Source organism: Nipponia nippon, unplaced genomic scaffold (assembly GCF_047370975.1).
Source record: "Nipponia nippon isolate SJK-2023a ecotype South Korea unplaced genomic scaffold, ASM4737097v1 scaffold_8, whole genome shotgun sequence".
NCBI classification, from domain to species: domain Eukaryota; kingdom Metazoa; phylum Chordata; class Aves; order Pelecaniformes; family Threskiornithidae; genus Nipponia; species Nipponia nippon.
In genome coordinates, this window is record NW_028262402.1 from 48,584,361 (window position 1) to 48,872,718 (window position 288,358).

Consider the following 288,358-nt stretch of genomic DNA (forward strand, 5'->3'; position numbering starts at 1 on the left):
ATTATAATCAATACACTTTTATCTTTAATACAGCGCATTTATATTTTAAATTTCACTTAAAATGTACTTGGCATCCTATGACTAATCTCAGAGAAATGGCTGGTGTAGATTGCTTCAGGCAATAACAGCTTTAGTTGCTACTGCTAAATTTATCTTCAATTGTGAATCAAAACCTTTAGGAAGGCGGCTTATTCCTTTGTAGTGACACAAAATAGAAACTAACTTGAGATAGACCTCAACAGCTAACACTAAACACCATCTTGCCTATATGTAGTTGAAAAAATATTTTTAGCTTAGAAAAACGTGGATCAAATTCTCACAAGCAGTGACCCAAATATAAAAAGTTCATATGTCATTTCTGTTAACAGTGAGTTCTTTCAGTCCCCAGCTTAATAGAGATAGTTCATCAACTTCACTAAAAAGAAATACTCTTTGACCAGGCAAAATAGTAGTGTTATTTTCATATTCTTGTAGACCATGAACTAGTTAAGTTAGTAATTTTGCACATACTGAAGGTCAATGGAAAATTTTGTCTATGAAATTAATTAATCTCATCTATGAAATGAATTAATTAATTGATCTGTGATATTTCTGTCTGAGCAGCACCCTCAGTTAATCATGTATTTCTCACAGTTAGTGACCAGGTCTGCCAAGTTATTAATCTTACTTTATTCTCACATATAATGCTTCCAAAAGATGTAAACTGCATATTGTTGAACAAATCCTGCTATATTTTACTAATTAACTGTACACAAATATATATTTCATTAACTACTTAAATCTTCTTTCCTTCCTTCTGTCTGTCTATGCATCCATCTGTCTTATTCCTCTTATTGCCTTAAAAACAGTGTATTAGTGCGAATACTCACATTTGCACCTTGTTCTCCCTTTTTAGGACAGCAGTTTTCTGTCAGATTTCTCATTTTTGCTAGGTTTCTTCATCTCAGTTATTTCTTGTCTAGGGAACGCAACAACTGGTAGTACTCTGACAGATCCACCAACATTAAGCGAGAATAAACATCCCAGCTACTAGGTGATGAAGAATCACAGTTTTGGTTTTCTCCTGACTTTGATGGTCAATAAAACAGTAATATTAACACTTAAATATGGTCCATGACCATCTAAGTTGACATCTCACTGATATAATTGTATAGTAACACGTCTTCCTCCTGTTGTTTTGAAACTTGCCAACTCAGGCAAATATCACAACACCTTTACATTAATTCCAAGCTTTTATTCAATCATAACTTTACACTTACTTACAAAGAGAAGACAAAAAATTGGAGCAATCACAGGACACATTATCACCATCCATAGAACACCTCAGGTTGTTTCCTATTTCTCTGTTCAACAAGCCAAAAATTCAGTTAAATGATTCTTTGTAAGCTAGAGAACAAATTTGCATGGGAATTGCATGGCTTCCCTTATGACTAAGAAAACTGTTCTTGCATCCAGATGACTTATCTCCACTACTTGATCCTGCCAAGGAAAATCAGATGCTTAAAAGGCAATTGATTAGGATAACAAACGATAGTGAAAATAACTAAATGTGCTCCTAAAAAAAGAAATCTGCAGTCACACAGAAAGAATGACCAAAAGAAAAATTAAATGTATTTCTGTATAATGCACCTTGTAGTGCAATGTAGAGATGGTTAAGCTGGTTCCAAATAAACTTCGGAATTGTCTAGCATGGAACTTTGGGTTTCTCAGGCAAACTTATTTTGCTGAGAAAACAGGTAAATTAGCTCATGGTTTGCTATGTGCTGTCATGGCTAGGCTGTGTTTGGCACTCAGGTAACTCACCATCACGACAGACTGCAGTGCCTGTATATTCCGAAGGAACACGGAGACAAATTTCATTTTTCAGTAACCCATTTCCTTCATGCATTCCTGATAGAACATCAGCATCACCTGAAATGGACCACCAGGATAGAACTTTCCTTTGTACGGAAGATGGCTTTGATGGACCCCTTCAGCAGGTATAGCAGCCTGGTATATCACGTCTGAAGGTGTACTTCAATGGAGCCTAGCTATCTGCTCCCGAAAATGCATTGCTTACTTACAATATTTCATTTTATTAAAACAGAGGAATCTTAGGAAAGTTGTCAGGAAGTTAGTACTCTGTGTTTACCTTAAATCTGGTTAAAGTCAGACAAAGGTAACTCTCATCTTTCATTCTTCCACCTCTTGGTCTCTAGCCAGTGAAAGGACACACTGGGCCTGATCATTTTAATTGTGATAGCCACCAAACAAGCTGTTCTGCAACTGGAGATTGTGAAGCACAAAGGCAATGTGGCCACACTGGCTCCCCTGTCACTTTTAGCAGGAATACTTGAGTAGTTGATTATCCCGCTTTTGTAGCTTTCTTGTGCTATGCACTGGTTTAAAATACCTATAGTAGGAACCAGAATATGCACCATAACTTGAGTATTTCTAGTTCCCTTCCATACCCACTAAACCCTCCGTGTTACCACAAGCTCCTTCCCACATCTTTGGACTGACAGCAGGGCCAGCAACAGCATTATGAGTCTCGTTTCAAATTACTTGTGTGGGATGGACTAGCCAGTATGTTGGTACTGATAAACTGGCAGGATATTAACGGGCAGAAAACATGCCTTCCTTATACCTCTTCCAACGTCTCCTCGTTAGTACAGTCTCTCTTCTCTACCTGGCTCCCAGCTCTCTGTCATAAGACTTAAACTTCGTTATCTTTTGGAGACCTCTACCTGTCAGGCAGATTTGACTGCAGCTGACCAAGAGGTTGAAAACTGCTAGGAAAAGGATAGCAGAGGACTGGGCATCCAGGCAGACATGAGAACCACATAGCATTGTGTTGGGAGGAAAGCAGGCCAGGATTTGACTGATGCTATAGGAAATTCAGATAGGTATCTTTTGTGAATGAACTACAGAAGCATGAAAGCTGTAGTTCCCTGGATTCGAAGTAGCTGCTGTATTTGCAGTGTTTATTTAGATCTTCTCTCTTGGGTTTTGTGCTTTAAATGTAAAAAGTAAAGAAGTTAAATGAGCCCATTTTGCTTACGTAAATGTACAACTTGTAAATGTTTGCCACATATCACCATATAAAGCATACAGTTTATACTGTGCCAATATATTGTAGATGCATTTTTATTGCTGTACTGTTTAATCTCTTTTTGATTGGAATATTTGTCCTGTTTCTTTCAATATAATAAAGTATTACTAAACAATTTTAATGATTTCTACCACCAGCATCTACTCTGAACGGTCAAGTTTCATGTTTTCAATATGACACTCAAGAATTTGGCTCTTATGTATTTTTCCCAGCCACAGCACCTGCAACTAACACATTTGCACCCTAGAACTACAGCATCCTGCCTACTGTAGCTATGGCTGGCATATAGATCCCCAAAACTGGAGGTAAGATGGAGGACTTATGTCTCTGTACTTGGGAAGGCTGAACTGGAAGCCCGACATACCAACTTTCGTGTTAGCTGAGAGCCTGGGTTTTATTGTGAGATTGTGGATATACAGTGATTGTTGCAGGTATAAGTATTAAGCTATAGCTCAGTGTAGTGTAACTAAGTACAGTCTATAACTACAATACAATCTGCTCTGAACATTATGCAGTAAAATAATACTTGAGAAAAATAATAGGTATTTAATTGAACAGTGTGGGTAGGGCTTTTTATATGGGGAAGCAGCCTTTTGAATGTGCGCATATAGATCTTTCAGCACAAGGACATCTAGACATAGTACTGAAGTGTTAGTACTTGAAGGTCACTAGACAGGTCCCACAAAAATCATCAAATTGGCATAAGAATTAGAATAATAGATGATGGACTTGTTATGGGTATAAACTTCTGGTGTTCACCCCAGTTGTGTTTTCAAGTTTTCCTCTGCAACAATGAGGATTAGAAAATGACCTTTAAAAGATACTGTTTTTAAAAAGTGGAAGTAGCCTGGCTGACGTAACACAGCAATATTACAGTGCTGACTTAGACAAGTGGCTGGGAAAGCAGCTCTCTTTGTGGAAGACATTGTCAAGGGATTTTGGTTGTTGTGAAATCATGATAGTGTGGGGGGGAGGGAGGGGTATGTGCATGCCTAAGAGGCAGACAGAAAGGATCCTCTGGATGAAGAGACTGCCTGAGAGAAGACTGTGTGTCCCCAGGAGCAGGAGACGGGACCATAAGCAGAGTTACCAACTCTGAGTCTGTCTCAAGACTGTGCTTTTCTAAATGCTCTGTAAGATTTAGAAATTGGGTGAAAATGTTTAGCTTTCATTGTTTGATAAAAAAGTACCTAATGCTTGTGGTCAGGGAGATAGGATTCCAGCACAAATAGAGATTGCCACTGTAACTTGTTGGGGTACCCACAGCCATGAATGAATGTGCAGTGGTCTTCTTGCCAGGACAGCTGGCCACACAAGTCACAGAATCATAGAACCACAGAATGGTTTGGGTTGGAAGGGATCTTTAAAGATCAAGTAGTCTACCCGCCCTGCCATGGGCAAGGATATCTTGCACTAGACCTGGTTGCTCAAAGATCTGTCCAACCTGACCTTAAACACTTGCAGTGATGGGGCATCTACAACTTCTCTGGGCAACCTGTTCCATCCTCACAGTAAAAAAATTCTTCCTTATATCCAATCTAAACCTACCTTTGTTCAGTTTAAAACCATTCCCCCTTGTTCTGTCACTACAGACCCTGGTAAAAAGTCTGTCCCCATCTTTCATATAAGCCCCCTTTAAGTACTAGAAGGTCACAATAAGGTCTTCCCACAGCCTTCTCTTCTGCAGGCAGAACAATCCCAGCTCTTTCAGCCTTTCCTCATAGCAGAGGTGTTCCAGCCCTCTGATCATTTTTGTGGCCCTCCTCTGGACCCAGTCCAACAGGTCCATGTCCTTCCTGTGCTGAGGACCCCAGAGCTGGACGCAGTGCTCCAGGTGGGGTCTCACCAGAGCAGAGTAGAGGGGCAGAATCACCTCCCTCGACCTGCTGGCCACGCTTCTTTTGATGCAGATACAGGATACAGTTGGCTTTGTGGGCTGCGAGCGCACATTGCTGGCTCATGTCCAGTTTTTCACCAACTGGTACCCCGAAGTCCTTCTTGGCAGGGCTGCTGTCAATCCATTCACTCCCAGAGAAGTCTGGGAAGACTCTGGCTATGCACTTGCATTGCCTGCTCAAGATGAAATCCAGGCTGCTCTACCTTTGCTGCCTAGCCCTTAGCCTCATTTTTCATTTTTATGATTTTGGCATGTGTGTCAGCCACCTCCTGTGGAGCCCCTGCAGCTCTCTGCTGCTGCTAGCATGGGGGGGCGCCGGGGGGTGTGGGGAGGGGAGCCGGGCCTGGGGAGCCTGGCAGGGCCCAGAGCACAGGGCGCCTGTCAGGAGCCCATTTGTGCCCATGGGCCAGAGGGACAGGTGCTGCTGAGGCGGGAACAGAGCTCTCTACGGAGGGGGGTGGGGGTGGGGGGGGTGCTGCCCGAGGGGCTGGTGGCCTTCGCACTCGTGCCTCTGAGGGAGGCGGTGGCGGGTCGGGAGAAAGGCTGCATCTGAGGCCGGCAAATGTCCCGCCGTCCTCAGGGGGATCACTGCGGGAGGCAGTGCCCGGGCACGAAGCCTGCGTGCGCGCCTCCGCAGCAGAGAGCCGCGCGGAAGCAAGGAGCCAGCAGGGAGACGCGTCCCTCCGCCTGCGAGGCCGCGAGAGGCCGAGGCGGGGGCCGGGGCCGGGGCCGAGAGGCTGGGTGGGGCCGGGCGGCCATTTCACCGCCGTCTCCATCACACCCGCGGCCACGCGCCTCAGACGAGGCCGCCGTTGCCAGGGTGACCGGCCACTGGCGCCCCCGCCCGCCCCCGCGCGCCGAGCCCCGCCCCCCGGCCGCCCCCCGGCCAATGGGAGAGGCGGCGGCGGCGGAGCCAGGTTCCCTTTGTTCAGCCATTTCAGGGGCCGGAGCGGGCTCGGGCTCGGGCGCGGAGCGAGAGGACGGGCCGCTCCCTCGCCACTCCCCTGCCGCCGGGCTCTGGGATGGTGTGGGTAGGTGTCCGGGCTGCGAGGGGCGGGCTGGGACGTCCCATCTCCGGCAGCCGCGGCCTGCCCGCGGGCGGGGGGCCGGGCCGGGCCGGGCCGGGCCGGGGATGCAGCAGACGCAGCAGACGCCGCCGGGGCGTCCCGCCGCCGCGGGCCCGGTCGGTGTCAGGGGCCTCCGCGCCGCTGCTGGGAGGGGAGCTGTGGGGGCCCGGCCGTGGGCTGCTCCTTCCCCTCCCGCCGTCGCCGCGGGCTCTGCCGCTGCGTGCCGGTGGACGAATGGATGGTGGGCGGGCGGGTGGCGGCCTGAGGGGCGGCCGCGGTGTGAGTGCCCGCGGCCTGAGGGCCGGGCACACCCACCCCCTTCCCCCCCGACTCCTCCCGGTGCTGCGGCCCGTGCCGTGTCCGCAGCCGGGCCGCAAACTCTGGCATCGCAGCGAGCCGGAAAGTGAAAGTCGTCTCGGGATATAGGAACGTGGCCGTATTTCCTGCCTTGTTTTCTGGAGTGCGTGGAGTCCCTGCTGTATAGATTTGGCTAGGTGGGATTTTAAATTTTTTTTTCCCTACGAAATACTAGAGAGGAGAGGAATCTTGCATCTGCCTTGTACTTGTGTTTGTTTGCCTGGGGAGGTTGTTAGTTTAGGCGCTCAGTGGAAATAGCCAGTGGAACTTGTGAAGCTTTTGTGGATTGACTGTACAAAGGGCAGGAACGCTTTTTGGGTTAGTGTAAATGGCTTCATTGGTCTGCAAGATATCGATCTCCTTTCTGTGAAGGTAATAATTCCTCTCACTTGAATTTCTGCTCAGGACTGGAGAGATTCTCCTACTGTGAGGATTGTTCTGCTATGTATTCTGGCCACCGCAGTGTCGTAACTTGTTTGCTTGCCTCCTTGCATGTTTAAGCAGTCCTTAATGTGGTACTTCAATACTCCACAGATGTTGTTCAATCCTTACAACACTCATTGAACAAAAAGTTGACTTGTGTCCCTTCTGTACATGAGTAATTGAATAGAAAAAATAATCACATGCCCAAGATCACATAAGGAGCCTTTAGCAGAACTGGAAACTGAGCCCATATTACTAATCCAGAGTCTCAGCTATGTTTAAAAATGGCAGTACATGGTCTGTTTCTAAAAGTCCTCATTTTGCATCTGCTGTGTGAACTGTAGTTATTTTTGAGTTATGTGTGGGAGGATGGAGGAAAGGTGCCTACAACTGGGAAGAATAGTTTCTGTAGGATCAGAATTATTTTAGAATGCATTTCTTCAAAATGTAGCTAGCTTATACTCAAAGCAGCAGAATAAAAAAAAGAATAATGATGATCCTGCAAAAACAAGGTTAAAAAAGCAGTTTGTCTGTCTTAATGGAGGAAAGCTCTGGTTAGAATTAATATTGACTAAGGACCATGTTTACTGTTGGATACAGGCAGTGACACACATTTCAGTGACTTCAGAAATTGATACAGATGTAAGCACAGCTGCTAAACTGAGCTAAGCATGCCTTGTGACAGGAAGGTGAAAACAACATTAATGATGGGTTTATGAATGTAGGCTTTTATTGGATTATCTGACATGCTTTTCTGTTATATTTATTTAGAATCCAGTGTAGGAGTCCTTGTTTGTGGATATCCAAGAAAACAGAGATATGTGTGTGCTTAATTTTAGGTTCATTGTGGCAACCCCAGGGATGGAGCTACCTTATAATCAGGTGATAGGTATGCACAGAGCTGTCCAGCAGACTGGCAGAGCTGGAGTAGAGCATAATTCAATCAAGTTTCCTTCCTGTTCCTGCTTCAGGCACACCAAGATGCTATGGCTACAAAGGAGGGTGGCAGAAGGCCAAGTATAATCCTCCTTCATCGAAGCTAATACTCAGAATCTGTACAGTTTGAAGATCGGGGCTGAACTCAAGACTGAGATTTTGTCTTTGAAATGTCTCATTGGTAGAGACCTGCTTTTGTAGATCCGGTGTTGTCACTGGCATAAAAAAATTTATACCGCAGGTTTGTGAAATTGATGCGCGCTGATCAATGCATTATTGTCAATGAAGTTGTGCCAGTGACATGCAACAGGGGAGAATTTTTTCTTTGCTTTGCTTTTGAAAGGGTAGGAATGGTTTTCCATTATTTTAATTCCTTAATTGTGTTACAACTTTGATTAGTTTTAACCATATAAATTAATTTTACCAGTGAATTCTGTTCCAGAATCCATGAACATTTAAATACATGTAACAGTAGTATATTTTGATCACCAATTCTACTTCTTTCCACCCTTTTCTAGTATTGATCTGGATAGTTTGGATAGGTTTACTACATATGTTGATAGATTTCAGATATAATAAATAATATTTTATTTTATATATGTATTATACATGTATGAATATATTATTATATATTTATATACATTATATATTCATATAGGTATAGTATGCAATTCATACTGAAATTTTATTTTTAAAAATCTCTCATCGATAGATATATAATTGTGTAGGCCTGGTGTTGTTGGGTTTATGTACGTGATCTATCATATACATGATAAAGCAGTGTACATAATAATCTGTTCATGCATGTACACGTGGATGCCATAGAATATGGCATCTTTTAATGATATATTATTAAATAAACTTCCAAATGTCACTTTTGGCCTCTAGAAGGTTTTCCTTTCCAAACCAGACTCCAGAGTGAAATATAAACAATTTTTTTAAAATTCCCTGTTAGTTTTCTGTGTACTGAATGCTTTTGAAATTTTGAGTGTGTGTGTATATGTGAGTCAAATCTGAAATAAAGCATACAACCAAATTCATGTTTAAAGAAAACTTTTGGTTTTTAAAACTTGACTATAGAATAAAAGTAACTCTTAAATTATTCTCCCATTAAATAATTTTGTAGAGCATTTTCTACAAGCCATTGTGAGATGCCCTTAACCATTCAAAATATGTGCTTATGATGAGCCTGCCATTAAGTGCCTTAATTGAAATAATAGATAAATACTAAATATAAAAGCAGAGCAAAAGACAAGACAAAATATTTTTGGCAGAGAATAGAAAATAGATATTAAGTGAGTAGGTATAAAGATGCAAGAAAACTGTTACTGTATTAGAACCCAAAAAGGACACCCTTGCAGAAATGATGGTGAGGTAGCACAGACCAGGGGTTTCCAAACCTAGTTAGCGGATATATGATCATCATCAGTAACTTCTGGCATCCAGGGTCACGTGTTTTTCTAACGGTGCAAAACCAGAGCCTCATCTATGGCTCTTCTCCCAGCTTTCCCACTGCATGTTCCCGTCTTCCAAGCTAGGATTGCAGTCCAGTGCTCACACTTAACCTTCCCTATCCATTCATGCACCCACAGAAGTTTACTCTAATTTCAGACTTCAGCCACATCCTTTCTCCTGCACACACCCAAATAATGAACTTTCACTTCCAGCAAAGACAAAGCGGAACCTTGACTTCCCCTGCGTGCATGCCATCTCCCTAATCCTGTTCTTCCCGCTTCACCGTGTCTTGGTCGTCTTCCTGTATCCTGAACCAGAAGTGCAGGTCTGCCTGGGGGCAGCAGAGTTATTCATTATTGTTGAATGCAGGTAGTGGCTGCAGTACTTCCTAACTGTTTACACAGGTTTTACAGGACCTAGGAGGCAGTTACTATGCTGCCCATGTGAGAGCAGTGAGACCCAGGAGCCGTGGCTCAGTTCAGTATTGAACATATCATGGAAGCAGACATCAGTGGCATGTGCACTACAGTTTGGCCACCTCTTTTATGGAGAAACAAGGAAAGTCAGTACCAGACAAGTGTGGAGAGGCCAGAGTCCAACTCTCATCAGAGACTAAAAAGCACAGGTCTGCTTTTTATACCAAATAAGCTAGATCAATGCAAATGTCCAAACAGATACCTGTTTTCAGTCTGGTTTACATCAGCTGAGCTTGACTCAGTTCCTCAGGGTGAAAAAAAGCACAAGCCAACCTGAAATTAAAATAAATTGTTTTGCACAGGATTTTCCAAATTGATGCATAGGCAAGTTTAAGCTAAATTGGTCTAACTTTCTTGTGCAGGCAAGCCCTGAGCTGTGTGGCTGGAAATCAGGAGTGACTTCACTGCACTCCATTAGGTAAAATGTAAGTACGTGGAGTTGGCATAAGAGGTGAAAGCTTCAGTTGTTGAATCTGACCTGTAAGTAGTTAAAAACAAACAAGATGAGGTTTGAATGGAGCTTTTGAACAAATGGGAACCAATTGCATTAACAAGAACAGAAGAGTCATGTAATTACATTCTTTGCTTGTGTGTGGGAAACCAGTCAGCACTAGGTTGAAAACACTGGAGTCTGAAGCAGAGACGCTTTTGGAGCCCCTTGGGAAAGGAATTAAAGTAGGCCAACTGATGAGAGGAAATGGTTGATTTAAAAAAAAAAATTAAAATGTATGATTGTTTCATGATTCTCTCTTACACAGAAGTGTATACACTAGTGCAAGTAGGTGTGTGTTTGTGTATCATATCTTCAGATATCTGCTTATCTTAAAATCTTCCAGTCTTTCGTATGTAAAAATCCAGTTCGTCATTTGGTCACATCACCAAATGACTTCAGACATCTTCCCATCCAAAATCCTCATGCTCTCTGTAGAAGACTTTCTGTAGTCTTCCTCTGTTTCTCCACTAAAAACTGGGTAACACACTATAATTTCACACAATTCTTTGCTTCTGGAGAATACCATATTCTCCCAGAGGAGAACCCTATTGGTTCTCTGAGCCAATGAGTCTTTGTAATATATTTTACAATTTATGATGATAATATGTCTTCCAGTTTAGCAAGGAAGCATATTTTAGGTTAGGCACTGTGCATCTGAGTGATTCTCTTAATTTCTTGGTGATTGCACAGAATCAAAACAGCAAACAAAAATGAAATAAAGCACAATTGGTAGTATTCATAGCTTCTCTCATTTGCAGTGTACATTTCAAGGTATGCTTTGTTTTGTTTGCTACTTCCACTTGCAGTCTTTTAAACTGTGGGCTGGAAAAGATGATACTGATAAGGGAATTCTATGAGAAAGAGGTTAATCTTGCATGTAACCACCACAGAGTTCAGTCTTTTTTTAATTAATTGTTGTACAATGTGTTTGAAAGATGAGATAGGTTTCTTTTAGATGAGAAAAAAATGAATAGAACATATGATGCTGCATGCTTTAATATTTTCCCTCTTTAGAATATGGATTTTTATATTGGCCCATAAGATTGATAATCAGTGGACATTAAGATTACTGCCCTTGCTTTGTTTCTTTTATGCTAGGTAGCAAGGCTAATGGATCATAGTGAGGCTTTGATAACCTCAGCTCCAGTGGGGTGGAACTCTCCCTTTTTTTAGGGGGGGGGGGGGGGGGAAAGATAGCGGAGGCTGCCTTTTGAGGATCTCCTTGTACGTCTTGCTTTGGATACATGTATTTCAGGATGTTTCTAAATTCAGAAGTAATGCAGATTTAATTGGACATAAGGATGATATAAAATTTCTTTTGCACCCTTATTTCTTGAAGCTTTGAAGAAAGAGTATACCCTTGAAAACAAATAACTATTCTAAATTATCTGAGGTCATACAAGTTGGGCTTATACTATGATAGAAATTTTAAAAGTTGGCCTGTGAGCTATTGGTAATCTGAGTTGCTGTTTTCACAAATAAAACATGATACTTAGAGATATTTGATTCTAATGTAAAATTCTACAGGTAGGGAGAACAATAATAGAAAATGACATTTATATTTTTCATGCAGTTTTCTTGATGCTCTTGTTTTATCAGAGGTAATAGCAGAAATCATAAGGAAGTGTTAGAATTGAGAGATCTGGTGATAAAGTGATAAATAAGGAGGTGAGGTATTAATTTCTAAAGTTATCCAGTAGAGGAGTATTTGGTATCTGTGATAAAACATTACATCTGTCAGTAGGAATTTTAGAGAAGGTGCTATAGTATGTGCTTTTGAGCTCTGCAACATCCCTTATAGCATCTTCTGTGGAGCTGATACCTCAAGTTCAGAGGAAATTCAACAAAGTGGTCACGTATAGTGTAATGTTTTCATTGCAATTTAATGCTTGGGTCCTCCAGAAGATGATGTCAATTTAAGATAATAAAATTCATGACACTGTTGTGACAGTATTGTGTAGATGAATTACTTCAGCGTTGCATCTAGGAAGACCTGAATGAAGGCAGGCAAGTGTATCTTCTTACTTGAGTGAAGTTTAGCTGTCCTGTCTACACTTTCGGTAAGTGTATGTTAGAGAAAACGGTTCATTATACAGATGTCCTTTAAGATTATGTGAATTTAGTCATAAGTGTTTGGGACTGAACTCTGCTTTCCTTAGTTAGACTTTTAAGTTCAATTCTGAAATCCTGAAAAAATATTTAAATTCAGTGTTGGTCTTCTCCATGCTGAGCAATTTTAATACTATTGGTACTGGTATGCTGTCATGGTAGGTCTAGTTTTACAAATGTATTTTTTTAATTGTATGTGAGACACCATTTTAAAGCTAGTACATTGTCAAATACTCAGTTTTGTTATTGAAGATAACTTGACAGAAATTAAAAAAAAAAAAAAACTAAAAGAAAGAATTGGCTGCGTGTCATGCAGAAAATAGCCCAAATCTTTTTGCAATTGAATATAGTATTTTATAGTTAATATTTTTTATAAATATGTTTGAGTTGCAGTAGTGTCCAGGAGCTCCACATATGAATTAAGACTCTTAACATGTTAGGCAAATGTAACAAAACAACGGTCTTTTCTGCATATGGCTTACAACTGAATTACAAAACAAAAGATAAATGTTCTACAATAGACAGAAACAGGGAGAATGATAACTATGAGAGAGACTTAAGACATCTGTGAACACTACACCAAAGGAAAGTTTCCGCATAAAATGTGAGAAAGGGCAGAAAGTATGTTGTAATGCCTTTTGCATTGTTTTTTCTAGGGCAGCATACAAGAAAGCATGCTGCAGGTCAGTAAATTGAGCCTCAAGGTGAAGACCATAAAATCACTACCAGGAAAAAAAAGCCCAGGTTCTGTATCATGATAATATGTAAGAACTGATATACAGGGCTGAGACATTAATGTATTCTCTTGTCTATAGACAGTTTAACCTGTGACTGTGGTTTCAACTCTTCATAGCTTTACGTTTTATGTAGTGGTTACATTATTTTAAGACAAAGATCATATGTAGAATGCCAGCAGATTTGTTTACTGGAGTTGGTGAAGCTACTTGCAACAGGTTTTTATTAAAAATATATTAAAATGGCCTTAAAGTTATTAAATGACCTGTGCATTTAAGGTAAATTGAATTATTTCAAATTACAATTTCTCTACTTAACAAATTTTCTTTACCTTTGGGCAAGGGAAAAAGAAAACAAAACCTTTAAAAACCTTGAAATATTTGTTTTGTATTGGTTGTGTTATTAGTAGCATTTTAAGAGAATTACTTTACATATGTAGCTATTTAGACTAACAACTAATCACAGCAGCTAATCTCCAATGCAAATGTCATTCTGATACCCTTCACAAACCAACATTAAAGTATTTATATGCCTAAAATATTGAAAACTTTTACAACTCAAGTAAGAATGACAATTAAATTCCTCATCAAATTACATTTTTACATGTTCAGATTCCTTAAGTCTATTTGGCTTTTCTAACCTGAATGTTTAATGTAAATTTAATTTAATTTTTGGTTTCTAGTGTTTCTTCTTCTGGCTTGAAGTGCTGCATTTGGACTAGAAAGAGGTAAAATAATTGCTAAGGGGACTGGTAGCCCTTTTAACGTCTATCATTTTTGGCTAAGGCTGCATTAACTCCCCAAGGAATCTTACCTGATCATTCATCCACACAACAACAATCTCTATCTGTGTAGAAACAGTAATGTAGCCACTTCAGTGCACAAGCTTTAGCTTAGGTGCATTGCTTCCATTCAGACTTGCTTGCAGTTTCCTTTACACTAGTTCAATATTGCTTCAAAGCTGGTTTTACAGATACAGTTATGAGAATGTTTTTTCAGAAAACGACGGTAGAAATGAGGGAATACAGTAAGAACTATACCATAATATGTTACTTTTTTAATTACTTCCTGTATTTGTGCCTTTTTTTAACCAGACAGTGTAAGTCCACCTGTCTACCTAGAATTATTCAGTGATCTCTTAACACTGTTGCTGGAAAGGGCCATGGAGATCTGTGTAGAACTACATAAGCTTTCTTCTGTGATGTCTGTTTGCTTCAAGCTGTAGCAACTTGAGTATCTTGTTTAATTGAAAGTCCAAGACTTATTTTAAATCTCATCCTCAGATGTTATATCCAAGAGCATTTAGAATATGATTGAATATGCTTAAACAGAAAAAGTTGAAGCATTGTTCCATTGAAATGTCCATTTGTATTAGATATTCAGTGTGCATCTGTTAATTGAAATAGTCTTCACTGCTAAGATTATGCTGTTTTCCTTACCAGATTATCCAGTGAGTTTTATTGTTCTGGCCAGATGAAAACTGGAAATTTTCTAAAGGAGTTTTTAATAATGTTTTGATTTCTAAAGCTGTTTCTCTATTCTTTTATATTTGTGTCGCATAATTCCTGATGAGTTAATGTTGAAGCACTTGGATCATACTGGTTTTTATATTATAACGATAATAAATTCAACTCATTACTATTTGCCATCTAAAAATACTGATATACAGAGAAGGCAAAACCGTCGTTTTTAACATGTCTGCAAATTCCACTGTCTATGTATACGTAGGAAGAATTTGGGGGTGGCAGGGGGTTATCTGTACTTCTGGTTTTACTGTTCATTCTTTTTTACCTTCTTCTTCACCTGAGGCTTGAAAGACAAGGAATGTCTGCAGTCGTTCCTTAGCGGTTTCAGTAAGATCAAATAAGTCCTATTTGCTTATTTACCGGAAGAGTTTTGCTTCTTTGATTAAGGTGGTTAGGGCATCATGCCTTGTGTTTATATGTATGATTGGAGCAGTTAATTCCCCTCACTGATGATCACATGCACAGCTTTGTCTCTTTTGGAGGGAGCTCCTCTCCAGATCAGTAATTATTTGCTCACTCTTCTCCAGGAGGATGTAGTTTCAGAATATTTATCTGACATTAGAGATTAGAGAAGGCCAAACAACTGTACTCAGGCTCACAGAATAAAAGATTGAATTCCAGTTTCTGTCTGAAGCTTTTGAAGTCTTCTTCCATTTGTGTCCCTAACAAATTCATATATAACTCCCATTAGTCCTTATGCAGGACAGATACCAGCTTGCTGGAGTCAGGCAGGGACTAATATAAACCCAAATACTGTCACTTCCTTGAGGCAACAGCATCTTAAGGACCTTAGATAAGCCACTTACTGCAGTAAGGAAATTTGTCAGCCATCCAGGGAACAATATACTAGCCTTCTGTTACGATGACCAGTGATGATGGTTTAGCCTACGGTATTGCTGTCAGTATTGCAAGTATCACCAAAGCACCATTGTTGCCACCAATGACAGATCTGATGGTGGCAGTGTTATGGACAGTTGCGTGTCTTAATGCATGTTCTGTGTGTGAATGTTTTAATACATATTGCGTATTCAGAAAAAAATGGGGTGTAAAGTAGGTGAGCGTGTGATTCTGAATTTTGTGCATCCTGGATGCAAGATATGTTGGCAAGAAGTAAAAATAAAACCTAATCCTGACTAATCAGTTCTTAGTGCTCCCAGTATCATTTTTGCCTTGACCTCTAAGCTGAATTCCTAATAATGCCTGATGAGTTTTGACCAGAGGAGACTCCTCAGTTTTTTGAGACATCCTTTGTACTGATTTCTTTACAGTTGGTGCTGGTACGTACTGTGAAAAGACAGAGGTCTGATTTAAACAGTATAAAATAACTAATTTTAATAATACAAATCAGAAGGCCAAAAAGTTTATTTTTGTGTATTTGGTATTAATTTTGCTTCACATTTGTAGCTTTTCTTTTCCTCAATAGATCTTTCTCATTTATGCATCAAAACATACTTGCAAATAAATATACTATTTGTCTTGTATTTATTACTTCTTTCTACTAGGAAAAGGGCCTCAGTACCTTTACATGTTCTGTTTCTTATTTAATCAGATGCCTGATTTTTACATTTTAATGTAAAATATACCAACGATGTTTCTACTGCATAATTATTATTTATAATTGTTAAGATGGAGTTGTACAAAAAAGCATTTAAACTGGTGAACTGCTTTGTGGGGGATATACAAGTGATTTATACATATCTTGCATTTATTAAATGGTTTATTAAAGTATGTATTGACTACGGTTAGAGCACTGATGATGTATTTCGGTTCATCATGGTGCAGATTTTTCAAAGTTAGCTTAAAAACAGATCGCCACTTACTTAGATTCAGTTTTTTTAATAATTGTGAATAACTTAATTTTAAAGAAGCCATGTACTCTTCTCAGGGCCAAGAACTTCCCCAAATTTTGTACTACCCCATGATGACGTGTACTCTCCATCACATTTGCTGTGGTGTACTTCTTTATTGTTGGAGCAGGAGATGACTTCCTCTCTGAACATTTTTGGAAAAGAAGGGAGAGAGATGTTTACCACATGCTTACACCACCAGGCCTCCAACAAAGGCCCTGTCTGTCACGGCTGAGCCATCGTTAGAGGAACAGGCACTGTGGGGTCTCTCATTCTATGACTTTCCTTCCAAGGTTTGCAGGGGCTAGGACCACTTTCTCAAACATGCAGTGAGTGGGTAGGAATCTCACATCTGTTTGTTTCTTTGTTTTTACTAATCTCTTTTAGTTGACAAGGATGACTTTTGTTCACATAACTGAACAAAAGTAAGTGCTAGAATTTCAGGGACCACATCTCCTTTCACAGCATCTTGTATCACTGTCTTCCATGGATGTGGCTTTTTTCAGCCATAACTTCATTTTTAAATTATATCTGCTACTTTTCTCAGGTTTCAAAAGTCTCAGTTCTGATCTATTAATGAGGAACGGGTTCAAAAGCTATGTATCATTTTGGTTTTATCTCTGTCTTGGGGGCAGCCTGAATCATCAGTTACAGAAACTTCAGTTCAACAAAAATCCTGCAGCAGACACCAGCTGCTTTGCCCCCTACAGCTAAGAGAAGGAAAACTTACTATATACTTAAATAGGGAGTTGAATAGGGTTCATATGCACCTGACAGTAATCTTGCTTGAAAGATTTTTAAGCTGTCAAAAAGCACGTGCTGAATTACAGACATGAAATTTGACAGTAGAGATTTACGTAAGACTCTGGACCTTCAAGAATGACTCCTGCCTTTGCATACCCATTTACGCCCTCAGAATAGATTTAGCCTGTTACAGTAATGAGTGGGGCTTGTTACCCAGGGCAGAGCATTACACTTTCACCTGCCAGTCTGTAGTTAATCTTTATTTTCCATGCCTTCAAAAATTCCTCTCATGTTAGGCAATTACTGAGGTTCATATGCTTCATGTAGGAGAGCTAAGTAAAGTACTCCAGAATTTGGAGAAAGAAGCTTGTGTCCTGGAGTAAAAAAAAAAAAAAAAAAGGAGGGGGGTTTACTATTTTAGACTTCAGCTGATAGATCTGATATCTTCTGTCACAAATCCAGGAGGTGATGATTTTCTCAAACAGCCCTCCGTTCAGTTTCAGATTGTTTTATGACTGCCAGCATTAAGAACATGTACTGCCATTTTAATATCTAGCATGTGTGATTTCAGTGGGGCAAATCATTAGCAACCTAATATCTTTCCACTTGGTATCTCTAGCTGTGGAAATGAAATAACAACACGTTTGAAGAGATGATGCATCCAAATGTATCCTTGTCCAGAAGATTAGTTGATCAAAGGCATTTTAAATCCAGGGATCTTTGCAGTTTTGGACTATGTCTACCACTTGTTCAGTCAGCTGGACTTTTAATGAATTACAAGAATGGTGTTTCATCCTATTAAAGTAGAATTCAAGGCACTCCTGATGATTTCCAAATTGGTGAAAACTTAACAGGTTTTTCTCTCTGCAGCTGACAATGTCATGTATCTAATTGAACCCAATAACAGCAATAGACTTCAGTTCTAACTTGTACATAAGCTTGTGCTATGTGTTGATGTTTGCAAACCTAATTTGCATTAAGTCTTAATTAATTGTTCTACAGAACATCGAATGTTAGTGCATGCTGTGGCCTGTCATCCATTTTATCTGCAATGGTGTGGTGGTTTTGCACCTTTGACTATGTGGAAACTATATTGCTGTACTCTTTCCTCTATGCTCATTGGATGCATGAGGAGCAGAGGTATTCATTAAATAAAGAAGAAACATACTTCTGTCAGAGTGGAATTACAGGCTGTCAGGTTATCATGCATACTATTTCATCTGCTCAGTGGGATTCCACAGTGCAGGCTTTTACAGACATTACCTGCAAAAAGAAATACTGCTCTTCACCTTTGGGAAAGGAAACCATGAAGTTGTGGACACTGATGCCGCAACAGTGATGAGCCAGAACAGCTCTCCCTTTCTCACAGGCAACAGTGAACCAGATTTCCCAAGCAGATACATTATCATAACTAGGTACTCTCAGAAGTCCATCATCAAGTTGATATTCCATGGAGAGCAAATCACATTACAGGTTTATTTGCCTCCAGTATTGAAATATCCAGTGTTCCAGGAAATTTGAGTTCAGCTTCATTACGAGGTGTTGTAATATGGCATCAATTGTACACATACATAATTTCTAGTATGATGCACAACATAAGACAAAACCAATTACAGCTAGAATTGTCTCAGGAGGGTAGGAAACTTAACATAATTTCTCATACTTTCTTCAGCTTCTTATTCTACTCCTAGACCTACTGGCCACAGGGAATGAATGACAGTGGGAAATGAAGGTCAGTTAACTGTACCCAAATCTGAAATTATATTATCTGAAAGCCCATATATTTGCTGCTTTGAATGTTGCTATCAGATTGCTCCTTACAGATAGAATAAAAATATATATATATTTTTAAGATAATTTTAACCCTAATAATGAAGGAAATTGTTAGTTTGGTACGTCCCACAAAAGTTTTTACTTTAGTCCGAGGCTTACCATTGTACGTTGGATCAAGTTGGATTTGTCTTACCTTCTGTTGGGTGGATTTCCTGTTGGTACTTAGTCAGCCTTTTGTTGTCCTCTGACATCAAAAAAACTCTTAAAAAATGTTTTTTCTGTTCTTAGTTACCAGAAAGAGATTCCCCTCCTGCATATGGGAACTTAATACCATTTGTGCAAATCTAGCCATGAAGTCCTGGGTTCAACAGAATTGCATTTGCAATGGTGAAATTAGTTACTGTTGCATTAGCCAGAAAGCAGTAAGCTTACAGCCTCTTCCAGATAGTGTTTTTATATGACTCTCCACAAATACAATGTTGAGATCTGTTGTGGTTTAACCCCAGCCAGTAACTAAGCACCACACAGCCGCTCGCTCACTCCCCCCCCCCGATGGGATGGGGGAGAGAATCGGAAGAGTAAAAGTGAGAAAACTCATGGGTTGAGATAAAGACAGTTTAATGGGTAAAGCAAAAGCCGCGCGTGCAAGCACAGCAAAGCAAGGAATTCATTCACTACTTCCCATCGGCAGGCAGGTGTTCAGCCATCCTCAGGAAAGCAGGGCTCCATCACACGTAATGGTTACTTGGGAAGACAAACGCCATCACTCCAAACATCCCCCCCCTTCCTTCTTCTTCCCCCAGCTTATATACTGAGCATGATGTCATATGGTATGGAGTAGCCCTTTGGCCAGTCTGGGTCAGCTGTCCTGGCTGTGCTCCCTCCCAGCTTCTTATGCACCCGGCAGAGCACGAGAAGCTGAAAAGTCCTTGACCAGTGTAAACTCTGCTCAGCAAGAACCAAAACATCAGTGTGTTATCAACATTATTCTCATCCTAAATCCAAAACACAGCACTCTACCAGCTACTAAGAAGAAAACTAACTCTATCCCAGCTGAAACCAGGACAGATCCCATCTTAAAAACATTTTTCTAAAGTTTCCTCAAGCTTCTGTTTAAAACAATCTATCATAATAACCAATCAGCTCTGGAAAAGTAGAAGATTCATTTCATAGACATTTCAAGTTATGGACAGAAAATCTTTTCAGACTGTCTCTCCATCTGTCTCTTCAGTAACCTCTCCAGTGCTTCACAGGGTCAAACTATCTTCTTCTAAACACTACTCAAATAAATCATCGTGTAATAGATATTAATCTTGTATCATATGGCTGAACTCAGGAAGAATGCAGTAAATGTTTTAGAATGGATTCTCCTTTGATAGGCTGGATGTGAGGACTACCAGTATTTTTTTAAGTGAAACCTTAGGGCATGTCTCCAGGCAGAAGGCATTGCAAAATAATATAGCAGTAGCTATTCTGCATGAACACCTTCGAATAGACATATTTATTCTGTGTTATGAGAGCTCTTTTTCTGCTTAGCTTAATCCACATCACTCTTAGCCTGAAATAAGAGGGTTTACACAGAAAGCTATTATGGAATATCAGTATTTCCTCTGTGCATACAAACCTTCTATACACAGAGGTACAGAGAGACACTATAAACAGTCTGCATGGAAACTTGGAAGCCTGGATTTTAGCCAACAGATTGAATGATTGATTCCCGTTATTAAATACCAATTTTACAGGTAGCAGTGCTTGAATTTTGTGACAAGAAAGTAGCTCATTAGAATACTCTCTAAAAGAAAAAAAAAATAATCCAGTATTACCAATGTAGTAAAACTAAAGACTGGGGAAAAAATTCTAAACAGTAAAACTGTCTAACAATTCTGAAATTAGGACAAATTTGAGAATTGGTTTTGATTAGAGAATAATTATTTGAAACTAGTTTCAAAACTGCTAGCAGCGAGTTTTACTTCCCAAAGGTACAGCTTGGAGGCTATGGCATTTGGGGGATGCAACATCTTCCTAGGCGTGCAGATCTCTTTTCTGGCTGGTTGTCAGGAGGGATTTGCATCAGTCTCCTATTTCTCTTTTCAGCACACTGAGACTACTGGAGGGGTGGGGAGGGTATTCTGTTATGAATCTCCTATTTGTGCTGTCTATATTTGTCTCTTAAGTATTAACTGTCAATTATTATACAGGTTGCTGATTAGAAAACAGTTCCTAATCCAAGTTCCTGTTAATATCTGTTTATAACATAATGGAACAGGAGATATTAAAAGACCTAGCACCAAGTACACTCTAATGTGATGGTAAGGACACTTTCCAGAAAAAAGATTGGGTTCGTCGCCCTAGGAAGAAGCAAGAATTGCAGCCTGCCTCGTGCATTTAGAGCTACTACTCTAGCTACTGGATTTTGCATGAATTAGCAGTGCTACATATTGTAGCCATTCCTTTTGTTTCCTTGTATGAAAAATGCCAGATATGTGTAATTTCAGCCTGATCTAATGGGATGTTCTGAGAGAGAAAGGGAAGAGAGTATTGGCAACAAAACCAAAAATAAAAAAATTACTTCTGGGCTTTTTGTGGATACTCGAGTAGAATACAGTAAGGTTTGTGGAAGGAGAAATGAATTAAAGACATAGATTAGTGTTTGGTGGTTTGTTTTTTTTTTTTTTTTAAATATTACACATTGTTGTGGTACAGTGGATTCTGGCTAGTGTATGACATCTGAAGCTTGGATAATAGAGAAGTCAAAGATTAGCCTCAGCATTTGTGCAAGGCTCCTGTCTTCAGTGAACTTTTTTCTTCTTAACATGTATAGGTGCAGTGTTTCAAATTTATTTCTGGGGCATTCATCTAATTGAGTGGGATGAACCAGGCTATCTTACGTTTTGACTGGTAGCTTTCATGCCTCTGCCTGGTACTTCGTTGAACATTGATTCTGAATTCCTTTCTACATGAGAAGATTCTTGCTTGAGGGAAACAGGTAGTAGAAAACAAAGAGGCAAAGGATATAGAAAGAAACAATTTTCTCATTTTTTCTATAACGTTCTTTGCTTTCAATCTGAAGTTTTTTTCTTGACTCAGTTTAATTATTTTCCCCTATCCTGCTTCCTTACAGAATTTAAAGGATTAGAGATAGGTAAGAATAACTTAAAGGTAATGATCAAGAAGAGAAGGTATCCAGCAAGATGAGGTATCTGCTTTGGTTTCTATATATGCTGAGTAGTTTCCAGTAGCAAAGGATGCTGTATGGAACCTAAGGAGGAACCTATCTTGATGGATGATCATCTAAAGCATTTAGATGTCCCCACTCACTGTAGAGGCTCTCATTCATGCTCCGATTTGTAGGCCTTTTTCTCTCCTTTCTACTGCAGAAAGACCTTACCAGGATTTAATTCTGGTCACATTCATGGAAAGGAAACCTGTGTTTTACTTACTTACGGATCCATGGCCTGCTTCTCTTCCTGCTTTTTCCTGCTCTCTCAACTTTCCTTTCTGGTCTCTTCCCTTGTTTCCCATATTTAATGTTATTTTTGTCTAGCATACTTGGTTTCCTGATAAAATTAGACAAATGTAATCCTTGTGTCATAATTTCTGAACAGTAACTTCTGAAGCTCTCATCAATTTCAAATAAACTTGACAGTAGGCCAGAAGTCTCAAAGATAATCAAGTTTCTACAACCTTCCTGGTAAGACAGCAGTTAGGGGAGGCCCAAATTAGCACTTCCTTGATTTGTTGGACCTCGGCTTTCATCTGCTCCAGCTGTGCAGGCACCACTATGGAGAGCTCTCCTGCCCATACGGTGTGAGCCATGAACATGGGTTTTAATGGCCTGGGTCCACATTCTTTGTTTTGACACCTTCCTGTACTAGAGGGAAACTAGCGAAGATTCACCCTGGTCACAAAAATCTCGTATAAACCTTGTGCCCACCCTTTCCTAGTAATTGGTGGCACTCCTTTACGGATCTACCTTACTGACTCCATCTTGTACACATTTCAGTGCAATAAGCTCTCAAGAGGTGTGCTGCATTAGTAGTCTGTCTCCCAAACAACCCTGTGATAACTGCTAGCAGTTGCTTACATAGAAGAGCTTAAGAAACACGTCCCATTTCTTGCCTTTTTTATAAGCTGTTTTTGTTCTCTCCATTGGTTTTGTTCTCGTGTGCTATGCTGTGTACTTCTCTGCTACTTAGCCGTTTCCTGCTTCTTATTCCAGTGTGCATGCTTTCCTGATTCATCAAGTACCCTCTTTCACTGTCCTCATTATCCAGATATGTAGATATTGTAAGTACAGTGCCTGTCTTACTTGTTGCCTGTGATGGTTCCTTTTGCTCTTTTGCTGGGGACTGTGCAGTACGACTTTTGTCTCCTTCTTCAAGAATGGTGGCTCATAGTAATAGAAAGAAAGTAGGCTCAGGACACTTCCTAGCACCTGAGACCAGACAGCTAGCTGACTGTCAGTGTTGGGGAGGTGAGAGAAAGAGCCACACAGCAAACTACCTGGAATCACTGATGTCCCCTGTCCCCAGTGCCTCTGAACAGTCAAGGCTGTGATGGGCGGCACTCATACTGAGTTCTGTACTGCAGCAGAAAGTGAAACTAGTTTTCATGTAGTGAGGCAAGATGCTTACAAACACAGTGACTAAAAGTAAGATTGTAAAAAGCCAAGGAATTACTGGTTTTCATTTTCATATTTTAGACCAGTTTTAAGCAGCATGTGTTCTTATTTTGCCCGTTAGCGTAGGTATAATGTATAAAAAATAGCTATCTATATGTAATACATATGTACTGCATATGTATTATATATATACATACGCATACATGTATCTAAATTGCTAATTTTGACCTGCGATCTCCCCTGATACGTTCTGAGGCCAAGGATAAGATACACTAGGTATCCAAAGCGGTTTCTTTGGAGTTTCTGCCCCCGCCCTTGCGTGGTTGGTCCCATTCCCTCTTTACACGTGGGATTGAGAACCACCGAGATCTGCTCAGCGCTCGACCAGATCACGCAGAAGCAGAGCAGACGGCCGCGCAGGTACCGCGTTCCTGACTCCTGGCTCTGCTTTCGCACCCCCGATTCTCCCCCTCCGTGGGCGGCGGCCTCTCCGCCGGCTGCCAGGCGCTGCCGGTGCATGGCCCCGGCTGTCCCAGGAGGCCGGGCCGGGGCCGGGGCGCCGCTTCGCCCCTCGCCTGAGGCGGCTGCTGGAGGTTTCCCTCTGTTGTCGGGGGGCTGGCTGAGGCGGGGGCGCCCGGTTTCCCGCCGGCCGGGATTGAGGGGCCCGCGTTTTCTCGCCCCCAGGCTCCTGACGGTGTGGGACGCACCGGGGAAAGGCTGACGGCGGGCCCGAGGCGGCCCGGGCGGGCGGAGGCGTGCCCGACGCTAGGACGCAGGAGGACGCGAGGCGGCTCTTCGGGCCAGATTACAAATTCGCCGTGACTCAGTCTGCTCGGCGCGGAGCACAGCGGGAGCAGGTCGGTGTCGCCCGTCCGTCCCTCCGGCGGTGGGGCCGGGGCCGGGGCCGGGCCGGGTGCGCGCTGCGGGGGCGAGAGCCGGAGTGGGGCGGGCGCCGCGGTGCCCCCTCCTTCTCTTCCCTCCCTCCCTCCCTCCCTCCCTCCGGCCTTCCTTCCTTTCCGCCCTCCCGCCTCCGCCGGCCTGGGCCCTGCCGCGCCGCTAAGCGCGGCCGCCTGTTGTCTGGTGTTTTCCAGCAAGCCAAGATGGAGTACGAGTGGAAGCCCGACGAGCAGGGGCTCCAGCAGATCCTGCAGCTGCTGAAGGAGTCCCAGTCCCCGGACACCACCACGCAGAGAGCCGTGCAACAAGTATCCTTGGCCGAGGCCTGCGCCGCTTGGGCGGGGCGGGCGGAGCGGGGCCGCGGCGGCCCGGGCGGGCGCTGGGGAGGCCGGGGGCGGCGGGCGGGGGCAGCGCGGCCTGCGCGGCAGCAGGCCGGCGCTGCGGCAGGCGGCGGCGGCCGGGCCTGCCCTGCCCGGGGAGCCGCCACAGCGCGGTGGGCCGAGCCTCCGCCGGAGCGGGCGGCCGTGGCGCGGCGTTTGAACCGCCGAGGCGGCCTGTGGGCCGCAGGGCCGCCTTCCCCCGGCGGGGGCCCGGGCACCTGTTGCGAGCCCGGAGCCAAGGGCCGGGTTGGGTTTGGTTGTTTGGTTGTCTGTTTTTTTTTCTTTTTAAAGCCCAGCCTCTGGCGCGGCTCCGCCGGTGTCTGCCGCTTTCCCGGATTCCCCCACGCTTGGCCGCCGCCAGCGCCCAGCCCCCAGCCGCGGCCGGGCGAGAGCGCGGCCCTGGCCCTGGGGGATCCCGCCGGGGGTGCCCCGCGGCCCGCTGGCTCTGGCACCGGCGTTTTGCTGCGGTGGGAGGGGCTTTCTGCTCGCCCAGAAGCCCGAGCCTGAAATACTGCTCGTTACGCTTGTTAAAATTCACGGGAGGGGGAAAATCTACTGTATGTGGCTTCTTGTGCTGCTTTGCAGTGCATTTGGTGTTAGTGTTGTGGATTGTTAGGTTTTTTCTCCCTCCTAAATATCTCTTCATTGTAGAAGTGATGAAGTAGTAAGGTTTTAAGGAACAAAGACTGAGAAAGTAAAATTTTAAATTAAGACTAATAGAAGCACAGGTCTTGAAATGTAAAGCCCTCATCTGTCTCCTGCTCCTTGAGCTAGCTGTATAAGTGCCATATAATATCTAGAAGTCCTGAAATTCTATGAAGAATATGAGTTTATCATCTTGACCCCTTTTTATTTAAGGCATTTGCTTGAAGGTCTCCATAGAAAGAAACAAAACTTATTTAAGTAAGAATGTATATGTATGTGTGTGTGTGTGTATACATATGTATTTATGTTATTTTATGAGTTTAGCCTGAAGCCAAATTTGTGCCGCTTCTAGGCTTTCATAACAGATGCGGTCAAGCTTAGGAAGGCTTCTGCTCTTATCTGAAAGGTGAAGGTAGTTTTCATCACGATCATCTCATTATTGCAGCTATGTTTCAGATTTTTAAGATGCTATTGCTTCCTTTGAAAAATCCTAAACAGAAGTGTCTGACTAAGTAAAGTGTTCAGATAATGCCCCAGACTTAAACTGGTGCTCTTTAGTATTTAAAATACAAAAGTGTTTATAGCAACAGTGTTTATAGTGTAGCTTTAATGTAAAATTACCTTTTAAAGGTCTTCTTCAAATAACTTAATAGCATGTGGTTTGTTTATTGAAAAATAGCGGTGTACGTGGGGGATGGGCAATATAGGTGATGCTGTCTGTCTTGAAGATGAGTAGAAATTGACTGAAGAAAAGTGCTGTTAACTGGTGTTTGAAATTCTTTTTAAATGAGTAGTGGTAACTCACTGGTGTGCTGAGAGAGCTCTGCTTTCAAGGAGGTCCTCATGTGTTGGCCTGCAAAGGTTAGAGAAGTGACACATTTTTACCATTGTATTATACATCAGTTTGGGAAAACGTTCTAATACAATTTGACAGACCATGTCCTATAATTAAAAAAGGAAAAAAATGTCCTTCGAGACTGTTTTCGCAAAAAAATTGTGATAGCTGTTTTATTGTAGAATGCTACTTAGTAGCATGTCTAAGCAGGGTGGTGATTAATGGTTTCAAATTTAAAGTACTCTCAGTCCATAAGTCTTTGTAAGAGTATCAGTGTGTTGATTCTGTCATGCTTTTTCTTCATGACACTGTTTTGGCACAGTTGGGTGCTTAGAACTCAAATATAACAAAGTGGGGGTTAGCCAAAACCCTTTGTTAACAAAGTTATGAATTGGTAAGGCTTCAGATGTTTTTCTGTTTCTTGGAGTATAAAAGAAAAAGTTAAAGTAGGTGAAGAAGTTGTTAAGAAAATATGGCCTATAAGCTATTCTTTGGTTCCTAGACCAATTAATTCACAGTTGTTAGTAATGATCAGCTGACTGTTTTGGTGATTATGTTTCTGAAGCTTGGAAAAGAAGAAAAAAAAATTCGAAACCTGCTACCCTACTTCTTGGCTGTTCCTGAAAGAGCTCTTTGGCTTGGCATCTTTGACAACAATGTTTGGATGTGTGGTTTTTCATTTCTAGGGGTCATGTAGTGTGTTCTGTATTATTTTCACTTGCCCTGACCATCCCTCTGTTTACATTTCATCTCCTGTGTGTTTCACAGCAAAGGACCTTGTGGCTGTGATAAGTACACTCTACTTTCTTACTAAGTAGAAAGAAGGCAGGCTTCTTTAGCAAAGTTATTACTGGATGCAAACTGCCTAAATATCTAAAAATGAAGTTTCTTAGGTTTGTGATTGAGATGCTGGCTGTTGGTCATTGGAAGGAAATGGATCCTTTGGAACTGGAAGGGATTTACTGGGCCATCAAGTCCTAACATATATGTATTTGGCTAAGGTTTAGCTACTTTGAATGTTCAGAGATTTAGCTAAACAGCAAGTAAAGTAAATCCCTGTGGAGCAAATAATCTTATTTCTTCTAAAAATAATTTTTTGTGAAATGTCTTGATTGTTTGCCATACCGATGATATCTAGTAGGTTTAGTAACTTAGAGGTGCCACTGCACTGACTTAAAATATTATTGTTGAGCAGAATACCTGTTAGTATCAGGGTGTGAGAACAGGATACAAGGAGAATGCCAGATCACTGCTCTAGCGAAGCAGTGGCAGAATACTGGGAAATTTGAGGCAGAAGTAATGACAAATTTTAGGAAAAACAACTACATACTTCCACAGCTGTTCAGAAACATAATCATTCTTCCTGCAGTTAAGGATCATTATGTTGTTTGGGGTTTTGGTTTGGTTTTTTTTTTAATGAGACTGTGGATAAACATGAACTTCTTGGTACAACTATCTGTGCATTTAGAATTAAACACGTTCTCATTGCTGAAAGCTCAGGCTGTGGCTACTTAGCATCATAAAGAAGTATGTCTAATATTAAAATAAGTAGCTTATCAAAATCATAGCTGTTGTATTTTAATGCTGAAATGCTTTTATTTATTGTGGAGGGGAAAAAAAGATGTATTATGGGATTGTGTCTCAGTGGATTTCTTAGGTTTGGCGAGCTTCTAAGTGTAAATATTGAAATCCAAAACTGTACAGAGGAGGCTTTTTTTAGCGGCTTTACAAATATTTTTAAGGATCTATTAATTTCTGTGTCTGTCCCTGGATTTTTTTTTGTTACAGATTTCACCATTACTAAAGCTATTGCTTCAGTAAGAAAATTACGGAAACTGTTTTCAGATTGTTCATACTCTGTATATTCGGAGCTTATAGTCACAGCTGGTTGAAGTGATGCAGTAGTACATAACTCGTTTAATAATCTTTGTATCCAGAAAGCTATAAATGCTGTGTGTGAAGATTCAACTTTCCTTAACAGTTTCTCTCTTCAGAAACTAGAACAACTCAATCAGTATCCAGATTTCAACAATTACCTGATTTTTGTTCTTACGAAGTTGAAGTCTGAAGGTAAGTTCTTGAGATATTGACTGTTTTATTCTACTTCTTTTTTTTCTGCCTTTTTTAAAAATGTATTTTGTTTAGCTGGAAAGAAATAGGAAGCTGATGCCTATAGTCAGTTTGCTGGTTGGTTGAGCTCCATAGTAATGTAGAACACATTTATCCTCTCCAGAGTCTTTATGGAAAAGAATCTGATAACCTATTGGTGCTTGTAGTTTCAGCCTTGGAATAGATTCCAGTCTAAATGTCCTATGAAATCTTTCCAGAAATGTTGGAGCGTCATGCCACTATCGACTGTAGTGAAATTGTGGAATAACTTTGAATTGTGACTATACACATTATAAAACATGCTGCTAAATTCAGTTATGATAATGATCTCCTTATTAATGAGGCTGTTACATATTTTGAAAATCACATACTAGAGTTGTCCAAAGATGATGGCTGTCAGAATCTTCATTCTGAAGTCTTAATTCTAGTAAAATGCAGTTAGAAATCAACTGGCTGCTTACTGTTGTCTTATTCTCACGGACATTAGTACAAACTGCATATGGCATACTGTGTAGCCTCTATCAGTTGATAAATTCAGACAATTCCTTAGTAATGATCACGCTGTATGAAAGATTGTCTTTCCAGCATACTACAGCTACTGGTTTGTGAGGTCTTTTACAGTGAAAGAAATTTGTTTGAAGGTCTGTTTTGGCACATCTGGCTGCTTTACGTTTGTTTGTGATTAATGTGTCCAGTTGTTTGAGTTGTTTTCTGGGTATTTTTCCCTAGTGTCCTGCTACCAGTACTTTTTCTGCCTTCTAGTGTTTCACCTCTGGATTTCTGGATGTTTGCTTTTTTCACTTTGAATTAGATTTTATTTACATGTGGCCCTGTAACATTCAAAGAATCAGCAAGAACATTTGTCTTAAGTTTTAACTAGTGTTTTGGTTGTGCTGTCAGCTTACTTCTGGAGGAAGGAAACAGAGAGGAGGAAGAAAGTATATTTTCGTGTTTGAAGGCTGGAGTATATTCTAATGTTTTTGTGTGTTCTATGTAGGAAGTCTCCTGATCATCTGTGAGGCCTTAGGGGAATACCTCAAGTTTGAGAGAGAGCTTTCAAGACGTGAATCAGCCAGGATATTAAATTTTTGAGCAAGGTGCCAGTGTAGATACAACATGTGCTTTATACCATTAACAGCAAAATGAAAAGCAGAGTGAGTCCAGTAGTGGGATCTGGAGTTTGTACAAACGATATGATGAGAATGCCGTTCCACATTTTTTTCCCAAAAAATTTGTTTTCTAACACTGCCTTACTTGCTAATTTCCCCTTCTTCATTCTGTGCACCACTTGAGCTTGAGGTTCTAGATACTGATGTGTGTTTAGCAATGTGTAAGAATCTGTCTTCCCAACAAATCTCCTTAGATTATCCGGTAGTCTTTCTTTTATACTTCTTAATGTTTACACACATCAATCTGTTTGGAATTGAATGAAGAGTAAGAGATGCTAACTATTGCAAAATGGTTGTATAAAGCTGTTTTATCTGAGGAGAAAAAAATAGGATCTGGTACAATCTGGCAAGCAAGTTGGGGAGAAGTAGCAAGTTAACTTCTAAGAAAAGGTGTTTGGGATCATACTGCACTGGTACCTCTCACAGGTACATCAGGTCTTTTGTGAGACTGCTGAGAAGCAGCTGTTGCTTCATAGATGCTCTTGTCCTGCATCAGTGACATTTTTAGAGTCATAATCTTTTGTCCAAAGCAACTATTTTTTAACTTTGTATTTCTAGTCCAGGAAACTTGCAGAATATTGAAGGTGCCATAACTGAGTCCAGTGTTGGTGCTCTTCATAGTATTTGCTATGTTCTAAATATCCTGTTACCTTGCTTGGGTAGGGCTAATGACAGAAGACTGTTGGTTGGATTTGCTTTGAATCCAACCAACAGCCCTCCATCGTCGATCATTAGTTCTGCCCAAGCAAGGTAAAGTAACTGTTAGAACAGCTATTCAGTAGCTACAATACTCTTGCATCCTTTTTTTGACGAGGAGGCAAAAATGCGATGGATTCATCAGGTAAATAACTGTTCAGTACAACTGGAAAGTATTCTTTCCTTTCCCCTCCTGAAGAGGGTTCTGTTGGTCGTCTGTCCTACAGCCTTGCCATGTTGGCTAGAGGAAAGAACTATACTTTACACCACGGACCAAAGCATAGATATTCATAATGTTGGAAGTTCACACTTCTGTTATGGCAGTACCATCCCAGCAGAAGAAGCTATCAAAGTAAGCTCCCAACATCACTGACAGCTTATTCAATAAAAATTAAGGTGTTTTGATAGTACATGAGAAAAAGAGCTTGGTTTGATAGCAGATGGGACACCTTTGATTCGGTTTTTACCACTGTTGAAACCACTGCTGAGAAAACTGTGCTTAAGGATACATTTAGGCGACAGCTCCTGAATGTGGGCATTCTGTAATGGTTGATTGAAATGTGTATTAAATACCCTCATTTTACTGCAGTGGAGGTTGTATCAAATTATTTTTGGCCCGAGTCTTATGACTCTGCAGGCAAATAACTTTGCAAGTAAACTTTTTATTTGCAAGCAAGTAACTTTGCTTGCAAAGCTGGGTGTTTCACTGATGTCTGCCTCTAAGATACTTAGATAAACCTTATGTGTAGGGAATTTGCTTTGTTTTAGCACCAGAGGTATTACTTTTCAGTTGCAGAAAGTGTAACTTCTTTTTCCCTCCATTGTTAGCTTCATCAGGCTTCTGTCTGAATGCTGGTGGCTTGCTGGTTTTAGGTCTACTGTGGTACTCCTATATGTATGTGGTGGTTTTCTGCATTTTGTTTTTAAGTTCTGTGGGCCCTGTTAAGCTGTCAAAGCTTGTTAAGCTTGGGTCTTCCTGGAAACAGGTGTTGCCCTCCTACCATTTCATCAGTGAAAATATATGGCCTGGCTTGCAGCTATGGCATATACAGCCCCTAGCTTTAAGCACTTCCTTTCTTTTTCTTTTTTTCTTTTAACTAATGTGCATTTTTAAAGACAGTGTTGTGAATCTGGATGCTCCTCAATGTTACAAATATCACAGAATATAAAAAATGTTGAGGAAACAGCATTCAGTCCTGGAAGTCAGACAGTAGGCAAGCTAATGGAACAAAATACGATCCCAAGCCATTAAAGACTGAGGTATAGGTCTCTAGAATGTACTTCCCAGGAGGCATGGTGCTCAGAGATCTTCCTTAGTTGGGTGAGGTGGAGTCCAGATTAACTGAAAAATATCTAAATGAAAGAAGCTTGTTTTTACTAATTTATCTGTAAATTAAAAGATTACTCAGATGCTCTGTTAGTGTATCTGTTCCTTCTTGGTTTGGCAGGTGTAAAACCTGGTAGATAATGTGATTGCCCTGCCTTAGTGTTGGTGGTTTGTTGGTTTTTGGTTTGTTGGGTTTTTGTTGTTGTTGGTCCGTCCCCACCACCCCCACCCCCACCCCCCACCCCCCCCGGTGTCCCCTGAGCTGAGCTCAGAATCCTATAGGCTTCTGTATTCTGTTAATGAGTTGTTTTCTGGAGTGTGTGCATATTGCTGCTGCTGCTTCTCAGATCACTTTCTGTATGTTTTTTATGGTTGACTGACACAGTCCAGTGCTGCAAGGGAATATCAGCTTTGCTGCTGTTGTTGCTTTCTTAGCTTTCCTGCAGTTTCCCTTCTTTGTTCCAAGTCATGCATCTAAATCCTCCTTTCCTTGTTCGCATTTTTGCTTCTGTAGTCCAAGTCTGTTCCCTTGAAGGAAAATCTGAGAAAGTATTGTCCTGATTTCAGCCTCCTTGCTGTCTTGCCTGAGGACAGTTCTAGTCTCTGGTTAAGGTACATTGAGGCAGTTGTCTAAGACATCTGAAGCATGAGGCAGGTCAGAGGAAGAACCTCTAGGTATCATAATATAGATAATTCATAGTGTAAGCGGAAGTTCCGAGTTTGTTTCGGACCTTGCTGATCATAATGATGAAATTCCCAAAGCTGTCTATATCAAAGCCTTGCTTTGTTTATACCTTCTGTAAATGAATGTTTATAAGATCCCTTTTTTCCCCATCTAAAATAGGCTGACAAAAATAGCATCCTTCTTAATTCATCTGTTTTGTCCTCTTGTAGGACAATGTATTGGGTTTGCATGGCAAGGTTTTGGTAGCGGGGGGGCTACAGAGGTGGCTTCTGTGAGAAGCTGCTAGAAGCTTCCCCTGTGTCCGATAGAGCCAATGCCAGCCGGCTCCAAGATGGATCCACCACTGGCCAAGGCCGAGCCCATCAGCAACAGTGGTAGCACCTCCATGATAACGTATTTAAGAAGGGGAAAAAAAAAACCCAGGGCAACTGCAGCTGGAGAGAGGAGTAAGAATATGTGAGAAAAACAACACTGCAGACACTAAGGTCAGTGAAGGAGGGGGAGGAGGTGCGCCAGGTGCCAGAGCAGAGATTCCCCTGCAGGCCATGGTGAAGACCATGGTGAGGCAGGCTGTCCCCTGCAGCCCATGGAGGACCCCACACCAGAGCAGGTGGATGCCTAAAGGAGGCTGTGAACCCGTGGAGAGCCCATGCTGGAGCAGGTTTGCTGGCAGGACTTGTGACCCCATGGGGGACCCACACTGGAGCAGTCTGTTCCCGAAGGACTGCACCCCATGGAAGGGACCCACACTGGAGCAGTTCCGTAAGAACTGCAGCCTGTGGGAAGGACCCACATTGGAGAAGTTCATGGAAGACTGTCTCCCATGGGAGGGACCCCACATGGAGCAGGGGAAGAGTGTGAAGAGTCCTTCCCCTGAGGAGGAAGGAGCGGCAGAAAGAACATGTGATGAACTGACCGCAACCCCATTCCCTGTCCCCCTGCACTGCTGGTGGGGAGGAGGTAGAGAAAATTGGGAGTGAAGTTGAGCCTGGGAAAAGGGAGAGGTGGGGGAAGGTGTTTTGAGATTTAGTTCTTATTTCTCGTTACCCTACTCTGACTTTTGATTGGTAATAAATTAAACTAATTTCCTGAAGTTGAGTCTGTTTTTCCCATGACGGTAACTGGTGAATGATCTCTCCCTGCCCTTATCTTGACCCACGAGCCTTTCGTTATATTTTTCTCTCCCTTGTCCAGCTGAGGAGGGGAGTGACAGAGCAGCTTTGGTGGGTACCTGGTGTCCAGCCAGGGTCAACCCACCACAGACAACTTTGTCAATTCCCTGGTGTCTTCTTCTTATTATTTTTAACCTGGTATTACACCATGCTTTATCTGACACAGCATCCTAGATTTTGTGAATGAGAGGTGGATCTGGGTTGCGCTAAATTATCAAAAGATGATGTCCATTGTCATTCACAAAGAATACTCTCTAATCTTCATAAATTCAATTTGTCAGTTAGGGAGCATTGGGTGTAATGGCTCTGTCATAATCCTGCCATAATATTTTGTTGATGCAAGGTTATATCAGCATACTGTGAGATGAAACGGTGTAACTGCATCAGCAAAGACTACTGTGTTGCCTCCTGGTAACATTTCTCTGTTCAACTCTAAGGAGAGACTAAATTGAGACTTTGTCATCTCTACAGACTATTCCTACTATGTTTCTGCATGTATCTTTCTTTGACTGTGATCTTCACACCTATGACCAAAAAAAGGGAAGCTGTCTTCATATGGGGTCAGAATTAATGTGGCGTTCTACTTGGCCTAATATGGCCTTCATGTTGGTGGGTGTTTTATATAAAAAAATGCAATAACAGAAGTGGTGTCAAAGCTTACCACTTCTTACGTAAGATTCGACATACCTAATGCCTCTATGTGGTAGAAAAAGAACAGAACTACTGATATGATATCTATTCCAGTTAAGATTCAGACTGTCTATCCTTACTCCGAAAACACACATGTCCTTTCTCAGATCTACCTTTTATCCTTCTTAGACAAGAGTCAGGACATGGTTAGTTTGTGCACAGTTTCTATAAAGTTTTGCTTCTGTCTCCCTGTTCCCTGTCTGCTGGACTCTTGGCAGGACCTAGGCTAGTGGGGAAAATATTGAGCGAAATGCATGATGCTCCTGGTAGCTTTCTGCTGGCCTGTATAGCTGTAGTTATCTATCTTGTTGCAGCTATACAAAGCCTTTGTGATTCTGATCTTGGATTGTGTTTTAGTGACTGACTCTTCACCCCATCCTGACGTGGGAACTCTGGTCTCAACAGAGTGTTATCTCAGTGGATTGGCCATGGCCCAGTGTAAGGCTGTCACAGCCAAGGATCAGAATCCTTGAGATGAACTTTTAGTCTGAAGGTGAATGAGCTGGGATTGAGACCGCTGCTTTAGTACTGCCTTTGTCATAGGCTTTGAGGATGATCTTTTAAGTTTATTTCCAAAATGCTTTGTATTTTTATAAATCAGTAGAAGATAGAGCAGTCTGTACTCTTGATGTTGTTCCTGTGATGACTTAGTTATTCAGAGTGCCTTACTTTGACATGGAACATTACCATGAAGGAAGGTCCTGTTCGCATCCCCCCTGCCCCAGGTTTTTGTTGCAGTAGAAGTCCACACAGATGGTAATTTATTTTCTGGTAATCATGACGCTAATAATTCATCTAGCTCTGTAAAGCAGAATTTGAAATGGCTTTTTATAAACTGTTACTGGGATCCAAAGTGGTCTTGTGGGTTTGATGTGAATATTTCCTGATGAGTGTTGGAGTTTAAACTCGATCTGGACAGCAGTTTTCATGAGTCTGTTCCATTATGAACTTTCTTGGCATGTTGATGTTGAAAGGTCTTGGAAGCTGAGCAAGAAAAAGACCATTGTGTGAGGTCAGGTGTTAATTCACCAGCTACCAGTTTCAGGAAGGTATTTGATGAGCAGGATTAATCCAGAAGTGGTTCAGCAGCTTTAACTGTTTAATTAAAACAAATGCCCCCCTACCACTCCCCCTGTCCCACCCAATACCATCATCCTGCATGATATCATAATTAAATATACTAAAATAACTGCCAAGGAGTGGATCTGATTGCATTGCAATTCAGAAGTCAAGTCAGATTAATGTACCCTTACAGTGTAAAATGCTGTGTAACATATGTAGTGTCCTACTTAAACAACAGCAAAACATTTTTTCTCTTAAGTTCAGATGAATGAAGAATTAAAAAAAAAAAAAATTAAGCCTGACTGAGTTTTTAGTAATCAATGCGTAAAGTAATAGAAGTGCATAAATATCTTAAGGGAAACCAAGTTATGAGATAATGAATTTTGTCAGATCAAAATTCAATGTTTTTTCCTGTATGCTGGCTAATTCTTCCTTTTCATGCTTCTGTAGGGATATTGTAGTGCAGATTTAAGGAAAACGCTTCTCCGAAGTAGTTGTATGGCATACATACCACATGTTTGAAGTGACAGATTTTTATTTATTTATTGGTTTGTTTGTTTGTTTTAAGTCTTGAAAGAAACTTTGAAGTTATCCAGTGGATTGTGGTTTGTGATTCAACGCTTCAGGAATCCTTTTCTGCAGCTCCTTATTCTGAGCATCCAGAATCAGAGTATGGGATCTCTGTTATTATCTCTTTCTCTATCCCTGAAGTCCATACAAGGAAAGCATTGAAAAAGAACAAGTAAAATAAAAAGTTTCTTGATCATAGAGAAAATTCCGAAAGAGCTGCCGGGCATGAATCTTATCCCAACATACACCATGGTCTTTGAGTAGTTACCTTGGAAGAGTCTGGGGCTGCTACCTGGGAATTCACTTGTGTCCAGAAGAAACAAAAATGCTCCCAGAGATGCCTGCGAGAGGTCCTGGGGAGCTAACAGGAATGGAACTGCCTCTAACATTGACAAAACTCCTTTGGTAGCTACCTTGGAGGAGTCCAGGGCTCCTACCTGGGAATTAACCCATCTCCAGAGAAGGCTAACATACTCCAGAAGATGCCTAGAAGAATTCCGGGGGACCTACAGGGCATGGACCTTCCCCCAACATACACAATGCTCTTCAAGTAAATACCTTAGAGGAGTCTGGTGCTGCTACCTGGGAATTCGCCTCTCTCCAGAGGAGGCCAACACACTCCTGGGCATACTTATTTCCAGGTTCCTGCAAGGAAGCCACCCAAGGAGTCTTGTGTATGTTGGAGGCAGATCCATGCTCTGTACCTTGCTGGGAGTCCTCCCAGGCAGCTTTGGAGTGTGCCAGCTGTTGACTAGCCTCATGCCTTCATGTACGTAATGGCATTGGTTTAGGTTCTTCAAAAGTGCTGTTCACTGTAAGCATTTTGGAGGTGAGTCTTGGAATATATTTTCTCTCAAGTAGCTTGTGGAGAAAGGACAGAAATTTTCAGGCTTTCCCTTGATTCTTAAGGTTATCAAACCTTCAGTTTTGTTTGCTGTGCCTTTTTCTGAAGTTCAGGTAGTCTTGAGTAAGGCCTGTTTTGGCCTAACAATAAATGTGACTTTTTGGGGGGTAAGTTGGAGGTATTTAGCCAGCTATTTGAAGCCTTTCCTTAGTGTATCTAATGAACTGAATGTAGTATGCTGCAAGGGGTATTTCTTTGTATGCTTTTTTTAAGTCAAACTCTCCTACTCAGTGGTGTTTGGCTCTCATGTCAAATCCAAGTGTACTTAAAATACCAGTATCAAGCATCCCTATGTGGTGGTTTCCTACAGAAAGGGAAAGTGTGACTGGTGTGATTTCTAAAGGCACTTCTGTCCACCAAGCAGTACTTGATTCAGTGCAGTTCTGAGGTTCCTTCTACCTGAAAAAATGGTGCCTCCTCCTCCTCGTGAGGCTATGTGCTGGTGTCTGATTTAGGCTGTGATGGCTCCTAGGAAGCAACATCACCACCTCTTTCTAGGTTTTCAGAAAGCAGACTTGTTGTAAGGCATTAGGATGACATAACAATTTCAGTGTGTTCGTTATCTTGCAGTGCTGGGGCAGGTGCAATTGGTTAGCTGACCACTTTCATGAAGCCAAATCTGGCCTTATAAAGGAATGCTTGTTACCACTTCTCATGTGCAAGTAAAAAAGCCTTTCCTTTAATGCCAAAAGGGAGTGGAACCCAGAAAAAAACCAAATATTTTTCAATACCACCTGTCCTGGTTTCACCTGGGATAGAGTTAACTTTCTTCCTAGTAGCTGGTATAGTGCTGTGTTTTGGATTTAGGATGAGAATAATGTTGATAGCACACTGATGTTTTAGTTGTTGCTGAGCAGTGCTTACACCAGTCAAGGACTCTTCAGCTTCCCATGCACTGCCAGGTGCACAAGAGGCTGGGAGGGGGCACAGCCAGGACAGCTGATCCAAACTGGCCAAAGGGCTACTCCATACCACATGGCGTCATGCTCAGTTTATAAACTGGGGGAGTTGGCCGGGGGGCAGAAATTGCTGCTCAGGGACAGGCTGGATGTCAGTTGGTGGGTAGTGAGCAGTTGCATCATTTGTTTTTCATGGATTTTTGTTCTTTTTTTTATTGTTTCCTTTTTCACTATTATTATTATTATTACTGTTGTTATTACTATTGTTGTTGTTATTATTATTGTTTTATTTTATTTCAATTATTAAGCTGTTCTTATCTCAACCTGTGAGTTTTCTCACTTCTACCCTTCCGATTCTCACCAGGAGGGGAAGAGTGAGCGAGTGGCTGTGTGGTCTTTAGTTGCCAGCTGGGATTAAACCACACCACCACCAATAATAGTACCCACAGTATTTTTGGCCAGCTCTAGAATTGAGTATCTTTACTGAAAGCAATCTAAAGAGCCAAATAAAAAGCATATCTTGATCTCACAGTCTGATGCTAATATCAATAACTGGCTATGCATTACTACTGCTTTTGTGAAGCATGTTAAACTCCTTCCTTCTCCTTCTACAATGACATAATTCTCACTCTTCAGAACCACATGAAGATTTTACTCAGCTGTGCCTTCTGCTTTCAAAAGGTATTCAGGAGCAACAGTGCCATGACAGAGTCATAAGTACTGATACTGACCGCGGTCTGCATTCAGCTTGGTACAGGTAGCTTATAACAGCTTAGCCCTGCAGCACTGGACTGGGCAGCACCATTCCTTCCTAGTGAGGTTGTCTGCTTCATCTGAAGTGGCGCACACTGGCTGTTCAAGCAAGTACAGATTCAACAGTACAAATTTTTATTTTGGTATCTCCAAGGAAAAAGCATTTACATAACTTCAAGTGATGGATCATCTTCTCTGAATCAGAAGATATACTACTGATCAGAGGTAATTCTGACTGGTAAGCTCTAAGTCTCAGGAGCTTCAAGCATTCCAAAATGGTAAGCATTCACAGTTTCCCCTCATTTTCCTCCCTCCTCAAAGAAAGGAGGCTGATGCAGTTATAGGTAGACACTGAAAACTAAAGAAACTGAAGACATATTTCAAATGACTCGGAAGAGGAAGAGCAGCATGGTCACGCATCGAAGCTGCTTAGATATAGTCTCATTTTCACTGGTACTCTTAAGTAGCAGAGGATCAGTCGCTTTGTTCCTAGTAAGAACATTTGTATAGCCAAATACTAGAAAAAAAATTGAGTTTCTAAAATAATAATAATAAAAGATGGAATTGTATAAAGGTGTACTGAATTAAAAGCAGGTCCATGCTCTCTATTTTATTATTGTAGCTAGTTGCACAGCTGCTTAGGAAGAATACCTCCACTAGTGCCACAACTCTTATTCTGCCATTCAGCAGAGTGCATCCTAATAGGCTAATTGAAAATCTGGTTATAGTGTCCAGAAAAGTCAGCCAGAACAAAAAGAAAAAGACGAAACACACTGAGTATGGGCTTAGGAAAGAAAAATGAGAAGGTTTTGTCTTGAATTAATTGGGCATTATAGGGGAAGAAGCCTTACTGGCAAGGAAGGGTATCAGCTAGAGAAACAAAGTAGTCTGTCTTTATGAAAATATTTTTACATGCATGCCACCACACAACTTTCTCTTAAGCTATACCTATAGGATAGAGACAGAAGGAGAAGTAGTCAAAACTTCCAATGCATAGCACCCTATACAACACCAGTGTTGGTGAGTGTCCTGTATTTTGTGCTTCCCAGTACTCACTTAACAGTTTGAACAGTATGCTGAATTACTCAACTTGGTAGCACAACCTCATTTTACTCATCCAATTAATCCTTGTGTTCCAACAGCTATTCATATGACAGATTGTCACATGTTTTAATTGGTAACATTCACCTTTGATATATTCAGAGAGTGACAAAACTTCTATTCGTCTGACCAAGTAATTTCTTCAGATAGATTAATGACTCTAAATTCATTCACTGCCAAATGCTGTCTAAGCAGCTTCCATTGGGAAGCTCATCATTTCCTTTCCCTATGCACTTGACTTAGTGCTAAGGTATTTGTCATCCACCACTCCCCACCCCTTCCTTCAACACGTAAACGCCAAAGAGAGATGACATTACTTTTTAGATATTCTCAAACTGCAACAATATCCTGCATTCGTTACGTAGTTTGAGATCTTGTAGTGAATCATACTCTCACCACACTGAATCCCCCTTTCTTGTTAAGGATTATTCTGCTCTTGATAGAATTCTAGCACTGATTTAACTGCAGGTGATACATAAAATGGCATTAGAGAGGAAAAGTACTGATACAACCAGTTTGTGGGGATACGATAGAGATGCTAAAAGTAGGAGTGAAAGCAGAGGGTTAGTTCTTTAAACTTTTCATGTTTTTGCAAGGCCATAGAGATGTACAAATTCTGGCATTCTGATTGACCTGTGGTCATTATTAGTTAGAATGCAGAAACTTCCATAAGTAACCAGCAAGATAATTGTAGGTCAGCATTTCAACACCCTTCTCATATTGTCCACAGCTCAGTTTTATTTACAACACTGTCTTCAGAAGCATAGCTGTTGCTACTTATTATTCAATAGATATGCAACACTCAGCATCAGCAGAACATTTCCAGCTTTGTTTTCATGTCTTACAGATGTTCCTGAACTTAGGCAGTTCTGTCAAATTATTTTCCATGACTTACGTGAGTCAATGGAGCACTGATTATTTTGAGACTAGCCACTACATTTCAAAGTCATTTATGTATTCAGATACGCTGAATGTTTTGAAAAATCCTCAGTCCTGCTTCTGACGTGATAAACCATACTGGTTTAAGCCAAAAGTGTTATACCTAGGCTTACTCTAAAAGTCCAGCATCAAAAAAAACGGTAGGATCTTTTTCTGCTGGGAAGCTCATGAAGGTGTCTCTGTACTGTATTCTTATACATTAGGACAGAAGAAATTATTCATTTTCTGCTTCCCATATGACACTGCTCTGTTATTTTTTTTGGTTGTCTCTTAAAAGAGCTAAAACAAGTCTCATTAATGGATCAGAAATTTCATGTGCAACAGTGACACTAGTCATGATTTTGTATATATTAAAATTTGTGTATATTAAATATATATTTAATATTTATTTATGTTTATTATTTATATATATTTATATATTTATTATTTATTTATACACATTTTGTATACATTAAATCCATATCACTAGTTAAAAAACACAGAATGACAGCTTATTTCTGAAAAAGGCTTAACAGCTTTGAGACTCAAATTGACAGACAGAGCAGTTTTGCTTTAGAAAAAGTCTCACCCTAACATTGAAAGTTGCCGATACCACAAGAGTAATAGGGCAAAATATAGCCATGCTCATAATCTTTATATTACAGTCTGTGAATGGATAAATGCTACGCTCATCCCAATTGCTCAGTTCTTTTAGCAATCTAGGAAGTTACGTTCTAAGGAACAGAGGATGAAAAGGCATGGTGAAACAAATGCTCACCTGGATTTGCAGGTGAGCTACAAAAACCTCGTTGCTTTTACATATGCACCCTATGTCATACAAACCCTCGTTAGAGGAAATATGGCTGTTTGAGGACACACTAGTTCTTAAAAGCACTGTAGTAGCCTAAAATAATTGATATCTGTGTAATGTGGGTATATGTCCATTTGCTCTGTATGTAAACCATTAAAATGTGGAACTAGTATTAGAGTCTTGCAACAGAATTGAAAATTTACTGAGAACTAAATTATGACTGTGATATGGTTTTATGATAAAGTGAGGCAATGTGAGAGGGGAATCTTCCACTGATGAACTGGTTTGGCACCAGAGGTGACATCAAATGCCAGAGGTCTGCTTCGCTTTCCTTCTTTTTCTTGTACTATATGTTCTTGTCAACTCTATACTTCCAGGTTGACAGAGACAGAAGGAGGCAAGACTGATCTTTTTTGATGGCTGAAGCATATGGCTGACAGAACTTATCACAGAATGTATGAAGACTAAAGAGTGTCTTACTCAGCTCTTGGGCCATCTGCCTGTAATCTTGGTGTTACAGCAAGAACTCCATCCAGACCTACATTACTGTCTTCTGACAGTGTAGCTGTTAAGTTGTTGAACACCCTGGATTCCATAAATACCCTTGTGCAGTCATATCAGAAAATTTTTTCTCAAATTAAGATTTGGGCTATGGTGTGGTTTGGTTGGTTGGTTGGTTTTTTGTTTAATGCCTGCATATCAGATTCTATGCTGCTTCTCTAGCTGAAGTGGTTGGTGTTTGTTTAGCACTAAGTCCATCTTTGTGATTTCTGCTTGTCACCTGTCTGTATGGTGATGATTGGTTTTGCTTTTTGTTTTTAATCTTTCTTCTTTTTCTTGCTTCACAAGTTATTTTTCATTTGTCAGAGGTGTGACTTTCCCTATGAATCCCATGGAATCTTTGTTGCAGGTCTGTGAGTTAAACACTATGAAGGATTTTCTTTCTGTTATCTTGGCTAAAGGAGTGTATTTGAGATGTTTCATGCTGCTGCACACGACAGGATAGTTCACGAAGAAAAAAATGGTGCTGAAGTTTCACCTTAATGTGACCTTGATTTTTATCTAAACCAGCTGGCCAATCTGCCTATTTCTAACACAAGGAACTTAATAGTATACGTATCTCTGCTTGGTTAAATTTAAGCTGTTGCCTTGTCCCTTTTGTAATTGTAGCCAGGCATTCTAAAGGATTAATGTTTTTCCTTAATGCACTGTTTATTATTTTCATGCTAGAGCTTATACTGCTAGTGGCTAAGGTACTGTATTCTAATCAGACTTTGGTTGGTGCTCTGACTTCTTTCACCCCGAGAAGATACTGCTGGCTGATACAGAATGAGTAACTCTTGTATTCTGTGTCTAACTGTGGCTGCTGACGATGATGGCTTATTGTGGCTGGCAAGGGGTTTAGATCATGTGGAAATTAAAGGAAGACTCCTTTGGCTTCCTTCCTTGCTAGGCACAACTTTAAATCTTAATAACCATATATGGAGGACTCTATTTCTTGAAAACATGTGTACCTATCAATGGACTAGTTATGTAAAGCAAACAGTTTGACATACTCTATTGGTGTAAGAGTTGATGCAGAGATTTTACTTTTAATTCAGAGAGTATTTCAGGCAAACCTGAGACTGATCAAGAGTTCCTGTGAGAGCTTTTTTCTTTAGGTCATTCTTCACCTGATCGTTGTTAATGATATCTTCAAAACTTTAAAAAAAATTATAAAATTACTTGATTTGACTTGCCAAGTAATAATGGTAGTAATACTTGTCACATCTCACAACCAAGTTCTGTGGTTGCGAAAAGTTTATCCGCTCATCCAGTCTTTAATATTTTTATTTAAAATAATAAACCCTTTCTTCCCTCTTTCTCCATTCTCCCAGAAAAGTTGTTGCCCCTTGAAATGCAGTGCTGTGCAACTGAAACAACTTTTATTTTTATATTGTTTAGAAGTTGGTGGGTATTTAAAACATATAGTGTAGGTAATATTACAGAATTGTTTCAAATATGTATGCATAGGGTGGGTGGCTACTTGATTTATCAACTTACTGAATTCTGTGTAGAGGATATGTTTGTAAAACAATACATTTATAGTTATGGAGCATGAAAAATAATGCTTGTTTAGGAGAACTGAAATATGAACATAAAAACAAGAATAAAAAGCATATAATGGCAGTCTAGTTTGGGAACCCAAATAAGATCAATTGATTAAAATGAATTTTAATTTCTAATCAGCCAAACAAAATCTCCCCTTTGGAAAAGTGCTGTTTCTGTTCTGACTAGCACAGATCACAATGGAAAGCGTCTTTAGTGTCCATCAGACATTGCAGGTGTACTGAGAGTCTTGGTGTTGTGATGCAGTAACTTTAATTTGAAAATACTTTATATTTTAAGTTATATCTCTTATTTTTATTATCCTTATTTCTGTTGGGATGTTAATAGTTTTGAAGGCCTGGAATCCATGTGTAAGCTAATTCTTGGCACAAAGGAACTTTGAACATCCTTATTTCTTGCCCAAATCAGGGCTTCATACAAAAAAAAAATTAAATAAGTGGCTAAAATCCTAATTAAAATTAGCTTCCTTTGATGATTAGGCTTGCTCTAAACTGTAAATTTAAATTTTTTTGTACTATAAACTAATCCTTTCTATGTGGAACATCCAGATCTCACTTTCAGCATATTTCAGAAGTAATACCAAGTTACTCATGCCCTTGGTTGAAGAGCCAAACATGAGTCTGCTCCAATATAAATGAAAAATCTAAGCTGTTCTTTTTCCTTTCCTCCTCTTGTCCCAATAATTTAGAGAAATTTGCAGGCAAAAAGAGCTCAGTGAAGAGAACTCAAACTCTTGCCTAAACTTTAATTCTTACTCAGTTCAGGTCAATTCTGGTTACTTTATTCTTATGGTTCACACTACATAGCACCTACCTGTTAACATTGTTTAAAGACTTTTTTTTTTTTTTTCCTTTTCCCTCTAATTATTAATTTAATAGATCAATAGAACAGCTGGTATCTGAAGGGATTACAATACCTTATTTTGTAGCAAAATTGAACACTGTATTTCTGTGGGTGTAGGGGGTGGAGGATTTACTGTATAGTCCCTACATCATTTCTGTATCTTACTATGGTGAAAGCAGGTTTGTCATCAGTTTCTTACAGTATCAATGTTGCAGCAAGCCAGTCAGTATAATCAGAATGTCTGAATATCTTTGGCTGACCAATTTCTTTCATGAGTCTCCTATATCCTGTGACTTCAGATCTATTCCTTGCCTATATGTCTATACAAAACTTTCTCTTAAAATGTAGAATTTGTAATACTGATATTGTAATTTTGCATAAATATAAATAGTGAACTCTGAACCTGAAAAGCGTTGCTACGTGAATTGATTGGTGTAGTTGGAAGGAGAGATAAGGAAATGCAGATTAATTTCTCTCTCTATAAGCTTTGCTCTTGTTGCATTGTTCTGGAAATCTGCCTTATTCCTATGACTGACTGAAGGTTGAATGTAATTATTTTATGTTGCAGATGAACCTACACGTTCCTTGAGTGGTCTCATCTTGAAGAATAATGTGAAAGCACATTTTCACAACTTTCCCAATGGGGTAACTGACTTCATTAAAAGTGAATGTCTGAACAACATCGGTGATTCCTCCCCCTTAATTAGAGCTACTGTAGGTAAGTTTGCTCTTAACTGTCTTCTGCATACTGAAAATGTTACTGATATGGGTGAAAGCAGCACTATTGATGTAAAGAGTTATTGAACTCCTAAAACTGCTTCTGATAATTGTAACAACTTCACCATATTTTAATGCTGATATTTATCTTTAGTGTGAATATATGAAAGTCACACTTTTGCTTGCTATTCTCTTAGAAATGATTTAGCAATTCAGTTCACATCTCTTGAAATGTAACTGAACGTAAGTTTATTTGAATCTACTAAAATTGAGCTTGCTGCCTGTTTCTGTAGCTAAAAACAGGAACAAGGTAAAGGTCTGACTTCAGAACTATTTCAGTACTCCGCTTGCATCAATGAAACACTTCTGTTAGCTGATTTCCAGCGAACCACCCCCCACATGCATACACATTCACATCCCTTCAGGGAATCATCATATCATGCATAACACATTCACATAATGAGTTTCTGTTTTAAAATACCTTCTGTCAGAAAACAGGAGATAAAGCGTGGTGTACAGAACATCATAGAATCATAGAATTGTTTGGGTTGGAAGGGACCTTAAAGATACCTAGTTCCAGCAAGGATTTTTTTTGTTACATGGACTTCTGATTTTGTAAATACTTTGCTTTAGTACACCTCTTCCATAAAATATGCTTACTTGCATTTTTTTTTTTTGCTTGTTTCCAGGTAAAGTTGCTTTTCTCTCTGGTCTTTGAGAAAATTATTTCCTCCAATTACTACAATCATTGTAGTAATTTTACTTGTCCACTCAAAAAACTAGAAACAAGTAAAATAAATATATATTTGAGTACAGTAGAGAAAATGGGGGTGGGTGTCAGTTCAGAAAGAAATTCAGCTTTTATCAGCTGACTCCTCTTATAGAATAATCTACCAGTTACTGTTAGGGACTATGGGCTAAAGAAAAACGCTCATCTCTTAGCTTTTTCCTACTGTCTCGTCACTTGTGAAGCTGTTTTACTATGAATTTTATTAATGTCCGTTTTTCTTAATGACAGTAGAAAGAAGTCTTTAAGTGGCAGGTAATTTTGTGATTTCAGGTTTTAGAAGTCTCACGTGCTTGTTTGTTCATAGGAGTTGTCAGTGGAGTACAATGGAGATGACTAAATATATTCCAATTCCATTCATATTGCTGTCTTAAGGTTGTTTGGTGGTGATGGTTTGTGGGGTGGTTTTTTTGGAGTGTGGGGGATTTGTTTGTTTTCAAGCAGTTATTCTTTGATTTCTCCTGGAAAGAAATGTTTGTGGATTAGTAGCTCAATGACTGTTCAGCTTTGAGTGATCCTTGCAGGGGTTATTCAAGCATGTATGAACTCTGACGATGAGTAGCAACCAATGAACTGTATGCTTACATAAGAGATGCTATTTAGTGCATGCTTTGCACCCTCCCATTTGAAGTAATTAAATGTTGGATCCTTGTAGCCTTTTGTCTTAACAGTGAAGTTGGTCTGGTACCTGCTGGTCTCTTGGTACGAACTAGGTGTAAATATTTACTACCTACCTAGGCTTCCTTGTTAGCATATGAGTTGGCATGTGCTAGTTAGAGCTGCTCTTTGAGATGCATATGGGTTTTTGCAGTTCAAGCACTATCAATTTAATGAGCCAACTGCAAATAAGATCTCTGGAATTCCAAGAGGAAGATAGGCAAGTACATCAAAATAGCATCAGAGAAGATCTCATGCAGCATTCACTCTCCTTTGTGGTTTCTAGCACCTAGTGCTAACCAGGCAAAAGCTGATACCTTTTGGCCAAGATGGAGGCAAGCTGATTAATCCCTTCCTCAGAAGTTACCTCACTGTGGGGAATGAGCATGGCAACAGAGTTGATTTTAGAACTGTGACTTGAGACCAAATCGTAACTACACATTGTTGTATCCTTACTTAGCTCTTCCCTGTTTTAATCCCCAGATGAATAACAGTGTGGAACTTCTCTGTGAGTGTTCTTAAAACTTTCTGGAGACTCTAGATTGGGCAGGACCTTAGTGTAGCTGCTGCTTAAAAGCAAGCAGGAGAAATTGTTTGAGTGTTTAAGAGTAGTGACGGGACTGGAGAGTTTCACTGCAGAAGGACAGTGAAAGCTAATGATTGTCCTATGAGGGGGAATTTTGCTATGAAGTTCAGCTTCTTAGAATTAAGGAGGTCAGGTATCAACTTCAGGAGCTACAGAGGCAAAACACCACCCTGAAAAACTCCAAACTTCCCCCTGTCCTGTTATTGGCATGAAAGTACTGAAGCATGGCTGCTTTTTCTTTATGTTCAATTTTTTTATTGGTATTGTATTTTTTTATTGATGCTGTAAACTGGGGTTGCATGTAATTGAAACAGTGACGTAAAAGATGCTGTCATGGCAGTTGTGTTTTTAACAATTTCTGACATCCTCTGGAGTTTGTTCGCTTGTGTATTTACTGCTCAATTAGCCCAGCTGCTTTATTCATTAGATTTCACATTTGTCAAGTGAAATATCAACAGATTCTGTAATACTGTTTTGAAGTTCATTACAAATCGAAGACCATCTTTATAAAGACTTTCAGTTTCAAATTTCTAACCTTGCAGCTTAGTATGTTGGTCAGAAGGAGAGGCCTGTTTTAACTGTCAGCTCTAGCCCAAACCTGTCAAAAAGCTGCAAGCTACCACATTGATTATTTCTTTACTTTGATTATGCTTCTGATGTCCATGTTTCTCAGTCTGAAGTGTTGCAGAGAAAGCCATAAAGGCTAATCTCTGGTGTCTTCTGTTCCCTGCTGGCCAAAAAAAGCAGCAGGTGGGTGGGAAAAATTTCACATTTGAAAGGCGATGAAGCTCATTAGAAGACCATGAAGATTCCCTTTAACATGAACATAAGTGCCTAAAACTTAATTTTATGTGGCTGTTTCGTCATTGTTCCTAAAACCTTTTGCAAAGCTTCAAATGCTATAGCTGTTGCCTAAGTTCTTGGTAGACTGATATTCTCTTTTTTTTTTTTTTTTTTTTTTTTTTTGTCCCCACCAAAGTGTCTCTTTATCATGTCCAAAACACTAGCACAGCCTTAAATGTCTTCCCTGCAGACCTGTACAGAAAGTTCATAATGATGTGTATGGTCTGAACGGCATACATCTCTGTTGCAAGGGGCAGTGGCCTTAGGTCACTTCTTGCCTATGCATCTGGAAGTATTTCCTCCTAGGTTATCTTGTCGCTATCTGCGATAAACCTTCTGGAGGAATGCTTAAAGTAGTTTTCAAATAGTCTTTCCTTCTGTGAAAGCTTGCACATATTACAAGTATAGTCAGACCATCCTCTGAAACCACTTCTAGGATCTTGAAAAGATCTTCAACCAACTCTTTTCCAAAACTACCTACTCTTTTGAGACTTATGGTATAACTTCTGTCACATGTTAGTCCAGAGGAGTTCCAGGAGTTTAATTCTTATGTTTGTTTTTGAACCTGTGTTAAGTCTGCAAACAAACTTGTGCCAGATCTAAGTTGGGGAGACAATTTTGCAATTTAAGTCCTTTGTCTAGGAGGCAAGAAAATTCATTTATTTTGTTCTTTTTTGAAGTTCAATTTAATTTAAAAAAAAAAAAAGTGGATCATTAAGATCCAGCAACAGAAAAATAAGTATTTTCTATTAATGCATCTGATATTCTTTGCAGGACCATAATATTCAGGAGAAATGCAGTCTATGGAGTCAAGACTCCATAGATCTCCATAGGCTTTTGGGAATCTTTTCTATTCAGTTGCAGTTATGAAGAGAACTGGATGCAAACTACTTCTGGAGCTGTAACATTGTGGTTTACCTCTGTCTTCATTTTTGCCCTTTGTCTTCATGGGTTCTCCAGCCTTATTGCATCAAAGGAAACATGATGCAAAATATCTTCTAGTTACTGTGTGTCTTGTCCAGAATGTCCTTTGCTCTGTAATGTTGTCCTGTATTCTTGTGTATTTAACAAGAATTTTAAGATTTTATCCTAAAGAAAAATGAGATATTGTGATTAGCTCAATGAAAAAAGCTTAGGAAAGCTTTTTTCATCACTTATCACTTGGGAGCTTACTAGCTGTAGTAGTATCAAGTTCTTCTGTGTTCATACTCGTTAGAAGTAACTGTCAGTAGCATAATGGATTATGCTACCTGTTTCATTTTTGTCTTGAGGCAAAATGGACTCATACAAAGTCAGTCCTAGTTTATAAGCAGCCTTCCCTGTTCCTGTCACCTAATTATTTTTTCCTGGGATTTCTGTACATGGTGGAAACAGAATTAGTGACTCTTTGAGCTGACCTATCTATTTGCTGGATCTCAATCAGCCAATTCCTACAGCTGATCACTGGATGACCTGCCACAGTGTGTAAGCTCTTAGTAGGTATCTCGGTCTTAGAATGTGTCCTTAATGCTTTGTGTAAACACAGTAAAGTTGTGAACTTACCACTGGGTTGTAAGTTTATTGAAAGACAGCTTCCCACATTCATGCTTTTGTATCATAATAAAGAAGAGGTGACTTGAGGTGGATACTCTGTATTTACTGGAGGTCAAGATTTGTACAGTGTTTGGTAAATTTAGAGCCAAAGCTGCCCTGCAGTGTTTGGGTATGGTTATTTCCTTAACTGGAATTATTTTGTGCTTGATTTCTTATGTCTGAGCCCTTCATGGTAGCAGGAAGGAGCAACCCACCTTTGCATTTCAAAGCCCTTCAAATACCATTCCTCTTTTTGTGCTTGCCAGTTCTTAACAAACCAAATTTCTTAACTCCTTAGATCTTTGAGAGGAGAAAAATGAGAAAAATTGGTATGGAACATGTGAAGATATGTGAGATCTCATTTCCTTCATCCCTCTGATTCCTTTAGGCATTCTGATAACAACCATTGCCTCAAAAGGGGAATTACAGAATTGGCCTGAACTCTTACCAAAGCTTTGCAGCTTGTTGGATTCTGAAGATTACAATACCTGTGAGGTAAGGAGGCTTATAGAAAATAGAAGATTATCATGTGAATTTGATTATTTTTATCTCTCTTCATAGACACTATGTATATGTACAGTGTTATATATGTGTGTATACATGCACATACATTCTCCTCAGAGAACAGTGGCTCAAATTTGATACTTTTTCTTCTACCTGCCTTCCATGTTCTCACTGTTCATTCAGACAAATTTATTTTCTTTGCATAAAAGCAGAGTAAGACTGCAGATGGGTAGTTGTAGCATCTCAGCTGAGAAGTGTCCTGAAGTTACCACGCTGTGATGCCTAATCTTTTAGGCATCATTAGCTGACCCTGAGTTTTCTCCTACTTAAAAGTAGTGTTCATTCTTCTTGTAACTTAATCTCGAAAAGCGATCTGTCATTGCTATATCAGAGTGAAATGAACTGTTTTGTTCAGTATGTATGAAGGAAAATAAATAAATACCAACATAACTGTTTTAAACTATGAGAAGGAAAAAAGCCTTATCTGATTTAAAAAAATAAAAATCTGTGATCATACAATTTTAGTTATTTGATACTGCCTCCATGAAAGCGTGTGAAGCATTTTGTATAAAATAATTCTCAGAGATAGCATGATGGTCCAAGATACCATGCTATTATGTAGTGGTTTAGTGCTGCTTTCTCAAGAAAAAGCAAAAAGCTCTTGAAAATGAAACTCAAATTGACCATCATATCCAGAGTTCTGTTTCACCCCATAACAAAGCATGAAAGGAAATACAATTATATATGTAATTAAATTGGGTACTTCTGCACCTGGACATTTATTTCTTAAATAAGAACTAGCTTTTAAGCATTTTTAAAAATATGGTTGAATAGATGAGCATTGAATGCTAAAATTAAAATTACCACTTATCCACTGACTCACCGAGCTTGAGAGCTTACAGATGCCGGTATAAAAAGCTTAAATAAAAAGACTTTAAGGATGTTGCAGTTTAACTCCATATTTAGTTAGCTGCATTTAGTGTGTTAACTAGCTACATTTACTATGTTATGCTGAAATTACCTGTTCTGTACAAAACCTGAAATTCTGCTTTCTTCAGAATGTGAAAGAAGATTTTTTTTTTTTTTTTTTTTTTTAAACAGGGTGCATTTGGCGCTCTTCAGAAAATATGTGAAGATTCTGCTGAAATTCTAGATAGCGATGTATTGGACCGACCACTCAATATCATGATTCCTAAATTCTTGCAGTTCTTCAAGCACAGCAGTCCAAAAATAAGGTAGGTTTAGGTGTTGTAGTATAGTTACCTGTTACAATTTTATTTACACGAGCAGCAAGGCTGTTATTTTGTAGATCTGTGTAAAACATGCTTAGTTTTTTTAAATGATCGACAGAGATACCATGCATCAGTAATTTCCGTGTTTATCTGCTTAGTTAATACAACAATCTCACCTCTTTGTACATCTTCCAAATGTACAATCAGCCTATGATTTTGAAAATCAAACTGTTTCTTTTAAGTTCTTGTATATTATTATGAAAAATTCAATGCTGTGGTTAGAACTTAATATTCTGACTAGAAAGAAGAATTTTGCATTCATTTTGTAATGACTTCGGCAACGGGAGAGTCAAAATTCTTTTGCTGACAATAGCTTCTGAGGTCTTGCAGAGAATTTCTTCTGCTTTAATTGCACCAAAACTTAGAAGGCTCTTTATCTCTCAGCTGAATCAAATTAAATCAGTTCATCTTTTTTTTTACTGTAAAACTGTATTAAGCTCTCCAAAGTAACAGAAGTATAGGATAGAAGAAAAATTCCAGAATTAAATTGTTACTGCTAATATTTATTACAAAGAACAATAGCTTTTACCCTGAGATGAGCCAACAGTGTGCCTCTGCCACAAAGAAAGCTAATGGTATCCTGGGCTGGACTGTTGCCAGCTGGTTAAGGGAGGTGATCCTTCCCCTCATCTTCCAGGTTAGGCCACACCTGGAGCACGGTGTCCAGTTATGGACTGTCCAGTTCAAGAGAGACATGGACATATTGGAGAGAGTCCAGCAAAGGGCCATGAAGAAGATAAAGGGACTGGAGCATCTCTCCCATGAGGAAAGGCTGAGAGAGCTGGGACTGGGGGAGCTCATCAATGTATGTAAATACCTGAAGGGAGAGTGTAAAGAGGATGGAGCCAGGCTCTTTCCAGTGGTGCCCAGTGACAGGACAAGAGGCAATGGGCACAAACTGAAACAGAGAAGGTTCCCTCTGAACATCAGGAAACACTTTTTTCCTGTGAGGGTGACTGAGCAATGGAACAGGTTGCTCAGAGAGGTTGTGGAGTCTCCATCCTTGGAGATCTTCAAAAGCCACCTGGACACGGTCCTGGGCAACTGGCTGTAGGTGGCCCTGCTTGAGGAGAGGTGTTGGACCAGATGACTTCCAGAGGTTGCTTCCAGCCTCAACCATTCTGTGATTCTCTGTGATTCTGTGAAATGTGTTTTTTAACTCCTATTTGAAAATTATATTGAAAGATTCTACAACTCGAAGGTGGCAATTCTTTATTGTCAAAAGTAGTAGATGATGAAGACTAAGAAGAAGATAATAACTTGGAATATATCATGATAGGTTTCAAATAAGATTTAGAAACTCACCTAAAACAGATGCACACTAAGAAAAATATATAACAAAGCATGAACTTGCCCTTGTGGAAAGCTACACTTAATACTACTTTGGAGCTGGGATAGATGGAGAAAACCACGCTTTTTTCCTTACTATGGTATACAGTCTTTCACTTCTTTCCTATGCTGCAATGGTTTTGGCTTTGAGACTGTTAAACCAGTTTCAAGTTAAAAGCATCTATCTAGAGACAACTTTTGAACAGTGTTTTATGAGACAGTCTTCCAAGAAATGTCTGAACAGAAGTTTGGAGTTACATTAGTAAAAATATGTAAATGGATCTTCAAAGACTTTTACAGGTAGTTTTGCCTTGTGCCTTTACTTAAGAAATTTGACTTTTGTATTTCTGAGAATGTAAAAGACCTGTAAGTAATGGCTTTACCTGAAATGGAATAGAAGAACCAATGCTTTCTATTTTAGTATATTTCTACCACAAGTGTTTTAGTATGTATCCTTCTACAAGCATATGTTTGTTCTAAGCTACAACTATGTTGTTGACACATATTGGTCTCACTAAATACTAAAAATATTGCAAAGGCAGTTGAATATCTAACAATGAAGAAGTACATGCTAAAATTTTACCATGTTGACTTGTATGGAATTGTTAATATCTAAGAAGATCAATAATCATAATTACTCAAAAAGAACATCCTTACATACTGTTTGGAACAAATATGCCAGGTTTAGTCATCCTGCTCTGGTTTATATTTACTGATTACTTTATTCTTAAATATTTATTAGATATATCAGAGTATAAGGTGGTACTTAAAATGTGGTTTAGTAATTTTGCTTGGTAATATAGATGTGCAGATTTGTTCCCTCTTTCCTCTAGAAGATGTTTGGAAAATGTAATTTGCTTCCTAATGTTTTTGATGTCTATGTACTGTTTAGAAAATGTGTTTAACTCATGAAAAATGTATATTTTAACTGTTCCATTTGTAGGTCTCATGCTGTTGCATGCGTCAATCAATTTATCATCAGCAGAACTCAAGCTCTTATGTTGCACATAGATTCTTTTATTGAGGTGGGTGTGCATTCTTGGTTGGGGGATTAAGTCAACTTACATATCTGATTTATCAAGAGTTTTGAATTATGTTTTACAACTACCTCTACGCCCAAATGCTCTATTTCTGGTTGCCTGTTCTTAGCTTCAGTCCCCATGGATTGAAGTTCATTCTGTGTGCTTGTGCCTAGATTTGATTAGTCTAAGCACTCTCCAAGCCCAAAAAATAGTATTTTGAAAGATGCTTCCTCTTCATAAGTAGAGAAAACTCTTGTTGCATAAAGGTGTAAAAGTAATGGCAGCAGTCTGTCACTTACCTGCAATGGAAAGTGCAGTACAAGGATCATCACATCAGAGTCCATCTGGGTGTCTTTGAATACTGCTATGGAACATGCATTAGAAGGGTGGTATTTTGCATTATCTAGAGTATTTAATTTGCTGCTGTTATGTACTGATGGAGTTTTCTGGCTTCAGAACTTCATTTATGTTTAGGAGAAGAAAAAATCCAGGAAATACTCTTCTCGTGCCAGTGCTAATATTACGCAGTGTTTTAGTTATGTGTACAATACACATTGAGAGTGTGAAGAGTTCATTTACTGAACCATATGTCTTTAAGAAATAAAATGCTGTTCTGAGGTGTGGCGTGGGAGACTACAGAAGTACGTATTTGCATACTTTAGTTTGCCACTAATGTCAGTTTAAGTAAAAGTTGAACTAGACGAACTGAGGCTTTTCAGCTGGTATTACTTTCCAACAGAATCTTTTTGCACTGGCTGGTGATGAGGAGCCTGAAGTACGCAAAAATGTTTGCCGTGCTCTGGTGATGTTGCTGGAAGTTCGAATGGATCGCCTCCTTCCTCATATGATTAGTATAGTTGAGGTGAGTCTCATTTCCCAGATTGGGTGCTGAAATTTGTTTGGGGTTGCAGAAATAATAACAAATAAAAAGCATTCATCAGAACAGGTATGTTACTCTTGCACTTGCCTACTCTTCATTTTCCTTCAAGACTGAGATTGCGAAATTTTCTTCTTAGCTAATTGCCAACTTGGCATTGTGTTTGACAGGCAATGCATGTGGCAGTTGTTTATTCTTCATTAAGTTACTTGCTCCTGAAATGGCCAGGATCATCTATACTGTGGAGCAGCCAGGCGTTGCTTGAGCCCAAGTGAGAAGATCATGTTAAAAATGTAGTGCTAGTGCTGCTACTCCTACAGTTTACACATTGAAGCTGTCACTTTTTTTTGGTGTGTTGATCATAACAAGGATAAGGCATGTTATTTTATATAGCTGAGATGCTCTTTGACCTACTAATGACATTGCCTCCCATTGCATTCAATTGTAGAGGTTAATGTCATTTGATAGTTCCTTTACCATTCTAGATTAGTGCAGACTTGTCTACCAAAGGACCAATCAGCTCTGGTTTTTTTGTCTGCTCAACTGTTTGAGCTGTAATTTCCATGTTTCTGGGAACTACTGGCAGTTTCTAAGTAGCGTTTACATATGCTACCTGCCAGACTGGAAATATAGCTCAGATCAGAATGTTTGTTATGCAGATTTCACGTGGACAAGTGGGTCATAACCCAATGTCAAATTCCATAAGAACTATGTCCAGACAACACGAGGAAGGTGGTTTTTTGCTCCTGGACACAGGCATTAGGGATGCATAAACCTGAAGTGATGCTTGACAGCCTTGGGCTGCTGTCTAGTCTTCCTATATGTTGTCTGAAATTCCGTGACACCAGTCTTGGATGACATGTTCTCATATAACATAGGACAAGCAAGGATTGTTGGTACTCAGTGGTGGGGTTTTTTTGGTTGGTTGGTTGAGAGATTTTTTGGTTTCTCGAGAGAGGATAAAGCTTTGGAGATTATAATGTCAAGAAACAATAACTTCTCTGGCTCTTTGCCCTCCTAAGATCAGTAAGGAACTTCTGGACTTTGTAGGTAGAAATGATGTCACCAACCAGAAAAAGATCCAAGATTGTATTCTCATTGTATCTGGTATTTTGCTCTTGGGAAAACTGTTACTAGGCTTCCTCTCTACAAAAGACAGTAGTAGTGATTCTTCTGTTCTGTAACAGAAGGAATAGACTTTTTTTTTTTTTCCAGTTTTGGGACTACTGTGTACTATTAGTGATTTCCCCAGTTCTATATGCATCCTGATATGTGCAAATGTAATATCCCAGAACTGACTATTGTTCAGCATTCAAATGAGTCGGGTTTTGCGGCTTTGAGGCTTTAATGCCTCCAAGCTGAATGCTGCTGATGATGGCTGCTCTAAGTGAACAAAGTCTTAAAAGAGAAACTTGTATCTACATGATGTTCCTTATGCTTATGGAGAGTCACTTTTAAAGTAGCTAAGAATATTAATGGTCCAGTAGTGGTTCTAAGGTCTTGGCAGGCATCATGCTTTTGAAGCAGACAGGTTTAGTATTAACTTTCTTGCCAAATACTTGGAGCATACAGGAACAGCTGAGTTTGGATTTCATTGGGTTTTTTGAGCATGCACTTCCAGGTGAGCAGAAGCATGTTTTTTTCTTTTTTTGTCTGAGAACTTGATGACAGGATATGTCAGGAGCAGAACAACCTAACATTTCAATTATTAGATTGTACTTGTATGCTCACAGCATATTTATCCAAACACATGACTCCTAAGATCTTTCTCAGTAGAAATCCTGACTTTTGCATCCTGTTGCTTTCTTCAGATAAAGACATGTCTGTTACTGCTCAAAAGATGTGTTCTTCTTAATGCTTTGTGTATACCACTCTTCTTTTCTTGCTGGTTTGACTTAACAAGACTACCTCAACATTGTTTATGTTACAGAGTACACAAAACTGTACCGAATAATCTTCCTATACCATTTTGTAATTTATTGTGCTGAAGCAACTATTTGCATTGCCTAAAGTCAGTAGAACTTTATAGCTTATTATTAAAAGTACTTACTACAATTTGGTATGATAATATTAAAAAAAAAAAAAAAGCCTTCAAATACCCTTCCAACATTTTGCTTTGTTACTAGGATCACTGTTCTTGCTATGATTTCCAAGCTGTATATATGGCTATCTTACACTACTGAGTGTAAGTAGCCTTTTCAATCTACTGCTATCTAACTTAATGGAGCACATAGTATAATACTTATAATAGATACTTAAAGAGGAAGTGACAATGTGAGGGGCATCTTCAAACAGATTACTTTTTGTCATTCTGTTATAACAGATCCACAACAAAGTGGATTTTCAAGCCTTCTGGGGAAAAATGCCAAATCTCTTAACTTAAGGTGTATTAAGGAAGCCTTGCTTGCAATGAGTAGGACATTTTTCAACTTTTCCAAGCTGCAATCTGTTGACAACTCAGAATAGAGCAGTATTTCTGTTACTGTGAGTTCTTTACCACAATAGTGAACCTTTAAGAAAAGCTTGCAATTTAGTGCAATTCTGTAGGAAGGGGTGCGTTCATGGCAAGTCTTGCATCCCTAAAATGCATAAGAAGAATAAAGGTCCCCTCATTCTTTTTAATTTTGAGAATAAAATGGTATTCTGAAGCAACTAAAGAGGAATTTCTTTGCTCTAAATCCATGTATGGGGAAAGGTAGCTGCACGGACTTCCATGAGGTTTTGGAAGTTGCAAGAGTCTTCTCTAAATTGTTTTGGCAGTTGTGTATAAGAAACTGATGCAGCAGTAGTCTACTTAAGCTTTTTGTTTATCCAGGTATTTGATTATTTTTGGTTGAAGGAGGATTAAATTTTAATAGCAAGCTTAAAGATTTGATACTGAATCTCTGAATTACCATTGATGCTAGAAAAATGTGAGACTTCTTTTTCTTTCCTGTTATGGGTTCTACTTAATTACATCCTGTCAGGTAATCAAGATTTGGAAGGGAAGCTTTTTTATGGTACTGGAAATAAAAAGTATTTCCACCTTATTAAGGGTGTAGCTGTACCTTTTTATTCAAAAGTGCAAAGGGGGAGTAAAAAATAATTTTAAAAACCTGTTCACAGGAAACTGGTGTTTATTACTGGGTCTCTGCAGTTTCTTGATAATAATGTTCTCACTTAAGCAATGAAGAAATTTAGAATCTGAATCATCTAGCATTAAGAAAGAATTATCTTAGCTTATTCTCACTATAGCCTTAAGTCTATAGTGTCTCTTATGTCTTTGTTTTTTTCCCCTCGCCCCAAAGAAACAAAATTGCTACAGTAGCATAGTCTGGTTTTGTGAACACACTTTACAAGGTTGGTAGCTTCTTCTGGATGCTTAAAAATTCTGTCTTATACAAGTAATTTATTTTTATATTGTGTAGTACATGCTTCAGAGGACCCAGGACCAAGATGAAAATGTGGCTTTGGAGGCTTGTGAGTTTTGGCTGACCTTGGCTGAACAGCCAATTTGTAAAGATGTATTATGTCGGCATCTTACTAAGTAAGTATTAAGAATTACAACTCCTATTTATGTTGAAATAGTTATCTTTAAACTTCAATTGACGTGTTCCTGGTTACTCTTATAGAGACTGTATCTAGCCGGCAGTATGCTTAGAATTTTCCTGTAGCTAGTTCTTGTGCATAGTAAAAATGGATGTAGCACAAAGTTCATTGAAAAGACTTCTGAGGATTTCAGACCCAACGAGCTCCAGAAGCAACTGTTTCACCGTGGTGCTTTACCTCAAGCTTAACAGACTCTTACCCTTCAGATGAATGCAAAGATATACTAACATGCACTTAAGCTCAAACATCTCCACATGACATTACTGGTAATATCTGGTGTACTATGAACATGTTGTCTTTACTTCTGCTGATATAGGCATCTCTGTGCAATGCTTCTATGTGCGTAGTCATGCAAAGGGTTCCCCGTTTTATAAAGGACATAGCAAAATGGCATGACATCACTTGGATTTAGGAATCAATTTTATATTAATTGCTATTGCAATTTTAACTTGAATAAAGCATGTAAAACATGTTCCTTGATATTCTGCAGCCTGATAGTAGTTTAAGGTTCAAAAGCTATTTTTTGTAAGTTTCAAAAAGTTATCCTATGCCTCAAAATGTAGATTGAATTTTGATTGAATGGGAATGAATATCCTTGTTTGAGACTTAAACACCTGCATGTCTGCAACAGTGCTTGTAACTTTTTTCCAGACTAATCTGAAGTCTTTTGCAATAGGAAATGAATTCTTCAGTGTTCCCAATAAAAGGATACTCTTTGTTTTTATATACGCATGGAAGGTTTTTGAAATTACTAGAGCAGTTCTCTCAGGATCTTGACTGGAAGAACAGAATCACAGACAGAAGAGATGTGTTCTCCTCAGCAAAAATAAGCATCATAGATTTGAAGCAATTAAAAAAAAAAAGTCAGCAAAATCTCAGTTTTCATAAGCAATTAGAAAGTAGAAAATGGAGATTAAAACACCTGCTGTAGCAGTGGAGGAACAGGAGGTTGAAAACAGGAGAATCAATGTTCTGAGAAATAATGTTTAAGTTTTGAAATGGTTTTACTTAATTCCTGTTCTTGTAGCTCAAAAGACAAAAGAATGATAGCACAATTCTTGAGTCTACACACCCCCTTCCCAACACACATCATGTTTATACTGAGAATAACAGTAGTTATTAACTACTAGTTAATAACAACTAGTATTAAACCTCTTTTGACCTACATGAACATTGATACTGCAACAGTGTAATACTCAAATTTTTAAATTTTCTTTTAAAAAAGCTTTCAAATTTCTAGAAAAACAAAGTAACATTACATTTCTCTCATGATCTTTCAATGTCATGTTTCTTGAAATCAACTTACTTGTTGGTGAGTCCTGTTTGACTAGGGAGCTCTATAACTTTGTCAATACTTGATGATAATCTTAAATTCCTTATATTAAATTAAAAGTGGGACAAGATCTTCTAAAAACCTCTTCATGTGGTATCTAACATCTTGTTCCATTTTGCGCTTGTGGGCTTGCTTATAAAATACGTAGCTCCTGCATACTTCATGAAGTGTGCTGCAGAAATGCCAATGAATTGGTGTTAATGCGAATACTTACTATTTCTTCATTTAAAGTTCAGAAGGCAAAGTGCCATTGCAATGTGTGAATAGTATTGCTGGCCTGGTATCTTCAAAAAACAGTACTCCTCAGCTTTTTCCCTTAGTACTTTTTTTAGCTATACATCTGTACAGTTGGAGTCCCATAGCCATAATCAGTTTAACAACGAAGTGAAATCCTGATACAGATGAGTCAAGATTTCTGCAATGTTGCGGACTCATCTTATTGAAGTAATCACAAAAGGACAGGAAAGCTTAATGTAGTTAGGCTTCTATCTTTAAGAGTAGTGAGGTAGAGTCTTCAGCCACAAGTAAATGAAGTGGCAAGTGCTATTGCTGAGAGCCAACGTAGTGCTTGTTTATCATGCATATTATGGGAGTTTGAATTCTTACTGAAAACCTTTAGATTTAATTTCTGAAAGGTGCTTCAGAATATATTCATTATATGGAAAAATATCTGGGTTTTTTTAAGTTTAAAACTCAGTTGTGCCATCTGGCTATCTCTAGTTAAAAGTTTGTAATCTGAAATTAACAGTTTTTCAGATTACAAAGCATTGATGAACCTTATGAAATGAAACTTGGTTTAAGTACTAGCTTTTGTTATCAGACTAAGGGTTTTTATTTTATTTTGGGCTGGGGGGGTGAGGGTTGCAACCAAAATTATGGCCCAGGTAACTGAAAACCGTCTTGCTTTTTTATGTGTTATTTTGACATGCATCAATATTTCTTTGTAGGCTGATACCTGTGCTGGTAAATGGTATGAAATATTCAGAGATTGATATTATTCTGTTGAAGGTGAGCATCAATTTCTTTTACTCTGTAAGAATATCTAGTTAGCTTCTGACCTGTAAATGAGAATGATTCAGATAAGAATGGGCAGATCTGGTCTACCATCTGTTCAACGGAGAACTAAGTTTCTGGGCAAGGTGTGCTATTCCAAATACTAAATGTGACTGCTGCCATGTTTGTTGGAAAATAATCTGTGGGCTTTCCTGCTTTGCCCCTGTCCTCTCCCACGCAACTTAGGCAGAGCTGGGATACTATTACACATGAACTACTGCAACAATGCAGCCTAAAAAAAATATTCAGAATTAGTTCTAATGCCTTCTAAATTGAATACACAGCTTTTTCCATCACTACATTTTAGAATATGTCTGTGTACCAGAATTTTTCGTATCACTTCTTCTTTCTATTTCATTCCCATCAAGAGTAATTTCTTAACAAGAAGGCTACTTTGTGCAGGAGCTTACCTCTTGCTTGTATCTTCCTGTCATTTTTCTGGTAAATGCGGTAACAGAATGCAGGAACAATGGCATTTTTAGTTAGCTGGGCAGCACAGGTGGGATGTAAATCTTTTATATGCTTATAAAATCTTGAACTAAAACCACATTCTTGACTTCCTTGGGCAATATAGTTGGAATAGTTTATCTGATAAAACATTTTGATGACAGGGGGATGTTGAAGAAGACGAAGCTATTCCAGATAGTGAACAGGACATAAGACCTCGTTTTCATCGTTCACGGACGGTGGCTCAGCAACATGAAGAAGATGGTATTGAAGATGATGACGATGATGATGATGAACTTGATGACGATGATACTATTTCTGACTGGAATTTAAGTATGTCAAAGTAATGCATAAAATGTTTTAAAATAGAGCTACTTGCATAATACAAGAACCACAGTAAAAAGATGACTTTGTGTATAGGAATACTGGGGTTTTGCTTTTGAATACAAAAAGAACTCTCTGCTGACATAATTGGTGGATGGGGTGGAGGCAGAGTCTTTCAGATGACACTTTGACTATGTAACTGTATTGGCAAAAGCTAGCCATCTGTAAGCTTATTTCTTATTTCAAATATGGCAGATCAAGCTACAAACATTTACTGGATGCAATTCAACAGAACTTTTGAACTTAGAATTTTAATTCTACAAGATAAAATCATGTGTCGCCTGTTTAACTTCAGGTTAAAAAAAAAAAGCTCTTATTGATAGCTGGAGGAAGCTTAATAATGCTTTCTTTTACTTCAGTCTTCCCTCTAAAATTGGTTTATGTGTTTCATTTTGGGTGTTTTTTCCCATGTGAACATGCTACTACTGACAGCCATTACCAGTAGTTCTTTTCTATGTGAAGAATTTGCTTCTGACCAGGATATAGTACCTCGGTTATGAAGACAGGAGATGGCTGTGAGGAAACCACAGTTCTCATGGCCTGTGTATGGGTCATAGGACCTTGAGGCCAATAGGCCATGTGGTAAGGAAAGAAAATGCCACTAACTGATTTTTAACCTCAGTGATAGAACCTCAGTGGTAGAAAATAGCTAGTGAAATTCTGACAAATCTGACTTAAATATACTTTGCAAGTAGCCTCATTGTAGAATAATGTTTTGAGATTTGGACACATACGCATAATTTTTTTTTTTTTTTTTTTCCCAAGGCCCTGAGTTTTCATGACAGGTGAATGTACCTTGAAGCTTGTGGTCAAACAATTTTGAGACATATCTGAAATTTTTAAATTATTATTGTTTTAGAAGAAAATATGAGTGCAAATATGCTTGTTTCCATAAAGACTCTTTTTTTTAAAAAAGTATAGTTTTAGATTCATAATGCTGTTCTTGTTACTGCTGTGTGTAGAGATTGCAGAATTAAATACATATTTTCTGAAAAAGATAGCTGGAATGACAGAGGGTGCCCTGTGGTCCACAGTTTTGATTAAGATGGTGAAGAAGCTGAAGTTGTTCAGGAATGGTGGCCTGAAACAGAAAGAGCAGAACAGTTAAGAAATCTGTATTGGCGTATGTCATCTGGACTTGAGAGAATTTGTATTATCTGAAAATCAGAATTGTCTGCCCTATTTCTTATCCAGTGTTCTATCTTTGACTTCCAGTTTGATCAGAGAGGAAGCATCAGCGCAGCCTGACAATTAGCAGCATTGCTTACTAATGAGACCAGTTGAATCCTTTATGACAGATTAAGAAGGAACTGAGATCATAATAAGCAAAAAGTGCAGTATAAATTCTGTAATACGAGCATAAAACCACCTTAGCATTATTTTTTCTAGACATGACAGCACCACAGCAGAAAAACAGAGTAAGGATTTCTGAATCATATTTTGCAGTTGTTCCTGATTTTTTCTTTTATGAGCTTTTGTTTGCTAAAAATATGGGATTAAAACTTTCAAACAAATTTTGAAGTGTTCTTCTTTTTATTGGTGCATCACAGAATAGGAGTAAGGTATAAAAAAAGTTCAGAGCAGAGGCCAGCAAATTCCTTTCATTCTCCAGAGCTGGATGGTTTTGTCTTTTTTTTTTTTTTTTTTTTTTTTTTGCTTTGAGACATAGATCATGTTTGAGCAAATCAGATTTTGAATCAAATGCTACTATTTTTAGACCATTTCTTCCTTCTCCTTAGTTTCTCCAGTATGTTACATTCGTGTCACAGACCTTCCCTTTTCCTTAGTGTTATGCCATCCAGAAATCACGTAGTGCATATAGTCTTGCAATGTAGTGGTGTGGTTCCTGTCAGCAAGTGTTTTAATATCCCCAGTGTATAAGTGCTTTTAGTGGATATTTAAGTGCTGCAAAACTGGCTTTCTAAGAGCTGTGGCTTTGCACTAGAGCACAGTGCATCACTGTGTATTGTAATGAAATGTAAGTATCTTTCCTCCTAATGCCCTGAGACTCCACTGGCAGCTCAAAGTTAAAATGAGGATTATATTGCCTAACTACAACTACTTGTATAATAAGCAGACATTAACACTGTTAATTCCCCTCAGGGAAATGTTCTGCTGCTGCTCTAGATGTCCTAGCCAATGTATTTCGCGATGAACTTCTGCCACACATCTTGCCCCTTTTGAAGGAATTGCTCTTCCATCCCGAATGGGTAGTTAAAGAATCTGGTATCCTTGTTCTTGGAGCAATTGCTGAAGGTAAGGCAACAGTACATATTAGGTTGCAGAAATTTTGATTGGTTCTAAAGCAGCTCTGTGATTCCTTCCAGTTGAATTTACTTATGCAAACAAATATATGTCCTTAGCTGGTTTGGTTTCGGTGATTAATGTCCATATCTACTAATTGGTGACTGCAGTTGTTTAATTTTTCATTTTCAAATCCATGCGTGTTTGGGAGGCTAAATAACTTTCAATAATTTCCTTAATTTCTCCCTTTCTTAACTCTGCAGCATATATTTATTAGTCTCTCATGAAATACTACCTTGATTTCATAGAGTAGGAATATTTAATAAATTTGAGCTTTACATTTCATTTAACTGTTTTCAGAAATGGAGAAGACCACTCATGTGACTTCAGTGCCCTGAGCTGCTTTTTGTGGATGGTTGTCCAACTTAAATATGATAACTTCCATTCCTTTCTACTTACTCATAGGCTTGTTTGGCTTTTTGCTTGCATTTCCAGCATCTCTGTCCCTTTTGCAAGCTGAAGGAATACATTTGGGTCCATGCCTGGGTTATCTTTCTTTTCCCACAGTGCCTAGTGAATGTACTTTTTTCTTTGTTACTAGGAAACTTTTTTGTTGGTTTTGATTTCAAGTCAAACAAGGTAAAAGTTAGTACTTCTGGCAAATCTCAGTGTATTACTGCCCTTGCTGACTTGAAACATGTAGCTTTTATTGCTGGTCAGTATTTGCATGATATTAGGAGAAATCAAGAAGACATTTAAATTTCTTAAGGAATCTTTTTTAATAATGTGATGATTTGTTGTCAAGACCAAGCCTTTCTCTGTTTGTTGTCTTGGTTACTTTGAGTAGACTGATGTAGGACCTCCAAGCTTTATAAACTCATTTTATTTGCATGTGCTTGCCATACTCCATTTAATAAAGCAGAATTTTTGGAGATTGGGGGAGTACTGAAGTAGAAATGTAATTGAAATGAATGTAAGTTTAATTGGGGATTTTAATTATTCTTTATGTAAGGTTTCCTTTTAGGACTTAATATAAATTATGTAGACTTGCTTTGTATATTGTTACAATGTATTTCTATGTGATAGAGAATGAAAACATGACCCTTCTAGGAAACAGAAAACACAACTTTTTGTTAACTCTGGTACTGCAATAGCTATATTTTTCCTTCTAGGCTGCATGCAGGGTATGATTCCATATCTTCCTGAGCTGATCCCTCACCTTATTCAGTGCCTCTCTGACAAAAAGGCTCTTGTGCGCTCCATTACATGCTGGACTCTTAGTCGCTATGCACACTGGGTAGTTAGTCAACCCCCAGACACATACTTGAAGCCATTAATGACTGAGTTGCTAAAGCGTATCCTGGATAGCAACAAGAGAGTACAAGAAGCTGCCTGCAGGTAAGCCAAAGCTTAAGCAGAAAGCATTATCCATGACACTGCTTTTTCATGGGAAACTATTTTAATGCCTTTATCAATGAATGCATACTCCATTTCTAGCTTTTAATGTATTTCTTTCTCTTTTAAATTGGAGTAGATGCAGCTACTTCTGGAGTAGTCACAAATTACTCCAAGTTGTAATAACATGAAAAAAGTTTGTATTTCTTTTGTCCAGTTTGGTTTTAGAGTATATGAAGCACCAAACTAAATAATTTATTGTAGTAAAAGAAATGGTTTGACACACTTGATTATTTTCAATATATAATGTTTCATTGACCAGAAATCTGGCTTCTTTAATATGCCTGTGAACAAGGTCAATACTGATTGCTGTGGAAAACTATTGTATCATTGGATTACTGGTGGTGTTTAGCTCAGGATTACCAAAACATTTGGGTTATGATTATTTCAAGGGATATTCTCTTTCTCTTGAAGGGAGATCCTGGGAGATAAGATTCCCTTCTCCCGCTTGTCTGCTGATATTTAAAAAAAAATAAATTAATGGCTTCATTAATGGACACACCATTTATAGAATGGGTGCACCTCTTGTGCTGGAAGCTCATGAAGTAGAGCTTTTACATGTCAGTTTGTGTGGGGCAGGAGTGTACACAGCAGACTGCCAAGAAGGTTTTTCATAAAGCAGAGTTAGCTCTGCATCTGATTGTATGCTTAACACTTGAAACATGCAAGCATTATTATTATTACTGCTACTACTACTACTATTACACCCCATCCTCAAATATCAGTAGTGCCTAAGGACAAGGCTGAGGTCAGAATTCTTTTGCTAAGCTTTGCAGAAAAGGGGTAGATGTATCCTTGCATGAGAACAGATACAATGAATTTAATGAAATGTACTTAGTAAGATTTGAATATTAAACATTCTTTCCTTTTTGTGTCTAAACCTTTTCAAACATTGGGCTAGCAAATTTGTTGGGCTTTAACGTCTTCTCTGTTGTGTCTTTTCATAGTGATAGTCTTCTGTTCCTTCCTGAATGAGGAGGAAAATGGTGATATAAGACTATTTGTTTCATGTATTTTCAGATCCAAGGAATCAGGTTCTAATAAAGAAAACAAAACAAAAAAACAACAAACAACCCCCCCACACTTCTGTTCATATTAACTGTGTCCAAAACATGGTTGAAATGTGCATGTAGTTGAACATAGCTGTTTTGCAGTTGTTGAATACCCTCATGTCATGCTTATGAAGGAAGTGCAATGGGCAGTGGAAACTGTTAAAGTAATAAGAAAGAGATAAAATCGAAATATTAAAACTAACAATACACCTGATTATTTTTCATATTTGAAGTTCAATGTCAGATTTATAGCATGTTTTGAAATGCTTTCTTTAGAGCAGAGATTCATTAAAAATACTATGGGAGCTAAAAAATAAACTGGCTGGTAAACTCCACTATAAGGAAAATGTAGAGCTATTAGAAGTCAAAACGTACTTACTAGCTTTCTAAATTGCAAGGTAATACAATGATGCTTCTTGGAAAGAAGCACAGAGCTGCATCCCTACAGTGAATAGTTGTACAGATTGTTAAGGTCTACCAAACTGAAAATGGGTTATAGGATACTGTATGTTTTCATTACATACTTCTGTATCATAGCAGATGTCTTTTATTTCTGTACTATTGAGAAACTGCTCCTTTAGTTGGTTACACCCAAAAAGATATTTTACTGAAACATGTTTTCCTGCTCACGTCTTATGCCTTTTTGAAAGAATACTTCATAATAATATAATAAAAAAATAAATAAGAATGCTAGCCACTTAGTGTTCAGTTGCATTGTGTTAAGTAAAAGGCATTTCTGTATTTGGTAGCACACTAGTAGGGGATTGTTCACTTCATGCAGTGATGCATATCCATGCATTTTTAGTGCAGGGACAAGCTAATAATAATCTTGTTGACACATGCTATGCCAGTAAATCTCCAATAGCTCATATTTTTTTCCTTTCCTTAATGTTTCTCTGAAGTAGCATGTCAGGGGGTGGTGGTGTTTGTTTTGGGTACATTTTTTTAATGCTGTTGTTCAAACGCTTGACAGACAACCTGAAAAGTTTCCATGATGCCATGATGTGTGCTTTGACCAAGGCTGGCTAAAATTGTTCATCCCCTGTCTTTGCTTTTAGTTTTCCATGTCTTTCGGTATCTGTTTTTCTATGTAGTGAACTGCTAAGAGTACAGGCTGATGTTGGCTTTGTACTGGCACAACAGCACTAGGGCTTCTAGGTGCAGATACAGTATACATTAAAGATAAGTAAACAGCTTTTGTTATGGTTCCTACTATTTCAATTAGTATATTGTAACTTGTGTACAGTAATGCTTTTCTTTGTGGGGGCTTCCTGCCTTATGGCAGTATTTTTTAATTTTCTTCATCACAATGTAAGAGCTGAATCCTTATGTGTTCAATCAAAATAGATCGAGGTTATCTCAGTAATACCATTTTGAAACATTCTTGGATGAATTTGAGGACTATATACAGTTCTATGTTTAAACAGAAATGGGTAGTGTCAGGCATTTGGGGGTCATCTTGTTTTCTTTTTTTCCAAGATGCTAACTGACCTGTTTTTTTGTCCCTCAGTGCCTTTGCTACTCTAGAAGAGGAGGCTTGTACAGAGCTTGTTCCTTATCTTGCGTATATACTTGACACTTTGGTCTTCGCATTTAGTAAATACCAGCATAAAAACCTGCTCATTCTTTATGATGCTATAGGAACTCTGGCAGATTCCGTAGGTCATCATCTAAATAAACCAGTGAGTATACCTTATGTTCTGTAGAAGCACACCTCATAACTGAAAAACTGGTTCAGTGTTTTTTTGTAGTGTGCTTTACATGTTATAAACCAGAAATGCTGATACTTCTGTGTAGGTTTGAATAATACTAAATATTTACACATAAAATACATAGACCGCATGTAATTTGCCCACTAGACAAATATTTGCTATTTTGAATAAACGATTGTGTGTGTAGTAGTTTGTGAAATGTGCTTTTCATCATGATTTTTTTTTTCTCCTGCTCAGAATTTTTCAGCTCAGAGGAGAGACATATATCAATATAGAGATGAAATAGGACTTTAGAGAAATTTGTGGAATGTGTGTTTTAATTTCTAATGACCATACTTTTTTTCAAACCGTTTTCAGTATAGCTAAGCTGCTGTCTGTGTCTCTTTCCAATGTATTGGAGCACATCATCACTAGAAATTGCTTTATCAGAGAGTGAGACAGGCATTCATTTTATATGTAAAAACACAGAATCCTTTGGACAAAGCACAGGTAACACACAGGCACATATAGTGGGGAGTTTTTTAGTGTACATATATTAATTAATAGAATATGCATACATGTCACATGTATGCATCTTCTTATGATGGTTATTGAAATTTGTTTTATTTCTCTATAGTGCTTCACATGACATAGACACACTAGAATAAAACAATTTTGAGTTGTGTCCATGGCATTTTACTTGCCATCTGAGACCCCACACCATCACAGGACCTCTTTTTCAGTCTCTCTCTGGCTCTGGCCACCTTGACATTTGACAGCACCGGGAGGAAGCTACATGGGAGCTCCTGGTGATGGTGGGAATTTCTTCAGTCACTTAGAATTTTGTATCTTTGGACATAGCATTAGCTGGCATCAGCTGTTGGCTCTTTAGATACCTTCTGGGAGCCACAGCACTGTAGGGATGCCTTGCCGAATGTCTTCATGACAGTGGCTGTGCAGTGGCAGGGAAGATGCAACAGCTTTATACAGAATGGGTAAGTGCATTCTTCTGGAGGGACAGGAAATTACTTTCTTCATGGATGGTTAGTTACTTGAGGAAGAAGTTCCAGGAACTTGGGGGGATAGGGTTGTAGCATCAGAGCAATAGGAAGTGGTTGAGAAAAGCAGGTGGCAGATGCACAGCAAGATGGCATTGCAAGTAAACTCATTTTCCATAGGCTGTGAGGCAAACATACAGATTTGTAACAATTGAGGCAGCTATTAAAAGTTGCTAGACTGAAACCTAACCTGCAGGAAAAGATTCACTCTGCAAAGGTACTTACGCGCTTCAGCAAAAAATCTTAAGTTGTAAATTCTAATATTAAACTACGTATTGTAACAACAATTGAATTACAGTACATCAGGGTTTTTTTGCTGAGAAGTAGAATATATATCAGTTCTTAATACATTCGTTTTCTAGCTTTGAAATAAAATAGTATGCATTGAAGTGTTTCAGCAGCTGATGCATTTTCATCCTAAACAGGAATATATTCAGATGCTAATGCCTCCATTAATCCAGAAGTGGAACATGTTGAAGGATGAAGACAAAGATCTCTTCCCTTTATTAGAGGTAAATGTTAAAATTTGCATATTTTTTCTCAACCTCTTTTAGAAATTACACTTTCTACTAAAGATGCTCCTACTAGGAAGCATGACTATAAAAGCTGACAGTTAGGCATTTCCCATTATGGAGAAAATATTCTGACTGTAGTAAGAAAATTTTGTGACTGAGGAAATTTCATGAGGTTTAGCAGGAATCTTTTAGATTCTTTTCTACCACTCTGGAGTGTTTTCTTTGATGGGATTCTTTTAGGAAAAAAAAAAAAAAGAAATGTTCCATTCCCCTTTTATTCTTGTCTTCTCTCTCCTTGCTCTCTTCATCCCTCCATTAAAACTATTGTCAGACAAGCTGAAGGTGTGAACCAGACCATGTAGTCTATTCTCTCTACTTTGCAAGCGTGAAGCAGGAAAGCACCTCTAGAAAAATTAGTTTCATAACTCTTAGGTAACGTTAGGTCAAGATACTGAAGCTTAGTTTAAGTGCTGGCTGAATTATCGTAACTGGTTTTGCATGCACTTTCTTGGCTGCCTCTAAGAAGATGCTGCTGCTGAGAAATTTTCTCAGCTGGCATATGTGGGAGAGAGTAACAACTTGCTGATAGTTGTCTTGGCTCAGCTAGTCGGTACTGCCTTTCTAGGTTGTGTTTACTTAATCAGTTACATGTGGGTATACTTAAAATGCTAATATCTTCTAATTTACCTCTGCCAAGTAAAAGGCACTTCAAGGTAGTGACTGTTTTCTCTCTCATCTTTTTTTAATTCCAGTGCCTGTCGTCAGTTGCTACTGCCTTGCAATCTGGCTTTCTTCCATACTGTGAACCTGTGTACCAGCGCTGTGTAAATCTGGTGCAGAAGACCCTTGCACAAGCCATGGTATTCTTCTATTGCTATTCCGATGTTTTCAGAATAACTCCTTAAACCAATCTGTTAACTATGTAAAGTTACGGGTTTGCAGGGAGATTTGTAGTGTATCCATTGAATATCTAAATAAAACTGCAGTTCTGAATTTTTTTTTATGCACATCCCTGAGAAAATGTAATACTCATTTTGAAAATGCGTACTTATTTGTTGCAGTTGCATAATGCTCAGCCAGACCAATATGAGGCTCCAGATAAAGATTTCATGATTGTGGCTCTTGATTTACTCAGTGGTTTAGCTGAAGGACTTGGAGGCAACATTGAACAGCTAGTGGCTCGCAGCAATATCCTGACACTAATGTACCAATGCATGCAGGTGAGATGAGTAACCTGTTGGATCCAAGGATTTTCTTTCTTAAGAGAATCAGAAACACCTCTAGAATTGTTGTTTTTTTCTTCCTCTCCTTAGGATAAAATGCCTGAGGTACGGCAGAGTTCTTTTGCGTTATTAGGTGATCTCACAAAGGCGTGTTTTCAGCATGTTAAGCCTTGCATCGGTATGTTTCTTTTACATATTAAACAATTAACTTGTTTTACAAACTGATAAGAGGCTGGTTTAGCCATTGTTAAGCTCCCTATTCCATGGGTTGCCTTTGCTGGTGTTGTAAGTTTTCATTTTCCTTTATCGGCAAGGGTCTGTAGTCTTTTCTCCTTCAAATTGTGTGTTTAAAAGACATGTTCTTATTTTTGTAGATAGTGCAAAAGTTCATTTTTGTCCTTGATTATAATAATGTAACAAACTACCTATGGTGCTGGAATACAGCAAGACAGGTGTACTTAGACTTCAATTAGAACAGTTGCTTGCTTTGATAAATTCTTGAATTTATAGCTTTTTTTGTTCTACTAAAATCTATTGCTACATAAAATTTTATATATATATAAAAAAATTAGAAAAGTTGGCTAGAGGGTAGGTTTTGGTTTGGGTTTTTGCTTTGTTTTTAATTTCAGTAGGGAATTAGCATCAGTTATACACTTCCATGATATTTGCTGTCTGTTTCCGCAGATATTCTTGAGGAACACTTTACTTGCCAAATGAATGCTTGGATAGGCTTGGAATTTAAAATTTATTTGGCAGATGTTATAATCTATCTTTGTGACTATTTTTTTTCTTAAAATTTAATCAAGGATGTGATTGCCTTCTAGGCTTCATTGTTTTTTCAAGCATAGCTGAGTACATAGCTATCCAGGTGATTTGAGGGTTGTTCAACTATGTTGTAAAACTACAAGTACTTGTAGCTGTGTTTTTTTTCTTCTCCCCTCTTCCCCTCTCCCCTGCTGCGCCAGCAAGGGAAGGGGAGAAAAAAGGTTTCTAGAGTTACATAAAGATAAAGCCTATTAGAAACATTTTAAAATCATAATTTGAAAATATTTGCATTGATCTGCTTAGGTTCTAAAATCCAGATTAATCTGATATATAGCAGAAATATAGCTCTTGTTAATTCATGTGTAACACTTTCCAAGCATTTAAATAGGCTTACATGATTTTTTTAAAAACTTTTTTTTCCCCCCCTGTGATCTTACAGTAATAGGACAAGATAGTTGTATTGTGTGATGAGATTTTTAAAATGTTGTTCTTTCTAGCTGATTTCATGCCCATTTTGGGAACCAACCTAAACCCCGAATTCATTTCTGTGTGTAACAATGCCACCTGGGCGATTGGAGAAATCTCCATCCAGATGGGTAAGATTGCTTTTTCTTTGAATCTTTGCACATTTAGCATGGTTTGTCTGGGTGTTTTTTGGGTTTTTTTAGTGATACTTTCATGTTAAAAAGTAAATTAAATTTGAGATTCTTGTCCTTGTTAGTAAGTTGAATGTACCAGATCTATTTAGATTATGTATATTAATGGTCATTTTCTTCTGAATCTTTTTTTTTTTGGCTGTTTCAGGTATAGAGATGCAGCCTTATATTCCAATGGTGTTGCACCAGCTTGTAGAAATAATTAACAGACCCAACACACCAAAGACGTTGTTAGAGAACACAGGTACCCAAAAACTGACCCATACGTGGTGAAGCGAATTACAGATATTTTTTTTTTTTTATAATGATTTAAAAAATTGCATAGGGGAACCACACCAGAACTGATTTTATTGCTATATATTTGGCTTTTATAAGCAAAAGCAACTCTGTTTTGCAGAAGCTCTTACAAGTCTCAGTCTTGCTGCAAACCATCTATCATATATCTAGATTCTTAAAGTAATTGCTTTCTCACTTTTATAACATTTATTATATTTATTTATCATCTGTTTAAGTATTTTTCCAGCTTTATGTATTGAATATGACAAATGTATGCAGTAACACTTAAAGACTTAGTTCATACTGATTTTAATATATGCATGTCTTTACACATGTGTACTGTATATATATGTCTAGTGTTTGAAACAAAGGTAATTGGCATATATAAAACAAATAACGAACTCCTTGAATTTACAAAAAAATGCACTCCTCTTTTTTCTTTTTTTTTTTTTTTTTTTTTTTTTTAGATAAACTTGTAATATCATGCACAAAAATCTAGATCTGTGATGGCAGTTTTACCACAACATAACTGAAATGTATAACTTCTATTCCCTGGTCACTTAATAACAAATTTCTGAAAAGAATTCTAAAAATGGTATGCATGTTTTATGTTCTGGCCCACAGCTTTGCCTTCCAAATTGGTAGCAATCCCCAAATGCCTTACTGAATCAGAATTTCTGAGGCTTGTTTCTTTTGCATTTATAGAGGGCACGTTCTGGTATGAAGAGCACCTTCCATACTTCAGCAAAGCTTTATTAATAATTTGACAGGTTTCTGGTTTACTGTTTTACTAATTGAGATTCTTTTTTCTGTTTGAAAACTGTCTTGCACAAAAATGACGGTTTAGTCATTATACCTGACATGACTGAAAATTATGCAAATTCAGTGCTACAGTTATATTTTTTGAGCTAAGCAAGAGATAAATTGGAGAGAGATTTTCAGTGCATATTTTTCCTCTGGTATTCTTTAAACTTAAAAGCTGTACTTTCTCTGCCCCTTCCCTGTCCCCCTGTTTAGTATGGAAGGTGAACTTGAAGGAAAAATTACCTAGTTGTCTGGTGTATTATAGGTACTACTTTTTGAAAAGATAATTTTGGAGCAAATACTTACTTGTTGTGAAATATACCATGGAATAGTATAGCAATATAAATTTTCTTTCCCCCTGCCCTGACTCCCTTCCTCTGCACTGATGGATGTGTAATACCTGTAACTGAGAGGCATCCAGTACTTAAATGTTTGCTTCCATCATTGTTAGAGAATTTTGAAGCATCCAAACACTGACTTTTTTTTTTATTCTCTTAATAGTTACTTTAAATGTGGATGCATAACTGCAAATAAATGTTGAGTGTGGTGTACTTATAATAAGTTTGTTGTGGGATATTGTGCTGCATGCCACTAGTATGTGCAAGAATATTACTGTTTTCTGCTTTAGCTTGCTATGTAATGAGCTATGAAAACACTTCTATCAAAACAAGACCACCTTAAGTAAAAGTAATTCCATAGAAAATAACCAGTACATGCCAAAAAGTAGAGCTTTGACAGAGATTACTATTCCTTGTACAGACTGTAGCTGTGAGAACTTACAGATAAAATTTAAAAGTGTATTTTCATTTGAAAGTAGCACTTTAAATGCAGTTTTATAAGTTAGATCTGCCAAAAGTTTTAGACATTGCATATTGAAATTGAGTAACATCAGGCCAAAACAGTACATTACTAGTGAGCTGCAGCTTTCATGGAATGAGTACGTTTCAAACTGCTAGCATATCCCACACCAAACTTTTATTGGAGAAAGCATCATCTGCTTTATTGCATGTTTCATGAAACTGTTGGCAAATGCCTGTTAATTAGAGTGTTGCATAGTATGTCCCTTGAACATAGGTTTCCTTTCTCTGCTTCATATAAATCTGCTGGATTTTAGTATTATTCATGTATTTTGCTTCAAGTAATCCTGATACATTATTCCCCACCCTCTCCTTTTTCTAAAGATTAATCTTCCGTGAGTTGAGCAAACACCATTAAAACACATTTGCATGATGATATTTTCTTCAATCTATTCCTCAGAACAAAGGACCAAACTACCTAATCATCTGATGAAGCAATTTTGCTTTTCATGCGTCCATATGCCTTGGTATCAGAAGTCAGGTTCTTATATGACTTCTATGAGGAAGCCTTTTGTGAACAGGAGAAATACTGGGATTAAAGAATTAATCTGCAGTCACTTTAAATTCTCTACAAGATTATGAAGAAAACAAATATTTGGTGCTCTTTGAGAAGTGTTACATCTATTTAGCATTTTTAGATAGACCACAATATTTTCCATGTAAAAGTATTTATAAATGTATTTTTACTGATAGAGTATGTATATTAAAATCTTGAATTCTAGATATTGAAAAAAATAAAATGTTTAGAATACTTAAAACTAAAACTGAAACTGGCTAATTCCTTTTTATCAAGACTATCCATAATAGTACATTTGAATAAAAACTTCAAAATGTGTGGTAGGTAAATTTACTGTAAGAGATTACCCTGAAGAGGGCAAAATGACTGCTTACATCAGAAAGCCTTTGGATTTTAAATTGTGTTTTTGGTGTTCTCTCATTTACTTCTTCAATTTTTCTTTTACCCTGGAGAGTATACCATATATGTTGCTGCCTCTTATTTAGGGGGTGGTAATAAACAGCACTGGTGAAATCTTATGTTTATTATCATACACAGATTCTGTTGGTTTCTGTTTCTGAGTTATTTGTTGTTTTTTCTTTATTTTTTCTCCTCCCCCCTCATTTGCTCATGTCTTGGTTGGCGTTTGGTGGTGTATAACCGTGATTGCGTTACCTTAGCAATAACAATTGGTCGTCTTGGTTACGTTTGTCCTCAAGAGGTGGCCCCCATGCTACAGCAGTTTATAAGACCCTGGTGTGTATTATTCAATCTTTTTTTTTAATTCATTTTTCTTCACTCTCTTTCTTTCTTCTCTCTATCTCACTTTTAGATATATTTTCAGTTGGTTACAAAATCTCAATCCTTAATCATTGCCAACCATGTGACTAATCTTGTCCTATCAGGTTTGTGAGTTTTTAGTAGCACCGTCATGTATTCTTTATGTTGTGGCTAACGACTAATTTATGCATGGGATAAGATTGTCACATGCTTGCTGTGTTAAAGCTTGACTATGAAAGAGCATTTTAAAATCCACCAGAATGATAATACAATGCATGCAAATACTGTAAAATTTAAACCGTGCATTACTTTACTTAAAATTCAGTCTGAGGCTTGAATTGCTGTAAGGAGTATATGTTTATAGATCTGTTATGTATAAAATAGCTTGCTTGCTGCTGTAAAAGTTAAATAACTGTTCTGTAAGTGGTATCTGACATAATTCATACTGTGATAGTATTATATGTTCCGCTTCTAATAATGATAGTTTCTATAAATATTTCAGATACATGTTTCTTTTGTATTTAATGGAATACAGGTCACACTTCATAACTGTATATAGTACAATAGGAAAGCAAGATTATGGAGGTGATGCCTAATGGGAATATGCTAGTAAAGACTGTGGACAACTTTTTCTAAGTCTTCAAAATAGCGTTTCAGATCATTATCATCATCAGTGTGACTTATTCCATCAAATACTGTCATCTAGTTCTGACTTGATTGAAGAAAAAGTAATAGAGTTATCTAAGTTTTGGTCTCCAACTTGCTAGGTGCACCTCTCTGCGAAACATAAGAGACAATGAGGAAAAGGATTCAGCGTTCCGTGGGATATGTACCATGATCTCGGTCAACCCCAGTGGAGTAGTTCAAGTAAGATACATGAATAGATCTTAACTTCTTTTCTTTACTCGTGTGAAATTTAGTGAAAGCTGTATATGGAGTATGATGTGATTCCCTGCAGTACATGATGTAGCTTTATTTTGAGGTCAAGGAGGCCACAATGTTTATATTGCAAATGATACGTATCATGATGCTTCAGTAATTATCACCTAGCAAAGGAAAAGAGAAGAGTATTGTTAAATTCAGGTTTTTTCTTTTACTTAGAAAGAATATGTAAATAATGAATTTTGCTTAAAATAACTGTATTTTGATACTTCTGTCAGGTTGTGTTCAGGACCTGTATAAAAATGTAAGCCAAAAGTTGACATACTTAAACCTATTTTCCAGATGTAACCTAGGCTTTTAAAACAAGAAACAGAACAAAAACAGTAACCACCTCTTTATTTTTACAACTTGGGTAGGGAAGATTGTTTCAACTTTGGATATATTGCTTAAATAGTCAATGCGACAAGGAACATGTATCTCTAAAATAAATGGTACATCTGAAGAAGAGAATATGACTTGCTCTTTAGACTCCACACCTCCAAAGTAAAGCTGTACCAATGTAATGTTTTCTAAGAGGAAAATGAAGGTGATTTTCCCTCTCTTCTGCCTGGAATTCTCCTTCCTGAAACACAAGAACTGAGCCTCTACCTTGTTTTGAAATTTTCAGTTCATTTCACTTATGCCTTATTCTGTACTTAGCATTTCCCTCTTCTGCTGTCCATTTGTTCTTTCGCATAGCTTAAGGGGAGGACATAATTAAAGACTGTTTCCATTATCCCATCTCTCCTTCTCTCTAGTTGTTATCCTCAGTTCCTACCCAAACACATGTGCGTTATCAACATAATGATTAAAGACTGGTGTTTTAATGGTGTGGTAGGAGGTAATGCATGACAGCAGATGAACTAAGTATAGGGATTTTGGGGTGGCTTTAGTTTTGAACCTCTATGATAAACATTCTGTGTGTCCCACAAAAAAAAGTTCTGGCCCTGCTTGAAGAAATACAACAGCTTTTTTCCCCAACTGGAAATGTGTGAAAGAGTGAGTGTTGTGACTGCGGTCTTGAGTTTTTTGCTTGTTATTAAGGTGATTGGTTGTTGAACTTGGTATGTGTCCTGAAAGAATTCAAGTTAGGCAAGTGTGGTGTGGCAGGGGAGAGTTGTTTTTTTTATAACTGTGGTTTTATTAATCAAAAACCTAATTAAACAAAAGCTATTGCCACACTCAGCTATTTCTGTTTGTGAGCACTTAGGCATACAATAACTTACTGTTATTGTCTGAATTAACTGGAACATAAATACATAAAAACAAAAGCAGTTCTGAATAGGATCAAAGACCCTGCATAGCTGATATCATCAAGCGTTGTTTTCAGACCTATAAATTGAGGTTTCTAACCTATGTGATTGTTTAATCTTGTAGGACTTTATTTTTTTTTGTGATGCTGTTGCGTCGTGGATTAGCCCAAAAGATGATCTCCGGGACATGTTCTGTAAGGTAATGTTTCTAATATAACAGTATATCCTAACAGTGCTTGTTTTGGATCCCCTGGTTTTTTTCTTGCTTTCTGTTTCCACTGTTAGCACTTACTGCAGTCATGGAGGCTTCTTTGCAAGGTTATAAATTTTCAGACAAAACAACATTAAAATCCTGGCTTTTTTTTTTTTTTTTAACCTATATTTTCTTATATTTAACCTTATTTCCTTATATGCATTTGGCTTATTCCAAACGTTTGTTAACAGTATTGAAAAGTTCACTTGAGATCTTATTTGAAGGGATAATCATCCTCAAAGAGCCTCTTATCATATCCAGCCTACTATGTTTTGCCTGCATTTGGAAGAACAGGGTTTTTTATACCAGATTTAAGATTTTTTTCCTAGAAAATGAGATTTGTATGGTTCAAGACTTTTTTGCCACGGAGATGCCTACTTTATTCTGGACAAATATCTAGAAAATTGCAAATCAAAAATATTCCATGCTATCCTGATCTGTTTCTCTTACTCCTGCTGAAAATAACTTTTCAGGATTGCTTACTCCTCCTCAGAATCCTTCTTGGATTCTTGTTAGTTTCAAGAAACTAACATACAATTATACCCAAGAATACAACCCTAGACAAAGTGTCAATACAATTTAAGTGAAAGGACCATTTGCCTTGTGTAAAAGAAGCAAAAAAAAACCCACCCGGAATGTTATATATTGTGTTTTGGCACTAGTGTTTTGGATTTAAAAAAAAAAAAAAAAAAAAAGAAACCTATTTCACTTCCATGAACAGGTGCTGTTACTGTTCAGTAGTGTAGCTCCCCTCATAAGTTGTAAAGTGAAATCTCTGTTTTTAGGAAAAATGTGTGTCAAAAGTTCATGATAATGCTCTTAAAGCAAAAATGGTGCATATTCCTAAGTATTCACTAGGGTCATAGGTCAATATTGGCACTTTTTCTTCAAGTAATGCCATGTGTGAGCCACCGGAATAGAAACTAGAACTTTTGTATCCCATCTTTAAGAGCAAAGACAGAAATCTCACTGTCCTAGTTAGCCTCTCAGACAACTAGTCTCCTTTGAAGGAACATTAGGTCCAGGAAATGCACAGCTGTGAGTATTCTAGCATCAGCAGAAGAGAACAGCGAATACTTACAAGCTTAAAAGAAAGTGCAGGATGATTGTCCAAAGCAGTCTCAGTGTGTGTTTCTGCACTGGTCCTTCAGCACTGAATACTTGCTTCAGTGAGTTAGGCTCCTGTTTTTCAGACTCTTTCCAAGTTATCCATGTGGGATCTAATGCATTCCAACTAGACACAACGGTCTAGTGGTCACTTGGCGTAAGGACATCCTTGCTTTTTAAAGTGTATTCTTTTGTGCTTTTTCCCATGCAAGAAAGGAGACAAAGCTTTCTTCAAGTGATGGCATGCACATTTTTCAGATTACTTCCTCATGAATACATGACTGCTGTAGTCCAGTTAAATGTTTTTCCAACAATAATTATGCCTTTCAGGAACAATGGAAAAAAACTGGATTGTCCAGTATTTCTTTTTTTGTTTTGTTTTCTAGCACTAGCGCTGAGAGACAAAATACCATTTCCAAGAGCATGGGTAGATGAGCTGCCAGTGTTGAAATCTGACATATACCCTAAGAATTTTATCACTTTTTATAAAAGCAAGGTATCTAAAGACTGTAGATGAAGCTCACTTGCTAAAACTCTACTGGAATATGATTTTAAAAGTGTTCCTTTTGTCATACCTAAACATTCTTAGATTTTCAGTAGTTTCTTGGCAGCTGGCTAATCTGACTCTTTGGGTTAGGAAAGAGAGGTGAGCCTGCTTGTAGATGGTCTCTTCCAGGAAGAAAAGCAGTAAGTTAACTGGTGACACTGCAATGTCATTATTGCTACATCCTGTTTAAGAACAGCTCTGCTTGAGAATATTGTGTTGAGGTTAAACTCAGCACCATGAGCTTTAACATTGCCTTTTCTGTGAGGATGTGTTCATGATAGACTATTCCACAATTCAATATCCTTGAATTTAAAAAAGAAAAACAAAACTTTAGACTCCTTTGGCATTATTTTCTATGATGAGGAGCCATTTCATCTGCTTTTGTTCTTTCTAATGTTTGCCTTTTAACCTGCTGTTTTCAGACCTGATATAGTAAGACCTTTTAGATAGCATCATTTAATTTTCATAGTTTTCAGTTAATTTATTACATTGGAAGGGCCAGACTGAAACCTGTAGATTTTTTTTTTTTTTCCCCTCTTTCGCTGGCTTTTGACTGCCACTGACTCTGGATCCCTGTTCTTTCAAAACACAAAAGATTTTCACAGCTTCCTTTTTAGTGACAGTTGTCTTACAGGTTCCATGGAAAAAAGAGAGCTCTCACAGGATGCTTTTGTATTTGTGCTAGAAATTGACAGGCAATTTCTGTCAAATGTTGGCTGCAGTTCTGGCTCAGCTTTCTTCCCACAACATATTACGCATTTAAAAAAGAAATGTGAATGCAATAATCATATATAAACTGTGTCAATTGATAAAATGTTTAGCATGCTGAAATGGCCTAACTTGAGGTTGTAAGTCACCGTACTCATTAAAAATACATATAGATATGTATACACACACTAATTTGTGTGGGTAGCTATATTCTATATGTCACCCTTAAAAGAAAAAACATTTCAGTTAAGAAAGACATTACTAGACTTCCTTTGTTTCTTAGTAGCATTTTGATATTAAATTGGAGAATTCAAATGGACAGATGTACAATCCAGCATTTTGTGGCTTACTGCATATGTTGCTAGTAAATAATGATCATTTATCTACCATTTAGTGATTATTTGAGCTTCCCCCCTCTCATTTGTAGATTCTTCATGGATTTAAAAATCAAGTTGGGGATGAGAATTGGAGGCGTTTCTCTGACCAGTTTCCTCTTCCCTTAAAAGAGCGCCTTGCAGCTTACTATGGAGTTTAACCTCATGCACTGTAGCTGCAGTCCCATAATTAGAGGTAAGCACACAAATCTTCCTTGCTGAACAGAGCTGTATAACAGACTTCCTCCCTGTTTGCATTATATGAAACATAATTAATTCATCAGACTAGAATTTTTCAGATATGCTGGATGAGATATCCTTCCTTCCTATAAGAAGGAATAAAAAGGGATGATATTGTACCTAAATGATGGTAGCTGTAGCAAAAGCAGTTGTCTGACTCTGTTATTTTATTTTTACAGAAAAAGAAAGAAAAAGTGAGTGTATGATAGGCACGGTACTGTGTCAAGATAAGGTTGGAAGTGTAGGTGTAACAAAGTTCCAGTTCAGGCTTAATAAGCAAAGTGATGAATGTGATCCTCAAGCCATCATGCTAAAGGCACAGACTCCCTTATGTCTTACAAATTAGTAGCTGGCAGATGTTGTCTAAGCAGGAATATTCCTCTAGGATAGGAAAGCAAGTTTGCTAACACACTTTAGCCATGAGAAGTCCAATATATTCCTAACCACATACTAGCTAGATGATCTTTGCATTGAATAAAGGATGTTGTGCTAATCTGTGACTCTACTGTAACTGTAGAGTTTGATGTTTTGGAAAGGCTGATGTGTTTATTGTTGCCATACTCCATTTTGTGCACCAATTCAGAATTGTTGTAGTTCTGTGTGGAGAATGATTCAACTTCAGCAAAGAAGAGTGATAGTGCATTCTAGAACAGTTATTATACCACCTTGCTTTCTATGCTGTCTGTGCACACTGCATAAAACAGATTTCCCATGTGTAAAGTAGTGTGATACTGTGAAGAGATTATCATACTACCCAAAAAAGAGGGTGAATTAAGTTTATTCATTCAGTCTTTATATAAATTTGATACTTGCTGTAAAACTCTTGTACTGAAATTATGGGAGCGAATCATTCAATTTTGTTTTGTTCTTGAATGGACAACTATTCAGAAGTCAGCCTAAGATTTTTTTTCAAATTCAGTGACATAAGAAATCCCATTTGAATTACATGTTTGATCTGAACAATGGATTAAAAACAAACCAATTTCAAACATTTACATATTTACCAATGAGGGCATTTTAGTTGTGACATAAGGGTGTTTTCTCCTAATGAAGAGGAATCCAAAGGATAAAATTCACCGTTATTCTTAGGAGGAGACACTATGGATAACTTGTTTAATCCACCTAAAAGTGTAGTTGTTAGATCAGCAGCAGATATGTTTAGTGCTCTTCCTCAACGTCATAACTACCTCATAATTTTGTGCTAAAAATGGAAAAGCTTGTTAGAATATGTAGGACTGCTTTTATCTTAAATCTAAGCATAGCCACAATAGTGGAACTATAAGTGTAGCTTTAAAGCATACATTGTTGTTTCATGAATAATAATTTACCTGATATAAATGGGCTCTTTTCTTAAACAGACTTAAAAGGGAAAATCTAGGCATAAATTAGTTTTTAAGTTAAAGGCTGGCACCTACTTTTAAAAAAGGTGAAAAAGCTCTTTGTTTATGCACAGATCTGTCAGTTAAGGTTCAAGGTAAGATTTCACTATACCTTTATCTTTTCCTTTCACAGGTCCTTCAGTCTGGGAGACTATGAGGGAGCCTCTGCACCCAGGGAAAATGTTACCCTTTACTGGGGGGAAGGGTAAACCAGTAGGGAATACAGTACAATCCCAACCCTACTGGGAGGGGCGGGAGGGAGGTGTTGCCGTCACTGTATTAAGTCGATGTTGGGAAATGTTTTAACATCTGGAGCCTTTGTGGGTGGAAATCTGTCTCCTATTACAACTCTGCACTGGATGTGAAGAAGAAAAAAAAAAAAAGAATCTAGTTACAAAACAGCACATTCTGGAATATTGTGGGGAATTGTACCAAAATAAGAACCATATAATTGAACCATAGGGATACGTAAAGAGGAAAACTATTTTGCGCACAATAAAGGAAACCTAAGAATGGGGGTCACAAACAGTAAAAGGCTTTCTTTTTTCTTTTATGTTTTTTTAAGTAAGGGTTTTCTACATTATTTCATCCTGCTTGATGGGATTCCTAGGTATTTGCATGTTAATGAAGAACTACACAAATGAAGTTAGTACAGTTAAAATGCAGCTTGTGTCTATTAGAAGCAGGCACTTGCAGTGTACAATATAGGAACCCCATCATAAACTAATAAAGGTTAACTTGGACAAAATGAAGCAACCTGCAAGCTGCCAAATGAGTCACTCCTTTCATTTTTGGGGTAAGGGGAGGGACATTTCAAAGGAGAGATTGACATCTTAATTTTTACATTAAAAAAAGAATTAAAGTAGTGGATATGATTTGATTATTGTACTTCATTAGATTTAATTTCTAGAGTAAGGCATTATTCTTAACGTGCAGTTTAAGGTTCAGGCATGCATTCTGGCTCATAGTGATCAGAAGTAATTTAAATTAGTGGGAAAGTAGCATGCTTGCATCACATAGAGTGAAATTGGTATACATTTACCTATGTTGCGCCAGTTTTGTGTTGCAGTTTACCAATTCAATATAGCCCTGCATTTGAAATTCCTTTTTTAAGATTCTGTGGATTTTATTTTTATTAAGAATATAGATATAAAGTACTGTAGTTAACAATTAGGCCTTGAAATACCTTTTTAGGATCTGTTAAGAATAAGATTGATATTGTATTGTGTGTAACCTGCACAATGTGGAAAGCTGATATAGCTGTGCAAAATATTTGCCTCTGTGCTGTCAGTGTGATGTGCTTTCTGCATGGTTATATACTAGTGATTTTATCAGAATCTCTAAACATGAGTTACATGGTAAGACCCGTTAAAGGCTGCATAAATGTTAGTTGGCACATAAAGACAATTGTAGAAGTTGATGACATGATTGCTATATTTGTGTTTATTCCCACTCAACATATTACCTTCTATGCTTTCTTTTTGTTCAAAGCATGATCTTAAAAGAGATGTTTAAGTTAATGGATGTAATGCAGGGTATCTACACTGTATCGGCGCATGTTGGTGGCCCTTTGTGATGTAGTTAAATGCACAAGGGTGCAAGTTTAAAGCTATGGAGTGAAAGTTGGTTTGGATCCTCTTCATTTCATTTGTTTAGCTTTTCTGTTGTGTTTTTTTTTCTCTACTTACATGTATTCCTGTGAATAAATCCTTGTTAAGTTAACCCTTTACTTTTCCTTCCATGTGTATTTTCTTATGTACTGTGAATGTGAAATCCTAACTGGTACACTTGATCTTGTGTCCATCTGAAAGTGGCAAGTCTTTAATAATTTAGATTGCCTAAAGAGTATCCCATGATGATAAAGGAAAATGGAGAGACTTTTAACTCTGCTGGTCAGAGGTGAAGCCACACCTTTCCATTTTTCAAGTGCTGCATAATTAATCTGCAAAACAAAATTAAGCCATAACAGCCTTTTTATAGATTTAGTTTCTCACCTTTGCATTGCAGAATGGATACTGGATAACAGTTTTGGGGTTTTTTTGTTTGTTTGGTTTTTTTTTTTAAGAACTTGCTCTTCTTTGCATGGTTCTGTTCTTTGACTGTTGAATGATTTAGCCATTGCACTGATGTTTGAGCTGTGTGAGTGTGAACTTATAAATGCTGTTTAAAGAGTTTTGATTTTTTTTTTTTTTAAATGCATGATAGCATGCATGTTTTACATCCCCCTTCCCCCTGCCCCTTTTTTTTGGCTTTGCAAATTTTAATGGATTATGCCTGAAGAATAGTTTGGACATGTACTGTACGAAGTACATTCAGTAATGCTAGTACATAGTATTCAATTTGGTCAAAATTGCATGTGATAACTTGCTTTCAAATTACATTCCTTTGGTAGCAAATACAAAATTCCTTCTTAACTAATAAATCTGAAGTAAATTAGTAATAGTCACTAAAAACACTTTAAAACTAAATTCTGGAAGAAAAAAAAACCAAACCTTTAAAATTTAGCAAGGTGGGATGTTATTTTAGACCCAAACTTGCTTTAATTTTGAGTGTGTTTGAACATTAGGAAAGAGTTTCAGAGAAATGACATTAAAAAAATTGTAGAATAGAAAACCTCCCCAAATAATACTGTAGTATAACATCTAGAATCTGAGTTTAACTAAACTTCTTAAATTTCAGAAAGCCCCTTTAACCAAATAAAACCACTCCACCTCACCTCAGATTAACTTAGGATGCCACTTCTGTACATACGTATTTTAATAGGTATTTCTACAGATGGGAACTGATCTGGTATAACAGCAAGAAAAATAATTAAAATAAGGCAGAAATAAAAAGTACTGACAAAATAGTCTTTTGTATCAGTAAGTTCTCTCATGGTATATTTTAAAGCAAATGAACCATATTCGTAATGCATAATATAGCGCAGAGATTTGCAGAAGCCATTTAGGGTATAATGTGAGGTAAGAAAAGTTCTGAATCAGCATTAACAGTTATAATTCAATTATTGCATCATGGGATATATAAAAAGCATCTTAATTCTTGTGGTGTAGTCGTGACAGTTCTTGAATGTTGACTGAATGTTTATACTGGTAGAATTGTGAGTTTGTCTTTGTTACATTCCAGTGTTTCTGCCTCTTGGCATGCTAAAAGCACGGCTTACTTCATCTGCTCCTTACACACTGAATAAAGTGCTGTTAGTGTGCTAAACTACAGAAATAGCCGCTGCTACGTAATGGTGTAGATTTTCTACTTGAATATTTTTGTTGTAGGAACCTCAGGAGGTCAGTGTTTACTGTTTTTATATATGCCTTTTTCCTGTTTTGAGTTTCCCTTTTTGAAGGATTCTGAGAGTGAACAAAAGCTGCTGATCAACCTAAGTTGGTAACAGAAAGTGTATTTAAAATCCTTATAAATGCATCTTTTTGGCAGTTCTAAATTGCTGTTAAATTAGTCTTAAGTGAAGGTCAATACTAAATTTTTTTCATTACACATTCAGGAAACAGCTCTTTTCGTTTAGGGAAAAAGATTAGAATAGTTCATTATTTTAACCAGTGCAAGCAAAAATAATCAATTTTGTAAATTTTTTCCAAAGCTTGATTATTTTCTAAATCAGTGAATATGTATATATTTAAATTGTAATAAGCTAATTCTTGTGCTTTAGTTTATTGCTCCTTAAAGCTTGTACTCAAAAGATCACTTTTAGAAGAATGGGTTTAAAATTTATAATCATCATAATTTTTAAAAGTTATGAAGTAGCATAAATTTTGTAACTAACAATATTGATACACACTGTGATTTATTTTTTTGTTAGGACTTTTATGTTAGCATCAATCTTAATTACTTAAACTGCATATATTGTATAATAGTAAAATGTATATTTTAAAACTTCAAGTGGCTTTCCTCAAGCGAAACTCATTGCTACTTAGAAATATTCAAATACTAGCTTTATCTCAGGTGAATACTCTTGTACCCTTTTTGTTCAGAACACATGCTAATAAAAATGTGTCTTAATTATAGCAGGTTATGTATTTCATTTAGGCAGCTCCTCTGCCTTAAACTTACTCTAAATTAACCTTCTACTGTGGGACAATAATGACTTTTGCTTCACCTATTTTATTCATATTGAATGTATTAACAGATAAGGTGCAAAAACATTCTTCCCTTGAGGAGAATGCATCCATATTCAAACAACTGAAATATTTCTTGAAGAATGCTTTAAATGCAACATCATATTGGAAATAGTTTGTTTCAGATTTTGTCAAGGAAAGAAGTTGTAACTTAACACTAATTACTTCAATACTATCTCTTTCATGAGGATGGTAGACGCATAGAGCTTCTATATAGGGTCTAAAGAGTAGCTTTTTATCTTAGATAAAGGTTAAGCTCTACAGTGAAATGACTGCTGTAAATGGCAAAACATCCTGCAGTTATCTCAGATAGATGCTGATGTAGTTTGCATACATATTCGTTATGTATTACATAAGTATTTCCAGTAACCTCATCTTGAATAGATAAAGCTTGATCAGTAGCTGTGTATTTCACTCACCTATGCATTCTCCAGAATGACTTGCATCCATCAGTCTTCTAGGTATTCTTCTCCAATAGAAACTGGTTTTTGTCTGCCACTGATGCTTGCTCTTTGCACTTAATGGTTGGAGCAGGCCAGTTTTAGAATATTATTTTGAATGGGGAAACTGAGGCGAGTTCTCTTGTTGCTTGCCTTGTAGAGTATATTCTGCTAGAATAATAAGGATACGTACTCACTTGAATGTACTTATATGAGGGAAGTTTAAAATGGCTCTATAAGATGAATCCTTGTGTGGTGTTACAGTATACTTTAAGTAAGCCAAATCCACATCTCGAAGAAATCAGCGCTTATATTATAGCATCATTTTTCTATAAGCTGGTTCTATTGTGCTACTTTCGACTTAGGTATCTATTTCCTTACTTTGGGTGAGCAACAAAATTGAGAAGGCCTGGGTGGCTTTTGCAAGGACAGCAATTAGGAAAAAAGATTGGTATAAGCAGGTTCATTTGGCTGTTGAATCTCCAGTGTAATATTATCTTTTTTCATGGGAAGAGATAGGTAGTTATGTTGTACATTGTCTGACTTACTAATACTAGACACTTGTAAAATTTTAAATTGGATGCAGTATACAAAATAGTTTAAAGTGAAAGATGAGTGGATCTTTCTGCTGACAACTTAGGTTGTATGAGTTTTGCTTGAAAGCTTTAAATCTGATGTTTCTGTATCTGCCACAATGTTGGAATGTTTCCTTCAAACATATCCTCCTGCAACCTCTCAAACTGTACTAAATTGAGTGATATTTCTTGAAGTCTGCCTATGTGCTAACAGAACTTCACTTTAAATAGAATATGGTTTTAATTTTTGATAAGCTGCTGAATTTTAAAGAGTTTTTGGGGCCACCAAATATTTTGGATCATGCAGAGAATATATATTGTACTGTAGTAATTTTGTATTTACATTTGTATGATGTGACATAATAGATGTGAATGTTAATCACTGCTTGACTATGTTAATAAAGTTGTTTAAATATAGATGTTGCATTCCAATTTTTAATGAAAGATGAAAATTTCATGTTGAATTTATGTTTTGCCTGACTCAGTAGTGCACTCTTCTGGTTCACACATGTAAGTTCTGGAGTCTCTTGAATAAGGATTTTCATTTTATCTGAAAGAAGATGATCTTTGGATAAGTTAAGGTCAGTTCAGTTTAGATGCTTCATGCTGCTTGACGGCAGATCAGTGTAGAAATAGGAGGTTTATATGAAGTGAAATTAATGCCTGTTGGGTGATACTGGTAACTGCTTTGCTACTGAGAACTGGTACGTTGACTGTATTTTTGTTTGAAATAGCTGATGCTCGCTAAGTCTGACCAAATGGGAAAGGGGAAAAAAAAAAAAAATATTCTCATTGCTTGTGCTGTCAATAATGTGAATTATAAAGGAGTAAACTAAAAATAAATGAAAATTATTCAAGACCTTGAACCAAAACTTGCAGTGGTCTTAGTCTAATTTTATCTAGCTTTTATGAGACCATGATAATACAAACTATTTAAAGATCTGTCCTTCCATTTATGTAAGTTCTTGATACAGGAGTCTCTAAAATGAAAGTATGAAACTAACAGTAGTAGCTCTCTGGACAAAATCCACCCATGTTGATTTGAACATCTTATGTTCACTTCTAATATTTAACAGTTGGTCAGCAGCATGTAGACAATTTAGACATGTCTAGTACAGATAGCTTCTATAATGTAATGATTAAATTAAAATGCATTGTCATGATATAACTACTTACTATAATAAAATTTATAGTAGAAATTAATTGCTGCATACTCAGCTGAAAGTCTGCTTAATGAAGGACATCTCTTTCTGGAAGCAGAAATCTGAGGCGGCCATGGAATAGCTGTTCAGAGCAGTGTAGGTGTGTAGAGACCATGTTGATTAGCAGAGAGATCAGCTCCTGTTGGCTAAGCGCACCAGTGGCTGCATGGGAGGGGATGGGGGAGGTTTTCTTTTTGTTTTCTTTCAAATAGCCCTCCCCACTCCCCTTATATTGTGGGGTACCTATGATGGAACATCCTGCTGTCAGTCAGATGTTTTGTTCAAGTGTCCTATTATCACCTTAGGGCCTGATCTTAAGCTGTGGCCTCTAATTTTGAGTCTGAGTTTAATTACTACCTGTATATACAAACAAGAGATGAGTAGAGTAAGTACTGGCATCTTGAATAAGTGAAATGAATATTATGACCAAGTTTGTGGTCAGGTTGCAACAGTGCAAAGGATTGTACTTTCAAAGTAGGTCATGCTATTTCTTTCAAAAAAAGAAAAAAAAAAAGACATCTAATTTAAAGAGCTACTTGAATGACAAAGCATTTCAGTAGGAATATTGTGTCTGTAAAATAATTTATGTATGTTAAGTGCTCACAGAGTACGTGTTGGTAGCTTTTGTTATCCCAGAATGACTCGCAATGAAATGTACTGCTTATATAAAGTATTAATATGGAAAGTGCATTTCTTTCAGAGCCATCTACCCTTGTTTTGCATAAAATGAGCAGTATATACCATCAAAACCTCCCAAAAACCACCAAATGTTAATCTGAATAATGGCAGACTTAAAATGAGGTTGCTTCCAATAATCAGTCTACTTTTTAAGGAAAACAGATCCAATTATGCTGCACATTTATTAATGCATATATGTATAAGTGATGGCATATACAGTATTACTTTTGAATCATACAGTTTTTCATGGGTGTTTTTGTGACACTAATTCTTATTTGCTAGACTTTCATTTGACTCATGAAAGTTAAAATTGAGGTATTTATTTTGTAGCTTCAGGTATAAATCATTTTTGTCAAACCTTAATTTATATTTAAAATATGGAAATAATACATGTTGAACTGTTATGCTGACAGTTTTACCCATTTTTCCTTTCTTTATTGCCCCTTGGAAAAATCAATAGTCATAAATTTCCTCTATTAAATATACAGGGGAACTTAGTCTTCCCTTGTGTTTACAGCATACAGGTTAATCTGGATGCATAACTACTGCAGTATAACATACCAATATTTTTAAATTTTCCATTATTTCTCTCAGCACCCCCAGTGCTTAATAAAAATGCCAGATAGAATTTTGTTTCTCTGATAAGGTACTGCACACAATGAGGAGTGATGTTAATTTGCCAGTCCTTTTACCTTGAAATGATTGTCAAGGAATGCCTTTATGTGTAGGACATATTTAATTTGCCATTTTCTCCAGCTCTCTTTCAGCTTTACATTCATGGTGACTTGTTGAGGGGATTCTGTGGCTTGCAGATAGAGAGACTGAACGGTTCCATGGTTTGAAAACTCAAACATAGTGAATGAGACTACAGAAAAAATTAAAAGAGGGATTTGCTTTAAAACTAACAACAACCAAAAAAAAAAAAAAGCAAACTGTTTTACAACTAAATTCTGAGGTGGTATTTTTCTTCCCAGAACCACACCTTGACACAAGGCATCTTTCAGTGTCTAACTTTATGCCTAAAGGAAATTTTGAGTCATCTTACATGGTGGGGTTTTCTTCTCCTTAACACATTCATAATCATTGTCTTGCATATACATTTTTCATTCTGAAATGTACGTGCTCAAATAAACATTTTGGAACTACGTTCAAAATAACCCCAGGCATGTAAATATGTGCACCTCTTCTTTCTAGCTTTGGAAATAGTTTGGCAGAATGGATGAATCACAATGCAAAGTAAGAAAGTATTCATTTGCTTTAATACTTTACATACCTTAGCATAAGGGAGTAAGATAGTTGCATGACTTTCTCCAGTACTCTGCCAGAGGAAGACGTAGCTAATTTTAGTTTTGCTTATCCCCATCCTCCTTATTGAAGGCTTTACACACCAAAAGTGTTGTCTTTGGGCCAAAACCAGATGGAAGCATCTGTGTAACTGTTTCTCATTCCATATAATGGCAGTGTTTAACAGGGGGTTGTTGGGCAAATAGTTGCCCAATATAAAGACTCAGAGTTTAGTTTGTCTAATGAAGAACCACAGGCATCTTTGCTACTTTTATTTCTTTTTAAAAAACCCAGATTTCAAATTTTGCAGACGTAACAGGATGTTACTCGATGTGTGTGGAGACAGGAGGCTCTCTAAATCATTACTAATACAAGTCTGCACATCTTCATAAGCACTTAGGCTTTAAGAGTTTTGTTAAGGTGATAAGGACACTATGAAGTTCACGTCTTTCTTCCAGCTGCTCAAGCTGGTGGCTGCCATTAGTAAGCACTAGTATGTATATCTGTGGATGTTGTGAAGAATCAAGGGTAAGAATTATTTTCACATAGCATGACTTCTGCCCAAATACAAACCATTCACTTCCCATCCTGTTCATACTGCCATTCTGATTTTTAACGTGCAATCCTAATTAAGTACCTGTATAACCAAATCATTTTATCCTTCACGATATTTCAAATAGCTGCTTCTTACCTAGACAGCTAAAAAATCTGTCCAGACTAATACCTTTCTTTTTCATTATTTCATTTACTATCTTTCATAAATTCATTCCCAAGCCTTTGCCCTTCCTCTTCGTTAGTACAGTAATAATTATAAGCTGTATTTGGTTTAATTAAAAACACAAGCACCATTTATTCTACTATACTGTACTAAGAATACTTTCCTGAGATACCATGTAAATCTTACTAGCTTAGCTTCAGACCCTTCTACCAGCAGTTACCTTGTCTGTTTCTGTCGCATATTACAACCAGAGTGGAGAAGATCTTTGTGATCTGGACACCACATCTTGCTTGTGTGGTAGGTACTACAGAGCACTTTGGTACTAAGTGAAGTTACACAATCAGAGCTTGCTCTTCTAAATGCTTCAGTTTTGTTTCATTGAATTCACATGCTTTAAATACTTCAGTCTCCTTTAATTTAGGTTATTTTTACTAGTTGACTGCCAATAAGAAGCTGCTTCGAGTTCACTGATTGACATATTTGCAGGTAAGTGCCTAAAACATGTATGCAATGTCAAATATTTTGATACATCAATAGTATAAATTCAGCTAACCATTGAATGTATTCTTGGCAGTATTACAGCGTAGTAATTTAGCATTTTATTTCCTCATCTTACATAGAATATAGATGAAAAAGCTTGGTATCGTGTTTCTGTAGTAATGCACCACCTGAATATATTAGAAATCTCCCAGAATTTTTCATGCAGGGCTGAAGTGTCACTAGAAAAAGTAAAAATGGAATCTACAACCATTAAACCATTCCAGTTTGTCATTACTAATGTTCACTAATGCTTTCTAATCCTTCCATTTGATTGAAGGTTGATTTGATGAAACATGCTTTTGGCAGCAACAGAGCAGAAGAGTAATAAAGGTGGAGTATTGGCACCAAGTGACTCACTGTGAAACAATGCTGTTGGGTTCATAATTTAAGTAATTGAAGTAATGAATGGGATGTGATCGAGCTTGGTAACTAGATCAATAGAAGTGTGCATTTAAGTATACAGTGAGTCAGATGATGCAGCCTAATGGAATAAATCATTCCAGGAATGTTGAAAACAGTGTCATTAAAACTTGCTGTAAATCTTCAACAGAACACAGAAATCGTTACTAGCTTTGAAAGAATTTCCATGAGGTATTGCACCAAGTTGAAACAAATTCAGTTGATCTCTTACTGTAATAAATGTGGCTATCTATAACTCTGTGCACAAGTATTTTTGTTTATCTTAAACTCAGAAAAGATGTCAGAAACATCCATCCTACCCAACAGTGTAATGTAGGCCATAATCTCAACAGTGATCTCTCATGAGACCACAGTCTGAGTTTGCGCATATATTTCAGAAAAGGGCCTAGCCTGTCTTAAGATTGTGTTGGAGAATTCCCCATACCGTTTGAATAAATTATTTCAAGTTAGCTGTGTTTGCTGCTAACTTTATAATATCTTTCTCCTAGCCAGCTTTTTTTTCTAAGCTTTTCTAGCTTTAACTTCTGTCTGTGGGATTTCATTACACTTTTTGTACAAAAAGGCTGCAATAAATGTCTAGTCATGAAGGTAATGTGTAGGTCATAAGCAAGTGAATTATTAAACTTCTGGGTAATGTCTGCAGGTATCCAGGTACAATTGCTTGGTTAGAACATAGCCCTGGTGTTTTTTAAATCCTACAAGGTAACCTGACAGTACTTACCAAAGTTAAATGACTCTGGAAAGGGACTCACCTAATAATTCACTTTGTCTTCCTTCTCCCCGTCTTTTGTTCTCCACCACAGTGGTAAGCAGCTCTGGTTTGTTTTTTGGTTTGTTTTTTTTTTTTAATACCTCCTTCTGGTGCTCATAATCTTTTGGAACATACCTTAATTGGCAGTATAAATTCCTGTTTACCTATCAAGATTCTTTTAATGAGGACAGAAAAGAAAGAAAATGCTTTTTTCAAGGCATATCCTCAATCTGGTATATGAAATATATATCTGGTATATAAAATGGCTCCACGTCCATCTGCTTCTTCAGGTTTTCTTTAAAAATATAGTGCAATGTTTGATTATGTACTTTACCTGAATCAGCTTCTTGTTTCTAATTTATGAAGAGCTTTAAATATCAACTGCTCTTTGGCAGTTCATTATGACATTATGTAATAATCTGAATTATTTTTGGCAATTATTTGGATTCTTTATTCTTTTTTTTTAATCTTAAAATATTAGCACATTCAGTTGTAGGTTCATGTAGCAAGGGTTTTACTAATAACTGAATGCAGTTATTGTACCTGGAGTTCAAAATCCACTTTCAAATGGCTTAGACATAACACAAATAAACTTAGTTACTCTAGGTAAAAATACAATATACAATCTTTTATTTTTCAATCATATTAATGTCTGTAGTCTAGATGCACTGTATCTTTAGTATCATATCTTCATAAATGTTTGCCAAGGACATAAAATTGGGAGGAGCCGTTGACACTCTCGAGGGCAGAGAGGCCCTGCAGAGGGATCTGGGCAAATGAGAGAGCTGGGCAACCACCAACCGGATGAAATTTAACAAGGGCAAGTGCCAGATTTTGCACCTGGGACAGGGCAACCCTGGGTGTACATACAGACTGGGGAACCAGAGGCTGGAGAGCAGCCCCGCGGAGAGGGATCTGGGGGTTCTGGTCGACGGCAAGTTGAACGTGAGCCAACAGTGCGCCCTGGCAGCCGGGAGGGCCAGCCGTGTCCTGGGGTGCATCAAGCACTGTATTGCCAGCCGCTCGAGGGAGGTGATTGTCCTGCTCTACTCTGCACTGGCGCGGCCTCATCTTGAGCGCTGTGTGCGGTTTTGGGCGCCACAGTACAAAAAGGATACGAAGCTACTAGAGAGTGTCCAGAGGAGAGCCATGAAGATAGTGAAGGGTTTAGAGGGGAAGCCGCATGAGGAGCGGCTGAAGTCACTTGGTCTGTTCAGCCTGGAGGAGACTGAGGGGAGACCTCATCATGGTCTACAGCTTCCTCACAAGGGGAAGAGGAGGGGCAGGCGCTGATCTCTTCTCCCTGGTGACCAGTGATAGAACCGGAGGGAACAGCAGGAAGATATGCCAGGGGAGGTTTAGCTTGGACATTAGGAAAAGGTTCTTCACCCAAAGGGTAGTCGAGCACTGGAACAGGCTCCCCAGTGAGGCAGTCACAGTGCCAAGCCTGACAATATTCAAGAAGCATTTGGACAATGCCCTCAGATATACGGTGTGAATTTTGGGGTTGTCTTATGGAGGGACAGGAGTTGGACTCGATGATCCTTGTGGGTCCCTTCCAAGTCAGGACATTCTAGGATTCTATATTTGACAAGTTCTTTCAAGTAACAACTTAGTGTATATAATGCCACATCTCAGATGATCTACACACTTTAAAAAAACTTATTGTTAAAAATAAGTTAATATTAACACTTATAAAACCAGAAGCTGGAAATATGTGAGGATGGGTAAATTGAGATGCGGAGAGGAAACTGCGGAATTGGGGATGCTTTTCTGAGAGGGGAACTCTGGGCTAAATACTTCCTTTCACATGTATGTAACCTGCAGTAATGCCAAATGGCATAATTTTTCAAAAATTAGGATTATATTTATGAAATATAACTGTTAACTTGCACAGCCAAGAAGTCTCTGTAGGTCTTCATACCCTTCATGTGAGGCTTGTTGTTGTGGTTCTTCAACCTTACACTCATGTATATGGCAAAAATGGGAGAGGAATTGTTTTTTTTAACTTTCTACTCAAAAATTAGTAATCCAGAAAACTACTTGAATCTTCCATGAAAGCTGCTGAAAATATGCAATGGGAATGTTTGTTTTGTTATACAGGACTCACTGTGTAGTTATGGCTATCAAAATAATGTTCCTTTCTGTCCACATCCATTACACCAGGAGAACAAAAGAACAATTGTACTGGGACAAGCAAAGAGTCTACCTAGCCCAGTATCCTGTCCTTGGCAACCAACACCTAGGAAGAGGATAAGATTAAAGTACTATATATGATACTATTGCAAAGTATCCTCGCAGGCTTCACTAACTCGCAGATTAGGGACTTCCACAAGTGATTTTGTCTTTGTATTTAGTAATCCATTATGGATTTCTCTGTCTGGAGAAACCTAGAAACTTTGTCCAGTTTCCCATTCCTTCTATCTTGACTGAATTCTCTGCTTGTGCTTTCATTTCATTTTTAACTCATCTCCTCTATTCTTACTTGTGAGTTCTCTGCATTGTGTTCTTTCTCAGTCATCTCTTTTCCAGCCTGAAGAATTCTAGTTTAATGTTAGCTCCCATATCTTGGATTCTTTTTCGTTGCCTTTATCTCAGTCTTCTGGTTTTGTTTTTTTTTTTTTATTTGTGGTGTTTGGGTTTTTATTGGGGGGGTGGGGTTATTTTTTTTAGGACAAGCGGTACCAGTGCTGTGCACAGCATTCAAGGTGCAGCTGCCCACAGGTCTACGAACTGGATGAGGTTCTCTGTTCCTTTCCTAATATGTCTAACAACTTGTTTTGAATATGACTGAGCATGAATCTCTGCCTTTAAGTCCTGTATTTAGCTGGTCTCATAACCTCAAGATCTCACATGCATGTCAGCTCAGAGTCCGTCACCTTCTAGAATGATCTTAATAAACTGGCTGGATATTGACCCAGCACACAAAATCTCCTCCCCATCACACCTCCATATGCTTCTTTACACTGAATTTTAAATTCAAATGCAAGGTACTGAGTGCTGATATCTGCTGATATCTGCTAATACCTGCTGCTGGGTATTATACAAGAAGGATGACTGAAAAAGTATAGAAACACCGACCGGATATTGCCATGGCACTGGCATGGTGCATGGACTGGTTCTTCAGTCATGCTCACTACATAATATCCAGCAGCACATAAAGCTGTAATCTAGGATTTTCTTATCCAGGCCAGTCTTCAAAGAAGAAGTGTGAATAACAGGACTGTCCTTAGTACAGATTTTTCAGTATGTGTTACTTTAAAGAGAAGATAAGTGGCAAGATTGGCATGCAGCATGCAGGATGGTAAAGTTTAAGAACTGCCCTTTGTTGCTGGTAGAACTCATTTTATGATAGCATATAGAGTTCAAGAGCAAGTTCAGTCCTAAGAAACCAATTTTATTGTGCAGAATTCCAGTGTGCCTTAAGAATGTAACTATTGATCCTGATCATCATTGCTATCAAAGTGGTTTTCTATATAGCCGTACCTATGCTGCAGGATGCCTTAAAGTTCAGGTCTAAGGTTTTGTGTTTCACTGGAATTTTTGTGGAAAGCTGTTGTTGAAAAGCTGAGGATGGGTTTGATATTTGTGTGATGGTAGATTGCTGCAGCACTGCAGCAGTTGCTTCACATTTTGATGTAGCAGTAGATGAGTGATTACTATATAGCTTTGAAAATGGGGAAGCAGGAAACTTTTCTACAAAATGTAGAAGTAAGCCTGACTCTCTTTCCATCCTTCCATCATAGCATAGTATCTGTCCCTGTGAAAAGTATTTTTCTATCTTCTATGGAATAAAAACCTTCAGCTCTGATCATGCAGCTTTCATCTCACTGTTTGCCCTGGTGTACACCCTTACAGATAGCAACACACACTGCAGAAAGTACTATGTTCATATATTTCTTCAGATCATAATGCAAACTGCTTACCTATATCAAGTAAACAGATGAATAAAGTAGTTTTTCTTAAATGTAGTTCTATAGCATGTTGTTACTGTTTAGTATTACGATACGCATGCTTACTACTGTTATCAAAAGAGAGAGATCCAGATCTAAGTGTCTTGGGATGTTTAAGAAATTTTGACTATGAAAGGGGTCTGGAAGTTTTCTCTTGGCATCGACAACTTAGCAAACTTTGCATATACTGAAACTTCGGGAGAACACTGCTAGAAAGAAAAGAACTCCTAAATTTGCCATGGAGCTACAGGAAGTGATGGACTAAAACTACAGCCAGTGACTATAGTACCAATTCAGAATGATATTGTTCATCTTTCACGGAAGTATCTTTGGTAAAGGTAGTTACAATTTTGTAATGCATAAGAAATCACGCTGACTTATATTGATATGAATACTACAGATTTGGCTGTCTTGTTTGCCCTAACTAGTATTTTTTTGCCTAATAAAATTCTGTAGCTCTGTAGACTTCTGAACTACATTTTTCTTAAACATTTGGCTTTCATGGAACTCTTTAATCAGCATAAATTTGACATAAGTTGATGAATTCATCAGGTTCTTAGGGATGGCTTGAATGGTCTGCTCTGTGCCTTACCAAGTATCTTAAAGAATGAAGGCCAAAGGACATCAGAACTAAGGTGGAGGCAGGTGAGATTTTCAAACCAGATCTGATAGGGTTTCCATGAGGGGGACGGGAGGACCTTAAACACCCAGCGTAGAATATCAGCTTCTTACCTTTTGTATCTTGGATAAAGTTTTGTGCTGACATAACCATGAAGTTTGCATAGGACAATGAGCTGCAGCACCTCACATCATTGCTTAGACCTGGCCCTCTATTTTTGGTCAATAATGAAAACCTAACTGCTGTCTTGGGCAACTAAATCATCTCATTAAGGTAGAACAGGAACTCTTTGGGGTCCCAGAAAGAGCTTGGAGGTGCTGACTCCGCCATGAAGACTATATTAAGATACTCTCCTTGGAAAGCAGCACTCCAGGTACAGACTGGCCACAGATGGCACTTGAGTGGCTGTGTTCTGGTCCAGTAATCAGCATCACCCCCACTGGCTAATAATCTACATCAAGCAAATGAAGGCTCTGGAAACCAAGCTATCATTGAAGAAGATGAAGGTCTGAAATGAACAGTTTCTCCAGACTCATTGGCTTTAAATGAAGCGCATCATTTTTAGGAGCATGCCACTGGAACCGCAAAATGCGGTGAGAGGAGGACGCTGGGAAGGTAAGCTGGCCTTGTATCAGCAAAGTTCCAGCAGGACTAGTCATCGCCCGTTTTGAAGGATCTTATCCCGCTCGGCTGGAACGACGCTTGGGCGCGAAGCCGCTTCGAAGAGCACGGCTCCCTCCTCCTCCCCGCGCTGCAGCACGCGCCTGCCGCGCGCCCTCGAGGGGGTCGCCCTCGAGGCTTCCGCGCCTGCGTCCGTGTTTCTACAGCTGGGGCTTTCCTCGCCCACGAGATGCACCCGCCGTTCGCCAGGGCTCGGAGCGGCCGGACCGCGGGCCTGCTGCGGGGGAAGCGCCGTGCTCTGCCCGCCGCCGGCGGGTGCTGGCGCTACGAGCGGGCAGCAAGCCCCAAGGCCGGGGGGCAGCGCAGGCCGCCCGCCTCAGGCCCGGGGGCAGCGCGGTCGGCGGGCTCCCTCCGCGCATGCCCCCCCCTCCCCCAAGCGGCGGGCGGGGGCGGCTACGCGCCTGCGCAGAGCCCCGGCGGCCGGCGGCGGCTGGGCGCATGCGCGGGGCGGGGGGCGGCGGGGCCGTGTGGAAGGAGGCGGTTGCACCGTAACGGGAAGGGCGGCGCGCCGCGGCGGCGCCCGTTTCCTCCGTCGCGTCTCGGCGGCTGAGGCGGCCGGGGCCGGGCTCACCGGTGGCCGGGGCGGCGGCGGCGGCGGGGTGATGATGGCGTACTTCGCGGAGAGCTTCTGGGTAGGGAAGCGCCGCGGGTGGAACGGGCACGGCACGGCACGGCACGGTGCAGCCGGGGTCCGCCCCGCGGGAGCAGCTTCGGCTCTTACGCCACCCCGGGACTGGGCCGGGGCCTTGCTGCGGGGGGCGCGGCGCGGGGAAGGCGGCCGCCGTCCCCTCCGCCCGCCGCGGCTCGCCTGGGCCGGGCTGGGCCGTGGGGGGAGCGGGGTACCTGCCTGCGCCGCCGCTGCCCTCGCCCGGGCAGTCCTTGGCGGGGCGAGGGGACCACCGTCCCCTGCCCCGGGCCGGCTCTCCGCACCGCGGAGGGGAGAGACCGAGGGACGGGTGGCGGCCGTGGGGCCGCCGGGCCAGGGGATGCGCGGACCCGGGGGCGGGGGGACGGCGCCGGTGCTCGGGGGTCGCGGTCTCGCAGGCAGCGCGGTGCGCGGATGTGGGGCGGGCTGCAGCCCGGTCGCCCCTCGCTCAGCCTCCCAGACAATGCCGCTGTTCGGGGGAACGGCACCGGCGGCAGCAACGCAACAGTTGCATCACGCAAACGCAAAGCTGCGCCCCTCGGAGCTTTACGCTTTTGTAGCGATAACTCGCGCCTGTCTGCTTGTCAGAAGGTACAGCCTGCACAGCAGCCAGCTGGGGACACAACAGGCTTTCCAGTCCGTTTTATAAGCCCAATTTATCAGTCGTCTCTGCGCCAGGTATATGTGCTTTTAAGTGGGTAACTAATGGAGAAAAAAATTAAAAGATGGATTTGGGTTGTTATTGAGCCTCCCGCGAAATGAAACTTGTTTTCATTGTGACCGTAGCTGGTTTGAAACATTAAAGTAAGTCTTCTTGGAATCATCGGGCTGTTTACAACGTTGCTACTTCTTTGTTGCATGTTTCATTTTTAATGTGCGTCTCCACCGACTAATAGGGGAAACATATAAATGGTTATTTGTTGAGACTGAAACAAAAAAAAAGAGAAAATATCCTTTAGATGTCTGCTTTTTCTGTGTAAGCAACAGTTATCCTTGACACTTAGGGAAAACTAATTTCACAAATACAACATACTGTTCTTGAATATAAAGCATAGCTCCAGCCAGGTTTCATGTTTTATTTGCCGCATTGTGTTTAATATTGACTCTCCAAGTTTTGCTTTCAACAGAATATTAAAATTTAATGAAACAAGATATTAGATTTGCTCTCTTGGCATACAAATCTGCTTAATTTGAAGCCTCGGTGTGGCAGATCAGTATTAAACTAATATGTGGAAACTTTTTATCATTCGTAGAAATAACGTTTAAATTAATATAAAAAGTCACATTTTCATTCAAAAAGTTACTGTCTCCTCCTATGATTAAAGTAAAATAGAAGTTTTTTATTCAGCTATCTCAACTGAAATCAAACACTTTTCTATTTAACTATGTTCATTTAACTGTTTGTCTGATCAGTTGTATTTTATTTTGTTAGTCAGTCAATAATTTTGTTAAATCGGTGAAGGCAGTGGGCTGTTTCCATACATTCTTTTCACTGGCTGTGTCTTCACGAATGCTACCAGCGAATATGAGGTAGTAGACATCTACCCAAACTTACCATTCTCTCTTTCTACTCTACAAAGTTTCTGCCTTATAGCTCTATTGGCAAAAGTCCTAGTGTAGGTCAGCAAGGAGTGCCAGGAGAAGGAAGTTTTCTTCTGTTGGTGCAGGTTTTTCTCCTGCCTCCAAAAATGACACAAAGTAGGACAACAAGTGTATTCTTCTTGTTTGTCTTGCAATGATGACAAAGACATCACACAGGGTCTTAAACTTGCAAAACTTGATTGAGAAACTTGTAATACCCAGGACAGGGTTTTATTTTGTGTAGAAGTAAAATAAAAAGGAATGGCAACTGCTTCTTCTTTGCTGTTGTGGGTGAGTATCTTTCAAGATTAACTGTAGTGTCTAAATATGATGGATTTTTAAAGTCAGAACACATTGAGTTTCTGTATGTCCTCAGAACCAAGCATAAGTTACAGGTTTGTGCATATTTGAATCATGAGGCTTCTCCATTTCTACTAACTTTTCAGAATAGGTTATTGTTCAGAATTGTTACTGCAGTGCTTTGGAAGACTTGGGGTACAATCCATGTATGCTTTGAAATGTGGTAAGAAAGTTAAGACGGAAATTAGAAGATTGCTGTTAAAATGCACTGAATGCATATTGACTAAAAATAACAAAGAGAAATCCATAAGGAGAAAGAATGGTGGTATTGTGTAGAACTTTACAAGGATTGTCTTCTATTTCTTGCTTTTGCCTTGCCCTTCTAGGTAACACCAGGCAAAATGGTGGAATGGGATAACTGTACCTTCTAAAGCACTGATGTGAAAATTAATCCAAAGCATAATTACTATTTATTTGATGTACACGCTGTCATCAGTTTGCAGCTGAATTTGATGTACACGCTGTCGTCAATTTGCAGCTGAAATTATGTATTGGAAATGGAAGTCTGGATCTTGAGCTGTAGGATGCTCTCTCCTGATTTGGTAATTTGCTGTAACTGATAGGAAAAGACATCAGAAACTTGAGGGACTTAACTGATTTCTTTTGGAAGGGGAAGTGACATATATGTGAATGTGTATCAATTTCTTACACGCTATTTAGGCTGCTGTCCTTTAAGAACTTCCTGAAAGCAAACATGTAAACAAATCAAATCTTAGCTTCTTTATTGTAATAGTCCTGAAGCTTATTATGAGACTTTCATCTCGTACTGCTTTTAAAAGTGTTTGAATAGTTGCAATCTTTTTTCTTTTTTTTAAACAATGCAAGAAAAATGGATGTTTTATGGGTCTGTGATCTGTTGACTGCTTCTAAGAGGTCACTGAGAGATAAGCAAGACTATTTTGAGGATGTGCAAAGTTGAAGTACAGAGACCTGTACTATCACTCCAAAAATGTAGGGGTCTGCTAATAGACCACAGCACTCTAGAGCAGCAGTTTTCAAAGTCAGCAGGATACAGTTACTTTTTTTGTGGTATCAAAAATTATGAACTAGTAGTACAGGCTATAAATGGCTTTGATTCTTATGACTGAGTTTCAGGCATTCAAGTCACGTGGCCAAACATTCCCAGCTCCTAATTAGGATGTTGTCATAAAACATTGGGTGCTTGCTGCTATGTATGTGCTACATCAAAACAATGACGTGATTTAAAGGGAACACTTTCATAAGTTATTTCAGTTATACATAGCTACGTTTTGTCGCTTTGAGTACACTCATACTGGTACAGTAGAATAGAAAGCATTTGTTACCATTGGCTTACTGTTTTCTTAGCACTGCTTAGGAAGTGTTGCATAAGCTTTGACATTGTATTTAAACTGACTGGTGCAGGTGACACTTTTGTTAATTGTAAGTCTGTTAAACTATGTCAAGTCAACAAAAATAAGCCACTTCTAAGCCAGTCAGTGTTTATGTATTAATTGTTTTAAACTAATTTGATTAAACTGTTGGAAGTGCTATGTATAGCAGAAACTGGTCTCTGCGTACTGCTGTGCTTGGTAACTCTGGAAGTTCTGGGATATAAAAATTGTGTTTAAATAGGCTTTGATTAATTCCTTTTATTTTATCTTTTTAATTGCTTGTGTTACCTGTAGCTTTTGAGAATGGCTGTGAGGAGGAACCCTTTCCTTTCAAGAGCTTTTGTAACATGTACAGGCTGGCGGTGTCCAGGGTTCGTAACCTTAGCTTTGTGAAGAGGCTTGCTCTAGTAAGTGTAAGACCTATTGTCTTATGCACTTATGTGATATGAGTGACGCTGAGACTTGTCATGCTTCCATCTGGAGTTCCATTCATATGTTTATGCAGTGCTACTCTTCTGCTTGGCATACAGCTAGATGCTCTGTTTCAGGAGAGCTGTTGTGCAATATTTGCTTAGTCTCCTCCCTCTGTGTGTGTACATCTAGAATGAGTTGACAACTTTCCATCTCTTTGTTCAAACAATATTTTTGATTATCTAGATACAGAGGAAGATATCTCTCCTTCCTCATATGCTTAGAGCTTCTCTGGAGCTGATCTTTATTTAATTTATTGACGCTGGAAGAAGGAAATTGAAATTGCCAGGTTGCTTTTGTGTTCAAACTTCTCAAAACTTTCAGAACTGAATAAGATACATTGCCTGTGTAAACATCAGGTGACTGCTTTTTTTCCATGTTTCGATGCTCTCCATTTGCTGTAGCTCTTTCAGACGCTCGGAAATTGAAATTTACTGATATCTAACTTGCAAAAATGTAACACCATAATACTAATCACAGGAGTATTTTCATGTATACGGGACCATTACATTAAATAATTGCCCCTATGGAAAAGATTAAACACAATACTTATTTGAAACTGCAACAAGGAGTAACAGACAATGGCAACGATGTTTTTTAGAGCATCTAAAAGGAGTTTGGCATATCAGTGCAACTCTGGAATTTTCTTGATAGATTTTTTTTTTACCAAAAAGCCTTTGATGCCATTATGATTTATCTGTATTAGGATACTTGCATGCATAATCTGTTGATTAGGGATATGGTTTTTCCATACTCATATCTGACAGAGGAGCAGGAGCAGTAATTTAAGTATAAAACTAGCTGTAGGACAGCTTCTCTGGACCTGACCAGAACAAGAGGCAAAGAACAAAAATTTTTCTATTCTCACCCCGAAAACTGAAGCGATTCTCTTTCCCACATTCATTCTTTTTTAGGCTTTTCCTATTTAGTGTTTATCTAACAAGGTGTGGGGATGTTGATCATATTTCATTGATATATCAGGTTATGACTTAAATCGTTTATAACCAAAAGTACAGTTTTCTCAGTCTGTTCCATTTCTTCTTTGTAATGTGGTAATGTGGTCATGTTTAAAGGGTTGAAGGAATGGTCATGCGTGTTTAACTGCTGCTAATGCATGGTCTAAAAGCGTAGGTTGAAATGACAGTAATTCACTTATTGTCAAATGTTTCTTTACTTGCTGAACTTAGTTAGAAAAAGTCAAACTTTGTCTGAACTTCTCTCATCAAGTCTCTAAGGTTTGGCCAAAATCAAAATGGTTTAAGAACTGCATGTGCCTTTTATTGTCTCACATGCTTAGTTTTGCTGTGAAAACATTATGCGCAGCTGTCCTTTTCTTGCGTCTCACACTAGCTAATCAACTAGTACGTATCTGACCAGTCATGGGAACTTCAGGATCACCTTAATAATTGAGAAACATACATTTATACTGGGTAAAAAGACAGTGCTATAATCATAGAATACCAGGTTGGAAGGGACCTCAAGGATCATCTGGTCCAACCTTCCTTGCCAAAAGCACAGTCTAGACAAGATGGCCCAGCACCCTGTCCAGCTGAGTCTTAAAAGTGTCCACTGTTGGGGACTGCACCACTTCCCTGGGAAGATTATTCCAATGGCTGATGGTTCTCACTGTGAAAAATTTTCCTCTTGTTTCCAATAGGAATCTCCCCAGGAGTAACTTGTACCTATTACCCCTTGTGACTCCTTGTAAAAAGGGAGTGTCCATCTTCTTTGTAGGCACCCTTTAAATACTGGAACATGGTGATAAGGTCTCTCCCCTAAGCCGCCTTCTCTCAAGGCTGAACAAGCTCCGTTCTCTCAGCCTTTCCCCATGTGGCAGGCTTCCCAGGCCTTTGGTCATCTTTGTGGCCCTTCTCTGGACCCTCTCCAGCCTGTCCACATCTTTTCTGCATAGCAGGGACCAAAACTGAACACAGTATTCCAGGTGTGGCCTAACAAGTGCTGAGTAGAGTGGGATAATGACTTCTGTACCTCTGCGGATGATGCCTTCGTTGATGCAACCCAGCATCCTGTTGGCTTTCTTTGCCGCAGCAGTGCACTGTTCACTCATACTGAGCTTCTTGTCCACGAGGACCCCCAAGTCCCTTTCCACAGAGCTGCTCCTCAGCCAGGTGGATCCCAGCCTATGCTGCACTCCTGGATTATGCTTTCTCAGGTGCAAGACCTTACACTTGTCCTTGTTGAACTTCATAAGGTGCCGGTTAGCCCACTCTTGCAGCCTACCCAGGTCTTCCTGCAGGGTGGCTCTCCCTTCTGAAGTGTCCACTTCCCCACTCAGTTTGGTATCAGTGGCAAAGTTCATCAGGGTACACTTGATCCCATCACCCAGATTACCTGTGAAGATATTAAACAGCATTGGGCCCCATATCAGTCCCTGGGGGAACCCACTTGTGACAAGTTGCCAGTTTGAAAAGGAGGTATTTAGCACCACCCTTTGGGTGTGGCCTGTCAGCCCGCTCGCCACCCACCACGCAGACCACTTGTTTAGACCGTAACACATCGGTTTCTCTAGGAGGAGGCTGTGGGAAACCGCATCGAAAGCTTTGGAGAAATACAGGTAGACAGTGTCCACCACTCATCCCACATCAACCGAGCAGGTTACTTTGTTGCAGGTGGTGATCAGGTTTGTCAAGCATGATTTGCCCTTGGTGAAGCCGTGCTGGCTTTTCCCAATCACATGCTTCATTTGACTTGTGATAGCCCCCAGGAGGATTCGTTCCGTAACTTTCCCAGGGACTGAAGGAAGGCTGATGGGCCTATAATTTCCTGGACACTTCTTTAAGCCCTTCTTGTAGATGAGGGTGACATTAGTCTGCTTCCAGTCTTCTGGGACATCCCCTGATCTCCATGACTTCACAAAGAGTATGGAGAGCGGCCTTGCAATGACGTCAGCCAGCTCTCTTAACGCCCTCAGGTGGATCATGTCAGGGCCCAATGATTTGTAGGGGTCAAGCTCCTGTAATAGTTCAAATACCAACTCTTCCTTCACTGATGGTGGATCTCTGTTTGCATCAACCTGGATTTTTGTTCCCAAGGCCTGGGGCCCAACAGTGCTCATAAAGACAGAGGTGAAGAAAGGGTTGAGAACCTCTGCCGTTTCAGCGTTGTTGGTCACTAACTCACCTCTCTTGTTTAACAGTAAGTCAATATTTTCCTTTTGTTTCTGCTTGTTGTTCAGATACCTGAAGAACCCTTTCTTGTAGTTTTTGACATCTCTGGCCAATTTTAATTTCAATAAAGTAATAGAGAGTATTAACTTCTTACACTAATAGACATCAATGTTGAACAGTTTTAGTCCATAGGAAGCAGAGCTTGCACGCATACAATTTGATTAGAAACGTAGGAAATAAATACTTCTGCAGATTGCCCAGAATTTTCTGGCTGCTTTACCAAATGTAGGTTTTAAATTCAGAATCATCTTTATATGCAACAAACAAGATTATTCTTAAAAGTTTTCAAAGTCTATTAAGTAGTTAAGTAAAACAGTTCCTGTAATCTGTTTCCTGTTATGCACAAGTCATGGAAATGCTGAATTCTGACTTCATATTTGCTGACATGGTTACTTTCATTTCCATGAGAAAATTGTTGCAGTTAGTTCTTGATGAAGGGAAATTGAAGGTCTGTTTGCCCTTGCTTTCTGTGACTTTAATTTATTTTGTATGCAAAGCTGGTCAGTAATGCCTCATTGTAGGCTTATTTAAGTTTACTTTTATTTGAAGTCTTGTTTCCTCTTATGGCTTGCTGTCAGGAGATATCTACACTATGTGCAAAAAAGAGCTCTCTTACTGCAATGTAAAATGGGAAACCTCGACAAGAACACCAGCTTCTGAAGAGAGAGCTTTGTTAGCTCCAGGGAAGAGGGAGAAAACTGCTAATGAACTTCAAAGTATATAGCCTATATGGAGAGGGTACCGTTTCATTTTTTTTATTCTTGTACACAGTTTTACAGTTGTTTTCTGTTGCGTAATGATGGGATCATCCTCAATAGATGGTGGTTTACCTGTGAAATGACATTCAGAATGGTCTTTCAAACTGATCCGGAAGTCTGTTGCATAGAACCTGATGTTACATGTGACAACAGAGGTTCCTCTTTCTCCAATATGGAACTTCTAGAAGAACCTGCATCTGACTTCACTGTCTGTCTGTCATAGCAGTGGATGGTAATTGCTTCTGAAAGGGAGTGGAAGGTCTCATCAGTTCCGTCTGCTATGTGCTGCATTTATTTATTTTTAAGTAGGCCAGTACGGAGCTTTTAGTGATCACAGCTATTACTGTTGCCACCAGGAAGGAGGAGGAAAAACATTGGATGAAGAAAAATTGGCTAGACACACAATTTCCATGTACAGAATTTTATACAATGTGTATGGAGAGGGGCAGTGTTGAGGAAAAACAACCAAAACATAAATGAACAGTGTTGATGGCATATGTGCATGTAAGAGGACACGTACTTTGTAAATTGAACTGCTTTTCTTCTTAGCCACAGCATACATCTCTGCCTTTATCCTAAACACAGAGCTTTAACTCTGATGTTCGTTATATGAATTATTTGAGCTACTCTTCATGAAAATAACTACTGAATGAAGGAGTTGTGGATAGGCTGTATAGTTTTTCCTAAGCATAAAAATGTCAGCTCTCTGCACTGAGATACCATACTTAATTTGACATAGGTACACGTATGTCTCCAAACACAAGTAGAAGGTAACATTATTTATAGAATAGCCATCAGGTTAATCATCAGAAGTCTTGATCATGTAAATTATTGAACAGTTTTGAAGTGTAGATGTTTGTGCTTATAGGTAGAGCCTGGTATTGGTAAGTTAGGCTGCACTTGGCATGACAGTCACAAGTGAAAACATGTCTTTTAGTTGTGCCAAGCTTAAACCACATAGGCCCTCAAATCTGGGAGTCTGCTTTGGACTTGCTGCTTTGTTTAAACCTTAATATATTTTTCACATAGCCTCCTAGCCTCTGATAACTATCAATAATGTATAAAAGATGTGGCTTTCCGGAGATGTTTTTAATTGAGGAAAGTGTCTGTTGTGCTTTATGCTATTCAATGCAAAGTCAAGAACAAGAGCAGGACTGATTAGAAAACTTCATTTAAGTGGAAAAACAAGTTACTTTGCAGTAACCTTCCAGTTAAGTTACAGTTAAGGAACAAGATGATGATGGGAATTGGTTGCTCTGGCTCATTTAATTTTCTAAAGGTTTGCAAAGTTACATTTCTGGTAGATTATCAGCCATCAGGAAGGCTGCAGCCAGAGGCTGGGTCATGGCTATGCTACCCTTCCTGTATTTCTAAAGTGGCAGGAAACTTACGGAGCTCCAGTGTAGAAAAGTCCCCATTAAAGCTCCCATTATGAAAAGTTGCTTTTAAAAGTTCAGAAGCAGTCTGTGTTCAGCACATTTTGATCAATGTGTTGGTTTAGCTAGAAGAAACATGTTAAGGCGAAGGGAAGGAACATTTCATAAATGAGAATTTTATTAGTTTTTCTGAAAGAAATGCCTAACGCTTATTTCAAATTTGGGTACAGTAACAACTTTGGAATAGTTAAATAAGAATTTTATTTTGTATTCTAATTGAAAATATTGGTGGGGTCTTAATTATAGAGTTATTCTGGTGTTTATGAATTGTGGTGACATCCAGGATTTATATTGAGTAAATCCAGAAAGTTAATAAGCTACCTATTAGTGCACCAGTAGTCAAAATTATTGTGGCCTTCAGACTACAAGGAAAAATGGTTAGGTTGGAGTGAAAGGGGAGTAAAACTGTTTAGATTAGTACTTGAAAGAGAAAGACAACATTTAAAAAAATAAACTACATTTCCTCCTAAGTGGTGTTCTTATCTTTCTTTTATTTTTCAAACTTATAAAAGCCTTGCTCTGTAGATCATTCTTTTAGAGTTTGCTTTATTTTCATGTGTTTAATTTAGTTCTGCTTGTACAGACCTTCTGTAATTGCACTTACACTAAACTGATCTGCATTTTGATTAACTTCGTTGGGTTACAACTTAGTGCAACTTTAGGAACTATGTTTTTTCTTTTTGCTGGTTTGGTTTTGTTTTCCCCAATGCTTGGAAGAAGTAAAGCAGCTGATTCTGGCTAGTAATCTGAATCAAATTGCCTTCAGTTGTCTGTTATTTGTAAATTTATGTGTCTATGTGTGGTGTCCTTTAAGGCAACTTGCTGTATTGTTGATGACTGATGTATTATCTGGTGCAGTTAACACTTCACAGTAGTGGGCCTACTACCACGGCTGCTGCAAAGCTCTCCCATCCACCCGTGGCTACTTCCACTTACTTAAGCTGCCAGGTCCTTGCCTGCCACCTTCTCCTTGCTCCCACCTCTTCTGCTGAGCAGTGCAGCTGTTTGTGTCCTCATAGTGATCTGGATCACTGATCTTTATTTTTGTTTGCCAGCTTTATTTTTCAGCTGTATAATTTCCCCTATCAGGTGCACCTTATAGCTGTGCAAACAAATTTTTCCAGGGCAAAAAGGACGGAAATGTTTGGAGGGGTGTATGACTAAATCCTCAGGCTCCTCCTGCTGGAGATGTAGACGTGCCATTGTGAAAAGTCCAGGATACTGCCTCCCATCCTTCTTTCCCTTCCACTCTGAACATGCATGCAGTTTTCCTGAGGACGTGCTTGTGTGTCTTTTATAGAAGCAATGTTAGGATCTGAAGCTTTTGGAAGGGAGGAGGGGAATGGATAGTTTGACAGGAAAACTTTTGTAGTAGCAGTGCTGTTATGCTGTGCCTTGCCTTGCCTTCCTTTCATTTCTATTGTTGCTTTCTCCTGCCCAGGGGAAGTTCATCACAGTGCCAGAGGTGATAAGCTGGCTGAGTTTATTAATGAGTGTTTAGGGCTCTGTCTCAGTTTTAATGGTGAGGTACACCTTACTCATTGGAAAACGTTTTAAGTTTTAAAACTAAACTTAAGAATAGACAAAGGGGAGTTACCTGTGAGAAGGAAGAGATTAGGTTTTTTGGTTTGTTTATTTTGGTTTTGGTTTTTGTTTTTTGTTTTTTTTTACCAATTTTACAAAAAACAGAGGAGGATACATGAAGTGTGAAGAACTGGCGAGGCAGGATATCCAGTGATCCCAAAGTGTGAATTTTAGTTCATGGAAAATAATGAAAGATATGAGAGAATGAAGACAGAGTACAATATTAAGTACGTGTTTAATAAGATGGGAAGTGAAAGAATACAAGACCTGTAGAAATCTAGAAAAGAAATGGCTTTGAATATAGCCTAGAAATATGTAATGGAAAAGTTGTCATTCAAAGGGTGGTAGTAGCTGCTGACATGAAGGGAGCTAACAGCAATTGGTAAAAAGCTGAAGCACTAGAAATCATTCGCTTCATGGAATTTCATCAGTTACTAAAATGCATAGGTTCTGTGCTTTGTTCTGCAATTGCTTTAGCGTGTTGTGTTTCATAGTTCTACTTTCCTTTTATTAATCTTTAGGGGGAAAGGAACAATGGCTTTGATGTCCTCTATCACAACATGAAACACGGACATTTTTCAACAAAAGACTTAGCAGACTTTATAAGGGAAAGGTAAGTTCATCCTTGGTAATCTTGGCTCTTTAATAAATTAAAACCACAAGCAGTGTAAGTTTATTATTATGTTTAACATTAACATAAACATGTAAAAATGAACAAGCATTTTAAAACATCTCTTATATCCTACAAGAATATCTAGGTTTATTCCATTTACTTAGAACTGAATAGTGACTCTTATGCATCAATTAATAACAAGCTTCTAATGTTTCAGGTTTGAATTAAAAAGCAAGAGTAAAAAGCTAAAAGTGTCATATTAGGTGCACAGCAGTTTATTTAAATTAATCCCAATTTTTCATTATGTTTGGAAGGAAAGCAATAATTTAAAGTAGCAGAAATTACCAGTCTTACAAAGTTTTTGACCATAAGTATACAATTAGGGTATTAGCAACTGCTAATGATATTAAAAAAAATATACTTTCAGACTAAGATGTTGAGAAATCAGGCTTGTTAAAGAGAAGAGTGATATGTAGGGACAAGAAAGTAATATGTAGAAAATAACACAGGTTCTTCTCTGTGGGATGGAAGGGATAGAACTGAAATCTGCAGATGTGACAACTTCCAGAACAGATGACCTAGTGCTGTTTTTAGTTCTTCTTTGTGAAAGAAGACTGTTGCTGCTACATTGAACATAAGAATTTCCATTCTGGACAAAATTAATTATATGTCTGCTTCAGAATTTTGTCTTAATTCAGTTACTGACACCAGATGATGCATGGAAAAAACTTGCAAGAGACTGATTGAGGACCTGTTTCAGTGAAGGTTTCTTGCAGTAAAAGCTGTCCAAACAAACAGCCTTTGTTTTCTGGAATTTTTCATCAAAATTTCAGTTTTGGCCTCAAAGAGATCTCAACAAAGATTTTTTTTTTTTTTTTTTTTTTTTTAATTTCCACATAATGTAACCACCACAAATCCGGCAGGTACTCAGTTGCACTGATGTTTGCATAGTTTTGAAGTGAATTGGAGAGAATGGCAGAAATCTTTCCACTAAGTAGAAATGGGTAAGTTGCAGAGTCTATGTGTGATGGGCACTCTCCTGTTGGAAGGACTACACAAACCAAGGAGCCTTGCATTTCAAGAATCCCTGATTCCAGAGAGTACATTATGAAGCCAGACAGTGTTCCAGTGAAATCTTGGTTTGGACTGAGCAGAGGGATATCACACTGTTCATGTTTAGTATAAAATGCTTAGGGTTTCACAAGCTTGCACTTTTAATATTGACTGTTATAAATGTTTGCCTTGTGTTATCTTTGTGAGTGCCTGGATCTTTCCTTTGACACCTGCTTTAATTCTTGGAATCAGTCAGTTTTTACAGCAGTAAGTCATAGACCTAAGCTGTACATCACCTAGATGCATTTAATTTTATTAGTTTTACATCTGTTACATTTTGATTTACCTCCCTAATGATCTCTCTCACTCACTCTGCTTCTTATCTCCTTTATGTTGTATTCTTTGGGCATGCTCCATTTTATTCATACTGGTCCTAGGGTGAAAGGTCTTATGCAAATGGATAAAAACAACTTGATGCTATATCTGGGTTGGATTCTTTGCTTTATTATAGTGACACAAATAAAACTTGACAATTCTTTCTACACAAAATGTGGCATTCTTGGGTTTTTCTTCAATCAGCTCCTTCAAATTAAATTTTAAATTAGATGTGCCTTTGCAATCAATAAATAAAATATTTGGACCTTTCTCCACATATTAAAAATGTTTCAGCTGAAGTCAAAAAGGAGACAATTATATTTTTCCCCTTTAAACAAGTTTAAATAACATCTAAGACCAAAGGTTAACGACCATGTGGGAATAAATGAGAGGATCCACATGGTCACTTTATCCTCAATGAGAGATCAAGAAATATATTTTCTGTTCTTATGCATGAATCAGGATGTGTCAAAGAGAGAGGCAACCATCTTATGCATTTTTGGTAAAACGTGGAAAATTTCAGTTCTCATTAACAGACCAAGATTCACTAGAATCTTAGTGCTACATTTTAATTTATTTGACAAGGCTTCAGTATAGTTCCTTAAGAGCAACTTGCCCTGGGATTGGAAAACATCTGTCAGTGATGCAGACCAGCAGTAGTAAGTTCAGTCCTTTCCAGTGACCTTCTCCCATCAGGATATTAAACCTGGTATCTTATCTGTTCCATTGTGTTTTCTTCAGCTGTGCTTTATTGATTCATCTCAGTATGCCAGGCTGCCAGTAAAAAAATCAGTTGAATGCTGGATAGGTACTTCTTTTCAAGTGAGGCGTGCATCACTGGTCAATCTCAGTATAAGCTAGGAGTAGTTTGTGGCATATAGTTTGTAGTTTCAAAGAAATAGATGGACCTTAAATATTTCATGTCCTCACTTTAGTAAAGATGTTTACAAGTGTCCGTATCTGGGCAGTGAAGCCCCTCACTACCGTTGTGAAGTTACTGTGGGATGTCAGTTGATTTCCCCCGAGATACATATGGTTCAGTAGAACACATTTATTCACATGGGTCAAATTCTTGACCTCAAAAGAAATTGGATTAGGCAGTACTTCAACAGTATTTTACAACAGTCCAGTTATCTTGACCATGTTCTATTTTGCATCTTTGTTTACTGCAAAAAAATTAAGAGATGTTGTAGACCATTATCTGTTTCTCTGCTTCCTCCACAGAGTATAGTCTGAATATTGTTTTGCGGTACTGTTTTCTGTTAAAAATATGTAAGTGGGTGAAGAACATTTATTAGGAGCCTCCTAGGTCTAGCAGTTTTATGCCCTGACTTTTATGTACCTGATTTTCTGAACTGTTCCCTATGAAAATTAAACTTATATATATTTGAACTTTCCTTGCATCTCTCCTTCCATTCCTTTTGAGCATACCAGCCATTTTTCTCAGAAGTGGAGACATAGGAGAGTGAAAACTGAAAACTGCTGGATAGGTGGAGGAGACAGATCTGAGTTGGTGGTAATAATTTTAACAAGTTAGAGGACTTAACCTTTGTATGTGCAGTTTGACAGTAGTCACCTGGTGAGTCAGGATTGCTGGAGTCTCCAGGCTAGCCAGCAAATTTGCCTTTTTTATGGAGTGATCTAAAAGAGAGAGGAAAAATGCTTGAGTGTAATTGGATGTACAGACTGCTTAGGGCACGAAGGACACATGTCTGTATGAAGCCAGTTTCTGTTACTTGCACTGTCCAGAATAATGTATTGGTTGTGTGCAGCCTAATTGGGGAAGAGTCTGTTGTTCCCTTTTCTCCAGCCTTGGAAACAGTAATAAAAAAAGGAAAATTGTATAGCATATGGGAAAATGTTTAGGTTTTTTTTTATTTTAATCAGCTTAAAGATTTTTTTTTTTTAAGATTTTTCTTTCAAAACTTCTCTAAGAACCTTCTGAAACTGCAAAGTTGTTTCCTCTGAAAAAAACAAAAATGTTTGAAATGTGTTCATTTGTAATGATGTAGTATTTCTGTACTGTGTCTGCTGTTCCAACTGAATATCCCTAGAAGGAACAGGTTTCTTCCTTGGCTGTGTTCAGTTAATCAATACCAATTCAATTTTCAACAGTGTTCTTTCACTTTTTCCTTTTTGTTTTTGAGTATTTGTTAATGGTCAAGTACTAAAAGAACTGAGAGGCAGTTGGATCTGTAGTCCAGAAATATGTCATCTGAAAGAGTGAATTTTGTGGCAGGCGATCTGCTCAATGTTTTTAAATCTTAGGTGAGGCAGGTTATCTGTCTGTCCATCTGCTGAAAGATAGATGTCTTTGTTCTGTTCTTGATAAAGCATGTAGAAATTTTGTTTTGAAAGAAGTGAAAATACAAGAAAGTTGGGCTGCCCCCACATGTTTTTTTTCTTTAAATACTGGGAAGATTTTGTAGGTGAACTCTCTTATGTTTGTGCGTATTTAACACCTAAACTGTTTACATGTGAGAAAACACTGTGTTCAGCTAGGAACTGAATTGGTGTTGTGTTGGCTTTTCTCCAGAAGTCTTTCAAATGTTTTTCTGCACCACTTGCCTGTAAGTGTCATAAAAAGAATCTCCTTGATCAAAAGAAACTGGCAATGCATATATTCCCATTTAACTTTTAAAGGTTTAACAGATCCCAAGCAAAGACAGATTTTCAAATGGGTGAAAATTAATTTACTGAGGCATTCATAGTGTGCTACCAGTACATCAGACTGCTCTGGGAAGTCAGTTGATAGGACAAATGTAGATATATGTGCCCAAGTGGTCAGTAACACCACCTTTTGGTTGTTACCATTTGTAACTGTTATATGTGGATAATGTGTGGTAAGTTGCGGAACTCCAGTTTTGTAGAGATTGCTAAGGTAAGTATGCTGTTAATTGTTCAAAAGAAAAGAGGTGTGGACTTTGGTCAGAAATCTTGTGTTTTTAAAAAAAAAGGAAGGGGGGGGGGGGGGGAGAAAACCAAACCAGGCACTGAGCTATCAAATCTAGAAAACTGTGATAGAAGCTATTGATAATTAATCAAAATATATAGTTCATCATGGTAACTAACAAAACATCAGTGTCTCTTCTGGGTGTCTGTGCATATGTGCTTGTTGCTGTGCAGCGAGCAAGAATTCCAAACCTTGGAAACTTAAACTTTTTCATATCATCAAAAATACTTACATATGTGGAAGGAGGATAAAGTTATTTGACTTTTTTTATGGTGAATAACTTCACAGTTGTTTGTAGGTGAGATTTAAAATGTAATTGAGTTACTGCATTTTACAGTTTAATCCCCTTCCCCAAATTGTTTGTCCAACTGACTGGGTAGTTATTTTGGAAGTTCAGTAGTTTTAAATACATGCGCCGCTGTTTCAGGTGTCTACTGCTACTTTGTTTCCTATTTTCATAAGAAAATTCTTTTTTCTTGTAAAGTGTTGCTGTGTAGGAGAAATAAAAACCTCTGCCTCAGCAGTAAGTGGTTATAGTCATAGCATAACTTGAGAGAGGGGTGAATTCTTCTCTCTTTTTTTCTCTCTTTTGCCACTGAGTAAAGGTATTGCACAGCAGGAAAGAAATTGCTTCAAGCTTTTGCATTTTCAAGAAAAGGCAATTACAGTATTTAGTCAAATCCACAATGCTTCTAAACCTAAGTTGACACTGCATACTGAATATCGATTTAGGGTGGAAAATTAAAATAGTGTGTATCTTTACCTCAGTAATAGGAGGGTGAGGAAGACTGATGGGGGAAGGACTTGCAGGGAGTCACTGCTGTGATATGCTGTGTGTGACCTGCTATTTCATGGCAATTGCCCCCGCAGGGGCTCTTAAGGAGGAAATCTATGCAGACCTTCGGGTTTTGAATCTCCAAAAGACAAGTATAATTGAGTGCAGGAAAATATAATGAAACTTTATGTGGGGAAGAGATTATCCAAAATAAATCAGAATGTATTGAGACAACCTTCTTTAAAAATGGATATAAACAGTAGAACACAATACTTTTCATTGCATGTTATTTTACTTTTTTGCATAGTGATATCTGAGTTTGGAAAAACTTAAGAGAAACAAACAAACCCACCAAAACCCCCCTACAAAAAGACTAGACAAGACCCCATTTTGTTTAATGTGATTACTCTATAAGCATTCAGTTTATTTTAATGTTTTCATTACAAATATATTTGATTTTGTCACTCTCTAAATCTCTCATGTTTAGGCAGTGCTAGGTTGGTAATTGTTATATCACTTTGTTCTGACTGTTACTAAAGAATGTGAAAGGCAGAGGGGAACAGCAGAGAGTATAGGAAGGAAGGAATTGTCTTTTTTAAGTCTCGAGTCCCTAGATTTTACTTGTTTCTGTTCCCTGCAACATTCTGTCACAGGGTTCTTAGAATTTTTTTTTTTTTAAATATACTTCTGTGATTTTTTTGTATCATTTTTGAGGAGTCATTAAAATTGAGTCATTTTCAGCTAATGTAAAAAGTCCTCTGTTTCGCACCTTTAGAGTGCATATTGATCTGTCTTCAAATATCTTCAAGATTTTGATTATGCTTTTGATGGCTTTCTTTGACAGGGCTACAATAGAGGAGGCATATTCAAGATCAATGACAAAACTAGCCAAATCAGCGAGCAATTACACACAACTTGGGTAAGTAAGTGTACATAAGAGAAGTAATTAACTGCATAGATGTTAAGAATCAAGTTTCATTCTGAATATTTTATTGATGATGTTGAAGGTAGCATAACTTTGCCACCTTTAAAAATGATTTGTTAGTTCTTCAGCAACCATGCAAAATATCATGCAGCTATGACAAAAACAGAAGACAGTACAGTTCTTTATTCACAGTTTAAAAAAACAAAACCCAAACACAGAAGAACTGTCTATTCCTCTGTGTTTAAGGTTGAGTTCTTTTCAGACATAATAATGTGACTTTCTACTCTGTGCTCCCAAGCCTATGGTAATTATTCTGAAGACAGAATGCATGATCCGCAAATGTCCAGTAAATTTATTTCTTTCTATTATTTCTGCTTTCTGGAGTGTTATCTCTGTCCTCAGAGATGTTAAGAATGAGACTTTTCAATAGATTTATTCCATAGTTTAATTAAAATTTTATACACGGGTATGTTTTTTTAAAAATTGGAATGATTAATGGATATTTTTTCATTAGAAAGATTATGCCAACAGCACAGACTTTGAGATGAAGCTAGTGTTTTTTTTATTTGTGGTAATAAGAGCTAGAAATGTGGGGAGCTTTCGTCAGTGGATAATTTGATACCAGTTGTTGCTGCTCTTCAAAAGCTCTGTATCTGCATGTTAGTTTGAACATCAGTGCTTTAAAGGCTATGGATAGTATTGATTTTTCAGCAGCATTGACCAGGAAACTGAGGTAGGAGTGTGTCTTTAGAATAGCTGGAGAAGTCCATTCAGTATATAAATCTGAATCTGAGGAATGACCTGTCCACCACCTTCCTTTGCCATACGGTTAATGTCTGTTAATCAATAAATCCCTCTTAGTGGCAGACCACCTTTACCAATATTTTTTCCTGCATCTTGTGGCTGTAATAATGTAAGACAACTAGAAACTTAACTAACCAAGTAATTTCTGATTTGTTTGCACTATTCAAGTATACATGTAAAAATACTTCTGCATGTTAAATTATCTTGAGCTGCTCTTGCATCATGTTTAGGAATATCACTTGTCATTGTTGTGTGCTGATGACAGAGAAGATTAAGTGAACTTTGCTGTGTTTTACTCACTAGAGTCAATACAGGTAAAACATAAAATATGGAAAAATTAGTAGATAGGATTCCAAGTACATTTGAAACATATTTAATAAGAATTTATAGCAGTTGTTGGAGGTTTCGTTTGTTTCAGTTCTAGGAACAGAACTGAACTTCTGTAAACTTATCAATTATAATTTAGCACTATTAAAAAAAAATCATAGCCAATTAAAAGGAAAAAATCCAGATGAACATTACATATTATTTTCCTCAATCTAGGACATTTGCACCAGTTTGGGATGTTTTCAAAACCTCAACAGAAAAACTAGCAAGCTGTCACTTGGATCTTGTGCGGAGATTACAAGAGCTAATAAAAGAAGTCCACAAGTATGGAGATGAACAAATCAAAGCTTATAAAAAGGTTATTAATTTTTTTCTTATGCATGTCCAATGACTTGTTAACATTAAAATGGTTTGGTTTTTGACAACTATGTGATATTTGGCAGACTAAAGATGACGTTTCAGGAACATTGGAAGCAGTGCAAAATATTCAAAGTATCACTCAGGCCTTACAGAAATCAAAGGAAAACTACAACGCAAAGTGTGTTGAACAGGAACGTTTGAAAAAGGAAGGAGCAACACAGAGAGAAGTTGATAAGGTAGTTCTGTAACATCTTACTTTAATTCATTGTGTTGTCAATCAGTAGTACGTTCACCTTGTATTAGTAAGTGAAATGCTCAGAAAGGGCTAAAAGTAGTTTAAAGTAGTAGTTGTGGCTATTTCATAGTGTGCATGATATTTTGAATACCTAGTTATGTTTTTGTTACACCTATTTCCTTGTCTACTCTAACTTCACTGCAGTTCTAATTCTTTATTTTGTAAATACCTGCATCATATGTTAATTTTGTTTAGTGGTTTTTACAGAAATTGTGTAAAATTGTTTCAGCATTTTCTTGGTTTTGGCTGGGATAGAGTTAATTTTTCTTCCTAGTAGCTGGTATAGTGATGTGTTTTGGATTTAGTGTGAGAATAATGTTGATAACATACTGATGTTTTAGTTGTTGGTAAGCAGTGCTTACATTAGGCAAGGACTTTTCAGGTTCCCATGCTCTGCCCAATGCAGAAGAAGCTGGGAGGGGGCACAGCCAGGACAGCTGACCCAGACTGGCCAAAGGGCTACTCCATACCACATGGCGTCATGCTCAGTATATAAACTGGGGGAGCTGGCAGGGGGGCAGTGACCACTGCTTGGGAACGGGCTGGGCATCGGTCAGTGGGTGATGAGCAATTACATCGTGCATGCTTGTTTTGTATCTTCTTTTATCATTTCCCTGCCACGCCCCCCCTTGCTCTGCTGTCCTATTAAACTGTCTTTATGTCAACCCACGGGTTTTACGTTTTTTCTGAATCTCTCCCCTGTCCCACCGGAGTGTGGGGAGGGTGAGCAAGTGGCGGTGTGGTGCTTAGTTGCCGACTGGGTTTGAACCATAACAAGCATCTATTATGTTTTTGGATAAATTTCCTTAGGTAAAAATGCAAACACTCAATGCTCTTGTTATTGAATTAAGGAGTAGGAGGTTTTGTGTTGTCCCGTCAGTGAGACAAAGTAGCTAATTACACAAGTATTTGAAGTCTGTTGCATTGAGAAGAAAAACAAATTAACATTACTCTCAGCGCTAATTTAAAAGGTTCCAATTTCATGGACCAAAAACCCAAGGGATGAGTATCTTGATGTTGTCTTTAGTACTGTCCTTGGGTCTTGGGGGAGTTTGATCCTTTCCCAGAATTACAAAATGGCTGAGGTTGGAAGACACCTCTGAAGGTCATCCTGTCCCACCCTGCTGCTCAAGCAGGGCCACCTGGAGCCAGCTACCCAGGCCCATGTCCAGGTGGCTTTTGAAGATCTCCAAGGATGGAGACCACCGCTCCTCTGGGCAACCTGTTCCATTGCTCAATCACCGTCACAGGAAAAAAAGTGTTTCCTGATGTTCAGAGGGCAACCTCCTGTGTTTCAGTTTGTGCCCATTGCCTCTGGTCCTGTCACTGGGCACCACTGGAAAGAGCCTGGCTCTGTCTTCTATGTATCCTCCCTTCAGGTATTTATATATATTGATAAGATTCCCCCTGAGCCTTCTCTTCTCCAGGTTGAACAGTCCCAGCTCTCTTAGCCTTTCCTCATGGGAGAGATGCTCCAGACCCTTCATCATCTTTGTGGTCCTTTACTGGACTCTCCCCAGTATGTCCATGTCTCTCTTGCAACGGACAACTCAGAACTGGACACAGTACTGCAGCTGTGGCCTCACCAGTGCTGAGTAGAGGGGAAGGATCACCTCCCTTGACCTGCTGGCATCGCTGTAACTTTTTCCTGTTTTCAGGAAACTAAGTAGTAGAGGAAAGAGGTCATGTTTCCCTGTCTAACTATGTCTTCTCTTTTTAAATCTTGATACTTCTGCCTATTTCCATTTCAATTACCTCATCTGTGTAGGACTCTGTTCTTGTTAGAATGGTCTTAGTGCCTTTTGTACTGCTATCTTGATGGAGCAGATAGAGTTGGTTATTGTCTTTTCACTGATGACAAACGTGATCCTGGTGACCATGTTCTGATTGTTTTCTCTCTGCTATAAATCTAGCTTTTTTTCCTAACTTGTGTCTCAAGCGACAGTCAGTGTTGGATTCTAGATATGAATCAGAAATACGTGGGTTGACAGACATTTTCCTGCCTTTCTGAGTTCTTGTAAATAGATTGAAACTTTTCAGTAGGAAAATGGACTTGATGGAAGGCTTGTTTTTAAGATGTAACATGGTCCTTGTTCAGTTGGAAACAAAAAAATGTTCAGTCTGACTGACGTCTGCATGAGAAGGGAGAAAGAGGAAGCACTATGATGAAGGCCATTTTTTACTGTTTTATGCATCTTCCCTATATACTTCTGTTTGAACAATTAGGCCATAGTTGAATGCTCAGCAAGTACTTAAAACATGTTTCCAGTGGGAGAAGGTAACCGTGACAGTCACATCTCTTTAGTCATGTCTTTATTCAAATTTACAGTTGTAATTTCAGAAACATGGTGACAAAGATAGTATTCGTTTATTTTTCCTTTGGCAGAGAATAGGTTTATTACTTTTAGCACAATATGAAAAATATTTTCTATCAAAATCACAGAATAACTACTTTATCAAAAAGCAGGGGATCTGCACCAATATGCTAAAAGCTTATCACAAAGCTAAATATTTGGAGAAATACTTTATTGAAGAATTTGAGGAGGTGTCTGAGACCTTGTAATTTTCATTGCAGCTGAAAGTGTTAACTTGTGTAATAATTTCCTGTTGTTCTCTGGCATGTGAACTTCTCTATTTATAGTGACTTGACAAAAAATTCTTGACTGATCCTTCTTATTTCACTTACTGTAAATCTACTAGATAGACTTCTAGCAATGGCTGCACCTGAGAATAGACACATCCTGTTTTCAGAAGAGTTTACTAGTTAATCATACAATGTTCACGTGTTTTGTCATTTTGTCTGTTCTGCTGAGTAGTTGGTTTTTGTAGATGCTCTTCAGCACATAACACTCAGATTCTGCTCATCATTAAACATGATTACAAGAGACAGAGGATGTTTTGGTTTTGTCAAAATCCCATGCATATGGGGTTCAATTACGTAATGCTTTATGAAAAAACTTATTTTTTAAGTCTTTTAACTTTTCATTTCCTTCTTTTTCAATACTTAAGTTTGGAATCATCTAACTGCAAAGCAGTCTTAATTATTTTTAAAACCAAGTGTTCACAGAGCACCTTGTACTTTCAGTGTAGTAAATGGCATTTGGGAAACAAGATAGGACTGTTTTCTTCTTGGTGATTCCCCCGTGTGAATGTGCAAGAGTGAGAATCATGAAGTAAAATTCGGGACAATTAACTGATGGGTTTGATACAACCTGTCATGCTCTCCTTTTAAGGATCTATATTCTTCATACAGTGAAGTATTTTCAGGCTCTGCTATGCGGCTAAGATTTGCTTAGGCTTTCTTTGTAACAGGGAAAATGGAACTGTAGCTTTCATTACTCTTCCTCTGAAGTCCTGGTTCATGTTTCCCCAGGTGAACAAGTGCTAATGCTATACTGTTACTCATGATTTTCAGTTATTCGTCTCTTGGAAATTGCAGAGTATAACTCTCTCTTTCCAGAGGGCATCTTCGTATTAATTCATTTGAAGGTTATAGATAGTGGTCAGCTTTACAAGTCATTGCAAGTGAGAAATAGTGTCTGTTTTTACTGTGGGACAGATGAAATTAATTTGAAGGAGGGGAGGAGAGCTATTCATAAGTAGAACAAGTAGTAAGTACACAGCTGTCTTTACTGATGTCATTAACAATTCAGGAATACTTTTGAGTTACAACTGATGGAAAATTTCAATGAGATAAAGTAGGCATGTTGAACAAAGAAGCTAGAAAAAAAGCTGGTGTTCAAGACAATTTTTATTTTCATTGGGTTTTAACTTGGAAATAGCAAGAATATCAAAGGTTTGAAAAACTGTCTCATGTGTCATGCTGTAAACTTTGAAAATAACCTTTTCTCTACCACAAACAATCACTTCATTCAGTTTTGTTCTCCATGTAGTATTGGGATTCTCCTGTATTTTGTTTTGTCTTTTAAGAATACTAAACTCCCAGAAAGATGGTTTTGGGTTATAATGATTTATATTGGTTTAATGTTATAATGCTTTATAATGGTTTATAACAAATAATGGTTATAATGATTTATAATGGTTTATATCAAATAATGAAAAAAAAAAACCCAATCAATTATAAAGTCAGAAAGGACTATTATAAACAACACTGAGCTGCATAAATCTGGCCATCAGTATGTTCTGCATTAACTTCACTTTCAATCTTAATCTTAAAATTTCCATTGATGTAATGCCTGTACTTTTGAATTTCTTCATTTCTAACAGAGAACTGCACCTTCTTGGGTTTTTTTACCATTGACTCTTTCAGAATTGCACAAGTAGCTGCTCTGTATTCCAACCCTGCTTTCTTCCTGGTTTTCTGTTGCAGATCTAAATATTTGACAAGCGCTAATTAGTTCAGCAATTCAAATTTGATTTCAAAATAAGTATATTATAAATTAGTCATTGCTGGAAGGGATTTAAATGAGGTAGTTGCTTTGCTACCTTTTTATATGGTTTATGTATAGCTTTAAATAGAAATCTCTCATGGCTTGAATCTGAGTTACTTGGTGGTGCAATTTTGTTACGACCACTGTTTTGATGTGCTCCTGAGTATTTTTTATAGATCATCCTAGGCTTTCTTTTAATCGTGGCTTTAAAAACCTTGTATCAGATTGTATGCATGACATTTGACACTTTTTTGTACTGATCTACAGGCAGCAGTTAAATCAAAAAAAGCTACAGATACCTATAAACTGTATGTGGAGAAATATGCTGCATTTAAAACTGATTTTGAACAGAAAATGACAGAAACTGCACAGGTAAGTATTATATTAAATGAGTTACCTTTAAAATAGATTAATATGTGCCATTTCATCTCTGAAGACATCTGAAATCAAAGCTTTTGAAAAATTGGTTCAAGATAGAATTATCTCATTTGGAAATTGATATGAAGAATAATGTCAGAAGTAATATGTTTGAAGGGCAAACACTGACCATGTATGTCGGGATGGCACTGTCCTTGAGTTACTCAGTTGAACACTAGTACTTTAGAAAGACTTTTTGAAGAATTTTGTCGGAAGAAAACAAAATGAACTTCTGGAAGTATTGTAGATGCATTGTGATCATGTGGGAAGCTCTGTGAACTGCTGGACACCCGGAACTCATTCATAGGAGTTTTAATACTGAGGTCTATCATGGTTTTTTTGTTATCATTCTGGGTTCAATGCTTTAGTTACAGCTTGTTAAAGTGTCTTCCCAAAGTTCACCTGAGGTTGTGAAAAGCCCTTACATCTGTTCAAGTTTCTGTTTTTTTTCAAAGACTTTAAATCTGTTTTCCAGAGGATATCAAGTTCTCTGTATGACTGCATATGTTGCTTCTTGTTATGTTTTAAAGTTTCTTTTTCAAATCAACAGATTTTTGAATAGCAGACTTTTTCTGCTGCCCCAGATTTCAAAAAGCAAACTTCATCATTTCTGCTTTTAGTAGTAATAGTTAGTTGAGGACTGGTTGGCGTATTTATTTATATATGTTTCTTGGTTTAGTAAAGCTTTTACAAGGTAGGAATTTTCCTTTTGGTTGAAAAGTCTTTTGCTCTTTTCATTAGTTTCAAAGATTAATTTTTAGACATAAATTGAATTATTAGGGAGGTTCAGTCATACTTGTATTTGTAACATATAAGTGGGAAAGTGTTAGGGTTTTCCTTAATTCTTTGGAAATAAAGATTTCACAACATGGGGATTTTGTAGGCTGACATGTAAAAAGCTGCCCTGTCCTAAACTGTAAACTGCTTTCCTACTTTGAGAACTTCATTAGAATTTGATCTAGTTCATCTCTGAATACATACTCAACACAGCTGTTGGAGAAAGGATACCACATATATCACATACCAGAACTCTTCCTTCCCACCCCCCAGTCCAGGCATTTGCAACAAAATGCTCAGGCATGCTACTGCAAAATTCTGCTTTAACACAACTGTTAGATTAGGAGTCTTGACAACCTTTCCTTGACGAGTTTGCAGAAGGCATCTTTTTGTGCAGTATCCTGACGCTGTTCTGGTTGAAGGAGCTGTATTCCTTACGCTTTTCTTTTCAGTTTGAGTTAAATTAGGTTATGTACATTATTTTTCTCTCCTTTTAAAAAATCTGTGACTTCTAAATGCTTTTTTTTATTATTGTGGAGTGTTAAACAGTAATGATTGCAGTTACTCAGTGGTATAAAAAGGCTTTATTAAAAATAAAAGTTCAACAAGAAGATTCATGGGTACTGTGGTCTAGGCCATAAGGCCTGTTGTACTTCTCTCTCATCTCTGATGTGTGAAGCTGTGTTTTCAATATTTGTTTTCAGTTAGTATTGCTGTCAAAAGTAGCAGTTGTCCTATTTCCATGTTTCTTCCTTTGTCAAGTATTTGTGCGAGGAACTACCTTGTAGAACTAATCCAGCTAAAACTAATGTGTGAAGGAAGGTTGGCTTTAACCCAGTAGAGACCTGCAGTCTGGTTTATTAAGAGATCACACAAGCATTTGTGCTGGCACAAAGGCACAGGCAATGTGGTACCAAGGGTAGAGAATTGCATCTTTAAGATGGTTTAACATGTGACACTGGCCTGAACTCACTTGCATACGTGTCCACCTTACTTACACGTTTACGTCTGTTGCCTTACCATTGTGTGTCTCTCACTGTAACTTAAAATATTTGCATATCAGTTATCCCTAACCAATTTGACTGGGATTAGGATTGGAATTGGCACGCATGATTACAATCACTTGAGAATTCTGGGACTAGGCAACCTTTCTAAACTTAACTAATATGTCTTTTAAAACAATTACTGGAAACAAGTATAATGTAATAGCAACAAAAAAAATCACTGAAGTGTAACATTCCTCCTGGAAAGTTTCCAGAAATAAGAGTAGGTGAAATCAAACTGACATGTGAACACATAATACTGCTACCCGAAATGGTAACTTTTTTGTGGTGTTCCTGTTAATGTAACTATCATATTTGCTCAGTAAGCATTCCAGTAACTCCATAATCATATGGTTTGTATAAATTGTAGTGCAGCCTAACTTTTGCTGTAGACCTCACCTTTTGCTACAAAGAAATCAATAATACCAGAAGAAATACTGAACTGTTCCATTTATTTGTCTCTAGTTATATACAAGTGTGGCTCTTCTCGATCAAGAAGTTCCTGCCCTGTTATTTACATTGCTCTGGAAGTTATGGAACCCGCACTGAAATAGATCCTGTGAATGCTTCTGATCCACTGCAGAGCAAGTTTAGTCAGGGTGCTTTAAACCTGTATTTAGTGTCACAAAAGCTGTCTGCTGTCTATTCATAGAATCCTAGAATGTCCTGACTTGGAAGGGACCCACAAGGATCATCGAGTCCAACTCCTGTCCCTCCATAAGACAACCCCAAAATTCACACCGTATATCTGAGGGCATTGTCCAAATGCTTCTTGAATATTGTCAGGCTTGGCACTGTGACTGCCTCACTGGGGAGCCTGTTCCAGTGCTCGACTACCCTTTGGGTGAAGAACCTTTTCCTAATGTCCAAGCTAAACCTCCCCTGGCATATCTTCCTGCTGTTCCCTCCGGTTCTATCACTGGTCACCAGGGAGAAGAGATCAGCGCCTGCCCCTCCTCTTCCCCTTGTGAGGAAGCTGTAGACCATGATGAGGTCTCCCCTCAGTCTCCTCCAGGCTGAACAGACCAAGTGACTTCAGCCGCTCCTCATGCGGCTTCCCCTCTAAACCCTTCACTATCTTCATGGCTCTCCTCTGGACACTCTCTAGTAGCTTCGTATCCTTTTTGTACTGTGGCGCCCAAAACCGCACACAGCGCTCAAGATGAGGCCACGCCAGTGCAGAGTAGAGCAGGACAATCACCTCCCTCGAGCGGCTGGCAATACAGTGCTTGATGCACCCCAGGACACGGCTGGCCCTCCCGGCTGCCAGGGCGCACTGTTGGCTCACGTTCAACTTGCCGTCGACCGGAACCCCCAGATCCCTCTCCGCGGGGCTGCTCTCCAGCCTCTGGTTCCCCAGTCTGTATGTACACCCAGGGTTGCCCTGTCCCAGGTGCAAAATCTGGCACTTGCCCTTGTTAAATTTCATCCGGTTGGTGGTTGCCCAGCTCTCTCATTTGCCCAGATCCCTCTGCAGGGCCTCTCTGCCCTCGAGAGTGTCAACGGCTCCTCCCAATTTTATGTCCTTGGCAAACTTTGATAACAAACCTTCAAGTCCTGCATCCAAGTCATTTATGAAGACATTAAAGAGCACTGGCCCTAAGATGGATCCCTTACCTTACAGGAAAGAGACTGTGTTTATAGCAGTTGACTTATTGCTCTCTGAAACAATAAGAAAAAATTTAACAAATATGACTTTAATAAGCTGGCCTTGCTGAATTGTACTGTAAACTGGTCTCCAGTGAGCAAGAAAGCTGTGAGTAATGAAAAGAAGTTCTTGTGTAGAACTGACAGAAGCTAAACATGAAGAGTATTTGAAATGGATTTTATTGTCAGTGAATTAGTGAAGGAAAATGTAGGGGCTTTCAGCAAGCAAACTAGCTGGGCTTTTCATTATGTACTAAAAAAAAAAAAATCCAATTGAACAATCCACTACAACAAAAGAGTGAGAAAAGTAACACCTGATTTTGTATCTAGAGGCAGAATATGAAGGTGCTCTTTGTTCAGCTTTCTTATTTGTGTTATTAGGTAGGTATTATGTATTTAAACCAGGCTGAGATGTAAAGAGAGAAAAAAAATCTTTTTACTATATCAGATGTTACAGCTGGGAAAACCTCACAATGCTTTTGGACTGCTTTGGGGTTTGGTGGTTTGTTTTTTTCTTTTTGGCAGGGGAGGAGGGAGGAAAGACAGTTAGGATCTGTTTGGGTTGGGTCTTTTCCCAACAGAAAAATGGTACAAAATTACCTCTCACTACAAACCGCTCTCATCTACGTGTCCCTTAATTCCTTAACTGCAACAACCCTTTTACTTAAAATTTAAATTTTCAATTAATATGATAATGGACACCTGGAAACTTTCCACACCTGTCCACATTGGAAATGAAAATTGCCATTCTGCCAGTATATGTCCTGTCTGTGGAATTTGTTTTAAGTATAATGGTGTAGCTGCATCTACAGTTTGGTTGCAGGAAGGCTACTTTAAAGATGATGCAATAGGAAAAATAACAACAGCCATGAATATGTAGAAGCCCACTTCAATGTGAAGCACACCCTAGATTATCTTAATTTAGAGCACATTTCACTTGAAATATACTAGTTCTGAAAACAAAATCAATGAGGAGTGTTAGTGTTCTCAGCTGTTTCAGTGCAAAATCAGTTGGCTTAGCTTAAATATGTTTTATACTGTTCACATACTATTTTTCTGAGGACAAACATCTTGAGTTGCTGTGGCGTTATTCTAGGTAATCATGTAGTAATGTCCTCACTTAGCTGTCCTCTTCTTAGTTAACTACAGCGATCTTGTTGCATAAATTTTATGTATTTTTCCTTTTTTGTCATTTACTATCTTACGTGTAGTTATCAAAGTGAAGTAACTCATGATACATAATTTTTGAGGGGTTGAATTTTGAAACATACAACATTCCTAATCTCAAATTGCAAGTTATGGTTTTTGCTGTGATAAACATGAAAGGTTTTATTGTGATTAAAGAAGTAGGAAAATATAGTTCACTGGTTAGAAATTGGATTTGACGGAAATTCCTCATGTTGAAAGATTTTTCTGAGTAGAGCTATAGTTGTATTATGCAATTGCTATGCAGTTGCTAAGAAAACATGATGTCTGATTTGCCGCCTTGCTAGAAGCTTTTTATAAAATCATGTAGCACAGTCAATTATTGGAAAGAATCAAATAGCTGAAAGTGCTGAATTATTCTTTAAAAGTGTTCTGTCTTATCTAGAACTGAGTAGAGTTGAGTTTGGGTGATTTTGTTGTTGAGCAGTCTGCCTATAAATAAAGTTCAAGAATGAGTAATAATTCATTTTTTAAAGACATTGTAAAACTTACAGGGAAACATAGGTTTACAAAAAGGAATAATGCTTGCTTAAACTGTGTGTACTGAGTTGGACAGCTAAAGATCCTGTCAATGATGATTTTTCATTTGTATTGTAGCTTAAAACACTAAGAAGTGGCTTGCATTTGTTGGGTCATTAACATTACAGCTTCATTTCAGTGCATCTTTTTAAAATGGACTGATCTTTCAAAAGTGAAAGTAAACAATTTGGTTAATGATTATATCTGTGATATGAATGATGTGGTTGTATTATGGTACCTAGCTTTATTCTTTGATCAGAATCTCTTTGTGTTATGTACTGTACAAGGCCAAGATGGCTCTACTTCAAAGACTTTAAATCTTAAGTATAAAACAATAAACAAGAAATAAGGAAACAATTGGGGGAGGGGCATGATTGCCACTGACATAAGAGACAAAAAAATCTCTGAATGGCCAACTGTTTTGATATGCACTATAGAGAAGAGTTTAAAGGAGACTGGTACCTTTGTTTTGCACAGTTTTATGGGGAGCTCAATCCAAACATGAACAAAACATCATTGGCATAATCTCAAAAGTTGACTTTGTGCTTAGGTTAAAATTAGATAGTGGAAAAAGGCACACATTGGAAGGACATATTGTTTACTTGTGTTGACACCCTGATAGTAACTGAGAGCAGATATTATAGAGATGGACCATAGATAGTTTTGAAAGCAAAATAATATAGTTTTTATAACAAGGCAATCAGTAAAAGTAGTAACATCATAGAGTAGGCTACAGAGGATGACCATATCCTCTGTAACCAAAAAAGGAAGGCTGCTGGAGAAAAAGAATAATTTTAATCTGCTTGATTGATGGCTAGAGAGGCATGTAAGTATGGCAAAAGAAAGTTTGAGAGTTTAAAAGTTAGAGGTATTTGACTTGTCTGTATGGAGTTGTTTTTGTGAATCAGAGTAGCAGGAGGTGTGAAATGTAGAGAAATGGTCTTCAGAGAACCCTGTACAAAGTGGAGAAAGGATTAAGTGGTGCTTCAAAGTTTGGACACATTTGAAAGGGCAGTTACAGAAATAGGAAGAGAACTAGGAGAGAGCAGGAGTAAACAAAATTTCAAGACAATTATGGTTGACTGTTGGGGAGGATGAGGACATTTTTATTCTGATCTTTGGCTAGGAAGCGGTCATTGAAAACTTTAGAAGTGATTTTAAAATGGCTGTCAGCTGGAAGTCTGGGTAAAATGGAACAAGCTGCAAAGATTGTATTTGGTGAGTTTAAAGATCAAACAAATGAATCATATTTAAAGAAGCAAAGGATATAGATTTAACTAGACAAAGAGAAAGCACGTGTATATTGTGAGCAGGAGGAGAGTGTGCTACGAAGGAAGTGCAAAACAGATCCAGAAATAAGATTTCTGGGTTTAGGTGAAAAAACAAGACTCTTCAGTAATGGAGAAAAGACAGTTTTTTTAAACACCTCTAACCTTATTTTCTTTTGGTAGAAATAGGTAGGTTTTTTCTGAAAAATCAAGCTAGATGAAAGTTTAAAGAGTAAGTAAAAAAATTAGATAGTCGTTCTAAAAGGATATATTATATTTTAAAGTACATTATTTCATAACTCTGTGAATTCTGCACCTTCCTTCCTTAAGCATTGTAATTACCATGATCAAGATCTGAAAAAAAAAGTTTTTTTCCATTTAGTGTATTTAATTATTAAAATTTAACGTTCAGTATTTCAACAAATATTTTCCTTATGATTAATTGCTTGCATTGGTTTACAGAAATTTCAAGACATTGAAGAAACGCACCTTCTTCGCATGAAAGAGATTATAGAATCATTCTCAAATACAATAAAAGAAATTCATTTACAAATAGGAGAGGTAATTTTTATGTTACCATTTGTTTGGATTATGCTGCATATTTTTCTTAACTATTAAATGGAACATTTCATACGTGTTTGTGGTAATTACAACATCATATCTTTCAAATGATGGTAAATTCAACATAAGCTCAAATTTTTAAGGTTTCCTGTTGCATTTTCAAGTTCAGTATCACAAATTTTACAGAATAAGTCTGAATAAATTTTGTCTTAACAGAAAACAAAATGTTTTGACGATTTGAAGAATTTTTAGTGTATTTCAAAGTTCTGTTCCCTAGATATTAAATTAGGACTCGTTTCACACATAATTGGGATACTTGTGCTTTTCTTTGACTAAAACTTGAAATTATATCACTCTGAAAAGTTTCCAAATTTGGACTTTGGGTTTTATGAGCAAAAGATCTTCAGCAAAAGAAGCTTTTATAGTATCTTTTCTTTAGATGTAAGTTGGTTTAATTAATAATCCTTATAAGTAGTCCTTTTAATTTTAGATGTTTTGAAGTGCAATTTTATTTGCATACACTTAACTTGAGTTGCTATTTTCCTCAGTTTTGAGGTTTTCTGCGAATGAATGATGATCACAAGGGTCATGCTGTTTACTTCTAAAGCGTACACATACTGCCTTGTTGGAAAAACTTATTAACAACATGTCATTGTTCCTTTGTCAGACCAAAAACATTACAACAGTAATGCTTTTACTCAAGCAGGTGGGAGCTGTGATAATACAGTAGTAACAGTTCACGCCCTTAACTGGTCCTGGCTTAAGAGACTGCTTGTCTTCCTGACATTGTAGTGGGACATGTTGCTGACAAATTTAGAAAATGATATATACACAAGTCATTTACATGGAAGAAATGGAAGTAAATCCTAGACCTGTCATCAAGCTGTATTCTTTCATTCCTAATTTGTATCTGCATTGTACACACACTTGCTACTACTAAACCAAAGAAGGAATTTCCTTGATAAAATGCCTGTTGACTTCTGGAAACCCTGTAATATATTTTAGAGGGAAGTATTTTGAACCTTAACTCTAGAGAAAAGCACTTTTTAAAATTAATTACATTCTTTCATTAACCAGTTTTTAAATTTTTTTGTGTGGTTTGTTTTTTTTGAAGGTGCACGAAGAGTTTATTAATAACATGACAAATACTACAGTTGAGAGTTTAATACAGAAATTTGCTGAGTCAAAAGGAACTGGCAAGGAAAGACCTGGTAAGAGATTAAAAATAACAGAGTAGGAAATGTTAATTTTAAAACTGTAGATTTCCACTCCTAATAAGAGGTCAAACCCGTGTTTGTTAATGTGTTATATTTTTAACATACTTACAATTTCAAATTCTCAGAATTCATTAGCTTTGATATTAAATGATTTGTAGAAATTTATTAACACACAATTTATTATGTATGTGTAGTATTTGTGTTCATAAAGCATGGCAATTTGTAACTCTGAGTCCCTCTATGTAGACCTTCAAGGAAGCTTTTAAACTGTACGGTTTCTTGGTACATCAGTGAAATTTGTCAAGCAACTGAAGTTCCTTGCACAAACTATCTGTTGTTTGCTATGTGTTTCTGTATAAATTATATTTCAAAACTTTATTTAATATAAATTTATAGATATATTCAAAACAGATGCTTACCAAACTGTTGGAACAGTTGTGTCAGTTTATTTGGTTGGCTTAAAAAAATTATGCATTTTAGCAGATTGTAAGTAGGTTGTTCTTTACTAAGCAACAAATTGAGTAGTACTTTCTGAAAGTACTTCTGGTTGGGTGTGGTATATAAGACTTTCCTGGACGGGCATAAAAAGGCAATCTCACAGTACTGTGTATCTAGCATTATAGGAAAGATAAAGTGTTGACTTTAATATTTGGGCACGAATACACGGTAACTAAGTGTGTGAATACAGGAATTCAGTAGTACTGTTTTCTGTTGTCTTCAGCACTGGGAGTCCTGAGTAGCATCTCTGTCTTCTGGTATAGAAGCACAAAGGTGGGTTTTTTTCAGAGCAAGGATGTACATAACGGAGTAGGTCTTGAGAATTTCTGTTAAATTGTTAAATATGGTTACTAGGTATCTTACAATGCCTCTGTGAGGTGTTTTTAACATTGTTTCATATTCTTTCTGTGATCCTCTAATGCTAATGTCCAAGAGGGCTGAGGTAAGATTGTATATGGAATAATTTTCAAATGTTTCCTTTGTATTTTGCAATTTTTCAGTAAAGATTAAGAAAGAAGTATGAACTTCAGGGTTTCAAGTTCAGTTGGCCTGAAATCAGGACAAAGACACGTGAAAATTCAGTGTTCAAACCTCTTTGATCAGCTGTTGCCAAGACATTATGGCTAGGGATCTCCATCTTTCATTTACGATTCTGACCCCCTGGATTACAAAGACCCTTGCTAAAGTATCCTAGAACACTGTGCACTTCAAGTCATCCATGTTATTAGTGTGTTTTTTTGCTAGACAACGTAGTAATTGTAAGAAAAGTAATACTTCACTCCTTAATTTAGTGTGAGAAGTTACTCACACTCTATACTTACTTGCTGCTTTACAGAGTTCTTCAAATCCCATGTGTATTCTCTGGGGCCAACTAAAAGCTTTTGCCATAGCCAATTTAATTTCTTCAGCTCTTTTAATAACAAAGTATTCTGAGGAAATATAGTGTGTTTAGTGTGGAAATGTGTGTACCTTGAATTTTCTTTTACCATGTTAAATTACTGTATTGATATCAACTTTGTAAAGCAGTCATGATGCAGAGGGAAAGCACAGGCAAATTCAGCAGTAAAAGAATACAAATTCACAAGTAGTTTTGAAGTGTCAAAGATAGGAGACTAGAAATACAGACCACTAGTGTTGTTAATTACCATTACTGCTTCTATTATATTTATTTTATTAACTTAGGATCATATAGCTCTGACAGTTACAAAGATTTGGAAGGCAAAGTGAGATATCAGCCTTCTAGGAATGAAATGGAAACATTCAGTGTGGTAAGGACAGCTTTTTCTTGATTAAAAAAAAATACTTTTCTGCATTTGAGAACTGTTCTTAATAGAAAGTTATTTTAACTCATGGAGCAAATGTTGGAAGTCTTTCTCTGTCCGATGTATTTATTAGGCTGGAGAAGGAGATGGCTCCTCAGATAAATCTAAATATTCAATGTAAAAATCATATTGACTTGGTGTACAAAACAGATGCAGAAAAGATGTCTTATGGCTGTCACTGATGCTTAAGATTCCAGTCCTAAATCTGTTTGAAGAAGGAAATACTTTAAAATCCCCTAGGACTATGTAGGTCTTCTCCCATATTATTTTGTGGGCTAGTATACTGAGTTAGATGGTGGGCCACTTTCTGAAATACTGAATTGTGAGAACAAAATAAACTAAAAAGGTAATGCACATAACAAAGTATTTTAGTATGAAATACTACTTCAGTATATATTATAATATATATAATATATTCTAGTATTAACTATATTGCCCTATATTCTAGCTATAGTTATAGTTCTTCATAGCAGAGTTCACTTGCATTTATTTATATCTGTAAAATAAGAATGAATCTGAAATGAAGTACTGAGAAGGACTCTTTTATCACATGGACTACAAACAATTTACAGTAAAGTTTTCTATATATAGGCAATTATTTTCTTAAACTCTCACCTGCATATCTGAAATTTCTCTTTGCACAGTGATGTCCTTTGTACCGGATTATATGGGCTCCCTCTGGTGGCTAATTTCTGTCACCTGAAGTTATAATATACAGGGGCTTCTGGAGTCTAACACTGTTTTTCTAGTACAAATAATGTTTCTTTCAAGCAGTAATGCTTTGTGAGTCTTTTTTTAACTTCATTTATGGACTTTTTTACAATGGCTCTTTTTTAACTGTTACCTAAATAACTTATCTAGTCAGCTTTATCACCTATTTCTTACTGAATTTACTTTAAATATTTTTTTTTATTTTAGTTTAGTTTTTAGTTTACAATTTTTAGTAATACAGTATTTGAAGGACTTGTATTCTTTATTTGTTTTCTTTCTTCCATTCAGTGTAAAAAAAAATAGCCACGTACATCAAGCTGCAAATCTTTTAATTTTAACTGAAAAAAAGTCCCTTAAATGTAAAACATTGAAAAACAGAAAGAGACCTGGCAGGACCTGCAATAACCAGTAAGGCTTCAGGTCAGAATTTAATATGTTCTCTGAACCGTTTCTAACGTTCAGGGGGACCTGGACAAGCTCGAGAAATGGGCCCATGTCAATCTTATGAGGTTCAACAAGGCCAAGTGCAAGGTCCTGCACCTGGGTCGGGGCAACCCCAAGTATCAATACAGGCTGGGGGACGAAGGGATTCAGAGCAGCCCAGAGGAGAAGGACTTGGGGGTACTGGTGGATGAAAAGCTGGACATGAGCCGGCAATGTGCTCTCATGGCCCAGAAGGCCAAACATATCTTGGGCTGCATCAAAAGAAGCGTGGCCAGCAGGTCGAGGGAGGTGATTCTGCCCCTCTACTCTGCTCTGGTGAGACCCCACCTGGAGTGCTGCGTCCAGCTCTGGGGTCCTCAACACAGGAAGGACAGGGACATGTGGGAGCGGGTCCAGAGGAGGGCCACAAAAATGATCAGAGGGGTGGAACACCTCTCCTAGGAAGAAAAGGTGAGAGAGTTGGGGCTATTCAGCCCAGAGAAGAAAAGGCTCCAGCGAGACCTTATTGTGGCCTTTCCATACTTAAAGGGGGCTTATAAGAAAGATGGGACAGACTTTTCAGTAGGGCCTGTGACGATAGGACAAGGGGCAATGGTTTTAAACTAGAAGAGGATAGATTCAGACTAGATAGAAGGAAGAATTTTTTTACAATAAGGGTGACGAAACACTGGAACAGGTTGCCCAGAGAGGTGGTATGTGCCCCGTCCCTGGAAACATTCAAGGTTAGGTTGGACAGCGCTCTGAGCAACCTGATCTAGTTGAAGATGTCCCTGCTTGTGGTAGGGGGGTGGACTAGATGACCTTTAAAGGTCCTTTCCAACCCAAACTATTCTATGATTCTATGATATGTTCCTGCTGTTAGGTCTAATAGCAGGTTTGATACCATCTGTTGGAAGATGGTTTTGTCACTCACATGGTCCTGCAGCGTTCATCAAAACTTGTTGGCCATTTCCGATGAATCATTCTTCTGTTTGTGATAGGCTGTCGCTCCATGTTTCTTGGAAAATTCATTTATTGCATGGCAGAAAATGTCTGCTTTTCTTCCACCCAAAATGTATGTTAAATCAATAACAGACATGATGTCTGTTCCGGAGTAATGACATATTAATGAGTTCTAGTGTCACTTAATCTTCTAATAATCTATTAAAAAACTATTTCTTCCTGTATGAAAAGTTGATGCCGCATGAAATAGAAACTGCTAGGAAGTAAAAGCTCACATTCTTCCTAGATCTTATGTCTGAAATTGGCAGGATAATATCTAATGTGTTTGAAGAGATTAGTGAATGCCTATATAGCTGTAGTTGGTCACAAATTATTTTTAATTTTTAATTACTGAATTACTGTGCCCTCTTCTCATATGGGGGGAACTATGTGTGTTTTTCCCTATATTAGTTTTTGCGCACTACACAGTTTACCTAGAAGGTATCTTGATGGCCAAATGAGAAGACTCAGCTGTGCTGCATTGTCCAAAAAACAGGAACAAAAGCCAAATCTAGATGATTTGTTTTCATTCATTTGTTCTGGTGTCGTTGTTAGTGGCTGTTGGTAATTTATTAAGTTGTTCCTCTTATTTTTGCATTTTTTCTTAAAACTTTAATAAAGACAAAATCCAAATTTTTGTTGTAATAAAGACAAAAATGGAAAGCCAAACTCTTTGCTGGCTCCCTAGCCTTCCAATAAAACAATGGTCTGCAGATGGTAATTATTAAACATGCTGTGTCATTATTCAGTGTGAGAGAGGCTCTGGGTCATATTTTAACTATAATAAAAATAAATTAATTGGTTTTCTGCTAGCTTGATCGATCTTTCACAATCTGAATAAGCCAGAACATTATTTGCAACTGCAACACACAAGTAGGCAGAAAAGATCTGTCAAAGAGGAATAGTTACATGCAAGTTGTCTTCTAAGCATACCAGTAAAAGCATCTAGAATTTGTGCTGCGGAAAACACAAGCCCATAAAAACACTTCTTGTCTCCTTTCATTATCCATCAAATAAATTTGAACTTTATAGAGGGGCTAGAAGATGTTTGCATTTTTTAAAACATTATAAAATTAGTGCCTGCAATCCATCAGCTCTTTGGATTAGGTGATAACAACAGTACTTCACAATTTTTATTATCCACAGTTGCTGTTGATCAGCCATCACTGGCTCTTGCACATCTAGTAAAGCATTTGACTTTTGTCCCCCTTGTCCTTTTAGATATTAGGAATAATAGTGTAAGTCCTTTTAATCAAATGGTGCTTCTACAGATAAGATTCAGAAAAGGACAGATGTAAAATTCCTACTCCGTTTGCTCCCTCCACCAAATCTAGAAAGTGGCAATTTGATCAGTAATTGATCAGCAGTGCTGGCTAAAAAAAATGTTTGGTCTGTTGCTTTTTGGAGCTGCTGAAACCTATTTTGCTTTATTTACCCATGCAGAAAAAATTGTTTCAAGGCTCCTGGTAACTCCAGTCATGGGAAAGTTTGAGGTCATGGATGTCAAATGGAGACATTGATTCAGGATTTCTTTTTTTTTTTTTTTTTAATCATTTTGAAATTCTTTTTGGGAAGGCTATCAAGTAGCCTAGAGCTGAGAAATTTATCGGTGACTTAGGAGAGCTATAATGTCAAGATCTTCACTGCCTCACAAGGTAGTGCATATCAGAAAAAAATATCCTGGCATCCTTGCCAATGTGCTGGTGATCCTTGTCTGTTCTGAGGGAACACATTTGGGAGCTCCATTTCTGGAGAGCTAACACATTTTTGTATGTTGAAGTTTTAAAAAATAATGGTTTATTTAGGTATGGCTTTCCTGCTGAAAGCAATGTGGATTTTTCATAGGCTGCAAAACTGTTAATAAACCATAATGTTTACTATTTAGATGGCAAACAAAGCAGTTCAATCTGGGTTCCTTACAAGTTCATTAATGCTGCCAGCATTGCCTGTTACCAGAATCATAAAGTATTAAATCTTCAATTTAGCAAACATTTAAAAAACAAATTTTACCTAGACTTTAATTCAACTGATTTCTGATTAAGTGAATTCAACTGGATTATTGATCATTTGATTAGAATAATGTTTTATGTGGGTGTCTGTTGGCAGGGGTAGGGGGGTTAGTGCAAAGTTTGGTGTGAATTTATGACATGCCATCAGGTCTTTTCTAATTGCTTATGTGGGCGTTTTAGTCCTAAATGCCTATGGAGCATACACCTTATGTGTTCTTTCCAAAGTGAATGCAAGAGCATTGAAGTGAGCTGCAGCACAACTGGGAAGCTAGTGCAAATACTGTAAATGCACAGTTGTGCTCACTCCATGTTAGTATTCCTGTCTGGTTAGCGTGTTGTGTTAAACTACATGTTCTCTATCTAACAGAGAAATGCACAAGATGAGCAGGATGAAGAAGAAAAAAAAGGGTTAAGAATAACTGTACTACTCCTAAGAAATTTTAGAAACAAGTTAGTCCGTTCCCAGAGATTGAGAGGCAAAACAAGGGCCATGGAGTATTAAAGCTTGCTTTGATTAAAGCTACTAGATTTTTATGTGCTTGAATAATGAACTCTGCTTTGAGAGAAGGACTTGAAACAGTGCTGGGTGTGGCATTTATTTTTTCCATGGGTTTGTTTGATAACATAATAGTTTATAGCATTTTTAAAAATGCTTTTCTAGGACACTGAACAGCAACAAAGTAGAAATAAACACTGAAAATGGTTAATACTTATTTTTGAACAGCTCTGCATGACATCTTTGAGCTTCTTTTCCACAAGGAAGTATAACAAAGCAAGTATTTATTTTATGTTCTTATAAATGATTTTCTTTATATTTTCTGTAAATATTGTGAATATTTTAATGCTGCCAACACTGTGATTAGGTGCATAAATAGCCTATAGTGTCACAGTTTCTCAAAGCCTGTGCCCACAGATAATTCTACACAGAAGGCTGACTGATGAATGAGTTTAGTTTATCAACACTGACAGTATCCAAGGGATTCAGAAAAGTATTCTTTGTAAAGGAAGGCAGACCATTTCTGTATTTCAGAAATTAATGGGGGAAATTAAGTGTGAATATCTGAGGATTTTTATAAGAAGCTGGGCTTGAGGCAGATACAGAAGTATTTAAGGATCCTGTGCTGTAGAGCTCTGTTTTCGATGAGGAGCTGCAAGCTCAAGAGCTGTACCAACAAATGTGTCTTAATTCCTGTGCTAGATGTCTTTTATTTTGCCTGCAAAAATTGGGTCCCTTCATAAGCAACAAACCTGCCAAAGCTGATGTGGACTTCAGGAAGTCTCATCTGCCAGCACAGATTTTTAATAATTACAGGTACCTAAGTTGCAAACTTGTGTTAGATTGTGATTTATTTATTTTTAATGGTCTGGAGAGTTATAACTGTACAAGTTTTGTTCGAAAAGTCTCTTAATGCAAGTGGAAGACTAGCAGCATCGATGAAAATACCTTAGACAACATCTGTAGATACAATAGGGGAAAAGGTGGGCTTTGAATCATCTTGGACACTCAGTAAGATAAAGTCCTATTGGGTCCCCTTGAATTTTCTTGCTACAAACAAAAACAGTTGCAGCCTGAGGCAAATAATTTTTCTGCATTGTGGGAGCAAAGCAATGTCCATTTCAGTACCTTAAGTAGGAAAAAGATGTTAATTAGATGATAGTTATCAGAAAATGCAGTAGTATGCAGGATAAGTGTTACTATGATAATAAAAAAAATACTGAAGAGCTTTTAAACATCTGAGAATGGAAATAACATACAGAGATGTGTTTTATGCTAATAAAGTAAATAAGACCTGTACTTTAGTTACATGATGTAGCATAACCTTATATGGAATTAATGTTGAGGGAAAAGTTTGGGGGTTTTAATTTATTTATTGGAGACATATTTTTCTTTTCTTTTAAGATAGGAAATGTTCTTCGGACAGAATTAACTAGGCCATTTACTAAATGGCCTTTTCAAACATGACATTTTCACAGGAGGCATACTCAGCAAAATTAGAAGGAAGAAGTATATTCTTTTCTCTGTTTTTTTTTTCTTTTCTATCAGAAGATAAAACTTACAAGAAATGAAACTTTCTGAAATCTGGAAAGATTTGGAAACCTATTTATAAATATCTGTACATGTAGTTCTTTCTTAGTAGACTGCAATGTTAGAGAAGAGCAATGGCTTGCATCTTGTAATACAAGCTTTTTAAGGAAAAATTTATTTTTTAAACTAGGGAAGCAAACACAGGAAGCTAAAGTTGGACTTAAAAATAAACTCAAAACCACCTATCTTGTCTAATAGTCTACCTTTCTAATAAAATTGAAATAAATCCTAAACTGTGCATATAATAGTCTATCTAGTATTAGTGGTCACTAAGTTGTGTTGCACAGGGTCCCACTTCTAATTAACTCATAATTTCATTGACAATAATACTGCAACATGATAATACATTACACCAGGACAAACTACCGTTGGAGAACTTCTGCATTGAATTGGCTGTCTGGTTAACCAGGTCTGTATGTCCTACTCTTTCTTGAACACAAATATTTGTTCTGGCATTTAAAAATGAATTCTCACTTGACTTGTATTTGACCTTGTGTGTCCATGGTGTTTCTCAGGAAGTGCAGGATCTTTTCTGCTTTGTCTTCACTATCTTTTTATTGTTGTCTTAATCATTATAGATCACCTTCGTGGCCTTCTGTGTCAGTAATTCCATTTTAAATTATGGATATTGATTTGTCTGTATATTTGCAATGTAAGCTACAGTGGGGTGCCCCTTGACCAGTTGTCTGAATAGTGTGAGGGTAGGAAAAAGGAAAGTGTCTAAGCAGGAGCTAATTGAGCTGGCTGCACAGACCTAAGCCCAGGTTTAACCAAAACAATAAAATTTCAAATTCCTATGTTTTATTAATAGTGTTTGTAATTTAAATGTTTTATTTAATGTTGAAATGGATTTGATTTGAAGAGTTTTCTCTATTGGTTGCTCTTTCCGGGAGAAAGGGGATATCTGGAGAAACGGTGTAAGAAATGCTGTTACTATCATTAAATTTCTTCCTAAGCCTTGGGAATTTACTTTCACAGAGTCCCTCTCTGTTTTACTGTCATAGCTGATACAATCCTTCAGAGGACTGTATAGTTCTGTGTCATTTTTGATAGCCTAGTTCAGGAAGAACAGATAGGAGGGGAAAATCGGTGTTGTCACGTGCATTTGTCCTCTTTGCAACCACTGACTTGGACACTATTATGGGTAATATTGGATAATAGTATGCATATTTTGTGTCTTTAAATGCCGAGACATATTTCAAGGTCAAACCAATACTGTCTTGGGCCCCAAGTAGCTCTTTGGGCATACATGTGGGGAAGGGAGATTTTGTGGTAAGCCTTAATAACATGTCTCTCAATGTTATTCCTGTGGTTTCAACTTTCCTGCCCCCCAGCAAAGAATTGTCTTGTACTTGCCATAAGCTGCAGAAAAAGCACACCAGGAAGAATTTCACATTGGCTTTCTTTGCTGATTATTGGTGCATGTGTGGAAACTCTCATATGCTAATTAGTACTTCCCATTTTACAGTTGGGGTGGAGAGGTGGTTAAGCACATATACTTTTGTTCCTTTCCCCACAAAATGAATCTTCTGTACAAGTAAATAAGAAAACACTTTCAAAGCACTACAAAGCAGGAAAACATTCCCATGGAGAGGATTTTGTGTAACTGAAAAAAGACCTTTCTGTCTGAAAAATTCTGGATACTGTAAAATGTATTATTCTCTTTTTGCTCTTTAGGAAGTAGGTCCCATTAAATGTCTTAACCTCTGACAATTTCATGGGTTTAGGTTCAGAACTTCAGTAAGAAACCATACCCCTCTTGGTTTATAGGGACAACGTGTGACTGTTACAAAAACACATGATTCTTTGAAGCAGTCTTTAAAGATGAGGGCTATAATTTAACATATATACAATGTCTAGTGTTCCAAAATCTTATCTGACTCTTCTTTTAGAAGAAAACTACTTGAATGTGTCTGTGCATTTCTTTCATCACTGCATACTTGCATGGTCTGCCTTCAGCAGATGAATCATGCACCTTACAGTCAGGCAGAGCCATTCGTTACAGATATTTATAGACTAAGCTTATGCAGTTCTGCTGCTTCTTAGTATTTTGCCACACACACCCATATAGCTTTCAGAAGACTTTGCTACTTTCAACCCAATTTGATGGAAAGGTAGAGGTTTCAAAGACTTTATAAAAATGAGGAGTCGGGTAGAGAAGAAGGACCCAAGTGAGTCATGCCATGTAAGGGAAAGGCAGTTGTAATGATGTAAGTTACTCACTTGGAGAGTCAGCCAAGAGCTGAGTGTGTGTTTGTATATATCGGTGTATGTTGGCCATCCACTTCGCCTGTGGATAGTTCAGAACCAGCCACATTGCACATCCCGTTGTTTATGCAGCCAGGAAGGAAGTACGGGTGAAGTTGAAGTATAAAGCAGGAGAAGACCAGAAAAGGATGATAAAAGGGGCTGGGAGTGGTGTGGAGGACAGGACTTGGGTAACGTAGCATTCTGCAGATTGGTTTCTTAGCAGACATTAATTTTGCTGCTCACAGACCTCCTGCTTTCATAAATTGCAGCTGAAACTTCCAGTGTTTGTTGTCATACTCAGGTGTTGCAGGCTAGTTGGATCTCTAATTTGAAGTGTTGCCCTGGGTATGTGTTTAATGTCTGTTGTTGAAAATTCTTGTGTTATCTGAGAAATAAAAAAATATTTTCTTTGTAACTGAAGATGTTTGCCACCTTTTTAGTTAAGAGAAAAAAAAAATCTCTCCTTGCTGCTGATAAACATCTTAAGTAATCATAATTATTTTAAAGCTACTCAGATTATGATCTTTTTCTGCTTTCTTTTTGCTCTATAAGCCACATGGAAATACTGCCCCTTGAGAGTAGCGTGCTTGCTGTATTCATGGAGCTTGTACCCACAGTACCAGAAGAGCCTGAGATGAATGTTTCCTTTGATCTGCTGTACTGAGTGCAGGGCTGGAAGCCTAGTAACAGAATCGGGGTTAGAATGGATTGCTTGTTTAGTAGATGCTCTCCTTGTATGTTAATTTCTTCATCTAAAATAAGACTTTCCTTGGAAGTGCTACAAATGTTGCTACTGATAATTGTAGTTATTTATGCTACCACTATCACCTCTATCTTTTCTTTTTCAAAAGGGGTACTATCACCACACTATAGTTTTCTTTTTTTCAGCAGGAATTTAAAAAAAAAAAAAAAAAAGGAGGATTTGGTCAAGTCTTAAGCATCTCTAGAGGCTATATATCAGCTAGGCTGGTATATAACTCTGAGGATGTAGCAAGGAGTGGTCAAAAATTCAGTGATTATTGTGGTGGAACTGTGTATTTGTAGAATGAAATTAAAGGATACATTTTTTCCAGTATTATTTCAATATTTTCCCTCAATTGGCCTGTTAACAGGGCAGTTGTATTCTTTCTCCCTTATTCTCTTTTTTGGCAAAGTAGAGCTGACCGAATCCACAAACTAACATCTGCTTCCGTCAGTCTGTTACTAGTGTGATAAATATATTGCAAATATGTTATTTACCTCAAAATTGGTAACTGCCGTTCATCTTTAGTCTGCATTCCTACAAATAAGCTATGCTTGAATTTGGTTTTGTTTCTTCTTTTGTTAAATCTGGAGTAAGAAGTCCTTTTCTGGGGAAAAATAAAATTCTCCGTATCTTTTTATAAAATCACTTCTCTTTTTTGGACAGGCAATAAAAATGAGAAGTTAGTGTTAGAAACAGTAATGTTGACAAAATACATTTTGGCTTCCTGGCTTCTAAATTTGAAAGCTTGAAATATTTTGATAAACATGTCACAAGATCAAATGATAGCAAGAAAAAGATTGCTTATATGTTTGTGTACATACAAAATCGACCTTTGTGATGCAGCTTAACATCTAAACACTAAAAGCAGTCATTTGTTTTGACAGCAGAATTAATTGAGGCTAAAACAGTCGAAATTCCACTTGTATCAAGCTGTTCATTAGGAATTGCTGTCCGGCTTTAGTGCTGTCAGAAAAATAACCTGTTCTGCTCTGATTAAATAGCAGAATGATGGTTGGTCCACTGAATTTGAGAGAGAGGTTGAATAAACTTTCTACTGTGGAAACAATTCAGAAGTGACACGCTGCAAGGGGGGTCAGAATGTGCATTGATATCCAGCTGAGCTGTCAACTGGCACTGAGCCAGGCACGCAAAGCTTTGCCATTTGAAGCAGCATGTGAAGCATATGCAGTTTAAAAAAAATTGTCCTCCGTTCATGCATGATTTACTCTCAAAGAGACAAACTTTTGTTTTTATCAAAAACAAGAATATGGTTTGTTATCGTATTTGTAACTATAAGTACAGATTTACAGAGTTTTTTTAAAAGCTTTTGCTTGACATGGATATGTTAATGTTTATATGTGTGCATGTGTGTGTGTAAACTGATTCCTCGGATGGGGGGGTAGGGCAGATTTTTTTTTTGAGTGTCTGAGTCTTTCCAGTCATTGAAAATTAAATGTAGTTAATAAAAAAATATGCTTGGGTGGGATAACGTTTCTTTCTGTCATGCATACCTCCCTTAAACTAGAAAGAAGACAGTTTCCAAAAGCAGATGCAAATGTAAAGCAGTTTTTAGTTGATTTGTTGACTTCTTGATTTGTTTACCTTTTTAGCTCCGCAGGATTTTCCAGTTCATTGATACACTTACAGGGGGCTCTTTTTCAGGGTATGACATAATATTATGTTTTCCTTCCTGGTAATAATAATTGGCTTTTGTATTTCCCTTGTTTGTTTAAGATCCAACAGTAAAACTTTTTCCTCTCTATTGAGGAAAGTGCAAATTATTTTATTGTTTTGACCTTAGGAAAACATTCTCCCAGTGTCTCCCTCACGTAGCTTTTGTGTAAGAGGTATACAGGTAGGGTTTTGTGGAGACAGGTTTTGTAACTCTTTTCAAGACAGTTGACAGGAAACTTGACTGTCTTCAAGATAATTAGTGTCACTTTGTAGATAAATTAAGTAGCAGGTGTAAGGTTGTTATTTATAAACTCTTCCATAGTTGCCTTGTGTATACAAGATGATCAAGGGTCTGGGAAGCCGGCCATATGAGGATAGGCTGAGAGAGCTGGGCTTGTTCAGCCTTGAGAAAAGGAGGCTTAGAGGTGATCTCATCACCACGTACCAGTACTTAAACGGGAGCTACACAAAAGATGGAGACTCCCTTTTTACAAGGAGTCACATGGTGAGGACAAGGGGTAACGGGTACAAGTTACTCCCAGGGAGATTCCGATTGGACACAAGAAGTAAATTTTTCACAGTGAGAACAGTCAATCATTGGAATAATCCCCCCAGGGAAGTGGTTGACTCCGCTACGCTGAACACGTTTAAGACTCAGCTGGACGTGGTGCTGGGCCATCTCATCTAGATTGTGCAAATTCTTGCCTAGAAAGGTTGGATCAGATGATCCTTGAGGTCCCTTCCAACCTGGTATTCTATGATTCTATGATACTCTGAAAATACTGTTCCCATAGACATGGGCTAAATATGTAGTAGATACTGTAATATAATTTACAGTGCAATTATATTTTCTTCATTCATCTTTGAATAAGACTAATATCTCCTTGTTACTGGCCATCCACTTTGCCTCTTCGTGTCATGAAAGCCCACATACTCACATGCCTCTTGTAAGAAGAAAAACAGTACATGTATTTTCTCAACAGTCTAGGAGATGCATCCCAAGCTGCAGACCCACTGGTGCTTAATTTATGCCAGTTTCACTTATTGTAAGTTATTAGATTAATTAAAATAAAAAATTTATATTTATTCAAATTACCTTTTGCCTTTCATGTTCCAGCAAACCAGAGCTTCCTCATTTTCCAGAGCCTAAGAACTGACCCATTCCTGATGTATTTGCTTCAGTCTCTTGTCAAATAGCAACTGTCTGCTTCCGTGTGTCCATAACACTATCATCCATTTGCCTTTTCTTCATGTCCATATCTGTCCCAGCTGGTAGAATGCTGTGAGCTGCAGCAGCTTGCCTTGGAAAATGCTTTAGGATGATGTTTGGTGGGATTGTTTACATACAATTAGAGGAGCTTACTGATTTTTGATGCTTGCTCCCTTTGTAGAATACTGAATTCTCATTAGCATCCTGATAGCTAGGTATGTATCCTTAAGTGACTGAAATCCCACTAGATACTCATATCTCTTTCTGTTATAAAGCCTAATCTTCATTTATGCACTGTATTATTTTTTTCTGTTCTGTGTGTGTACAGTAACAAATACTTTCAAGTTTACGTACATGTATTTGAGATGCTTAAGCCATAGTTACCATTCTGTCGATCAATGTAATGACAGGCAGATCGGACTGTAAAGAAGTTATCTTAAGCCTGAAAATATCCATGCTTAACCCAACAAAACATTAATTCAGAGACTTTTGCAAGGGTTGGACTAGATCTCAGCTATAGCTTTTTACTTGCTCCAATAACTGTCTTAAAATGTATTTTTGATTTTTACCGTGCTGCTTTAGTTCTAGTATTTGCTTTTATTTTGTGTTTATATGAATGCTTGAGGAAAGGCTTCCTTCTCAATTCACATTGTTGTCTTGTCTTGTTATGAGAAAAAGAATGAAGGAAATCTCAATGCTTTGACTGTAGTACTGCAAAATATTGTTATTATCACCATTATTGCAGTATGGCTACGTCTTGATGGTCCTTTTCGGTGCTTTGGGCTATCGTGTGGCAGGGACTTTAGAGACTGCTCCGGGGAATGACTTCAGCCCCCGACATCAGCAATACTTCTTAAATGTAAAACAACTGTTTTTTTTTTTTCTTTGGATGTTGCAATGGACAGTGAATCTGTGTACTTGCTTCAGAAATATTGGCCATTATAATCTTCCAGATTTTGAGCTGAAACCCTTGTTGGTGTTAAACATTTGTGTATAATTCAGTCATTGGGCACAAGTCTGTTAAGAAAACTTTTCTGCCTCATAGAGAAGAGGTAGTGCATCCAGCTTAAAATCTTCATGTAGCTGTTACAAAAGCTATTGTGATACCAGCGCATGAGTTTGCATGCTTTGACTTGCATCTATGTATTACATCTCTCTGGCAATCTCCATTAACGTTAACCCACTGGGAGTTTTTGACTATACCATCTAATGATTAAGGAATCAGGAATCAGAGAGATAGATGTTATGGTGGTTCAGAGAAGAAAGCTTGTTGTGTGGGGTGTGGGGTTTTTTTTCCTTTTTTTTTTTTTTTTTTCCAGTGGTAGTGCAGATGGTTTTGTTTCCATATATGCAAGTACAGTGGACAATGCAGGGGAACTTCTTAAGAAAGCATCTGAATCCCTTATTGATGCTATGCTCCCATAGCAATATATGTGCCTAAGGCCTTTTGGCTGGCTAGGAGACTGCAGCTGGTTCTAGCAGGAGACGATGTGGTCACAGTATACACTTCTGGCTGGGCTACAGTATTATTGCCTCTTTGGGCACAAAGACATCTGCCCACAGGAGACTCCAGCTCTTATGTGGGCTACCAAAAGCTCATCACAGCTATCCTGTTTTCTAAATTAGTTCATCGTAGAGCACCACAGAAAATGGCTATTTCTGTGATGTTATTTTGGTTTAAAAATACTGCCTCCCAGGCAAAACATGGTACTCTTTAGAGCAGGCATATAGGAAGCAGAACTGTTGGGAGATCTGAAGTTACAGAACAAAACTCTAAGAAAATTAAAAACTGCTACAAATTTCACTCTACTCTGCTCAAAAGGGCAAAACGTATGAATTTGCTTTTGCTGCAAGCAAATAATGCAACATGTTGTATTGGTGGGAGCGGGTTAAATACAAATTTTACAAAACCAGCAAACATCTTTGGGCATTGGAGGAAAATGCTGAACTTAATTTCTTTATGCTTGTGGATTCATTAGGAACAGCCACTGGTGTCTTGAGCTTCTGAGATTCAAAGGATGAAGGGCCCCATAGAAATTTGGGTTAAGTAGGAAAAGTAAGTTAGGATGAAAAGATGCTTTCAAATTGTAACTGAGTCACACAATCCGTTGTAAAAAAATGCTATTTTAATGATTGTTATGTACCTGTCCTGCAGTAAAGCAGCTAGTAGATGCAAGGAAAGGAAAGAGAGCACATGCAGGGAGAAGGGACTCCTATGATAACTCCACTCATTTTAGTGAAGCTAATAAGCTAATAGGTATCATTAAGAAGAAGGTGTATTTAAAATTTCCGAGTTAACTTCATAAACGTTAGTGAAAAGTGGGACCTGCTTACTGAAATTTTTTGCACAGCTTCCATCTCATTACTATCTCAGGCAATTCTTCAGTAACTGAGATTTTTTTCAGATTGCATTTTATAGTCTTCCCTATAAGAAAAGAATACATATGACAAGAGTGAAGTGAATTGAGGGGGGGGGGGGGTGATGACACTAGCCTTTGTTAAATCTAATTGAAAATGCTAATCTGATCTTTGTATCTGTGTGTTTCTGTACTAAACATGAATGTTTGTCACTTCAAATAAAAAGTTTATCAAGCTGTAAAAAAAACCTTCAAAGATAAGTGCTAGGCAAGTGCAATGGACAAAATACAGGAATTTGGATGTGCTGTTAAAGACAATCTTTGCTTTCTGCTTGTGTTAGAAGTGAAAGATACTGATCTGAAATAAGGGTGAGTTTTACTTGAGTCTTGAATATTTATTTTAATCATTAGTGCAAAAGTCTTAAAAGTCTGGGGATCAGTCTTAGTAGCTGGAAAGGGTAAAGAAAAAGATGGTATTCTGAAAAAGCTTGAGTATTGTTTTTCTCTAAAAATATGTTTAAGTCTCTGTTGTTTACAGTGTTTTCCTTCTGTTTTTGTTTTGGGGATGAGTGTGGTTGGTTTGGCTTTTGTGTTTTTTTTTTTCCTGGCCAAATGGGAATATGTATAGAAGCAAGAAACAGAATTAGTGTTGAATTCTTAGCAAAGTGATGAAAAATATATTGTGTGAAGTGTAGTGCTGAAGTAATGGATTTGTTCTTCAGCTTCTACGTTTTATGGTATTTTTCTGAATTTCTTGCTCAATATATTTTGAACAATGGAGTTTAAATTCCTAAAATAAAATGTTGATGAAATCAGTGTGGGGATGTAGACATGTACAGTTCTCTAAATCAATTTTTATGGATTTTTTTTTGCTGTTTTTTGTTTTGTGAGATACCCAGATTTGCTGATTTGTGGAGCACACTGTCTTTGGTTTACTGTGAATTTAGTGGAGAGAAGGGACTGGAAGACCAGCTTAAAATGCCCATGTATTTACAATATTTAGTAGAATGAGAAAGCTATTAGGAATTTATATTTCATCTTGTATTGAATAAGTAGACTTGTATTTGAAATTATTTAATAATTGAAGTTTAAAGGGCAGTTAAGACTGCCATTTGAGATCGGTCTTTTGAATATTCTGCTCTCAAGAGCTTCAGACAATTACATTATGATAAATGAGATATTGATGGGTTCTAGTCCCAGATTCTCATCCTGCTGCTAGTTTTACAGGCACTCAGATCTTTTTTTTTACTGGCAGGGAAAATTTTGCAAACGCGGTCTTATTTGCAATAATTAGTCATTGCTTTGAGCACACCTTTTTTTTTTAAAAAAAAATCATTAGAAGTCTGCAAAATTTCAAAGAAAATATCTGGTAGATTTTATCTAATATGCCTAAAATAATTCAATTTGCTTAACATTGGTGAGTATTGAGTTACATTGTCACTTCTCAATTGTCTTTCTATTTGTTTGACAAACATAATTTTTTTCATTTGCAGTTTTGAGAAATGCTATCAAAATATAGTGTTTATGTTGAGTTGAACACAATTTTGCACTGCAAGAGTTAAATATACATACTGGGGGTTACACTACAAATAGAACCATTTGAGGTACTTCACTGCATGAATCAAATACAAATTAATCCCAGTTGTGTGATTTACAATGCTAATTCACAGCTAAATTTTCTTTTGCTTTCATTGTGGCATCTCTAATTGCAGTATGATGATTTGCTATGGTGTGCTATTTAAAATCAAACTGAAGCTTGTAGTCTCCATGTTTCTTGTATCTGAGATCTGTTTATATCAGCTATTTATTTTAAGACTGAGAGTATGACATATGCATTTTGAAAAGAGTACAAGTGAAAATCCTGGAAAATACTTTCAAATATACCTTTTATTTTATGTGAAACACCCTGAAAATTGCACAGCTCTTGGTTTTATGGTGGATGCTCACAAATAATCATAACTTCATAATAAAGATAAATAAATCAGAGCACTTACTAGCAGGTATGTTTTAGGGCAGGAGTGAAAGTAGTTTCTGTATGTGAGGTTTCCACAATCGCTTTACTTCCAGTTGGTTTTAACTGAAATTTTCGAGATTTTAAACTTACACTTGAAGTAGTTGCATAAGCGCGCGGGGCGAATTTTGGCTGCCTTCAAATATAGAATTGGGAACATGTGTGCCTCCCCTTCCCCCCCATATCTTATCTGTAATGTGCCTATATGTAAACTTGTGTGCACTAAACTTTTGTTTTTTCTTGTGTGGATACAGTTGCAAGCTACTGTTTCAAACAGGAGCCAAAGGGTTCATTCTTAGTATGGGCTGAAAGTAATGGTGCTTGCCTGCATGTGCTGTTTTCTTTGTTCTTTCACCAAGTGCTGGTGTGATTCTGCCGTTCCCTGAACAAGGTCCTGTGGAAAATCACTGTTTTTTCTGCTTGTTTACTCCCCAAAATGGCTCATAGTGGGGTTAAATAAATTCTAGACCTGGCCAGACTTGAAAGAATGAGGATTAGGACTTCACTTTGCAATGACAATTGACTGTGACCTTATGCCAACTGTCATGGAAAACTGTAATAATTAATTTATTTAGATACAGCACTTAACTAGTGTTTCCTGCTTTTTTGTCCTGTTTAGTCTTAATGATTTAAAGTTTTTTATCTTCTTCATTGCTATGTTTAAGATTCTGCATGCCACTTTTAACTGTCTAGGTAATTGGCTATCAAGAGGAAACAGAAGAACTAACAACACAGAATTAGCAAAAGTGTGAATCTCAGAATTAGGGCTACAGCTATGCTTTTTTTCTTTTTGATTTTTCTTTAAGTAGCACTTGTTTGTTAAAAGAAGATGAATTGTAAACTTGACACTGCTACTATATTATAGATGCGATTTTGAATGAGAAGAGGACACCAATTAGAGATGTTTCATGTGGTCGTAATAACATAGGCAATTGAATTGTATTTAGACACTGTACACTAGTATTTTAATTTTTCAGTATGAAAGAGTGAATATATTTCATGATTTGCTGTACATGTATGATTTTGCAATCTGTTTGCAATCTAAATTTATAATTAGATTATCTAGTATTTTCAGGAAATATTAATAGTCATTAAAATGTCTTAGATTAAATTTGACCTAATGTTTATCTTCATTGTCGTTTGTTTAAGGCCCTATTGAATTTGAAGAATGTAACACATCCAGTGCAGTTGAAGGTGAGTTCTTGTAGCATATTTATTTACATAAGAATGCTGTGGATAAGGATCTGAAACTGTGGAGTGAAGGGTATTCGATGGGTGAATCTATATAACTTTAAAGTACTCCAGTAGACTAAAAAGCAGTTTCTCTTTTGAGAAACAAACTTCAGTGAAAATAAGACCTATGATAGTTTATAAGCCTAATGCACAAAGGTCAAAGAATTTTAATGTTTCTTATAAATATACTTTGGCTAAGACCCTGTCTTTGCAGAGGTTTGGATTTAGTTCTCTTATGACAGTGTTGTAACATAATTCACAAGTGTCAAAACATGTCTCAGGCTCTTTCCATTGTTACCATGTTAGTTATACCAAGTCTAATGTAGTGTAATGGTCGCAAAGCCTTTCTTTGTTTGCGTAGCTTATTTTGCTTAGGGGATTGTTTTAAGTGGTTAAGAACTGTTTTATTTGCATAAGCTATGTATTTGCTTTTGGGACAGAGGAGTTGACAATATAGCTATAGCAGCTGACAACTTTTAAGTTGCCAAGATTGCAGCAGAGAATTAAAATCTTTTTTGACTGAAGCAGAGAGGATCCATGTTCAGAAACAACTCTCGTACTCCCATTTGTCTTTGGTTTAGGCTGCATAAGGCACAGACTAGCATTTAAAAATAATTTTGGAGCAAATTCTGTCTCTCTTAAAATATAAGATATGGCTGAGTTTACAGCTGCCAGATTTGAGAAGTTTTGAGTTATTTAACCCTGAAAATTTCTAAGAGTGGAGAGATTCCTTATATAATGTATTTCTGTAAAGGGGAATATAATGATTTTTTTTTTTAATGATGTGCTTGAATTGTCAGTTGTTAAATTTTAGAAACCAAATTATTTCCACCATTTTGCTCAAAAGCATGCTGTCAGTAGTATCATACATCAAAACAAAATTGTAGACTAGTTGGATCAGATGCTTGCACTTAGCCATTTTTTTTGGCAGTCTGCTTCAGCAAAAATGGGGGAGAGAAGCAGACATGACAGCAAGTCTGATGGAATATTTAAATGTACTTTAATTTTAGAACATTAAACGGGTATCAAAGCAAACTTTTTTTCTGTACTATAGCTTTAGGTATCCAACAGGGAAGAAATGACAGAGGGGAGGCATGGTTGGCTGCAGCACTGGGAAATCATGAACTCGCCATCAGCTGGAAAGCCAAGAGACCTTCTCTTTTTTTACAGGACCAAGATGCTACTTGTTAGGAGAGACAGAGGCTTGCAGCTACTGGGAACATGCTGGGAAATAACGACAGGGTGTTGAACTCCAGTAGCTGGGAGAGGCAGGGTTCAGTTTCTGATCCAAGTGCATTGGCTATTCAGGATCAGCTGGAGCAATAGCTCCTGTTGAGTTTCTGTGAGCAGAGTTCCTTTTTTTCAAGACTGGCAGTACACCCATTTTCTGTTAAAAAAAGTGACAGTCTGCATACCCAACTTGGAGAGCTGGATGTACAATGAAAATCAATTTTATAAGGACTTATGTTATTAGTGTGTTGAACCATATTTTAATTTAATTTTTTGATTGGTATGTTACTTAACAACAAATTGGAATAATGTTCCCATAGTTTGGCTCCATACTTACCTCCGCTGTTAGATTTTTGCATCACTTGTGGCAGCATTTAAAATGTATTGGCATTGGTGTGCACCCATGTTTGACATTGCTAAATACGTACTTATCTCTTTGATCTTTAAATGAAAAGTGTTTGTTCCATAGGGATAAAACCACGGAAGAGGAAGCCTTTTGGTTTATCTGGAATAATGAAAAAAGAAAAAGATACTGAATCCGTGTAAGTATATTTCCATCTTGAAGCCGCATCTTGTATGAAAACTAGTAAAAGTATGGGGATAAACATTAGCTGGTATTTAACAAAAAAAGGTTTTTTAACAAGTTTAGAGGAATGCTATGAGTACGAAAACGTCACAGCTATTTAAGATTTTGTAACTAAGGATTTTAAGGAGATAACATATACATATTCATAGCAGTCTACTCATGTTTCATTCTTTCCTGTGCATAGGTAAGTAGTTCTCCCTTGTTCTACATTTGAACATTGTAGATAATGTGATTCTCATGTGTACTCCTAATGAAGTAATAGCTCTGTACATGGAAAAAGTACTGGATGCCTGGGTTTGCAGAATTGGAGCTTCAGTATTCTTTTATTAGAAAAACTTTTGTGTACAGTATCGAAAGACAGAAAAATCTTTGAATGTTTTTTTCAGTACATCATGTGCACACTCATTTCTGAACGACCATCATTCTAACTCATGACAGATGTCCCAGCTATACCCTTTGCCATGTTCATTGCATGTGCTCTGTCTCCCAGGAGTTATAATTTTCCAGAAAGTGAGTTTGAATCAAAGTTCTGGGATGGATTGGTTGCAGTCTATGTATTAGTAGTTATGGTCACTATATTTCAATGTATTTTTTAAGTAATTTCTAGATGTGTTTTCTCAATAAAAGTATTTGATTTAACAGAAAACAGCTTACAATTTGAGAAACTTAGCAATATAGGAATATTCTCAGAGGCAATAAATCGCATGTATGCATACATGCTTTTAAAAAATATTTTACCAGCCTTAGTTTTTAATATAATGCTGAAAAATTAATCGCCTAAGATCTGCAGGTGCTAATTATTTGCACATATAAAGTGCCTTATAGCTATTTTTCTTTTGGTGTTTAATTTTAATAGTGATACACTTCTAAACCATGCTTTTTGTTCTTTCTGTCATTACGCTTTTAGGGCTCTGAGGTGGTGGTGCTTTAAGTCATTCCGCTATATTTCTGTTCTTTCTGTGATTTAGTCTTTCCCCCACCCTCTCTTCTGTACTTTTATTAAGCTGGAGTAAATGGTGAGAGAAGTGTTGTATATAGTGTGATTTTGGTCAGCAGTAATCTAAGAATATTATTTTGTTACAAAAAATTCTTTTTTCTGATGAAGGCTTTGTTTAAAATAATTAAATTAAAGTGCTATAAATATTTGATGATATTAGTGTTTTGAACAAGTTTAGTGCCCTTTTAAAAAGTAATCCATTCTCTCTGGAAAGTTATTTACTACACTTTTTGTGATGCAAAACTGTTGCAACAGCAAATAGCAAAAAATAAGTTCTATCATTTGTCTTTTGTGTCTTGCATTTACTTAATTGCAAAGTAGTGATTTTGATAGTATTGTGTACTGTTGTATGATTGAATTCTGTAACTGTCAGCCTTTCTTGTCCAACAAAATAATTATTTTGCCACCACATGGGTTATTACTCAAGCTAACCTCATGTCATGTATATTATAAGCCTCCTTGCAAACCAGGCATCTCCTTCCATCCATTCTTTGGCAGATGATGAAATGCAATCTGGCCCCAGCAAAGATTTAGGGCTCTTAATAGTAGTTTTCTGGAGCCAGTAAAGGCCTGGAAGCTCCAAATTAACTCTTCCCAGGTGTATGACACAATGTATCCTTTCTCGGAGATCACGTTTTTCTTTGATCTGTAAAAGAAAGAAAATTTTCTTAGGCGCTGCAGGCTGAAAACTTGCTTCTACACTATGTGAAACACTTTCTACCTTTGTATGCGTATCCATTGTAGTATCTGAATGCTTTTCTGAAAGTTGCTTTTTCCTAAAGACATTCTATTTAGTGTTGAAAGATAATATCAGGGTCTCTTTCTAGAAAAAAAATGTTTTTCGTGGCACTGTGATGTCATCAGAAAATATAAATCAGCTCAGCTACTCTGAAATGGGAAAAGAATTTGCCTTGCTTTCAACAAGTTGGACTGAAATTTGATTTATATTGTTTTGTTTCTTTCTATATTTACACACAATACAAAAATTAATAGATTCTGAGGTCAGAAAGAAAGAAGTATGACGGCATGATATAGACCTCTTATGTGACACATGCCATAGGCTTTTACAGAGATTCTTGCGTTAATCCATAACTTCTACATGGACTAGAACATCAGAAATAAATAACAGAGGATTCACTATGTGCTTAAGTAAAATATTGTAATAGTTATTTATGACCTCTTTAAAAAATTTTATTGCTAGTCTAAATTCTGTCTTATTTCATCTTCAGCTGATGATCCTGTTACAGGCTGTACATGATATAACACTATCATCAGAAACTTCTCAGCACATAGAGGTCAAGTCCTTTCTTAATCTCTTGTTAAATTAGGCTGTAAGCTTGTTTAGTTTGTGTCGGGCAGGCTTTCCACATCTAGAAAAACTCACATGGTTTGCAGGCTTTTCAGTTTATCAATACAGTTTTTAAAGTGCTGACACTTAAACTGGATGTTGTGTCTAGTAATGGTTTTACACAGGGAAATACCATGCACAGTGTATTCTATTACATGTTGCTATACAGGTTAGTCAAGGATTTCACTTCTTCTTCTAATCACTGCCTTGCATGATTTGGTTGTTTTAGTTTTTATCTACAATCCTTAAATTCCTTTACAGAATCCCCATTTGCTGAAATGCTACCTTATACTAGAAGCATGACCTAGTTCTTTAATCTTAAAAGAAAGAGCATGCATCTAGTGACATAAAAGCACATCTGTCTAAAACCTGATGTCCTCATTTTCCACTCCACCAGCATTTGCAAACTATTGAGTTTTCCTTTGTATCTTGAGAATGGATCCTGGGAGGTGCTGTTGGTGGTCCTCTGAGTGACACTAGATCTGCCATTATATTTTGAGGTCTATTAGCTCGCTAATTTTGAAAATCTTCATTATGGGCTGAATTACTCTCATTGTAGTTTGCCTCACATCTTTTGCATTTCTTAACTTTTATGGACCTCAGGCTGTCTTGTTTGAGTACAGACACTTTTTAAAACCACATGTCAGAAAATCTGTTTGTTATGTCTTTTGAGGGAAGTCAAATACTTTGTCTCTTAGAGCTGTAAAATAGCTTTTAACATAGCTCTTTCTATTGCTATGAATTCAGTTTAGCCAGCAGAGGGAGATAAGGCATAAGTCAATTAGAAACTTGGTCACATATGTTTTCTTTTGTGTGAGGCCTTTCAGAGGAGATGGGATCCTTCATCTCACTGACAATTCCTTAACAGGCTGTACTGAATTTCATATTAATGCTTCCATGTTAGCAAGTTTTTGTACCTGTTTTTAAAGACACTGTAGTTTTTACATTTAAGCCATTTAGCCTGTCAGAGAAGATTATTTAGATTTCAATAATTTTTTTTTCCCCCTCTTTTTTCTTTAAGTGCATGTTTAGCATGTTCAGTTTGATTATATAAAAGCACTGTTGTTCAGTTACACTGGCACTTCGGGTTTCTTTGTCAGGATGCATATTAGAGAGGACTTGTATGCTACTCAAGTATTCCGACATTCTGTAAATGTAATTACTTCTGCTTTTTGCAGACATCAGAGAGAATCAGTGTCATTCTCTTTTTTTTTTTTTTTTTTTAAATACTACTGCTTAAATCGATGTTATAGGGGAAAAATATTACACTTGTGAATAATGTGCTTGCAATCACTGTCTTTCTGCTGCTGACTTTTTTTTTTTTTAAGTGCTTATTAGGAGGGTACTCTATTATTTTTTCCAACATCTTCTAGTGCTTGACTGCAACTTTTGACAAACACGAACTAAGAATGAAATTCCAAAAGAGGGAAGCTCTGAATTCCTCTAAGAATAGTCTTAGTTTCTTTGAGAACTGGTTATCATCCAAAATGTTTTGCGATTGCATGTGGACTATTTCATTAGGATTGGTGACTTACACATATTGTGCACATCAACCACAGAGACCTGACTGTTAAAGTATGTTCATCCAGAATACAGCGTGGTACTCCTGGCTTCCCTTGATTTTTTTTTTTTTTTTTTTATTTGTTCACTATGATGTGAGTTTGCTTTTTCAGCATTTCTTCTGAGTGTTTCTTTTTTGGTGCTTTCAGCATAATCTTTCAGCTTTTATTTAAATCTCATTCAGTTGAATGTGGATTATTTACAGTGAAATTTTAACAGAGTCAGAGAGGCAAGAGGGTCAAATGCAATGTTTCAAATTAATTGAAAATATTAAAGGAAGTACCAGAACTGTATGAATAAAATAATTTGTGCCTTTTATAATTGTATATTTTCTGTATTTTTTTTAATAGGGAGTGTCCAGATGCAGACTCAGTTGTAAGTAGACTTATTTCCAAAACAAATGCATATGCTAATATTGTCAAGCACTACAACCTGATGAAACTTAACTTATATACAGTCCCTGCAATGCATTATTTATCTGATAGCGCATTTAATATTTTGATAACACAGTTGAAGTGTTAATTTTGCTCAGTACATAGTCTTTAACAGTATTTGCAAATATGTGTCAGTAATGCATTTCTATTTCCTAACAATTTTAGGTTTTTAACAAGGTGTTTTTACTGCAAGCATGTGCTCCTTTGTTTTTCAATTTAATAGTTTAAAATGCTCGGCTAGTAGATTCTAAGTAAGAAAAAACTTCAGTTTATTGTGAACCAAACTATGCATCATCATATTCCTCTGCTTACTACTGTTTCCTTTGAGAAATCCTTCTAATATCAATGGGATTCTGCTTTATCACTGGCAATAGGGTGTAGGAATATACTTTTTAAAATACGACTTTAAATGCAGTATCTCTAGATGCACTTTATTAATGGCCCGTTTTTCATTGCTGTCAGTTTCATCTGTGATACATCTTACGATTTTATTTATTAAATTCAAATAAGTGACAGTTGCAAATTAAATTGGTATGTTAATGCTTTTTTATTTCCTTAATTGAGCCTTTTCTTTTTATTTAAACATGTATGCTGTCTCGAATTATATGTAACAGAGATTGCAGCTCCCTATAGCTATAGTAGCAAATAATTTACAGAATAATTTAAGTGATTTTCTGTAGGCTCATTTGGGTTTCAGTTCATTTATTTATATGCCAATTATAGTAAACAATTTAAGTTTTCAAGTTCACCTGTTTTGTGGATCTTCTTCTTTGCATTTAATATCTGGGAGTTTTAGTACTTAATATTAAAACTTATTTTGAGAAACTTGGTTTGAAAAATCTAGTAGAACCATTCTTCTAAATAAGGAAGAGCAAGTTTTGCCACATAATAGAACTATATGTGTAAGAACAGCCTTGTAAGCATAATCAAGACAGTTATTTTATCCTGTGCAAAGTCATCTTGATTTAGAGCAAATTTATTTTCTTAGGTACATTTAAAGTCATTTTAGAATTATCCCTATAATTATCAGGGTTTTCATGGAAATAATATCTTTTGACAGTTCAGGTTGCGTCACTGGAGTGAACCACAACTGGGTTTGACTTGCAATGTTTATTTTCTTCTTTGCTTATTTTGGTCTCTACATTTTTTAAAAATAATCAGTTCAAAAAATTCAACTGTAAATGTGTCTGACATTTTTTCTGGCTACATGAGGCACACCATATGATCATCTAAGTTAATTGTTCTGTCTAGATGTAATTTATATTTGGTTAAAAAAAAAAAAGGCCTAACTTTCATAGTGTCCAACAACAAAACTGATACTTCCGTTGCATTCTCTTTTTTTTTTTTTTTTTTTTATGCCCATCATTTTATGACTGCATTTGGAATTTAAAATTTGGTCTATCATTTCTTCTTGCTTTTTACAAGCAACAGTATTATTCTGAATAGTAGAATGCTTTAATAGCAGAAGCCATTACCATCATTCACATGAAAAATGATGCAGCATACTGTAGGTGAGTTTCATTTCACCCCTTACAAACAAGCACCCCAGAGTGCTTTTACGTTTTAAGGATGGTGTCTTTTTCTGGAAGGTCCCATTTCAAATGTTTTTCATTTTTCTTGTCTTTTACCTTTAAGATTTCCTTTCTGTTTAATTTTTCAAACTTCATCTAAATACTTATAGCCATCTATATTGTTATCTCTGAGGATTTGATTTGTATGGATCTTTGCAATAAATTACACATTTCAAGAAACTGAACTTGGGAAGGTATTATCGCAAAAAAATAAAAATTGAAAGCAATTATAATTTGTGTTTGATTGCTAGAAAATACTGAAGACCAGCGCTCAGAAAATTCAACTTATTTAAAGTGTCCCAATTATGATTTTGGCCAGCTTTGGTCACTCACAGAAAATTTCTGTCTGGCTTTTATATTATTAAAATTATCTTTTTTTTAAAAAATGTGGGGTTTGTTTATTTGTCAAAAATTTTAATTATGTGAAGGGATTGGAAGAGATAGCCACTCTACAGTTATTTATAACCATAAGCAGTGAGGTAGATAACTTGAAATTTTAGAAGTTAAGGATCCAGTAAGAACTGACTTCAATACTTTTATCCACCAGTTGTATGTGGTGTTATGGATCTTGGAACACACAGCATATAGTCAATACCATTAGGGCCTTCTCACTAGTCCAAAACGTATAATGCAGTGTGTTCGAACTTGTATTCTGTTTCCAGAAAACAAAAGAGTGGGATGGTCCTAAAAAATGTCTTTTGTACCAAAATGGAAGTTATCAAATTTATCTGTGGCAAGCCATCCATTTATGCGCATCCTGTTGTAGCTGCCAGGTTATATATATCGGAAAATGTGATGCATTTGAATAAATTGTTAATTCCTATCAATAATTTTTTGCAACTGCTGTTAAGAGGTTTTTATGTGCTCATGAGTAGGAAGGCAGCTGTGAACTGAGAACGGGTATTTATTAAAAAGGTTAGCCACTTCAATAAGCAGTCTCTGTTTAAATATAGATGACAGTATGTCATGAGATTTAAAATTCCTGTGGTGTTATGTCAATCTACATGTGTAACTTCCATTAAGCTAAGCCTTGATAATTAAGAAAAGTAGAAAGTTAACTATGTGTACACTAGAAAGAGATACCAACTGAAGTCTGGCCCTGTATTTGTTTATTACCTAGAAAATTTTTCTAAAGGCAGAACTAATTGTCTCATTTCCCATGGGTTTACCATGTCTCTAGCGATGGTCTATAGGAAGATAGGAGCTCTAGTAGAAACTTTTCTTTTGGGGAAGCATTTACAAGGTTCCACTTGAGTCCAGTAAGATCTGAATTTGAACTGCAACCCTTCCCTAGGTTGGAATACTTGCAGATCTCCTTCTTCTACTTGACTGCCTATTTTCATGAAGTCTGTAGTAATGTAATTATCTTTGAGTCCTCTGTTCTGTCTGTCAAATCCATTTGAAAATTGTCCAGTAAGTTCAAAAGTAATTAAGAAGGGAGCCACAGATGCACAGAACATAATGCTACAACTTTTTTTCATATGAAACTGGAATGTAAACAAGTATATTGATGCATCCAAAACTTTTCATTAACCTCTTTACATGTGAGTATAGCATAATTACGGTTGTATGGAATTATATACCATTTTTATTGCTGGGGACTGATTGAATTTGGAACCATCAAACTCTAATTAGTGGAACACAAGTGTAATCTTTTATTTAGTGAAATTCAAATGTTTTTCTTTATTTGCATTTTGCAATGTTTAGCTGTGGCATATTTTGAATAACTGCTATTGATACAGGGTACAAGGCTTTGTAGTCACAGCACAAGACAGGGGCACTTTGAATACCTGTTTGTCTCTCTGCATCTCTGGCAATGGAAGAAACTGACTGGCTACTCTATTCTTGCATATCTTTTGGGTTACTAGGCACCCTAAGGAGAGGAGGCCAATAATATGTAGTACCTCTGTCTTAACCTAAGGATATACCTGACTCAAATTTACATCTCAAATATGTCAAAAGTGGAGAGGGTCTTTTTTCTCTTGTTCCGGCCTATGAGCTTCAACTGCTTACTTTGAGTTCACTTAGGCCCTCATCAGGATTACAGGAAGTCAGTCCAGTTCAGTAAAATGGTAGAAAGTTCATCTGGCAGAAGGAGAAACAGTGAGGTGTTCGGCTGTACTGTATCTTGAAGCATGCCCTGAGGAAAACTCGATAAGGAGCTCTCATAACCACTGTAGATATCACAGAAGAGAAAATAGACAGAAATCAAGCTGAAGAGTAGTGAAGGTTCTTTGCTTCTTGACCGGTGACCAACTTGTAAACAGTGCTAACATTGCTGAGGAAGGGCCAAATGAAGTAGCTGGACTGCAATATGCTCCACGTGTTCCTCTCTTGTCCTTTATATGTAGCCCAGAGGAACTAATGACATGGTAATGGTGTGGATTCTTCCATTGCTTTTGGATGATGGATGGAACAGAGCAAGGAAACTGAGACAAAATATTCGGCAAAACCCAAAAAATAAGTTTTGGCAATAGAATGCTTAGTCCTCATGCTTTTTGTTTAGGCAGTTTTACTTTGCTATTTATTATGTCCTTATGTTTTGTTTCTTTAAAAAACTATTCACCCCAGAAAGTTCATAGAACATACTAATGCAAAGACAGAGTTATAAACCCTAAATTTTTAATGTATATTTAAAACTATATAACACCTTAATTAGTAATGTGTGTATTACATCTGCAAACACAGGGAAAACTGTATGGGTTTTATACCTATATGTTTAATTGCTTAACAGAACCTCTGAGAATGTGAAACCTTCCAAAGAAGTCGACCTTTCCAGTTACTTCCGCAAAGTTCAATTCACATCCGTATTGAGCTATATACACACAAATAATGTGTTTGGGTAGGGAGCTACACCACCCCTTCATCCCCATCATATTAATAACTACTTCTTACAGAAACCCAAAGTTTGCAAAGATCATCTTCTTCTGTGTTAAAGTTCAAAAATGAGAAATGTATATGTGAAGGTCGTGGTTTTTTCCTCTGATCAGCATGGTAGGCAAATCAGGTCTTGTCTGTGTTGTGTGCCTGATACTTAAAAGACGCACTGTTATCCAAGACATAACATATAGTTCTGTAACTGTAGGAGTATGGAGAAGGGAGTAAGAATTAGTCATGTAAATGCCTTCATTAACATAACATTCGTGAATATGTATCTCTCAAAATGCTGTGTCCTCTACCACTGTTACAAAATGTGGATTAGTGAATAAAATTCTGATGTTTCAGAAAGCAGAACTGTTCACCTGTTCAGCTGTTCGAAATATTGAAAACAATATTTTGAAATTACTTCTTAACTTGTAAGTTACATTTTGAGGTACCATTTTGCTTGTATGTGACACAGGTCGTCTTTGTTAATACAAAGGTACATTATGTATCTATCAATCTGAATCATTGACAAAACTGGAAATACAAAGCAGATGATTTCTGACTCTGTATATGCTGTGTAGAATCAGATGTTTTAAATTACTTTTATTTAAATATTAGAAATGGGAAAAAAAAAAAAGTACAAATTAAGTTTTCTGCACAGTGTTAGAAAAAAATGGTAATGTAGGCCTGCTGAAAAAGAAGCAAGGAGTTTTTCAGTTCCTGTGTTCAGAACTTAAGCTGCAAAGCATCCATCTCTGTTATGTATGTATCAACTTCGACTTTTAGTCTGAAGTTATGAATACAGGCTACATGGTGAAGTGCCTTTGCTGAGGAATAGGTGATTTAATTGTCTTTGCAAGATCAGAAATAATTAACATGAAAATATTAAGAATGAAATTTAATACTTTAAGAAGTTTAAGATTTTAGTACTTTCTAAGGATTTACTTTATCCTAGAGGTTATTCAGTAAAATAAAAATAATGCAATGAAAATAACTTCTGCAGACTAAGTTCTTTCACAACTTTATATCAAAATAGTCAGATTTGCCAGCTATGTTTTGCATGCTGTGTGTACCCAGTAATAGTGTCCTTTACATATATGGCCCAGCTGGAAGAAAAACTAAATGTTGTATGAAGATTGTTGTAAAGAATGTTGTAAAGATTTTTGTTGGTTTTCAATTCATCTTAACCATGAATGATCCTGATCTATTGAAAATTGCCTAGTATGACAACTAAAATAATTTCAGAATTCAGAAGTTGTAGTATTGTAGGAAAATGTACCTACCCTCTAGCTGTATGTTTTTGTTCTGTTTACTTTGATGTCAAGTTTCATTAGTGTTTTTTGGTATATAAACAAGGTCAGCCTGAGGTCAAGCGTAGCTAAGAACCCTGATTTGAGCAAGTAGAGCTAAGGTACTGGACCGTGTGATCCTACTCTTATTACTTTTTTTTTTTTGGTTCAGTTCTTTTTTTTTAAATCAAATAGCAGTGAAGTCCAGATCTTACAAGTATTTCAAGAAATTGCATCTATATGTTCCATATTTTAAGGCTTGAGCTTAAAGATTATTTTTTGGCCTTAGTTTGATCTGCTATTTAATTGGGTACAGTATTACATCCCCTGTACAGGATTGTATTTCTTATTCTTTTTAGCAGAAAGTTTGATCTATGTTTAAATTTATTCCATTTAAATCAGAAGTGCTAGATTTAGAGAGCTATACAGAGGTGAATCCTTCTTAGTAAAATATCAGACGTCCCATTTGTGATACCTGTAAAAGGAATAGAGGGACAACTACATTTTTATGTTTATCTTCCTCTGTAATTCAAAAGCTATTCAAGGTGAATATCTCTTTAAATTTGGCTTCAAATTTTAGGTGAAGTCAAGTGGTTCCTTGCTAGTCCACTTGAAGTCTCCAGTGTAAGTCATTTTGTTGTATCTCATGCCTTATAGCAGCAAGGTGTATTTTGGCCACACTGTATGTATCTCTATTAGTCAAACTGCCTCCCAGTACCTACTTTCTAGTAGAATAAACTGATTGTTACACTAGAATAAATCACTTTTTTATATGAATCTTGTCATTTTCATAAGAAATTTGTAACTGGTGAAATCACTACATTTTGAAGGCACTTGGATTGTGGGTTTTTGTAATAAAGTTACTGAGGCATCTGAGCAGTTCACATAGACTAACTATGCATACAAAGTCATGAGTGGGCTTTTCTGTTCTGAATGGGGAAAGTATCTGTGTATCCAAGTTTATCCCTTTATATATAGTATACACGAGTGTGGGGTTTTTGCATATTTTTAAAATTTAGATTATTATATTAGAGACTTGCTTCTTTCTGCCTCAAAGCTTTTTTATGAAACTAAGTGCTTAGCTAAACATTCTAAATGATTTTAACATAATTCTTTTCAATTCATATTTAATTGCATGCAAGAACTAAAAAATTGAACTAGTCTGAATTTTCCAGATACTTATTAGTTTTGAAAATCCAGGATGGTGCTGGAGATGTGTAAAGGAAAACTTTGGAACCTGATTTTGAGCACTTGTATTTCACCCGTGACTTTTAATTAATGTGGATATTCTGTGCTAATGCAACAGTGCAGTGCAGGCTTTCTGCCTTTTCAAGGGGGGAGAGGAAGTTGTAACCTGTGTAACCTAGAATGCTTTTACTCACATATTAAAGTACTGACTAGTACTTAGGAAGAAAGGTTTTGCTCCTGCACTATCAGAGCCTCCAGTGACTTAGCTGAGGGAATTAGAAATACAAATTGGGAAAATATTTGGGGCGAAAAGAATTGTAGGCTTATTTAACCCTCAATAGTAAAGCTAAAATGCATCTGTTGGTTTCTGACCTTTTTGATAAGGTACCAGTAAAGCAGATGCAAACTTGCCAGTTTTCATAGGAAATTTGGAGGTTGTTTTGTTGTATTCTGTTCCTGAGGTATTTTGTCATGCTACTTCTGAACTACGGATCATAACATGAGATAACTGTAGTAATTAATGGTGAATAACAATGACTTTCATGAGCTGTCATAATCAATATCATAATATTTGTTGTTGTTTTTAGAACATTCCTGATGTAGATGATGAAGGATACAGCATTAAACCAGAAGCAACACAGGATATCCTTTTCACTATTATTGTGCCAAGTTATTGGATGTTACTACAGTTCTGTGGAGAGAGGAAGTACTGATTAAAGTGTTAAGTAATGGAAGATTAATGACATTCATGCTTATGTTGCAACCTTGTATTCTTATGTTCATAGCTTCTGCAAAATGTACAAAATTTTGTCTTATCTCAGATTCCGTGTGTGTGCAAATGTTAACCATTAGATCAGATGTCTTGGGAACTTTAAGAGGATGGTTTTTGTCTGATAGTAAAAAACCAAAATAAAACAAAAAAAGCCTGAACAAAAGCTCTAAGGTGACCGTGCAGATCTTTCTCCTTGAAAAGTTCTCAGAGAGTTTGTAATGTAAAGTTTGCAAACTTTTTTTAAGCATACAGAGTCGTTATCTATTCTATACCTGCACCCTCCCACATTTTTATAACACCATTAAAAAGACCGGGAGCTGCAGCAGTCTAGAAATAGAATTTCTGTTACTTAATGAAGTCATTACACCATATGCTGTTTCTAATTGGTGTTTCTAGCTTTTATTGTCTTTTTAATAATAGCTTTGAATATATTTTTGTCATGAGTCTTTTTTTATGGAGGCTTGTGATTTTTCTCTGCTCTTCCTTTGAAGAAAAAAATTCTTGTCCTCTTTTTTTTCCTCCCATCAGAAACAGAGGGAAGCTGTACTTAAGAGCTGGGAATAATCACTGTAGATCTAAGCAAGCCTAATATATTAGCAAGATAGCTCATTTTTGGAAATGTATTCACTGAATTCTCTGGGTACTGCAGATAAAAGGTGAACTTACATTTTGCAATTACCTTAAATGATGAAAACATTTAAGCAGTTCACAGCACCTTAAAGTGGGCCAGTCCATAGCTTCCCTGTTTTCATCAGCTTTGCTGAATATGCCTCGATTGCCCTCAGTGAAGATTCCGGTACCGATAAAAGCAGTTTGTGTTATCTCCTATTTACAAAATTGATAGAAAAGTGAAAGACTTTTTTATCCAGTTATGAGAGGGGCATTATTTCATGCTTTGCATATATTTATGAAAGGGAGAGGGGAGTGAACAACATTCATGCTTTGCAAGTGATTCATCTGGACATCCTTTTCTACATTATCTTTTTTGTTGTGAAACAACAGAAAAGTCCATACAGTCAATGAAAAACCTCAATGATTTGCAATCCCTGTCAGCCAGGTGCTACTTCAGCTTCTGAAAATCTGACCAGATTCAGGAAGTCAACAGTTCCCTTCCTCTTTTCCTCCCTTAGCCTCCAAGACTGGATAATTATTCTGTTGATGGGAACTCTTGAGATGATTTGATGGAGGACATTATTTTACCATATTGGCAGTCTGTCTTAGTAAGTCCAGTCTTAAGTGTTCGAAAAGCACTTTACAAGAGCTGCCTGATTTGTAGGAAATTAATCTTGAAACTCAGTGATAACTTTCAAGACAGGAGATCTTTTGATGAAATGAAAAATGACTTGTCTTTGAAACTTTCTTTTCTATACGTGATCCATTCTGGGGGACAGATAGGCTGTAAGATGAAGACATTTGACTTTTTCCTCACTATGGCTCAGGGATTCTTTCAGTTGAAATGGATTTGGAATGTCTTTAGGGTTGAGGTTTTAATATTTGTCAGGGAATAGTTTGAAGAGATTTAATTCAAATGGGTGGCATATTTCCAAGTGAAAATAACAGAAGCAAGGTATAGAATACGTAGGCTCCCCCTAGGTGGTATGAAACTTTTATGTTTAAGTAGAGGAAAATTTTCAAATTTTTTCTTGTCAAAACAAATGTATCTTTTAAGATTTAGCATAGGCCTTTCGGAGCTTTTGTTCAGTGCAGCTGTTGTGCCAGAGGAGAACGCAGAGCTAAATTCATCTGTATATTTTACTTATTTTGAGGGCCGAGTTGTCGTTGTGATACCTTTTTTGCCAAGGATGACAGTACTTTAAGTGGCTGACGTTGTTCAGTTTACTGTGCAGCCTTCTGTGTAATTGGCATCCTTTCTTGCAAAATTTTCAGTGCCACTCTGCAAAAGGGGCAAGTTATGATGGCTGCCACTGCTGCTGCTTCCTCTACTGTTAATGCTTGGTACAGATACCATGGGCATTTCGCTAAAGGGCATTAAAAAGGCTAGGGCTTTCCTTCACTTGGTTTGAAAGGATTTCTACATTTTTCTTACATATGTTAGAATCCCTGGTTGAGTCTTACAAATGGTAAATTTAACATGCAGAAGTGTTACTACTGTAGAATCTTTAATTTATCCTGATGCCTTCAAATATGCAGTTGCTCAGTTATATGACATAGTGCCTTTTGGAACAGAATACCTTTATGAGGATGAATGGAATATAAAACCTAAGTTTTAAATCCGAGTTGTGAACTTTGGACAGTGGATATATTTGAAGTGTCTATATAAGTGCACAAAGAGGTTAGGTAGCATTTTTTATCTGTGTCGTTCACTTAATATGAGCATTTTGTAGAGTGTAATTATGAAATTGATTAAGCGGATGAATTTGAAGTATTTCCACCTTAACTGAGAAAAACATACCAAAGAGAACCATTTCTACTCATCCAGTGATTCTGACTCTGAAGATGATGAACCCAGGAGGTTCCATGTAGAAATAAAACCTGTCCAGCCAAATAATAGCTCTCAATATACCATGCCTTCCTTGGATGAATTAAAAGTATCTATAGGGAACATCACTCTTTCTCCAGCAATATCTGTAAGTTACTTTATTCCTTGTATTTTTACTGCGTAGAAGAGAAAAGTGGTAAAGAATATTTAGCGTAAACATATTTTACTGTTCAGAATTTATTCTCGGTTCAAGTTCAATGATTCTTTTTTTCTTTCTTTTTTCCTTTTTCTTTTTTTCTTCTTTTTTTTCTTAGGTCATCTTTGGTACGCTTTATTGCAGTGTAACATTAAGTAATTCTCCCTTCTCAGATTTTAATTTTCCTTCGAGTCTTGGGAGTGCTCAGTCCTTGTCTTTCTGCTGTTGCCACCACAAGACCTTTGAATACATTGTGGAGTTAGCTGAGAGTGGCTTTTAACGTAGTTTACTAATTAGTATTTGATAATATACAAACCTTTAAAACATCATATAATGTGGGTACATATAACATTTACATTGCAGCTTTATTGATGTATTCTGCCAATCCACAGAATGATCCTTTATGCCATGAGAGGATATTACAAATAAGTAGTATTAAAGTATGCTAGTACAATACTTGGATCAGAATAAGAACAGCTCTGATTTTAAGGAAAATATTGTGCATAACATATTAAAATAATAATGACTATTTTTCTCTTTTTTTCTGCCACATTTTGGAAGCAGAGACACAGTCCTGTAAGTACAGAATGCCTTTTTATTCACATTTTTAGATTAAAACTAAGTAAGTGTAGTATGTGAGGGGAGTTATTGGGAAAACCTTAGGAATGTTTTTCATATATATCATGTGATAGGTAAGCTGTTTAATTTTACTGCCCCAGTCTGTAAAGGGATTTAGTAATACTGCTCTCTTTGTCAGCTCTAAAGTGTTCGTTCCTGCTTTTTCTTACTGGTGTAGCAGGTGTGCACTGGTTCCTCTGTCCTGGCTCATGTTCTCATCTTCCGCAAGCTCAGAATGTTTTGCCTGGCATTGAAAGCAAAGTATCTCATAGAAAGTTGAGTGGAAGAAGAACCCTGGGACTATTAAGCATTTGATTTGACAGTTGGTAGAAGAATTTATCCCTTTTTTTTTTTCCCTGTTTCAGGCACAAATGAATCGAAATTCATCCAGTAAGTGTGAATCTTTTAGTCTATTTATGTTAGTTTTTTAACATAGCGTGAAAATAGACTTTTTTTTTAATTGTTGAAGAAATAAACTTCTTAAGTATCTGTATTTTAAATAGAAAAAAATAGTTCTTTTGTCAGTTCTAGATACCTCTTCCTTTTCTATATACTTGGCTGTTCCCTATTGTGGGAAACAGATGAGGCTGTCTGTGACAGTGATGAGGAACACATCCAAGAGCCAAAGGAGGGACTGCATGGAAAAGACTCCTGTGCAAGTTCTTAAAACCCTTCCACCTGTTCAAGTTTAGTATGATCCACAAACCAGCAAAGTGCACACTGTTTTATAGTCAAACACGTAAAACGTGACCATGGAGATAGAGAACAGGTCATTAGTCTCTATGCTGTAGGGATTTTTTCAGTGGGAAACCAAGCCAGGTTTGCTGAAGAATAATATTGATGTAAACAGTATAATTTAAGGAAGAAATTTTGAGTGAACCCCACTTCCACCCAAAATGCATTGCTCTGTGTAGTCTTGTCCTATCAGAAGGTATTTCGGGAGTATCTGAATCTATATTGTTAGAAATAATGCATTTTCTCTTTTCCATTTTAATAACTTATAATTAGTTTCATACTGCAACCATTAGTATTTACTATCTTTTTATAATGAAGCTGAAATTTTTATTTTAGAGTGTCACAGCTTTGGTGATAATACTGTGTCTTTTGCTTAGGTGAAGAGTTAACAAAATCAAAGCTTTCTGCTCCAAATAATGAGTAAGTTCAAATTTAAAATTCTATCAAATGCAGTTTTGCGGGAATTTGGTCTTATTTTGATCATCCAATACTTGGAAACTCATTGGAAATATCAGCTGACTGCTATTTTAAGCCGGGCATCTATCGTATCTTAAGAGTTAAAGAGTAATTATGTAACAATGGAGATTTCTCTTAATTTGTTTTCCCCTCCTAATGCATTTGCTTCATTGTGATTTGTCTCAACTGATATTTTTAATTACATGATTACAAAATATTGGGTTTTATTAAAATCTCGGGTTTTAAATAAGACAGATTTAGTTTCTATCCTATAGTGTTCCATGGTAAAGCCTTTAAGATTACAAGTCCCAAATTTGGACAGGTCTGTATATATTGCTTATATATGTATATACTGAAATAAATGGATTTGGCGGTGTGTGTCTCATGGAAAATGACAATCATTTAGCTGACATTATGAAGTATGTCCACACACAAACCTGCACCAAGGCATCAGTTCAGATAGTCTCCTTATGTGTAAATCAGTTCCTTGACCTGCAATTTGTAAGTGCTTTTTATTTTTAGATGCAAAACTAACTAATAAAGAAGAATTTATCAAATTTACTTACCATATTATTATATTTATTGTATTATCAAACTACTACTGAAGTTGTAGTTTGATTTTGATGAGTATATACATCTTTCATTTGTATTCCAATTGTAACTCTTAATATAGAAAGGGGAACAGTGACCTCCTGGCATGGGATCCACTCTTCAGCAGTTCTCTTGAATCTTCCTCTTCAGCTTCCTTGGCATCCTCATCCTCCTCAGGTAAAATATTTGATAGTAAAAAATATTTTCTGTGTATACTTCAGGATGTTCTGGTTTTGCTTTTTTAGTTATTGCAAGGTGATGTACTTCGACTATTGAAGGGAAAGAATTTTGTAAAGCGGTATACTATCTCATAAGTAATACACAACTGAGGGTGCAGTGTATCAGGCTTTCAAGCCAGGGAGCAAGGGGGAAGAGGGAACACTAGAAACATTAGGAAAATTCTATCTTGCTTCTGCCTTTTTTTTTTTTTTTTTAAATCACCTTCTCTCACTTTCCAAAAAAAAATGATCACCATCTAGAATATATTTTCAGCTGGTAGGGCTGGGAGGTTAAATGGAGGTTGTCACAGCAACTGTGAGAAAAGCTGAGCTTGCACTGTGAATAGGGATGGGTTTCTTCTTTCCAGGAAAGTCCATTGAGCGATGTAGTACAACGGGACCGCGGAGCTTTGCTGTGAGGAACTTGTTTCCTGTAGGAAACCATGATTCTGTTAGGAGATGTGCAGGCGTAATCCTGCATAAAAATGGCAGGATTAGAGAATAATCCTGCCATTATTAGTCTCTAGATTAATAATCTAGATTATTAGTCTCTAGATTGAGACTAGAATTAAGGGGATTTCCTGGCACCGTCTGAGCGCAGGGGCATTGGAAGGAAAAGGGTGGGCTGAGGAGTATGGGAGGGGGAGGGGGAGAGCACATGTTGCGTGGGAATTTTGGGTTGCAGGATTCTGGGGGATATTAGTGTGGGCAGGACACTGGCAGGCTTTTCTGAAACCTGGTCTTTGGGGGGGAAAAATATCACAAAATTAGTCAATATTGATTGTTACATTCAAAAGGCAGTGAAGGAGAGGGAGGCAAAATAGCATATGAGTGGGTATCTGTGTTGAAGAGGCTGAGAGCAGGAGATGCTGAGAAACTAATTCAAAAAAAGGAAGGAGAGACCAAAACAAAAACAGGTATTATGGCTATGTTAGGACCTGCTTACTAGAAGTATTTATTTAAATTATTTGTTATTTATGTTGCTTATCTCGGGGGATTTAAAGCAGAATCTACTATTTACTAACCGTCGCAGATACGCTGTTTCCACAGTTCTTGTCAGTCTACCTAATGCATATCTATTTTCCAATCCCTGCTGTCTCAATGTAGAGACTGTTCTCCCACATGCCTGAGAAAGGACGCATTCACTGTTTCTTTTAACTAGGTATTCATATTCCAAAAATTATAATAGGCCTCACTTCTTTGTTCACAATCTTGGCTTTCTAGCTGTGCTTTCCTCTGTACTTGATAATACAGATTGAAGAACAGTAAGGAAGAGTACATGTATCAGTAGAGGAATTCTGCATAACTAGTGTTAATTCTTCTTGGCCTTAGTAATGTCCTTTCAGCAGCAACTGACATTGCTATGTAACCCCTTTGGGGTTTAAGTGGAACTTGTTCTTTCACTACAAATTTGTGTTCTTTAAAAGTTACGGTTTTCAACAAATCTAGCTTACGGCAGTCATTAGATTCTCTCTTCCTCACTGAGGTAACCAGTCAAGATTATTGGCTAGTGGATCCAAATTTGTAACGTATTTAAGCATAAATTATATATAGATATGTATTTCTGGAATATGCTGAAAAGAAGTGGTGCTTTCTCAAAATGATGTTTTGCAGGCTTTGGTCTGGTGTTGGAGTCTGTAGCGGAAGGCAGAGGATACTTAATTTGTTGTGCTGGTGGTTGTTACTGTATCCAGTTTTTTATTGGTATGCCTGGATGGGAAGTCAAAGCACCTTAGGAAATGTTCATACAGTCCCTCCTGGCAGCAGAACTGTGGAGAAAGTAGTCTCTGGCTGATGAGTAGTGACAAGCAATTGGGATCCATAACGTGCTCTGTGGCCATATCTGGGGAGCAGTCATCCACCTGGGCCCTCATACCCGAAAGAAGCTTAGGCACAGAGCCCTGTGTTTCATTGAAATTGGCAGAATATAGTGTCCTGCATGCATAAGTCGCTTTTAGATACAAGACATCTGTGCCTTGGCAAACTTTATCTGCTAAATAATTATTTAAAGGATTGTTGTTCTAGGAGTTAACTAAGATATTTACACTTGTGAAATGATCCGTGAAGTTAAGTAGAAAGTGGGTGTCCTAAAGTATAACAAATTACTAATACACTTGGGAAAAAAAATACTGGATCGATGTAGGTCATATTGTTATTTAAATCAAGTTCTGATGCTCAGTAACCTGCAACTTAGTTCTAAAGACTTTAAAAAATACACAAGTTTGACCTGGTTATATTTTCCTTGAAATTAGTGTTTTATCTTCAACTTGAAAGTTAATATAAGTAAGCTGATGCTTAAAGCTTTTGAGAATCTCAGTCCAAAACTTAAATTACATAAATTAGTTGTTTTGTATACAGCATATCTGCATAGCATGATGTAGCATGTCCCACAGATTACCTTTTTTCTTTTTACTGTTAAAACTTTTCTTTAGATATTGTTTCATAACTCTGTGTTAATCATTGAACACTTAAACTACCATGGTATTTGAGCAGACAGTGGTTTATGCAGCACAGAAGTAAACTTTGGTCATCCATGAATAATCCTGCTTTATTAGTAGTTTAAGCTAACTTTGTTATCTTGAACAAACACAATAGACATTTTTTAGCCAGCTATCAATATTGTAAAAATGCTTCTTTTTATTTATCTTCCTCATTTTCATCCATGTGTATTTTTAAAAGTTTTAAACATTTCCACATTCCTTTTTGAACAGGATTTATAGTAGTATTTTAAAGCCTTTGAATGATAGTTAAAATACCTGTTAGAATGAGAAAGCTGTGTTAAAACTCAGTCTATGTGGGCTTAGAGAATGTACTTGTTCAGGACAAAAGGACCACTGTAGAGAGGATACCTGTACTTCTAATCTGGACTTTTAAACGTCTTGCTCTCTTTTTTGATTCTATATGTCACTGCGCTGTTGCTCCTAGCTTTGCCAATCTGCAAGATGTTGAGAATTGACTAACCTTGCATTTTCTGCTTCTGTTGTTATCTACTGCAACAAGCAACAGCCAAGTGCAGGGAATATTTGTGGAAAACTGCTGTTTTCCAGCAGCCTGAAGACTATGGGATGAGAGGGGAAATAAATTGGGGTAGATGATGCCTCATACGTATAGTTACTCACTAGATACAGATTGATACAGACAGAAGAATATCAAACAGGATCTCACGACTGCATTGTCCTCATTCATTCACAGGACACCCATTTATGTTGGGCCTTCCCATTACAAATGTTACGGGTAAGAGGACAAAAATGTTTGGAAGGAACAGGATAGGATAAGTTTGATTAAATAACTTTGAAAGAAACTAAAAACAGAAAGTTATCGAGAGGAAACAAAAATGGAGTAGGACACAAGAAGGAAAAGACAAAAATGAGAGGAAGTTAAACCACAACAGGGAGAAAGTTAGAGTAATAAGGAAAGTCATGAGAAGTAGGGCCTTAAGTGGAGAGGAACACAACAGATTACTTTTTTGGCTTACTTAAAAAATGGAAAGTGACCTGGTTGGCAGTATGAATGAAGTACATGTGATATGTGGCTGGGTTTTTTTATTTTATTTGTAAGTGGTGGGATTTTTAGCCAAGTAGAGCAGTTATTTTTCATGCTGGCTAGTAATCCTCTTGCAGTGGATACTGAATACTTTTTTGAATATTGAAATTTTTGTCTTTTCAGTGTTGGTCCTAGTTTCAATTCTTCCCTTTTCCTTCAGCTACACTAAAAGAGCACAATAGGAGCTCCTCCTCATCTACCACTGATTTGCCTGGGTGTAGAGTATCTCAGTCTTTGCTTGGACACCAGACAGATTCTGGGTCTACAAGCCCATCCTCACCAGACTTTACCATTAGCACTTCGTGCAAATCTGGTGTTACAGCAGCGCCATCAGGGAGTACCAGTACTTTATCCTGTGTTTCACGGTCTCAGAGTCAGTGGATTTCCTTTGCTGATGAACTTCTTACAATTAGACCCACAAGCGCAGACAAGAAGGAGCCCCAGAGATTGCATTTTAAAACTGAAAATACCTGCCTTGCCTCTTCTGCTTTGCTTGGGAATTCTTCCAACAGCTGTGCTTCTGAGGATCAAAGTGACCTTTTCAATAATACTGTATGCCATGAACAATTATTCATTGAAGAAACTGGCACTGCTGCTGAAATTTCTTCCACATCATCTTCAGCACTACTGGACTATAGTTTAGTGTCTTCTTGTGCTCATACAAATAAGGGTATGGCAAGCATGCATTGTGTACTGCTCTTTGCTAATAACTGACTCCAAAAAGCAAGCTTTGGACTCATTTTTCTTTTTGTTATTATCGCTCACCTGATGTTAAAATTAACTCATCTTCTTACTTAGAATGCACTAAACTGCGTGTTAGCATCCACTTCCTTAAAAATTAGGACAATGAAGTAAACATTCAGCTTGAAATAAGAAGAAAAACTCAAATTCTTCAGTTAAGTGCTTTCTCTTAACTATGCAGAGTTCTGCTTTTCTAGAAATAGGAATGTAATTTCGTGGGATGTCAGACGTGAGATCTCAAAGATTAAGTGATTGAATTTGCAAAAACAATTCCATTCCTAAATGGCTTTGTATAGATACTTTCAGATTAAATAAAGTTAAATAAGTTGGATTTAAAACTGTGCCTTTTTAACACCCAGTATTTTGAAGCGTGGATGATGTCACAGTAATGCTACATAATAAGAGAGCAAAGAAAAAGTGCATTTGGGCAAGTGTGCCATGACTCACTGAATACCTGTGGTACTGCAGCAGACTACTCAGTATTTAGCATGCACTGTTGTCTTGGGGCATAATAAGAATTTTAAAGGAATGACTGGTATTTTAGAAGCTAATTTATCTGGGGACATTTGAGTTTGCAACTCTTAAGGTAGATGTGGTCAGTATTAGCCTAATCTCCTTCTCCCCAAGTCAGTGATGAAAATCCTGGACTTAAACAACAGTAGAGTTATGCTGAATGCCTGAGAAAACACCTACTTAAAAGTTGCATTTTAAATAATATTAACTGATTTGATTAAAGAACCACCATCCAGAATAATTCGAGGGAGATAATAGGATGTGCTGCAACAACATAGTCATATATTAGGATTTCAGTCTATTTTGAAGTTAATTTTAGACCTGGCGTACTTATTGAATGACATCTAACATTTATTTTGAAATACAGTTCTGTTCGCTCTATTCAGAAAAGTGACTCTCTAAAAGTGGCATCTTTGTACTGCTGCCACCATCTGTTAATTGTTTCTGTTACGTTTAGAAGAACATGGGGGAAGTATTTTTTTTTAACTGCTTTTTACTTCTGATAGCTTGGCTAAGAGACAATAAGGAGTTAGTGTGTTCTTACAATCAACAGAGTAATTTGTCTGTTAAACTGGTGTATACTTATTGATGTCAATGGGATTCCAGTGGGCAAGATTTGGTGTAAACAGTTATGCCATTGTCAGTCAGGACCAAATATGAATTTCCACTGAATTTTCCATTTGTGGTGAGACATGAAAGACTGTCCTATATTCTGAATCCATATAGATTATACACAAAAGGAAACTCGGGTAAAAATATCTTTTTACATACAAACCTCCAAGAATAGTTGGTATAAAATCATTTGAGAGCAATGAGAAAACCCATGATGCCATTTTTAGAGTCACTTTTCAGGGTATCACATGGCCCTATTTTAAAAGCATTTATGATTAGTGATAAATCTTACAAAACGGAGCTTGTAAAATAGGAATTTTTAGTAGACATGTAACTTCCAGTTATTCTATTCAAGTACGTATTTATGTTCAGTGTGACCTTTCTAATATTTATTTCCTTAAATTTGCTTTCTTTCAGCAAGGCCCACAACTCCTCTTTCTGTAGGCACCATTGTACCCCCTCCAAGGCCTGCCTCAAGACCAAAGCTGTCTACTGGGAAACTTGGTGGGATTAATGAAATAGTATGTATTGATTGGTTTGTTTTTTGTTTGTTTTTTTTTTTTAATCCTCCATTGTAACTTGATTTCAGATATACCATTCATTTACATTGTTACAGTGGAGTTACTTTCCAGCCAATGTTCAAGGAATCACATAAGCAGATTTTCACGATTGCCAGATAGGCATGGAAGTTGTTCATGATAACTGTATTACTATAACAAAATAACTCTTAACAGAACTATGACGGTCCAAAGCATAATTTTTGCATCTGCTGAATGTTCTTAATTGAACAGATCAATAAGTTGATAATGAAAGGTTAGCATGTGTATGAGATTGAAGTTTTCAAAATGTGAACTACTAGCGAAGTTATTAACAAAGCTCCATTGATTTAGGGATATCACCAAAGCTTCGGGGAACGAATGGTATTAAGTAGATCTTTATCAGTCATGTGTTGACACAAGTAGCCCTGCTGTGACTTCTCCCTGCCCTTGGTGCTGGTTGGCGGAGAAGGCAGGTGGCAGACTGCAGCAGCTGCCCATCGGGATAGCAAGAGGTTGCACACTGCCTGCATCTCTGCTGACTGCCTGCAGCACAGGTCCACCTGCCGATAAGGAATGTTGCAAAGAATGCTAATACCCAGACAGCATATCAGACCAAGCCATGCTAATCTCCTCTGCGAATATTAGGATTCTTTGGGTTTCATTTGACTTACTGACTTGGAAAAATGTTACCGTGGTAATAGCCTCTTACTGTCTTTCAAAGTAGCAAGATATTTTCACCATGTTCTTGTTACAGACAAAATTCTGGTCTTATGCTTTCACAAAACTGAAACATTTTTAAACTGTTTTGCATTTCTGTAAGGTCAGAATAGGGTTCATTTTGAGATTCTTTTCTCATTCCAATATAAAATCGTTCTAATTGCTCTTAGGCCAAGAAATCTGTTCTTCATGTCATCATAAATAAAGAGAAGAATTTAGCTGGTACTGTTCTGCTATAAAGTATGATTCTGCACAAACCTACATTCATTTTATACTGTTGTTTTAGAAATTGGGTATTATCTGCATAGAAGTGGAAGATTGTCAGTTGTCTTCATTATATATTAACTCCTTTTCAAATCCCATAGTCCGTATAAAAGCCACATACGCAGCAACAAGTGTGATAGAACAGAAATAAAATTAAAACAAAACAAAGCAAAACAGTTACCCAGCCACAATACATGCTTTAGGTATTCCAGTACAGTTTAGATAGGTTAATCCCAAAATGATCATTAGTTAGTTTAATACCTTAACAGTTAAGTGAATCATAAAACCATCCAGACATTTAGGATAGAAGGGACTTTTGAAGATCTCTAGGCCAACCTCCTGCTCAAAGAAGGGCCAGCTTCAAGATTGCATCAGGTTGCTCAGGGATATGCTGAGCTTTGAAAATCTCCAGAGAGGGGGAATCTTACAATCTCTTTGGGCAGCCTGTCCCAGGGTTTAATCACGAGGTTACAAGAAGGAATTTCTTCCCTAAATTCAGCTGAATTCCTTTGCTGTAGCTCTTGCATCTCTGAGAAGAGCCTGACTCTGCCTTCTTTGTACCCACTTTTAGCTAGTAAAAGACTGCTAGTTGATCCGTCCTTAGGCTTTTGTTCTCCAGGCTGAACAAACCCAGGTCCTTCAGCCTGTCCCTCTCTCTCAGGTACTCCAGTCCCAACTGTTTTAGTTGCCCTCTGCTGGACTCACTTCCAGTTTGTTAGTAGCTCTCCTTTAGCTCTGTAAATCCACATTTGCTGCATACACAGACAGGGCTGTAGGCTTAGGTTCTACTACTGTGTTATAGCACAAGTATTGACAGGCTGCTCCGTAATCAAATATATTAGACTTAACTACCCAGGCAAAAAATTAATAATGATAATCTATGGAATAACGGAATTGATTCCAATGGAAAATATGGGTTCTCTGTTTTACCCTAAAAACTAGGGTAGATAAAGCATTAAAGGAACTATGCTGAGAAGCACTACAAAATTGATTGGGGCATGAAATGAAGCACTCTTCTATGTACAGTCTTTTTCTCATCTCTTTAAAACCACTTTGTGTAATACTCTTGTAATCTCTTTTGTTCAGCCTAGGCCATTCAGCCCTCCTTTGACCTCTAACTCAAGTCCACCTCCTGCAGCTCCCTTGGCACGTGCAGAGAGCATTTCCTCAATATCCTCTTCTGCTTCTCTCAGTGCAGCAAACACACCTACAGTTGGTAAGTTAAATTAACCACTTTAACTTATTTTAAAAATAGCAGAATTCTGCCACTAGGTTCCACCTGTTAGGAAAACCATTTGTTGGAGTTAGTTGTTCCATATGCGAGTCCAGTCTAGGTGCTTCAGGCATCCTTTGCAATACCTGCTTCTAAATGACACTGAGAGACAGGACAGCGGATTTAATTGGATTAGACCATAGATCCAATTACAGCATGTTCTTTAAAGAAATATTTTTCAAAATTAATATTCCATGAATTTTTATTTGGTATGCTTGTATATCCATTCATCAAGCACAGCATGTTGTTATGTATTTGTTCAGAAGATGTTATTGTATAGGTGCAGAAATATTTTGGGGTACTGATAAATTTGAATGAATATAAATGTTCACAAAATTGAGTTCTTTTATGTTCTTTTTATTTTGTTTGTTATCCTGTAGTTGCACTTTCCAAGAAAAATGAAACTAATGCTTCTTTTTCTTCAAGTTAGTGAAGTATATAAGTTAAACAGAGGTGTTTGGTAAAAGCAAAACAAACAACAACAAAGATGAAGATGAAAGCAAATTAGGCTTCATGTATTGGCACTAATTTCAGAAGATTTCTCATGTTTTTAAAGGAAAGTCCTTCGATTTTTGTATTTGGTTATAACAAATGAAAAGGAGACTCATTAGGAGGGGTTTTGGGGGGGTTTTTTGGTTTGGTTTTTTTTTTAAAGACATTTTAACTTGTTTCTTTAGCAGAATTGAAGTATTTCATTCCTGAACACCATTACCACTTCAGTCCCAAGTTAAATCAGATTCTGGAGTTAACAGTTATCTGTGAATGTTACTAACGCCAAGGATTCCTCACCCAGGCTCAGCAGCTCAGGAGAGCATCTGCACAGCTTCTAGTGAGAGTTCTGTGCTGAAAGCAGTGCAGCTGTTTCCACCCTGTGCAGGACCAAAGCTAGTAAGGTCTGCCCAGCCTTAGCTGCTACAGTTCAGTGTCCACCAGTTTCCCAAATGCTGAGAAGCATCACAGAAAGATAACTGATATTTTGGTTGCCAAAGTCCATCCAGGCTCACATCCTCAGGCCTCAGCCCTGGTGCCAAGGAACCAAAAGTCGGTGGCAGCAGCATCAATAGCCCCAGCTCTGAGTGTGTGTGTTGTGGGAGACAGTGACAGAGTGAAGTCGTGAGGTGAGGGAGGAGGTAAGGAGGTGTGTGCTGACACTGAGGTTTGACATGTTTATTAACCTGGCCTAGCAAAAATAAACAAGGCCAGTTCCATCTGCACTGACTGTATGAATTAAATAGTCCTGGAGAGCTGGGCAGGACAGTGCAGACAGCTGAGTGACTTTGGGGCACAAGGATATACTCTGCACTACTGTCTGTATTCTTCTGACTTTTGCACAATCCAGTGTTTCCCCTACCCTATTTGTTCTGAGTAATGGAGGGTTGACTTTAACTATCTTTTCCCAAACAAACTTTAAGGCATGCATAATCAAATGGTTCTTTTATGCTTTAGCCTTATTTTAATTTGCAAAGTATTTTTATATATACTGATTTTTTTAACATCTATTTTTGCTTGAAATATTTTGTTTTCTTGCAATGTTTTGTTTCATTTAAATGTAATAGAGGATGATCTTTTGATTGGAAATCTTCCTACAATTGAAAAGCTTTGTGAGACACCACCAGGTATTGTACTCAAAGCAGATTTACATGTTAACTAATCATCCTAATACACTACACCTAATAAAATTGTGTTTCTTTTGAAACAAGTTTCTCCAGCTATTTCTGGTATCTGGCAGATAGAAGTAGTTTGAAAGCTCAACAACTTAACAAGTTACATGTTGCTGAAATCACCAAAACTTGATATAACTGCTTTTATATAACGTAGTCTTCTGTCTATCCCCGCCATTGCCCCAAACAAGCTGAAACTTGGTCTTGCTTCTTTGGTTTGTCATTACTACTTTCTTTCAAGTAAAGTGAATACATTTTTACTTTGACAATCCTTATTCTCATAAGACAAGTAGGTAAAAATGTTTCTGTATTTACATAAATACAAATCTTTGAAGATACACATAATAAAGGTAATCTTTTTTTAAAATAAAATTTATTTTCACGACAGCTGTTTAGCCAATATTAAAACCGTCTGAATCTTTGTTCCTAAGCTGAACTAAAACCATTTGATCAGGTTTATTTATTTGCCCTTTTTAGGATCAATTATGCAGTCTCTTATTCTGCAGTTTGACAACCTCCTTGAGTGTTTCAATGCAACCATTTGCATGGTTGCGTCACTAGCTCTGGTATCAGCACAGCTCAGGGGCTGTTAATAGTAGTCAGGGCTGAGGCAGGTGGCAGGGCATCAAAGCCAGCTTTGCTGTCACTGCCAAAGGTGTTCGCACTGGAGCCTCGAGCTGAGCTGCAGCCTGAGACATGGCGAGGCCGCCTCGGCGCGGCTCTGTGACGTCCCATCTCTCTGAGAGCTCGCAGCAGGCGTGGAAAGCGCTGAAGCTGGATGTTGCTGCATTGCGTTGTATTTTCAGCAGCAAGGCAACAAAGCGATGACTTCCAGAGTTAGGTTAAGCAGTTACGTTTGTTCCAATTTGTTGTTTTTTAGTAGAACACATGGATTTTTATGAATCAAAGGGTGACAAACAGTGGGGGCAGAGCAAATAAGACAGAAGCTATCTCATTTGTAGTCCCTCAAATACATCTCAGAGAAATGCATATACATATATATATTTGTTTCAGTCTTCCCCCCAAAAAAGTAAAAATAGTGTTATTATTCCTAATAAATTTCACTCTTCAGTCAAGAAATCAGTATTTGTCTTTTACCGATAGGAATATCATGTATATATTTGCATTCCTCTGCATGATTTTCAAATATCAATATAAAAATATACACATTTTGAGTAAAAGATTTAAAAATAATTTATACATCTGTAAACAGTCTGGCATAATTAATACAAGGTAATCACCTCCGATCTGCTCTGCAATTTTTTCTTGTTTCTTAGTAAATTGGGGAAAAAAGACAGTAAAACACCCCAGCAACCATAGTGCCACATCCATTGAATGCATATTTTGGCTTTGGTGGAGATTACTTCTGGAGTTCAGTATTTGACCAAACAGAATTTCTGATTGTTGTTAACTCATTATTTTATTGCACATCTGTTTTTTTGAAATCATGATTTCTGGATTCCTGAGACTATTGAGAATCACAGCTTTTATTGGTAGTTTTCAGGGAGAGAAAGAAAACTTTGGAAACATGACCCATGTATTGTCTGAAAGAATAAATGAAAACAACCTACTGTTCATAATGAAAAAATAAATAAATCGGTGTTTTGTAGCCAGCATCATAATATTTCATTCATCTAAGAATTTTTGGTTTTGAACAGTTGTGAGTAGAGTATCACTTTCGATCTAAGGAGGCCTGAATGTTGCACTAAGATTTTTCTTCATGGTGCTGAGGAGTATTCTGAACATTTTACTACCTTAGGCAAGAGATCATGATGGGAGAGTGAGGTATGAGGTAGCAGAATTAGACCAACTCCTGTCTTTTACTCTCATGTTGTTACTACTTCTTTCACTTATCTCTGAATTCATCTTCTGTGAAGAACAAGGTTCCAGCTTCCTTTTTGCTTCTGAAAGAGCTCAGAAGGCACAGCCTCTGTTTTAGAGTAAATAGGATTAGTTTGCCATGATCAATATTATATGGAACCGTTTTGTTTCTATTTTATGGTATGAAAGAAAAATTGCTCATTTTGCTCATGAAACGAGAAAGATTGTGCCTCCTTTGTGATAGATAATATTACGTGATACAGGCCATTTCAGCAGTGGTACAAAAAATTAGTAAGGTGCTCTCCACTACACTGCTGCACTAATAAAAAGACGGAACTTCCAGTATTGTCTTTTATATTCAGTACACGTATAGAAAATGGGTGAAAGGTAAAATCCCATGACAACCAGTTTCATCAATTGTACACATACATTTCAAAAAGCCTTAGCATGAGGTCTGAGTTGATTTTTATAGCTCTGCATTGGAACTGTGTTGTGTTGGCACAGGCATCTGTGAAGGCTTCTCCAACAATTTCTGCTTGAGAATTGTAATCTTTGTTGGCTGAAATCGTTAAAAGAATATTCAACAATACACTTATGTGGGGTAATATTAATGTATTTGCATTTAAGTTCATGCACACTGTGAGAGAATTCCTTGCATTTCCATGACCATTTTATCACACATTTTTCCATACAATAAGCATACAGTAGGGATTGTTTTTAAGTATTGTAGTCAATGTCTAATTTCCTTTGGATTTGTCGACTTCACTTTCATCAGTAGCCATTTTCATGCCATGTTCCTCTGTCTCATATATATTTCCTTGTGTCTGTCCATTTACATAATGTCATACTGAGAGTCCTGTTTTCTCAGGCTGCTAAGCAGTGTTTTGATGGTGCGATTGTACTGTACTATGTTCATATCTTTCTACACACTTTTCAAGTAATACTTCAGATGCTACTGTGACCTTGATGGTGATAACCTCTTGTGAAAATTACAGATGTAGTCAACCGTTCTGAAATCTATTGCTAAGCTTTTTGAAAATTAAACCTATACACTGTATGTATTCTAGGTGTTTCACGTGGTCCCAGCCCTGTCAGCCTTGGAAACCAGGACACCTTGCCTGTTGCAGTAGCCCTTACTGAATCTGTTAACGCCTACTTTAAAGGAGCAGATCCCACAAAGTTAGTTAAATAGTGAATTGTTTTGAATGTAATAAGTTAAAATAAGAAAACGCACTGGTTTTACTCTTAATATTTTGGGGGAAAATGTATATACATTAGAAGGGGGATTCAAAGGGTTTTTTTTCCCTGGTATAAGTGACAACAGTGGCTTATTGCTCTGTATTGGCCTGCATTCTGCTAGGAGTTCATATATCCCTGCTTTACAAAAATGTGTTCAATGAGAACACTGAAAACAAGAAGGGTTTTTATCATAGTCAGGTAGGTGCTACATGTAAATTTGCGCAGCTAAAAGCACCTCATTCCCTCTGTCACATCCGTTGCTATGCTACTTAGGCCTTGCCTAAGCATAGTTGTGCCATGTTTTCAAAGCCTGACAAATATCCACCAAGACTACTGTATGCTTAACCAGCTAAGCTTTTTTCTTTACTTATTTCATGTGACTTCCAAGTTGAAAGGGATAGTACATTGTCACAGTGCCACATTACCCTCATTTGAAATTGATTTTCTGTTTTTAATTCAGCTCATCAGACTGTGAAAGTACAGTGATTTCTTTAAAATTAGTATTAAAACTAGGCAGTTAATGAGTTGCAATGAAATTGATGTTCTCATTCTCTTCTAGATGTATTGTGAAGATTACTGGTGATATGACAGTATCATTCCCAAGTGGGATTATTAAAGTCTTCACCAGCAACCCATCTCCAGCTGTGCTCTGCTTCAGGGTAAAAAACACAAGCAAACTAGAGCAGATTCTTCCAAATGCACAACTTGTATACAGGTTTTGTATTTTTTTTTTTAATATAATAGTAAACTACATGATTTGTAAAAATGTGAGTTGTTGTATATGCAAATCAGAATTCTCTACAGTCTTGTTGATTTGCTTATACATAATTTACTTTCCTGAGTTAATCTTGTTCAGGTCAGCACTCTCTACAACTATCATTAAAAATCTCAGTGATTACTGGACTTGAAATTTGTGCTGAATGTAACAGGAGCCATAAAAAATAGTTTGTAGATGTAGCTGTGTTTTTACATGCATTTTATGAATGATTTCTTTATACAGTAGTAACAATGGTAAGATTAAATGATGAAACAGTAGCCTTAAATGGAAAACAAGTAGTAGGAGCTACACCTAATCTCATTTGTCACTTCCTAGTGTGTTTTTAAGCTGTATCATTTCTACAGTAGATCAGATCCATTACATAACTGTATCTCTCAGGTGTGTAGCAGCATGCTTGGAAGGACTCTTAAGAAAAAAGGCTCCTGATTGAGTAGGATAATTGTTGAAATCACAGCACTTGGAGATCTTCAAAAAAAAAAACCCAAAAGTGTAAAAGCTGTAAATATTTAGCAGAGATCAGTTTCAGCGGAGCAGTTTCTATTTAATCTTTTGTGGAGAAGTTATTAAAAGAAGAGTTAAATGCTTTTAGATGCTACATTTTTTAAATTACTGAAATAAAGAATCAAACCATATGCATCCATTCTTTTGTATTTAATTTCATTTTGATCATTTATACTTAATATAATGAATGATTCATACAAAATTAAATTTAATTGTTTTTTGACATGACTGTTTATAACTGAAATGTTAGCAGAGCTGTATCTGACAGAGTGAATTATACTGAAAAAGTATATTTTGCAAAAAAAGTGAAAATGTCTAATATTCTTGTCTGAGTGCTGTAACGCTTCACCTCTAATTAGAAAGGATTAATATAAGGGATATGTACAAAGTTAAACTCGTATGGTAATAATTTGACTTTTCATCATATACTGCAAAGGGTATAATTTGCATGGTGTTTACAGAGATTAAAGTTTTTAATGACAGTGATATTTGTGGTGATATCAGAATTCCTGATTTGAATTGCACTTGATTGTGGAGCAGCAGAAAGATTTTGCTACTGGTTTCATTTATGTGAATTGTGGAAGGCCTCTGCAGTGATAAGTAAATGTTTATCTATATATTTTACTGAAAATGGAAATTTCATGAACCACAACAGTGTATTGAGAATGAAACTCTAAGTAAATTGGACAGAGTACTGGTACATAAGTCACTGTTCTCAGACATTCAACCCACTGCGGTCATACGTCCTGTGTTCCAAGTGGTCATTGTCAGCTTTCACTCTGCAGGCACACTCTGCGCTCCTCCTTAGGATGGATGCAGTTCCTCACTGTAGCTGCAGACATTAAGTGATTTGAATTTTGGTTTTGAATCAGTTTTCTTAAAAGCTTCATCATTATTCAAAAAAACATGATGCAACCAGAGCTGAAAATATTCTTCATCTGCAGAACACCATGCTCCAGTAGCTCCCAAACAGGATTTTGCTTCTGCAGTCATGTGCGCTCTTACCTACATATAGAAGTGATATAATAAATTGTTACTAAGTTTGAATTGCGACTATAAGTATCTGAGAAACAATTGTTTATAATAGTTTGAAAATCACTTCTAATTGAAAATATTTTGAAAGCTTACACTCTCTACAAATATATGAACATATGGTAACACATACAGCACCAATCTTAATTCAGTGCATCAGTGAAGCTATGTCATAACCAAAGCTAATTATGATTTTAGGATTTATTCCAAATTGGATAACATTCCTTTTCAAATACCACTTCCATCCCCACGTCCCACATCCTCATGACACCTAATTGCATTGAAATGAAATTGAGTTTTATTAAATGTAAAATCCAAATTCAGCATTAACTCCATGTTGTGATGCAGATCATCAGTGGAGGAAAGTCACTGCTCCACAACCTGGAAGGAGAATTTTTACTACATACAACAAGCAGTTATTCATCTTAATATTTAGGACGGTACAATTATGTGTTATGAAGCAATAAACAAATTCTTGCTTGAAATAGCGAAGAAGGTGAAAGATCTAATCTTAAGTTTTAGACGTCCAAAATAATAAAACTCAGTGTTGCCTTCCAACTCATACCTTTCTTTTTCTTTCTAGTGATCAGTCACAAAGTGACTCCAGTACTAAGGATTTTTGGATGAACATGCAAGCTATAACTGTCTACCTCAAGAAATTATCAGAGCAAAATCCATCTGCATCCTATTACAATGTGGACGTTTTAAAGTATCAGGTAAACACTTTTTTTCCCTTTGGATTTTTTTAAGGAACTCTGGCAGATTTGATATTAACACAGAAATTAAAAGAATTGTTCTTTGCCTGCTAGCATGCAGATGAACTGTCATGCCTCATCTAGGCCAGTTCTGGATGTGTCACTGTTTACAGTGCATAGGCTCTGCCCAGTTTAGTGCATTGCTACTATGCTTCATGTCTTTCCCTTCGATTCATGACCTGTTTCACCTTGCTCACAGCCTGCTCACTCCAATTCACGTGTGCAAGCTTCAAACGCTGCTTGTTTAGTTATTTTTTAGCAAAGCCAAATATCCCTTGAATTTAGGGATTTTGGTGGGGAGCTGTTTCAGTTTGTAGTTGTACTGTCTTTAATTTTGTAGTTGCGTAAGTTTTGGATGTTTTGCTGGTGAATTGTAATATATGGGAATGTATGACGTTCTCACCTCTCACAATATAATGGGACATCTCATCCTGGAAACCATTTACAGGCACACAAAGGACAAGAAGGTCATGAGGAATAGTCAGCATGGATTTACCAAGGGAAAGTCATGCTTGACCAACTTGATAAACTTCTGTCATGAAATGACTGGCCTGGTGGATGAGGGGAGAGCAGTGGATACTATCTACTTAGATTTCAGGAAGGCTTTCAACACTGTCTCCCATAGCATGCTCATGGAGAAACTGGTGAAGTACAGGCTGGATGAGCAGACACTGAGGTGGATTGAAAATGGACTGAACGGCCAGGCTCAGAGGGTGGTGGTCAGTGGCATGAAGTCTAGTTGGAGGCCAGTAATTAGCAGTATACCCCAGGGGTCAATACTGAGTTTACACTCCTGTTTAACATCTTCATTAATGATCTGGATGGTGAGACATAGTGTACCCTCAGCAAGTTTGCTGATGACACCGAACTGGGAGGACCCTCTGGATGCACCAGAGGGTCATTCTGCCCTCCAGAGGGACCTCAACAGGCTGGAGAAATGGGCTGACAGGAACCTCATGGAGTTCAACAACGGGAAGTGCACCTGGGGAGAAACAACCCCATGCACTGAAATATGCTGGGGGACACAACAACCCCATGCAACACTACAGGCTGGCGGAGGAGTGGCTGGAGAGCTGTCTGGCTGAAAAGGACCTGGGGGTGTTGGTTGACAGCTGGCTGAACATGAGCCAGCAGTGTGCTCAGGTGGCCAAGAGTGCCAATGGCATCCTGGCCTGTATCAAGAATAGTGTGGCCAGCAGGACCAGGGAGGCGATAGTGCCCCTGTACTCGGCACTGGGGAGGCTGCACCTCGAGTCCTGTGTTCAGTTTTGGGTCTCTCACTACAAGAAGGACGTCGAGGTGCTGGAGCGTGTCCAGAAGAGGGCAATGAAGTTGGTGAAGGGTCTGGAGCACAAGTCTTATAAGGAGCGGCTGAGGGAGCTGGGCTTGTTTAGTCTGGAGAAGAGGAGGCTGAGGGGAGACCTTATTGCTCTCTACAACTACCTAAAAGGAGGTTGTAGCAAGGTAGGGGTCGGTCTCTTCTCCCTAGTAACGAGTGATAGAATGAGAGGAAATGGCCTCAAGCTGCGCCAGGGGAAGTTTAGGTTAGATATTAGGAAAAACTTCTTCACCGAAAGGGTGGTCAAGCGTTGGAACAGGCTGCCCAGGGAAGTGATTGAGTCTCCATCCCTGGAGGTATTTAAAGAACGGATAGATATGGTGCTCAAAGACATGGTATAGATGGACTTGGCAGTGCTAGGTTAACAGTTGGACTCGATGATCTTAAGGGTCTTTTCCAACCTTGATGATTCTGTGATTCTATGACACCATGCTGAACATGAGCCAACAATGTACCCTTGCTGCAAAGGCAGCAAATGGTCTCCTGGGCTGCATTAGGCAAAGTATTGCTAGTAGATCAAGGGAGGTGATTCTTCTTCTCTAATCAGCACTGGTGAGGCCACAGCTGCAGTACTGTGTCCAGTTCTGGGTTGTCCATTGCAAAAGAGACATGAACACACTGAAGAGAGTCCAGTAAAGGGCCACAAAGATGATGAAGGGTTTGGAGCATCTATCCCATGAGGAAAGGCTGAGAGAGCTGGGACTGTTCAGCCTGGAGAAGGGAAGGCTCAGGGAGCATCTAACCAATGTATACAAATACCTGAAGGAAGGCTGTAAAGAGGATGGAGCCAGGCTCTTTCCAGTGGTGCCCAGTGACAGGACCAGAGGCAATGGGCACAAACTGAAACACAGGAGGTTCTCTCTGAACATCAGGAAACACTTTTTTCCCGTGAGGTTGACTGAGCAGTGGAGCAGGTCGCCCAGAGGGATGGCGGAGTCTCCATCCTTGGAGATATTCAAAAGCCACCTGGACATGGTCCTGGGCAGCTGGCTTGAGGTGGCCCTGCTTGAGCACAGGAGTTGGACCAGGTGACCTCCAGAGGTCCCTTCTAGCCTCAACTATTCTATGAATCTGTGAGAAGATGTTCTGGCTGTCAATAAAAATCTTCATGAAAATTCAAGACAGATTCACCTCAAAGGGAGAACAGGGATTTCCTAGGCCTGCATTAAAATGGTTGAACATCTGAGACAACTGTCTACATCAAAAAACAAAAGAACCTGTCAGTCCCGCTGTTAATACCATTGTAGTTTCCACATCCTCCCAATATATCATAGAATCAATCATAGAATACCAGGTTAGAAGGGACCTCAAGGATCATCTGGTCCAACCTTTCTAGCACAATCTAGACAAGATGGCCCAGCACCATGTCCTGCTGAGTCTTAAACATGCTCAGCATAGCAGAGTCAACCACTTTCCTGGGGAGATTATTCCAATGATTGACTGTTGTCATTGTGAAAAATTTACTTCTCGTGTCCAATCGGAATTTCCCTGGGAGTAACTTGTACCCATTACCCCTTGTCCTCACCATGTGACTCCTTGTAAAAAGGGAGTCTCCATCTTCTTTGTAGCTCCCCTTTAAGTACTGGTACATCGTGATGAGATCACTTCTAAGCCTCCTTTTCTAAAGGCTGAACAAGCCCAGCTCTCTCAGCCTATCCTCATACGGCAGGCTTCCCAGACCCTTGATCATCTTGGTGGCCCTTCTCTGGACCCCCTCCAGCCTGTCCACATCTTTTTTGTATAGCGGGGACCAGAACTGTACACAGTATTCCAGGTGTGGCCTGACAAGCGCCAAGTAGAGTGGGATAATGACTTCTTTATCTCTGCTGGTGATGCCCTTCTTGATGCAACCCAGCATCCTGTTGGCCTTCTTGTCCGCAGTAGCACACTGTTCACTCATATTGAGCTTCCTATCCACCAGGACCCTGGGGTCCCTTTCCACAGAGCTGCTCTCCAGCCAGGTGGATCCCAGTCTGAGCTGCACACCTGGATTATGTTTTCCCAGGTGCAAGACCTTACACTTGTCTTTGTTAAACTTCATAAGGTTCTTGTTAGCCCACAGTGGACTAGAAAGCTGGAGCCTTTCCAGATCTTCCTGCAGGGTGGCTCTCCCTCTCAGAGTGTCTACTTCCCACTCGGTTTGGTGTCATCTGCAAACTTCATCAAGCTACACTTGATCCTGTTATCCAGATCACTTATGAAGATATTGAATAGCGTTGGGCCCAATATTGATCCCTGGGGGACCCCACTTGTGATGGGTTGCCAGTTTGAAAAAGAGCTATTTACCACCACCCTTTGGGTGCATCCTCCCAGCCAATTCCTCACCCACGTATGAACACATATAGTTTTTAACACATATAGTTTAAAATCTTGGCATACTGAATCTACGAAAAGCATGTTAGGTACATGGAATTCCTGCAAAAGATGGAAGGAGCAAAACATTTCTTTGGATTGCAGAAATGAGTACTGTGAAAGAATGAAATCTATTTAAGATCTTGACTGTTGGGGAAAAATGAGGCATTGGCATATGGAAGCCCTGAGAGATAGAAAAGGTTCTGGGCTGCCAAAGAAAGGCAAGAGGGGGCACCAGGACATAGAAGGTTCCTCAAGTAGGCTAGGAAGGTGGTAGAGATGCAGCAGGGCAGTAGCACAAGCTCAGCTACAGAAGCAGCAGCATCCAGCCCTCCTTTGAATAGGTAAGAACTGTTTTGCTGGCTGCCTGTCCCATAATGACAGGTATTGCACTCTGCTGCTGGCTGCTTGGGCAGCTGAATTGGTATGGCACACAACTGCTAAGGATGAAGTCATTTTGCCACAGGGATACTCCTTGTGTGAGGCAGAAAGCAAGACTAAAACAAAGCTATTTTGACTTATAAAAGCCAGAAGAGGAAGAAGCCTCATGGGCCAGAGGGAATTTAAACCTTTTATTTCATTATTTTTATTTAAAATTAAAAGAACAGAAATTACTTTAGGCTGCAACAGTCTTCAGAATTCTGCGATTAAGGACTCGGAGGTCAATTGTTCTCTTGATCTTTTGTCAGGATTTAGAGTTATATTCATTACCATCATTCCCTAATTCTGCCTAGAGGGGGAGTATTTTAATTAAGCTGCTTTCAATGGTTTATTCTTTTACAGGTATCTTCAAATGGCATCCAGTCCACTCCCTTGAATCTTGCAACTTACTGGAAATGTAATGCTAGCACTACTGATGTGAGAGTGGATTATAAGTACAATCCAGAGTCTATGAATGTGCCTAGTATGCTGTCTAATGTCCAGGTTGTGGTACCAGTAGATGGAGGAGTAACAAACATGCAATCACTTCCACCTGCAAAATGGTAATATTAATGCTTTTTATTATTTCAGATTCATGTCAGTGTATTCATTAGTGTCATAGACAGTCTGAAAAATTTCACTGGAAGAAACAGCTAAGTTTTTTTGTCTTGATAAAATGCATAGTATCAGAAGTTTAGGACATTTTCTGGTGTGGATACTGTGTTCAGTTTTAGGCCCCTCACTACAAGAAGGACATTGAGGTGCTGGAACGCATCCAGAGAAGGGCAACGAAGCTGGTGAAGGGTCCGGAGCACAAGTCTTATGAGGAGCGGCTGAGGGACCTGGGGTTGTTTAGCCTGGAGAAAAGGGGGCTGAGGGGAGACCTTATTGCTCTCTACAACTACCTGAAAGGAGGTTGTAGCAAGGTGGGGGTTGGTCTCTTCTCCCAAGTGATAGGACGAGAGGAAACAGCCTCAAGTTGTGGCAGGGGAGGTTTAGATTTGACATTAGGAAAAATTTCTTCACCAAAAGGGTAGTCAGGCATTGGAACAAGCTGCCCAGGGAAGTGGTTGAGTCTCCATCCCTGGAGGTATTTAAAAGACGTGTAGATGTGGTGCTTAGCGACACGGTTGAGTGGTGGACTTGGCAGTGCTAGGTTAACGGTTGGACTCGATGATCTTAAGGGTTTTTCCCAGCCGTAATGATTCTATCACTCTATGTGCAGCCAATTCACATAAACTAAAATGAGGCAATATGCACCCATTCCAACTGTGTAATAATACAAGCCTTAATGAAATTTCCAACATTTGCTTTCTTTTGGCCAATAGACAGGATAGACATTTTTAATACAGTAATTTGAAACCAAAATGTGTGTGTGTGTATAAATATATCCATGTATATGGATTATATAGAGACAGTAGAAGAAATGAAGTTCTTAAAAAGATTTCTTGATTGTTCTAGCTTAAAAATGAGCTTCTAATTGAAATGGTTTTAAAACAAACCTCAGTAACTGAGGAGCTCTTCACAAGCTGGGTAGCGTTGTCTCTCACTTCAAGCGTCATGCAGATTAATATCAGACTAGCAGCTACCTGCCACCACCTTTTAAGTCTGCACTTACAGTAGCACTTGAAAGTGAGACACAGATCTCAGGTAATTATGTTTCTACAAGTTTGTGAAAACAGGCAGAGCAGTACATCCCTGGAGCAAAAGGTGAGCAGCATTCAACCACTGCGCCTGTAGTTTGGCAGCACGTAGGTACTTGCCCAGCTGTAAAGTAGCTCCTGCACTGTTTATTTCCAAGAGGGTCTTTTTAATGTGAAAAGGGCAAAAAATATCAAGTTGAAGGAAGTTAGGCTTTGTTAACCTTGTTACTTACAGATCAGTTTACCTTATAAAGCAAGGTTCAGAAGATAAATAAACCTGACGTATTTATCAGGTAGGTTCTGATATTTCCAGAGGCAATACATTTAAATGTGTTAATTGGACAGAGTAGTAATACAGTATCATTTTAAGTAGAAAAAATCCTAGCATGACTGAACCTTTCTCGACTTGGTGTTTCAAGGGAGCAATACTTGTAACCAAGTCACCTTAAGCTTATTCTGAGCAAGGGCAGATTGAGTATCCTTCCTGACCAACATGACTAGAATGTCTGGTGAAGCCAGTCTCCTTGCCCAGGCTTCTTCCACAAAGCCCTCTGTAATGAAGCCTGAGTGAGAGAGGGAACACCCCTCAGTACACCTAGTGTTAGCAAAGAAGACTCAAATCTTAGTGACAGTTTCATTACAGATTCATCAGATTAAGGGACTTGAGCCTGGATTCTCTCACCTAGGCAACTACCTAAGGCCAGAACTTTGAGCCTGGAAAGCTGACAAAAAAACAAACCAAAATAAAATAGTCATGTCCCAGGTGGCTCTAGTATTTGTGTTGTGCTACCTGTTTGGTCTAGTGGCTTAGGTGGTGGGTTTTTGGTTTTTTGGGTTTTTTTTTTTTAAATAAATGTTTTAAATAAATGTTTTATAACTTGACCTCCTGCAAGTAACCACAACCATCTGTGCTGCTTGTGTAGGCATTTTGCTCCTGCTACACCAATGCCAAAAGCAATTTCAAACCTATCAGCACTTCATGCTGCTCACAGCTTTAAGCCCTTGACTTTCCTTTGGTGAAACTGCTGCAAAGTGCTCCAGGAGTTAAAATGCCCTGTCAGCGTAGAGACTGGTGCTTGGTGCCCTTTTCTGCCCCTTTAGTGTCAGAAGTTAGCTTAAACCCTGTGTCACTTAGGCCAACTAGTTTTACTAGAATGGAAATGGAATAATTTCCAGGAGCCTCACATAGGGGAGAGCAATGAACATTGCTCCCCCTCATACCATCATCATGAAGCATGAAGACACAGCTTTCAACCTGCTTCTCGGGCATTTGGCCTGTCCTTACCCTTTGAGACTGCAGAGGTTGTTTGAGCTGTGGAGCCACAGCCAGGGCGTAGGATAGCATTAACTGTATAAAAAAGGTGGTGTGTACTTCTGAGCTCTGCTGCTCTGGGGCAATGCGGACACACCCTTCTCTTTTCCTGTTTGCTGTGTATAGTTTTCCACAAACTTACCTTAAAATGATCTAGTGTTTTTATAAACCTCCGTTCAGAGATGTCTGTAACATACCAGTCTAAATCTACGGAAATAATATGCTAGAACTGGTGCTTATAACTAACCTACTGTTCTCTTACAGGAATGCAGACCAGATGAAAGCATATTGGAAAATATCTAGTATTTCGGAGAAGTCTGAGAATGGAGGCAAGTTGCACTTTTTTGTTTTGTACAGGAAAATTATAACACTAAGAAGGTAACCATTTTGGCCACTACACCCTCATGCGTATTCACACGTCTTCTCATGCTGTATCCTGTGTACCAGTTCACCTTCTCAATTAACTTCATCCTGAGAGATTCCATCAACAGTGAGATGTCAAAATATAAATTTATTAATTGGCTATAAAAGAAAAAATAGTGAAGCCCCCTGAAAGCAGTTCATAGCTCTAAAATAGAGTTTAGACTGGGTAGGAAATTATTACATCAATGATATTTGGAAACGAGCGGTTATTCAAAGGAAAATATGTTTAATATCTGTGTCTTTTCACACACTGGCAAGAGAAATAAAGTAGAAAGAGGTAAGTGGAAGAATTGGGGGGAAGAAAAAAAAAAAGATCCAGAAGTCCTGTGCTGAGATAGACTCAATAATAGGCGAGTCTTAACCAACATTTTGAGGATCTTTGTTTTGACAGTATACAATTTAGGAAAAAAATTAATCTATGCACATCTGCTCAGAGTGGTAATTTACATAGCATTTTGTAAGGTACCAATAGTTGTCCTCTGCCCAGCTGCCTTTCCCTGAGGTCCAGTTAATGTCAGAGCCCTTGCAGCCTCTGCAGGTGCAATGTTTTTCTGAATCAGAAAAACAGGAGCCAAAGGGGGAGGTATGTCATCCTCAAAGCCTCTGTGGAGAATTGAACTCGTGGTGTAAAGGAAAGGCATTTAGCCCTGTTAAGAATTTAGTGAAGGGCATTATGAAAGCACAGATTTGCTTGTAAATATGAGTGGTTTCATACAGAAACCACAAGCCTGGAAAGGGAAAACCTCTTCTATTCCTCCAAAGGCTGCAAAGTTGTGGTCATCATTCAAACAAAACCAGAGAAAATTTTATCTGACAGAGGTTGTTGCTGTAGTTTGGTGTACTTTGTCATTCACTGACCTCACAGTTCTTTGCCATCTGTCTTCCATTATGATTACATAGGGATAGCCCTCTTTTTTTCTTTTGCTCCTTTTCCGAACTGTGGAGCTTCTTTTAAAAGAAAAAATCATAGTAAAACACAAATGCAGCCAGATGAAGAGCTGCTGTACAACTGCAGAGCAGCATAAAATGGGCTGCCAGTGATGCAGATTGCATCTTGTGTATGTTCAGTAGACTTGCATATACCCACTGCTTCTGCTATATTCCCTTCTCTTCCCACCATCTTTCTTCCCCTTTTCTTTTGGGTATAAACACATAGTACTCACAGCTCAGTGTTTAAGAGAAAGTAATACTATGTTGGTCTTACACTTACAGAAACAAAGGGAGAAGTTGCACAAACACTGTTAATATTAGGACAAATGTCTTGAAGTCTTCTTCATTCTCGTGTACAACGTGGTAAAATGTTTTGGGTTTTTTTACGGTCCAACACATTGTGTGAGCTGTCAATTGCAGAGAGAGATAAAACACAGAACAAACTTTCAAAACACTTGAATATATGAGTTTCCATACCTACAGTGGAAAGAAGTTCTAATTTACTTGAACTTTTGACAGACCTACTGAAGAAAGGAAGCAGACCTTAAGCCAAATTTATCAGGAACAAGGCATTGCATAGAACAATTTCATTCATTAATTCTCGCTTGTACCCCAGTAACATTTCAGTTAAAACTTTCCTTATTGTTTAGCAGTTTGTATTGACTAGGACTAGCAAGTTGTTTTAAAGAAGTAAAAGTACTTTACTTTCATTATTTCATTATTAATTGTTTAAATCTCATTTTTCCCAGCATTGTTTGCAAGAACAAGAAATGACTTGTTTAAGAACTAGAAAAAGAGACTAGTAACAATGTTGTGCTTTTTTTAAAATGCTTTGCATTGACTACAGAAATGTACTTAAAGTAATTTTGAACTATTACTGCTTTATAATAGCATCAAAGTGATGACACTTCACCACTGTCTCTGAAAAATCAACTGAAATTTGTGGGGAATAGTATTTAATCAGACCTTGTCTTTATTAGAAAAATAAGAATTTCTTTCCTCTGGGTACATTACTGTATAGCTGCATTTCTTCCAATGGTTTTGTCCATGTACATTCATCCAGACAGGTCATGACAACATTTAAATATTCTGATGTGCTTTCAAATCTGCTAATGAAAAGTACTACACATGAGATTAGTGGTATTAAGTACTTATAGACCTGCAAGCATAAATGATGATTACAGGGACCAATCAGATATTTCAAGTAACAAGAGATTACCAGGCTGTCTGATACACACATTCTGTATAATCTTGCAGAAATGTGTATTGTTTCTCTTTAAATCATTCACTAGTCATTGTCTTAAAGAGAGTATTGGAAAAAACAGACTTGTACTCGTGTATCTTTTGAAAACTGATGTAGGACTGCTGCTAGGAATAGACCTCAAAGGTCACCATGTTAGTTTCACTTCTTACTACTAGAAATTTTGGGAGATCATTGTGTTCTTGCAAAGAACCAGCTTTTCAGTTTTGTTATTTTTACAGGTTCTGGATCCCTCAGGGCAAAATTTGAACTTTCAGAAGGACCCAGTAAACCAGCAACACTTGCAGTGCAATTCATTAGTGAAGGAAGCACCCTTTCAGGGGTAGATGTAGAGCTTGTAGGCACTGGCTATCGGCTTTCCCTCCTTAAGAAGAGATTTGCCACTGGTAAGACACTGACATGCTTATATATTCAAATTAATGTTATATATTCTATAGTGTTAAATTATAGAATAGGAAACTATCAAATAAGTGATGCATAAATAGTTACTTTTCGTGAAAACATGGCTGTAAACTGTTCCACAGTTGTTTTTGTTTTCCATAGTTACTCAGACTCCTCCCAGGAAAATACTGACAAAATCTGTTTTATCTACTGACTGCAAAAAAACTACCTTTATTTTTCAGGGCGCTATATGGCAGACTGCTGATGTACCTGTTAAAGTCTTTGGATCAAAGGAGTGCGAGGAGCTCACTCTGCCCTCTCTACTTTTCAAACACTATTTTAACATGCATTAATTTTTTCAAAATGTTGACCTACTTTGAGGTTGAACTACAGAACAGAAAATGCACTTTTAAAAGTCATTTTGCAAACTTTTTGTTACTTTATAATAGCACTGAAGTTAACTTCAACACTGTCTGTAAATGATCAACTGCAATATTTGGGAAAAATTGTTGAAATTTTAGTAAATTTATATAAATGAAGTCAAAATAGTAATCCATAGTTGTAATGAAAGTATGAAATTGTATGTTATACTGTAAACATGAAACCTAAAAATGTAGGAGAGCACGTAAGAAATATGTGACCTTTCTGTAAGTAATATTCATTTTTCAGATTCTTTAATTGCCAGTTTTTAAAGAAAGCAGAGGCAAAGTCTCATGTAGTTCTTCTATCTACTCATGCCACAAAACCAGCTGAGTTAGAGATGTATAAGAGAAATGTAACTTGATGCCTGTGTATCATATTATTAACATGTAAGTTGTTTTATATAGGGGTTTTTTCATAAGTGCAATGTGTTACAAAATTGCAAAAGACAGCAGAGATTTACTCCTGCAGTAAGTAAATTTTATGGGTGTTGTGATTGTTTGAATTAATGCTGTAGATTTAATTTATTTTTATACGAATTGCATAACATTTGTGCCTTTAAAAAAGCCTGTGCCTATCCAATTTGTTATTCACATGCCTCACTTCCTTTTTCAAAGTTTGGCTCTTCATCAAGAAAGCACGGTGTTTGTATAATACACACAACTTTATAAAAATTCCTTTGGCTGGGATTTACATAGAAGGCAGATTTGCAAAAACTGGAGATTGTTTTAAAAGAAGTTTAAAATACTGGATTACTTCTTCATGGGGTAATTGCAATAAATGCGGCTGTAGTAAAGGGAGATGCATCATGCAGGACTTTGAAATTGACTTTGAGATAGTAACTTCAATGTCACCAAAGATGAGAATCCTGAAAAATCACCGAAGATGGTAAAAACAAACTTTTAAAAGCAAACAGCATTTCCCTTCACTTTGACTGCAAGTCTTCGGACTTTTGAGTGCTTTGGGGGTTGTGTGATGTGAATGTAAACATAGTACTTTTGGGAGGAATAGCATTTTCAAATGGTATTTTATGGCAGCAGGATGACAAGTACTGCCATTTCTATGAGTTTATATTTTTTCTATATCCACCAATTTTAATATCTGTATTGTCATCTAATCTGCTTGCCACAGCCTAAGCACAGGGGAGTGACACATTAGTAATATTTTTTAAAGCAAGTCACTGATTTAGAAAATCTTCTCTGTATTTGTATTATCAACTGTTTTTTCAATGCCAAAATCAAAAGTCTTGGGGCAAAATAATTGAGTAACCTGCACGTGGGAATTTCATATGACCATCTTGAATACCAATATCTATTTAGAATTCTCAATTAAAACAATAAAACATGCTTGAACTAATTCATGCAAAACCAGTAATGAATTGGACTGCTGAAGCTTTACAATGAATTAAGCTTTGTAGAGGCTACATAAATTCTAATGTATACTACACACTTTTGCCGATGAGAGTTCCATTGTTAGCACTAAGCACATACTGTACTGTACATTTAATTGGAAGAGTATATTTGGCTCTTAATTTGCTTATCTTATTGAATGGTAAATTTCTAACTCATAAAATGGTACAGTCTTTTTACTGGAATCTTAATTGTAATCTGCTTTGCAATCAAACTGTGTTTAACATGACAATATTTTATTAATGAAAACCCAAAATTGTATTGCTATTTTTAATCAAGTATTACTTTCATTTCTAAGTTAAATGAAGTAGTTATGTTTCAGCACTTTTAAACTCACCTTCATTCAGGTGATTATACATACAATTGCATTGGGTGCAGGTTACAATTTTGAAGCCATACAAGTTTATATAGACTTTTTGTAAAGAAATTCAAAAACAATTTAAAAAGTACATGTAGCTATCTGATAAAAAAACATATGTAGCAAGCTGGTTCTTGCTTGTGTATACAGCAATATCCGTTGTAGCTGCCTCCTAAGAAAATTAATTTGTAAACACAATTCTAAAGGATCTGAATTTTTATGAATTGTTACTACGTCAGACTGTAAATTAGAGCATACAAGTTTATCTTACAAAAATTGTAAATACTTCTGATTTTTCATGAAATGTAAATTTTAAAAAAATTTGCACCCATAATAAACATGTAATATATAATTTAAATACTGATTTCTATTGCCTATACTTTTGCAGTTAGTCCCACAGAGCTTCTAAGCAATAAGATAACAGAAAAAAACTATGCCTCTGTTGAACATTTTAAAAGTGTTAATTGATTTTTAAGTGGTAAGGGGTAGAGATAATACATGTACTCTTTTATATATTTAAAGAACGCCACAGAGAAGGTGGGTGGAAAAACAACTTCTGCCAAGAGTTGCATCTTTACTAGATGGGAATGCCTGAGTTGTCTACAATCGTTTATGCCTTTACTAAATTACGTTGCTTAGGCAAAACTGCGGATATGTTTATCAGAAAAATCTCAACATTGTAGACGTGAGCTGCTGTCTGTAAACAGTGCTATGAAATGCTGTACATTCCCTAACTTCCTTAATAAGCCTGTATTTTGTTGAGTGCAGAAGAAGAAAACCAGTGGCAAGATTAAAGTAATTCTTCCTGATTTCTTATGTTCCACCAGTCCAAAAAAGTAGACAATTTAGGTACTACTTCAGCAGTCTGAGAATAGTCCTTCTACGCTGTGAGCACAGAAACAAAAGTTGAAACTGAACAAATGCACTTGAATCTGTTTCTTCCCTACTAATCCCACAGCCTGTATAAGCTTAGTTAAGTAATGACTTATTAAATTGAGTTTCTCAGCTGGCTGGTATCATTGCAATAAGTACCATTCTTGTCATGCTGGAAAGCAATAGTCCAAGGGCTTGATTCTTATCTTCCGCTGGAAGGCAGGACTGAAGAACTGGGCAAGTGCCCAACGGTCAGACCGAATGGTCCATCTAGCCCATAGTCTGTCTTCAACAGTGGCTCACAAGCCATTTCCTTTCTACTCCGCCAGCATCCTCAGTTCTTGGTTAGGGATGTAAAAGAGTACAATGCTGCTCAGTTCTTCTAGTATTCATGGAACTTAAGTCTCAGAGATCACTGCTCTGGCACTTCTGTTAAAGTTTAACTTCTGTTATGGTAAGCCAGTGCCCACATACTACTCACAACTACTATAAACTGGATTTATACTGCTCGAGCAGGTTTGTGATTATCTAAGTACATGATCAGGTAGTTTTTCAGGGATAACTGACTACCTCTACCACTGCCAAATAATATTTATGTAGGGTATTTGAAGGAGGTAAGATATTTGATTACCCACTGGAACAGCGTGGGAGTTACAAGTGTGGTGAGTTTTGCTATCTAATTGGAAAGGAAGGTCTTGCATCATGCCAAAAAGGATTACATTTCAAGTCTTGTGTGTTTGAGAAGCTTAAGATAGGCATCTTAATATCTGTGTACCTTTTGTTTTCTTGGAATCGCTAGATAATTGGTTTCCATTTCAGTTGTCATGAAAGGGCAATTTTACTTTAGAGCATGCAAGAAAAAACTCAGGAATTCCTCCAAGGATAGAGTAAGCTAAAAACAGTTCAAGGTACTAAAGCAGCAAATAACATGTTTACTGTGTGGTGCCTTTGATTGGACTGATTACCAGACCTCTTAATTGAAAACTTAATGTTTATCTTCACCTCTGCATATTATTACACTACTGAGTATTCCTTCTCAACTCAGTTTGACCTCCATGTTTACTGAGTTGTTGATTTTTAAGTTCTCCCTTAGTCCATTCAATAAGCAGTAGAAAGCATACAGTCTTTAAAGAATAAAATAATCGTAGAAATACAAGAGGCCTCTTCTGGGTTACTTATTAAACATTTAATACTCAAATTCTGCATTTTCTGTAGCTGTTTTCACTTCTTGGAATCCATTCTTTCTGTTTTTAAATCTGGGATGACTATTATTATAACCTAAAGTAAGATTTTGTTTGCCATTGTCCCAGCTGTGTTTCTTTTAAAAAGCCTTGTTTTGTAACTTAGCTGGTTTTTTTCATTATTAAAACTCAGGTGTTTATTTAAAAAAAAAAAAATAAAAAATTTCATAATCATAAGCCATAAATCATGCCAACTTCACCATTCTGATTACAATTCAACTTTTCCTCTTAGCATCACCTCATCTGCCTTTTTGAAGTTCTCATTTCGTAAGTCATGTTTTCTGCTCCAGAAGGTTAGCAGTGGCAATGTGTTCAGCAATGACTCGGTTCTGTCTTCATTGTGCTTAAATGAAGCAGCCCATTTTTTCAACAACTGCTGATTCTTCCCTCCAGATGTCCCCTCCTGTTTTGTAATTAGATAAACTCCTTATGTAGTATCCACGGCCTCCCCTTCCACTCCCCATTACTGTCATTGGTAGGTTATATGAATAGTCATCACTAATACAGAAATATTAAAGCTGTCCCAGTGTTAGTACTGATAAAACATTGCATCCAGGCAAGATGCACCAATACAACTTGCAAAGGAAAAAAAAAAAAACAAACCACCACAACCCAAGCTCGAAAACTGTTATTTACCTTCCACTTCTGTTGCACTCTATTTCTCTGGAGCCTCACAGGACTGTGTATTTTGACAGAGAACCAAAGTCTGAACAGACAGAACTTTCAGCCCCTGACTTAGCACCTGACCTCATTCATGAACCCAGGTTTCTCCTCCACATGTGAGAATCCCTCAGCCTCTGTGTACGAGCCCCTTCTTGCTTCTGAGCAGTTCCTAGACTGACAGCACACACAACGTACTTGAGTACGTAAGCACAGGGGGACTGTCACAGCCTGAGATCTGCTATCTCCGCAGCTGCCATCTCTGAAGTCTCACCAGCCTACTCCCATGTATGGGCCAAATGCTGCTGCACCTTTTCTCCTGCTGAAATCACATTTCCATGTTCCAGGCCATTTGATAACAACCAGTAGGCTGGCTGTCCACTTCTAGTGAGAAGACAGAATAAATTTAGTTTTATTTAAGGTCTAAAATGCAGATGATGATTGCTCAATTTAAGAATTGCATCTTGTACATCTAGGACAAGAAACTTGGCCTCAGACAACCACACTGCTACTGTGGCGTAACTTCTGTAAGTAATACACAGCAAATGCTACACTCACAGGAGCCAAAATAAGGAAATCACGTGGAAAAACAAATGTGGGCTCCAGTGTTACCTTTAGATTAAGGAGGAGAATATGTATTGGAAGATATTTGGAATTTGGAATTTTTGGAAATGAAATTTTGGAAGATATTTGAGGAGACACTCAACCTTCTCAAAACTGAAGTTGTATCTTTAGTACGGTGGGAGAGCATGCGGGGTGTCTTCCCTTGCAAGAAGCGCTGCTCTGTCCGTGTAGCTGTGGCTAGAACTTGGCATTACTGCACTCAGTGCTGACTGAGCATGGGGAGCACAGTTCACCTAACCATCTGCCTTTGTTTCCAGGCAACAGTAAGTTTCCTAGAGGGAGAAGTGGGGAACCTCTATCTCCATTTCTCTGAGCTATGACCTTTCCAGGTTGCTCAAGGTGGCAGCAGTTTTGCCAGCTGATCCCCCAAGAGATGCCACAAAAACACACATTAGCATTCAGAGGTTTTTGGCGAATAGCATCTTCTGGCCTTTCTTCCAGGGGATCATCCAGCTCAAAACTGTCCTACAATAGCCTAGTTTTCATCAAAAAGAGTAAAACCATAATTTGTGGTTCAGGAAGCAGTTCATCCCCTGCGTGGGCAGCAACAGTGCAGTCTCCTGCTTTTCATGCTACCGATGGTTAGGAAAAGACAACAGTTGTCACAAGCTGAAAAGAAGCTTTCAAAAATGTTGCATCTTTCTTCAAGTGGTGACTGTTACCTCGACACCAGTTTTTAAGAGAAATTTGTGCGAAGTTTTACCCTCAAAGCATCATTCCCAGCCCAGGGGAACATAGACTCAGCTATACGTCCTCTTCAGGTCATCAGAAAAGGTAAGTGTGTGTTTGTACTAACACACAGGAGGAGCAGTAGTATCCAGAAGACATGTTCACTGTTTCAACTACTCATGACAGTCTACAAGCCATTATTTTAGCATCTGGAGCGAATCTTAAGACCTTACTCGTATGTCCAGCAGCACCAGTAGCCTGCTATGTCCTCTTCACGGAAGCTGTGAAGTATTCACAACAGATACAACGCAGTTTGAACACAAGATGGATTTCTACGTCAACCCTGTAAAAGTTAACAGGTAACATTTGGAATCTCCTGCTACTATATTCGAACCCCTGCTATCTCTTCTATTGTTTTTTTCTGGAATTAAGAAAACAGCAGAATATTTTTAAGATCTTGGTTCATGTTCATAGTGAACAACAATATCTACCATCATCCATCTGTCCAGGCCAAAGATGGGTTATCCAACTGCATTAAAGTTCTTGTTAAGTCTCTTCTGGACACCTTCCCTTTAGTTAAAGGGTCTTCGATTCTCTTAGACTTTTTAAAGCATTCCATACTTGCCTCTGTATCTCCACCATGAATGTTTAGCAAAGCCGCCTTCACCTCTCTCCCAGCAAGGTAGGCTTTTTTATTGTTATTGCTGCCATTAGCTATATTTAAAGACACACATGAACTGTATGTTCACAACAGATACACAACCAGATCTAACCAGACATTTGCAAATAATGACTTAAACTAATGTTAGACTACATCAGGTACGTCTTTCAGTTTTCTCCCCAGACTTCACTGGCTCTACAGAGAATACTCTCAGCATCTTGTATGCACTCCGCTGTCATCTCTGTAACCCAACTATGGTAATTGTAGCAATCGGGTCAAGGCGAGGAATATGTTAAGAATAATGTGAGAGTATTTCTGTAGTGAATAAACTGGTGCCATCCTTCCAGAATAAAGCATGCTGCGCCGAGATTCAAGAGACCTCCTTGCTGTAGTCAAGATGTACTTTTAAATCAGAAACACACGGGGCTGCTGGTAAGGACCTACTTGGAACTACTTACAGTCTGCTCACACCTTGACTTAGAGAGATACTGTTAGCATTCGAGTGATCTGCTGTCAGCCGTATCTAATCTTGGAGACTCCCTTTGGCCTGTCTCTTTCCTGAGTTAAGAAATTCTGTGCTCTGATAATTTTGTATAGCAGCTACTTCCCTCTCGGAGGGTCCTAACCTCTGCAGAAACTCCCATGCTGGCTGGCTGTGAGCAGGTGATGGGCGATTCATTTATAGTGCCCCAAACTGAGCTCAAAACTGGAGGTTGGAGCATAGAGGTTGTGGAAAGAAATAAACACAAATGAAACACTCTCTGATGCAGTTGCCAAACAAAGAATCATAAATTATACCTCATCTTAAGCTGCCTGGCTGGACTGCACAACCCAATATTAGTGACAACCAAGTCACCATTACTTGATTGCATTTGTTGTTTATAATCAGGTTCAAATAGTATGGGCAGGTGGTACTTCAAAAGGTCAACTTTTAGATTTTCTTGATGCTCATAAAGCAATAAGCCCATGACTGAGATGCCTACAGTAATTAAAACCAACCAAACTGGCTTAGGCTACAGCTTCAAGATGAGCCAGTTGAACAGTTCAATATTGCCAAAAGACTTAGGCCATGCTCTCCATCTTCACCCACCACACCTCGTACCAGCTCTGGCATGCATCATATCTGTTTATGAGTCAACTTAACTCACCAACCACCCATACACTGAAGAAAATATTTATGCTAAGTTAAGCCAACTGAACCAGCTTGCAGCAGGGTCTGGCAAACACTGGGCGCAGGAATTCCCAACCTAAGAGCAGAGAAGGGGTAGGAAATGAGGTCTCCCCCTTTGACAGCAACACATCATGAGCCTGGCTGAGCTGTTCACTGAACCGCAGCCAGAGAGGGGAACTAAAAGCAGCTGGCTCTAGTGACATAATGGAAGACTTCTCTTAATAGTGGCTATAAACCCTGAAGCCATAAACTGTAAGAGATTGGTAAGAAAAGCAGATAAATACAGGGGGTAGGAAAGTCCATGTAGACAGTTTAACTGAGGGCGACAGAAAGCAGTTTGTTCCAAAAAAACAACGAAAATGTTTAACTTCCACTGTGTTACCAGACCTGTAATAGCTGGAAATGCCAGAATCAGTAAGAACACAAAACATGGAGAAAGAAAAGCGTTCAGTAAGTATTTTGCCGCATTTATTAAAGGATATCTAGATTATGTAGTCACATGGTGAAAATACTTCGCAATCCAACGGTATCTAAAGAGAGATGTTAACACATCATCTACTAAAGCTAAATATTTTTAAACCAGCAGATCAGATAAACAACATCCAAGAATTTAGGAAGTTGAATAAGCCATACTATGGTCCAGTAATTTTTATTTCAGTGAGTCTTAAAATGCTGGAAAGTATTAGAAGATTATAAGAAAGCTAACACTGCACCATTACAAAAAACAACAAAAAAACCCACAAAGGGTGACAATCCAAATAACTGTAATATAGAACATGGTAAGAAAATTAAAATACAATTAAGAAAATTAGTATCAGTCATGGATGTACTGAATAGAGGTCTTAAACTAATTAAGGATTAGGTTGAAAATCTGGATCATAAGAGTAATAAGGTCAAAGGAAAAATAGATTTATGTAAGATACCTGATTTAGCAGTGCACAATATTTTGCACACAAGAGCAATGCAAGAACATGATAGATTAAAAAATGAGTCTTAAGACGTAACTAAAGAGGGAATCAAGTTTAAGCACATTTCTGGTGGATTCCTGCAGATTTCATAACACTTAATATTTTTCCAGTTACCTGATGTTAAAAACCTGAAGTTTTGCAGATGACAAAAGACTGGAGGAGAAAAAAAAAATGAGCTAGATCTCATGTATAAACAGTTTTTACGACTTAATCATAACACAAAATGGCAGGAAGAGACAAAATAAGGACAAAATAACTTATCACTTTGGGATAACTAAGACTTTTCTAACTATTCTTAAAAGACATCCAGGGATAGAATTGCTGACAACAGATCTGCAGATGTTCGTGGGATCACAGAAGAGCTGAGGCTACAAAGGAACTCTAGAGATCATCTAGCCATTTCCCCTGGTCAAAGCAAGGGCAAAGACCCGAAGGCTTACCAAACTCTTCAGAGATTAAAATGTGGATTTTAACAACAAAAAGGTCCAAAAAAGAGTGTTTTCTGTGGAACCAATCATTCCCTCATTTACCAGTACAACCTCCTCCAGGCTATATTGTCTTGCTGGACCTTCCATTAGTTCAGTGAACATCTACTTAACTACCACTCTTACCTTATTCTTTTCCTCCTTTTATTCATGCCCACTTGATTGAAGCTCCATTCTCAGCATCTTCCTTCAAGTTTTCTTCTAATGAAGAAACAAGTTCCCTGAAGAAAGCTTGATTTTACTCTCTTGACATCAATGGAATAGTGTGGTAAGCCTTTGTTTTCATCTGCTCTCTTCCACCTCAATAAAACTTGGTATCTGGCATCTTTTACTTCAGCTAGAATGACTGGAAAAGATGTGGGCCAGTGTGACAGATCTGCCTATACAAAAGAGTTCTGGAGGCAGGGTTCACTTCAGACTGACCTGAAGTTGCTGTCGAAAGGTAATTTCTGAGCTTCAGCTAGTCCAAACTACCTCTCCCTACATCCTGTCCTAAATCTTGTTCATCGACAACAGAAGCAACACTCTCTCTACCCTACACACTAACATGCTTAGATTTTCTTTATTTGGACAGAACACATTTCTGTTGTTGCTTTCTTCAAGGATCTTCCTGCAATCATCTCCACCCATCTTTTCCCAGTGTCAGCGTCAGATGCTACCAGGCCCTTAAAGATGATTAAGCTGTCTGATATGATTCAAGCACATACTATGCAACCCAGTCAAATGTTCTTGTCCCTTAAACAAGAGCTCTACCCACAAAGCTGATCTAAATTCTGTACACAGTAGTATAGTCAGGTACCATGCAGAGAAGACACAAACCTTGGTCAAGCAGTCTCCTAGTCACTTTCTTCTTACGTTTCTGGAATCTTTATCCAGGTAATCCAAGGCTTATCAGTGACTCCCTGCTTGGAGTCACTCATGGTATAAAAAGGCCTAGAGCCCATATGTCAGAAAAAAGACATGATCAATATTCAGAAATTCTGCTTCGTGGCACATAACCCCACCCTCTCCCTTTCTCTCTGTCTCAAGGCTTTCAGAAATTCCCTTTTGCTACAAGTTTCCTGAATAAGTAAGAGAAATCTGAGTTTGAGAGAATCCATCAACCTGTGGTGCCACACAGCCATTTAAATCACTTTTCACAATGGGAGAAAAGTAGCTTAGGTGCGTGGCAGTAGCACCCCATAGGTACCATTAGTTAAAGAGAGGCTTTCAGCTCCAGTGCGTGGATACATCCACACACAGGCATGCACGTATGACACTCAGAAGAATCAGTAATGTGCCTTTCTTCTGTGATGATAAATTCCATAACACAGGAAAACAAACTTTGCAATTGCACAGAAATGAATTCTTGTCATCTATAATGGGAAAATAATTAGACAAAGCAAGCAAAACATTACCAAAAAAGTCAGCTTAGGCAAGGTCCTGCTACAAAAAAAACAAACAAAAAAAACCAAACAACTACTGCATTTATAATCATATGTGAAAGTACTGGCCATGATTAAGCTAACACTCCTTGTTTCTTGGTTTTTATTTTTAAACAAGATGCACTAAAATGTAAAATGCAGAGGTAGAGACATTAAAAATAATCTTAATATTATCCCATTTAACTTACTTTAAAGCCAATATGGAGAGTATTAAAAAAAAAAAAAAAAGCCATGGGACTTGCAAAATGAGTGGAACAGGACACCAATGATTTGAATCTATTTTATACTATTGAAGTCTAAGGAGTGACTCCATCACAGCTGATGATACAAACATAGGTAGAAAAAACAGCACTCCATGTATTGCAAGAGCACTGTAAGGGAAAGGTGAGCTGAACTTGGGTATGACTAACAGGGCTTATGCTAGATTCTTTAGCTACTTGATTTTAAAACAAAGACTATGTAACTTTTTAAGACATGTGCTCTAATTTAAGGAGGAGGTGATATAGAAATATCCCATGGCCCGCACTTTACAGGCTGTACTAGAAAACTGCAGTGCTTTATAAGCTGTAAGTTTGAACAACAATTCTTAGGAACCACCTTAAATGCAATTCCAATAAACAATCCTTCCAGGTCTAGACCTTCTTTGTTGAAGGACCAGAAAAATAATACCTGTAGGGTTTTTTCTTTCTTTTTTTTTTTTTTTTTTTTAACTTGTGCATCCATCAGAATGCAGTTCATCCTTATTTTGAACCTGAAGATGCATATCTTTTAAATATTACCCCAAAAAGAGAACTTGTAAGCTGACATAAACAGTATTAGAAAGCATCATCCTAAGTTTGGATCAATCACGTACACTACAGAAACACCTTACGCTCTACACACGTGTCTGCTTTAGATAGAACTAGTTTAAGAAAAAATGTTGAAGAGAAGGACATAGTATGTCAAAATTGCATTACTGAGGGATAGTAAACAGTACGTTACTCACAGAATTCTTACTTTTCCTTCAGCTCTCTATATATCTAATTAAAGACATCATTAAATCTTCTCAGGGATATGCTCTGCATGAAAGCATGCCCAGTGTGATGAAGCCTTCATTTGATGTGTGGCCCGGTGACATCAGCAGGCAAACTGAATTTTATATAGCTCATTTTATTTATCCACAAAAATCAGTTAATCTTACTCAATGAAAGAGTGAAATCTGAATTTCACTATGTAAGTCCTCCTCTCTAAATACAAAGTAGGCTTGTTAAAAAGAAATTTCTGCTGTTTGAGAGCAACCCACCTACATACATCACTTTTACCTAACTGTTTGGTTAGTTCATGAAGCAGTGAATTCCACACAAAAGCATGTGCTCTCAGGAACGTCATAAATATGAACAGCTGGAAGCAGGAAGACCTTTGCAATCATAACCTGCACTGACGTGCCTCAAACATATTCATTATGTTCTACTTAAAAGTGTCTCTCTGAATACTCAGGATTAGATTAAAAAAGGAGCAGTCTGGTAAAGAACTGGAGAAAAAATTGTTCTGAAGTCAAAAGACAGCATCTCCTTCAAGTCCCACTCACATGCTATCATCTGGCAGCATCTAAATCTTTTTAGATGCTTTTCAGATCTTTTTAGAATTACCTGGCCGTTGTGATCACTAGGCACCTAAATGGCACCCACTTCAGCTACAGCGACAGGGCAGGGGGACACAACTTCAACAGCAACAACAACCTGACTACCTCGCCCAGCCACAGTTCACTGTTAGACGGGTTTATCTTTTCAAATACATCCAAGCCCCAGTCTTCAAGAGAAGTGAAACCACATTCAAAGAGGATTTTCCCCTGTATGAGTGAAACTATCAAAAAAAAAAAGCTAAATATCACCTAGGATGCTCAGAACATAAAAGTTGCTTAGAAAGTGAAAGAACCGATTAGACACTGAACTAGTGAGGATCTGGATGGAAAATGTACAAGCAACTATGGTAAAAGTAGTAAAAGCTGATGATCAAATAGCCTGGTAACTTCCATCTAAAAAGAAATGAGATTTCATTACAAGTATTAAAAAAAAAAAAAAAGACTGCTGAGCTAATCACAGTTCATTAAGACTTGTTATTCGCCTCCCCCAGGAAAAAATTTTCACTCTCTGGGAAGTTCATCCTTCCTCAAGCTGCAGTATCACAACATCAAATTAAATGCTCTAATTTTTTATGTCCGATAGATGATTTATTCTTAGCTAAGAAACGCATCAGATGTGCAGAAAGCCTCCAATACATTATAAACAGTAAGTAAGTCCTGCACTTTTCATACTACCACACAAAATTTTACCTTTGCAAATGGTTTTCCAGCCAAAAAGCTGTACGGGTGTATGTTACAGAGGTAAATTTATCTAGTCAAAACGTTAATAATCATTTCAATGCTCTACTGCCAGAAGAAGACACAAAGTACAATATGACCAGCTGTGCACCACCACCTGAACATTTGAATGCAAAAGTATTTTCCAAAACTGTATTCAGAAGGTAATTTTGGTTAATGCTAACCAAGGAAGATTAATTAAGGGAGTGCTCAAAATATTTATCAAGCCAGTAACATTTGGCGCACAACCTGGCAAGGTTTTGCTCTATAACCTTAAAAGAGATACTATTTCCCATTCAACACATGTCAATCCAAAAGGGCTAACTAAGTATAGCACCCCTGGCTCTGATATCACACTGATGATATACTGTCACCATGTCTCTCATATAAATATTGATCCTTTCACTAAGATAGATGTAAAACGGCACATTTCAACCACTCAACTCAAGCACTTTCGGTAGTGCGAACCTCAAAATTTCAGATCTCATTGTATACTTCCAAATGGATCCTCACCTGCAAATAACCTCTCAGCTGGGACCTGCCCTCAGTCTGAGAAGTTCAAGGTTTCTCTTCTCAGACTCTGCTGTAATTTGGGCAAGCACAAAACCAACACCTACAGCTCTGGAAAATACAATAGGACAGGAGGACAAAAACACAGGGATGCAGACCTCTGGCAAATCAAAACACAAGACTCCCAAGTGACAGAAAGTAAGCAGCCTGACCTTGTAGCCTAGAAATGAACTCTCAGCCCTTGGAGTAATTTCTCCCGGACTGGGGCCACTTATTAATTTACATTTAAAAGTTAATTGAACTCAGTCAATGACTCACCATCAGTGTGCATTTTCTCCTGGTTAAGTGTATACCCAACCTACTGGCCTTGTGTTCCTTTTAAATAAGGGCACTGATGATGAACTCTTAAACAAAAAATTACAGGTCTTTTAAGACTGCTTTAGAAATGTGCAGCTTACATAGGGAAAGGTTTCCTCAAGTCCAGACTGGGTCTCTGTGTGCACTGGATGAGAAGAAATGGAGGAGCTTTGCATCCCTCTTTGCTTCCTTCCTCAGCACGACCAAGCTGCCCTTCTCCCGGCTTCAATTCCTGACCATGAGAGGCAGCACAGCCATCAAACAGGGAAGGGGCATCTGCCACAGACCCCCATGCTGATGGGTGCAGTGCGTCGGAGCACGCACAGGGCTGGCTTACCTCCCGTTCCTGATCGCAGTGCCATCACAGTGCAGTGCAACAGGTTCAGGATTACCAGCGCCACCAGCTGAGGTATCTGTCACGCCTTTCTCTTAAAAATCAAATGCAAGCGTGATAAGCAAACCCAACAAATTAAGATGCACATGTGAGATACGAGTCTACCTCTCCTGGCCAAAACAAAGGTATTTCATTTTTATTAGGGTTAATGCCTAACCTCTTTGAATTGTATTAATTTTTAATCACTTCTCTCTAAACATCTTAATTTCAATACTTGAAGGAGGCTTATAAGAAAGATGGGGACAGACTTTTTAGTAGGGCCTGTTGCAATAGGACAAGGGGTAACGGTTTTAAACTAAAAGAGGGTAGATTCAGACTAGATACAAGGAAGGATTTTTTTTACAATGAGGGTGGTGAAACACTGGCACAGGTTGCGCAGAGAGGTGGCAGATGCCCCATCCCTGGAAACATTCAAGGTCAGGTTGGATGGTGCTCTGAGCAACCTGATCTAGTGGAAGCTGTCCCTGCTCATTACAGGGGGGCTGGACTAGATGACCTTTAAATGTCCCTTCCAACCCAAACCATTCCATGGTTCTGTGATTTACTAACAGAAATATTGAACAAGACTGTTGCATTCACACAGTTTTTAGAGGGATCGGGGGGAAGGGTGGGAAAGATTTATGAAGAGGCGGCAGTGACCGCCAGCTGAGTCACAAACACTCCTGGCATGCCCAGGCCCTGAAGAGAACAGTCATCTTGGTTTTGTTGTTGGGTCTTTCTCAGTTCCTCCTGGAGGAGGGATCTTCATGGGTCACTAGGGTACGCTGCATGAGCGCAATGCCACAGAGCCCCAGTTGGCTGCTGTTTTGCGGGGAGGGTGTCGATGCCTAGTTCACCCTCCCTTCCAGTACAGCCAGCATGATACTCTTTTCTGTGGTTCTTTTGTAGCTAACTGCCAAACTGCAAAGAAGAACTATTTCAGGGTTAATTAAGTTTGGTTCAAAAGCTTACTGAATGCTGGCAGCAATGCTTTTGTCATTTCTGAGCCTATGAATTGACAATTCTAATAAAACAAACATTTTTATATCCTCATATTTCTAAGTATAGCTCTTTTAAGTCTACCAGAACTTAAATAAACCAAAACACGCAGTTCTTAACTATTCAGCTGAGCTTTGCAGTTTCTGTGCACACCGAGTGCTTGCTGTGAATTGGCTGTACCAAACTTAAAGGGAATTGGAGAACTGGGTCACTCTTGACTTCTGCGCCATCATCTCGCTTGGTCCACACCATCACAGCAAGCAAGTTGCTATTTATAATGTAAAATTTACTATGCATTACCTCCATGCATTCTTCAGCAGCTCTTGCTTCAAAGGATACTAATAAAAGGTCAGCTCTCACTGAAACAAAGCAAGTAGCACCAGCCTTGACTCAAGGATCTTGTACGATTTCAGAAAAAACAGAACAGAAAAGCTTCCAAGTGGGCTGTGAATTATAGACATTAGATATTTCTCTAGTGGTTACATTCTCATCAGGACAGGTTAGGACAGGCTGGATTCTCTCACTGGGTTTTCAAACACCTGAGCAGGTTCTGCAGATCATACTTAAGTGTTTTGAACAGAAGCACCACCTCAGCACATCCAGTATTTCACATGTCCAATCTCAAAAGAGAAAAATTACTCTAACAGATGCAATTTTGTTGACCAGTCTCACATGGCTCATAACAGATTAGCATCTCTTCTGCACAGTGGAATTTCATTCTAGAAGTGACCAGCATTTAGTCTTACTTACTGCACTTGTCATTTCTACAGACCATCATCATCAGGTAGACAATCCGAACAACATAAATGGATTCACCATTTATAAGCATGTTTGCTAATTGAAAAAAAAAAAAAAAAAAAGGAATGCAAAGTTAGTAATATTCATTTATATTCCATCAGATTTTTGCTAAAAGTAGTGGCTTCCATCAAAACAGCCTTGACTAATTACCAACCAAGGAATTATCAACTGTATTTCTGTGCTCATCATGCCAAATGGTAATCTTCTTGTCAGTGTCTTCACAAGTGTTACTGACTGTAACCCTAGAAATAATGTCAAAAGCAATGACTTCCTGTTAGCTCTGGGTTCCCTGTCAGAATCCCGGTGCGAATGCACTGTAGCTTTCCATAGCTCTAGGACTGCTTTCTATGCCAGTCCAAAATACTTTATTTCCTCTATTAGCATCAACATCCAGAAAACACTGTCATGCAACTATGTCCAGACTTAAGACACACAACTCTCTCAGTACTTACCTGTACAGCAAAAAACACTTTAGCTCCATTTTTGCCAAATATTGCCACTTAGGGTCTGGAATTAAAATATGCATTACTCATAGCTAAACAGTTACCATGTTAAAAGTAAAAAAAAAAAAAATCAGTTAAAAAAATAATTCTTATCTTAAATCACAAGATATGGCTCAAGATTACGGTTTTATGACTGTAGTCACATGACAGGAATCAACATCCACTTAATCCACTGAAAATCTACACCAGGCCGAGTCGGAATCTCACGAACTGAAGAATGATACTCCTGAAATCCCTTCTTTCATCACTGGTGTCAAATCCTGAAGCCCAACACTACAAGAAACCCAAGTGGTGGATGGAGCGGAAAACCTGGTGACAAGCTTTGGAGAGAGAAATCATTTGCATGTAGATGCTAGCCAACAAGCTTATTAACTTTTGTCAAGACTGACTTTTTTTTTAGTTTATTTTTAAAAAGTGAAATTCTTAAGACATGTTAGGTTTGGTACAAGAAGTATTTGCAGAAAAGGAAAAACGTATTTACATAACAGGAAAAGAGAGAGAGCATATATCACAGCAATGGTCCAGTAACTTAATGGTATCAGGCCAAAGAAAGTTTAGCCTGACAAAATACTTCATACAGAAATGAGCAGCACAGAATGGGGTTAATTAGTAAAGCTCTATGTTGGAAGAACAACAGAACCACAAACAGATATTAGAAAAATGCCATATAAACATAATTAAGTCTCGTGTCACTGTTGTCACACGTTATAAAATAGTCTGATTATACATTTTGATGCTTTTTCACTCTTTGCAAGACTTCAGCTTCAGTTTGTGTCCGTAACAAACAGTGCTCATCTTCTTTTGTTCTCTTCAGGTTTTTTTTTAATTCCCTGCTTTTTTTCTTCACTGACATACATCACTCTTCACAGAATACAGGAATCATTACTTCCCAGTCTCTCCTTACTGTGAGACTCGTCACATCAGTATCAGAGTGTTTCACAACTGAAGCCCACCTTCCCGTCAGTGGTAGCTGTGTTGGGACATAAAACAGTCAAGACAGTAAAGGGTGACTAACATCCAGGAATCTACAACTCTGGAAAGCTCGAAGCTGCCTATGCTATCACAAGCTCCTTCCCACACCCCACATGTACTTTCATACACTCTTTGGTTCTTCATTCAATTCAAAGTTTTCCCTTGTTCTCTACCTAAATCCAGATCCCCTCCAAAAACCTACACATCCCATTTTCCCCCAATCTCATCATCTAACCAAACTATCTCCTTGTCAAGCAAGACTTCAATCCACTTTCTTTTCCTCCTGCCATCTACCTCCTGGGCATCACTCCACCTTTCACCCCTGTTCCGGCTCCTCTCATTTTGACTCACATAAACCCGAATTGTTTCCCTCACAGCTCACCAGCTACCAGGCTGTGCCTAACCAGTGGGGCAGCTTTAGTCCTGTTGTCGTTCAGGTCCCACCACTGCTACACCCACTTACAAGCGGCACATCCTGACCTTCCTCCCCTGGCTCCTCGTCCCCTCACACAGCTGCTTCTTGCACTTCACGGCTCTCTCGTCTCCACTACCAAAGCCAGCTTCCTCCGCCACACCACCAGCACCTAGCAAGCAAGAGGGAAAGCATCTTCCCCCATTTCCAGTGGCTGAACTGGCTCACCACTGATGGAAATCAGTCACACCTAGGCTCGGCCTGTCTCTAATGCCAAGCGAGCTCCCCAGTGTGCAGAAGGCTAAGCGACCAGAACAACAAGTGCTCCCGAGACGGGAGATGTGGCACAGCTTCCCTGAGAAGGAAGCGCACCTGCCTCACCTCGAAGCCACCGGTATTGCAGGGGCGCACTAGACCCTGGCCACACATACAGACCTCCAGAGATGCCTGCGACAGCCCTGCCAGCGAGCTGTGCCCGCGCTCCAGCCCATCACCTGGGAAATCTCCCAGCCGGGCGGCAAACGCAACCGCACCCCGCGGAGCCGTACAGCCACCCGGGAGGACCTCCTCACCCCGGCCCTCAGCGCCGGGAGGCGGCGGGTAACCTCGGCGCCTCCAGGGGGGTAATATGGCGTCGCCTTGCACCTCCTCCTCCTCCTCCTCACCCCCAACGCGGAGCCGGCCGCCGGCACATACCCCCCAAGGCGAGTCGGGCCTGTGGGCAAGAGGCGACGGAGCCGCTCCCGCAGCGGCCGCCCCCTCCCTGAAGGCCGCAGGAGGGCGGGAAGCGCCCTGGCTGCAGCGGGGCGGGGCGGAGCAGGGCGGCTGAGGGGCGACGCCGGGCGGCCGAGGCCGCCGCCGCCGCCGGGCGGGGCGCTCGGCACCGGGGGAGGCGCTGCCGCAGCAGCCACCGCTGCGCCCGTGGTCCCCCGGGGCGGGGCGGCTCGGCTCTGCCTGGCTCTGCCCCGCGTCGCCACCGCCCACATGCGCGCTGCCTGGCGCAGGTGCTTAAATAGCGGCGGCGGCTGGGCCGCGGCAGTCCTTCGCACCGCGGCCAGGTAAGGGGCGGGCGCTAGGAGCCCTTCGCCGCCGACCCTTTCCCGCCCCTGCTCCGCTCTGCCCACCCCCGGGAGCGGCCGCCGGCCGGCCCAGGCTCCGGGGACGTGCCGCGGTGCGCGGAGGCCGCCTCGCTGGGTGCCGCCATGGCGGGGCGCTTCCCTTGGCCGCCGCGGGTTGAAGAGAGCGACCGGGCGGGCGCGAAAATGGCGGGCGGTCCCCGGCCGCTCCTCTGGGGGTGGCGGCGGGGGGGAAGCCAGGGAGCACTGGTGCGAGGGGAGGCAGGGCACGGTGGGGAGAGGGGCACCGCCGGCGGGTAGGCTGTCTGTCGGGAGGCGGGCGCTGCTGGGGGGCGGCTCGTCCTCCGGCTGCCCCCCGTGAGGGCGCCGCGGCGGGCGGCTAGGCTTGCGCTGTGTCCCCCGGCGGCAGCCGCCGGCTCGGCCGCTGTCATTGCCGTGTTTTTCACTCCCCTCAAGGATGGAGGCTAGGGCTGTACCCCTGCGTGTCACTTATCCAGGGTGTAAATGTCCTGGGGTAAGAAAAGCCTCTTTATCTCCTCCCTTGAGAGCTCGTTGCTCCCCTCACGGCTTCCCTGCAGTGACCTTTATCGCATCGCTGTGAGAGGATGGGATGTCTCAGAAGGCGCCTCTACAGATTATTCTGCTGGTGTATGATTAGGGCCACAAAAATGATCAGAGGGCTGGAACACCTCTCCTGTGAGGACAGGCTGAGAGAGATGAGGTTGTTCAGCCTGGAGAAGAGAAGGCTCTGGGGAGACCTTACTGCAGTCTTTCAATACTTAAAGGGGGCCTACAAGAAAGATGGGGATAGTCTTTTTAGCAAGGCCGGTGGTGACAGGACAAGGGGTAATGGTTTTAAACTGAAGGAGGGTAGGTTTAGACTAAACACAAGGGAAAACTTTGTCACGATGAGGGTGGTGAAACACTGGAAGAGGTTACCCAGAGAGGTGGTAGATGCCCCATCCTTGGAAACATTCAAGGTCAGGTTGGATGGGGCTCTCAGCAACCCGATATAGTGGAAGATGTCCCTGCCCATTGCAGGGGGTTGGACTAGATGACCTTTAAAGGTCCCTTCCATTTCAAAGCATTCTGTGATTCTGTGATAATGCTCCAGTTGCTGCTAGTGGCGTACGGCTGGGAAGGCACTGGTGAGGAGGCTCTTGCTGGGGCGATGGGCTGGCCCTGTGCAGGCCAGGTGCTGCTCCCTTACAGGGAGGTGGTGGACAGGCGGCCCTGCCCGGCTCCAGCACAATGCATGGGAGCTGTGCTTTCAGGGCATAGTTCATCCTGTTGAAAACCTTAGTGTGACTTAAAGACTTAGTGACTTAAAGCATGCCTGACAGACTGGTGCATGAGGAGGAGTATGCCATGGGATGCTGCTTTTCCCAGATGGAGCAGAGCTTAATTGCTTGTCCATGAGTTGGCTGTTGTTTAATGCCCCAGGCCAGCCTCAAGAAACTGGGACAGGAAGGCTTTGGGCAGCTTTTGGAGTCCTACATCTTCTTGATGGTCACAGTCATATCCTCACAAAGATCTGTACATATCTTTGCCTGTGCCTTTTGCCGCTTTGAGGTATGTCAGCCCCATGGGACAGACCTTCCCAGAACTTGCTCTGTCTAGTGTTAGCTGTTTGAAGAAAGTCAGCTCTGGCTTTAACTGTGTCCACCTACCTTCTGCCAAGTCTCCCTGCAGGTACTCCAGAAAACAGGAGCTGCTTTGTCCCAGTTCTTGTGTGCTACCAGTGTGTCGTGTAAAGACCATCCCAGCCACATGCATTGGACCCTTTGGAGCATGTTGTTGAATCTAGGTGCTGTCCTAGTTGCCTGCATGGCATCCAACCAGTGGGTTACCAAAGTTTGCTTTGCAAGCTCCTCCTTGTGTCCAGACGCCCATTTGCGGTCCTCACATCCAACTGTGGCATGAGGACTCTCTTCCCTGCCCAAGTGAGTGGGGAACGTTTGTGGACCAGCTTTTACTCTAGCTATTTTCATGTTGTAGCCCACAGGGATGGTAGTTGGCATCTTCTTCACAGCGCAGTTCTGTCTGGGACAGGTCAGAATCCCTGACTCTGCCATTTTGTGGTGAGAAGGATCCCTGGCACACATGTGCCTGGAGACTGGCAGGATTCATCCCATTTTCTGGAAATTCCTACTGCAGCTGCTTTTCGGCACTTCTCCAGACATTGACTCCTGCCCCACCTGCAATGGTCGTAAATAACAGCATAGCATTACCCTTCTTATACTATGAGCTGACACAATTGTTTTGTCAACCCATATGGTCATCTGCTCCCTGCTTAGGGATCTTTTTGCACAGCATCTAAATCTTGGAAATCCTCCTTCTGGAATATCGGAGTTGTATGCTCTGTGAGATGACAGCACTGTCAGGCGTAAATTAGACTGCATATACAAGAGGTCAGACTGGATATATTTGGCATCTCAAAACTTGTTAATGCTTGTAGGCTTAATGTTGCTTGAAAGTAGAAAACTGAAAGAACATCCTGTCAGGCATTGCCCCCTAGCTCTTCATATAAGTGATTAAAAACACCAGAGGGAGGGAAGAGCGTGGAGATGAAGGTGGCAAACTCCAATTTACTTTAGTTTAATCAGCTGTGCGCATGGATGGGTGCTTCTGCTGAATGTCAGGTTAAGAGAGCAATCCAGAGGGGAAAACTGTGATATGATAAAGAACAGAAAATGGCATGGGTGCAGAGGCAGATGTGAATGGAGGAGGAAGTTAGATACAGGGAGTGAGAGGAAGTGGAGAGCCATTCATGTTTTGACATGGAAGTTAAGCTGAATGAAGTTGCGAGAAGTTTTTCCTTCCAGGTAGTTTGTTGTCTCAGGAGTTGTGGTTTAATTTGAAACCTGGGAAGAAAAAAAAATTTTTTAAAAATCACACAATGGCAGTGGCAACTTCCCAGTAGCAGATCAAAAATTAGAAGTATGCGTGAAAACACTTAAATGGAAAACTCTTGAAAAGGATGGGTTGTGATTTCTACTGGGGTTTCCATTGTGGACTACAATTGACAGGGTATTGTAGGTCTTGAAATAATGACACAGGCTAGACCTGATCCTTCTGCATGAAATGATTTTGGTGCTTTTGCAAGCGAAAGAGCAGGAACAGGGCCTACTCTGGGAAACATAAAACAGAGACAGCAGTGTTTTAATTCTTTCAATGCTTTTTTTCTTTTAATCCTCAGTTCCTGAATTCATATGACTGCATGAGGCTATCGAATTTCGTATGATTAAGGGGGAGGAAATTTACAGCCCTGATGTTTGCAGTGGAAATCTTGGACAATGTGAACTCTGAAGGTTCAAACAAAAAGCAAAAACTCACAGTTTCGTCATTAAAACTTGTATTTTAAAATCCTTGGAGTTGTCCATAATGTGAAAGTTGTATTACAAGTGTTACACAGAAAAATTACAAGAAATTGTGATGTTATTTCCTGTTCTATATACCTGGCACAGGCCAGACTTACAAAAGGGTAAAGCACTATATCATTTAAGTTAAGCTCATAACCAGACTTCCTTTACAAGCTATGTTTCCAATTCCCTCTTCCCTCTTACTTAACTGCCTCCACACTACTGGATTTTGTTCTAGCAGTTTCTGATCTGGTATTTCCATGTCTGCTCTCAGACTTGGGGTCAATATGAAGGGAACATTCCCTTATGTTAATATGCCTGTGGAGATATTAGATCTAATGGAAGGATTTCAAGCACATAGTCAATAAAAGGCTTGCTTCTTTCTTAAAATACTTTTTCTTGAAACACAAGAAATAAAGCTTAATCTTGCATTGGGTTTTCTATTAAAATTTGGTGGTAGCATACATGAAAATTAGTCCTCCCTTGAATTTTGGAGCATAAAATAAGTGGCTTTCATCTTCAAAGCCACAACAGGCTGTTCTGAATGTTCCTTCTTTTGTGGCCTGAAAGAATTAAGAAAATATGCACATGCTTCATTTCTAATGTGTGTTTTAACTTAATCTCATAACAACAAGATTGGTGGAAGTGAAGCAGGCGCTGTGTTGGAGTAATAAGAACAAATCTCTAGGTTTTTCTTTTTAAGGGCTAAATGTTTGAATTTATTTTTTTCCTTCACATTATTTCCTTTTGTCCTAATTTACTTGTACTTATGTCCATCTTTTCTTCCCTAGAGGGAACTGCAAAGAAAGGATTCAGAGTTCTCTCTAATTATAGTGTATTGCTGTTATAATGGTTAATGTGCCTCAGCAGAAAAATATCTCAAGACAGTTGTGTCTGAAACTGGACTTTACTGGGTTTTTTTGTTGTGTTTCAGAGGCCCTTTACTTCAGTTTACTCAGTTTTGTGCATTTCTTGGTAGGTCAGTAAATCTGAGCCACATCAGATCAATTATGAAAAAGGGGAAAATTTCTGGTCATGAAGGAGCATTTGCAGTTATGAGAAACAATTTTATTAACTTAGAAGAGACCAGTGAAATCAAGGAAGGAGGAGTGACCAGCCTAATCCATTTTCTCTGCTCAGAAGTAGAGCCTTGAAACTGACTTCAGCTTATGCAGTATTGAAAGTGTGCTTGGCTAAAGGTCTTCAGTTTTAGATCTATCAGAATTCCTTTTATTTCTTTTTCATGACATATTGTCCTATCTTTAGAGCTCTTAATAACCATTTTTTTTTCCAGAGTGAACCTGTGACTCTTCTACCAGGCGAGCCTCAGTTAGCAGTTTTTCAAACCAATCTTAGTGGAGGGATAGACTGCATTCAGGACAGTGAAGAAACACTTAGCAGACATAGTTTACAAATTAACTGACCACAGTAATGGGATGCCTGAAGGGAGGTCCCTCAGTTTTGCTATTTGAGATAGCCAGCTGGGAGACTTTGTTGCTTCCTGCAGTGGCCTTCTTGCTGTGTGGTGCAGCCTGTTTTCTTGCCCGTGGAGTCTTGTGCTTACTGTGCTGCGCTCTGCCGTCTCCCGTGATGCCAGAGGTCTGCTTTGATGTTCAGCAGTAAAACATCTAATAACTTAATAATAATCATTCGCTTATCTGCTCAGCTGATTCTTTAATTGGGTCCTGCTCTTACAAGTGGCTAAATAAAGCGACTCGATAGATTGCCTTGCATTGCAGACAGATAATTACGTATTTGAATGACTAGTGGGTTTTATGGTTGTGTTTTGTTTTCATCCCAGTGGGGCACTGCAGTTACTGGGGAGTGACGCAAAGCTTGTTGTGGCTGACACATGTTCAACAGTTTGCTTCCAGAAGTCACATAATACTGTGTTTTTCTTGTGGAATAAGTGTTGTTGAGGCATATGTAAGGAGGAGTCAATCTAACTTGACTTTTAGCTTCCAGTCATCTGAAGTAGTAGCAGGGCAGCGGAAGCTGGTACAGGAAAGGCTGAAGGTGAACTAACAAACAGCAGTAACTAAGCAGATTCGCTGCTCCCATCTGTGACAAACTCCTTGAGTCCCTGTATAGCCTTCCTGATATATCCAAGTTATAGATGAAGTTGTCTGTCATGGGAGACTGCTGGTGAGAGGAAGAGGGCAGTGGTAAAACACTGCAATATGAACACACTTAAGTGCCTCCTGCACTTGGTAGGGGACAGCTTTCTTATGGTCCATCCAGACTTGTTAGTTTCCATAGTCTGAAATTCCCCTGGGTTTCAGGTTGGCTTTTGATGGATGGTAGCCACTTGGACCAAGATCTCTGTGGTTCCTAGTCACCATGGTATGGAGTACAGGTGTCTATCTGAGCCCTGTAGGCCAGAGTGTCAGAGTAGCACAAACTTCCTTGTGGGTAACAGCAGAAACAATTATTTTTTTTTTCTAGAGCTCACTGAATGGCACTCTGTCCTAACCTTCAGTCAGGCTTTCCCTGTGTGGTGGGTTCACCCTGGCTGGATGCCAGGTGCCCACCAAAGCTACTCTATCACTCACTCTCCTCAGCTGGACAAGGGAGAGAAAATAAAATGAAAGGCTCATGGGTTGAGATAAGGGCAGGGAGAGATCACTCACCAATTACTGTCACAGGCAAAACAGACTCAACTTGGGGAAATTAGTTTAATTTATTACCAATCAAAATCAGAGTAAGGTAATGAGAAAATAAAAACTAAATCTTAAAACACCTTACCCCTCCCTTCTTCCTGGGCTTAACTTTACTCCTGAATTCTCTACCTCCTCCCCTGCAGCAGCGCAGGGGGACAGGGAATGGGGGTTGCGGTCAGTTCATCACGTGTTGTCTCTCCTGCTCCTTCCTCCTCAGGGCAAGGACTCCTCACACTCTTCCCCTGCTCCAGTGTCGGGTCCCTCCCATGGGAGACAGTCCTCCACGAACCTCTCCAACATGAGTCCTTCCCACAGGCTGCAGTTCTTCATGAACTGCTCCAGCGTGGGCACTTTCCATGGGGTGCAGTCCTTCAGGAGCAGACTGCTCCAGCGTGGGTCCCCCATGGGGTCACAAGTCCTGCCAGCAAACGTGCTCCAGCGTGAGCTCCTCTCTCCATGGGTCCACAGGTCCTGCCAGGAGCCTGCTCCAGTGCAGGCTTCCCACAGGGTCACAGCCTCCTTCAGGTGCATTTACCTGCGCCGGCATGGAGTCCTCCACGGGCTGCAGGTAGATATCTGCTCCACCATGGACCTCTGTGGGCTGCAGGGGACAGCCTGCCTCATCATGGTCTTCACCATGGCCTGCAGGGGAATCTCTGCTCTGGCACCTGGCGCACCTCCTCCCCCTCCTTCACTGACCTTAGTGTCTGCAGAGTTGTTCCACTCACATGTTCTCATTCCTCTCTCTGGCTGCAGTTGCCCCATTTGCCTTTTTTTTTCCCCCTTCTTAAATATGTTTCCGTGGAGGCGCTGCCACCATTGCTGATGGGCTCGGCCTTGGCCAGCAGCGGGTCATTCTTGGAGCCGGCTGGCATTGGCTCTGTCAGACATAGGGGAAGCTTCTAGCAGCTTCTCACAGAAGCCACCCTTGTAGCCCGCTCGCTACCAAAACCTTGCTACGCAAACCCAATATACCCTGCCGCAGTTTGTCCACATCCAGCAGATTTGTCATCCATACTACCACATGGACTGTTATTGGCCTCAGCGCTAGTTCCTGTTTTCTTCTGTTTTAGTTCTGAATCTAGACTCCTGTGGGCTCAGAAGCCTTCTGGGAGCCACCTTTGTTATATTTCTTTTTAAAGCTTTCTTGGAGAGCAGACAAAGGATTCAGGAGTAGCGGAAGTGGAAAGGAAGTGTGGGAGCAGTATGCTTACCAACTCTTAACTATGGAATCAGTGAGACTTGAAATACATGGTCTTTAGTTTGTCTTTTTCCCTTTTTTTTTTTTCTTTTCAGAACGGAACCAAAAATCTAGTGTGTACTTGTTCTTGCAGCTGTGTAGGACAGGAAGCTGATTTAAGGAGAGAAACAGAAAAGTCTTTATTGCCTGTGGAAGGAAAAGCAACATTTATACGTTTTGAAAAGGTATGTGTTAGAAGATGTACTTGGTAAAGAGTCCAATAGTCATCGATACTCATTTGCATTAAGGTTCTTTCTCCCAAGAGCTGTCATTTCCTGCCATTCACTACAGAAATTTCCCCTAGCTTTCTGTTTTCAAGGGGAAAGCTAGCCTGTCCTTGGTCCCAAGATTCAGCCTTTGAAAATAATGTCCCCTTAATCATAAGACTGTGTGTCTATAAAGAAACAATTAATTTAGCTATGCGACAGCAATTACAGTTGTTTTCGGTCTAACTGTAAAGCAAGTTCTGTCTCTTCATTGGTATGCAAGGGCAGCAAATTTGAATCGACCCTTTAACCCATAATGGAGGTACTATAAAACAGAAAATAACACTGAGATTATGCAATATAGGCTGAGTAGCAAATGCAGAAGTAAATGTTATAATGTAGCTAGTCCCACTGGTTTTTTTTCTTCTTTTGATTCATGTATTTTCATGTTCACAGATCTACTGTAGTTTTCTGCCACTTAATGCTCACAGGAAAAAAAAAAAAAAAAACACAAACCAAAACTGATCTGCTTGAGGAGATTCTGTTGTAATGTATCCAGTGGCTGTTCCTGCACCAGGAGGTGAAGGAAATAATGGACAACCTGGGAAACTTATTTTTTTCCTTTTTGTTTTTGGAGCTGTGTTGCTCTGTGCTGGATTCCTGCTTTCAGTCTTTATTCTCCAGTCATGCCCATCTGGAACCTTCAGTGACTGTAACGAGGTCCTTAAGGCTGCTGGGCCTGTACTGGCTGTAACTGGACTGGTTTGTGTTTTACTGGCACGATCAAGAGCCAGGCTGTATATAAGACAAAGACAACTGCAAAATGAGCAGGTGTACAGCCTCGTTTTTTGTCGCGGGAGCTGTCAGTTCGCCCAGTTTCTCATATTTGGATTCCTGTTTTTAACTAGTGGAATGCTAATTAGTATCCTGGGCATTTGGGTTCCTGGCTGCAGCCCCAGCTGGCACAGCATACAGCTCAACACCACCAGCAGTTCTGATGTGGACCTCCAGGGCTGTGGATTCCTGTCACTTCAAATCATGGGACCTTTGATTGTGCTCACTGGGTTGTGTTTCTTCGTGATAGCTCATGTTAAAAAGAAACAAAACTTAAATCTCAACCAAGAATCTTGCGAAAGTGAAGAACATCCTCAGAGCCCTGAATCTTTTCAGGTTACAGTAGGTGGGTAAATAATGCGTGAACTTTACGTTTGAGAGTTAGTAGGGTTTTTTCCCCACTAATGATTTACCTCTGAATATTACTCATTTGAGCTCTAAGCATGTCAGTTCTGGCATGTCAAACCAGCCAAAACAGAAAAATGTTGCTTTTGTCTCGTATATTTTCTGTTTGGTCAAGTTACCTTTCTGTCAAAGACAAAACCTGTCCTTTGGCATAAAAAGAAAGGTCTGACTGTCTGTGCAAAAGCAGCCATGTAATCTGACACAAATGAGTCCAATCCCGCTTCCTTTCCCAAAGGGTGTAGCTGGCACTGCAAATCACAGGTCTAATGACTTCTGTGACTATGTTTAAGATTCATCTGAGCCTTGAGCTCTGACCCCTTAAACAGGAGAATCTGGTTCGTAAGCAGTGTATTGTATTTTTTTAATCATGGCCACATCTTCCATCAGTCAAAGTTGTAATTGCAAGATGCTTCTGTTAATTGCACAGTGTTTGAGTAAATGTGGTATGTTAGCAGGGAATGCTCCCCTGCATACAGCACTCCTTTTAATACCCCATGAATACATTCTATACACAGATTATTCTGATAACTTTCTAGGTCTCAGGAAGGATTGAGTCAATCATAGTATTGCTTGACTGTCATCTGACTGACCGGACTTGAAATCTATTATGCAAAACCTTTTTCCCTCTGCCTGTCAAACCAATGTACAGACCTGTAACCTGGTGACTCTCAGAAAATGTGAGGGTTTAAAGTCAGTTTTCCAACCACCAGGATAAATCAAAGGGTTGTAGAACGGAATTCAGATTGTCTTTAAAGGTGAGAAAGCAAAATTAGTGGATTCCTTTTATACTTCCATCAGGAAAAGTAAAACTGAAAGGCTGAAGGCTGAGGTCTGGTTGGCATAGTGATGTTCTGGAACAGTGGTGACTGGGCTAGAAAACATCCCCCCACCTCACTCAACGTTTTTGATGCTCCCTGACCTGTCACTGCACACAACTTACAAAGGGAAAAAGGTGCCAGTTAGCTGTGAATGTTTATATAAATTATGCAAGCTCAGTGACTGATACGAACTTCCTGTTAATAAAATTTGAAACTCCTCAATTACAAAGTTGAAATTGGCAGATATGCTGCACAGTACATTTAATACTGAATTAGTTATCAATAGTGTTGTAGTACTAATATTAGTAGTGTACCTTCAGCTACGAGTAATTTAGTAGGGAAACTGTCAAGGCACATAAAGTCAGTCACTGGAACCACTAATGACTTGAATACTTTTGTTATAACACTGCAGTAGATGTGAAGAAACTTGAACCACCCTATGTTAATATGTAAGGAAAACTAAATACTTGCCTACCCTTAAAGTAAGCCAACAGTAACTGTGTGCTTTGCACTTCCAGTTTCTGAAGACAGCCAACAGTGAAGATGTTTGTGTCTCTTAGCTAGATGGAACACTCCTCCTCCCCCAGCTGTATTTTCTAAATGACATCTTCCATTTATGAATATGCTGCGTCTTTATTTTGGGATAATTTTGGTTTTGAACATACCTTCAATGTACTTTAATAGCCCAGAATATAACAGTTCTGTATGTGGGATCATTACATTTTATCTTAAAAAGTAGACAAGTACAAATACTATAATTCCAAAGACAGGAAAAGTTCTAGGATACAGTTAACAGTGGTGCTCAATTTTTCAGAGGTAGTAATTGGTGTTTTTTTTCCTAGGTGATGCTGTAATGGTATTCCCACCTCCACCACCTCCTTATTTTGCTGACCCTCTGTCACCAACCGTGACACATTGTCTTATGTCAAGTAGTTTGTCTACAAGTGAAAATCCTCCACCATACCACTCTATCTTCAGTGATGGGTAAGACTGTTTTCTTCTCTGTCTTTGGAAATGTGAGATGTTTCTCAAGGTATCCAAGACCATGCTCTTAAATAATCACTGTGAATTAACTCTCTACTAGGCACTACAAAGTTTTCTAGTGCATCACTTGACTTACTTCAGATACCTTACTTGAAATGGCATTAAAATATCCTAGTATAAAAGGGGAATCATAAACCACAGTGTCCTTCATGAGGGTTGAATTCTTACCAATTTATTATGACTGAAAAGAACTTCAGAAGAGAAAACAAAGTCTTTAATCAGTGGCTTTATTTAAATACACTTAGATTAAATTTCTTGCACAGATTGTCCAAGAGAAGGTGCCCCTGACAGCAGTGCCCCAGTGGCATGATATCCACACTGCCAGATTTTAGGAAGCCTCTGTAGAACCAATGCAGTGAGCCCTTCATGACACCTATCCACAGGCCCTGTGACCCTGGGAATGCCACTTTAGTGTGTTCTCTTCTCCCCATGACCCTTATCTCACTGCCTTGAGGAAGTGAGATCTGCCATGCTGGTCTGCCTTGTTCCTGCTGTGGCAGTGGTCGAGATAGAAGGATACCTTGATGTGGCAGGAGAAGGGCAGGAGGCTCCAGGGAGCTTAAAAGGGAGGTTACAATGCCAACTTCATCTCAAGATGTTGTACCTTACCCATGTAGCCACTCTTCCATACATTGAGTACAGTTGATTTGCTAGATGCTGCCACTGTCAAGCTCAGGGAGCAAGAGCTGCCAACTGACTGAAGAGTTGTCTGCACCACAAGAGCTTGCAGGGTTATTTGTCTTCTGTGGGTTACCACCAATGGGCTGTTAACTTGAGGGTGAAAGAGATCACTGCAAGGGCCACGTACTAGGTGCCAGAACTCGGTCTGGTCAGGAGTTAGGTACCACATGCCCTATACACCGGCCAATTCAGGATAACAAGGGTTGATGTGGGGATGAGATGATGTCGGGGTTGATCAAACAAAAGTGCTTTCCAGAGAGCGGTGGCTCTCATGACCAGGCACAAATTGTTGTGTGAAGAAACACTGTACTTTGTTAAGTCTTTGCCGGTTCTCAGATTGCAAGTGAAATATATCCGCTCTCAGAGCTATACTGCTGCAATTGAAGGACACCCAGAGCAAGCAGGAGAGAAAATAAACTCCTGCTGCTGAAAGAAGGAATTTTACATGAAGTCTCTGTGTTCTTACTGGGCTGGGTGAAGGCATCCACAGCTGGAAAGTGTTTCATACCAGCTGCAGCTAGTCCTGGAGTTAGGCACCACACTGAGCCTGCCTGTGCTACAGCTCCAGCATATGCTGTAACTCCATTCTGGCATGTACCTACAAAGCAAATGGATGTGTGTGGAGGAATGACTTGTGCCGAGCGTGAACCTGAACCTCTGGTAGCCCTGAGACATCCAATTCAAATATGGTCCAAGGACACCCTCAAAAAACATTTCAGTTTAAATACATTTAGAAGACCAGGCTGGAGTGGACAACTAGAAGAAATATGGGAACATACATGAAAGCTGTGTTCTGCTATGGCCTTACAAGTGGCTGAGAGACAGAATGATTCTTGTACCACCTGTCTGTAAAAGCACAATGCACAAAACTGAGGGCCACAAGTCCTCTGTGCCCTATAATTTCAGGCCCTGAGTTCACATGTGGGCTGCCTGCCCATGTGCTTGGTAAAAGGTGTGCATTATCCAAGGGTGTGAAAGAATGCAAGCAGCACATCCTGCACTGAAAAAGGAAAAACAAAGGATGGTGGGGGTATGGCTAAACAACAAGTTCCTCAGACTTCATATGGGGTCTCCCTGCTGGTGCACATACCAGGTGTCCCCTCCTTCCTTCACCCATTCTCCTACAAAATCCCCTGCACCTGGATCAACTGCCTCAACCCACGAATGTCCAGTTCTGGTGCTCTGAGCTTTATGTGTGATCCCATCAACTCAATCATCATTGACTGCCTGTCTGGACTTCTCTGTCTTGTGAATGTATGAACACAAAGAGGCAGTTTGTAGCCCAGCTTGTTGGGGCAGTTTCTAGTGGAGTGGACAGAACACCTCAACCTTGGATGCAGAAACCCTGACCTCCTGCTTTGGTGTTCTGTGGCTGGGGGTGCTCTAGCTGTTGCCCTTCCGTGCTCCCCAGGGTCCTCCCAGAGACCCTGTGGGTTGATACCACCTCTGAGTATTTCACTCAATCGTGCTCTCCTGTGGCTCAGCACTTGGTAGCAGGTACAGTATCTTGACTAGTGCAAACTGGTTTCCAAGCTCTTACATGGAGGAGCAGCAGTGGCCTCGTTCCTCCTAACATAGTGCCATAGTTGAAGATCCCAAAACTAGAAGGGAATACCCATTTCATACGTGGGTGGTTACTACGCAAATGTGATTTGCCTCTTCAGTCCACTTGTTCTGTGTTCTGTCAGCAAGTGCTGTGGTGGAGGCTGTGCTGGATGAGAGAGCTTGTAGGAAGCTGAGTCATGGTCTGATCCCAAAAGTGGTTGTTATTTTCCTGCAATCTGTTATACAGTGCTTCAGGATTTGTCTTATATTATGTTCTCTTCTCTCTCCTTTAAACACACACCCTCACACACCAGTAACAGCACTGAAGATGAGGTGACTATGTACTGTATTCCTGCTCCTCCTGCAGTATTGATGGGGATACAGATATATGCACAAAGGCAAGAGTCAACTCTGGGAGCAAGTCAGGAGGAGTGAGTTCTTCCCTTTCCTTGGGAAGCAGCTGAAGCAATATGCTGAGGGCCAGCTCCAGGGCGAGATGAATACTTGGCTGCCCTCCTTAACTGTCACTGGAAACTTAGCAGTCTGATCATGTCCAGTTGCTTCTGTTTCTCCAGCGCTGAGCAGGAATACTTCTCCTTGTGTCTGTCATGGATTGCTGGAAAGCTTAATAAAAGTTTCAAGTTGCATTTCCTGTAAGATCTCAAATGGCTTAGGATTGTGATTTTTGCGATGCAATTCTAAGTCTAGTAACTGTCTTTCATAAGGGAAAGGGACAGTGTGTATGTGATAGACTACAAAAGGGAAGATACATGAGGAGCTAAGATTCAGAAGAAGATTTAATAAGATTGTGAGACAGCCCTGGCAGAAGCAGCTAATACCCATAAGCCGGGCTGTGGCTGGTGATGTGAAAGGTTAGAAGGGAGCTTTTTTGCCCTTCCCCTCTGAAGTCATAGAATTTTCATGTGAGTCATAATGTAGCCCATAGAATGAAATCCTAATGCTTATGCAAGTTCTTTGCTTCAGGGATTTTTAGGGAGTGTGTGCGTAGATGTATTCTTATGTAAGTCAAGTGGAATTTCACTCACTGTAGAGAAGTGAATTATGTTAATATGCAATTTTGTGTTTTATAGAGCACAGCTTGCAGATGATGAAAGAACAGTTGCTGTTAGAGACTATGAAACCATATATACAATTTCTGGAAGCAGCTCACCTTCAGATATCTTACCGATGCTATACCTCTCCTCTGAATCACCTCCAAAATATGAAGAAAAAGCATCAATAACAAATAATGAATATCCTTCATCATCTTCTTCATCTTCTTCATCTATTTCCTTAGCCACATCTGACACCAGCTCATAGAGGATTGTCAGTTAGACTTCATTTTTAAATTAAGTTGTACACTCAGATTTACAATTTTTTAATTTATTTACATTTTTTAATAAAAGCAATAATGTTGGCTGTGTCTAATTTTTCATCAAAAAGCATAAATGATGAATTTGGGTTTCAAGAAATACTAGATAATGCTGGGCTTCTGAGCAAGTAGTCTGAAGGGATTCAGTTCACTGCAAGAATGTTAAATGCTCATCTTGTTCTGTTGCAGCTTCATTTTCTATTTTTAGTTGTTCTTCATATAATGGAGGCGCTAAGTAGAGACCAACTTTTTTTGCTTATTTTAATTAAATGTGTTTGGAGCTTCAAAAAAGAAATAATTAGGAAGTGTTTTTATTTCTATTTTTGTATGACTTTTATGAGAAATACTTGTTTGCAAAGTTTTGACTTTATATGTACTCTGAGAGCACCACAAATAGCAGTGTTTAAGATTGGGACCAAATATGTTACGGAGAACTTAAATGGTTACTTTTTGGTCTGCCTGGTAACAAACACTCCATAGCTTAATTTAGACCCTCTCTGGTCCTTATGTAAGTATAATCCCTATGAAAATCAGTTTTAGCCAGCAGTTAAGAGCCCTAAGGCAACACTGAGGATAGTTAATAAGCTAACAGTTTGACTGTGGTAATGACTGATTTCAGGGGGATTACACTACTGTTATATGTCATCATTCATGGTTTATACAAGGAGTGCTTATTTTGTGACTGTGAGCACCACTCAGCAATCGTATCTTCCAGGTGCAGACGTTACTTATCAGCAAACGCAAGAGAGGCAGTTTCATGGAAACGCATGCAGCACGTGTTTTTAACTGACATGGCACTTGACAGACCCTTCAGAAATACAGCCCTCTTAGCTCCTATGTCCCTGTGCAGCCCCTAAGTCAGCAGTAGCTGCCTGCCTTCAGGGTGGAGTGACAGCAGGTTCTAGTTCCGTTTTGCAAATGTTGGCACCAATTCCCGAACTGAAGGATTTGCCTGTAGTACGTAAGGATAATTAGCAGGAACTGAGTTGCTGCTGACCGTTGACGCTTTACGACTTGCTCTCATGTTTGAGAGCAACAGGCCTGATTCTGTGCCCAGAATCAGAAGGTGGCAGAGCTACTGTCTGGGCTTGGTTCAGCACGGTGAACTTACCAGCATGAAAACAGCTTGCAAGAGCGATCTCTATCTTGTTCAGCTGAGTCTCTGAACACCTGCATGCTCTGCGACCTCAGCTACACCTCAACTTGTCTTCTGCCGTGCCGAATTTCAGGGAACCTGGCTGTAACAGAATGCCAGGCTTTGGATTAAGCACTCAAGTTCTCTTCTGTGCCTAGGGAAAGGTGTTTGCCTAGGGAAAGGTGTTTGCCTCGGGTCATCTTTCTGTGAACATGCCTCTCACCTGCAGAGTTCTTTACAGAGATGTTCGGGAGCTCCTGGATTTGGCCATGTATTTCCACCTCTGCGTTGCTCCCTCAGTCATGCTAGGGCGGCTCTTTATGCAGACACAGAAAAACAAACCAGCCAGTGAGGGAGGTGTGTTTAGCCAGCAACAGAGCAGAGTAATGAGCAAACACAGCACAGAGAGGGGTTTAGTATGTGGGAGCTGCTTAAACTGGCATGACTCAGCTATGGGAAATGTCTATATGAAGAAAGGCGATCCACAAAAGCCAGCAGGCATTTTATCCTCTTTGTAGTAGAATATGGTGACTCTGAGCTGAGTCCTCTGGAACTGAAACATGATCTTCTTGTTTTTCTTCAAGGATACTGTGTTTTGGTCTTCTACTGCAGAATCTCCAGTGTGGATCACTTTATTTCCAAAAAAGCAGTCTTCACGGAAAGCATGCTTTAGATAGCTGCTGACCTGACTCTTCAGAGTCAGCACCTGAATTTCCTGGGAAGGGTAGGTGTTACTCATCTCTGAAAACGAGGATTTCTCAGGAAACAGAAATTTCTCTCTGTATCATTTTGAGAAGATGCTTAGGAAATAGCTCGATGTACAGCTGTATTAGTGTCTTCTATTTCTGCCTTGGAGAATCATTCCTTGAAAACTCAGTGGATGTGCTGGGTGCATCTCCGTAACCTGCTCAGCACTGAGAGAGCTAACATAGCCAGGGCAACAGTGTTTGCTTACTGTGTTGTCGAAATCTGTTTCAGCAAGGTCAGAAAATGTGAGTAAGAAGCTAGTAGATCTGCCTCCACCACTCAAGGCTACCACTGGGTGAACAGCATTAGTGGAAGGAATTTTTGATGTGGGGAGTAGGGGTGAAATGTCTGTATTAGAAAGGAAGCAACACCTTGTAAAACTATAAAAGTAGCTTAAAATACAGAATAGCATTTTTATTGAGGAAGTGAGATACTTTACTGTCACACTAATGGTGCTATAACCCCCTTTCTGCCCTAAGGTTAGCTTAAGTGCTTGACGTACAAATGGTAGGGAGCAAATCAAGTTGGTTACTGATTCACGCTACTTAAACAGGCAAAGTGGGAGGTAAGGATTGCTTACCCTCTGTAAGTGAAGTTAAGGTCTCTCTTCCTTGCTGCCTGCACTGACGTTGCTCTGCTTCTATCTGCAATACTACAATCCTTTGGATATGAGAAAGATTCGCAAAAATATAAATGGATGCCTCTTTTCTAGAAGTCTTTCTTCCTGCATCACCAGCAGCTAAAAAAAATGGAAAGCTAACTCATCTGAAAAACTGAGATCGCCCAGGTCTCTGCAGGGATGCTACGTTGTTAGGATAGCAGCGCTCGCTGGATTGCACCCACCCCATCCTTGCCCTTTGTGGCTGGTAGCACTGTATCCATCTGTCCCTTTTCCATCCTTCCTCTTCAGAGTCGTGGGGGCATTTCTGTGTCCAGGCAGACATATCTGCCAATACCTCCACATTTCTGCAGCGAACGTGTCAGCCTTCACCTAGATCTGTGCTCTTCCCTCTATCGCACATGCATATATCTGGATAATTAGGTATGGAAATACCTTCAATGTGGTGCGCCTGCTGACAAGACAACATTCCCTGGGAGCATATAAAACCACCTTGCAGGTAGATGCAGTTGTGGGCAGCTGGCTGAACCTGCTTCTCGCAGTTTATTTACACTTCGAGGCTGGCAGTGCAGTAGTACAGGGCCTCAGGGTGCAAGGTCCACTCGTGGTAGTTCCTTAGGTACTGCTCTTAAACACGTAATTCATGTTTTCCACTAAAGATGCCACGTATAGTCGCCTTTCTCTAGGAGAAGTCTCTTTTAGTCAAATCATTGGCTCCTTAATCTCCCTGCAATTGAATGTTTTGTTATAGACTGGTACTTTGTACCTACTCTTTTTAAAGCCAATCAGTGTGCAGTAACGTGGTATAATTTTCTTTTATACGACATCTTGTGCATGTTCTATGACTAAGTCCCTGACGACATTACAGGCATGTAAGAAAATAAAACCTCACTACAATGAGCTGATAATGTGAACAACAATGTAAAAATTAATAGCAGGAGGAGAGGAGAAAAGGATTAAGTGAAGGCCTGTCAGTGTTTACTAGGATGACTCTTGAAACAGGCTAGAGAACTGAGGAGGTGCAGAGCACTACAGAAAACCTGCTTCCAGCAGCAAGTGCTGCAGGTGAAGTCTGCGTTGGTGGTAGAAAATTATGTAGAGGACCAGAAATCAAAGCAGTGCTTGTGTTCAGGGGTAAGGTCCCTGAAGCAGATGGGAACAAAACTGTAGAGAGATCTGAAAACAGCACCCATTCTGAAAACCTCATTCTGACCAGTTCCTTAGGTGTCACAAAACTGTTTTCATTTGTTTGGGAGTTATTCCAGGTAAAAGGAATTTAGTAAATCAGTATCTTTAAGTGAGTTCCCAGAACGTACACTTACTTGGCAAAGTAAAGTACTGGCCTTAAAAAATCAATGTGTGATCCGGTAATCTCTTAAGACCTTGACAGCTGCCTGAATGCAGCATTGCCGCTGTCTGCGGAAATAATGGGAGAAATGTCGGGAGGCTTAGAGGAAATTATGTCTTACAAAGAGGGGGCAGTTTACAGGGAAAGGTATAATTTTAATTTAGATCCTACTGCACCAAACATAAAGTTATTTCCATCCCATTTTCAAAGTTCAAGTGACAAGTAGCCTTGGAAGAAACCACCTGTATTCTCCAGCTCTGCTGTGCACTTGCTCAACAACTGTGAAGTCGTGCCCTAGGCCAGAGGCAGAGAGCGTCAGCCATGGGATGATGCAACACCCGACTTGGAAAACTCTGACTCCAGCCAGCATCTAAGGACCATTGCGTAGGACCAAGGAAGTGCTCCAACACAACCCTGTTACAAATAGCGGTTGCAGATTTCTTGAATAAATGAGAGGAGGAAGGTGACGCTACATCTGTATATACCATTAGTTAGACAGCTATTATGATGTAATGCTGCTTTTAAAAGGATGTTGGAAAGCCTGGAAGATTCAGCAAACAGCGACAAGAATGATTCATGGTATGGAAAAACCTGACTTGCAGAGAGCAGCAACAGAAGTTCATTCCATTAAGTTTACCAAATATAAGGTTAAAGGTGACTTAGGTTTTGGCTATAATTACCAATACAAGGACAGCTTATCTAGTATTTCAGCATTTCTAATTTAGTTGTCTTCATACAAAACCACTGCCTTGCAAACCCTAACACTTTGTTCAAGTGGTGCAGTGTCCTGACTAGACTTGGTGCTGGGGCAAGGGGTGATCTTGAGTGTATTTGTCAGAAAATTTGTTGGCACCCTCAGTAACAGAAGAGACATAATACTGACTTTGGAAACTTCCCAGACATTTTTAGAGGAGTCCAGCACTAACATTCCTCAAGGTCTGTCTGCTAACAAATGAGAAAGAGACATCTGCAATTGCATTCAGGATCAGTTCTGAAGGCGCCAAACGCGGTGAGCAGCCCCTTTCAGAAGTGAGCTGTTGTCGCACTGTGTGATATGAATGCACAGTAGACTAAAGGCACCTTTACTGATTTTGAAGAAGCCGTCTGAAAGGTGAGTTTTCTAGTTCTAGAGCTATATTTACCTTATAAATCTCAGGATAAGCTTGCTTCCCCAGAGCTTCTGGTAGCAGGAAATAGTATGTTCTACCACCTGAGGAGTAATCTCTGTCCTGTGTGTACTCCCCCACCATGCTAGTCAAAACAGATTGAGTAGTTGGAGATTTTTCCTCCTGAAGGAATTATACAAAGACGTTCTACCAGAACCCTCCAACAGCAATTACTTTAGTCTGAAACCATTAGGAAACAGAAAATCTCAACATTCAATTAATCTGTCTGTTTAATATATGGGACATATGTTCAACAGAAAATTAATTGTGATGTAAAAAAAATATTCTAGGTACTTCTGAGTACAGGATAAGATCCCTCACTTTACCAGGTTTAACATTACACGAGATGCTTTCTCATTCCTGCAATGGTGCGCTATTCAGGGTATGTGGGCTTTATTCAGTATAAACTTTGAGGAAAGGCCGGAGATCCCACAACAAAAAATGTCCACAATTAAGGGGAAATTACAGAGCAATTATGCTACCTTCAAACAGCTGGAAAGCTTTGGCTGGCTTGAAATAACTTTTCTCCCACACCCAACAGCTCTCCCAGGCTGTTCAGCACTCACCACCCTGTTGCCACTTACCCTCCCACCCACCCACTGCTCCCCCTTGGCAAAATACCAGAAAGCCTACTTTGATATTGCTTAAACCACGGAAGCTCTGGACTGCAGAACAAGCTGCAACAGAGGTCCAGGCATGGTTATAAATGTCACGCTTCGGAGCACTGCAAAGCACTCCCAGCAATGGCCGCGCATTTTCCTGCAGATCTGGGTTGCTGGAGCGGTGCCCAAGGAGAGCGAGAGTCGACGCGCTGCTGTTGACTAAACGTATGCTGTCCATATGTTGGATGCATCAGCTGGCAGCGGGCCTAGGAAAAGCTGCGGTGGCTGCAGCTTCCTTTCTGTCCCATCTGGCATGGGCCCAGCTAGGAAGTATCAGTGGGGGCCAAATTAAAGACGAGGATAAAGAGATAAGCAGCCATGCAAGGGTGAAGCCATTTCGGAAGCGATGGTGGTAATTCAAGAAGTCTTTAGTGATCGCTTCAGGCTTCACTTCCCAGACCTTTATTCTTCTAAGCAAAGTTTATTCTTTCACATGACGGACTCTGTTAACCATACACGCGCAAAGTTCTTGTATAACTAACCTGAACCTTCGACTTTAAATGCTCTGCCGAGTCCCTTACAAGCCCCCTTTCTCTTGAGGCAGAAGATACGTTATACTCGGTAATGGAGCAGAACAACAACAATGTAGAAGATTTCTCCTTGAATGTCTTTTCTGTCACTCCTTATCAGCCAAACAGATCCGATGTCCTGGTGTCAGATGGGGATAAAGCCGGCGCCACTTTGCTCTTTTCAGGTGTGTTTTTGGGACTGGTGGGCATCACTTTCACCGTAATGGGATGGATAAAATACGATGGCGTTACTCACCTGGAGTGGACTCAGTTACTAGGGCCTATTCTGCTGTCTGTCGGGGTGACTTTTATTCTGATTGCTGTTTGTAAATTTAACATGCTTACATGCAAGCCCTGTAAAGAAAGAGAGGAAAATACGTCAGATCTCGACCAGACTGCAAGTGGACAGTCCTTTGTCTTCACTGGCATTAACCAGCCCATAACTTTTCACGGCGCTACAGTGGTACAGTACATCCCTCCGCCATACCCAGCCCAGGAAGGCATTGCTGTGAGTCCTGGCTACCTCCACCCGGTGCTCAGCTGCTGCGGCGCTGTTTCCTCCAGCACCTCACCGATTCCTACCCCTGGCTCTCCTCACTTCTGCCCTGCCTACCCCCTGGATAACCCAGCTTTTACTGGAGATGAGAACTACGCTACTTATCCCGTCGAGAATACCAGGAATCAGAGGTACATCTTGGTGTGTTCGGACACAGGCTTCTGAGTATTTTAAGTGCTGTGTGTGCTTGCAAAGGAAACAAAAGTTAGTCCAGGGTGTTATCCTTCTTCAGACATTTTTTTTTCTTTGTTAGGAGTATTTCTTGAGTAAAGACTATGGAGACATACTTTTTCTGGAAAGCATTTTTATCCAAATTAAATTCACTTATTAATCCCTTTCAATTTTCTGTCTACTAAATCTCATGTTATTTTTTAAGATATTAGTATATATGCTCCTGCCCATGTGTTTTTTTTATGCTTATCTTACTACCTTTAGACTGTTGACCAGAAGGTTATTATATGTACAGCCAGAGGCTTCCACTCAAACACAATCACAACATGCGAGTCAGCACACAAACAGCATTTTTACAACAATGCAAGAATTAGTTTGGTACCAGATGCTCTCCCTCCTGATTATGCCTGGTCACAACACAATTCTCTCCCACTGTAGCAACCTTCCAGCCCTTACTCTTTTCCTAGTTCTGGGGCATAAACAAGATCGCTGATATTACAGAGCAGTATGAAACTGCTTTAATCAGACACAAAATAATTTTATATAGTTCTTTCCTCTAAGGAGAAGTATTCTAATTATAGGAATTGCTCAGAATTTTATCCTTCCTAGAATACAAGTCACTTCTAGTTCATTTATCAGAGTCTGTTTGAAAAACTTCTGACTGACCCATCATCCTAAGCAACATGTGTGACAGGCATAGGCAGCATGAAAACAACGGTCACCTCCTGACACTTCTACACTTCACGAAAAGAACACAGCAAATGGTTGAGTTGCAGTAAAACTTCATCTCGTAGCATTTTCTCAAGAAGTCAGGAAGTGCTCTTCCCAGATAAGGCTGACAGGATGCAGCACTGAGGTTACTTGCGTGCTTTGTGTTTGCTGAATTATTTTTGCACCTGCTCCTCTTCCTATTTTCAGGTCAGAGGACAGTTCTGATGAGCCAGAAGAACTGCTGGAAGACTACGCCTGTGATGACTTGTCACCTCCACGTTACGAGGAAATATACCCACTGTCTTCATAAAATAACCATGGACGACAGATGACAATTCTAAGAGATGCCAGCTTTTTAATCCCCAAGAATCTTTTCTTTAAACACTTGCATGATAAGCAAGTGTAGGCAAGATCTTGATCTGATACACAGTTCAGTATCACTGAAGATATTTAACCAATCCCTTCTTTTTCTCCCTCAAAATTCATTAGGCCTTTGCTATGCAGTTTAATAGCAGAGCTATTAATTATTTAATAGCAAAACTATTAAATTCAAGGATCTAAATCCATATTGGGGTTCCCCAACAAGAAGCCTGATTTTCAAACTTGCTGAAACCACTGTGAACTGTGAATGCACAAGATGTTTGTGGAAGGCATGATTGCTCCTGGACATTCAGCATCATTAGAAAACACTTGATTTATTCTTGATATATATTCCCTCTTGATTGCTTGGAAAACTTCAAAGTGTTCAAATGTCTGATCCATGAAAGTGCCTATAACGTTTTCATTCTGTCTGGTTCCCTAGACTAGCTCACACGTTAATAAGTCCAGTCTACAGATTAGACTTGCTCTGCTTGGTTCACCTGTACAACCCAGTCCTGTAGGCATTTTTGGAGCACCTTGCTTGAACCAAAGCATCCCAGAACAGACAAAATACAAATAATGACCTTTGCCCATTTTTACACAGACCTCTAAGAGATTCTGCATTCCAAATTCAGTTCCCTTCCCCACCTGCTGGGATCCAAAGCACTGCCTCCCACCAGGAGTCGTAACAACTACTAGGTTAATGTCCCTAGAGAAAATGGCACCTCTGAAGCCTTGACAGAAGTGTATGGTCCTACCAGTTTTAAAGGCTTTAACAATCACAGCTTCTCCCTGCTGCACCCTCACTCTGCGAGAGAGCTGTGGTGGAACCCCTCCTGAGGTCCCTTCTTGTTTGAATGTGAGTCCTAGGCGCGTAACTCGTTCCCCCAGAGCATTCAGGCAACTATCGGCTGCAGTGAACTCTCTTGCTCAACTTCAGGATCAACATGGGTTGAGGTATTGTATCCACAAATGGATTCACAGCCCTATCTAAAGAAGGATGAGGTGCATAAGCTCCAAAATCTTGCAATCCAGAATGGAGGTCCCAAAAAGCTTTGCTCAGAAGCTGTCTAAACCCCAGAGCAATGAGAATGCCATGAGTCCTGTCATTTTTACTTTGTATTTCCATATATGCTTCAAGTTCTGCTTTGGAGCGTGCCTAGAAGTACTCTGACACAGCTGGACAAGTCAGGATCTCCCCATGCAGGATCCCATCAGTTTTGCCTATTTCCCTCAAAGGGCTCAAACCAAAAGCTGTTCTCAGCCCACACCTGCTGGAGTAGGCACCACACAAAACGATCTAGAGGGCGATGGTCACCATCCAAAGTAAGAGAGCGGTGTGCTGCTGGTGTGCCTGCGGGTCAGCCTCCTGGCCTGGAATAGCACAGCTGAAAGTAGGCGTCCATTATGGAATGGATGAACTTTCTCTTCCTTGCCGACACAGCTGTCTCAGCTCCTGCCAGTTGTCATCAATCTGTGATTGATCTCACTGATCTCATTCCTGAGGGCTGGAGAAGCCTGGTGTTGAGCGCGGGCAGGCAGTACGGGATGTACCTGTCAGCTGGAAGGCACTGAGTGTCCATGCAGCCTCGCTAGCCATCAGGAGATGTGGTTCTGGATGGAGAGCTGCATTCAGAATATTGTCCAGTTGCATGGAGCTGCAGGTGCACACCGATCTCCCTGTCCTGTATACTAGAGGATGCCAAGAAATAAAGCATTTTTGAGGGGCACAAGACAACCACTGTGCTCCACAGTGATAGACATGACACTGACAGAGGTCATATTTGGGACAAAACATTTAAACCGACTCAAAGCTGGATTAGCAACTGCAGCAGCAGCTACTGGACAGAGACTGCAAACTATGTGCAAGGATTTTCTCACTAGAGAAATACAGGGCACACTGATTTTCAGCAGCGATAGCCTGGTGTTAGCAGGTAGGCATGTGTAGCTGGAGAAAGACAGGCACTCTGTGTTCAGCATGGTCTCTATGGGATTGAGTGAGAGGACAGAAAGTCTAAAAATAAATGCAAGTTTTTCTTATGGAAATCTCTTGCTCCTCTTCCAGAATTTACACAGAGGTGAACTCATCTTCCCTCCACAGCAGGAAACTGGAAGGTCCCAAATCCCCAGTTAGTTCCACATCGACAGATCCCTGCACTTAGCACGTAGTTCTGCTGACTCCAGCAAGCACTGCAGGAGCACAGAGGTCAGGCTTGATGGATCCAATTGCAGGACCAGGGTCAAAATTTCTACCCAATCACCCTACCCCACAACAAGAAAATTCCTTCGGTCAAAAAACCGCAGACTTTTGTTGCTGCTCTTTTTTTTTTCCCAAATATGTGGCATAAGCATCTTTCATAGGGTAATCATAGTTTTATTTTTATGACATCAAATCGTACTGTCAGAGTAAATATAAGAAATCCAGAAGATTGCACTGTGGACTCCGTATTGGTTTTAAAGTTTACTTCTGTAGACACTAAGTTCATTGAAAGAGCCCTGGGTTTCTTTTTAGAGAGAGGGTTGAATAAATAAATTTAAATAACTACATATTAAAATGATCTTGACCCATCAGATGAATTCTGCCTGAATTCTGTGGGAATCTTTTCCTGCTGCACAGATATTTGAGAAGCTCCAGTCTGGCGACATTTGCTTGCTGTACTGATTGCTGATTGTTGTTTTTAAGAATTACATTCTGTGAAGGCTTTTCTTCCTCCTCTTCCTTCCACCTTCTACTTTCATCCTTTTTTCTATTTTAACGATTTTTTTATCTTTAGGGTTTTTTTTGCTTTTGTTACTGTATCCTCAGTGATACAACCATCACATGAATTCACCTCTCAGCATTATGATCTCTCTCTGCCCCATGATGAGTGAAAGAACAAACCTATTTGGCCAGACCTTCGACAAAGGTGAACTGACACAGCTCTGCTAGATTATACTGATTTAACTCCTCGGAGCACCTGGAAGATTGTATTTGAGATTTTGCTCAATACACTTTTCATTTAAACTAGTGCTCTTTAAGCAAAATTACCTTCTCCCACATTGCCTGCAATGGTACTGCAGGCCTGCAGAATGATGCTTTATTATAGTTAGATGCATCTCGAATTCTAGCCATAGCGACAGAATATTGTACGTGAGTATTCAACTATGTAACACTGAATGGGTTATTGGAATTTTTCCTAATATGACTGCATTTATAAGATTTTGACCATAAGCAGGTTAACATATGCAATCGGTAGAGACACGTCTATTGATATGAAGCTGAGCACAATCTGTTCATTGCACTAAAAATTCTGCACAGAGCTGCTCTAAGATCGAGGAGCTATTTCAAAACACTAAATGCCACATGCCAAATGCAGCTGCAGGGCACGAATTTCTTCTCAGATAAAATCTAAATCTGAAGTCCGCTTTTTAACATCATTGCTGCCGTATCTGTGAGGAAGTACAGGAACATAGGAGTCAAGGTTTGCTTTGCTTTAGTCTTGTAGCACTTTCTCACAAAAGCCTAATTTCACCAGAGGTACCTGTTTCTGCCACTGATGCTCCTGCACAAGTGCCTGCATACACATACCCCAGCAGAAAGCCCGTACAAGTGGGCTGTCAAAAGTAGTAGTGCTGAAATCCTTCAAAGAGTTATTTTTAAACTGAATCGGGATTTAGGAAATTGGGGTCTCGGGAAAAAAATAAACCTGTAAGTAGGGCTCGTTCCTTTCCAGAGAGCCCTAGTGACGCACACGGCAGGCCTTCGGCGCGGGGTCCCCGCGGGATGCTCGGGGATGCTGCGCCGCGCCCTCAATTCCGCGCGGAGCCCGAGCCCCCGCTCCCAGGGGGTCTCGCCGCTCTCCCCTGCCCCGGCTGGGCCCTGGCCGAGCAGGTTCACCCCGACAGCCGACGGAGCGGTTTGCCCGGACGCCTCTCCGGCCCCGGCCCCCCGCCCCCGGCCAGCGCCCCCCGCCCTGCCGGCGCGCCCCCGCCGCGTCCCGCCGCCTCGCCGCCGCCAGGGGGCGCCGCAGTGTCCCGGAGCGGCTGGCGGGGGCGGGGGCGCCGGGGCGGGGCCGGGGCGGGGGCGGGGCCGGGGCCGGGGGCGGGGGCGGGGTCGGCGTCGGGGCCGGGGCCGGGGCCGCCCTGGTGCAGCCGTGGGCCGCGGAGCTGCTGTGCCGGCGGCTGCCTCCGTGTCGCGGAGCAGCAGCTCGCAGGCGCCGCCGGGGCCACCCTTTGGCTGGCCCGCCCGTGTTGAAATTGGCCGGCGTTAACGCGATCGTGTGTCCCCGTTGTCTCGGCAGGTGGAAAGGGTGCAGAGCCGGTACGTTTTAAGCTGCTGCCCTGTTGTATGACACCTGGCTTTTGAGCCAGGAGAGCAGAAGCTTTTCTCGCTTACTACGAACACTAAGGATGCCATTAAAAAGTACCCTGAGCTCCCACACAACTGGGAGTTGGCTTGTTTAAGGAAAAAAATACCTGTGGTGAAAGACCCAGCAAAATCACTGAAGAACTGAGTACCCCGCTCTCGCAGGAGGAGTGAACACCTGGACTTCAGCTTGGGGAGAGATGCTGCACAGTGCACCCACACGCACCGTCCTCCTCCTCCTCACCCCTGTGACCTAATGGGACAGACTTCTCTCTGCATGAAAGAGCAGGGGGGAGTCCAAGGGTCATTTGCGAAGAACTAGGGCATGCTGTTTGTATACAGCACGTAAGATAATCTGTGCCTGCTGCAAGTATCATTATTGGCACCACTTTAGCTGTCAGAGCGAATAGATGTCAGCAGGACGTGCTGAACATCGCTATTGCTGCTCCATCCCCAAGCGTGCACCAGTGTGTCTGGCAGAGAAGCATGCAGCACAGCCAGGTGGGATCTCAGGGGCTGTGCCTGCATTAGCTGGGCGGCGCTGCTCAGCAGGAGTGGGTCTGCGAAGTGAAACAGCAGGTGCGGGGAGCCCCGTGCCCACATTCACTGCAGGCTGGAGAGGTTTATATCAGACTTAGTCCTGTGGACTGAATGCCGATTAGCAGCTGAAATACACAAGTTGTTCTCCTAGGGTGTATTTTCTGGTCCAGCTTCATCCAGTAGACATTATTCAGCTCACACCTGTGACGTGATGCAAAGCCTCACAGGGCAAGTGGGAACTGTAGGGAGAGTCTTTTCAAAAGTCCTTGATTTAGAGACACTCCTTGCCCTTCCAGCATGGGGTGGCTTGCAGCAGCTGCAGGAGTTGCGTGTGGTGGAGCAGACCCACATGGACCTACAAAAGAGGCTTGCCTCAGCTTCCCGACACCAGCGAGCTCATGGGAGAGCCTCTCCCAGTACCGATGGAGGTTACTTTGAGAGGTCTCAGCACACAGTGTCGACACCTCCAAAGTTACAGGGAGTCTAATTTTGAGATGTAGCAGGCTTGCGTGCTGAACAACATTTGCGAAGTGATGGATAAGTCTTTTCATAGGGAACAGGCAAAAATGGCTCCCTAGCTCATGTGATCAGTCAGAAAATGCCCTCCTGAGCCTCACCCCGTATGTGATAACAGCACAGAGTCAAGGGGAAATCAGTAATGCCATGTTTGCTTGTATCTGTGCCACGTGTGGCAACGCTAATGAGCAATTGATTGCAGATACACATGCTATTTAGCAAACACCATGGGACATGCTGTAGCAGAGTAGCTGCTCTACATCTCTTATAAAATCCTAGGATGAGATTATTGTTCTTCTGTTTGGGTTATATTGTGTCAGATTTTTTTAAAAGATAGTGGATGGTTTTTGTTTATTTTTACAGGCGAATCATCAGTCTGTATGTAAGACGCTGTGCTGCTACTTAGAGAACAGGGCATGCCATTTAACAGCCCGGGGTAGATGGCCTGATATTTTTGTGTTTTGCGTAGCTGCAGCTTCCTCTTTACTTACAGTTCAGTGGGCATTATCATGAGCTTAGCTTTAAGGTCTTTGTCAGCCTGAAGACATACCTAAGGAAATATTGAACAATAACACAGTCCGAGTAAGTGACTGCCAAAAAAGAAATAGGTGTGCATTTTAAACTTTTAACCATGAAACTGGTGGTAGCTTCCATGCTAACAGACACGGCTTGGGCTTCCCTTCTTGTTTTTCTGCTGCTCTGCAACCCAAACCCAGCCAGCAGCAGGCCACACCAGCATTCAAGGCAGCATTGGCTTGTCACAGCCTCATGTCCCCAAGCATTTGCCACACATCACTGTGGTCAGCTCACACAGTGTTGCCTCACACAGAGGCCTGGCAAAAGCTGGCAGCTTGAGAAGGCTGCGGTTTGCACCTCTTTGCTGGATTTGTTTGCTGTCATTTGGTTTTCACCATTTAACATGCCACCTTCCGCACTTATGTAGAGCAGGACAGCAGTTGCCACAGCACACACCTCATAACTGTTTCATTATCTTCGTCAAAAAACACATTCTTTAGATAACCAGTTGGCCCTGCTCTGCTTATGCCATCTTAAGGGAGGGAGGAAAATAAACTAATAAGACTTCAGCAGAAATCAATCTCTTCAGAACTGTAGAGGTGCAATAGGATTTTTTCCACAAAACAACAGTTCCCTGCAAAATCTTCCATGGAAAGGGACAGAAAACGACAAACAAATTCTTGTAAATAGTGAAGTCACATAGCTCCAAATTTGTACATATGTAATCCGTGAACACTGTGGTTTTACTAATCCTGATAAAACATCAAGAGAAAACAAATATTATTTTTACCATATTTGCTCAAATAAGGCTTATATATTCCACTTCCCCAGGTTTTGCCCTCAAAATCAGAGGTACTTGAGTGTTTTGCGATGTGCCAACACTCTGCATTATTATGGAGTCTTCTATGTGTTTTTGGTCTTTTGCAGACACACAGGTGCTTAGTAGTCCTCCCTCCAAGCTGGCAGGACAGGGGTGGATCAGGACACCCATAGACAGCACTGTGCTGCCACAGAGGCACAGAGCACCTTTGCCTCAGGGCTGGGTTCTGACCAGATGCCTTTTTTCACAGGCAGAATGAGCACAGTTGTGTCTGTGCAAATATGCACGTGCTTCATCTTTACTAATCAATCACATCAGATACGGACTTTATTCTTGTATTTGTAACATCCTTGAATGTGGCCTTTATTTGTATCTAACAAATCTTAAGAGGCACAGAATGCTTGATAGGATGAATAAAGGCAGTAGTATGAAATGTCTAATGCTTCTTGTGTGCTTGTGGGCTTTTTTCAGCCTGTTAAAACCTGGATATGCTGGGAAAGAACAAGAAGGAACATAGAGAAGAAGCTGCAAATCCTTCCCTTAACCGTAGTGACATCAAATTCCACCCAGCTTCAAGAAAGCCACAGGGCAAAGGCATAAATGTCCAGAAAACAGGGAAGATAGAAAAATGGGGAATTGTGGGAATGCCAGCAGAGGATGGCTTCTATTCTTACACTTCTATAATGAGAAGGAAAGGCAGGAAAAAAAGAGCGAACATAACAAATCAGCCATCAGGAGGGAAAAAAATGGGGAGCTCTTCACCCCACCAACTGACACAAGTGGACACGCAATACGCAAACATAGATACACATGAACCCCAGCACGCATACTCGAAGAGTAGAATGACTTGCTTAAAAATCACCTACTTTAGGACTGTGTCAGTGGGAACTGAACTAATGTGGCAATTGATGAGAGACTGCAGCACTGGGAGCATCAAAGTGGAAAAGATTTGCACAGCTCCTGCTGTGGTAGGCAACTGCACAAGCCCTTTCATAAATTGTTCAAGCTCCATGTAAAATTAGTTAGGATTCGACCTTGATTTTAATGGAAGGTAGGAAAAAGTCAAGAAGAGAGAGTAAGACCCAACATGGCAGAAAAGAGAGAACCAGGTAATGGCTAGGGGAAAAAAAGTAACTCCTTTTACACATTATGCTACCTGTTTTAAATGCCTCTACCTTCTCAGCCCGCGCTCTCGGTGTTGCACTTAATATTGATGGTTAATCAAAATCAAGCAACAAATGTGTTTATCTTTAATGTTTACTTAGCCATACAGACCAGGAGGTGGTGACCCACAGGGTAGCATTAATAAGATGTTTTAGTTTTACGTTACATGTTCAAGTATTTTATGTTACCTTTCTGTTATTTTCACAAAAAACAAGCTCTCCTCCACCTGTTTAGTAAAAAAAAATCCAAATGAACTGCAAAACTATGCCCTTGCTTCCAAACAAATAATGAAACCTTAATGTGAATAAACATGCCTTCATAATCAAAGCCGGGCTTGTGATCTAACTGGATAATAATTCACTTAAAATATCATCAGCTCAGAATGAGTATCAGCCTGGGTATTGTTGGTGCAGGTGTAACTTAATGAATTCAGGGTCATTTTGTCTGGCGCTTAGTTGCTTATATTGGTGTTGGGAGCATTAGGTCCTTCAATTTTTCATAACAAGCAACACCATTAAACTGCCACAGAGCAATATAAATCAGAGATTTTTCTTAGACCCCATAAAACAACTAACAAAAATGTTATGGCTGCCAGATTCATCATGTGCTTTTATACATCCAGCAAACAGAACTGACTATAACCATTTTCATTTGGCTATTATTTTTTGCTGTTGTTTCAACAGTGTATGAAAATCAATGTGGAAACATAAGAGAAATAGCCTAGTCTGAAGAACTCACTGTCAAAGGCGTAGAGACCATAACAGGATCCTGAACGGAGAACAGGATCTCTGCTTGTATGCTTCTCCACTGCACTGGGACACATATTTTAGTCAAGTTACATGCACAGTACGAGCAATGAGGACAGAAAACAGTATGCGATTGCAGATTCGAGTCACGTGCCCATTTAGAGCATCTTGGGGTGCATGAGTGTATGTGGTTGGTATGCACATGCAGGCATGCCTAAAATACATACATCTTGATTTAACCTATTAACACACGAGTGTATTAAGTCACTGAAGACTGAAAAACAAGAACAGAAATATTAGAAAAAAGTATCCATTGATTTTTTCAGAAGTTGTTGTTATTGTTCATTGTTTATCAGAGCATAAATTATTTTCATTGTTCAGTTTAATAGGAGTTACAATACATTGTATAATAATAAAAATATTTCAGAATTTGCATCTCACAGATAAATTTTCCATCTTCCATTTACTAAAGAGCCATCTAATCCTAATTTGATGCCCCTCAACAGCAGAATTTTACATTACCCAGCTCTCTTGCCTCTCACCAGCTTGACTAACTTTGCCTGACCTGCCACAGAGAACTGAAAGAAATCCATCTGTTTCAAAAGTGGAAAATTATACACTGCCTTTCATTCTTCATACATGGGTATGTTTTTCACCCCATTGTGAAAACTTCTAAGATGCTCATTACCTGCAGTATTGGAATAAATTCGGCCATGGTTCCCTAGGTGCAACCATTTAAAATAATGTCACTTGCCTCCAGTTATGCCAGATTAGCCCAATACATCTGCAAAATAATTACCTTCATATCTGCTATTTGCTGCCATTTACCAACCAGCTACCAACCCAGCCACCAAGCCAAAGAGTATGATGACGTCTTCAAACCATTTTTAATCAAATAGCTGCCAGAAAATGCCCAAAACAGAAATCTTTGCTGCTTTTATAAACAATTTGTAATTAATGTATGAATAAAATGCATATTTGAATTTTCACCAACACAACTGTTTTTGCCAGGAAATCACAGTTAAAAGCTGAAGTGAATGTTCCTTTAGAAAGTGCACTTTGTTTATAGAAATAGTCTTAGCAGTTAATGTCTGGCAAAGCTTCAAACTCGGAATTACATTACGTTGGTAATTTTAACTTTATCGTCTTAAACAGATCCAGTTTGGATGTATGAATACAAGCAAAGTAGGACAGCCCTCAAAGAACTGCCTTTAAGCAGGCTTTATTCTATCCCATGAAGCTTTGTCATTCCTTCTGTTATTATTAATAGCTGTTAAGTGCTGACAGCATGCTTGGCACGGAATGAAACGCAGGAGCAGACATGGTTCTTGTTAAGGGTGGCCCTCGGGAGGCCATTTACTGTGTGTAACAACAACAACAACTTTATTGGAGTAGTAACCCACTAACACAGCTGCAGCTCGGGTGTCAGGAGATGTCGCTGTTTAGACGAAATCGTGATGTGCACACGCATGCAGATATGACTCGGTTACGCATTAATTTTGTCACAGCTAGCAAGGCTATCAGCTGAGCAGACAAGACTTCCTGAGGCAGCCAAAGAAAAGCTGTGGCCCAGAGTGCCATTTTTGCAGGGTTTTCTCCCTCAGCAGCAGGAGTACAGACCTCTGGGACAGGCCGAGCACTTAGGAGCACCACAGGTGCTGGACGCACTGGGATGGAAGGAGGACCTCAAAGGGCAAACCTCTGCTGCTAGAGGTTATGGCAGGTTCAGCCACAGGATTAAAGGAAATGGCAGAAAGGGACAGGCAAGAATTTCAAGCAGAGGAGCCTTGAAGCTGGCTTACATCAATGGCTTCCTTTTGAGCCAGGAGCTATGGAAGTGTTGAAAAAAAAAAAAGATTTAAAGGGACTGAGGGGATGATGTGGGAGGAAGCTGCAGACCATGAACCCAAGACACCTGGAGGGAGCTGAGCTGGTACTCCAGAGTGGAAGACAGGATCTCTGCTCTTCTGCTGCAGGGAAAGCTGGCATGCCCACTGGACACCATCTGTCTACAGTCATGGGTAGCATACAGAGATGATGCCCAATTCCTATCTTTCAAGGTCCTATCAGATGTCATTGGCCAATTTTAGCCTAGCCAAGATCAGAGCTCCGCTGCACCATCACCTGTGGAGGGTAGGAGAGAGAGAGAGGAGAGGCAGTGGCTCCAAAACTCTGCCAACAAGTTCACACTTTAACATGTATGTGAGTCAGGAGCTTTGCAGGGGACATTTACCCCCCAGCTCCTGATCAGGTGGCTGTGCAGTGCCCAAAGCAGAGGAAAAGGTGACTGGCTCCCCCACTCAATCAGGCTGGTGCTCACATCCACCAGTGGGTCTGACCTGAAACTGCCACAAAGACAGGGGTGGTCATGCTCTGCTGCCTTCTCCTTTGGATCTGCCCTAATACTTCATCCCTGCGTCCAAGTACAGTTCTTGATATTGCAGGTGGAGTCGTGTTTACTTCTGCTTCTCCAGGGGTCTGCTCTGCTACTCCAGCCACAGCCACAACCAGCCTCATGTTAAGCAAGTCTTGCTGGCAGCTTCTGACTTGTAAGCACAAGGGCTAAAGCTCCACAGAACTAGATGCTGCACCATGTGGGAGGTAAGTTACCCCTGGGCATATAGATACTGGTCAGTCATAATGGCAGGAGAAAGTAGGTCCAAACAGGTCAAATAGTTCTCTTGAAACTGTTTATCTTAGTTTCATTGTAATTGCCTGGCTGGCTTGTTTCTTGCTGCACAAAAGCTTCCCTCCCCCATCAGCGTCACCTACTCTTGAACATATTCTAACAAGCCTCCTCCCTTCTTTGCTGTCTGCCTTCTAACGCTAATTTTAGATGCATCTGCTTTTTGAGTACCTTTGCCTAAAAGCAACCAGATTGTCAGAAAATGCTTAATAACACTCTGAAAACCACATAGCTTTAAGGTGTTACAGCTGGTTACTCCAAAAATGATTAATTCAGATGTCATTAGTCACCTGTGGCCATTTAGACTATAAAATATATGAACTAAATGGATTTTTCAGCTCCCTAGGGAAGAGCCTTGCTTTCCATACTCCTATACACAATGTTTCCAATGTTGTTAATCTTTGCTATTCTGTAAACCCATTGATTCTGTCTGGTGTATTAACACTTGAGTTTTTGCAAAGGCTGTTCCCTGCACAGTGTCTAGAAGAGTTATACCCATTTGACGTATTTTTTAAAAGAGCATTGGTGGGGGTGGCATGGGGAGGAAATCTGCAGGAACTGCATAGTGATGGTGCAGAATGAGCTAATTTCCCTATCATTCCTCTGCTGGGAATGTGCTCTCATACCTCACACAAGAGCAAAGCTGTGATGGTGTTATTTGCAGGCAGGCACCATGGGGTAGATGCTTTCCAATGCACCAAAGGGATATGAGATCACAGGCACCCTGCCCAGATTGCTGTGATCTACTGCACTGCTACGGCTGCAGTACAACAGGCAGAAGTGCCAGCAAGGCTAGACCTAGTCGCCTCAGGTACTGGCAATCATGTAGTGGGGGCAGCGTGGAAGGCTGAACAAACTGTTTGAAAAGCTGAGTAAATATTCAAACAGTTCACCCATGATGCTATAGCTGGACTCCTAAGAGTGTCAAAGTTGATTTTCAGCTGTGCTGCATCACGTTGCAGTGGCTGTGGAGCAGACCTCCTCCCCCCTCCTTGCACCACTGTGGTGCTGATATAAACTTAGTCTAAGGAAAGAAAAGATACAGCATGCCAGCCAATGCAGAAGTGGCTCATCTTCTAGAATATTTTGATTGTGACAGCAGAAATAATATATATGTTACAAGATAGTGAACAGGAAACACTTCACTGAAATGACTGTTGTCTACATCAAAATCAGTATTTATGTATCCTTGATTTCTCCTCTCTTTCAAAGAAAAATCTAAATTAAAAGACTTGGGGACAGAGAAGATGTCTCCCTCACACTGATTGCTTACTACTGCTTGCTGCATTTCACATCATCGTTGTTCTTTAAGCCCAAGGCCATTCCCAGTCTCCCTACTCAACAATGCATCCACTTGAGGTGCCTCCTATCACTGCTCCTTGTTTTCTTCTGTGCTTCAACACAAAGTATGCTTGATTTAATTGCTTTTTAAACACTAACTAACTCCTCCGTCATCACACTAAGAAGAACAACCTTGTGCCTCCACCATAGAAGTAGCCTCTTTATTTTGCTATTGTGTTAGTAAATTAACCAGCATTTCACTTCTCCAGTGTCACTGCAGATAAGATGGTCATAAAGGCATTTCCAGGCAGGCTTTGGGAAGAATTAAATGTGGAGTTGCAAAGCATCCTAATTAAGGCACAAAATAGGCCTGGCAGTCCTCATGGTACTTAATATGTCATCTTCTTCCTATCTCTTAAACCCAATAATCTGCAAACCACCACTATATTGGAGTGTTATATCTGCTATAACTTATGTCAACTTGGATCACACACACCCCTTTTTCTTAAACAATGTTTGGCAGCCAACTGAGTGTGGAAACTAGACTGTTTTACATTAGTCAGCAGTACATTTAAATCATTCTTACCAAATGATTTACTGTGGATTACAAATTCTTATATGGCATTTTAAGTTAATGATTAGGCAAAGTAATATATCACTAAAATGATGGGGTGCATGTGTATTTTGCTTCGATGATTCTAAATTTCTCTTTGGTTTGGAAGACTTCTCTACTTTTATTTTCGCCAGCTGAAGGAAAAAAATATTTTTAAGAGAAAAGGGTAAAAGACCCCAACATTTCTGCCTGTCTTCTCCAACTATTGCTTAAGTCAAGAGGATTTTCCACCCTGCAGGGGAGTCGGGTCACGAGGAGACACTGGTAAGTTGGTTAGTGCTCTCCAGACAGATATTGGCAGGTGTCAGTATTGCACAGCATTTCCACACCTTACTGTGTCCCAACAACAGGAGGAAAAGCTGGAGAGAAAAGGATTAAGACTTCATATAAAACAAAATAGTGAATGAACCATCTGGAAAGACAAAATGTTATGGCAGAATATGTCAAGTGGAGTATTTCACAGGAAAAAACAACCTGTACTCCTTCTCCATGCACAGACATTTCTGCAGACTTCTGAAAACTGTAGGTGTCCTATGACAGCGGAAAAAAGGGATTTGCTGACTCTGTCTGGCAAGTGGACTTTGAAACCCAAGTGAAAGAAAGGTAGAGCACACTAATAAAACATGGGCTGTTGCACCAGATGCTCACAGGTGACTGGAATCCTTAAAAAGAAACAGTGACATAAAATAAATTATTTGTTTATTTTATTGCTGTGGGCCAGGATCCTGCAAGCGCTGAAAGATAACAAGCAACTTTGCATTTACAACATAAATGAAATAAGGAAGACAATTATCTCTGCTTCAGAGGCAATAAAAATAAAGGAAACCATTCATCTGTGCAAAGTTACCTGCGTGTAACTGCGTGCAAATCAGGACTTGTGGCCCTAACCCAGTAGCCTGTTGCATGCAAACAGTTGCACAGTTGGTTTCACTGCGGCTGTGCATGGCTGCAACGATCCATTCGTGTGAGCCTCATGCTTGGCATAACAAAAATAGGCAAGATACACATTGCATACTCATTTTGGCACCAGTCACGTCTTTCACCTGCAGTTTCAGATGGCTGACAAAGAAGAGACAGGATTACTGCAATATTTATTTCATTTCTTAATGCCCTTAGGTCTTACTCAAAGGATATTCCAAATGAAAAAAAAAAAAAAAAAAAAGAAAGTGCCAGAAATGAAGGAGCGATCTGATATTTATTGTTAACTTCTGCTTGGACTTCCCTATCCCCTCCTCAGTTTTCCAACACATTCTGTAACAGATCAGACTCTGTACACTCCTCAGAGAAGTCTACCCCCAGATCACACCACAGGGGGTATGCAATTTCCACCATCATGACTCTGCACTAAAAGTTTTTAAAGAAAGTCACCCTGCACCAAAACCAGAGATGTTCAGTCTTCTACCTCAGCCAATGCCAACACTTAAGAGATGACACGAGGAGAGAGGCGTTTACTGGGACAAGATTTCAGCTCATCAGACAAGGCCAATGATTTGTGTTGGCCCAAGGACAAAACTGGGAACCATTGCCAATCATAAATCATGAGCACAATGTTGTCTGATGGACAAGCAGATTGGAATGAATGATGTTCAGGAGGAGAGTCCAAAAAGAGGGTTCAAGAGAAATCTAATCCTGAAGTGAACGAGGCAGGGATAACTACAGCAATGTGAGCCTACTTGGAAAAAAAAATCACAGATTCTCACCCCATAAAATCATGAGACTGTGATACAATAAGGAATAAAAGCTGTCACAAACTATGGGCAACAGCAGTCAGTCTGGACTGAAATCCATAATTCAGCCTAAAGTGCCCAGGTTTCCTATACAATGCATACACACCTAAGAATAGGGCCCAAGCAGTTGTGAGATGGAGCACAGAGCTGTACAGAATTGGCTAATGAAGAATGCTAGGGGCAGGGGAGCACGTGAAATCCCATCTAAGCTGCTGCAGTTTAAGCACCTGATGAATATCACTGTAAGAAGCTGCATTCACCTACATGAGTAATATGGCCCAGTACCTCCGTTGGATCATATGGTCCACACAGAGCATGGGGTTTATCTCAGGTGAAGGAAATGTTACCATTGGATATATAGTTAAAAAAAAAAAAAAAAAAAAAAAAGCAGATGACACCATTTTCTCTGGAAGTGGGAAGGATGGCTTCATTTCCTGGTTTAGCCCAGTCGCTGGTGGCTCCCACTTCATCTGTCCTATCCATAAAAGTACAGATGTCTCTCCTTCCTCTTGTAGCTGTATGGAGTGAAGAATTTAGGCTAACACAGTGAAGGAGCGTGGCTCTAGCCTCATAACCAGCATCACTTGGAAGACATGGGAATTCTGGGTCTTTGAGTCCTCTTCCGAGGAATTAAAAATAAAAGCATTAGATTAAAAGTATTAGCAGACCAGGAAGCTGGTACCAGAAACGTAACTAAATACCTGAAAACCAAGGATCCAGAGCTGTGGACCATTGCACTGAGTTTTGGGTGAATTTCTGCAGTGCAGCTGAGCTTAAGGACGGTGGCTTAGATATTCTCATGAGAAACGGGAAACATAGATTTCATCTAAGATTTTTCAGCCTCTGAGACTGCAGAGGACATTGAACTTAGGTCTCTCACTTCTGTCTCGGTGTTATATATGCAGTGGGCTCCTGTCTTTCAAGCTGGCATCTGGCAGCATATTTCATCCAAAATAAATTAGGCCTAAGTCAGATCTTCCTGGTGCCTCCTAGATGAGCTTAAAAGTCACCTGCTCAGACAGGTCATGTAGGGAAGGGAGAAAGGAGAAAACTGGCAAAAATTCAAATTAATATTTCAGGCTGAAACTGGAGTCTTGGGATCCACATTGCACTCATCAGCCCTTCGGGAGGGAAGGGGGGAAGAGAAAGACTGGGTAGTAACCTTTAGCAAAATTGTACAATGGTGCCCATAAAGACTGCAAGTCCTCCTACATGGACAAGTGAACCCCAGTATTTACGGGGACACCCAGGCTTCCGGATTTTGAACAGACTTAAATAAGAGTGATGGTCTTAGGGTTCAGAGTAAAATGCTTCAGGGTAGGGACTGTAAATGTAAACATTTGGAGAGTTACACAGCAACCTAGTTGGGATTTTGTGGGACCCAGTGGGCATCCAGTTCTTTCTCAGCCATCTCTAAACACCTATATATATCATTGTATCCTGCCCCAAGAGACTGCATAAATTGTCCAATGTTACACAACAGGATAGTGATGACAAGACAGCTCTAAGCATTAGACTGCATTGCTTCTGCTTTCAAAAAGGTGAAGTCTAGTACATAAGAGTTTTGTATGTACTACTCTGTGAGCTAGAAGAAAGACAATCTTTGCTAAACAGTCTCCTTATAAAGGCCCAAGACACAATCCTCATGGAATTTGTTTTTTCTTCCAGCTAAGACAGCAGGATTGAGCATTAAAGTATCTTTGTTAAACTAGTTAATAGATTATTGTCCAAAGTAAACATATTTCAGTAAGTGCAAGACTGTTTTTTTCCTCCCTCTTTCCGTCTTTTGTTCAACTTCAACTCAGCTATTTATGATTCATTTCATGAGACACTAGGTTTTCTCTGAAGGCACTAAAAAGGGCCAGAGCTATCAAACAGTTTTAGTGACTAGTGCCAACAAGGAACTGTTTTCCTCCATGCTATAAAACAGGCACTGTCAATAGACTACAACCGGCAATAAACTATTAAAAAAGGAATTTATGATGGCTACTTATTATCCTCCTGAAATAATGTTGTTACAAGGCTGCCCTTTCCAGTCCTCTGCACAGATCACATGGCAGATGTCTAACAAAGGGAAAGGCCCAGATCCGCAGGGACTGGCTGCAAACAGCCGGGAATTGCCCCACGTTACATGGGCACACACCGCACCGGGATTTCAAAGCAGCAGAGCAATTGTCCCACATTGGACTTAGGCTTGTTATACACGATTTAAGGTGGGATCCTAATTAAATTATGTATAGAACATGTTGAATCGTTTTAATAGCTAAATATCAAATTATGTAGGAATGTCTATTATTGTTTAGCGAGGAATTGGTGAACCACAAGGATAAAATAAGAAATGGCACAAATCTCAAAGGGAATCAGATCTGCCTCCTTTTTTAGATTTCGAAAAAAGTCCCAGTTCTAGTTCTTGTCCCTTCCTCTCCAACCCTATAGCAGGCTTTCTTCTTTGCTGAAGTGTCTGCCTCTGTTAGGTTGACATTTGACCGTGATACAGATCTGTAATTGCTATGAATTGTGGTATACCACTGGCATCAGTAGAGCTGTCCTATCTTACTCCAATTAATGAACTGTTGCCTTTAATAAATATTTTAGAAAGAAGGGGGGAAAGATACAGCTCATACTTCAGCGTCGTTTGGATTGTCTCCTTTTGATCTGGACCTTCACCCAGTGTGCTTCTTGAATTCCCAGTGTGTCAGACTGGAGACACACAGGCTGCGGTCAAGGCTGAATGCACCGCCCTGGGGGATGTCTCCTAATAACGAGCGTCTTTCAGGAATGACGGAGAAGGTCCTAAAGGTGTGTAGGGAGAAGAGGGGGGTGGTTTGAAGAGCTTAAGGGAAATGGAACTTTTGGGTCTGGGAAAGGGAAAGTTAGGCTGGGCTGAGAAAAAGAGTGGAAAATGAAGTGTGGAGGAACGGGATGGAAGGGGATAGCCACTCAGACTCGGATAACAAGTAAAACACAATTGCAGCGTCAAGATTTCTGAGTGTCCTGATCGCTGGCGGCAGTGTTATCAAGGGGGATTCTCCCTTCCCGCACGTCGCTGCAAACCAAGAGTGGTTGCCTGATATCCTGTTCCCCAGACAGCTGATCTGGGCAAAAGAACGGTATTTTGTAATAGCAGGTAGTAGCCCGAGAACACAACACTTATTCTCAGCAAGGGGCTATTCCGGAGTTTTAAAATCCGGTTTTGTTAATTTTATGAACTCCAAACAAAGAATGTAAACCGCAAAAAAAAATCGGGAAATAGCATGCGTAGAGACCTCAAACGAAAACGAACCATTTTACCGCGGAGAAATTTTTACGAATAGCGTCTGTGCGCTACGAGCACCGGTGAGCGTGAGTTAAACTCCTGCTGAAGTTATAACGTTGACTTTATAATGTGTCCGGTTACTATTTCTCAGCAGAGGAGGCAGCCCTGCCTGTGCTTGTCTCTTGCTGGCTTCTTGACTTAACAACTCAGCTGTGTCGAGACCGCATCTCTACCGCGAGAGGAGCAACAATTAAAATACCCAGACCATATGAGTAGTCATATATCCCGCAAAACCACTGCAACTAGAAGTTGCTCACTTCCGTCCAGGAGTGCCTGTTTACGTTATTGCTTCTCAGTGAGTTTAATAATAATAACAAGGCCACCTTTTATTTCCACAGCACCTTCGGCCCCTGCGACGCTCCCACGGCCCGCCGCACGCACCCGGAGGGCCGGGCCGCGGCGGGGAGCCGAGCCTGCGGCCGGCCGCGCAACGAAACCTCCCCTTTCCTGGGACCCCCTGCAGTGAAATACGCTCGTTAATCATTATTTGACTCCTCTCGCCAGCGCATGAATGGTCTAAAGCGAAACCATCACCTTTCATTTAGCCCAGAGAGGACCGCAGTAAAAAAAAAAAAAAAATCATATCTTTAAAACCTATGGCATTTCAGTATTTTTTAAGCAAGGGGCTTTGGATGCAAGTAAAAAAGAAAAGTGTTTAAGTGTGCACGAACGGAAAGAACCGTTTAATTAAAAGCACGAAAGAAGACGAAAGACCACATTCGTTCCTGCTTTTCGGTAACATATGCCCATCCTATAATTGCCTGTAAATAGCCACTGCAAAAGCAACTCAGATTAGTGGCTTTCTGGATGAGGGATGGAAACTCTGACGACTTTAGCTGTCGAAAGCTTACATGAACTTGTGCTGTACGGCGGGGGGGGAGGGGAGAGGAGGAAAGATAAAAAGAAAACCAAACCTATAGAAACGCTGGCTTGAGGGGATATTTTTCCAGTTATCACCTTGGTAAGATACAGTTTCGTACTTCCAAAGCCGAGCTCTCCCTTTCCAGCACGGGTTTTGCACTCTCCCAAATCTCCCCCACTTCCCTCCCTCCCTTCCTCTCCCGAGCTTTCCACGGGTTTGTACAAATCACCCACAAAAATGCCCCTGGGTGTCGCTTCGCGGTGCTCGGAGCCGGCGGGCGTGCGGGGCTGTGCCGGAGGCTCCCGCTGCCGCCGCACGGCCGCAGCGCCTCCGGGGTGCGGGCAGCGAAAGCCGCTCTCCTGGGCCGCCCCACGTCCTCCACACAGGCTCGAAAACGCTTTTTTTCCCGGTGAGCGGGGAGAGGTAGCCCTCTGCCAAGCGCCTCGGTAAGACGCCGCACATCTTAGGAGAGGGCTGCGGAGCGGTCCGTGGGGAGAAAGGAGAGGGTCGGAGGAGGACAAAAAGCAGCGGCGTGCCCGTGGGGAGCCCTGCGGGTCCCCTGGCAAGCACGCTGGCCCCGGAGCGGGCACAGCCGAAGCCCCGCAGCGGCGAGGTCCCCTGAAGCATGCGCCGCCCCAGAGCCCGGGGTCGAGCTGGGGAAAGCCGGGCTGCTCGCTGGGGGACTGGGGGGTCCCTCCCCCGCCAGCCGCCGGCACCGGTGCCCCCGCAGGGGCTGGGGGAGCCGCCGGTAACGGCGGGGTTGAGGGTGCGAGCGGCTCCGCGGGGGAAAAGACCGCAAAGAGCGCTCCGTGCCCCCCACCCCGGGAAGGTGGGGTGCTGCGGAGGGAACCCTACGGGGCGGCGTTTTGATTTCTCAGCCGTTTTGTTAATAACGCTTTGGTTACAGCACACTCGTCCCTCCCGGTGTCGTTGCGCCGGGCTGTGATTTTTATGAGGGCACCGAGCCGGGAGAAGGGGATTGACACGGTACTGCCCGCCCTGATGTATCGAAACACACCGGGTTACGTGGCTACATCGGCAGCTTGTTTCAGGCACAAACATTAGCGTGCCAAGCTGGCACAAATTCCACCCCCTTCCCCGACCGGCATCCATGCGATTGCACCGGGACAACCAGGGATGCTCGGGGACAGATTTGTTCCTGAAAGTTCAGCTCCGGCACTTTCCACTCGCGGCCGGGAGCGGGGAGGGCGGAACGGCCGTGCCGCTCCCCGCCGCCCGCCCGCACCCCCGCTGCGCCCATCCCCGTCGCCGGCGGCCGCCCCCCGGGGCCCGGGAGCCCGGTCCTCGGCGTGGGCTCCCTCCGCTCCTGGAAAGGCACCGCCGGGGCACTTCTGCTGTACGTGCAGCACCGGGCAGATCCGAGAGCGGAGGATCTGCGCCATCTGACCGCGAAAGCCTGGTTTTGAATACGCCTGTGTTTTTGCAAGGCAGAGTTTTCCATTACCTGTTGACTGGGATCACATACACAGGGGACGCTTTCGATATAATGCTGTTTTCGCTCACTGGAAATCCCACATGCTGCAGTCAAATTCTTACCAGCTGGGAGGGCCAGAGCAGTAAAACCCAGCAATTCTGTTTCATCATAAATCAAGTTTATGAACTGTAGTACAAGGTATATAACTCTGGAAGCTGCGCTTTTTAGTGGTAAATGGCTGTTGAAATGTTGGACTGCGGCATTGTCAAATTCCCTTTTCCGCCTAAAACTTGACACAAGCTAATTCTTACAGCGATAGTAGTCTCTTGCTTAATTTGGAAGAAAACCACCTGGCATAAATTGTATTAGGCAAACAGAAACGTAAACCTGGAAGTGTAACATTTAGAATAAAACCCCCAGGCGCTGATGCCGCATACAGCCTACGGTTCTGATTCGCATATTTATAATCAGATGCGTGCAGGCGCCTGGCCGCGGCAGGCTGTCACGCAATTGTAGGCAAGGAATAAATGACCTCATTTTAAAAGGATATGTAAAAGTACCCGTCCAAATTTCGTTTTAAAGGACACTGTCCCCCCTCTCTATACTTGCAATGTGTACAAAAAAATCGGAAGAGAATTATGCCCGCACAAGACAAATCCCATCCCAGCGTACGCGGTATTTCCTCCTCGCTTTTAATTTCTTACTGATTTATTCAGGAGCTTTTTAGAAAAGAGGAGCTGAAGGAACAAACCCGTGGTGTCCCCTCATTCGTGCTCGGAGGCTGCTTTGCGGTGGCCTGAGATGACTCTTGCGCCTCTCATTCAGCCTTCAGATTACCGTCTCTCTACGCTGCAGTCCAGCGTTTCTTGTTCGGGGTTTGCTCCTGCGCTAGGTAGGAAGGTTCTCCAGGAGTATCTGGAGGAAGGTAGCTGAGTGCGTTCTTTGCTCTTATTTTTTTTTCATAACTGTCCTTGTGATTTCTAGGAACTTTTCAGAACGAACTACGGCGTTCAGCAAGTCGCGGACGATTATTACCATTATAACCACAACCACGAATATTGCGTCGACTACCAATAAAACGTATCGATCCAGCAGCAGAGAACACCGCAGTACGGCGACATAATACGAGATTTGGGTAGACTCCTCCGAGTCCCGGGAGGCAGGGTAGGGTCTCTATCAGGGCTCTGCAGCTTGTCAAAACTTGTCTAATCAAAGGAAGCGAAAGTGGGGAGGAAAAGGATGGGGATTTCGCTGGGTAACTTGGGAGCCGGGATAGGGATCGAGTCGAATTGGGTGTGCTGATGCCAGCGTGCCGGCGAGGCTGCGGCGGGCACTGGGGCTAGGAAATACCGCCGATACGGTGTCACATTTTCTCCATAGAAATCACCCGAAGGATTCTCGTGAGAAACAGCTGTCAAGATCTTACCCTCGGGGGAAAGAAAAAAGAAACCACACGCCACACACCCACACACCCACACGCACCGCAGTTAAATGACAACCTGTTATATGCTGGGGACCCCCGGGATACTCAAAGAGGTGTCTCTTGCGTTTGAACCAATTTAGAGAGACTTTAAAACTAACTATTGCTCGGTTTAATAATTGCTCCATTTTCCCGTCCGGTAGCAGGAGATTTAAGTCATAGAAAAAGCTCCATAGACATCCGCAGCCGCCCCGGGAAAGTAGAGAGAGGTGCTCCATCTCTCCCCGTGGAACCGCGCTTGCATTTTGTGTTGTAATGTACTTATTTTAATGTTTGTCCATCCCAACTTCCCCTCTTTATTTTTGTGCAGTTGAGGAAAAGAGCAGCAACAAAAAAAATAACCCCGAGGATGCTCTGGCTGGCATTGCCCGTGTGCGATACACCGTGTTTCCTTGCAGCTCTTGCTATCTGCAGTCTTGATTTGTGCGTGGGGTTCCGGCGCTGCCGGCGTGGACTGCGTGGGCAAAGGCAGGGAGAGGGGCAGCCTGCCCAGCCTGCCTCGGCTCGGGGGAAACTCACTTGCTCTATGTTTTGGCGCTGTGGAAACAGACTGGGTTTATCTATATCTATCTGTCTGTCTGTCTATCTATCTATCATCTATCTATCTATCTATCTATCTATCTATCTATCTATCTATCTATCCTTAACACTTTTATATATGTTTTTAAAAAAATTTTTTTTCTATGTAAAGTATAGACAGTCTGTCTATGCAGACAGATTTAGATTAGCTGCTAAGAATGCTTAAAGTCCGGGATAAATGGGAAGAGAACTGCTATCGTTTGTAAGGTCGTCATCATACTGTAAAACAAGATTGGGAGATTTAAACCCTCCCATCCTTTTTATTCCTCGGTGTATTCTGGAGTCAGACAGCTTCTGGGTGTTTGGGATTTTACTCAGACGTAAAAAAAAAAATTACTTTTAAGTGTTGGTTTGTTTTTTGGTTTTTTTGTTTTGTTTTGTTTTTTGTTGTTTTTTTTTTTTAACGGAGGTGAGTTCTAGCGGTGGAGCCTGCTCTGCCGGAATTGGGTATGTTCCCGTTCTCCGTGCCTCGTTTTACCCGTCACCCCTCCGGCCGGTTTTGTAGCACGCCCCGTGCCGCAGCTTCGCCGGCCTTCGCGCCGCGCCGCCCGACCGGCAGCAGCGCCCGCAGCGCGCCCGCGGTGCCGCAGGCCAGCGCCGCCGCCACAGCGCTGGTGCCGCTGCCGCTCAAGACCGCGCGTGCGGAGCGCGCCCACCGCGCCCCGGCCTCCGTGGGGGAGCGCAGCCCCCTTCTCACCCCCGCCTGCAGAGGGGCGATCGCAACCCCGCTTTGCCTCCCAAACGGGAAAGCCAAGCGCCTGCCTGTTCCCGGTCTATGAACGTCCAGCGCCTTAACGCTGCCGTATCGACCGCCAAGACACAAAGACTATCGCTCGTTAAAAAGTTCCGCTCGTCCGGTCAGGCGGCGAAGCGCCGGCTGGGCCGGCCCTAATGCGAGGCAGGAGAAGGCGGCGGCAGGGCCAGGCGAGAGACAGAAGGCGACCGGGAAGAGCTTTATTAGATAAATGTATTAATCTGGACCCCAGCTGTATTTGCAGTGTTTTCCAAGATTCCTTTCAAAAATCTTTCTTGTCGGATGTGGGTTTCCCTAATTAATCACTCATGCCGTTGTATACTTTACAGCTCGAGAGTGTAATTTTAGTCAGTTGTTTTGAAGCGCCTTACTGTTCCCATCTGATTTGCATTTGTCGATTAAGCGTACCAGAAACCTAACACTTGCAGATAGGAGTCCCGATACCCGGCAACCCCGGGACCGGCTGCACGTCCCCACGCCGCCCGGGGCCGCACACCGCCCGGCGTCGCTCCCCCGCGGGAGCGGGGAGCGACGCCGGGCGGTGTGCGGCCCCGGAGCCGGCCCCCTCCGGAGCGGAGCCCATCGCCCCCGCCCGCCCGCCGTGCCGGGATCCCGGCGGGCAACACCCACACCCGCTCCTTCTTTCCTCGCCTCCTCCTTTGCGGGGACTGCGCGTCTCCCGGGGACCGCCCGGGGCCGGGGTGCTGGCGCCGCCGAGCTCCGTGGCCGTTACGGCCGTTGGGGGCAACGGCAGCGCCTCAGGGCGCAGCCAGCCCGAGGGCGCGGCCATCCCGGGGCGGAGCGGCCATCCCGGGGCGGAGCGGCCATCCCGGGGCGGCCCGGCGGCTCCGCCCGCAGAAGGGCGGGCCTGAGGCGGTTCACCCCCGGCCGCTGCCGGCCTCGGCCCGCCCGGGCCCGCCCCGCAGCGCCGCGGATGCCCGGGGACGTCTCGCTTCATCTGTCACCAGCTCTGCTCGCCTGCCCAGCTGTCAAAACAGGGGGTGTCTTTTTCATTCCAGCTCACAAAGTACCAAAGGGGAAAGGGGCTTTAATGCCTGTGTTTGGACACAAGCAATTATCCCTAATTATTGTTTTTCTTTTGAGCCTGCCCGTCCTGCTGGAGAGCCAGCAGATGAGCATGCCCTAATCCTCCCCAGTCGGTTGATCTCAGTGGGTTTTGCGGGACAAACCGGGCGAGAAGGCTTCGTAGCTTTCATCTCGATGTGAGTTTTGAACTGATTGAAACTCGTTGCGATGGGAGAATTAACCTCGGAGCCCAGGCTTTCAATGGCCCCTGATAAGAGATTATACGTGTTGATGGCAAGCTTTTCTTGGCAAAATGTTTTCAAAGGGCTCAGAGCTGTTAAATCAAAGCCCTATTGAATTGGCGGTAGGCCCCTTTAGAGCTCTCCCTCCTTCTTGATTCCCCGGTGCTGTGTGTTGGTAATTACTGGCAGGGGTGGGAGAAGGAAAACAGAAAATCCTCTCGGAGGTACACCCCCATTGCACAAGGGTGATGAGCAACACCAGCCAGAGAACTACGGGGAAGCCAGAGGAAAATTTTCTTAATCACACAGAGGATAACGCCATAAACACTCAGGCCAGTGCGAGATAAATCCTGCTCTGCTGCAGTCTCCTGTCATATGTCTGCTGCTTGCTTTTGTGGGCTTGCAATAGCAATCGAAGGACTCATGCTTCAATGTTATTTCCTCAATAATTCACCCTCTCACATATATGAAAAACAATTAAGAGAGAGCAAATTCACAGAAGAGCTAGAGGCTATGTGGATCTTTCAGCCACAAGCGTGTATGTGCGTGAGAAAAGCTAGGTAATATTTAAGAATGGCAGAAACCTTGATGAGATCTCTTTAAACAAGAGCCACTTATTCTTCGAGTTTGCTTCTTCTCCACCTGTGCAAAGTGTGTGTCCTGGACTCCAGAATTACACATCTTGGTAAAGAGTCACCATTATTACAAAATTTGGGTCATGTTTAGTTGAATACTTTCTCTTCCACTGTCTCGTAATGGGGACTTTAAAAAAGTCTGCATGCAAAAGTGAAAGCTGTCTGCTCCCACTGCTCTTATGGCTTAGGGAATCTCTATGCACTGATCCACCCTGGATTTTATACATGAATGTGCGTTTGTTCAGAGACAGTTCTGGGACAGTGGATGTGGTTCTGATTTTAATTGTGGAAGGCTAAGGCCTAACAGAAGAAAATCTTCCGGGAAGTAGAGGAGGAGATAAGCGTTCTCCATCAGACAGGCAATCCACTTCAAAAGAAATGCTGACAAGAGTGTGGCACCCACTGCAGAAAGCTGTTGATCTGAAAAAAGAAAAATAGTTAGCTCTGCATCAGTGTCTGCTGGCAGCCAAGGAGAGATGTTCGGATGGGCCAAACCTTATTTATATGGGTATTACGTAGGACTTGGGAACATTCTTATTAAAATGACATGCCAGCTGGATGTTGAGAGAAAGAAAACATTGATATCAAGTCCAGAAACATAGGAATAAAAGAATTTTATGAGAGCTGCCAGCAGTAAAAGATTACCCTCTCTGCACGGTAGCCTGCAGTGGTAATGAAGAGGCAGTGGAAATAGCAGCAGTATGGTGATAGGCAAACAGCTTGATGGTAAAACAGCTGGAAACTGCCTTAGAGGGAAGAGATCAGCGTGGCCAGGAGCTGGATTGCCATGAACCCAGACAACAACCTATGGAGGCATTCCAGCTAGCTGCCTTGGCCAATGCTCCAGGTGTAGGAGGAGGCCTGGTTTCAGGGCTGTTGGAAGTGTGCACTGCGTGCTGGTAGTCACACTACCCAGACTGTCAGGTTTTAAAATTGATATTTTATTAATTTGCCTTTTCTCTCCAATAACGTTCCATGTATTTTAAGTCCTTTGTTTAGAATCTTTGCGCATGAGGGAACATTGTTGGTTTTAGAGTGCTCTGCTGGTTACTGATGTACCCTGGGTTCCCAGCTCCTGATCCAAGCTCTAGCCAATGTAATTTACTGAAACTCCATGACCTTGAACTCAGCCCTTTTTAATGCCTATAAGTGTTTGCCAGAACACAAACGTGTAATCTTTTTTTTATTTTCTCATTTAGAAGCTTGAGCTATATTTATTAAAGCATTATGATTAAACTGCAATTGCCTGTGCAATGTACAGGCAGTACGAGTGCCAGAACAGTAACCTTTACTTTTTAATTTATATTAAATTGCCACAAAAATCCAAGTTGTTTGGGATCCATTCAGCTTGTATCGTATCATGGAAGTTTCTTGCCAGCAGATCATTTAGTGGGAGGCTTGATAGTAATTGGAAAATATGTTTTTCAGTTGAAAATTGGTAGGGTTTTTTGGTTTGCTTTTGTCAGACAGTATCTCAACAACAACTGGAATTACAAAATGCACATTTGGGCTTATTCAGTTCTTGCTGTTGACTGGGCCTGTGAGTATTGTGGAGATTCTGGGAAGAATAATAACAGCTTTACTTGTTCTGGCTGTTTTGATAGTTGGAGTGTTCTGCAAGGGATCCTAGATTTCACAGGCTGTGCAGGGTCTCAGTAGAATTTATACATTGCACAGGATCTCTTCTTCTCTGGTGAAGTGCCTGAATCACCACTAAACCGTTGCAAAGCTTGTCAGGAAGAATGTACTTGCAGAGTTTATACTCTCCATGGAAGCAAGCAGCTGCAACGTGGATTTTAGAACTTACATAGGATGAAAGGAACCTGTAATAGTTAAAGAAGATAAAATAGAGTGGCTTTATATATTTTTGGCAACTCTGAAGAGACATCTGGGACCAAGGCTGTTTCGTTGCTACTTCAGAAATGCCTGCAACTCCCAAACAGTTAGAAAGTTTGCCACATAAAATAACGTGTGTCCAATTTGTAAAATTAAAGAGCCGGTTTCAGCTCCAAAGACCTTAACATTTATACACTCAGCGAGAAGGAGCACTTGGATCCAACAAGCAGATGGTGGAAATGTGGTATAACAGCAACACCTTTATCAGTCCCAGCAGCAGCTGCAGCACACCAGCTCTCAGCCATGGTCACAGACTAACATCCCAGGCAGACGTAGTCTCTTTCGCCAAAGCAGAGAGACCCACAGTATCTAATACAATGACGGAGCTTCTGAGGTTCTTGGGATCGGGAAGGTATTTTGGCTCAGTAGCTTCCATGGTCTTGACATGTAGAAGAGTTTTGCCTCTAGCAGCCTCTGGCCAAAATTTGTGACATAAAAATAAACAACTTTCCCGTTTGTACATCTCCATTGCATTCATACCAGGACTTCGAGTGTCTTACCTCTCACTCTCCAGACTCAGCAAAAGAGTCCTTGTTCCCTAGAGCAAGGGGGCCATATTGGTATTTCCTATTCAGATATTTCCCAGATAAACTCCACGCATCACAGGATCACCGTTGGTCACATAGACTGACTAACCAACCCAGGAAGAGTTCCAGGGTGTTTCTGTCCAGCCCTTAAGCAGCAGAAACTAACATTGCTGTAACTATTTTCTCGCCTCATACAGATTTGCCATCTAATCACATACAAACAGCTGTATAGTCCAGTCCCCTCCACTGCATTATTCTTTGCCATAGGTCAACAAATGCTTCATTCTTCAAAGCAATAACTAGACCATGTAGAATTAGACTTCGGTTGTTGCTCAGCAGGAACAAAGGGGAGCTCTTATGTGAAAGTACTGTAAGGGCCAAATCCCACAGTCCTTATTTTTATACACACTACTTACTCGTGAATATTTCTATTGGCTCCTGTAATTGTTTTCAACATTTATTACCATCAGAGGATGAAAAATAGTGGGAATAGTTACCATACATGCTGCGTCAAGTACTTAATATATGGTGTCGGAGAGAGAGAGCAATGTTTGTATCCAGAACCTAGTCGCAAGCATTAAATCTTTTCTAGCTATAAGTGAATTCTGTTTTTCGACTCACATTTGTTCTTTAATAACAAGGGTTTTTTTTTAAGTAAAAGATAAATATTTGGAGCATTATTACTTGTTTAACAAAGGTTTTCCTGGGTAAGATAATTATGTTTTTGTATATCTTGATATAACGTGTCAGGATTTGAAAAAAACTGGCTCAAGAAAATCTGCAAACATTTAAGAGAGGACTTTTATAGACCATTTTTTATGGCTTATGAGAGCCAAAAGTGAAAATGTTCCAGCCTGTAGCAGGTGTCACAAGCTGCAGAGAAGAAATCACAAAGAATAATTACATGCAAATACTGCAAAGGAAAGAAATACTAGCCAGTAGAGTTTAATGATGTTAAAAAAATACAGGCAAAGGCAAGTTAAGATGCACAACAATAGGCTCAGCTGTCACTCAGTGGCTAAAAGACCCTTTGCTGACATGATGTGGGGTACTTACTTCATTCTGGCACACTGTCCATCTTTCTAAGATGCAGAGTAACATGTACAAAATCAGGTATTCTTTACAGAGGCAGAAGCTTAGATTAACTCACTTTTACTATTCTGCTTTCTATAGCCATATTAGAAGGGAATCTTTTGCTTAATGTCCCTTACATATAGCTCAATTAAATCCATTATATTCTTTATATTATTATTTTTTCCAAGTGTTTCACTTATTATTCCACTGGTGCTCTGTGTGAAATAGTATTGGTTTTTAAATACCTCTAAACACATAGTTCTTAAGAATCAAATCTCTTTCCCTTGCACACTCTAAAGAGTACGCTCATTTCCCAGCACAAAGCCAGGGATCTTCCCCAAAGCCTGCCTTTTACCCCAAATGCAACACCATAGTTTGCCTATGCAGATCCCCCAAACACTCCTGTATGTTCAACTGCAGAACTCGTATCAACTCACAGCCTTCCTTCCGGCTCCAGACTTGCTGTTTCTATACGCCATATGCAAGTGGACATAGACGCGAACAGGGACGCAGGTTTAAAGGATTTATTTAAAGGAATCGTACTCATTGGCTGATGTTTTGAACAGTTTGTCACCATGAGAGCCTTAGCTTTCTTAGAGATTCATTCTAACCTGTTCAGTGATTAACAGGGCTAAGCAGCCTTTTGCTTTTTAAAAGTTGAGAGGATGACAATCACTTTCAGTTTAAAATAACCAGGACTATAGGAGATATTTATCCTTTCATTTTTTGGGGGGGTTGGTTGGTGGGTTTTTTTGAATGGGTGTAATATTTATTGAACTGTTTGTCTGAATTCTGACATTTTATTTCCATCCTTACTTTTTGTTTTGATAGTATGCTTTGCTCTCCTCTCACCCCACATCCTCAAAACACATCCACGCAAATTTCCCTGGGCACATGTGAGATCAGAATGTGATGCCAAGGGGCATCCAAGCACCAAGGGCTTGAGAAAGGAGCTGCGGCAAGTGCTGAGCGAGTAGCTGGCTGAATGACAGCAAGTTGAGCCGGACTTCGCAAGCTTATGCAGTTAGCTGGGTTAGGCAAAGAAATAAATTTGTGCATGCAATTATCCTGGTGCAGCTTTGAAATCAAGATGATGTCTGCACCAGGGCTTCCATACCTACAGAAATGAGAACTTAGAAATACAGGAGGAGGTCATAGACATCAAACTCTCTCCAATTATAACATCACCTGAAAAACCACCGAGAGAGACCTCGGAAACCGATGACTTCCCAGCAGAGTGACCAGTCTGTGACTCACAAACTGTGCAGTTTGTAAACAGCAAGTGCAGCTCCTGCGCCTCAGGATCTGTGGCTGGCTGTGGCCAAATCCCCCATGAACTGCAAGACAAGAGGCGCTGAAAAGCCTAAAACCACCAGGTCGTCTTGTGATGTAGCTTCATAGGCAGCCTAGTCATGTCTCCCAGTGGAGCAGTGGGACCTCAGCTACCCTTTGCCATATCTCAGGTGCTCTGTGCTTCCCTCTTTTCAGAAGCATGTGATTTATGTCTTTCATCTCTCAGTCCCTGAAGATCCTGGAAGCATATACAGCTTGTCATATGAGACGGTGCTCACCCTTGGCCTACAGTCTGGAGTACAGGCTTGGGAAGCTTTGACTTTCTTACGCAGACATGGCAAACTGTATCCCCTGCAGAAAAGCAAGGGATAGAGTCTTAATATACCTGACAAATTAAGCTGATAATTTCCTCTGGATCTGAAATGGTGGCATATAATCAAAATCAGACAGCAAGCAGCAAAAATGAAAAGCATTCTCTGTGCTACTTGAGAGCACCAGCCCAGACTTTACTCCAGCCTCCACCCGTGACCAGTCTTGGAGACAAGTGGAAAAGACAACCTCCCAAAGTAGAATATATATGCTGTAGAATGTGCTAGGGGAAAAAATGCTTTATTTTCCCTTTGCAGGCTCATAGCTGAAGCCGTAACACGACAGGCTTTTCTTCAGCTGAGTTTGGGCAAATCTTTTCAATGAATTGTACATTTGAGATACTTTTGCTTGAAACACTGAAAATATAACTCAAGAACAAGGCCATAGTTAAAAGAAAAAGAAATACTTGTATGCTTGAATTTTAACTAAGATGCATATCTGTCATTTATGCCTGTCATGTTTTATTTACCTCAAGATGAGAGAACACTTTCCCTTTTTCTAATAGTCCATGGTCCAGAAAGAAATGCCCAAGTGCATGGATAACAAGAGTTTAAAGACTGCAAAACCAGTGCCAATTGGCCTACAGGACCAGGAAAGCAGAATTTCTCCTGGTAGACTATAGGAAGTGATTCACACAACTGCATTACTTCTGTTAAAATTTTTCAGTCTTCGACTTCAGTTTCCAACAAATGTTTTTGTAGAAGCATGACAAAGGAACACTGATATATAGCTAACTGCATGAATAATGTGAAAAAATAATTCATATGATTAATTTTGCCCTTTTGTCTCAATCCTATTGGATTTACTTTAGCAGATGTCAGCATTTTAAATGCAGTTGGAGCATGTCTTCTGAAATAATTGTTGAACTTGAAGTCATTTATGATCAGCGGCAGTGATGATGTGCTGTAGATTAGAACATAGAAAGTAGAATATTACAGGCGTGCTCAATTTACAGATGTTGTTCTGTTAGTTTTTGGTGTCCTGGAGAAAAGTATTCAAAGATATTGAAACCAGCTGTTTCTCCTGTTAGTGCACCGGATGCTTATCTTCTTGCTCTATATATCAAAATATCAGTGTCAAAATTTACCATTACTGCATGAACTGGAGACACTTTGATCTAAAGATAAGATGGTTCAGTCAGTATTATGTAGCAGCTGCTCTTAGTATATTTAAAAGCAACATTTAAAAGAATATTTTGATTATTATTCTGTGAAAATATGACAAGCATAACGTAAAGGAAAATAAAGCAAGTGACAGGACAGCCAAAATAATTCTGAATCAACAAATTATTTTGAAATTAAATAGCAAATGCATTTTTAGGAACAATTTTAGTTTAAGTATTTTTACATTTCTGATTGTCAGGGAATTCAAAATATCTTTTTTTTCTAATTCTGTGGAAACAAAATTCAAAGTTCCACTTCAATATGTAAAGTGAAATCTCTGAGTGCCAGCTGGCTTTAAATGTTGTTTGGACCCTGCAAAGCCTTTAAGATGAGTACTAAAAAGTAAGACATAAAATACAGAAAATGCAAGGAACTTTCAAAATGCATCTCTGAAATGACAAGGGATCCTCTAAAAATTGGTCGTATAAATGGAACAAAGGGAGAAGGGGAAAGCACACAGAGAATAGGGAGGGAAAAGGTGACAGCTAAACGTCTATACACAGGAGGTGGTGTACAGCATTTATCTGAGAATTAAAGGAAGATTTCATGCACCTTTGGCAGAACATGAGAGGTGGCTCACAACAATTAGTGATCTTTGTGATTCTTTTCTGGGAATGATCACAAAAGCGCTGCTCACAAACATGCTTGGCTGACAAACTGCATAAACCCATTTATCAGAGACTCATCTCCCAGATGCCCTCAATACTGCATCCAATCAGCAAAAGCGATTGCCAACCTCCCCTGGGTCAAAAAAAGGCCCATTAGAAGCATTGCTCTCCTACCCGTCTGCTGGAACTGTTACCCGAGGCAGCTAATTACATGTTTCACTCTTTCATTCCCAGAATCAAATATATCTCTCAGTCCCTGCATCATTGATTACATTAACTGGAAATATTTGGAGGAATCATGGACAGTGAACTTGCCTTCACCCTGAAGACAGGGATAATAGTCTTTCCACCTTTTCTTTTTTGCTTTGTAAAACTGTTTAGAACTGGGAGAGCAAACGAGGATAGCAAATCTGCTACAGATAAACGTCTCTCTAAGTGTACCTTACAATAAATCTCACCTTCTTGGTAAAACTGTACTTATCTTTCATTTTTATACCTTGCCACTGGCATGCTGTCTGAATATATCAAGTGCAGTGTGAGCAGTTTTTTCATCTTTTGGTACATATCACCATGTTCCTTGAGATAGCACAGAAAGATGCTCATCACACTGTGTATTGAAACAGGCAAATACTTCTCTGGAATGTGGTCTTGTTAGTTAGTCTCAACTTTAAACGGATTTAGTGTGGAGCAGTGCTTGGCTGGGAAGAAATTGCAGTGAACAGTTACTGCATTGCGCTAAGCTGATAATGAGAGATTCAGCAAGAAGCACTCCTTTCTAGGTATTAAAAGTAAACCAATACTCCAGAACTGTACTGGGAGGCCATCTGGTACAAAGGTACCTGGATACCTATGTCCCACCAAAAGTGAGTTACTTAAAAATCTTGCAGAAGATGGGTTTATACTGTTGAAAGATGCTGTCTCTGGCTAAAGCACAGCAATAAGACTGTGACCATTGATGCACATGACCTATTTTGCCTGTCTGGTCTCCTTCTCTTGTTTCAGCTGGTTACAGTGCACACACCCTTGCTGCCCAAAACTTTTGACTCACTTTGTTTCACCCAATAGCATGCTGGGTGTTGATCTAAGTAATTTCATATAGTCAATGCCTTATTATTTGTTCTTGAAAGATGATTCAAACAAGGCAAGCTATTTTTGCATATTGCATTGATCATCATGGTCAGAAAGTCTGACTGGCCTAAATTGAGGAATATCTAAGACTTCTCAGGACTGTGTCCTAACCCTTCCCATGTCCTGCATAATCATAAAATCAGTTATCTGTCATACTTCTTGCATGACAGACAGTTATGAATGTTGCTTATGAGCTGGCTATTGAAATATATTCTATCAGATCACCAATATAGTCCTGTTTCATATTTTTTAGTCTTGTTTAGCACTGTATTGCTGCAGCAGACAGCAGCAACAGGGAGCTCACTGCTCTGCATGAGGAAAGTGTTCCAGAAACGCAGTGATTTCCCTGGAGTCGGCCACTGCTAGTAACTTGGTGATAGGAAGTGTGTGCTGGGCAAACACTGCTGGAGAATTATAGTGGCCACAAGTTAGTAGACAAGAGTAGTGGTAAAGCTGTACCACTGACAATGAGCTGTTGGATGCAACTTAAACCACTAACAGGCACTTTTACTGTTATTGTACATATTAACCTTCGTGACCAAAACAGGCTTTATCAGCAAGAAACTAGTTGGCTGGCATAGCTGACTCTGCATTAGGAATAATTAGCCTTAGTTATCAAAACATTACTTGCATTTTTTCCAAAATGCAATGTTAAAAAAGACAATAAATCCTAAACATAGTTTCGTCCACCAGAAATTAGTACTAACATAGTATGTTTTCCTCAGTGGAATCTGCCCATGCAGAGTCTAGTTTGCATATTCCGAGAATGACATTATTTGTAAGAAATACGTTTGTCAGCTCTTTTCATGTCATTTACCACTATCCTTGGACAAAGGAATGCAAGTGGTGGGATGTAGCATGGACTTTCTGATCTTTTGTTCTTTGGGCTCCTTTTCAGTGGGAGCAATTTCAGACTCATGGAAAATGCCAATTTGGCGATGATACAAAACCAGATATTCTCTGAAGTCATTGTTTTTGGAAAAGGGCTTAAACCAGAATAGTATGTTCAGATAAACCTCCTCCCTTTCTTTGCAAGGTGTTCTTAGATTGGAATCATAAAGTTGTTTACTTTCTTTTTATTGTCACTTCCATAGTTTTACTGATAGTTTTGTTTTACATTACCTGATGGAGATTTATGCAAATTAACAGAACAGAACAGGAGATTGAAGACAATTTCTTTTAGGAAGAAAATTTTATATATCTTTATGTAAAATCTACTATTTAAAGTTAAATTAAAAGTTAAAATCAAAATTAAATATTGTATGTGATGTTCTTGAAATTCTTCACAAGAAAACTTGAGAAGATCCTGGAGAATGTTTGTAAGTGCTGCTTCTGCATTGGGTCAGAAGTGGCTGAAGCAATTTAGCTGTCATGTAGAAGCACCAGGACCTTTATGGTGTTGGAAAGTTGCTTATTGTGAGCTGGGTGGCCAAAACTTTGCTAATGATAGCCCCACTTCACTTAGGGATGACTCCAGATTAAGAACATAGGAAAACTATGCTTTGTTTGAAACACTTGTGTAGTCTCCCACTGGATTTTCAGGTATTACTTCTGACATCCTGTGATCAGAGATGCTAAGATGCATACAAGACCCGTTCACAATAAGGTAGCAGAAATTTGTTGAATCCAATGGGAACAGCATTGCCAAGTAGCTCTAAAGTTAGGAGAAGGGAAAAGTGCAACTCATGCACCATACAGTGTGCCAGAGATGTAGTTAATCACACAAGCATATTTTGTTTGCTTCTCTGGTGGTAGATGTGTGTGTTATCAGCCGTGAAATTGGTTACAGTGCTGGAAACAATCCCTTTCAGAAAGGCTTTGTATTTTTGTTCTTTCCACAGGAATTTTGAAAATACCGCTTACCTGAGTGCTGTCAGGGTATTTGTTATACTTTGCTGACACACCAATAAAAATACATACAAAAAACTTTTCAGAGTTTTAGGTCAAATTTTGCTCTTCACTATGCTAATGTTAATAAAGAGAAAAACTACTGCATTTCCACTTGTGTAACCAAAAGCAGAGGTTTGCCTTAAGGAATATGAGTGCAAATGGCAAGGTATTAAAAACACGGATGCAGAGAAAGAGGTTCATGTGTGGAAATGGTTTATATTGAGGCAGTTGCTTAAGCAAATTAGAGTTTTGCCCATGCAAGCGCATTTGACCTGGTATTTTTCTTTGTGAGTGGTAGTTTTAGAGAAATCTTTAATGAAGACAATTTGTTCTGCCTAGCCATGAGTGCTTCAGATCACTTCACCTCTCCTTGCACCCTTTTGGTATTTTTCTGGAATGATACTGCACCAAGCCTCAGATACTCAACCAGGGTTGACAGTGCAGCCCTGAGTTTTCGGTGTCATCAGAGAGTTATTTCCAGTCAATCAGAAATGTTGTCAGTTGTCATAACTGGCTGCACAGAATACATAAACATTTCTGTTTCCCTGTGCATTAAAGGCCTGCTAAATTCTCTGCACAAAATGTCAGTGTGTCATTGTAACACCTGAAGAAATTTCTCTGCAGAAAAGTTCAGTGAAAAATAAATTCAGGTCTGCTTGTGTTGAATGGAGGTGATGATAGAAAATATTAAGCAAACTGATTTCAGTTTTCCATTGCCTCCTGAGCAACCTTGGCAGCTGGCTTCAGCATCTCTAGTAATAGGCTAATAATAGGTGAGTAATACTGCAACAATAGACTAACACTCTAATAATAAATTAATAATATTCTTTTTTTTGTTACCTTTCCAAGATGTAGATCTTGGACACTGTGGTCAGAGCTTCTGCTCCCTTCATCAAAATATTCCTCAGGATCAGGGTTGACTATGGAAAAACGTGTCAGTCATGGAGTTAATGGCTGGCTCATAACAAGTAATCATAATAATTCTAAATTTAGCAATTTTTGAATCTTTCATTTTTCAGGCTGAAGTTCTTTTCACATAATTTAAACACTAAGAAAATAATACAATTACTTTAAGATGTCTTGTGCTGTTTTGCCAGTCACAGCACTCTGTGCTGTTTCCAATGACTAAACCACACTTAAATTTCTGAATAGGTAGAAGTCACTGCACGATTTGTGTGTCTGGAGATGATTGAATCACTGCTAATGTTGTTTTGCATTGAAAGATGCAATCATGCCTGTGGAGTAGGTGGATCTCCTGTTATTGTTTACCACCAGACTGAGTTTGGGTGGCCTCCAGGGAGTGTGTGCGTGTGTGTGTGAGTGGACACGTGAAATTGGCAGAGCTCTGGGGACGTGCTGGGGACCTCCATCTTGGCTTGCTGCTAATACCCTCTACCCTAGGAAAAAATGATACGTTAGTTTAAAAATCGTGCATACAGTAGGCAATATTATTTTATTCATAGTAATACAACATAAATCCAGGGAATTTTTGTTAGTGAAGATGGAGAGGAGGCAGGTCCAGAAAGCAAAGGTAATGATTCTCTTCTTATTTAGTTCTGGGTCTTGTTGCCTATGCCTGATTTTACCTGAGCCTGGAAAAGGCATGAAGCATTCCCAAATCCTGCTCTGTGTCCTCCCAGTGTCCTGGTGGACAGCATAAGTACAGTCTAAGTGCAGGCTCCTACTAAACACTGTGGCCCATGTGGCAAGTGTCTTTCTGCTCCCACAGGTCATGGCAATGTCACAACAGCAGGGGGGACACTTGGAGGTAACTGGCCAGGCAGACACTTCTGAAGCTCATCCACAGTGCAGGAGAGCATGTCCTAGAGTATGTTTTAATACTTAGTGCACACATGAGGTTATTCCTGAGCAAACTAGTTGAATGGCCCGAAACTGGACCAAAAGCTGCAGCAGGTAAGCAGTATAGATGGATGGTGAACTTAGCTTCAAACTCACTTGGCATTGCAGGGTAGATGTTATCACATCAAGATTAATATTTGCTTAAAAATAGCACTGGTTTGAGCAAATGAAAACTCCTGCAGTAATCTGTCTTCAGAGGAGGCACAGTTATTTTCCTTGCCTTGATTTTTAACAATCTGAGCAAGCAGCCAGAAACCTCTCACTCATAAGCAAGGAAGAAACAGTAGTCTTGTGAGTACCAGATATCTGCATTGGTGTAGGCTCTGTGTGAGCATAATTATTTATTATCATAAATGGCAACATCTAGCATATGCAGAATTGCTCATAACTTAGTAGATTCAACAAAGCTGCTGTTATTTCTTGCAAATGTATTTTTGAGTGCGTCTCTTAGCGTGGCGCCAGAAGTGAAATAAATTTCACTGCTTAACTTCTTTGCTGTGGCTGACTGAATGACTTCAGGCATAGCTGTGAGCAATACTTCATTCTCTGGTGCAATCTGTATACATGGGTTATTTGTGAAAAATGGACTTTTTCCAGGGAAACATGGAAAACAATGTGAAATAGATAAAGGAAGGACAGCTATTAGGGTGCCACACTGAATATAGAACATATGGCAAAGGATGCTTTTCGACATCTGTCTTTAGAGCTAAACTAAAGAAAGACCCAACAAAATCTTAAGTAGTTTGGAAAAGCAATAGGTACCTAAGAGAAATGTAATGTTTCTTATTACATCAGCTGGCAATAAAACTGAACAAAGAATGATGTTTCTGTGAAAGTTTGGCAGATGTACAGATGAACTTCTCAGATACTGGAAAGTGCTAATGTCGTGGTTTAACCCCAGCCGGCAACTAAACCCCACACAGCCGCTCGCTCACTCCCCCCCCGGTGGGATGGGGGAGAGAATTGGAAGCATAAAAATGACAAAACTCATTGGTTGAGGTAAAGGCAGTTTAATAGGTAAAGCAAAAGCCACACATGCAAGCAAAGCAAAACAAGGCATTCATTCACTCCTTCCTATCGGCAGGCAGGTGTTCAGCCGTCTCCAGGAAAGCAGGGCTCCATCACACCTAACGGTTACTTGGGGAGACAAACGCCATCACTACAAACATCCCCCTCTTCCTTCTTCCCCCAGCTTTATGTGCTGAGCATGACGTCATACGGTGTGGAATATCTCTTTGTCAGTTGGGGTCAGCTGTCCCAGCTGTGTCCCCTCCCAAATTCTTGTGCACCCCCAGCCTACTCGCTGGCAGGGTGGGGTGAGAAGCAGAAAAGGCCTTGACTCTGTGTAAGAATGGCTCAGCAAGAACTAAAACATCCCTGTATCATCAACACTGTTTCCAGCACAAATCCAAAACACAGCCCCATGCTAGCTACTGTGAAGAAAATTATCCCAGCCAAAACCAGCACAGCTAAGATCAGTAACAATGCAGCTACCAAGCTTATATTGTCATGGCATTGGAACTGGACTCAGTTGGATCACTGGTATTGATGAACAAACAGGCAAAAAACCCTAGGACAAAGCCAGGCAAAATAAGAGATGATTCACAAAAGGTCAAGTAAAGACATAAACACAGACTGAAACAAACCAAAGTAGGTTTTGTGCACAGAAGGATAAGCAACATAGATGTTATCAGAAAGCATTTAACGTCACTTTTTTATGATCTTGCCTCAAGAAAAGAAATCGCTGCACAAAAATATACATGTAATGCTAGAATCATTCCCCTCTAAGTGGATGGTGAGCGTAGCATCTCCTTTGGTGGGTTTGCCTTCACTAACATCTGCTAGGTGAATCCCTGCAAAGCGAAGATAAAATATTATATACGAGTACAATTTCAGCCGTGACCAAGGCAAGTAGCTCAGACCGCAGTGAAGCAGCTCTAAGAGTAACAGCAAGATGAATTTGCAAGAGAAATATTCCTTGTGAGCTGGCAAGATGCTGTGGGCAAAAATTATTCAATGGTACCTGAGGGCAGGTGTTTTGGGGTGATATCCACTGACAGATCTAGCCAAAAGTAGGTCCCACAGAGAACACCTTCAGAGCACAGCTAGGAAGCACAGAGAGACCCTTCCCTGCTTTTTGAAGGCAGGGAATGGAGTAAAAAGCCATGAACAATGTAACATAATGATAATGTCATGCCATGCACAATTCCAGCTTAGTGCACTTCATGTAAGAAGAGACAGTTCATTTATATAGGGATGCTTTTAGAGGCAACTCATACCTGATTGAAGAACAGCACTTGGAAATCAGGTCTGAGTTTAAACCAATACAATTGCCACCAATGAGTGGCAATTCCCTTCAAGAGGAAACTTAAAAAAACAAATTGAGAACCATGTGGAGATGGGGAATGTTAAATAAAGTTATACAACTAACAGAATGGATGAGCAATATGGTAGCTATTAAAAACCAGACAAACCATACATGTGTATTGTTCAAATCTAAAATAAAATCACATGATGTGGAAGAGAGAGAACTGCCCTGTAATTACACTGATAATTGAATATGTTCAGCTTCATATAGGAAAAGAGATATATACTAGTTCTATAAATCAAGTACACATACTCCTGCGTTTGTGTAGTTCATATTCATGTTAACTATTTATTGGCACAAAAATTGTGTAGCAATGTTCATAAATCTGTAGGTTAAGCAAAGTTGCAAACTGTTTCCTGAACACATCTGCTGTGCAGCTTATGTTATACTGCTCCAAAGCAAAAAAGTATGTATTGTGCCTTTCTACTGCTTGTACAATTTTTGAAGGAAAAAATGTACAAAAGAAGGAAAGAAAGTTGCCATAACATCCCTTTCTATGTTAGTGACTGAGAGAGTGCGCATTGCCGTGTGGGATCCCAAGCAGAAGCACCGGGCTCAGAGACATGGATCTGCTCTGTGCTTTTTTGCACGGCATGGATGAAGGGAAATCACCAAAGGCGAGGCAAGGCAGTTATAGAATAGAATCATAGAATCGTTAAGGTTGGAAAAGACCCTTAAGATCATCGAGTCCAACCGTTAAAGTTAAGTTCTTTCATAGTTCCTGAAAGTGAAGCCTGTTGCCCCAGCAGGGTGAATCAGAGACCCACAATGAAAGCCTAGGCTCAGCTTCTGGAAAGAGCGAGGCATCGCAGGAAGCTGAGCCACAAAGAACGCACACTGAGGAGGTCCTTACAGAGAGGTCACCAGCATCAAGTGTGGAGCAAAGCTGTGTCTAAGCTGCTCTTCCTCACTGCAGCATGGCACTTTCATTACTTGGGAGAGTCTTTGGCTGCCAAAGTGAGCCAGGTGCCTTTTCTTTAAAACACAGCCACCAAAGCTACTGCCTGCTGTCTTTTGGTAGTCTTCAAGTTTGTTCACTGGAGCAGACAATGGGATACTCATGTGCAGCCTGTGAAGAGAGAGGCCCATCTCTTACACTCTGGTGCAGAGAAGTGTCAGAAAGGAGTTTTAACCTCTGCTGCAGAAGTACGCAGCCTGTGTAGCCACTGTATAGCCAGAACTATGAGATCCTGTGCACGCTGGCAACTGGACATGGACATTTTAGGATGGATAAGTTGGTATTCAATTACTCAAAGCTCAGACAAGCTTTGCAGCTACTGGAGTGTGCGTTTTCTAGATTATTTTCTTGGATTTGAGTACTCCTATGTGTCAGTTTCATTTTGCATGTCAAAGCAGCCTTTCTACTCCTTCCCATTAGCCCCTCCAGCTACACATGCACTGTCTCTTGGAGGTCAGACAAGGCAACAACCTAAAGCCCAATGTGTTTTCTGACCCAGGTCCTACACCCATATTGCCACTGGTAAGACTCAAGCATTTCCCCTGCTTCTCACCCTGCAATACCTCTACATTTGGATGACATTACTGTACAGGGGCTTTCCTGCCAAAATGTTCTCCCTAGCGTGCTTCCCTAGGAAACTTTATTGTGAGGAGGAACCCCTGCCCCATCTGCTGTGAGATGACAATGACATTCTAATACCACATTTAAAGACAAGATGCAGGCTACAGAGTCAGGCTACAGAGTCATGCAACTTTATTACTTGTTTAATTTGAAAACAACCTAGAAAAAAATTTAATTCTACTCACTTGTGGCTTCCCCATCTGGAGGTCATTGAGCTAGTCTCACTGAGAGAGCTGCCACAAGCATATTGGGTGGATCAGATCCCTGTTAATGTCAGTGGGATGTGAACACCATCACTCATTGATTCTACTGTTTTTTTTAGCACAAGCACCAAGGAGGAACTATGGCCTTCCATTAACTGGCATTGCCATATAAATTAGGATTTCCTAGTGCTTGGAATTTATAACTTGATTAAAACCAAAACCAAATCACATACTGCTCAGTTATACCATCTCTTTGCAGGCTGACAATGTTTTATAGTTCTAGGTGTAAGCCCTAGAAAAAGTGGCAGCTATTGTGATGTGTATTTCAAGCACGGTTAAAAAAACAAAAGACTGAAGTAAGGGAGCAAAGTAGAAGAAGCAATTTTAGACGGCTAATGGAGAGAGCACTGCAAGGAGAGCATGTGCCACTTAGCGAGGCCTGGTGCTCTCATGGCCCCAGAGGAGGCTCTGCTGCTGCTTAGTGCTGAGCATTGGGGCACTCCCACTGCTGCATGGCTGGCTGCACCATGATGCCAGGTGCATCATGGAAACCTGAGCGTGGCTACTCTCAGATGACTTTGGATACCTCCGAGACATAGATCTGCATCCAAACTGGACATATAGATTCCGCTACTGTCAACTAAAACTTCTGGAGAAGAAATTGTCTCAGTGATTTTCTATTAGTGAGATGAATTGCATTCAGAAAATGTCCTTGATCTTTTTTTCCCACTACTGTAAAGGAAATCTAGATTACTTGCTTGATGTACAACTTATTTTTATACAACAAAGAAGTCTCACCCTTGATACATGAATTTCCATGGTAGGAGAGCAGTTGTGCCAAGGGGAGAAGTATTTGGAGTTTACCAGAATTATCTGCGTGCATGCACTCCACCCAACAGCCAAATTGTTAGCACTGACTTGCAAAGTAACAGGCCATTCTCAAAACTTCCCTCACCCGGATTTGGAGTGGGGATTGAACTCAGCTCTCCCACACCCCAGGAGAGTAGATCCACTGCCAATCTGTTGGATAATTGCACTCCCTCTCTCCCACAGAAGCTGTTCTGTTTTGTATGAATAATTCATTGCAGCAGTGGTTTGGACCTGACTTGCCCACATCCCAGATAAGCATGCTAACTAGCAGGCTGGTGAATCACTCCCTTACATTTCCCATTCCCTTGTCTGGCCCAGTGGACACTTAATTATTTATACAAAGGGATTTATATAGCTTAAAGAGAAGAAAGGCTCATTTGGGGGTAGCTTGGGGACTGGGAGACCTGAGTCCAAGTCCTTGCTCTGAATCAAGCCAAAAGAGAACTTTAAAGCTGATCTCTGGCTTCAAGTAAGCTCTTGCTCTTGGGACCATTGAGTTAAGTCTGGCTGTGCATGCAATAGGGCACAGGGAAAGACCTTCCTCCTTGAAATACCATAGCAATGAAGCCTAGCTGCCGGCTTCCAAAAGAGGGATAGAGTTAATTTTTTTCCTAGTAGCTGGTATAGTGCTGTATTTTGGATTTAGTATGAGAATAATATTGATAACACACTGATGGTTTAGTTGTTGCTAAGCAGTGCTTACACTAGGCAAGGACTTTTCATCTTCCCATGCTCTGTGAGGTGCGCAACAAGCTGGGAGGAGGCACAGCCAGGACAGCTGACCCAGACTGGCCAAAGGGCTATTCTATACCATATGATGTCATGCTCAGTATATAAACTGGGAGGAGCTGGCTGGAGGGCAGCAATTGCTGCTCAGGGATGGGCTGGGCATCGGTCAGTAGGTGGTGAGCAATTGCATTGTGCATAACTTGTTTTATATATTATATATTATTTTTATCATTATCATCATCATCATCATAATCATCATCATTATCTCTTCCTCTGCTGACCTGTTAAACTGTCTTTATCTCAACCCACAGGTTTTACTTTTTTTTTCCAATTCTCTCCCCCATCCCACTGAGTCGGGGGAGGGTGAATGAGTGGCTGTGTGGTGCCCAGTTGCCGACTGGGGTTAAATCACAACAGGGCCATAGCTGAGAACCCCAGCCGGATGTAGCTGGGAGTCATGCACCTGCATACCTTAGACATTACTGTCCCTAGTATTTCACACCAGGGAAGTGTCTCTCTGAGACACCAAACCCTTCCTATGGTGCATGGAGGAAGTGAGAATTACTGCTTTGGGAACAAGGATGCCAAAGGAACTATAAGCCTCAGTGTCACATCTTTGTCATCTCTTGCCTTGTTCCCCTGATTCCATAAATCGACCACAGAGGCTCCAGAAAATTATAACTGAGTCTTTAGACACTGCCGTTGGGTTTAATACCTGATGTGAACTTGAATTCTTCAGCTGAATCAGTGCACTTTGGCTGCATCTGTACTGCCTAGGCTTTTGTGTTTCTTTCAGGTGTGGCAGTAAGATCTGTAGTTGTGGGATGCCAGAGTACACCGGGTACGTCTACCACTCAGGTGCCTTTTTCCAAAGCAGTCAGGGAGCATAGGCACAAGTAGTGCCCCTCTGCACACTGACACGTGGGCAGTTAGGAGGCTGTGCCCTAGTGCAAAATCAGGCTTTACAGCCATGTGGCAGGCAGGGACACCAGTCTGACACATGGTCACACGGTTCACAGATATACTGATGTGACATTTTAAGAGGCAGATGTCCTCCAGAGTCTTCACTGTGCTTTGTGACTATTCAAGGAAAAAAACATTTCTGGTGATATTCTGATGTGTTCTAAAGAAAGCTGCAGTCCAGAAAGAGGGGAAATTCCACCTGAAACCACATTATGAACCAAATGAGGACTAATCAGTGACTTAAACAAAAAGTATTGTAGCTCCATCCCATTAGAAGTGTCTGTGCCAGCAAAGATATGAAAGGAGACCAATATCTGATTCTACCAGATAAATGTGTGGCCCTCCAGATACCACCTAACACAGTGCCTTTACCTGTCTGACCCAGAAATGTTGTTTCAGCTTGTGATTGTGCAGCAGATTGAGGGGGAAGCAATGGTCTGCCTGGGCATGCAGACTCACCTGACGCAGAAAATCTAGCTTTCTGTGTTAATGTCTCCTGCAAAAGGTAAGATCCATTGCAATAGGCTTCAGCTCATAGCAATTTGCTTAAGTGAATAGATTCCTTCACCCAGGTTAGAGAAAGCCAGGGAGGGGAGTTGTATTTGTTTCTGGTGGTTTTTTTGAAAGGGAGGAAAAACAACCTTGAAGCACAGGTGTAACAGGAGGTGCTGAAATAAAGCAGGTGGCTTGGAAACATGGTCTGAATCTTCATCTGACGATTATTTTTTATAGCATTGTCTTGACCTGCCATTGTTCTCCAAAGGAGTCCTTCTTTTTCAGAGAAGTGACCCTACACTTACCCAGCTTCAGGTGTTAAGGCTGCAACTTCTGTCTTCCACGAGGAGAAAGTGTTAAGATTAGCCCAGGAAAAGGTTTGGAAATTAACACAGGAATATCTGTTAAATTGAGTCATTTGTGAAGAGCAAATATCTACCTGCAGTCCACTTCAGCGTAAAGGCTGAGCCTGCTGGTTATGTGCTGCAAAATTTGAAATACCACCCAGCTGGCTCTGCCACTCTTTCGCTATTCTTTTCTGAGACTGAGGACCTCCCGTGTGGTTATTTTTGTTAATTAGAGGGGGTTTTTTTCTCTTTCCCTGTGTGCCTGCACCTCTGAAAGCTGCTCCCTCTTGTGGTCTAGTGAGATTTATGGCATAGGATATGAATTACACTATGCTTGACCCTTTGCATAAAAGAGGGAGCAAGCCAGAGGCTTATGAACTGTAAAGGGGGCCAGTTCATAAATTTGATTAGTGTCTGACTATCTTCATTGTTGTAAGGTACCCACATTCACCTTCCTTAGAGACAAGTGATAAATTAAAATGTCTAACTGAACATTTGCAAGTTCTTAAAGAAAAAAAAAGGTATCATCCTCTTGAATAATGACTCCTCTCTAGGAAACAAAAGGCAGTGAGGCAGTGCTCCGTTTCTCATCAGTATTATAATAATGCATGGCACTTACATATCTGCTTTCCTCTGTAGGAAATAACCTCACAGTAGTTTACAAAGGGAGTCACTATCATAATGCCTTAGGCACGCAAAAGTGAAGGAGCTGCTCAACATCACAGTGGTTTCTTTCTGTTGCTAATTCTACATGCTGGTTCAGTGTATATATTCAAAGCACTCAAAAATTATGTCAATAAGCTGAATGTGAATTTCTATTCTGGCTATCATCAGCATTGATATTCTCAGGTGGTGTTGGTTTTGGTGGACTATAGTAGAACATATTTCTGAACTTTTAATTTTTGTCATATGTCTTTGTCCAACAGCAGGTAGCTTAAAATCAAAGAAGCCCTGCAGTTAGTGCGGCTATCATCTCGAATACTCACAAGTCTGTCCTTCTGGATGCTACTACAAAAATGTTTCCCCCTTCATTCACAGTGACATGTTTTGTCCCTACTGAGACATTTCATCAACCCATTTCACAGAGCAGTAGAGGAAATTATGTGCAATCTCCTCTGTCTGTCTCCCTCCTCCTTACTGCGGGAGGTCTCTGGCTGCTGAGCTGTGGGTACAGCCAAAAAAAGGGAACAGTTCTCTCCTCCCTTTCATCTGCCAGCCCCTAAAGGACAGATTGTATTTAGAGTGTCTGCCCCATCATCAAGCGTGAGTGGTGAGAAGTGTCCAGCGCTGAATTATGCCCTTCCCCTCCCATTGACCCACTTAGAGGGTCTCTTATTAGGTTCTTTCTGTTCCGTGAATCTCACATCTACATTTGATTACCTTCATCCTTTGAGCAGCCTGTGTGCCCACCTGGGGCTGTGGCTTGCTTCAGGTGACAGGTAGCCACTATCCTCTTACTGACTGCAACCTTCATTTCAGATCACACTGCCAACAGACTTGAGGGCCACACTGGTCTCTTTCAGCTCTTTTCTTTTCATTCTGTGACCTGTTCCTGACCCTTCTCTCCCTTCACATTTTGGCTTTGGCCCAGTGCCTATTGGTGTCAGCATGAGAACTGGGTGCACAGGAGGTTGGACCTCTCCTCCCTTGTGTAGCTACAGGCAGCTGCGCTGGCCTTGCTGTCCTCCCTTTCCACATGCCCTCTGGGACCTGCTGATCCCTTTCCATACTCATTATTTTTTTTATTCCCCCAGTCCCAAAGCCTTATTACTGCATTCCTTAACTTTGACAGCCTACAGTTACCAGGCCTCTTGCTTTATCGCCCTCCAGTCTTTCCATTTGAATCACTTGGAACCACGTGCTCTGTCTCCAGCCGGCCGTTTTCATCTCCTGTCAGTACCTTTCTTTAGCTTTTCACATCAAATTTTAGTTTCACGTCTCATCTGTGGCCTGTGCTGCATCGCTTCTGCCTGCTTTTCTCCTCGTTGTGTTTCATCTCCCTGTGCCAATGAGTCTATCCTCTCTGCCCACCCCACTGTCCTCCCTCCTGTCTCTCTCCTGGTCAGGTTCCCCGTCAGTCCATATCTTCCATCTGCTCTTTCCCTCCAGAGCTTCCTCTAAGCCTCCCTGTAAACATGTAATTCATCAACCAAACCAATAAACAATTCTCTGCTCTCCTCTTCAGCTGCAGAAACTTAAAAAAAAAAAAAAAAGAAGGAAGGTCTGAAAGATTGTAAGGGTCTAACAAAACAAACAAATGTTTTTCTTATTTATTATCATTTCACATCCAAATATCTCCTAGGGTCTATATAGAGTGCCTGATACATGACTCTGTAAGCACTTCATCTGGAAATAATTGTTTGCAGGACCTTCCCCACCCTCCCCAGGGTAGGGACGTTGTCTTTGATTTGCCTATAAAGTAGAATGGACAGTTGTGATGCACAGCAAATGCGATGTATTATAATGTCTTGGTAATGGTGATGTCAGTGTGATGATGATTAATAACGTTATCTCAAGCAACTGGTGTCTAATTTTAATAAAGGAATGCCTTCCCATGAATTGGGATTAATAGCTAAGCTTTTGCCTTCCATTTTTTACATATTTTAGCTTTAAATTGTGAAAATCCATTCTAATCTTCTCTGTACCAGATATTTATGCTGCCTGAAACAGGCTACTTGTTCACTGTGGTGGAGAAACAGTGATGAGCTGGAGGGTAAGGAAGAGGGAAGGAAGGGTTCATACTAGGATATGAGTTGTTCTGAGTCATCTTTGGAACCTATCATTTTTCCACTCACTTTAAAAACAAACAACAAAACCTGCTTTCTTGGTGCTTTTTGTGCAGTGAGATGAGGGTGTCTTGTGTCACTTTATGTAGCATCACATGCTGAGATGTTTCTATCCTTGGATAACCTGAAGCAACACAATGCTCTTAGAAACAGAATTGCAGATGGTATTTCATATCTAATGTGTCAGGAGTTCTCTAATAGCCACAAAAAGGCTTGAAACATTTTTGTTCTGGTTACTGAGTATATTTTAAATGGACAAATTCAGCAGAAGTGTGATGTACTCTTTTAAAATGCTTTTTGTTTATCTTTCATGTCCCCTATGACTTTGCCATAAAAATTTACAACTGTAGAAGTCTGTTGCCCTTGCATGTTGACAATGTAAAATGAAGAGCATATAGAGCCATTTTAGAGGTACTCCTTTTTACGGTAACATATATACATGAAAGTATAGCCTCACTCAGCCTTCACTGCCACGACCACATATAACACACACACGTCCTTTTTAATTGACACAGACATATTTCATATATCTGTGCTGTCACAGCTATTCTGAGGGTAAGACTGTACTGCTCAGGGTGCCACGAGTCTGTTTTAGTGCCCTCCCAGTGACCTCTGATGTTGCCTGGGTCACTAGATTAGATGCACTAATGCATCTAGCCTGTAGTTTTCTAGACCCATCACTCCCCTGCTCAATCAAAGCATCCTTGATTACAACAGCAGCTTGCTGCTGGTATAATGGTACCACTCCAGATTACAACAATGTTCACGTTTGCATGCAGAAAAGGGAAAGGGAAGGATCCATAAACTTCTCATTAAAACAAAGTGAAGTCGCGAGAGGAGCCTTTTTTGGATGACAGAGACAGGAAACTTGCACTTGATCTGCCCTGCTCTTGCAAGTGGGTTTCACTACAGTCACTTGGAATTACCTGTAGTAAAAAGGCACCAATTGCTTGAGATAACGTTATTAATCATCATCTAATTCAGCTAGCTAAGGCTGTCAGAAGATATATTTGAATTAACTGAAACAAAAGGTTTTTAGGTAATTGTACCTTGGCACCATGTTAGAAATAAGCAATAGCAACAATTAGAAAGATAGGTGTTTAGGAAATATACATTGTGCTATTTGGAGTAATAAATGTTGTTAGTTAGTTTTCAAAAATATGGAAAATAACATCAAACATGCAAATAATCTTTCATTTGAAGCCATTGCAACCAATACAGGAATTCACATGCTTTTCTGAAATTGCCTAAGTATACTTTTATACGATAGCTCATTAAGAAACTATTACAATTTATTGGGATTTACAAATATTTGAAACAATTTCTATGTATATATAAAAATTTCAGATCCCAAGTAGTGCTCATCAGTAGCATAATTATTACAGAAATATTATTTTCATAGCTATTTTATGTGCCGTGTGTGTTCATATGTACACATATAAGTAAATGTTAGCTTTTCCTCTTCTTTGATACACGTGTTTCAGGATGTGCCCAGACCTCCCCTTTCACACAGGATTTGAGCAGTCTGCAGCTGCATCGGTACAACCGAATTCAGTATTTTCAACTGTTTTTTGTCCAAATTAATTATACCTCCGTAGTCGGGAACCTCCCTGGTTAGACAGTGCATCACCTTCCACTTGCAAAAGACCACACTGAAGGGCCCACCCCTAATTTGTTGTCTCATTTAGCCTGAAGGGAAAGTCCTCCCAACTGGAGAGCAGAAGCAATGCTGTTTCTCTTCAGAGAAACAACTCAACGGTGCTGTGCCATATACTGTACACTTAATCTAAGACATATTTTGCTAAAAACCTCAAGTTATATTCAACATATGGCAGAGGATCATTATTTTAAGTCTTTAAGTCAAACCAGATATCCAGTTGGAGGTGGATCTATCATGATCTGGCAACATTTTCCTTGAATGCTCAATTTTAACAAGTGTAAAAAGGAATTAAAACTTAGACTAAAACTACGGTGATATGCTGCAATGGTCTCATGAGGGCTTCTTGGTTACCTTTTATTAATGCCCTGCTAATAAAATGACTGGAGATTGGGATCGTTTCTAATGCCGTTCACCTTCTTGCATGAATCTGCTAAACCAACGCAGCCAGAAATGACATACGGACTCATGAAAATACTTCTGCAAAGCAAATTTTTCCCCCCAAAAAACAAACCCAACCCTCTTTGGTACAAGCTGGTTTATCCCAAATGTCAGGTATTAAAAACATTTGGAAGCAAAGATCTGCAAGGTCTTTACAGTCGTTTTTATGTTTATACAGGCTGAACAACATTATGTTTTGGGCTTCAGTTTCACTTTGAAACTGAGTTACCATCCATCATCTGTGCTTAAGATGAGCTGCTTTGTCCTGTGCTTCTGCCTGTCTCCCACCCCCATATCTGACTGCTGTATAGGAGTTGGTTGGACAGGGAAGATAAAACAGATAACTCAGATCCTCACTTGTCCCTTCCGCAGCACTCCCCCCTGCCCAGCTTGCGAGAGCTCATCGACAGCCTGCTCATATTTTGAAAACACAAAACCAAATACGATAGCTAACCTTCCATAAAGGGATTTGTATAAGAACAGATACAAACTAAAAAGATAATTGTTAAAAAGAAACGGCAAATAAACAAGCAGATGCAAGTAGGTCAGGACAGGTGTATTTACCTGAGAGCTTAGCTGTGCTGTTACTAAGCGACAGCATAAACAACCCTGATTTTGCAAACACATGGTGCCACTCAGATCCAGAAAACAATTTATGAAATACATGTTACTGATGTGGAAAAATGGTTTGGGAATATGATACAAGTGTGGGATTAGCATGCCTTAAAATTAGAGGTATCTCTCAGGTCCACGATACCACAATAGATGTTACTAGAAAGCCTGGGGTATGATAATCTGTGTTTGAATTTAGGCAGGACTGGATTATAAGAGTTAAGTCTGCATCTGTTGGAATTTTAACTTGCTGAAAATCCAGGTGATCTGGACTCAATTAATCTAATTCAACTTTCTTAAAATGCAAAATTTATTTACTTTCAGCGAATCGTAAGTAATATAAACTGCAAAACAGACTGACTTCATGAATAACTAAGAACTATATCTTGAAATGTCCTCTTCCCAAGAAAGACCAACTTTGCTTTCTACTTCCATTTTTAACAGTTACTCATTAAACATTGTTTTGAAAAAAGTAAGCTGCATGTGTTTCCAATGCTTATATTACAGTATTTATTTTTTTATTAGCAGTGGTGATTTTACACTCCCAAATATTTCTTTGTAAATGCTGGCTTAGTATTTGACATTAGCATACTTAAGTAAATATTTAAAGAAATAAAGAAAATATATCAAATGTTCATAGTTGTTGCCTGATACCAGGCAGCCAGATTCAAAGCCTGCAGTGAACTCAGCGTTATTTGTTTCTCCCAAGTATCAGAAATCCCATTCAGCACCTCGAGGAGCAATGCACACAAGGAGACTTTTTTTTTTTACTTTTGGGGTAGAAATTCTGTTGTTTGATCTAAGGGCTTTTGCTATGCAGTTTGCTTCCAGTTTTGAAAAAAAAGGAGTGGAAAAAGATGAATGACACTTCTTTGGGGGAGTAATGTATCCATCCCGTTATATGCTCTGTTTCCTGCATAAGATCGTGATTGTTATTCCATCTTTCCTCTTAAGACATGGCTAAAATCTTAGTCATGTAAGTTGCTGAGAGGTTATTAGGAGTATGTATAGACTGTGTGTTGTGTTGCAGGTGTCTATGTTTATTATGAAAAACTGAAATTTAACAATCGCAATCAGTACTTTGTCTGTCTCAGCTTTCAGCTTGGCCTCTGAGTAACCTGATGCTCCAAACCCCACAGCTGTCATTTACCCCAATATGAGATCTCAGCCAAGGGCCAGGCTCTGCTTTCCTTTTCTACAGCATAATTTCACTATGCCAATGGAGTAACTGGAAGTGTAGGATGCATGAGAGTGTATTTTGGCACCAAGAGTCTCTGTGCAGTGAAAGGAGGATGGTATGTGTTTACTGATTAGCAGAGCTGCACTGATGCTTCTGAGACAGCGAGCTGTAAGAGGGACCGGGCACTGAGCTACCTGATGGGCTCCAACTGTGCCACAGATTATCCTTGGGTTAACATCAATGCAACTGTG

At 39.6% G+C, this 288,358-nt stretch overlaps 4 protein-coding genes and 2 long non-coding RNA genes across 18 annotated transcripts; 4 read left to right on the top strand and 2 right to left on the bottom strand.

Moving 5' to 3' along the window:
* The first annotated feature begins 5,888 nt into the window (after positions 1–5,888).
* On the top strand, positions 5,889–87,328 carry TNPO1 (transportin 1). 3 transcript variants are annotated; one of them, XM_087741346.1, is made up of 26 exons: positions 5,889–6,019; positions 24,234–24,406; positions 24,641–24,754; positions 28,301–28,376; positions 44,693–44,842; positions 49,675–49,781; positions 50,892–51,025; positions 53,355–53,436; positions 54,173–54,295; positions 57,718–57,836; positions 60,179–60,239; positions 60,896–61,064; positions 63,219–63,371; positions 64,532–64,757; positions 67,377–67,548; positions 69,041–69,127; positions 69,883–69,990; positions 70,192–70,350; positions 70,444–70,531; positions 71,616–71,714; positions 71,923–72,018; positions 74,888–74,963; positions 75,755–75,854; positions 77,286–77,360; positions 80,204–80,346; positions 81,903–87,328. In XM_087741346.1, exons 3-25 carry the CDS (start codon positions 24,650–24,652, stop codon positions 80,309–80,311), a joined length of 2,673 nt encoding a protein of 890 aa, XP_087597472.1. In that variant the 5' UTR covers positions 5,889–6,019; positions 24,234–24,406; positions 24,641–24,649; the 3' UTR covers positions 80,312–80,346; positions 81,903–87,328. The 3 variants fall into 3 exon arrangements, with proteins under 3 accessions (XP_087597472.1, XP_087597473.1, XP_087597474.1); XM_087741347.1 differs by lacking the exon at positions 5,889–6,019 and having other exon boundaries at positions 24,038–24,406; XM_087741348.1 differs by lacking the exons at positions 5,889–6,019; positions 24,234–24,406 and having other exon boundaries at positions 24,549–24,754.
* A 10,886-nt stretch (positions 87,329–98,214) lies between these two features.
* Positions 98,215–199,887, top strand: FCHO2 (FCH and mu domain containing endocytic adaptor 2). 6 transcript variants are annotated; one of them, XM_087742743.1, is made up of 28 exons: positions 101,986–102,103; positions 109,655–109,746; positions 115,747–115,821; positions 117,175–117,316; positions 117,402–117,554; positions 122,272–122,376; positions 129,344–129,442; positions 130,557–130,653; positions 150,107–150,151; positions 151,890–151,962; positions 156,262–156,286; positions 163,846–163,900; positions 166,440–166,618; positions 167,228–167,242; positions 167,650–167,674; positions 168,397–168,439; positions 169,149–169,243; positions 172,988–173,497; positions 175,111–175,214; positions 177,300–177,429; positions 179,043–179,102; positions 182,036–182,147; positions 182,767–182,922; positions 185,102–185,234; positions 189,748–189,947; positions 192,604–192,668; positions 195,175–195,339; positions 195,577–199,887. In XM_087742743.1, exons 1-28 carry the CDS (start codon positions 102,044–102,046, stop codon positions 195,597–195,599), a joined length of 3,036 nt encoding a protein of 1,011 aa, XP_087598869.1. In that variant the 5' UTR covers positions 101,986–102,043; the 3' UTR covers positions 195,600–199,887. The 6 variants fall into 6 exon arrangements, with proteins under 6 accessions (XP_087598866.1, XP_087598865.1, XP_087598869.1 ...); XM_087742739.1 differs by lacking the exons at positions 101,986–102,103; positions 172,988–173,497; positions 179,043–179,102 and adding exons at positions 98,249–98,389; positions 100,671–100,886; XM_087742740.1 differs by lacking the exons at positions 101,986–102,103; positions 172,988–173,497; positions 179,043–179,102 and adding an exon at positions 98,215–98,389.
* On the bottom strand, positions 182,941–209,990 carry LOC148050611 (uncharacterized). The gene is made up of 6 exons (XR_015701137.1): positions 209,840–209,990; positions 209,149–209,734; positions 205,000–205,806; positions 199,874–201,931; positions 193,973–194,099; positions 182,941–184,491 (listed from the first exon to the last, which is right to left on the bottom strand). It is a non-coding gene; the product is annotated as an uncharacterized LOC148050611 (long non-coding RNA).
* Positions 209,991–212,560: 2,570 nt separating this feature from the next.
* Positions 212,561–214,394, bottom strand: LOC148050612 (uncharacterized). Of its 2 annotated transcripts, none has more exons than XR_015700950.1 (2): positions 214,256–214,394; positions 212,561–213,145 (listed from the first exon to the last, which is right to left on the bottom strand). It is a non-coding gene; the product is annotated as an uncharacterized LOC148050612 (long non-coding RNA). The 2 variants fall into 2 exon arrangements; XR_015700951.1 differs by lacking the exon at positions 214,256–214,394 and adding an exon at positions 213,941–214,197.
* Positions 214,395–214,475: 81 nt separating this feature from the next.
* On the top strand, positions 214,476–232,984 carry TMEM171 (transmembrane protein 171). Of its 5 annotated transcripts, XM_087741558.1 has the most exons (6): positions 214,476–214,617; positions 221,954–222,082; positions 222,560–223,283; positions 225,003–225,144; positions 230,522–230,661; positions 232,862–232,984. In XM_087741558.1, exons 3-5 carry the CDS (start codon positions 222,653–222,655, stop codon positions 230,619–230,621), a joined length of 873 nt encoding a protein of 290 aa, XP_087597684.1. In that variant the 5' UTR covers positions 214,476–214,617; positions 221,954–222,082; positions 222,560–222,652; the 3' UTR covers positions 230,622–230,661; positions 232,862–232,984. The 5 variants fall into 5 exon arrangements, with proteins under 5 accessions (XP_087597684.1, XP_087597685.1, XP_087597682.1 ...); XM_087741559.1 differs by lacking the exon at positions 232,862–232,984 and having other exon boundaries at positions 230,522–232,847; XM_087741556.1 differs by lacking the exons at positions 230,522–230,661; positions 232,862–232,984 and adding an exon at positions 228,522–228,847.
* A 646-nt stretch (positions 232,985–233,630) lies between these two features.
* On the top strand, positions 233,631–239,357 carry TMEM174 (transmembrane protein 174). The gene is made up of 3 exons (XM_009466358.2): positions 233,631–233,762; positions 235,024–235,675; positions 236,634–239,357. The coding sequence occupies exons 2-3, from the start codon at positions 235,044–235,046 to the stop codon at positions 236,734–236,736; spliced, it is 735 nt and encodes a 244-aa protein (XP_009464633.1). The 5' UTR covers positions 233,631–233,762; positions 235,024–235,043; the 3' UTR covers positions 236,737–239,357.
* Positions 239,358–288,358: the final 49,001 nt, after the last annotated feature.

Coding starts and splice junctions, on each gene's coding strand:
- TNPO1 (XM_087741346.1), top strand. CDS start 24,650: ATGGAGTACGAGTGGAAGCCCGACGAGCAGGGGCTCCAGCAGATCCTG. Junction 60,240..60,895: donor TTGATATTATTCTGTTGAAG/GTGAGCATCAAT, acceptor TTTTGATGACAG/GGGGATGTTGAAGAAGACGA. Junction 70,351..70,443: donor TAATGTACCAATGCATGCAG/GTGAGATGAGTA, acceptor TCCTCTCCTTAG/GATAAAATGCCTGAGGTACG.
- FCHO2 (XM_087742743.1), top strand. CDS start 102,044: ATGTACAGGCTGGCGGTGTCCAGGGTTCGTAACCTTAGCTTTGTGAAG. Junction 185,235..189,747: donor TGGACGTTTTAAAGTATCAG/GTAAACACTTTT, acceptor ATTCTTTTACAG/GTATCTTCAAATGGCATCCA. Junction 189,948..192,603: donor TCACTTCCACCTGCAAAATG/GTAATATTAATG, acceptor GTTCTCTTACAG/GAATGCAGACCAGATGAAAG.
- TMEM171 (XM_087741556.1), top strand. CDS start 222,653: ATGTATCCAGTGGCTGTTCCTGCACCAGGAGGTGAAGGAAATAATGGA. Junction 223,284..225,002: donor ATCTTTTCAGGTTACAGTAG/GTGGGTAAATAA, acceptor TTTTTTTCCTAG/GTGATGCTGTAATGGTATTC. Junction 225,145..228,521: donor CACTCTATCTTCAGTGATGG/GTAAGACTGTTT, acceptor TGTGTTTTATAG/AGCACAGCTTGCAGATGATG.
- TMEM174 (XM_009466358.2), top strand. CDS start 235,044: ATGGAGCAGAACAACAACAATGTAGAAGATTTCTCCTTGAATGTCTTT. Junction 235,676..236,633: donor GAGAATACCAGGAATCAGAG/GTACATCTTGGT, acceptor TCCTATTTTCAG/GTCAGAGGACAGTTCTGATG.